This window comes from Vipera berus, assembly GCF_964194415.1.
Source record: "Vipera berus genome assembly, chromosome: 2".
NCBI lineage: Eukaryota > Metazoa > Chordata > Lepidosauria > Squamata > Viperidae > Vipera > Vipera berus.
This window is the reverse complement of record NC_138203.1, coordinates 31,522,663-31,778,253: the sequence shown is the minus strand read 5'-3', so window position 1 is coordinate 31,778,253 and position 255,591 is coordinate 31,522,663. Positions and strand designations below refer to the sequence as shown.

General features: G+C 39.3%; 4 protein-coding genes across 8 annotated transcripts; 2 read left to right on the top strand and 2 right to left on the bottom strand.

Moving 5' to 3' along the window:
* The first annotated feature begins 406 nt into the window (after positions 1-406).
* On the top strand, positions 407-70,029 carry CMYA5 (cardiomyopathy associated 5). The gene is made up of 14 exons (XM_081316506.1): positions 407-534; positions 10,071-11,859; positions 12,226-19,326; positions 24,330-24,425; positions 28,698-28,931; positions 31,402-31,424; positions 40,546-40,664; positions 44,959-45,108; positions 46,264-46,410; positions 49,399-49,546; positions 59,831-59,964; positions 62,497-62,596; positions 64,364-64,537; positions 69,222-70,029. Exons 1-14 carry the CDS (start codon positions 434-436, stop codon positions 69,472-69,474), a joined length of 10,569 nt encoding a protein of 3,522 aa, XP_081172632.1. The 5' UTR covers positions 407-433; the 3' UTR covers positions 69,475-70,029.
* A 36,830-nt stretch (positions 70,030-106,859) lies between these two features.
* Positions 106,860-142,253, bottom strand: MTX3 (metaxin 3). Of its 2 annotated transcripts, XR_014025681.1 has the most exons (10): positions 142,156-142,253; positions 140,041-140,110; positions 139,006-139,082; positions 134,573-134,665; positions 120,401-120,583; positions 118,003-118,079; positions 115,415-115,572; positions 115,063-115,151; positions 111,308-111,466; positions 106,860-109,683 (listed from the first exon to the last, which is right to left on the bottom strand). XR_014025681.1 is itself a non-coding variant. In XM_081321733.1 (9 exons), exons 1-9 carry the CDS (start codon positions 142,234-142,236, stop codon positions 109,570-109,572), a joined length of 942 nt encoding a protein of 313 aa, XP_081177859.1. In that variant the 5' UTR covers positions 142,237-142,253; the 3' UTR covers positions 106,860-109,569. The 2 variants fall into 2 exon arrangements, 1 of the variants encoding a protein (XP_081177859.1); XM_081321733.1 differs by lacking the exon at positions 111,308-111,466.
* Positions 142,254-154,038: 11,785 nt separating this feature from the next.
* THBS4 (thrombospondin 4) lies at positions 154,039-204,978 on the top strand. Of its 2 annotated transcripts, XR_014025674.1 has the most exons (23): positions 154,039-154,630; positions 156,748-156,951; positions 172,783-173,030; positions 173,323-173,428; positions 175,299-175,381; positions 176,300-176,351; positions 176,786-176,958; positions 178,395-178,532; positions 179,960-180,037; positions 181,437-181,589; positions 182,238-182,342; positions 182,585-182,692; positions 185,747-185,906; positions 187,505-187,623; positions 188,516-188,568; positions 191,796-191,989; positions 192,260-192,438; positions 195,438-195,486; positions 196,161-196,357; positions 196,556-196,728; positions 202,923-203,041; positions 203,559-203,698; positions 204,821-204,883. XR_014025674.1 is itself a non-coding variant. In XM_081321671.1 (22 exons), the coding sequence occupies exons 1-22, from the start codon at positions 154,540-154,542 to the stop codon at positions 204,880-204,882; spliced, it is 2,865 nt and encodes a 954-aa protein (XP_081177797.1). In that variant the 5' UTR covers positions 154,039-154,539; the 3' UTR covers positions 204,883-204,978. The 2 variants fall into 2 exon arrangements, 1 of the variants encoding a protein (XP_081177797.1); XM_081321671.1 differs by lacking the exon at positions 202,923-203,041 and having other exon boundaries at positions 204,821-204,978.
* Positions 204,979-214,948: 9,970 nt separating this feature from the next.
* On the bottom strand, positions 214,949-253,986 carry SERINC5 (serine incorporator 5). Of its 3 annotated transcripts, none has more exons than XM_081319810.1 (12): positions 253,578-253,986; positions 238,468-238,635; positions 231,920-232,098; positions 231,619-231,701; positions 227,751-227,844; positions 226,235-226,446; positions 225,042-225,137; positions 224,377-224,503; positions 223,280-223,346; positions 219,937-219,976; positions 217,732-217,879; positions 214,949-216,630 (listed from the first exon to the last, which is right to left on the bottom strand). In XM_081319810.1, exons 1-12 carry the CDS (start codon positions 253,602-253,604, stop codon positions 216,483-216,485), a joined length of 1,389 nt encoding a protein of 462 aa, XP_081175936.1. In that variant the 5' UTR covers positions 253,605-253,986; the 3' UTR covers positions 214,949-216,482. The 3 variants fall into 3 exon arrangements, with proteins under 3 accessions (XP_081175936.1, XP_081175938.1, XP_081175937.1); XM_081319812.1 differs by having other exon boundaries at positions 226,322-226,446; XM_081319811.1 differs by lacking the exon at positions 214,949-216,630 and adding an exon at positions 216,645-216,900.
* Between the last annotated feature and the right edge of the window lie 1,605 nt (positions 253,987-255,591).

Below are 255,591 nucleotides of genomic sequence, written 5' to 3'. Positions count from 1 at the left end.
TTCATTGCTGAACAAGGGAAAATTAATGAGAAAGTTTGGGAAAATGTATGAAGTTTTAGGAAAGGCAGGATATAAATGGCAATAGCCTCAATCCAACGACAGAATTTGCAATGTTCATTTGAGGTCAACTGAACCAGTTGTCCCTTGATTTTGATATATATGAAAATCCTATGATATCCTGTGACTAAAGCAGGATCAAGATCACTGACTTGAGCTGCCTTCACTTTAGACCGTTTTTGACCCTAGAAACAAGGTGGTGTTAGGACCCAGCATTCAGTCCAAGGTGGCAGTAGCAGTTTGTTTCAACTTTCTGTTCTATTAAAAGACTACTCCTGAGTCAGGAGAGCCACTAAGCCACTACGTTTGTTTCTGGCACTCTGGAGAATATTGAGTAGAAGGGGGAAAACACAGCAGACGAACTACCTGGGGAGAAATGGAGGCGGACTGCGTCTCAGAATGTGATGAATCACTTGATATTTCTGTGGAAGATGAGGAGGAAGAGGATGGATCACAGGGTGAAGAATTTAACAACAGGTATTGTTCTTCAAAGAAAATAAAAATCATCGGTGCCAGATTGAGAAGTTTTGGGAAACGGGACAAAGAGAAAGAATTTTATGTAAATGCACTAAGCCTTGGTGGAAATAAACTGAAGAATGAGGGGGATTTTCATGGTAAATGTAAATGCAGCTGGTTGTGTTTCTATCTGCACCAAAGGCATTTTTCTATTTAAAGATCTGACTTGAGCCCCTTGGATTTGGCATTTCCTCCTCCTCCTCCCTAGCTGGGTTGTCAATGTATCTCAAAACACATTTACTCTAAGATATACGTGTGTACAGGAGAAAAATGTACAAGTGTAAAATGGCAGAGTAAAAGAAAAATTTGAATTTGTTCAGTGAAAATTATGAGGAAGTTCTGGGTAATGAAATATAGGAGAGAAGTTTGAAATCAAGGGATCAGTATCTTTTAGGGAATGTTTCCATTTGTGTTTGGAGTCCGTAAACTAATCTGGAGTAGTATACTGATCTTGTAGAACTTTCAAAACTTTGAAAGGTTACAATGTCACATAAAAAAGATATTTCTGGGAGCTTTATAGCTTTAATCTCAAGGTACGATAAATGTTCTAAGCAATCTGAAATATTACTTCCATCCATGGAATTTAGTTGGAAGAAAGAGTTGCATCTGTAAATGAGTTAGTTTAAACATAATTAGAGGAAACATTGTTCTCCTGGTTTGTGAATGAATGGCTTCAAGTAGGATTAGGCAATGAATAATTGTATTTAATGATTGAATTAATTTTATGAGAAACAATGAAATTAAAACTCCTTTTTAAAAAATAATTATCAAATGTGTAGCATCTTGAATAACTGAAAGAAAACTACAGATTTTTTTGCTGAGGAGGTAAACAATGTAAGAGAAATGTAGGCTCCTCAATTATCATGGCTTACCATATTTACTATTATTCTTATAGAAATAATTTACATTAACAATAAAATTCTCTGATTCTATTAAAGAAATAAATCCCAGTAAGTTCAATGACATTTATTTTCAGGCATGAATACATAAATTGAAACCTATAAAGTGCACAAAACTTTATATAGCTATTCAGAATGTTAGCAGTTCACTACAATTTCTATCTGTATAGACGTTATAATAGAGTAAAATATAATTATGATTGAATTTAAATTTTACCATTACTGTGAATTTTTTAAACAAAAACTGCTACAATAATTTTAATTGCAGCCAGTAAATTCATAATATCTAATTGGTATTAGTCTACTAAGAATATTGGGCTCTGCACTAGATACATAATTTAATTAGCAAAATGGATTCTCTGTGCATGTTTGTGTAGCTTCTGCAAAGCAGTGCTTAATGAAAATGACGTGAGTTGGTTGCTAAAAATGTTGGATGTTTCTGGGAACTCACCCAAGTTTGCTGTGTGCTTCTTATAGTAATAAATGCTTTTTACAAAATCTATCTAGACATTTATCAGCAGACTGAGAAAAAATTGAGTTAGAGGCATAAGAGCAGAAGACGCATTATAGTATGCTATTAATCTGGGACTGCTAAAAGATTCTTAAAATCCAGTACAGCCGGTCCCAGCGCTGAAAGTAGGATTTTATTTTGGGGAAAACAGAATGGAAGCTTTCAAAACCAACACTTCCTCTGAGCCTCTGAAATTAAGTTTAATACCTACTTGTTTTGTGATCATTCCTAAATGCCTTTTCTATCATTAGCTGTTCCTGGGGGAATAGAAGAACCTGACTGCAGTAAGACACAATTCAGTTTTTGTACAGATGTGGTAGGGGACAGAACAGTAATTCAACAGAGCTATGCAACATACCACTGATACCTCCCTGGACACTCATTAAACTACTTGCACAGATTCTTCTTATTTTCAAGCTGATCAGCTGGAAAGCAAAGGCAGATCTCTAGTGAACTGTATATGAATTCCATAGACATTTTTAAAGAATAAAAATGGTGGCAGCTGTATTGTTTTCCCAGTTAACCAGAGGAGGAGGAGGAGGAGGAGGAGGAGGAGGAGGAGGAGGAGGAGGAGGAGGAGGAAGACAGGCTAGAATTAGTGATGAAGGAGTGATGAAGGTGATGAAGGAATAACTTTATCAATGGTCTTATATGCTGATGCTTATGACATATTGTGGCCATCAAGGCAGAGCTTGCACGGGAATTCTCTCTGTCAGAGGGAGAATGTCTGTCATTCTCTCTCTGCAAATATTATGCAAGAGAAGATAGTTATTACACTGCACATCCTCTGGTTTCTATGTATTCTGAATAGAAGTTTTGATTACATGGAACTCTATATCTGAAGATGTCCAGAGTCAGAATTTACAAATATGAACCTGTTGATGTTTTCTCTGTGTAAGAAAGCTTCAATTTGAGAAAGAAGGTTGCCACTTAGAGCATGATGTTGGAAATTGATAGGGCATTTGGCAAGCTGGCACCCTGGTCTCCTCACATTCTCTGGCACTGTGGTTTCACTATCCTAACACATATCTCAGTCATTGATCCGGATCCAATCCCAATTTTGAAGAAACTGCTTTCTTTATTCTTTTGTAAGTGCTTGCCTCCTTCCTGAGTGTCAAGGACAGCCAGTTCCATATAATTGTGTGCTGGGAAATTTGGCTCGTTCGAAATAAAAAAGAGGACGTCTGCCAGGATAGCCAGTTTGATATAGTAGTTAAGGCTCAGGCTAAAAAACAGGAAACTGTGAATTTAGGTTCACCTTAGGCATAAAAGTCAGCTAGGTGACCTTGGGTCAGTCAGTCTCTCTCAGCCCAAAATACCTCACAGAGTTGTGGGGAAAAGAGAAGGAAGGTATATTTGGTGCCTTGAGTTATGTACAAAGGTATAAAAGCTGCATAATAATTAATTAGTTAAATGAATCAATAAAACAGCCTGAAATTGATAGATTGCAATGGGGGTGGATATCTGTATGACAGAGAGAACCATCTTAGAAAGTATGAAGATTTGCTGCTATTATTGTACCTAGTCAACATTTCTTCTAATTAAGCCAGAATTCTTTCATTATTGTGGAAATAAAAGGCAGGAGTCCAGATGCAGTATCTTTCTGCATATATCATATTAGTAAAAATTACTAAAAATATTAGTATATTTGACCTCTGTTCCTCATTAAAAAATAAATCTGAAACTCCAAACCAGACCCCCAGTATAATTGTACAAATCTCCAAACCGAGCTGGGAAACTTGCCTGGCCTTTTTGTGAAAATAAAGCTAACATATCAAAAAGCTGCCAGAATGGAGAGAATCACACCTGTTGTGTGTATTTGTAATAATCTATAAACACACTTTATATAAATTACCAAGAACAATCTATTGGAGAAGGTGCTTCTGAGCAGGATAGCAGAGCCAAGCACCTCAGTGATAATTGTCCTAGTGTTTTCTTTAAAGTGGACTCAAGGAGGACTGAGTCACAGGATATATTCAATCTCTGTATTTCCTAAGATGTCTTGATGTAATGCTATTTTTCAGATACGGCATATATTGGTGCTATCTGTTTCTGCCTCAGGGATGTACACAGGAAGATGCTAATCATACTGATGTAAGAGAAGACTTTTTGGATAATTCCCTGCAAACCAGGATTAACTCCTATATTTACGTATCTCCTGATAGATACCATGAATTACTGGTATCAATTCATCTCTTTTTTGTTTTAAACCAAACTGGCAAATTGGAGGATTTCCAAGCAATTTCTTCAATTGTTTTGTCTATGATGATTTCCATCATAGGAGGTGCAGGTCCAACTGGGCATCAAGCAGAACCTCTCGACTGATCATACTTAGCTGTTCTATGATTTCAGATCATGAACAATGGTGCTGAAGCATCAGCATTTTTCTACATCATATGTCATGAGGTGGTTAGGTTTGTTACTGAGGAGAATGCCTGCTTGGTCCCACTTCTCAGATCCTGTTTTCTTGATGTGGTAGCTGGATGGTATGATTATATCAAGGAAATATAGAAGGCATGACAGCAAAAGTCATGCTTGGAAGGCAGGTCTTGCCTCCATGATGAATACAGGATTGTAATATAATCTTTTTTTCTTTTTTCAGAAGAGAGAGAGGGATTTGTTTGGCAGCCTGATTTATAGGGGAAAAAGGAGGCTTAGCCAAATGTAGACAGTGATTGACTAAAGGGTTTCAGAGCTTTGCTATTGGTCAGCAAGTGCAAGTACCCATTGACTGTTAGTTCTCAATGAATGTTATGGGCTCACAAACAAGTAAATATGTGTGCTTGAATTGGATCATATTTTTTTTTCAGATCTAGAAATAGTCACAACAACTGGTCAATCTCTGCTGTATTTTCATTATGAAATTATATAAGACAAATGAAAGAAATACTAGAATTTCCCTAAAATATAAAGTCCAGGCATTTTTCTCATTTTCACTTTATATATGGTTTACTCTTTAGTTTTTAATTCAGATCACATCATTTGTAAATATCACTATAACATTGGAAAAAATATTTGTATCTTTTCCTTTTCACTATTATATTGGTTACAATGCACCCATGAACATACATAATCGCACACATACATGTACCCACATTAAACACACAGAGGATGTTTTCTTGTTTAACTCTAACGAACTCTCACTCAGTCCCCAAATAAATTAATGTAGTAGGATAAAAAGATTTGAGGTGAAAATCTGATGGCATCAGTTTCTTGAGTTGTGAAGTCTCAAGTTCAATTTTTGCTAAAATAATGAATGGACAAATAGAATAGCATTTTTTAAAAACTATGGCTTTACATAAACTACAAGGATTCAAACAAAGATTAGAACTGGAACACTAAATAGTGTCCATTTGTGAAATGTGGGGCAGTCTGCTCTATCATTTGAATGAATTGCTATCAGAATAAGAATACTAACCTGGATTTGACCTTGATAAACATTAAGGGGAGTAATCTGCATATTAAAAGGGATTTTTAGATAAATTGAAATAAGCTATTTGTCAGGGGAGAAACAACTGTCTTATGGATTGACTGATTGATATAATCATAATCATATTCTAAGTTGTCAGTTATGGTTCAATATGGTTATAAATGTTTCCTGCAAAAAACTAGAACATGACTCATAGGGTAAGAAAGTATATTGATGTTCAGTTACCCATTTGTAGTTAGGAATATAAGCTTCAGAAAAAAAAAACCTTTGTAGATGCTGATTCCCAACAGAATAAACCTTACAATGCAATGTGACTGAGCTGGGGAACTGTAATGCCTTTTATACTCCTTTATGGAAACACCAGAAATGAGTTTTGATCTAGAATTACTTAAGCTAATGACCTTATTTTTCACAGACAAAGTGCCCATTTTACATAGTCTTGGTAAAAAAAATATTTTGAAAATAGTTTTATGGTTTTTTATAAATGTTATTCCTTCGAATAGGAATATTCAGGATCACTGAGATTCAAGTAACATTGATTGGTTCTATGTTACATCAGACTCCTTAATAATACTAGATATTACTAATAATAATTAGTGATATTTTTTAACTCACCAAGGCTCATGAAAATATGAGAAAGATATCTGGAACCAGGAATACGTTTTGGTATTTCATATAGCTTTAAGTACTTTTCTTTGAACTAAGCAAGCAGGATCAAAAGTTACAGCATATTAAACCCTTCAAAAGATTTTGGATTCAGACTTCTGAGTTCAAAATAATCCATTCAGGTGACTTCCGCTGGCGGCGCGGCGCTGAAGACAGCCTCCCCTGGCTGCCCGCGGCTCAGCTGTTTGTTTTTTTTGCCCGAAACAGCGCCGATCAGCTGTTCGGGCGAAATTGAAGCCCCCTCCTCGGGAGAAGAGGAGGGGGTGAGGCCCCAGGTAGGGGTAGAGTTCTCCGAGGCCGCCTGAGCTTTGAGCTTGGGCGGCTGAAGGATCGAACTCCCCCGAAGCCTGGGTTGCTCCCAGCTGGCCGTCGTCTCTGCTCCGAACTTCCTGGAGCAGAGCCAGGCGTCTGCGAACCAGCCCTGCCTGAAGAAAGGACTATGATTTAAAGGAGCAGGCAGAGCGGTACAAGAGGAAAAGGTGAAGAGGACTATTTTACTGTACTCTCTAACTTGTTGGACTTTTTAAACTTTAATTGAAAGTGCGTCATAATTGAGGATTAAAAGATGGCGGCTAAACCTCCCTCTAAAACTCTTCGGAGTGGAGGATCCTCGCCGGTGCAACAATCATCACTACAGGCATTGCACCCTCCTGAAGTGCTGACATCGAAGGATTTGCGAGATGCCTTGGATAAACATGCCCAGGTACTTTTGGAATCAATTAATCAATCAATTGCTGATAAATTTGCACAGATGGAGGAGAAATTGGAGAAATTTGAGGAAAGAATGGAAGAGAGGATGGAACAGAAGTACAGCGTGATGAAGGTAGACATTTTGACTTCAGTGCATAAAGTGGCGGAATGTGTGGAAGATTTAGATGAAAAAGTGGATGATTTGGCTCAAAGGAATGCTATACTAGAAGTAAAAGCACGGGAGAATGAAATTGAAAGAGGCAAGTTGGAAAGGGAGTTAAGCCATGCCCAATATTACCAGATGCAGTTTGCTGTCAGAATTAGAGGCTTAAAAGAGAATGTTAAAGAAGATTTAAAGCAGCTGATCTCTGAGGCTCTCGAAGGGGTATTGAACCAGCCAGCATCTGAAATAAGAGCAGCTATGGATAAAGTGTTTCGGGTGAATTCATGGATTGCCAGACAGAGAAAGTTGCCTAGAGATGTGGTGGTTTATTTTGCAAAAAGAGAAATTAGAGATCAAGTTATACAAGCTGCCTATGATGCTAAGGTTGTGATTGCTGAACAAGAAGTCTTGGTTTTAAAAGAAATTCCTCCAAGGATTTTAAGGGGAAGAAAGGACTATACATTTCTTGTGCAAGAGCTCAAGCAAAGAGATATAAGGTTCAGATGGGAGATTCCAGAGGGGCTGATGGTGATGTATGAAGGTAAAAGGTATAGGCTGACTACTGTGAAACAAGCACGTGATTTCTACAATAATGTCTTAAAAGCAACCTCATTAACGCTCCTGGAAGCTGGAAAGGGATCTGGAGAAGAAGAACAACAAGAGGAGGAAACAGAGGAAAATGGTGCTGGAGGAGATCAAGCTACAATCTCTTTGGATGATCCTAGAGAGCAAAGAGTGACGCGTGCTGCTTTAAAACGAGCAAAGAAAATAAAAGAACAAGATCAGCAAAAGTCTTCAGATTCTTCACATCGCATTCATAGCCAAGCTGTGGGAGGAGCACGGCCTAAAGTAACCAGTCCTATCAAAGCTGTGGTCCAAGAGCTTCTCGAGGATATACATGGCAACTAAATTTTTAACCTGGAATGTTAATGGACTAAACTCACCGCAGAAGAGGAAGAAAGTTTTTCAATATTTAAAACAATTTAAGATAGATGTTATATGCCTGCAAGAAACGCATATTAGAGTTTTGGATCAAAAGTATTTATTGAACTCGAGGCTGGGTACGCAATTTGTTGCTTCTGCAGAGAATAAGAAAAATGGAGTGGTTGTTTAATAGAAAATATACATGCTGGTTTCAAACATGATGAGACTACTTACAAGGAAATTTTAAGTTTGGAAAGGAATATTTGGTGCTTGAAATCATATAGTTTCTTGCGAGAAGAGAAGGTTGTTCAGACTTGGTTTCAATATATTCAGTTACAGGCCAGGTGGAAAGAAGATCAAAAAAATGGATTTGCAACGACTGATGAAAATTTGATAAAGCAAATTAGAAATCAAGGACCAGCACATATTAAACGGATATATCTTGCATTGATAGAGATCGATTCAGAAACAGAGCTTGTTAAGGATTGTATGATAAAATGGGCCCAAAACATTCAGGAAGTTATTACAATGGACACGTGGGAAAAGATCTGGGTGAGGAATGTAAAATTCACTCAAGCTCAAAGTTTAAGAGAGAACTTTTACAAAATGTTTTATAGATGGCATCTAGATCCTAAAAAGCTTGCAAGTATGTATCCGAATTATCAGCCTAAATGTTGGAGGTGTGGTGATGAAGAGGCAACATATTTTCACATATGGTGGACATGTAAAAAGTTCAAGGCTTTTTGGATAAAAGTCTGGTGGAATATGCAGAAGATTTTTAAACGGAGGATAAAGTTTTGTCCGCAATTTTTTTTGTTGGGAATAATTGTTGACGCTACAGTTGTGGACTCTAAGTTGATGTTGAATTTAGTTACGGCAGCAAGACTTTTGATAGGTCAATATTGGAAGAAAGAGGAACTGCCGACTATACAAGAGTGGATTTTAAAGGTTTCCGACTTGGCAGAGATGGCGAAGATTTCGGCCTATTTGAAAGATTACTCGCAAGAACATTATATTATGGAATGGAGAAAATGGATTGAGTTTATCCAGAATAAGTATAGGGTCAAGAAGTTTTATCTAGCATTTGAATAAGTCTTCTTTCGTTTTCTTTTTTCTTTTTTTATTTTGTCTTCTATATATATTTAATAATGCTAAGTTTTGTTTGATCCTATATAAGTTAGAGAGTGATGGATTTTAGAATTTATAGTTGTTAGTATATGGTTGTTTATGATTGCTTTTTTATATATATATACCTTGTATTTAGCTCTGGGAAGTCCGGGGGGGGGAGGGGGGTTAGGGGGAGGTGGGGGGGGAGGAGGGAGGGGGGGAGGGGGGGGAAGGGGGGAGGTAGGGAGGGGAGGAGGGAGGGGGAAGGGGGTTTTTTAAAGGAAAACTGTATTTTTAAAACTTTTCAATTAAAAAAAAAATAATCCATTCAGAGCCCAAATTAGCTTCTTAGAGCTTGAAACATCTATTCTTAGTTCATTGGAAATGTTCAACAGGTTTCTGACCTTAATGAAAGTATTAGCTCAAAATATTTCAAATTTGAAACATTTTCACACATTTCTATAACAGATATTATTTAAAGCATGGCCTTCATGAGTGGTGAGAAAAGAATCAGCTGTTCTCAGGACAAAGTTATTAATTTTGTCAATAACCTACAACCTCTTAGCTTCAACCACTCAGCTATGAAACACAGGGAAAGGTTGGAAGAAGGAGCAATAAATTCATACTGTTTTGGGTGTAAGAAAGAAATTGCATCCTTTCACTGACAGAGGCCAATCATCTGCTCAATGCAGTTTCTTCAATTCTGGCAAATAAATTCTTATCTAACCACACACTACACTATGAGTTTAAGACATTTCTTTGCTTAGCAGTCAAGGTAAGCTGTGTAAAGTCAAGAGGCTGAAACTTATTGCTGAAACCTGGCACACAGAGCATAACATATCCCCCCCTCTCTCTTACACATATACAAATTCATAATCCATTTTAGATTATAAGGAAAACTTTTTCTCTTGTCTTAAATTATTTTCGATTATCATGTAACAGTAATCCAACAATGCATTCTTATGGCAAGGAAGATTATCAGTCCCAGTACTGTCTTATGAAACAGATTTAAGACTTTGAAAAGTAATATTTATATATTTTATTATTTAGTTATTCTTGTTTTTATTAAAGAATGTTATAGTTTATTACTATTTGTTTCTTTAGCAGTTTTAAAAAACATAGCCAGAATGAAGAGATGAAAACCAAGTTGTCTGATGCTATGGAGGCTGTTCAAAGTGAAGAAAGTAGCTTAACATGGGAGACCAATTCAAGTAGATGTTCCACATCCCATGCCTCAGAAGCCAGCATTACATCTGGGGTATACAGTATGGAAAACTCATACACAGATTATTCTCCAGGAAGGAAGGAAGGGAGAAAGACTATGCATGAAAAACCGAGCAATACAAGCCATCAAATGTTAAATGAGAAGAAAGAACCAGACAGCCAAGAATGTGATTTTCCTCAGATGTCACTGCTGAAAAAAGCTGAAGAAAGAGAATTTGACCCATCTGATCCACAAGCATGGCCTGCTCAAGTACAACCTTCTAAGATTAAAGACTATTTGGTTCAAATCACACAGGAAGTAGTGACCTCTGGGTCAGAGGAGAAAGAAAATACTCTGATGAAAAAAGGGGAGCTGCCCCTCAAAGGAACAGTAAGAGCCAGGATTCTTCAAATCACTGCTGTATTGGAAGAGAGACATAAAAAGGTTTTCCGAAGGATAAACAATAAAGATATGCCTCCACCCTCAGAGGTGATCAGGAAGCCAAGAGAACCACCCAAAATCTTCTCCAGACAAGGCATATCTGTATCTTTAAGACACATTGAACAAAACACGGCAGAGAAGAATAACAAGAAGGAAGTTCTGAGTTATAATCTCAGACATGTAGAGACAAAAAGTTCAAAGTCTGCACTTTACAGTAAAGAGGAAAGGAAACCACAACATTTTTTTCTCCCTAAAACACAAAAGCCTTCAGAAAAGCTACCAAAAAATTCAGCACACCTTAGTGATAAAGCAAAGAAGTCAGCCACCAAACAATATTCACCTGAAATTCATACCTCACTTCCAGTACTGATTCAACCAGCTGAGTCTGACAAAATGGGAAAAGAAGAAAAACAGTCTCTTTCTTCAAATACTGCACTGGAAGAATCATTTAACTTTGTTGGTGAAAAAAAGGAAATTCAGGATCATATACCAATGACCTTGGAATTTTCTGATTTATTAAAAGAAGTGAGGTCTCCGTCAGAGAATCAAGTAACTCAGCCTTGTTCCCCAGTTCCTGTTGAACTACTTCCTTATGTTGAAACAGAAACAGAAAATCAGTCTGACTCAGTGGGAAGAATGTTATCAGAAACTTCGATTCAACATGTACAGCACCCTCATAATATTGTAGTTACTCACTGTGAACCTGTAAGTTGTAACTTAACTGAAGTTAGAACTCAATTTATGGAATCTACAATTTCTTCAAGACTGGAGGTCAAAGGCACATCCTTAGGGCAGTCTGTTGAAGAAGACAATCAAGAGGTTTCTCTTCATTCAACTGAAACTCCAGATACTAACCTCGAGAAGGAAGAATTACCCTCATTGGTCAGAAAAACAGAAAAGCAAGAAAAAGAACAGTTATCAGAGAAATCTTCAGACAAAGAAAGAATGCAGGAACAATTTACTGTGCTTTTACAAACAAAACCAGACCAGCCATCCTTGTCTTTGGTTCAGGAGTCAGAAGCTCAAGAAACTGAATCTGCATCAGATTTAGCAGTTATGAATGCTGAACCTGAAGTGACCGATTTAGCTGAAATTAGAAATCAAACTATGGACTCCACAATTCCTTCAGGAATGGAAGTCAGTGGTACAGCCTTGGAGTTTTCAGTTGAAGAAACAGAGAAACAAGAGGTTCCTCTTTATTCAACTGAAACCAAAGACACCATCCCTGAAAAGGCAAGATTACTATCTTCTGTTAAAGAAGGAGAAAAGCAAGAAGAAGAACAACTGGCAGGGCAATATTCAGAAAAAGAGCAGTTAGAGGACAAAATAACTACACCTTTTGAAACAAAATCAGACCTGCTACCTTTGTTTGGTTGTCAAGACCACAAGTCTGAAGCTCATGAAACTGAGCCTGCATCTCATTTAGCAGCAAGGCATGGTGAATCTGAAACATCTGATTTAGCTGAAGTTAGAAATCAAGCTATGGATTCTGCAATTCCTTCAGAAATGGAAGTCAGTGGTCCACCCTTAGAGCATTCAGTTGAAGAAGCAGAGAAGGAAGCAATTACTCATTATTCAATTGAAACCAAAGATGAAAAGGCAAGATTACCATTTTCTGTTAAAGAAGGAGAAAAGCAAGAAGAAGAACAGCTGGCAGGGCAATATTCAGAAAAAGAGCAGTTAGAGGACAAAATAACTACACCTTTTGAAACAAAATCAGACCTGCTACCTTTGTTTGGTTGTCAAGACCACAAGTTTGAAGCTCATGAAACTGAGCCTGCATCTCATTTAGCAGCAAGGCATGGTGAATCTGAAACATCTGATTTAGCTGAAGTTAGAAATCAAGCTATGGATTCTGCAATTCCTTCAGAAATGGAAGTCAGTGGTCCACCCTTAGAGCGTTCAGTTGAAGAAGCAGAGAAGGAAGCAATTACTCATTATTCAATTGAAACCAAAGATGAAAAGGCAAGATTACCATTTTCTGTTAAAGAAAGAGAAAAGCAAGAAGAAGGACAGCTGGCAGGGCAATATTCAGAAAAAGAAAGGTTACAGGGCAAATTAACTACACCTTTTGAAACAAAGTCAGACCAGCTACCTTTGTTTAGTTATCAAGACCATAAATCCGAAGATCACGAAACTGAACCTATATCTGATTTAGCAGCTATATGCGGTGAGCCTGACATATTTGAAATTAGAAATCAAGCTACAGAATTCAAAATTTCTTCACAAATGGAAGTTGAAGTTGTGCCCTTGGAACATTCTGCTGAAGAAGCCAAGAAGCAAGAAGTTTCTCCTTATTCAACTGAAACCAAACATGCCATCTCTGAAAAGGCAAGATTACCATCTTCTGTTAAAGAAGGAGAAAAGCAAGAAGAAGAACAGCTGGCAGGACAATATTCAGAAAAAGAAAGGTTACAGGGCAAATTAACCACACCTTTTGAAACAAAATCAGACCAGCTACCTTTGTTTGGCTGTCAAGACCACAAGTCTGAAGCTCATGAAATTGAACTTGCATCTCATTTAGCAGCAAGGCATGGTGAATCTAAAGTATCTGACTTAACTGACATTAGAAACCAAACTATGGAATCCACAATTCCCCCTCAAATGGAAGTCAAAGGTGCGCCCTTAGAATATTCTTTTGGAGCAGAGGTTTCTTTAAGTGTCATCCCTGAAAAGTCAAAATTACCATCTTCTGTCAAAGAAGCAGAAAATGAAGAAAAAGAACAGCTGGCAGAGGAATATAAAGAAAAGGAACAGTTACAGAATAAATTAACTACACCTTTTGAAAGAAAATCAGAACACAAATCCAAAGTTCATGAATCTGAACTCACATTTGATTTAGCAGCTATACATGATGAACCTGAAGTGTGTGATTTAGCTGAAATTAGAAATCAAGCTATGGAATCTACAGTTCCTTCAGAAATGGAAGTCAGGGGTAAACCCTTAGAGCATTCTGTTGGAGAAATGGAAAAGCAAACAGACTCTCTTTATTTAACTGAAACCAAAGAAGCCATCCCTGAAAAGGCAAGATTTCTATATTCTATCAGAGAAGGAGAAAAGCAAGAAATAGAACAGTTGTCAGAGGACTCTTCAAACAAAAGAAAGGTGGAGGATCAATTCCAAAGAAAGTCAGGCTATCTTCCCTTGGCCCACAAATCAGAATGTGAAGAAGCTGAGCTTGCACCTGATGTAGCTTCCACAACACAGGAAATCTGTAATACTATTGAAGAACCCACTGGACTTTCAGAGTATTCTTATACTATGGTTAAAGAAGAAGCCACAAAAGAAGAAAAATTAAAATCTGACTTGCCAAGGCAAGCTGCTCAGACTCGGCCATCTCTGACCATTATCTCAGAAGGAAAATATGTAAGAGATAAAACAGAGACTCAACTTGCAGAATTTTTGTGTCCAGATTCCACACTCTTAGTTCCAAACATACAGGAGGAAATGGCTCAACAACATTCTATAATACCAGCACACTCAGAACCAGAACATCTTGTTATCGCCAAATCCATAAAGGCACCACATGGATCTGAAGAGATATCAATTCTGAGTGACAAAGTTATTGAACCACTCAGCTCATCAGAACAGTTGCTATCTACTTCATCTTTTCTCATTGCCAATGTGGAAATGCATGGAACACAGCCACCCTCATTAAAGACTACTGCATCATTGTTTGAACAGCCAAACTCTAATATATTCTGCCTGCCTCAGCAAATGAAAAAACAAAGCAATCGGTCTGATTCCACTGAATTAACTCCCATGATAGGAGAATCACATTTTTCTATTGGGTCTTTCCAAAATGCTGAAACAACAAAAGAAGAAAATCTGTCCTTGTCATCCACAGAGGTTCTAGCAAAAGAATTAGTATCTAAATCAAGGGAGCCAGAAATTGGCATAGGTACAAAAACAGGGCAACTTTTCCCAACTGTATCTGCACAGTACCCAGGTGAAGCACCTGTTCTAATGCAAGAATTGAATTTAGAAAATCAGCTGCAATCCACTATAAAAGCACAATCAGATTTTGAGAAACAAGATAAATACTCTTGTGAAATAAGTGAAGATCAATTGAAACAATCATTGGAATCTGAATCAAGACAGCATTTTATACAGCAGAATTCTACTGTTTCATCCCAGCTGGAAGGAAAAACTGCTTTGCATTCTGTCAATGAAATGCATAAGGAAATTATGCAACCTGATAAACCTATCATTAAGCCATTGCAACTTGATTCATTATATCCTGGTTTTGAGCCATCACAGACAGATGCTGCTCAGCAGCAAACTCTTCAGCGTTTATCACAAACACTTCTACCCATAGAAGTGGATACAGTGCAGATAGGAAAGGAAAAGGAAATAAATAGGATCCAGCCTCCTTTGCCCACAACTAGGCAGGCTTTATCTCAGTCAGTTTATTCAACGGATTTGCAAGAAAATCAAGGTATTTCAGGAACTGCAGCCAAAGATTCTGAATTTTTAAGCATGCAACTCAATAAGTTTGATGCAGAGCACTATGGCACTGCTGGTCCAGAATCAAAGCACCTGGCAAAATATGCTGTTGAACCTATAACTGCACAGCTGGAGACTTCTTCCACAAATGAGATACACTTCATGTCTGAATTGGGAAAACATTTAGATGCATCCTTTCCCATTTCAAGCACAGAAGGAGAAGACCTTCAAATGCCTATATTTGTGACATCAGAATCAGAAGATGAGCGGCCAATATCAACTAAAAAAGAGAGGGAAGAAACTGAATGTAGTGCACCCATAATTCCAACATCCAAATTAAAAGGTTCTGCTTCAGAAACACAGGGAAATCAAAATGATTTGTCTAACACATTAAATGAGGCATCTGAATCACCACCATTAATTTTATCATTTGTCCCTGATAAAATAAAGCCCCAGGCAATACTTATGAGGGCCGGAGTAAGTTCACTACCAGCCTCACAGCAATCAAATTCTATTTCTTCAGAATGTATTAACAAAATTGAGATTGGGAAAAATAATTTTCCTTTTCCTGAGTCTCAAGATATATTGTCAGATTTACCATTCCTTACAAATTCCTCTATAGAGGAGGTCAGCCAAGAACCGCTGCATTCATCAAAAACTGTGTCCGAGGAATCCAGATCTGAAGCTACATATGAGGAAATAAACGAACAGTCTCCTGTTTCTGCAGCATTGTCTGCAGAACATGTTTTTGTTGAACATATTTCATCTTGCGCTGCTTCTGAAAAAGAGAAACAAGTGCAATCTCATTCAATTTTCAGTGAAGAACCAATGGATGTGGTTGCTAGGAAAGCAAATATGGAGGATACCCAGTCTCATTTGCTTGTTACTCCACATTCTGAAACCAAGAGCCAGGATAGCAAACTATATAGTCCAGTGGCATTGCAAGCAGAGCAGGAAAGTCTCACTTTATTGAATTCCACTGAAGAAAAACTCAAGCAAGAAACTCTTTTATATTCATCTTCCACCATACCTCAAGAAATATTATATTACCAGGAAGAAAAAGAAGACCAAAAACCAAGAATTTCTCAGACTAAATGTTCAAAAGACCAGGATGCTCCATTAAAAGATGACAATTTGTTGCAATCAGTAAAAGAATCTAAGGTGGAAGAAATTCAGCTTTACTGTTCTGCAACTGTTCAAGGTTCATCTCATTTGGCTGATATGAATCCCCAAGAACAAGAGGATCATCTGCCTAAAACTGGAAAAGTAGATTCTGATGTTCCTGTATTATCACAGTTGATGGATGATGCAGAAAAACAAGAAATGCAGATAACATGGTCTGAAGCTGCTCAAATAGAACTTAAACTATCTGTTTTGTCAGAAAATGAAATGAAACCTGACATGTATCCATCATTCACTGCATCCCTGGATACAAAACAGTTAGATTTATCTTATTCAAAACAATCAGAACTCTATTCACTTGAGGGACAAAATCAGACTTCTGAACAAGAACAAATCATTTCATCTCTTTCCAGTAAGAAAGTGAAAGAGCTAGAAGAGAATGCATATCCATCTTTAGTCTTAACGTCGTTGTTGAGCCCATCCAACTCTGCTACATTGGATCCAGAAAGGAAACAAGAAAAGCAGCCTTGTACAACTGTAATAACAAAGGAGATGCCAGAAGAACCCATGTACATTGCTGCATTCCTTCTTTCTGAGGCTAAGACAATAGAAACGTTTTCCCCCCATATCTCAGAAAAAGAGAATTTAGATACTCAAGCTCTTTTTGGGGATGCTGATTCAATAAATGGTTCAACTGTCCTTCCTGAGAAAAATGCAGTGGCAGAGAAGAAAACGGAGCTTTCTCCAACACATTTTGAATCAGAACCCCAGGTAGATGGAATCATTAGTACAGAACATCTTTCAAAAGCAGAAGAAACAAAACATTTGCCTACCATGGAGGATACTTTGAAAGTGTCTGAACACTATTTGAGTAAAGAGAAGGAATTCAAAGATCAAGAGAAATTGAGAGAAGAAGCCATACCAGCTCCTAATCTTGATCTAAGAAAAGACATGGTTAATATTTCTGAAAGTTGTGAAGTTGTGAAAACTAATGTTCCTCTCATTTCCTCTGTTGATAGAAAAAAGCTTATACTAGAGGCAGTAGAAACCATTTCATTGTTGGAAACAAAAGCAGGTAATGATACTAGAGATGTGGTTGTTGATAAGGAACCTTCAGTTGACAAACCAAATAAACAATATACAGAGGACTTAAAGGTAGATAACCCTGAAATGGCAGCAAATGAATCAAAGGAACTTGAAAAAGAAAAGGGTATTAAGGAAAGCACAGAAATCAAAGAGGTTTCTGTTATTCCAGAAAACAAGAATGATAATATTTTTAATCATGCCAATATTGATTATGTTGAAAAGGATACTTTGATTGAAAATACATCCTTCACCCAAACAGAAAAAGAAAAGTCTATTCAGGACATGGAGAAACCATTTGATGATATGGATAAACAATATGTGGAAGCGACATATCCAGCAGCAAAATCAAAGAATATTTTGGAGTTGTCTTTATTAGAAAGAGAATTGAATGAAGCCTCTAATGGAATGATAGAAAAACAAAATGCAACAGCTACCCATCAAGACATTTCAAAAACAGCAAATGAAATTAAAATGATTGAAGCTGCTGGGGATGATAAAAGCATAGAGCATGAGTTTAACTTAGCAAACACTAAGGCAGTCTTACTTAATACTGAGAAAGATGAGTTGTCTCAGTCTCCAACTGCTACCTTGCCAATGACTGTAGTGGACTCTGAGTTTCTAGAGATGCCACCTGCCTTGGCATTTTTATGTAAAGATTTCTATGAAGAAGCAGTGGGTGATTCTAAAAAAAGTAGCCACAAATGTAAAGAAGTGAAGGATATTGATCTGCCTTTTCATATCAGAGATCATATTCCAGATGATGGGATTGAAATGCATCTGGAGGAGGAAATTCTTAAAGATTACACTACAAATAATGTGGAAGAATCCAAGAATGAAGACATTTTAAATGGTCAGTCTTTTAAAGAGGAAACTTTAACCCAACCAAAAGTCACAGAAGATGCTTATGAACCAAATGCAAAAAAGAATGAGTCTGCAGATATTCATCCTGATCTATGTGCCCAAGTGGAGGAATGTCTGAGTGATACAGTTACACATGGGGTAACTGAGATTGTGAGTGACATACAAATTAGGATTTGTCAGCCAACACATGCAATTCCTTTTGGAAGGGACTTCTATAGCTCAGGAGCCAACAATGATGACAGTAGTCAGAGAAGTGAAGAAGAATCCTTATCTGATGACCCAGGTCAGCTGGTACCAGAAGAAACAAGTGATGAGGAGCCCAGTCCAATACTTGATTATGCAGCAACTGTATATCAGACTGAATCATCTGGGCAAGATGGATCAAAGAATGATGCTGGATATGCAATCATCCAAAGCCAACAGTCTGAAATAAAAGAAGTTCATGGAATGGATGAAGATGAAGATGTAGTTGTAAAGACTGCCCAAATAATTGCACAATCTCGTGAAGGATTAGGTCAAGCTGAGAAGCAAGGTGAAAGTCAACTAGAAGATACATATGTTTTAGTTGAGTCTCCAATACAAGATACGTATGTTTTAGATCACAAAGATATTCCATGCTGGGACATTGAAGTGCAAAAATCTGAGAGCAGAACTGGAGAAAATAGTGCCCAGCATCTAATGCAGAATGACACAGCAGATCAGTTAGCAGCAGAAGTAAAATCTGATAACCAATTTGAGGAAGTTGACTATTCTCTTTTTTCTCATGATTTTGATACCTACCCATTATACTCAATAAAAGAGGAAGAGGACAGTGACATCGAAGAAGATCTAGCTGAGCTCTTGAAATATGAAGTGGTTACCCACGATGATATCTTTCAGGAAGAAATCTCTTCAGAAATAGCTCACGAAGAACTACTTTTTGACGATAAAGAATCCCTAGATGGCATTAGTGATACTTATGAATTTGTGAATGAAGGAGAGGCAAGAATGTTTGCTGAAGAAAAGGCAGCTGAATTGCTTGATCTTGAAATGCTACAAAGAAATGTACCAGAATATGAATTTCTACAGAAAGAAGTTGACCAAGAACGTTTGGATACATACTGCTACCAGTGCAAATGTCCCATCTCCTCTGAAGATAAGCTTTTTGAGGAGCATAAAGACCATAATGTAGCCGACTTGGGTACAGCTGTGACTGTGTTAAAGGTAAGACATTAAAAATATGCAGTTAATACTGCTCTTTGTTCTCACTGACATACGTTAGTGTTTAAGTAAAATAGACAAAAGCAGCAATAAATATCTAGTGCCCTCTAGATGTTTTGACCTTTAATGCCTGTTGGCTCTACACAATATGGCCACTGGCAATGTATTGAGGTAAAGAACATCTGAGGGCACCAACATTCCTGCAAGATGAAGAAAGTAAACACTTATCAGTAATATAAGACAAGCTTTTATGTTTAATATGATACATAGTTAGCTTGCAGGAATAACAATTCTTCTTAAAATGGCTCAGATAGCAAGGGATGTATTTCCATAGTTGTTATTTTTCCCATAGAAACTGAGGTTCTGTCTCTTTTTTTCTTGAGAAATGAAGACAGGTAAAGAATATGTAGTAATGGGAAACATTACATTTCCCAAAATTAGAGCCGCACTGTGATTTTTTTAAAATAAAATCAGAAAATCTCAGAATCTGATCCTAAGTGTTCTAGGTAATTTCTGCTGTGATTCTTCGTTTAGAATGTTGCTTTCCCAGTTGTTTAACTGTTGATGAAAATTTTTCAACCCTTCTCTGAACCTGTTAAACCTGGTTTATTTTGGATGGACTACCATTGCACATGTTTTACTTAGGTATTCCTTGGGAGACACTAGAATTTGTATCCTTTTGACGCTCAAAGGCAGTTTTTCAGAACAAGAAATGGATGGAGAAGATCTTGAAAACCAAGTGCCCTGCCTTGTGTAATTGCCATGTTTTCTCTTAATGTAAACATGGCAATTGTATCCTTTGATACAATCCCAAATGGTAAGATGCTGACCATATTTATTTTTTAGAAGGGTGACAGCATAATTACAGAAAGTTTCAGCCAAAGGTTTGCTATACTTCTATTATTCAGTCAAAAACAAGATGAAAGAGCAAACAAAAATCATAGCAATTTTTTCATAATAAAGGATTTTAAAGATCTTTGAGCAATACAGCAAGGATTTTCAACAATGAAGTATGATTACACAGAAAGTCTGTTCCTGACTGACTGTTGAGATAAATATTGTGAGCTCTTCTCTTGATGCGTCTTATAATAACAGGAGAAGGAAAGGTCTTTCTTTAAAGGGTCACCATCTGTAGAATGCGGTCCACAAGGAAACCTTCGTGGCATCTTCACTTCATCAGTTCAGATGCTAAAGTATGACACACTCCCTGCCTTTTTCTGGACAAAGCATTATGAGTTTGTTCATAAATTTCTGTGCATATTTGGTACGTATTATCCATCCATCCATCCATCCATCCATCCATCCATCCATCCATCCATCCATCCATCATTTTGATATCTGTAAAGTTCCCCAGGAGTATTTTCAACTTGGACATTAAATACCATAATATAATGTAATACAGTACAATGTAGTATAATATAGCATAATGTAATAAAATATGAAAAGTAGTATGAAGAGAGGATTCTAGAAGTCTCAATCAGATGACAGGTAGTTACTATGTGCAGCATATAATCTTAGATTTCAGATATATTCAGATTTTATTGCAGAGATATAGTCTGGCCCTTCTCTTGAATGTTGTTAAGCCTTCCTTCCTTCCTTCCTTCCTTCCTTCCTTCCTTCCTTCCTTCCTTCCTTCCTTCCTTCCTTCCTTCCCTCCCTCCCTCCCTCCCTCCCTCCCTCCCTTCTTTCTACACTCAGGTGTTTATGTTTTTTGCTTAATGTAATAAATTCTGATTGGTTTACAATATACTTTAAAACTGTCAGAAGCATAATGCAGCACACCACCAGCAGAAGAACAAAATCCACATAAACAGCAAAAGCTTGGACATTTTCAATTATTTATCTTAGTGCCCATTCCTGACTTAAAGACTATTTTAAGAGCTTAGTGAACTCCTTTAAGAGCTGAAATATGAATGGAGTTTTTTTAGCTGACACTATGCTCTACACCCAACTGTTTCACCTTCCTTTCCATGCCCTTTTACTTTGGCAAAGAACATGTTAATCTGATGGGATACATTTATATTCATTGCAAAGTTTTCCTTGTTTTTGTTTTTTATTAGAAATTTGCTGCTGTCTTGGTTTATACTGTATAGTAGTCTTCCAAATTTGATGCCCGCAGCAGATATCATTCCAAATTATAGGATGTTGGCTAGAATTTTGGGCGTTGTACTCCAGCTCATATAAAAGGACCTAGCTTGGGGCAAGGTAGATTTACCATATTACTGTGGTGGACAATAAGTAGTTGCTAAGAATATCAGCAGAGTCATAGGCCTTGTAATTGTCCCTAAACTGGTTTCTTGAAAGTCGAAGGACCCAAGGACATTCTGTGACATTTGTCTTTGGCCCTGCAATTTAGAAGGAGAGCCAGAAATGAATTCTAGCTCTGTAATAAATTCTCCTCCACAGATATAGCTCCACCAGGCAGAAAGATCATTTAGATGGCATTTCTGCTTCATTTCTACTACTGTATTCACATGTGATCTTATCCTTCTGTAAAAATTGTGCAGGTTTTCAGCTTTTGTCAATTACAGAATGTGCTCCGTATAATAAGCTGTTAAGCATGGATGCTCTTTAAAATCAAATGTTTCCACCTGAAACATGTATTCATTAGAATATAATATTGCATTCTGCTGTATGCATGTTTATAATTCATGGTTGTCACATATGCTAATTTCAAAGCCTAATCTTCCTTTTAAGCAAATAGTGATATTTGATTTCTGTTAAGGTCAGCTATCTGCAAATTATTTGGAGACAGAGGGCTAAATATTCTGAAGGAAGGTCAAGGAGGGAACCTAACCCCCCCCCCCAGCATATTTCATGAGTATTGTCTCCATTATTTGAAGTGGAGTTTTGTCATAGCAGCATTAGAAGTGGAGGAAAAACAAGTCAAACAATAAAGCGATAGGGGACCCAGCAGGGTAGTTAAAAATAAGCTGCTGAGAGTGGATAAGAGTTTTTTTAAGTCAAGATGGTGGCTAGGACCATATAATCCCATCTCCCAATGTGCCACTTTGACAGCCTGCAATCTAAAGGAACCACATGCAGTACAATGTTCTGCCCCTTTTTCCTTCTATAGCAGGGGTTCCCAACCACGGGTGCTTGCACCCCCTGGGGGTGTGAGACAATATTCCAGGGGGCACGAAAACTTGGGTTTTCAAAATTATAGTGTATATGCATAATTCATTGCCATTATTTTGAACTTTTATAAGGGGTGCTAGAATATATCAGAAGCGTACTAAAGGTGCAGGATATAGAAAAGGATGGGAGCCACTGTTCTATAGCCTCCCCTTAACCTGTGTCTTTAATATAATGTACCAACTTCAAGACATGTGGACTTCAAAACCCATGGCTGCTGGGGACTTCTGGAGTTGAAGTCCATGCATCTTAAAATTGTTAAGGTTGGAAAATCCTGACATATGGAATCTCCCAGAAAACCATCTGATGAAGCTAGAATGAAAAACTGCTTGCTATCCAAACTAGTAACACACAAAGACTTTCCAAATAAAGGCACAATCCAGGAAGTGTAACAAGATGAGCAACCTGTTGATCACATGATGTTATAATTGGGACCTTGCAATTGAGTGCAATTTGATCAATTCCTGTAGCAATAGTGTTGTACTATGAATGCAGAAGGGCTATTTCAAGGAAGTGAATACCTCCCAGAGTCACCTTGAACTCTGTGAGATGGGTGACAAATAAATTTAATAATAAAGTGTAGACCAGTGCTTAAGAGGGCATCCTGTATTCTCACTTGGAGTGGGGTAGGGATCTTTGGTTCACCTGCCTTCAGCTGTAGGGGTACTGTCACATGCTGGCTGAGGAATTCTGAAAGTCCACTACTTTAAGATGTTGAGGAACACCAGCTTATTAGCATTAGGAATTTATGTCTATAGAAATTTGTCAAAACAATGCACACAGAAACAAGAGATATATTAGTTGTTTACTTCTATTTAATTTTGTGAAGAGGGTGGAGGATTTTCATTTAAACACAGAACTCAGAGGGAAGATCTGATCAATTACTGGCTGACAAGCACTGGTGATTTGACAATGCTTTGTACTCAGCTAATGGCTGCTGGTTCATTGTGAGGTCTAAAGCCTTGTAAACATGTAAACATGTTGTGCTCAGAGCATCCTAACGTCCAAATAGATTCCAAAACTGTCAAAACAGCCTAGATCAATCTCTGGTGCATTTAAAAACTGGCTGCCTGGAAGACCCTGGGCAATTGCTGGCAGTCGGATACTGTATGGGTTTGAAGGATTTGGCCCTGGGGTTTCAAAACATACGTTTCCTACTTAATTGGTTCTATATAATTAAATGTACCCATTACAAAACCAGGCTTTTTCTGAGGCATTAATTTAAAATTAATAATATTTTTGAAAAAAGAAGCAGCAGTACTATTTGAAGACACAAAAGGTGGGAAAAACAGGCTTAAATAGTTGAAAGCTTTCAAGAAGGAAGGAAGGAAGGAAGAAAGGAAGGAAGGAAGGAAGGAAGGAAGGAAGGAAGGAAGGAAGGAAGGAAGGAAGGAAGGAAGGAAAGGAAAGGAAGGAAGGAAGGAAGGAAGGGCACATCTTTTATTTCTATTTTAATGGAGCTTATTGCCAAACAGATTCTTCATAATTTGCTTAAATCCCCTGATTTTGCATTTTGACTTATGTGCTAGTAAAATACTACCCAGTAAGACTGAAAGAAATATCCCATCCAATAGTAAGTCCTATTGAAAACAATTAGTCTTACTTCTTAGGAAATAAGTATGTAGATCAATAGCATATTTCATTCAGACCTCAATTCCATGGTGAGGATATCAGGACTGCCAGTGAGCCTGTCTCTTGCTGTGTATCAGTGATACAATGATGGCTTTTGAGAAACCTTTTCATGAAAGCTTAAACAATTTTTAGCATCTAATCCTATGCATGAGAACGTTATAAACTGATCTTTTTTAGGCAATTGTGATTTTTAATATATATATACACACACACACACATATATATATTATCTCTTTCAGGGCCAGTTGAATGGATTCCTAGATGTTTTGCAACAAAGATCTTTGAAAATTGAAGGATGTGTCAGTGAAATAGAGGCTTTGTTTAATACTCTAGAGGTAGGTTGAGCAAGGAACCCACTGAATGGATACCTGAAGGAGGCGGTGGTGAGACCTCTCCTCAAGAAGCCTGCCCTGGACCCAGCTGTGTTAAATAACTTTCGTCCGGTCTCCAACCTTCGCTTTCTTGCGAAGGTTGTTGAGAGTGTGTGGCGCATCAGCTCCCTCTGGTTCTGGATGAAGCGGATTATCTAGACCCGTACCAATCGGGTTTCAGGCCCGGGTACAGCACGGAGACGGCATTGGTCGCTCTGGTGAATGATCTCTGGAGGGCTCGGGACAGGGGATATTCCTCTGTCCTAGTCCTATTAGACCTCTCGGCGGCTTTCGATACCATCGACCATGGTATCCTGCTGCGGCGTCTCAGGGGATTGGGAATGGGAGGCACAGTTCTTCAGTGGTTCTCCTCCTATCTCCTGGGATGCTCGCAGTCGGTGTTGGCAGGGGGGCAGAGGTCGACCCCCAAGGTCTCTCGTTTGTGGAGTTCCTCAGGGGTCGGTCCTCTCGCCTCTCCTGTTCAACATCTACATGAAACCGCTGGGTGAGATCATTCGTGGTTTTGGAGTTGGGTATCATCAGTACGCCGATGATACCCAGCTTTTCATTTCGACCCCAAACCACCCCAGTGATGCCCTCGACGTGATGTGATGTGCATTCCGGCATCCCGGGACATTCAGAATATTCCACCTCTTTCTATGGGGGGTGAGTTTTTACCCCCCGTAGATAGGGCTCGCAACTTGGGAGTCCTCCTAGATTCACGGCTTACTCTGGAAGACCATATAGTGGCCGTGACTAGGGGGGCTTTCGCCCAGGTTCGCCTGGTGCGCCAGTTGCGGCCCTATCTAGACCGGGATGCCCTGTGTACGGTCACTCATGCGCTCGTGACCTCTCGCCTGGACTACTGCAATGCTCTCTACATGGGGCTTCCCTTGAAGACCACTCGGAGGCTCCAACTGGTACAGAATGCAGCCGCGAGAGTTGTCTTGGGAGTTTGCCGGTACTCCCATGTTACACCTTTGCTCCGCGAGCTGCATTGGTTGCCAGTTGTCTTCCGAGTGAGATTCAAGGTTCTGGTAATAGTTTTTAAGTCCCTACATGGCATGGGTCCGGAGTACCTCAGGGACCACCTGCTGCCGGCGTCAACTTCCCTCCGCCCTGTCCGTTCCCACAGAGAGGGCCTCCTCAGGGTGCCTCCAGTCAGAGAATGTCGGCTGGTGGCCCCCAGGGGGAGGGCCTTCTCTGTGGGCGCTCCGGCTTTATGGAACCAGCTGCCGGTCTAGCTCCGGATGGCACCGGACCTTCGCTCCTTCCAACGCGGTCTGAAGACCCATTTATTTGAACAAGCTGGCCTGGCCTGATGGGGGATGTTAGGTTTTTTAATGGGGTTTTTATATTGTTATTGTCTTTATCTGGGCTATTATTTAATCCTTTTTAATTTTTGTATTCTCTATTTATATGTGCCCTGTTCACCGCCCTGAGTCCTTCGGGAGAAGGGCGGTATATAAATATAATAAAATAAATAAATAATCTTACTTAAGCACAGAGCTCACTAGATTGCTTAGTCATTCTGCTGGTCAGGGCTTGCTTTTACCATGCCTCACAATGCAGGGCTCAGATAGCCCTTCAGGTCATCTTATGGTTTGCTTATTTGTGGCTGTTATGTGCTCCTGGCTACTTTCCTTCATGACCAGAGGCAAGCTCACCTGATCAATAACCAGCCAAGACACAGTGAAGGCCTTTTGTTTCGTTTATTGCAATAAGTGGGGAGAGAAGCTTTCAAAGCTTGATTCTCTCCAAAGTTTCAACCCAAAATATTCCCTTCTTTATACAATCCTCTCCCGGCTGCCACATCCCTCTTCTTTCCCCATTGGCTGAGGTACTATGAGGTTACACTCTTTCCCATCGCCTCCTACATATTTCCTGCTACATACTAAATCATATATCACATGTACATTAAAATTAGGAGATAATTTATGCAAAGTGTGTCACTTAATATTAATCAACTAATTGCACGTGCTTGGTTGAGTTCTGGGCCCCCTTTTTATGACTTCTTAGAAAAATAGGTTCTTACCTGTTTTCTCATTCAGTGAATTTTCTCTGGCTAACCCTTTCCTCTTGCAATGGCTTTTATAGCTTGTATTCTTCCTTTCCCACTCTAAGACCCAGCTAATTTTTGCCTATGTGTTTATCTTACATTCTCCCTTTATTTTATCCTTTCCTATTTCCCATCCATTATACTTGCTTTTGTAAGCTTGTTTCTCCACTCAATTAGTTTCCACTGCAGCAAATTCAATTTTAAATTTCTCTTTCAATATTAAATTTTGAAGACCATTCATTTATCCCTATCAGTGGCTTACCAGACTGTATGAACTACCCAAAATTTTGTTACTTACCTCACATATTGGGCTTGTTGGTTAAACATAGTCCATGTTTTATATATCACAATGTAAAAAGGATTCAGATTACTTGGGTTGAGTTCAAAACAATGAGTTCAGAACACTGTAAATGAATAAATGTCTTATAAAGAGAGAGGGAATTGCATTACTGTATTTTAGCCTTGAGAAAAAGATTGATAGTAGTCTGTGGGAAGAAATTACAATTATATTTCCTGGATTCGTACAACATACTAAGTCATAGTATAGTATGTTTGCCTTGGGATTTTAGACTATTGTGTGAACCAAGGTATTCTGATTTCCATACTTATTTATTAGATTTTAATACTATTGTAATCATATGCTTGAAGGTGATTTGTTTTAGTTATATGTGTGAAGCTGTTCTTCACTGGACATATATTTCTATTAAGAATTTTGATTATAACAATAAAATCTAATAAAAATAAACTAATAAACTTAAAAAAGAAAAGAGAATAAAAATTAAAAATAAAAGTGACTTCCATCCTATATCATAATAAGTGTAAACAAATTTAGTGACATCACATCTCCGCTAAGGTTACAAATAATTATCTCTTCATCCCAAGATGTAATAGCACATTTTGTTTTAACCTGACCAATTAAACTGATTTCATATACCTTCCTTTTACATCTAATAGTTGTTAGGTCACTTAAATATTATCATAGGATTTGATTTCTCTTCTTTGTCCCATTGTTCTTCAATGCTTTAACAAGCTCCTTTTATAAATCCAATAGGAAAAAAATTGTCTTGATTAATCATATATATTTCCTGTCAAGTTTCCAACAGAATGAGCTCTTCAAAGGACTCTGAGGCATTGTTTACCTTAAAAGTCTTTTTTTAGAGCCCTATAACATCGGCAAAGCTTGCTAGGGAAGCTGGAATCTGAATTCCCCTCCCCTTAGGAGTATATATTAAACACAATTCTCCTCCTTTTCATTGCTGTCATTAATCACATTCTCCAATTAGTTTGAAGGGTCAGTTTTCCCTTCTGTTAAACAACCCGCCAAATTCTTATCTTCTCTTATTTCAAGACAGCCTTGAGAGATATTCTTCCTTCTCCCCCCAGCAACAACTGATTCGAGCTTTAAAAGTAACACACAAGTTTTAAATATGAAATAGCTGCTTCTTCATCTTTTGTCAAAGCAAGAACATTCGATGTTAGCAGCGTTGACATTTCCCTTTTGAATTTTAAAACATCAGCCAATTTATTTTGTAGCTCCAGTGAAACTTCTTTTCCGAGTAATTCTTTTGGCCTGCCAATTGTAAATTTACTTTGATATCAACTCTATCTTGTTAGAAAAGAATTGTTCTACATCTGTCCTTTCTTCAATAAATCTTTTAGACATAATATGAAGCTCTTCTTCAGATGCCTAAAAAGCTGTCATGTAGAAGAAAACCATAATTTCTATCATGTGGAAGTACAACATACAAGTGTGTCCCTAGGTTATGGTCATAAAAGACAATATGGTCATAAAAGACAAAATGGTGGCTGTGATAGTTTGAGCAGAGCACAGCCTGGTTTTTAGTATAACATACATAAAAACCAGAGATAGCTTTGATTACACCATTATGGATGGCATCTTACTTTTTTTACCACATCTAGTAAGTCTCCCCTCATAACATACAATATAATGGTCTTCTTGACTGTAAGAACCCATTGACAATAGAGCCAAATGCTCAGGTTACATTGTGAAGGCTTGCTTTTGTTGAATATGTTCAATAGTGGCTGATTATTTTGAAAAAGTTTACCTAGAAAAGTAGCTTAGAAGTCTCATCTCCTAAAGAGGAAACATTTACAAAGAAATTTCATTTAATGTTTCATGATGGAATATTACGTTTTCTTCTGACCTCTATTCCTAGGACAACTGTAAGGAAAAGGAGAAGTTATTAGAAGAGCAAAATGAAAATGTGGTAAAGATGGTAATTGGTCACCATGAGAGAAAGTCACAGAATTTTGAAGAAGCAAAGAACACAAAAATGGAATATCTTTATGAACAGATGGTTAATTTTCAAGACTATATTGATACAGCAAAGGAGACACTAGAAATGATAATAAAGGAAACTGAAGATATTGATGGTTTTGCTTTCCTAAAGGTAAGTAGTGCAAAGCTATATTATATTCCCAAAGTTTGGGATCATGGAAAAAAATAAGTCCATGATTGATATTTTTTGCTACATAGCTCTTCATGAAAGCAGATTGGCCATAATTTATTTATTAATCAGCAGGCTCATGATTGGGATAGATCTTTGAGGCTTCAATTCTATACATTAAATGAGGAATTAGTTCCACTGAAGTCATTGGTGCTTAATTTTGAAACAATATTCATAGGATTTTTGCCATGAGATAGCTTGTGGGAGCAACAACACCTAAAATTCCCTACCAAATATATCAAATTAAGAAAAGCTTGTTACACAGTATCCATCTCTATAGTATTCTCCTGGGTTTCTTTTATGTTGTACTTGCATATTTCCTGAAAGCACTGGTGGGCTTGATTCCCAAATCCATAAAGGGCAGACACTGTCAAAGTGCTGAGGGAGGCTGAAAGCCCCTGTTTTTATTCTACTGTAACTTGATATACATCAAGTTGTGGGTGGTTGAACAACTGGCTCTTTAGTGCAGCTGTAACAATCTGGAGTGGAACACACTTAAAACTGCAGAGATGAGAGTGGATTTTAGGAGGAGTCCTTCTATTCTGCCAATTCTTACTATATTAAACAACACAGTATCAACAGTAGAGTCCTTCAGGTTTGTAAGTTCTATAATCTCCCAGGATTTGTAAGGGTATCTAACATCAGAACCATCATTAAAAAGGCATAACAAAGAATGTTCTTCCTGCATCAACTCAGAAAGTTCATGCAGGAAGAAGAAGCTGTTAATACAGAGTAATTATTGAGTCTGTCATTTGTACTTCTATAACTGTCTGGTTTGGTACAGACTTCAACAGATAGTTAGGACTTCAGAAAAAAACAGTTTCTACCAGCCTACCTTCCCTTGAGGACCTGTACATTGCCCTGGTCAGAAAGAGGGCTGAGAAAATATCTACAGACCCCTCACATCCTCGACATAAACTGTTTCATATCCTTACCTCAGGATACCGCTACAGGGCATTACATGCCAAAACAACCAGACAGAGGCAGTTTTTTCCCTTTTGCCATCACTCTGATGAACACCTAATTCCCACAGCACTGTGTTATGTCTACGTATATTTACCCATATAGTATGGCTATATTGCTATTATCCTTCTCATCTTTCCTACTACCTTCTCTTATTGGTATCATTATTATGATTATTATTACTTATTGTTTTGTATATACACTGAGAGCTTCTACATCAGAGACAAATTCTTTGTGTGTCTAATCATATTTGGCTAAATAAGGTTACCTATTCTATTCTGTTCTGCTCTATTCTGTTCTGTTCTCTGCAAAAATTCAGACAACCACCAATAACATCAAATTATTTTGTTATTGTTGCCATTCAAGCAGTAAGCTTGTTTTGCAGGCAAAGAAGGATATGTTTTTCCCAATTTGGCATTTAGCTACAACTAAAAAACAAAAAAAAAACAAAAAACCCCTAAACTAAATTAAAACTATAGTGCAATATGGGCTAGTGGTTAAGGTGCCAATCTAGAAACCAGGAGACTGAGTTTTAAAGCCATCAGGTGACTTTAGGCCAATCACTCTCTTTCAGCCCAACTTACTTCACAGGGTTGTGAAGTGAATATTTGCTGTTTTCAGTTATTTATAAAAATAATAAAGGTGGGATAAAAAGGAATCTAAAAAGAAAACACATCCAGTTTTCCCAGTCACCAATGTAGTCCAACATAATTGGAAATCATCAGTTTGAAACATGATCTACATCAGACATGTCAAACACAAGGCCCGGGGGCCGGATTCGGCCCGCGAAGTGGTTTCATGTGGCCCACGAAGCCATCCTGGAAACAGTGAGGGAATGGCCCCCACTGCCTTGGCCCTGGCCCAGAGACCCTCCTTCTGCCAGAGACCCTCAGATCTGTCCCACTCCTGCCCAGGCCCCCATAGGCACCCTTGATGCGAACAACGTAGAGCTGGCCACGCCCACCCAGTAGGCCATACGCACTCTAGCCATGCCCACTCAGTAGGCCACGCCCACCCTGGCCATACCCACACGGCCCCCTGAGGGCAACTGCAATGCTGATGCGGCCCTCAATGAAATTGAGTTTTGACACCCCTGAACTACATCTATGCTCTTGTATATAATAAAAAGTAAAATAAAATAAAGGTCTGAAGGATGTGTGAATGGAATCTTCTTAATATAGAATACTCTAACTTAAGCTTGCTAAGGCTCAACTGCTGCTAGTATTGAAGATTTAATTCAGGTTCCTATATGAATTACCAAGGTACTGTTTCTCCTTCAACTTTGCAAATTTGGAGGTCAGGGTTTGGTACAAATATACAGAATTTCTAAAAAAAATGGGAAATCCTGCTCTGATACATGTGGAGCATGTCAGTAAACAAAATCTTGTATGCTTTATATTCAGTATGTTGAATAACATGAATCAATTAATCCCTTTCTTCCCTCTTTTAGTCATCTGAAGAAATAAATAAAAGGTATTTGAAATGTAGCTTTGATGCATTGTGGAGAGAATTAGGATGAGCATGTTTTAATACTTTAATCCTGTCAAGGTCTGTTGGAGGCATGTTGCCAGTATAAATATCTCATTTTAGAAATGTCTAGATGAAACAAAGAAAATGGTGTGCTTGGCAATGATACTCCAGAGTTGGAAATATTCTGCATAAATTTTATAACTTGTCTTTTAAATACTAATAAGTAAGACATGATACAATTCCATTTCTTTTTCAATAGTATATGCAGAGCATTCAAAGTGGGCATTTATTGAGGTTATATAAAACCTATTTTAAAATTCCAGTTGTGTTCTGCAAAATGTCAATATTTATGAGTGCTCAGGTTTTGTTGATTTAATTATATTATATGAAATGTTACTGAAAATGATCCTGAATGCTAGTTTGGTAAAATAACTAAATTTTGACCAGTGAAAACTCCAGCTCCAATTAAGTATGAATTTGTCCTGTTATTTCTAACTCCTGTATCAAAATAATTAGGTATAAGTAATACATTGCTTAAGGGTATTTTCACAAGATTGAATGCAGAATTCCAGAGAATAGCTAGAAGAGATAAGAATGCCTTCTTAAATGAACAGTGCAAAGAAATAGAAGAAAAGAATAGAATAGGGAGGACCAGAGATCTCTTCAAGAAAATTGGAGAGATGAAGGGAACGTTTAATGCAAAAATGGGCATGATAAAGGACCAAAATGGCAGGGACCTAACACAGGAAGAAGAGATTAAGAAGAGGTGGCAAAATTACACAGAAGAACTATACAAGAACGAGCTTAATGTCCCTGATAACCACGATGAGGTGGTCACTGACCTCGAGCCAGACATCCTAGAATGTGAAGTGAAGTGGGCCTTAGAAAAGCTGAGCAACAACAAAGGTAGTGGAGGTGACAGTATTCCAGCTGAGCTATTCAAAATCTTAAAAGACGATGCAGTAAAAGTGCTACACTCAATTTGCCAGCAAATTTGGAAAACTCAACAGTGGCCGCAGGATTGGAAAAGATCAGTTTACATTCCAATTCCAAAGAAAGGCAGTGCCAAAGAATGTTCAAACTATCGTACCATTGCACTCATTTCTCATGCTAGTAAAGTTATGCTTAAAATCCTACAAGCTAGACTCCAGCAGTATGTGGATCGAGAACTACCAGAAGTACAGGCAGGATTTCAAAGAGGCAGAGGAACTAGAGATCAAATTGCCAACATATGCTAGATCATGGAGAAAGCTAGGGAGTTCCAAAAAAAATCTACTTCTGCTTCATTGACTATGCTAAAGCCTTTGATTGTGTGGATCACAACAAACTGTGGCAAGTTTTTAAAAAGATGGGAGTACCAGACCATCTTATTTGTCTCTTGAGAAACCTATATGCGGGTCAAGAAGGAACAGTGAGAACGGGACACGGAACCACTGATTGATTCAAAATTGGGAAAGGAGTCTGGCAAGGCTGTATACTGTCACCCTGCCTATTTAACTTATATGCAGAGCACATCGTGAGAAAGACAGGGCTAGATGAATCAAAAGTTGGAATTAAGATTGCCGGGAGAAATATCAACAACCTAAGATATGCAGATGATACCACTCTAATGGCAGAAAGTGAAGAACTAAAGAGCCTCTTGTTGCGGGTGAAGAAGGAGAGTGCAAAACTTGGGTTGAAACTTAACATTAAGAAAACCAAGATCATGGCATCTGGCCCTCTCAATTCCTGGCAAATAGATGGGGAAGAAATGGAGGTAGTGACAGATTTTATTTTCCTGGGCTCCAAGATCATTGCAGATGAGGACTGTAGCCAAGAAATTAAAAGACGCTTGCTCCTGGGGAGGAAATCTAGACAGCACACTAAAAAGCAGAGACATCACCCTGTCAACAAAAGTGTGTATAGTCAAGGCTATGGTCTTGAATTGAGGCCTTTGAACTATGGTGCTGGAGAAGTCTCCTGCAAGTCCCTTGGACTTCAAGGTGATCAAACCAGTCAGTTCTTTAGAAGGCCAGATCCTGAAGCTGAAACTCAAATACTTTGGCCACCTAATGAGAAGGAAGGACTCACTGGAGAAGAACCTAATACTGGGAAAGATTGAGGGCAATAGAAGAACGGGATGACAGAGAATGAGGTGGCTTGATGGAGTCACTGAAGCAGTAGGTGTGAGCTTAAATGGATTCCAGAAGATGGTAGAGGACAGGAAGGCCTGGAGGAACATTGTTCATGGGGTTGGGATGGGTCGAACACAACTTCGCAGCTAACAACAACAAAATTTTCACAAGGAGTCTCCCAACAATTAATGTTAATCGAAGGACTATTTTATATGCGTTTCCAAAAGATAATGATGATAATAATCTGGGATCTGGGAAACCATACGTTTTCTAGAAAACTGAAAGGTAATCTGAAAATGGCAAAATTGTTCCGCTATAGTTTTGAATTCCTTAGACCTATTGCTGCTTTTCAGCCAAGAAAACTTGCAGACTTTTGAAACTTAAAGTTTTCTAAAAAAAACAACACCTCAATAACTCAGATAGGATAGTGGGGGGGAGGAGGGAGAAGAGAGAGAGAAAAAAATATATCCCTACCCCATAGTGATTTAAAAGAATTGTTCCATGGATTCTATTGGAAATGAATTTGGATGTTCTGCTCACAGTAGATTTCATAGTTCAACAAACTCTATTAGTATTCATCTTTCTCCTATAAAAGGTTTCTGGGGAAAAAGAGGTATTGTACTGAATATTGCATGCAACCATCAGGCAGTGTGTTTTTAAAAAGAAGTTTTAAAATAGTGAAATTTGCATTTGAAAAGAGAGCATCAAAAAGATTTAAATGGCAAAGAACACACTGAGTGTGTAAGGTCTTGGCCAACTTACATTAAGAATGACATAAATTAGGGAAATACATTCTCCTTATGTTAGAAGACATTACTGTTATTATGAAATTGCCTGTAATTTTAAAAAAATATATGGATAAATACAGAAATATTTTTCTATTAATATATATACTAAAGGGGCAGATTTTGTAGTAATCTGCCCATATTTAATAGACAGCAAGTATCCTTTTGCACTTCAAAGATTTTATTATACATTCCTCAGCACTGTTTCCCATTTTGTTCTAAGCCATAGTATGGTGTGTGTGTGTGTGTGTAATGTAGAAACATAAGAATTGTGATATGTAAATTTTCCTTTGCACCTTGGCATTAATTGTGATCCATACTGCTATTGCTGGTTTGACAAGCTGTGATTGAAACAAATTGTATCTTGGAGGAGCATGTGTGAATTCAGCTACAAAGGAGAGGCTTTGTATGAGGATCTGAGTATGAAAAAGTACACCCAGCCAATGGAGTGCAGGTCACGTGGAATCATAAAGAATTTTATCTGCTCAGAAATAGCACTGCTATGTGTTCAGAGTTACTTTCTCTTGATATAAGGAAGACTCCTTATTGTATTGTGCCTGATTTTATTTTGCAATATGACCACTTGCCCAGAAAAAAAAAGAGGTACCAGAGAGCATTTTGGGAGACCAGGATTCATAAAGGGAACAACCTTTCCAATTGGCCTTTTAGGAAATTGATGTTTGTAATTGACCTCATTCATCATGGCAGCCACTATGTGAGAATAGTTCAGAACATCTTCAAGACCCAATGGAACTGAAGTCAGTGTTTCTCAATGTTGGCAACTTTAAGATGTGTGGACTTCAACTCCCAGACTTCCCCAGCATGCTGGCTTAAGAGTATCATATGTGCAGCACTGGCTTTATCTCACAATTTATTGTCTGAAACAAAGGTCAAGCTGGAACTTACATTCCAATCCATTTACATTAATGCCACCTGACCTTGCAAATAGGATAGCAACCATCTCAGCCTTACTGTATCCAGAATAAAGGCATGATGGCAGAGAAATATCTTTGCCCCCTCTGTGTATGTGTATCTTTGTATAAAAACTTCACTGCAACTTTCCCCTTCAGCCTTTATTTGTCTACATAAAATGCAAATTCTTTACTGTTTATGGTTGACCTATTTCAAAAATAATTCTTTGCTTTTAAATGATGACACACCACTATTTTGCATAAATAGGCCCTCTTATACTTAGAGTTAAAAATGTTTCCCTTTTTTCTCTTTGTAAATAAGAGCTAATAGCTTCCAATTCTGTTTGCTTTTGTCTCTACCTCTTTTTCTGAGATGAGCTCCATGCTGCTAGCTCCTTTATATGGCAACTATGGCATCAGTTAAATTTTCTCCTTGCTCAATCTATTTTCTGTTATATTTACAACTATTTCAAAGGACAGTTTTTATTCCTTCAATCTCTGTACTTTTCATTATGTGTGTTTTAACCTTAACATCTTTGTGCTTCAGAACTGGGCATTAAGTCAGATCATTAGTCCCTCCCTTTCAAAGAAGGTTTTGGGAATATATAACTGTTCTACATGTCTGCATTCACCTGTGCTTTTACTGCCTATAGTTTGGGTGAGAGCATGGCCATAAATGCTGTAGAAAGAGGTGAAGATTGTAGGTAAAAAGTACAACAATGATAAGGTAAATGTTACATGTCCTCTTTTTATTCCTGAAAATGTCTAAGGCATTTTCCAGATATTCTTGGATTTCAGCTCCCAGAATTCCCCAGATAATATAATATAGCTATATATTATATATATTTATAGCTATACAATTAATTGTATAACTGTGTACAGTTACTTAAACTTAATTACTGAAATAGTCAGATTGGATGGATTAAAACCAACCACCCACAATTTAGACTAGTGCATTGTAATAATAATAATAAAGTTGGAAGGGACCTTGGAGGTCATCTAGTCCAACCCACTGCTCAGGCAGGAAACCCTATACCATTTTGGACAAATGGCTGTCCAGTCTCTTCTTAAAAACTTCCAGTGTTGGAGCATTCACAGCTTCTGGAGGCAGGTTGTTCCACTGGTTAATTGTTCTAACTGTCAGGAAGTTTCTCCTTAGTTCTAGGTTGCTTCTCTCCTTGATTAGTTTCCATCTGTTGCTTCTTGTCCTGCCTTCAGGCGCTTTGGAAAATAGCTTGACTCCCTCCTTTTTGTGACAGCCCCTGAGATATTGGAATACTGCTATCATGTCCCCCCTGGTCCTTCTCTTTGTTAAACTAGACATACCCAATTCCAGCAACTGTTCCTTATATGTTTTAGCCTCCAGTCCCCTAATCATCTTTGTTGCTCTTCTCTGTACTCTTTCTAGACTCTCAACATCTTCTTTACATCGTGGTGACCAAAACTGGATGCAGTATTCTACGTGTGGCCTTACCAAGGCATTGTAAAGTGGTATTAATACTTCATGTGATCTTGATTCTATCACTCTGTTAATGCAGCCCAGCACTGTGTTGGCTTTTTTGGCAGCTGCAGCACACTGCTGGCTCATATTTAAGTGATTGTCCACTAGGACTCCGAGATCCCTCTCACAGTTACTACTATTGAGCAAGGTACCCCGCTATATTATACCTGTGCATTTGGTTTTTCTTACCTAAATGTAGAACCTTACTTTTTCACCATTGAATTTCATTTTGTTAGATAGTGCCCAATGTTCAAGTCTGTCCAGATCCTCCTATATCTTAAGCCTGTCTTCTGGAGTGTTGGCTATTCCTGCCAGCTTGGTGTCCTCTGCAAATTAGATGAGTTCCCCATCTATCCCCTTGTCCAAATCATTCATGAAGATGTTGAAGAGCACTGGGCCCAGAACAGAACCCTGGGGCACCCCACTACACACTTCCCTCCATGTAGATGCGGTTCCATTGAGGTCCACACGCTGAGTACGGCCTGTCAGCCAGCTACGAATCCATCTGGTGGTGATGCTGTCTAACCCACATTTTTCTATCTTATCAAGTAGTAGGTTGTGATCTACGTTATCAAATGCCTTACTGAAGTCCAAGTAAATTATATCCACAGCATTCCTCTGATCCACTAATTTTGTCACTTGGTCAAAGAATGCAATAAGATTTGTCTGGCACGATCTGTTTTTGACAAACCGATGTTGGCTTTTATTAATGACTTTGTTTGCCTCTAAGTGTTTGCTGATTTGTTGTTTGATTATCTTTTCCAGAATCTTCTCAGGTATTGAGGTCAGGCTGATAGGTCTGTAATTTCCTGGATCCATTTTTCCCCCCTTTTTTGAAGATGGGAACTACATCAGCTCTTTTCCAGTTCTCTGGTAGTTCCCCAGTGCTCCAGGATCTTTGAAAAATATAGTTCAGTGGTTCTGAGATCACGTCTGCCAGTTCCTTGAGAACCTTGGGGTGTAATCCATCTGGTCCTGGTGATTTGAACTCATCTAGGCTGGACAGGTGCTCATTTACCATTTTCTTGCCTATCTTAACTTGTGTTTCTATTCTGTTTTTTATGGCACTATTTTTGATAGGTTGGTCTGTTTTTTCCTTTTGTGTAAAGACAGATGCAAAAAACGAGTTACCGGTAAATAGTTCTGCTTTCTCCCTAAAGGGAGAAAGTAACATTTACCTTATCATTGTTGTACTTTTTACCTACAACCTTCACCTCTTTCTACAGCATTTATGGCCACGCTCCCACCCAAACTATAGGCAGTAAAAGTACAGGTGAATGCAGACATGTCACCTTCTTGCCACTTTCACCCACTAATGGACCAATCATTTCCTTAACTTTTTTCTTGTTTTTTACATGTTGAAAGCTTTTTTGTTATTTTTGGCTTTGGTCGCAAGCCTTAGTTCATTATGAGCCTTAGCTTTCCTCACTTCATCTTTACAGGTTCGGGCTATTTGCTGATATTCTGACTTAGTTATGTGCCTCACTTTCCACTTTCTATACTTGCCCTTTTTATCTTTCAATTTATTAGAGAGTTCTTTATGCAGCCATGCTGGTTTCTTTTGAGAGCTGTTATTTTTCCTCTTTGTTGGTATTGTTTGGAACGTGGCTCAAGATCCAAAACAAAACAAACTCACTTGGAATTCCAGCAACAAAGTTTTATTTCAAAAGAAGCGTTTGCAAAGGCTTGGTGGACTGAAACACACACAGGAGTTCAGCCACACCTTACAGAGCTGTTTGACACATTTTTATATCCTATCCCCGACGCAGATTCCACCTCCCCTATCTCACTCAATGCCCCTTCCCTAATCATCCGATAAAGTATTCGGACCGCCTAAAACCACTGTCCTTCCCATGTTCCAGGAAGCCCCTTTGTCCATATCTTATCTTTCACCATCTAATTTTCTGTTACCACAGTCCGTCTCCTATAGTTGTTTCAATATTTCTTCTTACAATTTGTAACTTCTGCTTTTCACATTTGTACTTGTCAATACTTAGATAAAATATTATTTCTGATCTTCAGTTGGCTTCTGCTTCAACCTTCAGACTCATTAGAAATTTCTGAATAATACTTTTATTCCTTTCATTATTGTGCTAGACTGGGCTTTTATTGTCTCACTTTTCAAAATTTCCCAAGCTTCTTGAGTTGTTTTCCACTTAAGGATTCTCATCCATGGAATCCCTCCCAAGCCCTCTTTAAGTTTATTGAAATTAGCTCTCTTAAAGTCCAAGACTCTAGTTTGACTGTGTTCTATTGATTGTGCTTCCATAATGTTGAATTCCAATATTGCATGATCACTACCTCCCAAGGTTCCTGTGGCTTCAACACCTTCCATCATTTCATCTCTGTTAGTGAGAATTACTGTAGATCCAAAATGGCTAATCCCCTAGTTCCCTTCTCTACTTTTTGGGAGACAAAGTTGTCTGCTAGGTTTGTCAGGAATCTGTTTGATCTTCTACTTGGTGCAGAGTTTGTCTCCCAGTTGATGTCAGGGTAGTTAAAGTACCCCATTACTATTGTGATGTGCTTCCTACATACCTTAGTTTGCTGACTAGCAAAAAGTTCATCTATTTCCTGAGTTTGGTTGGGTGGCCTATAGTATACACCTATGGCAATGTCATTTTTTCTCCCTTTTATATTGACTCAAATGCATTCAAGTTTACAGTTTTCATCTCTATTGTAGAAACTCAGGAACATTGATAGGAATGAAGGAGAGAGATGATTCCTTGAGGCATTCTAAATTTAATCTGACTCATTCTTTTCAAAAGCATACTCAGACTTGTTTTAGCTATTAGTTGAAATATACTGTGTAAAGCCAAATTATCATTTGTTAGACAAACCAGCAACTTCTGATAAATTATGGTTAGTTAATGATCTTTGTTGTGCGATGGCTCAGTGGCTAAAGATGCTGAACTTATCAGCTGGAAAGCTGACAGCCTGGGTTTGAGAGCCGAGCACCACATGAAGGGGAGAGCTCCCGTTAGTTACCCCAGCTCCTGCCAACCTAGCAATTCAAAAGCAAGGCCTCTGCCACATCACAAATGCAAGTAGATAAATAGGTACCACTATGGTGGGAAGGTAACAGTGTTCCATGAGCCTCAGCATATAATCATGCTGGCCACATGACCACAGAAGTGTTAGTGCAAGCTCCCTCAGCTAAGAAACAGATATGAGCACCATACCCTAGGCCCGAGTGGACAGGGGGAACTTTTATCTTTACCTTAGTGACCTCTAAACCAAGATCTCATTTGAATATTTGAGCAAGTAAGGAATTTGGTACATACATTATTCTAGGTCATAATATGGTTTGTTTTTTGGCTTGGTATGTTATGTGAACTAAGCCATTATTTGTTGTTTAAAAATATGGTTTAAAAATCCTATCTTATCCTGCATGCTGGCTTGGAAATTCTGGAAATTGAAGTCCATACATCTTAAACTTGCTAAGATTGAGAAACACTGTTTTAAAGGGGGAAAATATATCTTAAAAAAACCCTAAACCATGATTAGGATAAATCTACTTTGATATTGCATGTGGCATGCATTAAATCTCAAGGCATTTTTGAGATCTCATCTCTCCTTTGTTGCTGGACTGGAGATTTCTTTTCTGCTCTGCCACGTGTTATTCTTAAGAGTGCCAGCATTATGCAATAAATGGAGTGCTATTTACTAGCGAGCGGTATAAATGGCTAATTAAGCAGTGTTTGGATTGATGACTCACAGCTTGTACAGGCCTGATCTAGGAAATTGTAGGTCTTATTAGCTGGATATTCTTAGAATGCTTCTAAAAAGGTGTATATATTTTCATTTATATAGGTTACTTTCTGCTGTGGAAAATATTGTGGCTTTGGAAAAGATGCCTGCTGCTTTCTCACAGTTTGAACCATGTGCAGGTGGCTTTACAAATAGCGACAGGACTTTACAACTCATGCATGGTAAGAAGCCCTTCAAACCATTCCATGAGAGTGTTGAGAATGTATCAATGCCTTAAAAAGGAATGTGTTGCAAAAGGAAATTTGGAATTGGAAGCTTGTGCATGTAATTAGTAATCAGCTGAGTTTGAAGCAAAGGCTGATTGTGCCTAAGTATTTAGATTATGCTGGGGAAGAAAGCTGGAGAAAGAACAGCATGCTCTTTATTCATATTAAGAAGGGGAGCTGGATCACTCTTTGTATAATGGACTCCATGTGAATAAAGATACATTAGAAGAAAAGACCAAATTCACTTGTATTCCTTCCAATTTGCTTCCAAATTGATATGCAAAAGAACATGAGGAGGAAGGCATTTTCAAGGTGGGAGAAGGTGGCTGCCAGGAAGGAACAGACTAAACCTTCTCCCTCTGATGCTACTGCCCTTCTTTCAATGGAAACATGTCTACTCCATTTGATATTTCATTTAACAAAACTTAATTTTTACTACCAGTTAAGTTTTGTTATTTCATTTAACAAAACAATTTTTACAAAAAGAAAAGAAATTAAATTGACATGCAAGAGATATTTTCAAAACATTGAAAACTGTATTTGTAAATAAGTGTACAGTCCAGGAATAGGCAATCAGTGGCTCTTCAGATGTTATTAAACTAGAACTCCCATACAACTCTCCAGAAGTTGTGAATGCTCCAACACTGGAAGTTTTTAAGAAGAGACTGGACAACCATTTGTCTGAAATGGTATAGGGTTTCCTGCCTGAGCAGGGGGTTGGACTAGAAAACCTCCAAGTCCCTTCCAACTATACTACTACTACTACTACTACTACTACTACTACTACTACTACTGTTGTTATATCTTATCATTGGCCATCCACAGAAGAGTAAAAATATTGAGATGGCAACTATAGCTGAACAATCATATCCCCTCCTCTTTTGCCATGCATCATGACAGACATAAAAAAGTAGGGCTTCAACTCTAGGGCATGGCTTCTATCTTAATTTTTTAAAATTTTCCTCTCTGAGGAGATGCCTCTCTAAGAGTTCTAGTTTGATATATCTTGAGGACCATCTCTCATTTCCTCCACTCCCTGGGAAAGTATATCTAGTAAAAGTGGTTACTGTAATTTAGAGATGTAGCTTCAAAAAAAAGCATTTGTGTGTGTGTGTGCAATGACACCCAGTTTGGATGATGATCCATTCAATTGCTGGTGAGATTCCCAGATGTACATGGTCCTTCAGACAATGTTCCTCATCTCTGGGCTCATAACCCAGTGAGATTCACTGCTGAGAGGAAATTAAATAAATAGGAAGTTATCCTGTCTCCAGCATTTCTGCTATTACATTATTCTAGCTCCTTTCTGATTCTGTTTTTAACTGTTAGCTAACATTATAAGAGAGACGCGGTGGCTCAGTGGGTTAGGACACTGAGCTTGTTGATCAGATGGTCGGCAGTTTGACGGGTCGAATCCTGAGTGCTGCATAACATAGTGAGCACCTGTTACTCATCCCAGCTTCTGCCAACCTAGCAGTTCGAAAGCACGTAAAAATGCAAGTAGAAAAATAGGGACCACTACGGTGGGAAGGTAACAGCATTCTGTGCGCCTTTGGCGTCTAGTCGTGCCGGCCACATGACCACGGAGACGTCCTCAGACAAGCACTGGCTCTTCGGCTTTGAAACAGAGATGACCACTGGCCCCTAGAGTTGGAAACGACTAGCACGCATGTGCGGGGGAACCTTTACCTTTACCTTTACCTAACATTATAAAGAAAGATAAAATACAAAATGATAAAGCTAAAAAGGATTTAAAAAGGAAGGGAGGGGATCAAAACGGGAAAAAGTTGTTTTTTAAAAAAAGCTCTTCAGTTCAAATGACAATGGAATTGGCAACTAAATGCAACAGATCTGTGACTTACAGTTTAAGGTTTTTAAAAGTGTAACTGCAGAAGGGCTGAAGGAGAAGGGAATCTTACTGGGTTTAATAATGCTGGGAGGGAAATACTGGCTTGTAATTTTATTTGTTCATCAAATGTATACACTGCCCATCTCATTGTATAAGTGACTCTGAATGGTTTACAAGAAAAAGGCCATAAAAATCCTTACAGACGATGTACAAAGTTAAAAAGGACTGCTCACCACTATTGGGTTTCCATGATAGTCTTTTGGAAGGCCAGAAAAGTGAGGGCCAGCTTCACCTCTGGGCAAGATGTTTACAGGGAGAGAGCAATAGTACTTTTACATCTCCTGTCCCCAAATTATTTGCCTAATAAACTTGGAGGGGTTTTCATTGGAGAAATAGCATTAGAACTAATCCTGTTTTCCAGTACTGGGACCTTGATTGGTTAACTTCCTACCTGAAACTGCTATTGAACAGGAAAACAGTAGGCAATTTAATCAGGAATGCTTTCTATGTGCTGTCTAATTGTGTTCCCGTTCTCTTCCATTTGAAGTATCTGCTGCATTTCCAGGAAATAAATCACTTAGTTTGTATTCAGTAATGAGAAGGAAGCATATTATGAAAGTCAAGGAGCTCTTTGCTTTAAACACAAAGAATCTGTTAGTGTCAGCAGGTTTTTTTCTGCCAAAGACAACTCATGATTCTGTCAGAAAGTAACTTAAAAAGTGGGTGAGTGGGGAAAATCTTCTTCCATCCAGTACAAATCTACCAAGAGAGGGAAAAGATGTGGTATGAAGAAGCTTAACATTGAGGTGTGACATTTTTAGACTATTCTGAAAATTTTCATTTCTTACACATTTAGCTTCCTCCAGAATGCTAGCAGGTTATACTGAATATGATATGAATACATATCTCTCTATTTGTTTCCAAGACAAATTATGCATCAATATTTGAATATAGCAGCATTTTTCTATCCAAGTGTTCCTACTGCAATCACTAAGCTAAATTCCCATGTCTTTAGGGAGTGCCTTGGCAGCCAGGCAGTTTTTTCAGCTACAAACCTTATTGTGTATTTGTAGCATAAATATTTCCTGAACGCCAAGCAAGAAATCACCACATACATCCTTTTGTTCTTTTCCCCAAAGTCATTTTTACTATATGACTGTACTGTGTGGCTTGAGCTCTAGTGAACTGGGTCATTTAACTTTATTTATTCTGACCCAAACTGACTATTAGGCAGAAGCTAGCAAACAGAAGCTTTTACCCTCTTTGAATCCTCAACTTTTCTCTAGACCAGGGGTGTCAAACTCAATTACATTGAGGGCCGCATCAGCATTGCGGTTGCCCTCAGGGGGCCGGGTGGGTATGGCCAGGGTGGGCATGGCCTACTGGGTGGGCGTGGCTAGAGTGCATATGGCCTACTGGGTGGGCGTGGCCAGCTCTACATCGTTCGCATCAAGGGTGCCTATGGGGGCCTGGGCAGGAGTGGGACAGATCTGAGGGTCTCTGGCGGAAGGAGGGTCTCTGGGCCAGGGCCAAGGCAGTGGGGGTCGTTCCCTCACTGTTTCCAGGATGGCTTTGCGGGCCACATGAAACCACTTCGCGGGCCGGATCCGGCCCCCGGGCCTTGTGTTTGACATGTCTGCTCTAGACCAAGTCTCCTAAACTAAGATGTTGTTTCAGGTATAGTGGTGCCTTGGTACTCAACTGCTTTGAAACTCATCAAATTTGGTACTCAATGCATTTTGATGTGAAAATTTTGTCCCAGTACTCATCATTTGTTTGGTACTTAATGTACTAGCTAGAACTTGCTAGTGTCAGCTGCCTTGTGACTCACTATATTATTGCTTATGGAAAAAATGTGTTTGGTACTTAGCACTTTGGTACTCATTACACATCCTGGAATCAGTTATTGATGAGTACCAAGGTACCACTGTGTCATAAAGAGCAGTAGTCCAATGAAGAAATACCATTTATTCATCTGATTTCAAAAAATGGGATGAAAAAGTGATGCTATCTGTGCCTCAATCAGTCAAAGGTCTTAGAAGACCAATCTTATATTCCTATAAACAAGTAAAAAGGAATAATAATGGATTTTTAAGGGACAGATCCAAAAATCTTGTTGGGACATTCTCTGCTCAATACTAGAAAAATGAAAAAAGTTGGAAAGTGAAAGAAATTTGTTCAGTTTGTGAATTTACTTAATTTGTACTGCTCAAAATTATATTTGAGTTGGGAAGCAGAATTTGAGGTTCAAGTCTCCCCTTGACTACAGAGAATGTACCAAATGTATGTGAAATGCCATGCAAACATTTTTTAAAAAAAGATGAAAATAGATCAGAATGAATTTAAGATTATAAAAACAGAATATACTTGACCTTATAACTGATTATATTTTTCCCCCAGTCCCACATAGTCCAAAATTACAGCCTCAGGATCCAAACTCAGCTACCAGCACATCGATTGCTGTCTATTGGACTGTGAATGAAGACGACCTCATTGATTTCTTCCAGGTTTATTGTATGGAGGAATCCCCAGGAAGCAAAGAGCAAAGTGGTATGTGAGTCTTTTTGAATGGGAATGGTGGCATTGGGGGAGTGGGGTGGGGAAGGGAGAATTTACAGAAGCAAAATAACAACAATAATATAAACAAGTGTAGTAAAACCACCTTGAATATTCTTATTCATTGTGAGAAGAAATTGTGTTGTTTTGCCTCAGAAACTCAGCTTGTTAGTAATTTTAGGCTCGGAAGAGTTAAGATTGTTGTTAAGCAGGATTTCTACTGCTTCTAGATTTAAAGTGGGATTGTTTTGTCATGTAGCCTGCTGTTGATAAATTCAGTTAGTCTATGTTATTATCAATAAATACAGGTAGTTCTTGACTTACAACTGTTTGTTTAGCGACTGTCTGAAGTTACAACAGCACTGGAAAAACTGACTTATGACCATTTTTCACAGTTGTAGCACCCCCATGGCCACATGATCAAAATTCAGATGCTTGATAACTGGTTCATATTTATGACGGTTGCAATGTCTTGGTGTCATGTGATCATCTTTTGTGACCTTCTGACAAGTAAAGTCAAGTCAATGGGGAAGTCAGATTCACTTGACAGCCATGCTACTAACTTAACTTCAGTGATTCACTTAGCAACTGTAGCAAGAATAGTCTTAAATTGGGGCAAAGTTCACTTAACAAATGTCTCACTTAACAACAGAAGTTTTGGACCCAGTTGAGGACTACCTGTATTTTTTTGTAGAAATTGCATTTTCTTGCTGTTATGTGTACAGACTACAAAGAAAATACAATAAAAACAAATACATTTAGCAACTATATAATGGTTCAGACAGAGATCATGTCAGAACCATGGGATTGTTGGGTTCCCCTCCCTACTAGTCTTTATGGCTGGGGGGATCCTGACCTTGAAAAGCCCCCCAAAGGGCTCAATCTAGTGGAGAGTTTAAATCAATCCAAACATAGGTGAGTTTAAATGATATTCTTTGTGTTGTTTCTAATAGAAGATGAGTATTAAAAAAACCCCAGCAAGTGGATGGAGAGACACTTCGTAATATTTCTTCCCTTTCCAACTGCTATGTAGAATTTTTCTGCCAATCCACTCTTGTTTGGTCAATGGTTTAACCTGCTGTTGTATAAACCAAAAGGGCATTTTTCATGGCTTCTTGCATGTGTACATGTTGCTTTTATTTGTTGTAGGCTTTGTTGAAGAATATCGTGTCATTGTGAAAGAGAGTAACTGCATTTTGGAGGATCTGGAACCTGGTCACTGCTACAGAGTATGGATCATGGCCATAAATTATGCAGGATGTAGTTTTCCCAGTGGCAAATCCATATTTAGAACTGGTAAGCTGTTTGGTCTTCTAAATATTTTTCCCCTCAATATTTACAGCTATGACCTAAGGAAGTACAGAGGACATATCATAAAATTGGTAAAACAAGAGATTTTGAGGGGGATGTGTTCTGTATTTACACCTGCATGGGTGTTATATAGTTAATTCTGCCTTAGTCTGTTTTACTCACAAGGGACTGTCTCATCCATTAGAGTTTATAACATGAAAGTCTCCTCTGATTGCTTTATAGTATTCAAATATCTATACTAAACTGGTATAGAACTGGGAACATACCCAGCCTTAAATGTGGTAATTAGGATTAGAGGAAGTGTTAAGATGTTACAGGTTACAGCTTATGCATTTTAATTGTTAATTGGTATTATTTTAGTTAACTATTGTGTAAAATAATTGCAATATTTATATTAAGAACATCAAATAAAAATAGAGTAGCAGAAAGAATAAAAATATTTAAAATTACTTTCATGTGAGGCAGTGGGGTGTTGGAAAATATTTTGTATGCTTTAGACTATATATTCATTTGCATGGACTTTTCAAAAACATTAAACTATGGAATACAGATATTTAACCTGGAACATAAATGGAGCCAACTCCACCCCCAAAAAGGAACAAAGTATTCAAACATCTAAAAAAACAAAAACAGGATATAATTTGTCTTCAGGAACACATATTAGGAATAAAGATGTTAAATAATTGATTTGCAAAATTTAGGAGAAAAATTTATGTCAGCAGGATAAAACAAAACTAATGGTGTTACTTTACATATCAACCCTTGATTGAAAGCACAATAACAGCTGATCCAGATGGTAGATATGTGGAGGTAGAAATAGAAGTAGATGGCCAAAAAACCTGCATGCTGGGAATTTTTGCACCAAACGATAACAAAGATACTTTCTACAAACAGGTGATGGACCTAAGGTGGTTTTTCATGAGGCAACTGGACTTTCTTGTTTTTCTTCGAAGACCTTTCGCTTCTCATCCAAGAAGCTTCTTCAGCTCTGACTGGATGGGGGGGGGGGGATGGAAGATTTATACTCCTTGCAGACAGCTGGTCATTTGCATTCTTTTAGAGAGTTGTTGGGGCAACCTGAAGGTTTATCTGTGTTGGACAGCCCTCTCTCAACAAAGGGGGAGGGATATGACATCATCTATATCCAGTCTACAACACAGTCCTTTCAGCAGTTCCAAGAAGGCTTCACACCCATTTGCACTACTCAGGTGACCCTGATGATAAACAAGAAAGTCCAGTTGCCTCATGAAAAAGCACCTTTGGGATAACTATGATGTGGATGAATGAGAATCTCCAGAGACCTAGTGTTAAAACCTACCATATCAAAATTGGTGACTAAATGCTGTGGTATTCCCACAATTGGATAGAATATCCAAAAAGATATCCAAAAAGATATCCAAGAAAAATTGCCAAAATCCTTCTTTGGACTTGCACAAAATATAATGTTAGTGGTTATCTGGAGACAAAAAAATGGTAATTCTAGAGAATACATTATTTTTCACTAAGATACCAATCATTGTTGAGAATAGATATAATATGGATTTAAAAAAAAAATTTCTTTTTCTATATTAGTTAAATTTTGATTTTACAAAGTTACAAGCAGATCAGGGGTCCCGATAAATTTGAAATAAGATTTTGGAATCAATAATTAAAAAAACTTCCTGTGGAAAAATGATTAGAGGGAACTAAGATTAAAGGAGAATAAAACATAAACTTGATTCACAATTACAAAATGAAGCAAAATATTCTAACTGAACATATTGAAGGATATGTTTGAAAAATGGACTCAGAAATTAATTTTAATAGAGTCAACAGGGACATCTGCCTCTATCACTATTGTAGCTAAAAGATGTTATGGAAGAGGAACAGGTTTTACCTGACAAGATCAAGACTGAGTTGAAAGTGAATTTACAAATTACAAGCTAAAAGAATGACATGGAAAAAGATGATATTATTTCACATATGGAATATTCACATCACAAAAAAGATTTTACACTGGAGATACAAAATAAACTATGGTAGCTAATGTTTAAATAATTAAAATGGATATGTAAACAATATAGCAAGTGAATGACCTGGATAATTTCCCTATATTGGAGGTATAAAAGATACTTGTTAAAATTTGAAAGAATCTTGTTAAAGGGACCAATGAAAATGAAAAGAAATAAAATTTTAAGACATTATTTGAATGGATTAGATTCAGGCTGTTATAAGTAAAAGAAAGGAATATACAGTTTGTTTATGTAATCAAGGTTAAAATAGATATGTTATTATTTCTGGTGAGTCTTAATGGATTTTAGCTGAAACCAGGACAGAAATGATGATGCTTTATGGATTTGTTTGTAAATTAGAGATCAAATAAGAGGAAGTGATGAAGGTAGAACATAACTTCTTTACATACTTATTTTGAATTAATATATTATTTTCTTTTTTCTATTTCTATGTCTTTTTGTCTTTTTTCTTTCTTTCCTGTACCTCCTGTTCTTTCCTTTGTTCTTCTATCTTTTTTAGTTTGTATTACTTTTTACTGTTGTAATTATACTTTTTAATAAAATTTTCATAAAAAACTTATCCTTAATTGTTCACTGAGAATAGAAAAAGATTGAAAGCTGGTAATTTCACTTTAATATATCTACTACTATTTGATCACCATTCTTTAGAACAGACATTAACCTAGCAAACTTAGCAAGCAGAGGAGAGAAATATCATACAGGTACTCATCACTTAACAATGGCAATTGAATCAGAATTTCCATCACTAACCAATCCAATTGTACAGTATGACATCATGTGACTTCATCGCTTACTAAGAGCAGTATTTCTATCTACCTCTGAAGAAAATAAAAAGCAAACAAGAGATGGCAAAGTTTTAATAGGTTAGAAGAAAAATGTCTGGATTCTTGACTTCCAGTGTATACAAACTAGCAATTGTAGTCTTTCTTATGGTTCAGCAAATATGCCCCTATATTCACAGCTCCTCCAACTCCTGAAATAAAATCAGAAGACTGCACCATCTGCTGGGACACGGCCACTATTCGATGGAGCACCAGCAACCTGGAAGCAACAGACTCCTTCACACTTGAATACTGCAGACAGTATTCCCCTGAAGGAGAAGGCCTCAGGTCAGTCTCTTGGGCTTTGAGACACAGATTAAATGCAGTGGGGCTAAAGAGTTTTTCCTATGTCAAAGCAAGAGCGTTCTCTTTTCTTGATTTTCCTACAGAAAATAAGAAATCCATTTTTGCAGAGTTGTGAAAATTCTGCCAGATATTAATCTTTGTGACTGTATTTGGTAAATCATGAATACCTTTATTTTGTGTTAGCCAGGGCTTTTTTTCTCATAGAACGCTCAGAATGGAGTTCCAGCACCTTTTTTGGATGGAACCTTGTAGGGTAGGCAAGGTGGGTTGTATGACGTGTGAGTTCCGGCACCTTTTTCTTTTACAAAAAAAGCACTGGTGTTAGCAATGTACAAAAATAGTTAGAAAGCGAAGCTCTTTGCTCCTCCTCCTTATTTAGATCACATCCAGGCTATTTGGAGAAGAATGAAAAGACAGGGGCACAAATTAATGGGAATGGACTCCCTTGTTGTTTTCTCATGTATCTTTCCCTTGTAAACCATGATCCTTCAAAGCTGGACGTCTCCAATGGTATCTTGTTTCCTGATGACTGTACTTCTGTTATATGAAATACAAAGAGTGGATGCTTTTCCTAGCTCCCCAAATTACTTCATAGCTTTGCAAGTACTTAGCTCTGTTTTTGTCCCCCCAAGAATTAATTTGCCATGCCATTAAAATTGCAAAATACAAATCATCTTATGTTTCACCACCACCATTCATTTCTGGAAAAAAAACACCAAAGTAAGATATTCAGGATGTTAATGATCACAAAGATAGATTATCACCATTAAAAAAAAACCTCTTACTTCAGAAAGATTCTGGTTGTGATTGGAGACATGTATGTAGAAAAGAGAGAAGAAGAGGGGGATTATTTGTAGGTGCCCAAAAACTACAGAAGTATATTGTTTCTGTCTTTTTCCTTCTTACACCTGCTGCCCTCTTTCAAAAATTATTATAGCCAATCACTTCATAAAAGCTAAAGGAAGTATCCTGAAAAACTGCCAGAATTTGTCATGCTTTGATAGTACAATGGAGCTATTCTCTGCCAGCAGCACTGAAAGTGTGTAGCTCTTATTTTATAAAAAATTTTATGCAGGTAATCTGTAACACTTCAAATGTTTTTAAAGATTGATTTTCTCATTTCTCCTCCAGGATAGAAATATCAGGATTTAACCATTTGTGATAGTTTAAAATACATTAAATTCTTGTGATCAGAAGAACTAAGTGAACCATTTATTCCTTTTGCCAGAAGCAATTTCTTATGTTATATTATCTAATCTAGCCTTCCCCAGATTGGTGTCTTCACAATGGGTTGGAAAATAGCTCATAGATTGGTCAGTCAATATGGTCAAGGAAAGTTGATCTGATCTCACAGTTATTATAAGGTTCTTATATGCAGATTTTGGAACACAATTCTCATCATTCCTGACCACTGACCAATCTGTACCCAATTTTGCCCTCCTTCCTACCATAGTATAATGTCTACTCCAGAATGTAAGGGCTGATCTATTTATATTCAAAATTTTGTTGCATCCTCCCTGGATTAGAATAAATAATTAACAATTTATTGCTTTCTCATTACATTCCAAATCTGCTGCCCAAGGCAGAGTCCCCAACCTTTTGGGCACCAGGGACCGGTTCCGTGGAGAGGGGTTTCTTTGCGGACCGAAGGGCGCGTGGTTTTGTGTGCTGCTTGCATCCCATGGATGGGGCTTTACTTGTTTGTGCAGATCACTTGCTGGCATACCACGGACTGGTACTGCTCCACGAACCGGGGGTTGGGGACCTCTGGCCTAAGGCAATGGCTTCATGCTATCTGATGGACATGTCTACCCTATGTAAAGAGTGGAATTGGGTTGAAAACATAACCTGCTTCCTGCTGCTTCTGTTTATATCAATCATTAAGAATTAAATCCATCTCCTTGTTGATAATCTTAGCCCAGATTACTTTTCTTGACCAATAGAAACATATCACGTTGTATCTTGCCAGTGGCTGAGGCTAGCAATCTGTTTTTTGAGTCAAATTCAGTGATGGATTTAATCATTTAAGCCCCACACAATTTCATATTAATTATCTGAAGATGAACCTCCTTTGGTATCCTTCTCCTGTGCCCCAACAATAAGATGCTGTCGGTTGCTGCAAAAAAGGGTCTTTTCATTATGTATCAGCAGCTGAAGACCTTTTTATTCTCCTTATCAATTTAAATAAAATCCCACTCTTTCTATGTTCATATCCCTTTAAAGCATGCCTGACAGGGGCAGGGCATTGATCATGCCCTGTGATTGCCACCTTGACTTTTGTTTTATCTTCCTTTCGATGACCTGCTGTCTCTTTCCTCATGAGTGCTATATGTATGCCAGTGACATCTTTGCCCCCTCCCCCATCTCATTTGCACCTTGGATTTTAAACAGAACACTTTTTTGGTCCTTTATCTGCTAGAGTCAGCAGGTACTATATATAAAGCTAGACTAGTGTCACGTTATCCAGGTTCCACCCCTTCCTGCTTCTGTGAAGAATGGGTCTTTTAGAATGATGTCAAACAAGCACCACATCTGATGTGCTTCTGTGAAGAATGGGTGTGATGTTACTTAGCCCCCTTAGGGTGTGTATCTGTGTGTGCTCCTTCAAATCATTTTGATCCTTGAATCCAGATTAGAATCCACATTAATAGTCTGTTAAGTTATTTGCTATATTGAAACATGCCATTCTATTATCCCTATGTGGGAGAGAGAACTGCATTAAATTGCTTGCTTCCATTCACCGGAAGTCTAGGGTTTTTTTTCTGTGCTTGCTCCATATGTTGGCACTTCCTCAGTGATCTGGAAGAGCAGATTTGTTATGTGAAAATATTGTGGATGTAGAATGGTGTGTAGGAGGCTACTGATACCAAAGTGCCAAGCCCTGCACATGTTACTGCTCTATTCTTAACCAAGGCTGTGGTTCAAGTGATTTCTCTCAGAAAAGAATTCAGAAATTGGACCCTTGATTTTTAAAAAATATCTACCGATAAACTCTAGAAATTTCCTTTGGCTCTGATAAAAGCCTAGTCAGAAGAGAATGAAGTTTTAACCCTTGGAAAGTACCAAGTTGACAGAGAGTAATGTAAGGTTTGGACAGCTTCTACCGAAGATGTAGAATACAGATACAGCACCTCTTCTTACTCAACATGTATTCTGTATCTTCTGTTCATTCACATGGTAAATGATGCTGGTATGGCTCTTTCAACATTAAAAAAAGGCTAAAATCTCACTAGATTGTGAAATCTTATCCCTAGTGTAATGTAGTGGGTCCAACGCAAGGAAGAGACGCCAGCCGGAGTACGTGTTCAGCTCTTTATTGTGAGGGGTTTCATACTGGCGAACAAGGGCTACCTGGTCTCCTTATTTACCTGGCCAGGTAGGTGGCTAGCCAATGGGGTTGGCCCTAGGTTTCCCGCCGAAACTAGGTTTCCTGCCAAAACCGTCCAAGCCAACGCCCCCTAGTGGCCGCTGCTATGCAGATGCCTGCACCTGGATACATAACACCCCTTCCCCCCTTAGAGAAGAACCTCCCTTATAACTATAACACACATAACTATATACAATGCATACATATTACATAACAACAAATTGAGATCATTTGCACACATAGTCTGCTAGGTATGCAGGTGTCCTGTGGGGTCTGGTGGACCGTCTGGGTGTGGCTTCCCCCTGGGCCGGCACATCTGGCTCGCACTCCTCCTGCGCTTGGTTAAGTCCGTCTGTCGGGTTCGTGCCACCGATGATGCCCTGCTGCTGCTGCAGGGCTGGCTGCAGAAGGCCATCTTCCGCTAGTTTAGGGTCCGTGTGGTTTCCGGTTGGTCTGGCCTCTTCTGGTGTGTGATTGTCAGGTTGGGCGTGTGTGGTGCACTCAGGGACCCTTCCTCTGAGCTGGTCAATATGTCGCCTGATGTGTCGTTCCCCCTCCACCCCTATGATGTAGGATAGAGGCCCCGTTTTGTCAACCACTGTCCCTGGAATCCATGTGTGACCTGCCCCGTAGTTCCTTACCCAAACCGGGTCCCCCACGTTGAACACCCTGTGTGTAGGTGGCTTCTCAGTGTTTGCCACCACCCAGTCAGGGTGCAGCTGGTCAAGCTTGGTGATGAGGCGCCGTCCCCATCGTAGTTCTGCTGAGCTCTTTCCGGTGGCAACACATGGTGTGGTGTGTTGTGCGAGCAAAAATTTTGCCAACCTGTGATGCCAGTCCCCACTGATGATGCGCCGGAGTGCGTCCTTGGTCGTCCTTACCATCCGTTCAGCTTGCCCGTTAGTCGATGGGTGGAAGGGCGCAGAGGTGACGTGTCTAATCCAGTTCGCCTTCAAGAACGCCTGGAAATCATTAGCGGTAAACTGAGGCCCGTTATCAGACACAATTACATCGGGGAGGCCGTGTGTGGCAAAGAGGGCTCTGAGCACCTGGATTGTCCTTGCAGAGGTAATGTTGGGGAAAGGAGCTACCTCCAACCACTTAGAGTGGCTATCCACTACCACTAGGAACAGTTGACCCTGGAAGGGCCCCACATAGTCAATGTGAATGCAGGACCAGGGTGTGTGTGTGGCCTCCCACCTGTGCACGGGTGTGTGTGGCATCTGTGGCCTGGATCTCTGGCATGTGTAACAGCCCTTGACCTGTTCCTCAATGTCCTTGTCCAACCCTGGCCACCAGAGGTAACTCCTGGCCAGTGCCTTCATCCTGACCACCCCCGGATGCCCCTCGTGCAGGGATTCCAACACTCTGCCCCGGAATGCTGTGGGGATGATGACCCTGCTACTGCAAAGGAGGCAACCACTGTGTGTGGATAGCTCATGTCGCCTGGTGAAGTATGCCTGGAATTCAGGTCCCGTGGACTTGTCCTGCCAGCCTGTGCAAACCCACGAGTGTACCCTGCTCATGATGTTGTCTGAGGCTGTCTTGGCTGCGATGTCCTTGGCATGTACTGGGCATTCTGGTAGTTCCTGCATGGCTAGGATCTGTGTTGCTGGGGCCGGGTCTGGTTCCATGGTGTCTATGGGTAGCCTACTTAGGCCGTCTGCGTGGCCCATCTCCTTCCCTGGCTTGTGCACCAGCTTGCAATTGTACGCTGCAAGGAAGATAGACCACAGGAGCATTCTGGGAGACAGAATTTGGGGGGTCTGCTTGTCCGTTGTGAACAGGCCAAGCAGTAGTTTGTGATCTGTGTAAATTGTGAACTCCCTGCCGTATAGATAATCATGGAACTTTTTTACCCCTGCCACTATTGCCAGGGCCTCCTTATCTATTTGGGCGTAGTTCCTCTCTGCTCCAGACAGCATTCTGGAATAGTAGGTGATTGGAATTTGGGCCCCTGAAGGTTCCAGGTGGCTTAGGCAGTGCCCACACCGTAAGGGGATGCATCACATGCGATGCAAATGGGCTTGGACTCTATGAAATGTGTTACTGTGGATTTGTCAGACAGGAGTGCCTTTAAGGCTCTGAAACTCTGGTCGTGGATGGGGGTCCAGGTCCATGCTGCCTTCTTGTCCAATAACCTGTGTAATGGTTCTGCTATTGCTGCCTTGTGTGGAAGGAAGGTGTGGTAGAAATTGAGCAGACCCAGGAATGCATGTAGCTCTGCTTTGTGCCTAGGTGTGGGTGCCAGCTTGATTGCCCTTACCTTGGACTCTGTGGGGTGAATTTCCTTGGCATCTATCCTGAACCCCAAATATTCCATGGAAGGAACCCCAATCCTGCATTTTTCCTTCTTCAGTTTGAGGCCAGCAGCGCGCAGCCTGGTTAGAACCTCCCTAAGCCTACCTGCCAGTTCTTCAGCTGATGCTCCTGCAATCAGGATGTCATCAAAATAGGGGCAGACTCCTGGGATGCCCTTGAGGGTTTTTTCCATGATCTCCTGGAAAATGCCAGGAGCTACGCTAATCCCAAACTGCAGTCTGTTTACCCTGAAGGCTCCCCTGTGAGTTACTATCGTCTGAGTGTCAGCCGTTGCCCTGGTAACCGTGAGCTGTTGGTACGCCTGCGCAAGATCGAGCTTCGCAAAGATGGCACTGCCTTGGAGGGAAGCGAGAACGTGGCTGACCATGGGGACCGGGTAAGTGTGCAGGTTTAGGGCACGGTTCACCAAGCATTTGTAGTCGGCGCAGATCCTCACCTCCTCGTTGGGTTTAAGTGGGGTGACTATCGGGGTCTCCCACTCTCCCCCATCTACGGGCTCTAAGATTCCCTGGGCCACCAGCTTGTCCAGTTCGTGTTCAATTTTATGCCTGAGCGCGAAGGGTACTCACCGTGGCCTGACCCTAATGGGGGCGATGCTCGGGTTCAATTTGAACGAGATGGGGGGCCCTATGTACTTCCCCAGCTTCCCATCGAAGACGTCTGCAAACTCCTTTCAGACAGCCTCGATAGATTCTCCCTGGATCCGGTGGATCCCCGTGACCACAATTCCCAGGGCCTCAAACCAGTCTAGGCCGACTAGACTGGCTCTCCGGCCCTCTACCACCACTACCTCCAGATGCTCCTTGCGACTCTTAAACCCCACTGAAAGGGTGGCCTCCCCCTTTACCTTGACCGGCGAGTTTTGGAAGTCGGTCAGCGCTAAATTTGAGGGCCATAATTGAATCTGCTGCTTGCTCCGGCTGTTAATGTAATTAAAGGTCTCGTCAGAAATGATGGAGACCGCTGAGCCGGAGTCAAGCTCCATGTTGCAGGGAACGCCGTGCAAGTGGATTGTTAGTTTAATTTTTTATTTGAGCAGCCGGTGGCTACCAGTGTGGTGGATGGCCAGCTGGCTCTCAACATAGCCAATTCGTAATCGGATTGGGGCCCCAGTACCTCTCAAAGGCTATTCATCCGGGCATAGCTCATGGATCTCTTCTCGGGGGCGGCGGCTACGACAGACCATGGCTATGTGGCCTGTCTTCTTGCAGGCCCGACACGTGGCCGACCGAAACTTGCAGAGGCTGCACACATGGTTTCCGCCGCAGCCTGCACACTTCTGCGAGTTGTTGGCCGACTTGGGCTTGTCCAGGCATCTTTCTCGTTGGTCGGGGGTCAATTTCCGCTAAAGGAGGTCGATGCTCTGTTCGTCCTCCTCGTCCTCGGCCGTGGTGACCTGCTGGTGGATGCTGCCCGTCTGGCCGCCGGTCCTGGACTCCTGGACAGCCTGGACAGCCCCGCAGGCCACTTTGTGTGCCAGGATGGCGTCCTGGGCTTCCTGGAGTGAGACCTCGTTTTTCGCGAACAGGCGCTCCTGCAGCTTCATGTCTCATAGGCCTCAAACCAGCCTGTCGCGTAGCCGCTCCTCCAAGTTCGAAAATTTGCAGGTGACGGCTGCTTCTCACAGGGCGGCGATGTAGTCGGCCCCGGACTCGTCGGGACACTGGTCCCTCTTCTCGAACTGCGACCTCGAGGCCAGTGTGGACATGCAGAGCCAGAAGTTTACGTTCAGCTTGGCGACGAGGTCCCGGTAAGAGATGGATTCTATGGGATCCGGGGAGAACAGGTTTGCGGAGACCTCGAGGAGTGTGGGTCCACCGATGCAGAGCAGGGCTGTTGCCTTCGAGCCGTCCTCCGAGATCTGATTAAATCTCATGTACAGCTTGGCGTGCGACAGATATCGGGCCCATTTCTCCGGGTGGCGGGTGTTCATGCCATCGATCTACCATCGGCTCCTGCGGTGTCTGGTTCAAGTTGCGGTTACGGTGGCCGGAGCCGGTTTCAGGTCGCTCGCGGTGGCCAGGTCGCGGTGGCTGGCGGTCACATTGGGGGGGGGAGAAAAGATGCCTCTTTTCCTTCAGCATGCGGTGCGTTCCCCCAGTGACTTCAGCTCTTCTGTCGGCAGAATCCCACCTTCGTCGCCACTGTAATGTAGTGGGTCCGATGCAAGGAAGAGACGCCAGCCAGAGTACGTGTTCAGCTCTTTATTGTGGGGGGTTTCGTACTGGCAAACAAGGGCTACCTGGTCTTCTTATATACCTGGCCAGGTAGGCGGCTAGCCAATGGGGTTGGCCCTAGGTTTCCTGCCAAAACCGTCCAGGCCAACACCCCCTAGTGGCCGCTGCTATGCAGATGCCTGCACCTGGATACATAACACCTAGTGCAGATTTCTCAAGAGATGATCTTGCAAGATTTCACCCATTTTTTTAAAAGTTGAAGGTCTACAGATCCAGGGGTGTTGCCAATAGAGTGATGGCTCCCCCAGGTGGTTATGTTCTCCTTCCGAACATTCCTTCTATTCCACCAAGCCAAGTTTAAAAAATCACGTATTTACTTTACAGTATTGATGTTATGAGAAGAGTGCTCAAGCCAATTATAAAGAGCTTTAGCTCAGATCAAATCATGAAAAGAATCTGGGAGTCTTTGAAATTCACTCTGGCTAAAAACTATTCTTTTTGAAGTTAGTGTATAATTCAACATTTTTTAAAAAAAAATAGAGGGAGGAGATAATGAACAATATAAGTAGATAAAATATATTCTAGTTGCATAGCGACCAATCCTTAGTAAGGCATGTAGAAGTAAGGGGATTTTTGGACAACTTACAATCAATGTGTAGTGCTGAAAAACAACAGCTAGGAAGGAAATAGTAGGTGAATCCCTCTGGATGTTTCAGTTTTTATTGCTTTTGGGAAGAAAAAAACCTAGACTAGAGCTTTCAAAATGGGCTCAGATAATGGTTTTTAATATAGCTAAAGAAGGTGAGCATAGCATTGCATGAGCCATGATGTGGGCTCTCATTAATTTCTCTTACTGCTGGTTCATCGAATAGGATGCAACAATACAGAAATTTATGTAATCTGTTAATCTTAAGTAAATGTCTATGCATGCTTTGGAAAACAAGCCCTGTTTGTTACAGTATATATTTTTAATTATTAAGCTTGGGGGGTGAAATAAAAAGGAGCAAATACCAGTTTCAGTACTTGCCTGATATTACTAAAACATTGTTATAAACTGAAAAGTAGTACCACCAGCAAAAGATATGGTCTACGACGTGTTTTTAAAAAACTAAAAATAGATTTCTTTTAAATATATGTGTGTGTGTGGGGGGGGAGAATACAGACTAGCTTGCATGAGAAGATTTTTCTTTGTTTATGTATTGATAAAGAACTATCAGTGAATATCATATCCACAGGCCTATGCTACAAACCAATGTAGATTTTATCACAGTAATGCTGCATTGTAGTTTCTTTGACTATCCCATGCGCACGATCAAGCTCTGATCTTGATAAGTTCCATACGCTTCAGATTTAGCCTAGCCAATTCAAGAATATGAATTGTATGCAAGAATATACAATATGTACAGTATAATGGAGCCCCATTTCCATCTGTCCTGTTTGCCATCGTTCACTCCCTAGAGACTAAAATGGAGAGTGTGAAATTTGAGCGGGCCCCGAACAAGGAGTATATATCGGAGGTGGTGACCCTTTGAGAGCTGTATGCAACGAAATTTCATTTTGATGTATGCCGATTGGTGTACATTCAAAGTGACAATAAAGTTATCATCATCATAATAGGCAAGGTTGTTTATATTCTATGAGTATCAGAATCCTCTGGTATGAGAAAGAAACATTAAAGATTCTATTTTGAAATTTGGTTTGAAGGTTTGTAATCTAAAATGAGATTTGGAAACAATTTTGGTTGTGAGTCTCATGCTTGTGCTGCTTTCTCATGTTAACATTTGCTCCTTTATCTCATGTTGGTAAAAGTATAAGGCAATTGCTTCAAAAGTGTAGCCTTGGCATCTTTCCAAATCCCACTAATTCCTGCTACTACTACCCAGTTGATCATTGAGACACTAGTGAAATATTATAATAATAATCTTGCCTGATAATAAACACTTTCTGAAATTGTTTTGGATACTGCATTATGATCTCCCTCAAATTCCATAATATAAACTTCCTAGTCATTCCATATATAACTTCAGTCTCAATTATTACAATTATCTCGCTCTGTGTGTGTGTGTGAGAGAGAGAGAGAGAGAGACAGAGACAGAGACAGAGATGGAGATGCTGTGGAATTGTTTAATAATTGGAAATCTATTGTGAATCATTTGGAGGATTTGGTCTCAATTTTATTCTTCTTGTTTGCCATAATGAAAATACTTACCATTGGTATGTTCAGCCAATATTGCAATATCAATATGATACCAAAACACACTTCTACCTTCCTTATCTTTTCCATAGGAAAAAGGATCCATCTTCTGTCATTTGTTGCTCTTTTTTGAAGGTTGGGGAGAATTTTGAAGGGGAAAAATAAACTTTTTAATATGTTGGCCATACATATTTCTGCTTTTTCAGATCTCTAGCTGGTATTCGACAGCCTGAAATAAAGGTTCACCTACAATCAAACGTAAACTATTTCTTCTATGTGAGAGCAGTTAATACCTTTGGAACAAGTGAACAGAGTGAAGCTGCTCTAATTTCAACAAAAGGTAGGTAAACTAAGGAAAACTCCACAAGAAATAGAGAAAATGCAGAAAGATTTGTATGCGTTCTTGCATATAGCATACTTCTTTGGTTTCCAGAAAAAAGCTGTATATTCAGATCCATTGAAGACCCAATAGCCATATGACTGAAGCTGATTAAAAATAAGTATAATTCAGGTATTTTTGGGAAGACATTTGATGGATTGATGAAAACATTTGCTTTAAAATCAGGCTTGCTGAAGTTTGAAATTATCATGCCAGATCTGTCTATTCTCTCTTTCCTCCCTCCCTCCCTCCCTCCCTCCCTCCCTCCCTCCCTCCCTCCCTCCCTCCATAGAGACACAAACATGTAGAATTGACTTATGGCAGCCAGTATCTCACCAGAGCCCTGGTGGTACAGTGGTTAGAATGCAGTATTGCAGGCTGACTCTGCCCACATCCAGGAGTTAGATCCTGGCCAGCTCAAGGTTGACTCAGCCTTCCATCCTTCTGAGGTCGGTAAAATGAGGACCCACATTGTTGGGGGCAATATGCTGACTGTAAACTGCTTTGAGAGAGGGCTGTAAAGAAATAACTTTTGTGAATTTTATGCAGAATTGACTTGGGAGGCCAGTGTGTGGTGTAGTTGGTTCCCATGGTGTAGTAAGATGGAGGGTTTGTTGTCACTGTGTGTTGGGGGGTGGGAGCACAAAGGGAGGCTCAGCTAATCTCAATGTACACATAGTTGTACTTTGACAATAAAGGTTCATTTCATTTCATATATAAGTCTAAGTGTTATCTTCCACTTAATGGAATATTTAATGCATAGACTCATAGGAAGTCTGCATTTAGTAAGGATGTGTAGAAATACAAAGAAGATACAAAAAGGCTGTTCCATATCTAATATTTGATAGCAAATCAATTCCTCAAAATGTATAAAAGTATAGTATCATCCCCCTTGCTATATTTAGAATACAACAAAGAATTATGGCAAGAAATCTCTGGAGAACAATTGAAGGCTAAAGCATACAAGGCAGCATTGGTTTTAATGTTTAACCTTGACTGTTTGGCTTAATTGCATTGTACACAATAGCTGTATGAACAGAAGGAAGTTTATGATGGGTCATTTCATTGTATTGGGAGCATAAATAGTATTTGAAGGTTGTGACTCTGCAAAAGATTGGATTAATTGTCTTCCTGAATGCTGTTATTTCCAGACATTTATCAAAAGAAAACCAAACATATACATATATATTCTATATGGGTTGGGAGTCAATACTTTGTTTCAGATGTAAATAGGTTAACGGTCACTGATTCAGTGGCTGTGCTGTCAGAGATTGTAAGAATATTTCATGGTGAAATGAGAAAAAATATATTAATAGATCTGAATTCATCAGCTTTTTTTTTAACCTGACGTTGGTTTTCTTTCCTTTGTTATCCACAGACTGGTTTTCCTCTAGTTATTCCTGTAGCATTAGGATTCTTGTAGACCATTTGTCTTAAGAAAAGATCTTGCTTCTAAAGATATGCATATAAATGAACTCCTCATAAATTTCTATAGCAGATGTTTTGTGGGATTCTCCAAAGAGGTTTCTGAGTTAAAATGCAGGTCATTCCTTAATAGAAACTCCAGGTTGTCCATCTTTTTCTGGACCAAAGTCAATATGTAATGCATAAGTGCATCTGAAGGGGAGTGGCTATTTCTGATTTATATGAACAAAACAAAGGATGTTCGTGTTTTGAAAGGAAGCATATACGAGGGAAAAGTAAAGTCTCCTTTGAGTTGAACTGAACTCCTGGTAACTTCATGGAGGTGGAGAAGGACCTTGTCATTATCCTTCCTTTGGGGTGCTTTTTCAACTTCCCAGGCTTAATATTTACATTTTAAAGAGTTTTCTTTGTGTAAGTTATAATAAAAATAATAGTTGGAAGGGACCTGGAGGTCTTCTACTCCAACCCATAAAAAGCCTTATTGGGAAAGTTATATACTGTAAAAATAACATTACATTGAGATGGTATTGTGCAAATTTATATTTTTAAAAATCTGTGGAAAATTGTGCACATAAGCTTGGCAAATTAAGGTAAGATGCAGATGGAAAAAGATGCACGTGATTCTGGTGAATCATTTTTTTATGCTGCCTTTCTCATGCACATAGGAAAATAGACTAAATTTATCATGATCCTTTTCCTTTGCTTTTTAGTGCTGAAGGAGTGAACTCTCCCTTTGAGCATAACTTCTAATGGCTTGATGGTTAGTAGAATGAATCCAAGTTTCTAAGTTCAGATCAAACCTTAGTCTGGGAAAATGTGATGATTTTTTCCATTGACTTGTATAAAAACAGCAGAAACTTCATGCTTGTGTGTTAGAGTTGGCTTTTAAGACTCTTATTTCTGAATGCTTAATTGAAAAAGAAATGGGGAGGCCTACCAATCTCACACAATATTGTTTTTCTTATAGTGATTTCCATAGTTTTTAAGTTTTTTTTTATAATACAACATGAACATCAATTTCCCTCATTCATGAAATGGTGTTTATTTTTTGCCTATGAATTACAATAGGAACAAGATTTCATATAATGAGAGAACTTGTTCACTCTGTACTGCAAGTATCGCCCAATGGAACCATGATATGCCTTCCGGATGATACTAATCTCACTGGGTAAGTTTTACTGATTCGTGTTCTTTCTTTCTATTGGATAATATTTTCAACAGGATGTGTGCATTAGAAACCATGAAAAAGACTTACTTAATAGAAGAAAAAGCCTTCCTTCCTTCCTTCCTTCCTTCCTTCCTTCCTTCCTTCCTTCCTTCCTTCCTTCCTTTCTTTCTTTCTTTCTTTCTTTCTTTCTTTCTTTCTTTCTTTCTTTCTTTCTTTCTTTCTTTCTTTCTTTCTTTCTTTCTTTCTTTCTTTCTTTCTTTCTTTCTTTCTTTCCACTTCAGGTTAGTTAAAAAAACAGTGTATGTTAAGGAAGGCATAATAAAGGACAATAGAAAAATGATCATTTGGATGCATGTCAATTCATCAAAATATCCAAATGATTTCTGGTTTGGTTTTGCGTTTTTTGAGGGAAGTGTCTTTGCTGCTTTGGTGCATTAGTGTGTGTCCCTCTCCAGCCAGCCAGCAGCACCAGCTGGCCCATAGAAGCTCAGCTTTACACAAGTTATTTTTGTCCTTTAAATAGTAGGTTGCTTGTGGTCTTGATCAAGATCATGTTTATTGCATGTTGTAGAGCCCTCTAACACTTTCTCTACATATCACAACTAGTAAACAAGATAGAGAAAAAATGCAGGGCATGCCTACTGTGATCCTTTCCAATCCCTTTACCAAGCAGAGGATGTTTCTATTTTGTCTGTGCCCTAAAATAACATGCTGCATCTGTGTGTGCATTTTTGCTGTTTCCCCATGACACAGTCATGTACAGTATGTGAATGTCTCCTCGGAAGCTTTGGAGAACTACTGTACATACAGTATACTCTACTTGGGGTCATGCGTTAAGGAAGGAAGGGGCTTTCATTCTAATAGTTGTATTCTAAATCTTTTTCCAATTGGCTCTCCCAGAGAGATGAATTGGAGGAATCTGAAGGGGATTTTCAAACCCAGCCTTCTTCCACCAACATCTCCTCACCACGCCAAATGCAGTCTCATTCTCTTTGTTCTTGGAGAGTTGTCCTGTTGACAGAGTTCTGAGCCCCTTTTTATTTCTATCTTTCCCCACTTTCTGCTGGCTCGGAAAAAGTAACATGTTAGGGAAAGCCTCTGGATTTCTTTTCCATCCCAATGCCAATAGTAGCCATAGGAAGTGCCTGCATTTTTCTTCTGTGTAATGAAGTTACATATTGCACCTGTATAGACTTTCTATGGATATGTATTGCCTCTGTGCATTAGTGGTATCTGGATGCATGTAGATGTGTTGCACATGTCTCAGAATGGAGATATATGTGTTGCCTGTGTGTGCCTAAGTTGGGTGCCCATTTACATATGTCTATTTGTGCACATGAGTGTGAACAGGGTAGGCTGCTCCACTCTAAACCACATGACCAGGAGGAAGAGAGGTTTATGAGTCAACAAACCAAATTCTAAGCTATTACCCACCTACATCTGGGGAAATTAAACTGGATTTTTTTCCCTTCTGGATTGGGCCCATTATTGAACTCAATGTTTCTTTTGATGACTTCTCCGCTCCATTTTTGCTCTTGTTCCATTCTGTTTTCATAAAGGCATCCTTCGGACAGACATCAGAGTCCTTTTTACATAATTTATTTATATCGTTCCATTGGCTTCAAAAGGAGAAAAGGGTTGTCTCTTACTCCAAACACTGTTAAGGTTATGGTGAAAAGCTAGGAGACTTGAGACTTTTATAAGATTTGAGCTTGCATGATTTTTTGGGGAATGCAAGGCCACTTTTCTTTGTTTCTCTTTGTGCAGAAGCCCACCAGTGTTGGGTGAGTGCTTGCCTGCCCAAGGATGGCATTACTGGGAAATCACCGTCAGTGATTGTGGAGCTTACAAGGTTGGGATCTGCTCTTCAACACTCCTAGAAAGTAGTGACCTGGGACAGAAAAACAATTCATGGTGCTTACACTGCTCCAACAAAACAAGGTAATACAAAATAGCTCTTCATAGAAACTTCACTTAATGTCCTTTAATGTTTTTCTTTGGTAGTGGGCACAGGCGATCTTTTGAAATGCCCAAATTTGGAGCAGAAAGTTGGATTTTTCCAAATTTTCCCCAGTCAGATGCATCTCTCTGTCTCTCTCTGTGTCTGTCTGTCTGTCTGTCTGTCTGTCTGTCTGTCTGTCTCTCTCTCTCTCTCTCTCTCTGTGTGTGTGTGTGAGGAAGGCAGAAACCACAGAGTGTAAAAAGTGTCAAAGCTTCAGTGTTGCTGACACAGCTCCCATTTCCTCTGATGGACATCCTAATCCAAAGGAATGAGAGAATGCTCCACAAAAACAATGAAAGTTTCTTAAAAGAGAGAATTGATCGTAAAATAACAAGTTGGAATTAATAGTCACAGAATATTAGTGCAAATGAGATAAAAATAATCACCATCAGAAGCAGTGAAGATGATTTATTTCAAAATTGATTGTATGACTGATTACTATCCTTTCAAGTTAGTGTTCTTAACAACAACATAGACATTTTTTTCTTGACAACCTGTTCCTAATCTGGTTTTTTACATCTTACAATGGTGCATCTGTATCTTAATCCATCCACTATGCTGCTGGTCATCCTATTCTTATCTTTTCTTCTACGTTTCCCAGAACCGGGGCCATTTCCCAAAAGCTAGTTTTCATATAATGTCTTCAATTTATTAAAAGTAGGATTCTGTAAACATCTAGTAAGAACTCTGGGTTGATTTGTTTGATTATTCATTTGTTGATTTTCTTGAATATCCATGGCATTCTCAGGAGTTTTCTCCAACACCATATTTCAGAAATACCATTGTTCTTCCTATTTTTCAAAATCCAGACTCTACATTTGACAATGTAAATAGTCAGAAAAAAAATTGAAGGAAAGCAAAAAACAAATTAGAGTGCCAACCTTATTTTCCAATCTAGTGCTCTGCAGAAATTTTGGGGCTGTAATACCCAGAATTCCCAAGCAGCCCATGGTTTGAATTCTGGGAATTGTGGTTCGAACACATCTGGAAAGGCTGAGAATGATTGATGGAGTAATTCTCTAAGCTTATTTAAATGAGCTCTCCTAAAATCCAATGTATGGACAGCAATACTATAAGCTGATTTGGTCATCTCCTTCTAAGGTTTCCACTGCTTTTACCACTTCAGCCAGTTCTTCTTGGCTTTGATCAGCTATAAGAGAACTAAACTTCACCCTTCTGAAAGATAAAATAGTAAGACCTCCCTAAGGGTTCTGCTGTTTTGGCTGAGTTGTTTTTCCAAGAGTTGTCTAGATGTCCTATCATTATTATTTCTTTTTATCCTGGAAATTCTGTATTCCAGTCCAGAAAGGCAGTATCCTGGTTTTCTACCTGATTTGGTGATCTATAGTACTACAGCATATCTTTCTTCTTTCCCCTTCCTTGTATCCTTATCCAAAAAATCTTGGCTACAGTCTCATTCCCAAATTCCTGAATCCCAGTGCATGTATGCATTTCTTTCACATGCACTTCAATCTTTGCATTCCACTGATGAGATTCAGAGAATCATAGAACCAAAAGGTTTGAAGGGAGTATGGAAGTCTTCTACTTCAAGACTCAGCCTAGGAATCTCAGATCATCTTGGGCCAATGGCAGTCCAACCTTTTTCTTTTTTGATGTCCAGTGACAGACCACTCACATTCTATGAGTCATGCTGTTTCATTGTGTAATGGCCAGAAAATAACTCCTTATTTTGAATTTAAGTTGAATAAATTTAAGTTGAATAAATCTATACCTGCTTCCCTATGATAGCCTTTCAAGTATTGGAAGACTGGTATCATGCTTCGCCTTTGTCTTCTCTCCTTTAGGCTAAACATATTCAGTTCTTATAGCCAGGTTTCATAGGATTTAGCCTCCAGGTGCTTTGCCATCTTTGTTGTTTTTCTCTGCATAGTTTCCAGTTCATCAGCATCCTTTTTGTATAGTGTGATGACTAAAATTATCATGTCCCATAATCTTAACATTACACCACTGTTGATATAATCCAAATTTCATCCTTTGGTTGTTTCGACTAGATCATATTTTCTTTCCTGCATTAAGATTTCTTATTTTTTTTCCTTTTTCCATACTTCCACTGGCAATTTTTCATCATCCCTGCAAAGCAGCCATTGCTGTTTCATTTATAATTGAAATTGAATAATATGTAAACAAATCTGAATGCAAGCTTCCATCTCTTTCTACAAGAATGGGATGAACAAAATTTCACCATAAGGTTCTCTTCCTGATTTTCTGGTTGTATAATTTTCATTAACTGAAATAGGAGCAGAGCTTTGAACTCTTGCAATTTGTTGTTGTAATGAATCCTCCAACCATGAGATCCATCTGTCTTATCCTGGGGCAATTTGCTGCATAGTTAATATACTGCTCCCATGGCTGCTTCGCTCGAGGTCATCCTGATGATATAACTGGTATTGGGAGTGAAAGATAGACTAGTTTTCTTGGAGTGAATCCAGAACTTTGCAATGCTGGATGATCCTTAGCTAGGAATAGTACTCTAGCGATATACTCTATCTCATTTTTCTGACAGATAAGGTCACATTGAGGTGGTTTTCAGACTTCTCTTTTTCAAATCTAATCAGTATTTTTAATTTAACAATCATTCATTGAAAAGGGTGGTTAGTATCTGTAATACTGTATTTCAAAATGAGTGCTTCATGAAAGATAGGCAGCATATATACTTCCTTAAAAGGGACGTGGTGGCTCAGTGGGTTAGGACGCTGAGCTTGTCAGTCAGAAGGTCGGCAGTTTGGCGGGTTGAATCCCAAGTGCCGCGTAGCAGAGTGAGCGCCTGTTACTTGTCCCAGCTTCTGCCGACCTAGCAGTTCGAAAGCATGTAAAAATGCAAGTAGAAAAATAGGGACCACTCCAGTGGGAAGGTAACAGCGCTCCGTGCGCCTTTGGCGTCTAGTCATGCCGGCCACATGACCACGGAGATGTCCTCGGACAAGCGCTGGCTCTTCGGCTTTGAAACAGAGATGAGCACCAGCCCCTAGAGTTGGAAACGACTAGCACGCATGTGCCGGGGAACCTTTACCTTTACCTTATACTTCCATAGTAATCATTTCAGCAGCCCTGAAGGAATGACCACCTTGATCAATACTATGGAGATACTTATTTCCGTGTGAAAATGCATAAGTAAAAGAATATTTATGGGGATGGGTAGGTCAGAACTATTCTCCCTCACGTCCCATTATCAGATTGCATACAGAAAAATTACTGGAATCCATACAGCCCATTTGTCATCATATACTGTATTTAGGTTAACCTGTAGATTAATAAACCCCCCTCGATCTCTGATCCCCACCCACCCATCTTTTGTTATCATATTGATGTATTCTAATTTTCTTGATCATTGTTTTATTGGATTACTTCTGTTTTGTTTATACTTCTTTCCATTTCTTCCTTTTTATTATAAGCCACCTAGAGTTAAACCCATGGTGAGATAGATGCCAAATAAATTTAACAAATACAGATGAATAAATTCCCCAGACTTGTTCTAACTTTAAAATAAGCTAGTGGGTTTATGGAGCAAAAGTTACAACGATCAGCAAATGTGCCTTGCCTGTTTTCCTGAGCTTTGTATTTCTCTGTGGAGGATAGAGGCCAGACAGACATAGCTTCTTCTTCTTTTTTTTTAATCCCATTTATATCCCGCCCTTCTCCGAAGACTCAGGGCATCTTACAATCTAAGAAGCACAAATCAATGTGCTTAGCAATAGCCTTCATTCTATGTATATGCCTGCTTATTAGGGCTTTCACCCGCCCCGCCCCCCACGGCATTATTACAAAGTCAGCTTATTGCCCCCAACAATCTGGGTCCTCATTTTACCTACCTCGGAAGGATGGAAGGCTGAGTCAACCTTGAGCCTGGTGGGACTCGAACCTGCACTAATTGCAGGCAGCTGGTGTTACTTAAGGAGGCATTAGCCCAGTGCTCCACCAAGGCTCTTACCTACCTATTGCTTTTGTACAAGTGAATAGTCAATTCTGTATCTAGAAGGAAGAGATTTATATTATCTGGCCTATGGGCAGTACATTATGTAGAGCTGTCCCTTTCTTGATCTGGTGTCCTTTTAATTTGTTGAGTTGTAACTCAACTAATTCCCAGGTAGAATAGAAATTCCCAGTCTGGAACCTGCCTGAGAATGCAGGTAAATGCAGAGCAATGCATTTGGAAGGATATGAAGCAGATAAATTATATACACTATCCCAAAGAGTATATAACAGCTCCAGATAATAGATATTGCTTTTCTTGTCCAAAATAAATCCAGTCAAATGCTTGTTTTTTTAATGATCCTGTGCATATATTCTAATTAATTTATATTCTTATTCAGGGATTTTCTCATTACAAAAGGGAAATGTTGGAACACATTGTTAAGCAATGGGATTCCAGATCCTTATTCCTAAGATCTAAAAATAAAGTAACCTGTTGAGATCAGGTGGGGAGTTCTGCACAGTACTTTTCAGATCTTAGAAAAAGTTTTCTCAATCCCAGGAGCTGGTTACAAATTGGCCTTTGCAATCAGGTTGGCATTAGATGAGATCTTGATAGTGTTGGACTAAATAAATTCTGTGTTGGACCTTTGCAATGGATTTGTGTTGATTTTATATTTTTGCTCTTTGCAGTTCTGTATATAAAGTTCTCCACAATGGTGAGATGAGTGAAATTATGGTGACTGAACAGCCTGCCCGGATTGGCATCCTGCTAGACTATAATACTGGAAGGCTCCTATTTCTCAATGCAGAGAGAGGGCAATTGCTGTCTGCTATCAAGTATAAATTCACTAAAGCAGCTTATCCTGCTTTTGTACTGGAACAATCGGGGTTTCTCAACCTGCATACAGGCATGGAACTACCAGAATTTGTAAAGCAAAGCTGAACATTCTCTTCGGAATCACATACAAAAAAAAAGAGAAAGAAAAAGAAGAATTTGGTAAAAAAATCTTGAGATGGTTTTTTTCTTTATATTCAATGGTCATGATTCAGAGAAATGGTCAGAGAGTTTGGTGATTCTATAAGTTTTCCCTTCTGTTCAGAAACACTACACAGAGAGAAACCCAGAAACTGTAGGGAACTTTCAAGAGCAAAAAAACCCTGAGAGGTTCACAGAGTACATGTAATCCATCCACAGGCCTGCAAGGTATTTGGATGGTGCCCAGATTCTTTCCTCTAGTTATTTCTATTCACTGGAATCATGTGCTCAATGCTTGCATAGAAATCCTAAATAAAATCTCACCACTTAACTATTTTTCATGCACTTTGTTGCAGGTATCAAATTACTTTCTGGAGGAAAAGTGTTTATGTTACTATATTAAAATTAATGATATATTAAAATAATGAATTAAATATTAATATTAATTAATATCCAAAGACTTGATATGCTCGTGCAACACATATTGGCTGAAGGGCACTAGAAGCTTCTTTTGCATTAATCTCTTGGTTTCAGGTCCAACACAACTGGCAAGACCAACCAAGCAAGAATATAAAGATTTCAGGAAGGTATCTTTAATGCCAATCAGAAGTAAACATGGGATCTTGGAAATGCAAATAAGAATTTTCCACCTTCATTAACAGTGTATTAAAGCCAGTCAAGCTTCTCTGAGAAATTTGAAATGCACCTTCTTCGGATTTCTCTCTACTTGTGCTTAGTGGATTTATGTGAATTTTATTTATTTAAGACATTTATATAACTTCCCATGAGTGGTGTGGTGGCCTAGAGGTGGAGCTTTTGCCTCACAATCAGGAGGCTGTGAGTTGGATCCTAGGTAGTTGCAAATATTTCTGTCTCTGAGCTCAATGAGTAATAGTGTGCTGCGAACTCCGTCTAGGCGTCAGGAAGGGCATCCTTCCAGCAAACACTCTAGCTCCATTCATTTCCCCTGACTCCACCCCAATGCAAGGAATTACAGGGTTGTTAAAAGAAAAAAATACATAGCTGCCCATCTTTCAACTAACTTTGGCAGCTGCCAATCAAAACTTAGGTGTCAGCTGACATCCACCATCTCTTGATTATTTATGTCATGAATAGACCATCAGGTAGAACAGGGGTCTTCAAACTGGCTGAGGAATTCTAGGAGTTGAAGTCCACAAGTCATAAAAGGGCCAAGTTTGAAGACTCCTGATGTAGAAAATCTATGTGGTTGCGAAGAGTCAACAGTGAGTTAACCACACATTATTATCATCATCATCTCCATCTTCATCTCATGCGTTCCTTCTTCAGGCTCCCCCCCCCCAGATTATCACACTTGAAAATGGGTAGCATGCTTAAAAAGTACCCAAGCATAGGGTTGGCTCTACTTTGGAGCAGAGTGTAGTAATTGAAGTGACAGTGACAATTTCTCATCCACTCCTTCCGAGCATCCTTTTCTCTGGGAAAGTACAGTTGTATGTGCCATGCATGTTGCAACCTATTCTGGCCTCCTATACTACCTTCCTGGCATATTTTCTTGAGTTTGGCAGCTAATCTATTCTACATCTGTGCTTTTAAAAACATTATTAACACATACAATTAACAAAACAAACTTTAAAGTTAAAAAAAGTAGAAACCAAAAGAAAAGGAAAAAAAACTTCCAACTCTACATTTCTGCTTTTTAAAAGTCAAATATTTACTAGGTAAATATTTATAGCTTATCCTCTTTAATTCTTGGAGCCTGAGCTGGAAAAAATAATGACAGTCTATCAGAGATAAACACTAATTTCCACTGTCAAGTAAGAGCAGAACCAGAATTCCAGTACTTTAAATGGTACTGATATCCAAATCACATGTACTGTTTTTTTTTATCCAAGGAAAAAAGAGATTGGCTCGATGCCAGCTTCACAGCCTGGGGTATGAATGATATTCTTGCAAATGTAGAGGCAAGAGTTTTCATTTTCTTTACAGCAACCTTCCTTGACTCCTGCAACTCTTGACAGGCCCCTGCAGCTGCTATTTAAAACAGAAACAAAATGGGCGCATTAAATATATCCATGCTTTTTTATATAACACCATTTGCCCTGCTCAGAGCTTTGGGATTTGGAGCAGAAGATTTTGAAACTTCAAATCCTAAATGGGTCCCTAACACACAAACACACACACACATCACACATCACATGTCAACGATTGACTAGGCTGCTTTTCAGTGCTGATTGAGGGCTGTCTTCTGTTTCTATGTTAAAAATTCCCATTTTCAAAAGCTGCCCAAACAACAGCAGATAGGATGAGGTACACTTTAAAAACAGGCAGGATTTCAACTGGACCACCATGGCTGTTTTGAATGTTTGAACTACACCCTGGGGCTGGCCCTCTTTGAGTATTTTTACTTCTTCTTCTTCTCAATCTGTCCTTTGCAAAATGTTCAGGAACCAAATAAGACAAATGCAGATAGTAGTGGCTTCAAGAAAATTGTTTACAATTAATTGGGGAAATCCTACAAAGCAGTACTGCATTTCTTTAATGAAGTGCATTGATTTTATGTTAAACAGGCTGAGAAAATCTTTGTCAGTTTAAAAGTAAGCCTATCCCTCAGTGACTAAGCTAAGAATTTATTGCAATTTTTTTAAAAAAGAAAGGGGGGAAAAAAGCAGAATGATGTGATTCAGCTGTTATATAAACTTCAAAGGCTCCTGCTAGCACTGCCAGTATGATGCCCATAGTACCAATGCTTCCTTTGCAATCTATTTTACACTTGCCAGTTAGCTACTACAATTGGGTCCAGCAACCCAGTCATTAATTGAAGTGGTCACTAAGTAAAACCATGACTGTCCTTATGATCTTACTTCAGCTTTTCTTTGCTTTACAGACCTGTGAAAGTTGTAAAAATGATGATTGGTCATAAAATTGCGCTTTCATCACTATTGTAACTGTGAATTCTCATTAAACAAGGACTACCTGTGGTTAACCCTGACTGCTCTTTAGAAGGCCAGATACTGAAGCTAAAACTCAAATACTTTGGCCACCTAATGAGAAGGAAGGACTCACAGGAGAAGAGCCTAATGCTGGGAAAGATTGAGGGCAAGAGAAGAACGGGACGACAGAGAATGAGGTGGTTGGATGGAGTCACTGAAGCAGTAGGCGTGAGCTTAAATGGACTCCAGAAGATGGTAGAGGACAGGAAGGCCTGGAGGAACGTTGTCCATAGGGTCGCGATGGGTCGGACACGACTTCGCAACTAACAACAACAACCTGTGGTTAAGGCGCCAGGCTAGAAACTAAGAGATGGTGAGTTCTAATCCTATCTTAGATACAAAGCCAGCTGGGCAATCCAGTTGCTATCTTTCAGCCTGAAGAAGAAGGCAATGGCAAACCCTTTCTGAAAATCTTGCCACTAGGACTAGTCCAGGTGTAGTACCAGGAGTCAAGAATTGAAGATACAAACACACAGACAAAAAGTTCAGAAATCTTGATCCAACACCACTCCCTACAATTTCATTTTTAAAACCATGGAAGTTTGTTTTTCAGCAAATAAGACATGCTTTCCTATCCTCTCCCTTTTTAAAGTCCTCTTTGAAATTAAACTTTCAACCCCTTTGCTCCAACATTAGATATTTATTTACCACTTAAATTGTTTTATGTAATCTATACCATGTAATAACAATATCTCTTAGCACAAACGTATTGGTCAAAGAAGGTAGAAAGGTGGGACAAATGGTTCTCAGGCTCGACAGACCCATAATATGACCACTGAGCAGATGTTTTGTAATCTTAAGGCTGAGAAGAGAGTAGCATAATATCTATTACCTTGAAAATTCCAGCCCTATAATTCAAATCCAGACTGAGGAAGAAATAGATAGATAGCTGATAGGGATCGTCTACCTATGCCACAGGGTTTCTACCTTGTCTGCAATAAACAACATGTAGCTCTGTTGTGTTTATATGTTTCATCTGAAAGCAAATCTCCGAATATGAGACTAGGTATTTGAAGACAATAGATTTAATGGCACGATATCTGATTGCCAGATCTGCCTTTTTCTACCTAAAATTCAAAGTTAAACAATAGCTACAGCTTCTCTTCCCAACTTGCTAATATTCGGGTCACCAGTTCCTGACTCAAACATCAAAAGTAAGTTGAAACCCATGATAATCAGCTAATTTGACAAGTGGGGCAGAATCAGCCACACGTGTGGCATCCATACTGATTTCAGCCCAAGAACTGGCAGCCACTGCTTGAATACTTGGAGCAAGTACAGCCATCCAAGGACATGCCAAAAGCAATGATAATTCAGCAAAGTTATTACCTTCCTCCAGTGCTTTTTTTGTAAAAGAAAAAGGTGCCGGAACTCACACATGTTATACAACCCGCCTTGCCTACCCTACAAGGTTCCATCCAAAAAAAAGGTGCCAGAACTCCGTTCTGAGTATTGTATGACAAAAAAAGCCCTGCCTTCCTCAAACAATATTAATCATACAGATGCCTCAGATGTAAATGTTTTCTTAGGAACTGAACTTGAATGGGATTTATAAATGTCCTAACACAAGGCTTTTCAACCAGTGGTACGGGTACCACCTGTGGTACATTGGCACCTGGCAGGTGGTACGTGACCATCCTAGGAAAGTGGTAGTGGGGGAGGGGAATGAGCATAAGCCTGAGCGAGAGATGGCTGGAGCTGCAGAGCTGACAGGGTTCAGTGGAAGCGCCAGAATCAGCACTTCTTTGGGGATGTCAGGGCTCAGCGGAAGCACCAGGATCAGCGCCAGGCTCCAGCTGGAGCTTGGCACTGATCCTGGTGCTTCTGCTGAGCCCAGAAGAAGCACCGATCAGCTGAAATGTTGCAGCATCTCCAGGGTCTTGTGATTTTCATTCAGATGCTTAGCAACTGATTCATATTTATGATGGTCACAGTGTCCCAGGGTCATGTGAAGTGACCAAAATCTGCTGCAACCACCCAGCAGATGGGGGGGGGAGAATAAAAACCAAACACCACCCCACCCGACCCCCGCTGCCAATCCTCAACAGAAATGCTCACAAGAATGAAAATCTCGGACAGGAGGAAGAGTGCCGCCAGGTGGGCAGGCAAGTGTCTTGCTCAGCTGTGGCTTGGGGGGGGTCACTTTTTTCAGTGCCATTGTAACTTTGAACAGTCACTAAGCGAACTGTTGTAAGTCAAGGACTACCTGTACTTCATCACTTTTTTCCTTTTTGGGGGGGGTCATCAAGTTTTTGACACCTTGCTAGGCGACTGGTGGTACTCGGATGTTGCCATATCCTAAAAGTGGTACAATGGGTGAAAAGGTTGAAAAGCCCTGTCCTAACAAGTAAGAGAGGTACAAATGGGAACCCATCTTTTGAAGCTGAATAGTTCAGACAATTTTCTGAAAGTCCTGGGACTATCTTCTAATAATCCAATCAAATAATAATAATCCAATTAAAGATCACCAGTAACAAAAATCTATCACCACTGACACAATAAGCGCTTAGTACAAGAGTAATACCATTGATATGGAATCATTTGCGCTGAATGTGGGCTGGAATGAAAAGGATTTGATTGGGAAGTTTAAAGTGGAAGTGTCTAACATGAAATGAACTCATTTGTCGGGGCATCCCAACAATTTTGTCTATATTATTTCAAGACTGCTTGATGGAAAATTAGGAAATTGTGGCAGGGGACAGATAGGAAGAGAAGATGCCATTATTTTTGTTGCACTTCCTCTCTCCTACACTTCTGCCCACACATCTGAAATTTCAACTTCAGAGATAGCAGAGTGGAATATGTCAGCGTCCTCTAAATACTGTCTTCTGAAACCTCAGCTAAGCATTGTGCTTGTGAGGAAGTGGATATTTTGCAATCAGATGCCTTAAATACTCCAGTTCTGGTCTGTTGGGGACAAGGGTCAGTTTGACCCTCCAAGGGCAAGAGTCTCTGATACCCAGATATTAAGTAAAGCACAGCCATGTGAAGCTTGGCATCGTAATTTATGTCTGTTCTGTGCAAATCCAGACTAGGTCCCATTGTTGGAAATGCAACAGTGGCCCTTATCAGACTCTGGTACAGAGCAACTTCATTGAAATCACTCTTTCAAGTAACAGATACCTGGGTGATGCTGATAAGAAATGATTGCATGAGGAAAGAGAAAATATAGAGGAAGATAGTATTAGAGCTGAAGCTGACAAGGTGGAAACTAGCAGTTTGCAGCCTAAAGAATTACTATGTAAGTTCTGCAGGTATTTACCTATTCTCAGGGAGAGTAAAAAAATTATCATACTGTATTTCCATTGACTTGAAAAAGCAGAAGGAAAAAGTCTAGAATTAAACCCTGAAGAAGACTTACATGTAGGACTTGATTTCTTTGTTCCACAATTCTTTTTTAGGAGGGCAATTTGGAAATAAATCTCCATTTGGTTATCAATGACAGACACTCGCAGATACAGAACCTTTATTACACACATTAGAAAACTATGACATTACATTACTTTTTGACATAATTGCCATTCAAATTGAGGCACTTGTCATAACGTCTTACAAGGTTTGAAATTCCTTAGTAGTAGTCGCTCGGCACCAAATCTAGGCTATGGTGGTGGTGGTGGTGGGGTGATCAAAAACATTCCAACTGAACTGCTTCAAAAGTTCTTGGGTGCGTCTAGTGGTGTGTGGGCGAGCATTAGCATGAACCAGCACCACACCGGAAGTCAGCATGCCCCGATGCTTGTTATGGATGGCTCGTCTGAGTTTTTGTAACATTTCACAGTAGATTTCTGAACTGATGGTCGAACCACATTCCACTTCACTATCAGTACTCATTTGGCATCTTCACATTTGGTGGATTTTCTATGGCACCACTAGATGAACCTAAGAACTTTTGAAGCAGTTCTGTTGGTATGTTTTAATCACTGCCCCCCCCATTGCCCAGATTTGGTGCCAAACGACTACTACTAAGGAATTTCAAACCTTGTAAGACGTTATGTCAAGTGCCTCAATTTGAATGGTGATTATGTTGAAAAGTAATGTAATGTTGTAGTTTTCTAATGTGTATAATAAAATCTCTGTATCTGCGAGTGTCTATCATTGATAACCAAACAGATTTATTTCCGAGTTGCCCTCATATCACTCTCTCTTCCTCTTCTATCTCATCTAAAATAAAGCAGTTTTTCTATGAGTTCTGGCATACAGAGTTGAGTGTACAGAGAATCAGGATTTATTGCTATGCCTTACACAAGATAAAGTTCCACTTCATGCAGTACATGCAGAGTCATAATCAATAAATAACCACAGATTGTTATTTTACATGCTTCAATGGTCCAGTTTTGCAAACCTATAATAAGCTAACAGGCAATGAGGATGGGGAGGCAAAATGGTTAGAAGCCAACAAGGTGTCACCTAGCCTATGGATTGGTGTTGAATGTATGGCGGCATTTTGGTTTAAGGGAAAAAAAGGAAGGATGGTTGTGTGGATGATTGTCCCTACCTATAAAAACAAACAAAGAAAGGAATACTGCAAGTAACAAAAATAGATGGATAAAAGTTAAAAACTTTTGCTGCAATGTAATGGTTAAGGTGACAAACTGGGATGCTGCAATGTAATGGTTAAGATGACAGACAGCTTATCTATGAAAGACTGGATTATAGGAATAAAATTAGAAGAGATCCTCATATACATCACCTTGAGTTCTAAGAAGGAAAGTAGGATATGAAAATGTAATATTAATTGCAGTTCATATTGTCTTCGTTATACTAAACATTTCCTGCCATCATACAAAGCTACTTTCTATGCTTATCTTGATCACAAGGAAGCACATTAATCTACCCAAACAGGATTCACTCAGACATATAAAATCTTATAGAAGAGAATATATGTAGCTCAGAGTTGAACTGTGGGGTGCTTGGTGCTCTCTGAGCTTGGTTGTTTGTGGACATAACATATTCAGCACTGAAAATGTTACCTAGCTGGATAACAAAAAGTGTGTATGAAAACAAGGACTCCACAAAGTCGTTGTCTTCATCGCCGAGGACTCTGAGCGCTGATAAAGTTCAGTGCCAAGGACTCTGCACAGAAAGCCTTGTCTCAGAGCATTATGACAGTCCATCAGTTTCTTAGCTTTAGGGCTAATAATTCAAGTGTTCCTTTGAGCAAAAGCGAGAAGAAAGCAAATTACAAGCTAGGTATGAACCATCTAGCATCTGCTAGATTTCTGGTTCTTCTTACAGCTTAAAAAAAAAGGAAACCAAGAATCAATTTAACACATTATTAAACTCTGTCCTTATACTCCAGATAGGCTGATGCTGCAGCAACTCTTTGGTCACACAATTGGTGGAAGCAACATTTTAATAGTAAAGAATAAAACGTGTAAACCCCAGCCAGCCAATCAGATTTTTATAGATTTTGTTAAAGTATTAGCCCCATCTGCTGACAATTAATGAAATAACCATGCAATAAACTGGTAATTATTTAGAAACCAGTAGAAAGCACTTCACACAGCTAACCTTGGCATTTTTTTAAAAAAAGGAAAGACACCCAAATAGACAATTAACAATTCTGTAGCTTTAAATAAAAGATCCTGCATCCTGTTAATATGAAAACAGACATTTTATCTTTCTGGACTCAAGATTAGCTGAAAATGATGGTCTGCTGGAGAAGTAAAAAGGAGATAAATTCTACAGTGAATTTATCAGGAAATCCATGCTAGTCTACAGTAGCCAAAAATCACAAGGAGTCTGATAGCACCTTTTGAGACATTATTTTTTATTAAGGCATATGTTATATCAGATGCATGCAGTGGCTGAACTGAACTAGGATTTAAACTGAAATGGAGAAGGGAGGGGAAAGGGAGGTTGGTTAAGCAGGAGCAGGTTGGGTGAGACACAGCATAAGTACCTTACCAATAAATAGTTGGACAGCATTAAAAGCCTATTGTGTTTGTTGGAATTGTTTGATGTAAGTGACTTCAGCAATCTCTTGATCAGTTGTGTTATTGAAGTTTGGTTTTCTAAAACAGTTAATGAGATCTGTGATGGAGTCTTCTGGGAGACTTAAATGCTTTGATATTACTCTGTCCTTATTTTGAGTCCTGATGTTATTCTTGGATCCATTAATTCTTTTGTGCAGAGGTTGGTGTGTTTGTCCCACATATTGCTCTAGTTCAGGAAACCTTATCCTTTTAGTAAAAATTGCTAGTCTGAAAGGAGTTATGAGATTCTTTCTGATGTAAGAGGGAAGGCAGTGACAAACATGAGTAAGATGATAGTGAATAAAAATATTTCACTAACAGCAAAGATCCAGACAATTACAGGATTGGGCTGACTGCAATTAACCATAATAATATTTATTATACTTGTATGTTGCCTGACGATCAGTGACCCTGGGTAGCTCAAACCAATTTAAAGTGTTACAATAAAATCAATAAAACATAACAAATAAAGACATGCTCTGGAAGACTCTGGGAACATAAAATGAATAGGTTATGCCATCTATACTAGGAGACAACTTGGATGGATGGATGGATGGATGGATGGATGGATGGATGGAACTTGTCTCCCTGTAGTTTCTCTCTTTGACCAGTGCTGAAAGTGATAGTGCATGTAAATAAATCTGATCTTGATATTCATTGATTTAAACCGTAATGCAAATACCAGTGAATGTTTAATAATTAACATCTAATATGTCATAAATCCTTTGAAAAGAATAAAAGGATCACACCTTAGTATAAGATCTCTTCAACAACATACTACTATAAACCTTTTCTAAGTTGTTGCCATTCAGATACACTAAAATTACAGAATATAAAACCCAGCACTTCTAGACAGCACTAGACTGGGAAGCGTCCACTATCAAACTTATAAAAGTGTATTCAGGATTGCTGTATCAAGGAAAGATAAGATTCTAATTGCCTTATTATGACAGTCTTTCATTTTTTTTGCTTGCACCATCATTTCAAAAGAAGAGTTTTCATTGTTTAGCTCTGCTTTACGAAATCAACTTTAATCAGTCAGATGGTTACTTTAATTAGTTCCACCCCCAAAGCATTCACTCTGTGGTCTATTTTGGTTGGGATATTAGTAACAGAACTACAGTGTCTTATGACTCACACTGAAGGTCCTACTCATCTCCATACAGTTGCAAGCTTCGAAATCTGTGGATTACAGCAAGTCTCCAATGTTCTTCCATATCCTTCACTTCGTGGGAGAAACAGGAATTGTCTTATTTCTCAGAGTCAATCTACTCAATTTCAAACGTATATGAATTCTTCTGTTTATAAACACCATTCTCAATCCATGGTGTACAAAGAAAAATCCAGTTGAATAACAGCAAAAAATGTGCTGCAATATTTTGGCTAAACCAAGTAAGGAATTGTGCAGGTCTCTTGCTTGCATAGTTACTTAGCAACATAAGCAACTTCCGGAAACATGAAAAACTTCCATTTCCCATTGTTTGCCATCCTCCTCCCCCCCAAGTATTTAATACAATTCCTTTTAATAGCAAACCAGGTATGGGGGAGGAGGGTCTGCAAAACAGTCTAATACCGTCAAAGATGCATGTTTTTTATCTGAATACTTCTAATTTTGTGATGAAAAGAAAAGGTATTGACTGGGAACAGAGCTTCTGCAGAGCCTATGGCTCTCTAAGGCCCATAATGAAGACTGTTACAATCGTAAATACCATCTCTATCTAGATGGAGTGCCTAGGATCCTGTGAGTTTTGATACAGCCAGTCAGAAGCAGCTCAGCAATTCCAGAAATAGAGGGCAAATCTGCATGTTTGAAGGACAGAGGTATGTCCACAAAAAATTAATTTCAGCATGGCAATGTTTCAGTAATCATTATCTTCAAAACACAGCCTTTCTCTCATCCACAACCCTGGAATTTTCTGATCTTATCAGGACTGAAAATGGTATTTTCCACTTTCGGCCCACACATACCTTGCTATATATTCAAAGCGTGGTTCTTCAGCAGCTACCAAAGTGACAGTGGAGAAGGGACTGGAATTTGTGCAGTTCAGATAAAGCCTTTTTTCTGTACAGTTTGACAAATATAGGGAAAAATGCCCCATTTGGCAAGCAAGTCATTCACAAAGTACTTTTGCTCACAACAATTCCTGTTCTGCCATGTGATTTGTTGGCAGCAAAACTGCATGACTGAGCAGCTTGCCTGTCAGCTCTCCAGTGCCTGATGCATGGGCATAAGGTGGCTCAGATGATGTAGGTGATCCACAAGTTGGGAATCCAGAGGTGTAGGATGGTGGAGATCACAGTTATTCAAGAGAGTTCCTACCAAAGCAGGAGAAGGAGAAGCAGGAGTCCTCCCCCCTCCACATAGATCAGCTTCTGGCAGATGGCCAAATTTATCACTCTGATTTCTGTTAGCATCTGCTTCCTTTCCTAGCCCCACCCTACACCACTTTAGAAACATCAATTGGTGATGGCTTTTCCCATTGGCATGAATAAATCACTGAATCTAACAATGTACTGTTAGCCCAACACCTTTCACTATTCTTGTTAATGAGTCAGAATGGAGATCTGATATGTGGATTGAGAAAATGTACTTTATATCTCATCTGTGTGGATGTATACAACACCCCCCCCCGATTCCTTATTAGATTATTTCTATGTATTCTAGAATCTGCAAATCCCATTGTTCATGTTAATATTCCTGGTAGCCATAGTTTAGCAATACCTAATGTACCCCAAGTTGTCTCCTTCTGTTAGAAGATATTGCTAATCTTAGGTTATTTTATGAGGAGACACTTTCCTTACCTTGTTATGATATGACTTGCTTGTTTTGATGCATACAAAGGTATCTGCAAGGGTAAAGCACTTTTACAAAGCCTAGATCACCTGGAGCTCTGAATGCATGGAGAATTTCATTCAGTGAATGCTATAAAATTTATTTTTATGTGTTTGCTATCTCCCCGAAGGCAGTGGAATGTTCATGTGTGTGCCATCAGAGACAGAGCTAGTGTGTCAATGTAGAGCATCTCCACCCCCTGGAGAGACATTCCCCTAGACCCAGGTAATCACTTCTGAAGAAGCCTTGAGCTGGCAAGACAAACAGAATCTGGGAGTTCAGTCTGGTTATTATATTATAGTTTGTCAAAGAATTGAATGAGTACTTTATCTTTTCTGTTGAAAATCTCCAATATTAAAATATCCAATATTCTGAAATGAAGCAACACATTATTTATTTTATTCTAGAATTCTATTATTCTTAGCACCAATTGAATTATAGTGTTGGGAAAATGTTTCCTTGGGATTTGCAAATGCCTCAGGAGGGACTTTCCCAGTGACAGGGGAGAAATATACTTTCAGACTTCTGATAGGGTTAATTCTGTTAATGTAAGCTTACAATAAAGTAGAATTGGTTCATCTGGGCATGCTTCCAATCTGGGCAAGATTGGCAAGATCAAGGGTCCCTTGTGAGATGTTTGCCATGCTCACAATTCTTTTGTGGGCTAAACTGCCTCTTAATTTGCCCCTAATCCTAAACTATCTATTCCCTTGACTGTGGCTCCTCCTCTATCTCCCAGGGTCATTCTCACATGCCATTGTATCACCAGATTTCTAAACCCTTCCTTCCTTCCACATTGCCAAGCATTTTGGAATTAATTCTAACTTGTATATATACACACTTAGTAGTTTTAGTTATTTTGATAGTATAAAACTATGCAGACACTTAAATATACAGCAAAGTATATTTGTATTTTTGCTCCCAATTTTGTATCTATACTTTGAAAAAGAACATTGAGATTTTCTATTACAAAGATTCTTAATCATAATTGTCTGAAATGGTATAGATTCTCCTGCTTGAGTAGGGGGCTGGACTAGGAGACCTCCAAGATCCCTTTCAGCTCTATTCTATTCTATTCTGTTCTATTCTGTTCTATTCTGTTCTGTTCTGTTCTACTCTACTCTACTCTACTCTACTCTACTCTACTCTACTCTACTCTACTCTACTCTATTAATTTATTCTCAAATCAAGGAAAAAGTTAAATCTGTAAGGTATGTTAAAATGGATTTGTAGAGTTCTCTAAATCTATTTGTTGAAAGGTAAAGCTAAGCAGTGTAGTGGTCCCTGCACAGGATTACAGTTAGATAATGTATTTCTATACTTATTAACTCTGAACTCCACAAAAATCAGTGGGATCAGTTACTATTTTTTTAGTTCCTCTAACTAAGTTAATTGGCAATATTAACTGACCTTGGCTGATTTTTAAAAATGTGGTAAGATCTGGTTAGTACTTAAATAAAAGACCACCAGGGATTTGGTCTTGACTAGTAAGTAAAAAAGAAATCGAAAAACATTTTGAGAAAAAAATAACAGCCATCGTGAAAGAAACTATTTGGACGTCCATGAATGTGATCAACAGTCAAGCTGGAAAGAAATTTTATTTTCTAATCAATGGAAGAAACATCAGAGAAACATATTCTGGTATACTGTATGTCCAGTACAGGGAAAAGAAGCTGAATTATTATTCTCACATAAGTATGTGGCACTGATTCACTCATAATGTCGTCCCACACATCTCTATCTGAGTCAACCTCTAAGGACCAAAGGGAAGCATCTTAATAAAGACAGAAGAGGATTTGAAGAGGATAATGATTCTGCAACAACTCTTCCTGCCCAGTGATTCAGGAAAAATGATGCTCATGGTAAGGATATAAAAATAGACACAACTGAAGCACAAACCGTTTTGAAAGAATAGAAATCTGGTATTCAAACATAAAGGAAAATATTTATCACTGCAGTGGAAAGCTCAACAATCTTAAAAGTCATTTTGGTTCAAATAAAAGTGCCAAGAGTGCAAGAAAGAACTATGAAAGGAAGTAAAGGGTTCCTTCACAAGGATGAGTCTTTCCCTCAGTTAAGGAAAGTCAAAGAAGAGAAAGGCCTGTGTTTCCATCTTGGGGGAGAGAGGTTTGAACCAGGAAATAACACAAAAATAAGTCTATTTTTTAAATATATACTTAGAAAGCAAAATATTAGTCTATTATCAGCTAATATATATTGATTGTCATTGATGAAATTTCCAAAGCTAACCAAAATTATGAATGCTATTTAGGAGTCAAAGCTATTTTCAATTTACAATGTTACTGAAACTGGATCAAAATGCATAGGCTTTTGTTCTACTACAATAATATTTGCTTCTCTTTATCAAATTGATATAATATATCACATGAATATAAGAAATCATAACTTAATAGCAAATATATAAAATTTAATATATTAAGGCAACATCATTCTTCTTAGTGGTATCTACCATACAACTTTTGTGAATTTTGATAAGAACTGTATTCTTCCATGGTCAGGTGGGGGTGCTATAGACAAAGGTTTAATTGGTTGTTTTAATTGCATAGAACTGCAATTAAAATAAATAAATAAATAAAATAACTAAAATAAATAGAGGTTGGCACATAAGCAACTTCGTGGAATGGTAGACAATAAGCCAACAGTATGCCACTTTAAAGTCTGAAAGAACATATACATATACATATACATATACATATACATATACATATACATATACATATACATATACATATACATATACATATACATATACATATACATATACATATACATATACATATACATATACATATACATATACATATACATATACATATACATATACATATGTATCTTTGATAAATTTAATACTGGAATCCCAGGTGTAGACATTTGAAATCAGTAAAAAATAAAAATATGAACTCCGGGATATAAGAAAAAAGCCTTCTTTATTGCTGAGCTTTTGTCAACTAGCTGTTGACATCATCAGAACAAGGGCTGAAAGATAAGGGAGCCAGTACATACACTTATATGACAGTTAAAACAGTCAAGGTGTGGAATGTGAGTATGGTATGCTCATGACACGCTCACATATAATCACAAGTGGTTCTGGCTTCTCTGCAAAAGCCGGTCTCTGGTTGAGATTCAAAAGTCGCGCCTATCAGCTGTTTGGCACGTAAGCCTTGTCGTGCCACGTGCAGTCATGCACTGACTGGTAGATTCTTCCTCTCGGTCACTCACATGTGGTCGCCGTGGATCTGGCTCTGTTGTGGAAGAAAGCAGATGTCCTCGTGGGACATGTAAGTGACCCACCCGCCCTCGCACCCTCTTCCCCGATTTGGTCTTTCGTATCTCAAAGTTCTTTTGGTGTGAGGTTGCTGCGCGTGCCTGTCTTGTTGTGCATGGTCGCTTGGTGTGTTGGTGTGAAGGCAGGTGTTATATTTGTCAGCTGTAAGTGATTTTGTGGGATGTGTAATCTGGACTGCCATTTCTCGTTCATCGCATATGGTGAATTAGGTTTCGTTGTGAGGGTCAGTTTTAGTTGTGGTCTCAATACTCTGTTGTTGTTTGGGTGTTGTGTGTGCTTGTTTTGTTGCATGTGGTTGTTTAGTGATGTTGTTGGATTTGTGTCTTGGATGTTGTAGTCAGAAGTGGCGAGTGAGCGTGTCATGAGCATACTATACTCACATTCCACACCTTGACTGTTATAACTGTCATATAAGTGTATGTACTGGCTCCCTTATCATTCAGCCCTTGCTCTGATGATGTCAACAGCTAGTTGACGAAAGCTCAGCTATAAAGAAGGCTTTTTTCTTATATCCCAGAATTCATCGTTTTCTTTTTTACTGATTTCAAATATATACATATACATATACAGTGTTTTTTCTGAAGCATCCAGTCTACCCAAATATGGGAACGAAGTCTCCCTTTAACTCTTTTTTGGCAATCCAAATTTAACATAAACATAAAGGTAAAGGTAAAGGTTCCCCTGCATATGCGTGCTGGTTGTTTCCAACTCTAGGGGCCGGTGCTCATCTCTGTTTCAAAGCCGAAGAGCCAGCGCTTGTCCGAGGACATCTCTGTGGTCATGTGGCTGGCATGACTAGATGCCAAAGGCGCACGGAACGCTGTTACCTTCCCACCGTAGTGGTCCCTATTTTTCTACTTGCATTTTTACGTGCTTTCGAACTGCTAGGTTGGCAGAAGCTGGGACAAGTAACAGGCGCTCACTCTGTTACGTGGAACTCGGGATTCGACCCGCCAAACTGCCGACCATCTGATCGACAAGCTCAGCGTCCTAACCCACTGAACCACCGCATCTCTTATACATATACATATACATATACATGATATACATATACATATACATATACATATACTCTTAAAACATATGTTTGGTTCAACTGTCATATCATACAGACCTCAATACATTACAGAAAATGACTGGATTAAAAAGGTGGTGGGTATTCTTTCTTCACAGAATCAAGGCCAGTAACTCTTAGTTGCAGGGAGACAAAATAAGGTTGCTGTGTTAGATCAGAATCCTAATTGCATACACTTAAGACTAAATCTTTTCCAAGTAACTTAGTTGAAGAATTATTAATAATTTAGAATTTTCAATTAACCACTGAGAATATAATGAAAAAGAGCTCCCATTTTTGAGATGTCTGCCCCATATTCAATTTTCTTCTGCTTTTCTTCTAAATTATCTATTGCATCCAGAGTGTGCCAGTATATAAATATACCTCCTCACTGGTGGCATGCAAATAATGTCGGTTTGGAAGGTAAGGTCTATATTAGTTATCAAAGTTTTCATAGAAGAGAATGAGGGTGCCTAGGCACTTTGGTTACACTTGTGGCATACAAGTAAAAAGGTACTAAAACTAGCTAATATTGATCTTACAATAATTAAGTAATCCTGCATGTAAGGTGGTATAATTAAAGCTAATGGCCTAGCATAGACTTTCTTACTAAAGATATTGTTAAGAAACATTTTGTGAAAGTCTTAGCTAACAACAACCATGGTGGCTTGTGGAGATCAGTTTCTTTGAGTCCAATCGATGATAATCATAACATACGGAGCATTGTAATTTGGAATGCAAGAAGACTAAAGAACATGAATTACTAATGAAAATTAAAGTCAGTAAAGCAGTATCTATGGAACTAAAAGGAAGCAGGGGGTTGTGATAAATCATAATAAAGGTGATCTGATTTTTTGGAGTGGAATGAGAAGTGAAATTATAGGTTTATTTATAAATGAAAAAGCTAAAATATATGTTAGAATGGATTTGTATTATCAAGGTTGTTGTGAATGAGCAGGAACCCTGAGGCTGGTGACAACTGCATTTTATGCTCCAGTGAATGGTGATAATGGAAGAACCAGAGGCGACTTTTGGGAAAAATTGTACAACATTCTGAATGAATGTGAGCCAGCAGTAAAATTATTTCAGTAGGCAACATGAATGGAAAGATGAGACTGAGATGAGAGAATACAGAAAAAGTAACTGAGCCATTCAGAGACACAAGAATAAAAGAATGGCTGATGAGTTTAGAAAAAGATGTGTTTATTCCAAAAACAGGGTTTCAGAGTATATTTATTCATACATACGCACTACAAAAAATTAGGTTTATATGAATGTTGAAGAATGATTGATTTGATTGCTTTTGATGAAAGATTAAAAGGATTAATGAAGGATATAAAGAGGTTCTGAACATAGGTGCATCTTGGAGAAAATGGACATTTATTTATTTATTTATTTATTGATGGGATTTATATCCCGCCCTATCTCCCGAAGGACTCAGGGCAGCTAACAACAAAACATATAATAAGTACAGAAATCAAGATAAAAATGAAATTGAGAACATCAGTGCAGTAAATTAAAATTAGAGAATTTAAAAAATGAATTAAAAATACTAAATATAAATTAATTAAAATGCCTGTCAGTCTAGGTCAGCCTGGTGGAACAGGTGTGTTTTGAGGCCGCGGTGAAAGGATTGGAGGTTTTGGGCCATCCGAAGCTCAGGGGGGAGCTGATTCCATAGGGTTGGCGCTCCCACAGAGAAGGCCCTCCCCCTGGGGGTCGCCAGCCGACATTGCCTAGCTGACGGTACCCTGAGGAGGCCTTCTCTGTGTGAGCGTACTGGACGATGGGAATTTGTTCCCGGCAGCAGATGGTACTGCAAGTATCCCGGACCTAAGCCATGTAGGGCTTTAAAGGTAAGTACCAGCACCTTAAATCTCACCCGGAGGGCAACTGGTAGCCAATGCAGCTCACGCAGGAGGGGTGTAATATGGGAGTATCGGGGAGCTCCCATCACAACCCGTGCAGCTGCATTCTGCACCAGCTGAAGCCTCCGGGTGGTCTTCAAGGGCAGCCCCATGTAGAGAGCATTACAGTAATCAATACGGGAGGTAACAAGTGCGTGGTTGACTGTACGTAGGGCATCTCGGTCCAAAAAGGGGCGCAATTGGTATATAAGACGAATCTGTGCAAATGCCCCCCTAGCCACGGCTCCAATGTGATCTTCAAAACTGAGTCGTGAATCTAGGAGGACACCCAGATTGCGTAACATCTCTCCTCCTATAGTCAGAGATGGAACCTCTTGGACTAAACGAGATGACGGTATGTACAGCCACTCAGTCTTGGTCGGGTTGAGTCAAAGCCTGTTTTCTCCCATCCAAATCTGTACCGCTTCCAGACAACGGGACATCATATCGAGGGCATCACTGGGTTGGTTCGGGGTGGAGATGAATAGCTGGGTATCATCAGCATATTGATGATATTTCACCCCGAAGCTACGGATGATCTCTCCCAGCGGCTTCATATAGATGTTGAACAGGAGGGGCGAGAGCACCGAACCCTGAGGGACTCCACAATTAAGAGGCCTAGGGCTCGACCTCTGCCCTCCTGCCAACACCGTCTGCGAACGGTCCGAGAGGTAGGAGGAGAACCACCGCAGAACGGTGCCTCCCACTCCCAGCCCCTCAAGACGACGCAGTAAGATACCATGGTCGATGGTATCAAAAGCCGCTGATAGATCTAATAGGACCAGGACAGAGGAATAACCTCTATCTCGGGCCCGCCAGAGATCATTTACCAGCGCGACCAATGCCGTCTCCGTGCTGTGCCCTGGTCTGAAACCCGATTGGTACGGATCTAGATATTCAGCTTCCTCCAGGTTCAAAGGGAGCTGTCGTGCCACCACGCTCTCAACGACCTTCGCAAGGAAGCGAAGGTTGGAGACAGGACGGAAGTTGTTTAAAACAGCTGGGTCCAGTGCCGGTTTCTTGAGGAGGGGCCTTACCACCGCCTCTTTCAAGGCAGCAGGGAAGTACCCTTCACTCAGTGAGGCATTGATAACTGCTAGGAGCCAGCCTCGTGTAACCTCCCGAGATGCATAGACTAGACAGGAGGGACACGGGTCCAACAAACATGTGGCGGCACTTAGTTTCCCCATGATCTTGTCCACTTCATCCGGAGTCACAGGATCGAACTCTTCCCAAATGTACTCGGCCAACTTCATCGTTTTCCTCTCGTTAGATACTGCCCAGTCAGAGTCCAGACCAGCCCAAATCTGAGCAATTTTGTCCACCAGATATTTACTAAATTCCTCAGCCCGTCTATGTAGGGGGTCCTCTCCCGTTTCTTGACTTAAAAGGGAGCGGACCACTCTAAATAGGGCGGCCGGGCGATTATCTGCGGACGCAATGAGGGTGGTGAAGTAGGCGCGCTTTGCCACCCTCATTGCCACAAGATAGGATCTAGAAAAGGATCTTAACTGTGTTCGGTCAGACTCAGACCGACTGGTTCTCCAAATGCTCTCTAGGCCCCTTCTCTGGCGCTTCATCTCCCGCAGGTCCTTGGAGAACCAAGGAGCGAGTCGGGACATGGGAAAAAGGAAAGAATTAAAGAAGCAAAAATTAAAGTAGAACAACTGCAGAAAAAATAGCACACTGCAAAAAAAAATGCCCACAATTAATGGAATAAGGTTCTAACAAAACAGGACATGGAAACTACTTAGAAAAAAGTGAAAGTAATGTTATTTATTTTATTCAATAAATGTATATAACCATTCACTTACACTCTGCACAGCTTACAGAAATAAAATCCTAAATAACAAACCAAATAACCCCCACCCCCTCTGCTGATAACAATCAAACAAAGCACTTGATGGGCTCCGTATCACTCCGAGGTCCCCAGGCCTGCTGCCAAATCTTGTCTTCGGGATCTTTCAGAAGAATATGCAGAGATGATGTTCCATCTGGAGAGAGGCACCATGGAGAAGGCCTTTCTTCTTGGTCCCACTAGATCAGGGGTGTCAAACTCAATTTTATTGAGGGCCGCATCAGCATTGCGGTGGCCCTCAAGGGGCCGGGTGGGTATGGCCTGGGTGGGCGTGGCCTACTGGGTGGGCGTGGCTAGAGTGCGTATGGCCTACTGGGTGGGCGTGGCCAGCTCTACATCATTCGCATCAAGGGTGCCTATGGGGGCCTGGGTAGGAGTGGGGCAGATCTGAGGGTCTCTGGCAGAAGGAGGGTCTCTGGGTCGGGGCCAAGGCAGTGGGGGCCGTTCCCCCACTGTTTCCAGGATGGCTTCGCGGGCCACATGAAACCACTTCGCGGGCCGGATCCGGGCCCCGGGCCTTGTGTTTGACATGTCTGCACTAGATAGACCCCCTTAAGAGAAGGGACCCATAACATACTCTGTCTCCTCATTGTAAGTTACATGGCGTTACTCTAGCAAAAATATAATAAAGGACTCTTAGTGGAATGATGAAATGAAAGAGGCTGTAGTAGAAAAATGCATTTTAAGAGAACAATTGTTGCAACATTTGAGGATGAAAGATATTGTACATAATGTACATATGCTAAAAAAGTTTAATTTTCTTTTAACTAATGCAAATATTAAAGTAGTCAAAGAGAGCAAAGAAGAGTTTAAGAGAAAAAGAGAAAAAGAAAATGCAGGGTGATTTTGATGTAAATAAAAAATGTTTGAAAATGGGTGGAAATCAGCTAAACAAAAGAGCCCAGCAGAGTCAATGAAATTAAACATAAAAATCATGTAATGAAGTCATGAAGTCATGAAATGAAATGCTACAGATTTGTATGGAGATAATAGTGATATATCAAAGAATAGATCAGAAATACCTGCCATAAATATTCACATTGCAGAAAAAAAATGGATGATAGTCATAAATGTTTTGATATCATTGATAAATGGAAAGGCTGCATGTGTTGATAATACAACTGGAACAATATGAATATGGCTTGCTCATGGAGTAGCTGAACAGCTTTTTAAATGCAGGTGTGAAAGCTGCAGCTGTACATGACAACAGGAAGTAGGTTGTTATTGTTTTCCTTTATAACTGGAAAGATAGCAGCAGTAACTGACAGCAAAAACTAGGGCAGTTAAATGTGCCTGGGATGTTGTTTGTCAAAATTCAGATGGAAAGCATGGATGTATACTTTTTAGGCTCTGAGGAGTGCAGGGACAGTCTGCAACCCAATTCAGAGTTTTTTATATAGCAAGTGAAAATTCAAAACAATAAAAGTTGCCTCTGGAAACCTGGGAGGGGGGCTGTCCCCCACTCTCTCTCTTTCACACTCATTACCACATACACACACACAGAGAGAGAGAGAGAGAGAGAGAGAGAGAGAGAGAGAGAGAGAGAGAGAGAGAGAGAGAGAGAGAGAGAGAGAGAGAGAGAGAGAGAGAGAGAGAGAGAGAGAGAGAGAGAGAGAGAGAGAGAGAGAGAGAGAGAGAGCAACATATGAAAGGATTCATTAGGGGATTTAACAAATTATTCAGAAATGAATGAATGTGAAAGAGCTTTGTATGTTTGCTGATTTGGAAAAAATGATAAAATTGATTATGACAGATTTAGAGGTGGTTAGATATTGTAGGTGAGAAGAAATACAACATACAGAACACAATATACACAATGTGTTATGTATGATGCATTTGTGATGGTGCTAGAGGTATGTTGATTGGGAATGTGAAGGCATGCATGATTTTGTATGTCAGTGGTATTGGGTTTATTGACCAAGCCACATTATTTGCAGTGAACGTTGAATAGATTACATACTGCAATGAGATATTTCAACTAAAAATTAATGTATCAATGTAGTTGTCTTTGCCAGAGATAATAAATTGCAAGTTGTATATAAGAAGTGAAAAATCAAGAGCAGGTCGAAGAATATGTTTCCATTGGTATTACATTAACATTGGAAAAAGGGTGGAGAAACTTGAAGATGTACGACTGCTGTAGAAATATAATGGATAAATCTGGTCTGTTGCAAAAAACGAATGTTAAAATGGCTGCATAAAAAGCATAATTGTGTCCCTATATTATATAGAACTGAGAGTTAGATTTATCAGGAAAACCAAGTTAAATGGTGCCTGGCTTACCTAAGAGGTATATATGATAAAATAAGGGAAAAACAAATGTGAATGGATATTGAATGATTGTGGCTTGTATACAGTAGATGTACTTTGAGATTTGCTTGTAGGAGTCAGTGGGAATTGAATTGTATAACCAATATATGACTGAAGAGAGAGTTGATGACATTTTCAAAAAGAGAGAAAAGGTTAAAGTACAAGACAATGAAGAAAGCCATGTATGGATATTGTGGAAGTAAGAATGGCTTTGGGAAGTTGCTTTTGTCAGAATGATCTATTGATCAAATAAGTCCAGCTCTTTCAAATATCCAACCTTGTTCAGAGCCAGGGTTGTGCCATTATTAAATACAGAAGCTTCTAGACAAAGAGCAACTCATTTGTTAGAATTCAATTTCAACTTGTTTCATCTGTCTAGTTCCTCATTGCCGATATAGTAGATATTGGGTAAGAAATTCTTGTTTGTCTTAGTGAAAAACAATAAACATGTTAAGTCCTCAGTTGAATAATTCCAATGGGTACTTTTGTCTTGCCTGCACCAAACACATATAGTTGGTCACTGTTGAGTCTCTGTTCAACATGGTTCCGTATTTGATACGACCTCATCTGTTACCTGTGTTTTCCATCATCTGCAAAGTAGCTTTGGGGAATGGGGCAAAAGTGAAAGTGGGTATATGGATAAGGAAGAAAAGATAAAACCTTCTCCTCATCATAGCCAGTTTCAGGGGATTGCAGCATGAGGCTCAGAGAAATGTGGAACCTTATGAGTAGAGTGGTAGTAGTAAAACAGGCTCCAGGCAAGCAATGATATGAAAGAGGCTATGGTGGTTATCTCCATTTTCCCACTCCTGAGAAAGCACTTTCAACCACTTTGAGCAGTTAGGATTTTCAGGTCAGCAACTGCCCCATTTGCTAATTTGTTGACCAACAGGTCATTTTTTGGTTAGGATTTTACTGTATTGCAATTTTTTAATCCAATATCTTCTTTCTAAATACATCTTTTATCTTTTAGTTCAGAATTCCTATGAGCATTCTTCATTTTGCAGTGCTACTCTAGCCCATGTAGGGGTGGATTTGAAATCGGTGTTGGTTATTAAATGTCATAAATGAGTCCTGACTTTCACAGATGCAATCTGGATGAAACCTGTTTATGGCAATATCATATAGTTTGCTCTTTAGCCTATGCCAATAGTAAGAAGAATTCAAGTAGCTTTCTCAGTTGCTGGCCTACAGATGTATAGTTTTCAATTCCTAAGATTCCTAACAATATTAGTCAAAGGAAATGAAGCCAATATCTCTAACTGGGGATTATGGAACTCAGATTCAAATGTTTCAAAAGTGCAAGGATAGGGATAAATTATAAATGATTTTTAAGCTGTATGAAGACTTGTCATTTTCACAGATGCCATAAGGATATTAACAGACAAGTCAAAGTTGTGTAAGTTGCCCACGGGTCTACAAAGTCAACACAGAGATATTGTTTCTGCATTTCATACATTCCTGAAACCAATCTGGCAATAAGGACAGGAACAAATCTAAGGACTAGCTCAAAAGGAACATGCTGTAATTCTCTCTTGTTTTCAAATCTGCTTTTCCCATTTGTAATAGATGAACCAGGGGTAGAGAAAATGAATTTTATTATATGCCTTCTTCCAATTTCATCATGGCATAATGACAGAAATAAAATGTGTCCCAAAGAAACCTGAGGGCCATGCTGTGCCAATTAGAATTTCAGATATGTTGCCTGAGGTTAGCATGTCATCCACCTCATTGCATCTTTGAAGGCTGTTTTTGAGGAAGGAAACTTAACTAAGCCAAAGCTGTAACCCATAAAAGCTTGTTCAATAATATGCTTGTTACTTCTTAAGATACTAGAGGATTCTTGGTTGTTAAAGATAGTTACTCATTGACAATCCTACTCTCTCCATTTATTGTTTTTCCCCCTTCCTCTCTCGCTGTCCTCTGCAACAGTTCTGGCTGAATCTGTATCTTGGTGTTTGTGTGTAATAAATGTGTGAAGCTGAAGAAATGAAATTTGAATCAATTGATCTTATAAATTAAAAATAATTTAGTTTTTTAAAGAAAAACCAGTGAGAATATTTCAGCCTAATACAGCTATACTCATAGTAATTATGGCTATTTGAACAGCAGTTTCAGAGCTGCCCTAAGACATTTTGGCTAACCTAACTGTATCTACACTGCAGGAATCCTCCCGAATAAGCCAATGTAGCACTCTAAAACTGCAAACACAATAAATTATGGCATGTTAAATACAATTTATTATCATGTACATTTTAAGGACTATGGTCTATTTAATTAAATGCTAATTCAACATCAATATATTGTGGCTTTGGACAAGAAGAGTATCCATGAGGAATCTGTGAACACTAATAAATCTATAAACAAAAGCAAAATAATATCCGATTGCTTGTTTTAAATAATTATTTTTCTAGTTTTCTGTTATTTGAATCAATTATCATCTATTCCGCTTTGAAGATAATATAAATAAGTTACATTATAAAAATATGCAAGCTTATAAGAACTTTTTTTTCATTCTACCTAATGAACTGGTTTATAAAAGGAAGATGGAAAAAGCATTAAGCAAAAAGCTTTAAGCAAAAATACTTGAATTATTTCCATGTATTAATTAGCAAATTCAAACTGTGATTAAGCTATTGTAGATTGGAGTGTGTTTTTCGCCTTTTACTATCACAAAATTTTATTATTATTATTATTTTACCAAGCAATAGATGTTATTTAGGATTAAATGACTGCTTTAACTTCTCTTTCCCCTTTTTACAATTTTATTAGCAAATCTCCTTGACCACTATCCACCCCAGAGATAAATGAATTGTTTAGCAGTTGGACTAAGTAGCAAGAAAGGATGGCAGGATTTTTTTTCTCTGCCTGAATCTAACTCTCAAGTGCCCTTTTGGAAAAGCAGTTTGCATAGAAAGAATTATTGATATGAAACATGACTGTAGCACAATATATTATTTATCTATTTATATTTATATTTATATTTATTAAATTTTTATACCGCCCTTCTCCCGAAGGACTCAGGGCGGTGTACAGGGCAATAAATATCAAAATACAAAGTACAAAAGTTAAAAAAACATTAAATAATTATGCCCGATATAATACAATAGTTAAAAGCCATGTTAAAACCCGAACCCCGAACCCATCAGACCAGGCTGGCTTGTTCAAATAAATAGGTTTTTAGATCCCGTCGGAAGGAGCGAAGGTCGGGGGCCATCCGGAGCTCAACCGGTAAGCGGTTCCACAGGTCTGGCGCGCCCACAGAGAACGCCCTCCCCCTGGGGGCCACCAGTCGACATTCTCTGATCAGAGGCACCCTGAGGAGGCCCTCTCTGTGGGAGCGCACTGGACGGAGGGAGGTTGACGCCGGCAGCAGGTGTTGCCGTAGGTAATCCAGGCCCATGCCATGTAGGGCTTTATAGGTCATCACCAGCACCTTGAATCTCACCCGGAGGGCAACTGGAAGCCAATGCAGCTCGCGGAGCAGAGGTGTAACATGGGAGTATCAGGAGACCCCCAACACAACTTGCACGGCTGCATTCTGCACCAGTTGAAGCCTCCGAGTGGTCCTCAAGGGCAGCCCCATGTAGAGAGCATTGCAGTAGTCCAAACGAGAGGTCACGAGCACATGAGTGACTGTATGCAAGGCATCCCGGTCCAGATAGGGCCGCAACTGGCGCACCAGGCGAACCTGGGCGAAGGCCCCCCTAGTCACAGCTCTTATATGATCTTCTAAGGAGAGCTGTGAATCTAGGAGGACCCCCAAGTTGCGAGCCCTATCTACGGGGGGTAATAACTCACCCCCCCATAGTAAGAGATGGAACAATCTGAATTTCCCGAGATGCCGGCACGCACAGCCACTCAGTCTTGTCAGGGTTGAGCCGAAGCCTGTTCCTCCCCATCCAGACCCGGACCACCTCCAGGCAATGGGACATTACGTCGAGGGCATCACTGGGGTGGTTTGGGGTTGAAATGAAAAGCTGGGTATCATCAGCATACTGATGATACCCAACTCCAAAACCACGAATGATCTCACCCAGAGGCTTCATATAGATGTTGAACAGGAGAGGCGAGAGGACCAATCCCTGAGGAACTCCACAAATGAGAGACCTCAAGGTCGACCTCTGCCCCCCTGCCAACACCGACTGCGAACGTCCCAGAAGGTAGGAGAACCACTGAAAAACTGTGCCTCCCACTCCCAATATTAACCAGATCCAATCATTTTGAATTAATTGGGATATTAATTAATTGGACCCTCTTTGCTTTTAAACTGCCAGAGGCTGCTGGGAAAAGCTACAATACTGTGAGTTAAGGAGAAGGTGGGTGGAGGAGTATGTAACTAAATCTTATAACTAAAAATCAAAAATAGTGGTGGTACATTCAGGGCAAGTGCATCTGAGATTCCTTTCATCTCAACATGTCTGGCTTAGTTCAGTGCAACACTTGTTTTGCAGCTGTCTTTTGCAGCATGCTTTTCAAACTGGGAAACTGTCCTATCTGTACACAAATCATTAGTCTACAAGGGCAGATTATTTATCTAGGGTCTGTAATCTGTGCTCTTCAGGCAGAAATTAGGTGTTCAGTTCAGCCCTCCTACTCTACTGAGCCTCTGCGCTATCAGCCCCCTCTACCACAAAGATCCTGCAGGAGAAGGGCAGTGTGGACAACTGTGGGATCTGGCAGGGTGAGAGCTGTGAACCATAAATCCAAAGCTTTCGCTGTGTCCCTGCATAACAGATACAGTGCCCTTGCTGACCTTAATAGGGACATTAAGGAAACAGGTCAAGGAAATTGTGATGATAACTCAAATAAGCAGGGGACCATGGTCCGAGATGAACTTGCTTTTGACAGGGAGAAGTGCGAATCAGGTATTACACACCAGTCATGCAAGAAAAGAAAGGTACCCAAAAAGAGAAGCCACCTTCTGGTAGGTGATTCAGTTATAAGGGATGTAAATTTAGGAAATGATACAGAGGTTTCAAAAGAGGTCAGGTGTCTTCCAGGTGCTACTGCCAGTAGGGACAAGAAGCGTATTTTCAAAATAGTCAACAATGCCAGCAATGACTGTGATGTGGATGCTATTGTACATCTTGGCACTAACGATCTGTCCCAAAAGGATGTACTCTGTGTGCAGAATGATTTCCAGAGCTTGGGGCAGGAACTCAGCAGAATAGGCTGTAGGCTTACTTTTTTCAGAGGTCTTACCAGTGTATAAGGAGCAAAATGGAAAAGGCCAGCGTATAGCAGAATTTAATATGTGGCTAAAGGAGTGGTGTAAAGGAGAAGGCTTTGGTTATATTAGTCACAATGTCTGTAGCTAGTCCAATGAAAAAATGTACAAAAGAGATGGTCTGCATCCATCCAAGAAAGGGACTGAGTTACTTGGCAATAAATTCACAGCTTTTCTGGAGGAATATTTAAACTAAACAACGGGGACAGTGAGTTAATTGATACAGAACATCACTGTCCCCAGCAATCTAAGAAAATTGGGGAACTCAGGTGTGGGAACGGCCAGTTTTTTGGCCTCCCAACCTTCAGCTTTCCCAAACGTTTCTTATCGGCCTCTATGTGAATTACAGTGATGAGCACACTCTCCTGGTTCGCACAGGATGGCATGTGGGAGGTTTGGGAAACGCTATGATAGAGCTTTCACATATATCTTTTAGTATCTTGTTTTTGTAATGATCTCATAGGCACCTGAGTAGTTCTCACTATGTATCCAATTATCACTATGTATCCTATTTTTTGAGATTGATGGGGTTTATGTAATGTTGTATTTGGTATTCAGAAAAAGGAGGTGAATAAAAGTTCAGAGGGCAGTTGCTCAGGGTTTTTTGGGAGAGACGAGGCTGCCTGGCTGGTTCAGAGCATCTCTATCAACCCGGGTCTGAATTCTTTTCCCTACACTCAGGCACCACACAGGTTATGTAGAAAGTAAACACAGGGTCAGTCATAAAGGACTCAAATGTCTATACACCAATGCACAGAGTATGAACAGTAAGCAGGGTGAACTAGAAATTCAGGTAAATGAGGGCGCATATGATATTGTTGCCATTACGGAAACATGGTGGGATGAAACCCAAAAATGGAACACACAGCTAGAGGGATTTAAATTATTTAAAAGAAACAGAAACAAAAGAGGAGGTGGAGTTGCTCTCTATATAAGAAATAACTTTATCTCCACAGAAATAGAGCACAACAATGATGAAAACTGTAAACTTGAATGCATTTGGGTCAATATAAAAGGGGGAAAATGACATTGCTATAGGTGTATACTATAGGCCGCCCAACCAAGCAGAGGAAATAGATGAACTTTTTGCTAGTCAGTTAACTAAGGTATGTAGGAAGCACATCACAATAGTAATGGGGGACTTTAATTACCCTGATATCAACTGGGAGACAAACTCTGCACCAAGTGGAAGATTAAACAGATTCCTGATAAACCTAACAGACAACTTTCTCTCCCAAAAATTAGAGAGGGGAACTAGAGGATTAGCCATATTGGAGCTGAGGCTCAAAACGAACTAAGGCTTGCGACCAAAGTCAAAAATAACAAAAAAAGCTTTTTTCAACATATAAAAAACAAGAAAAAAGTTAAGGAAATGATTGGTCCATTAGTGGGGGAAAGTGGCAAGAAGGTGACAAGCAACAGGGAGAAAGCAGAACTATTTAACTCGTTTTTTGCATCTGTCTTTACACAAAGGGAAAAAACAGTCCAACCTACCAAAAACAGTACCATAAAAAACAGAATAGAAACAAAAGTTAAGATAGGCAAGAAAATGGTAAGTGAGCACCTGTCCAGCCTAGACGAGTTCAAATCACCAGGACCAGATGGATTACACCCCAAAGTTCTCAAGAAACTGGCAGACGTGATCTCAGAACCACTGAACTATATTTTTCAAAAATCCTGGAGCACTGGGGAACTACCAGAGGACTGGAAGAGAGCTGATGTAGTTCCCATCTTCAAAAAAGGGAAAAAATAGATCCAGGAAACTACAGACCTATCAGCCTGACCTCAATACCTGGGAAGATTCTGGAAAAGATAATCAAACAACAAATAAGCGAACACCTTGATGCAAACAAAGCCATCACTAAAAGCCAACATGGGTTTGTCAAAAACAGATCATGCCAGACAAATCTTATTGCACTTTTTGACCATGTGACAAAATTAGTGGACCAGAGAGGGATCTCGGAGTCCTAGTGGACAATCACTTCAATATGAGCCAGCAGTGTGCTGCAGCTGCCAAAAAAGCCAACACAGTGCTAGGCTGCATTAACAGAGGGATAGAATCAACATCACATGAAGTACTACCACGACTTTACAATGCCTTGGTAAGGCCATACCTGGAATACTGCATCCAGTTTTGGTGACCACGATGTAAAAAAGATATTGAAACTCTAGAAAGAGTACAGAGAAGAGCAACAAAGATGATTGGGGGACTGGAGGCTAAAACATATAGGGAACGGTTGCTGGAATTGGGTATGTGTAGTTTAACGGACAGAAGGGTGAGGGGTGACATGATAGCAGTGTTCCAATATCTCAGGGGCTGCCACAAAGAAGAGGGAGTCAAGCTATTCTCCAAAGCACCTGAAAACAGGACAAGAAGCAACGGATGGAAACTAGTCAAGGAGAGAAGCAACCTAGAATTAAGGAGAAACTTCCTGACAGTTAGAACAATTATCCAGTGGAACAACCTGCCTCCAGAAGTGGTGAATGCTCCAACACTGGATGTTTTTAAGAAGAGACTGGACAGCCATTTGTCTGAAATGGTATAGGGTTTCCTGCCTGAGCAGGGGGTTGGACTAGATGATGATGATGATGATGATGATGATGATGATGATGATTATTATTATCTTGGCAAGGTCACTCTAACAAAATGGTTCCCATGACAAGCTGAGCCATCCATTTGACAGAAAGCAAATTGGGACGCTGTTCCCTGTCCCCTCCCCCCACATCCTTTGGGATGTTCTCTTCAAAGTTTAGTTTGATCTACAGCTAAAGGTATGGGTTTCCATCTGTTTTCTTCAATAATGCATAGTGGACCCCAAACCTTTCTTGGAAATGTTGTTAGAAATTGCTACTGCTTAGCAGCATGCCAATTTCTAATCTCTGCCATTAGATTATCACTATTGCTGCAGTGTAGGGTGATTAGAAAAGCATAAAATTTAAATTACATCAATTTATCTTAAAATGTACTTTATTTTTTAAAGATATAACATTGGAACTACAATGGGTTTATTAAAATGGGAAGTAGCCTTCTCATTTAAGCAGATAAATACCACATAGAAATGCCCTCTTACATAACATTAGGGGAAAAAATCTATTTTATACACTATTCCTTCCTTCATCTTCATTCAGTGTTTTTCACATTTAAATGCCAACCACAATTTGTACTTTACAGACAGCTGGTCATGATCAGAAGACTTTATATCAGCTAATCCAGATCACAGCTGGACCATCTTACAAAAACATGTTTCCCTCCCCCCACCCCTTAGCTACTGCTCTGCTGAATACTCAAGGAATCTTAGCAAAAAATAGCAATACTCTTGTTAAATTACTTGGCCTGATGAAGAGGATAAATGATGTGGTATTCTTATGAGTTAGTGGATCAGCTAATGGATATTCAGTTGCAACCAGGGAATGTAGCTCCAAACCCCCCCCACATATTAAAGCACACATTAAGAGCTAAATATTATATGCATGAACATGGCACTCTTAAGCAAGTGCTGGAGACCAGCAGTCCCATTAGAGCCCTTTTGAGGAGCTTTTGCCATTGTTGTAGTGGCTGTCATTGCAACTCACTACTATTGTGCACAGAATTACAACCCAGTTAGTTAAGGCATAGTTCTGCTTAACAGATCTTAACCCTCTACCTCAGGGGTGTCAAACTCGCAACATCACGTGACGTGTCATGACGTATTGTGATTTTTTTGCCATTGCCGGCAATGGGGTGGGCAGTTTTCTATGATGCATCCAGCCCGCAGGCCGGCAATTTGACACCCCTGCTCTACCTAGACCAGGTTGATCAATTCTGCAATCCAGGATCATTAGAACAGAGACAATACACTGACAAGTATGGTTTTCTCAAGGCTATGATTGTTCCAATTGTAACATATGGCTGTAAAAAGTATTAGTAACGTTGAATGAAAAAAAATGATGACTTTGAATTGTGTTGCTAAAGAAAATTGTTGAGAATACAGTGGCTTGCAAGAAGTATCCTTCATTATGCTAAGTGATTAGAACCCTAATAAAAAAAATGAAAACTTTGTTATTTGGGACATAATGTGAAAGCAAGAGTTAATGGAGATGACTCCAATGCTTGGAAAAATTAAAGTCAATTGAAAAAGAAACTGAACAGAGAAAAACATTGTTGATGATATCAGTGTAAATTCACAAAAAACTTCAAGCAGTTACTGACAGTACCGGCAAAATGATGTCCATCTGGGCCCAAAGAGTCAAAAAAGACTATGGACTTATTTAAAAAAAAATTGAATAACATTGAGCAAGTCAAGCACAGAACCAGTACCAACATCAATTTTGCTAAAGAGAACAGCAGTGTGGATTTCTGCTTCTTAGAATCAACTGTCAAACCAAAGGAACTAGCAGTCAAGAAATATGCTACAAAGTGGCACTTAGTAGGGTAGCAATGAAAGCTTTGGAAAAGATGTATGATGTGTTTATACTTACAAAGATCAGTATTGTGCATATTTTGATTTTCCTGCATAATAAAGATTAAAATTAGACTAAATGATACTTGTGATTCCTTCCAACTCCACAATTCTATAATTGTGTGAATTTGCTATTATATTTTATTTTATTTTTTATTTTATTTTAATTCCATTTATATCTCGCCCTTCTCCGAAGACTCAGGGCGGCTTACAAGCTTAGCAGTAGCCTTCATTCTATGTATATGCCTGCTTATTAGGGCTTTCACACAAACCCCAAGCGGCATTATTACAAAGTCAGCTTATTGCCCCCAACAATCTGGGTCCTCATTTTACCTACCTCGGAAGGATGGAAGGCTGAGTCAACCTTGAGCCTGGTGGGATGCGAACCTGCACTAATTGCAGGCAGCTGGTGTTACTTAAGGAGGCATTAGCCCACTGCTCCACCAAGGCGCTATATGAATGGTATATAAGAGGAAACTACAGTTAATCTAAAAGCTCCAGTATGAAACATGCAATTCCAAGCTTCCATTCATTTAACTCCTCTAGTAAAGCATAGAATGCCTTTACAGCTAAACTGGCAAAAAATCTAGTTGCACAATTACCATACTATGCATGTGTAATACACAAATACTAACACAGAGACAACAATACCTGACCAACAAATTTCTTTTGGGGAATCACCTGATCTACTGACCTCATAGCTTAACCCTCTGCTAAGTTTTGGACTTCTCTGCTTTTTCTCTATCTCATTTCTTTTTAGCATTTCACCAGATAAAGTGTTTTTCAAGGACTCAAAATCTTGTACATCCTTGTATGTTCCTTCTCCTGGTTCCAATGAAACAGTTATGCATTATTATTGCAGTTATTTATAGTCTTGCAGTTATTTTTCTTTCTCTCATGAATCAATACACCTTCTAACTCACAGGTGTCAAACTCGCCGTGTCACATAAAGTGTCCCAACGTATCACAACTTTTTTTGCATTGCTGGAGCTGGGGTGGGTGTGGCCTCTGTATGATGCAACCGGGCTGACAGTTTGACACCCATGTTCTAACTGCTCAAAGTTATCTGCCTGTCTAATCTTCATTTTAAAGTCTAGAAATCTAGGAGGACCTAGCCCTTTGAGATAAGTGTTCCGGCTTTTGATGAATCAACTCTTGGAAACTGGGGAAACGCATGTATCACTGCCATGTTTTCTTCTTAGCTTATATCTTACTTTACCAAAACATTGACCATCAATGTTATTTAATCTATTAAACATGTTAGCAAACTTAACAGATAGATTTATGTAACATATACTGTACATGTTAGATCAGCGATTTTAGATGTTATAGTAGTTGAAAACGCGCTCTGGCTTAATTTATGCATATATATCTACAACTGTCTGGTTAAGATAAGACTAACAATCCTTGTGAAATTGACTATTTTATAGTATACTCCCAATTTTAAGCAACATTAAAGCTTCCTATCCAAAAACTAACCCAAAGTACAGCTAGTTTTTCTACTTGACAGAACATTAAGGCAAATGGGGTCTCTGTATATGAGTGTTTATGTTGGAAATAAATATGAAAACATGAAAAAATAACATATTTTTATATTGTGGCACAGTTATCTGAAAGTTATTTTGTAAATGGGTGGCCTTTATAGCTGGCTGAGATTTTACTTACACTGCTCTAGATATAACTACATTTAAAAAAAATATGTATCTCATATAAATTCTACACATGGTTCAATGGTGTTGTCCAGTGCTTCATAAAATCCACTGGTCAGAATGGAATAGGATGCTGCTCCCAAGCAGATCAACACCTGCAAGCTGGTACCTTTAAGATGTATTGGACTACAACTGTCATCCCCACCAGTTACTATGGTCCTTATTACAATTAGATAATGGGGATTGTCATCCAAATCATCTGAAATGATCCAGATGGATGGGAGCTAGCAAGCCCTGCTAAATCATCTCCTCTTTACTCCCACATCCAACACTCCACTTCTGTCAAAAATTATCCTATTCCATGTGCTGAATAGTACTAATTATGTACAGAATTTCTGGGATTTCCAGCAAACTATTTCACTCTCTTTTCCATGAGGCAGTTAATTTCTGTATTACAAAACACATAAATTAGCCAAGTGAGTCTGGACAAAGCATCATTATGTTGACAACTTTTTTTCTTGCAATAGCCAGGGCAATGACCCCAAAAGGAATAAAAAACTAAAACACCCAGATGAGCAGATTAACACCCAGATTAACATCAGATAACAATTAAGTAAACAATACCCTGTCAATTCTACAATGAACCTGGCTGCCACAAGAAAGGGAGGAGAGACGAGGTATTTCTGCTAGTCTAAACATGATTAATTCTGTGGGAACCAAGGTCATTCCCATAGCGTAATGGAAAAGAAGGGACGTTCTGTTAGAGACCCCATCAAATAGTTCTATTGGAGAATGTGATTTATAGCTAAATAGGGAGGTGGGAATTATTACATTGAATTACTCTGAATCCTTGGGGGGGATTTTAGATTTGGTTTCACATTTGACCATGCTGACATTATGTATCCAATAAATCTCGTGCCTCGGAGTTCTGATTTATTCAGTTTCATCAGTCAGAACCTTGACAACCCCAATCAAGGAAACACAAAACAAGCTAACAATCAAGCTAATCAAAGAACCATCAAGATCACTCCTAACAACACTGACAGGGCAAGACATTAGAATATAAAATCAGAGCAAACCCCACTCTCTACAGCACTGATGATATAATTGAGTTTGGGTAATGAAATGTCTGCAAAAAAATAACCAAGTTCAGAGAACATTGAGGACCCTTTGTTTCTCATTTTAATCATTTATTACTGTCTGTATCTAGAGTTGCTTTAACACTGAAGCAACTGATTCAATAAATAAATGATAATTCCAAACATATAGACCTTACAGTGTGAAAAATTTCTCCACTGATAGTTTGTTATCTCCATTGGTTTTTTTCTGTGACCCAATGCCTCCAAATGTAGTTGCCAAAATTTGCTAAATTCATTTTCTGTGTTTTTGAGGTAAGGAACAGAAAAACATAAAAGCTAATAGAAAGAACAAAAGGTCTAGGTATACCTGCTGTAAACCCTAAGGCAGACATGTCAAACACAAGGCCCGGGGGCCGGATCCAGCCCGCGAAGTGGTTTCATGTGGCTCGCGAAGCCATCCTGGAAACAGTGAGGGAACGGCCCCCACTGCCTTGGCCCTGGCCCAGAGACCCTCCTTCTGCCAGAGCCCCTCAGATCTGTCCCACTCCTGCCCAGGCCCCCATAGGCACCCTTGATGCAAACGATGTAGAGCTGGCCATGCCCACCCAGTAGACCATACACACTCTAGCCACGCCCACCCAGTAGGCCACGCCCACCCTGGCCATACCCACCCGGCCCCGAGGGCAACCGCAATGCTGATGTGGCCCTTAATGAAATTGAGTTTGACACCCTTGCCCTAAGGAATATTCTATATTGTTTAAAGCAAATAATCACAAAATTTCCCACTCAGAAAAGGAATCTAATCTCTCCTTCATGTATATGACATGACACATACACTTTGATCCCTGCCTCACCCATTAAGCTCTTGCTATTCCAGAAAGAGCTGACAACTCATACACACCCCCAAACTATAGTGTGTATCCTTGCTGTAAGGAACAAGGGAAAAAGTGTAGCTCTTTCCAAATAATTGTTACAATATTCTCTACTTCACTTCCACATTCACTTGGAAATTTATATTAAATTTATGTATCAACACAGTCACATCCAAATTACTTAAGGAACTTGTCTGATTTTTTTAAAAAGTTATGATTTCTTGATTTGAAAAAACTGTAGAGAATCTTGCTTCCTGGAGCAAGAACAGTATTCAACTTCATCAATTATGGAAAATAAATTAATATTTGTAAGCATATTTGCATAAATATTTAACAGGCACTCAAATCCTTGCTGTCTTTATAACATGGCAACATACCTCTGTGCTCCTCCAAACAAGGTGCTCTGGAATTGTCACTAGAAGCAGGAATTATTGCTTTCCTTCTGCACTATAGACTGGGCATAACTTTCTTCCTTGAAATTATTCTATGGCCCAAAGATATCATTTTGGATTCCACACAACAGACCTAACCATTTCTGATCTTTATTTATTGAATATCATAGGATGTTGCTTAATTGTTTTGCCCCTCACAGAACTAAAAGCAAGAGCCAGCAAATAAGAGCTTATCAAAATTTTGAATCCAGAAAGCTTCTTTGTGCAATAATTTGATATTAGTCATTTTGAGAATTAATGCTGAAAAGTTGGCTTGTTAAATGCTCCTATTCTCTAAGCTCAGCATACACACATAACAAGAGACCCAGATAGTTTTCAGTACTGTATGTACAGTATCAGCTGACTAGCTAATGTTCCCTGCCATCCATCTATGTTTCCAGTTGAATGAAGCCAGGACATAAATACTTTATTTTCTCCAGCTGTTGTAGCATAAGAGAACTTGGTCTAGAAAAATGGAAGAGGAATAGCGTTAACATTAATAGGTATGTAACCATAGCAAAATAAAACATGTTTAGCATCAAAAATATGATTTACAGGAAAACTGTAAATTAGATACTGATAACCGTTTGTGTTGCTTTTTACGAATAGTGTCATTTAGAATACGTAATAATAAAAAGCTCTGATTTCTAAAGTTTGCCAAAGGGTACGACAATATATTTTTTTAAACATGGAAATTCAATTTGTATAAAATAGCAAACATTGCCCTAAAAAAACCTTTTTTGTATGCCTCAGGGATTTTTTTTCTCAAGAGCAGTTTTTCCTCTGACAAGAGAGCAGTTGTAAAAACTACAATTTATTTTCACAATGGCTCAACATTTAAACCCCAAAACCTGACCATAAAGATGATTGTAACTTCTGTTAGGATGGAATTCTATTCTATAAGAATTAAGTACCACCAAAATGCATGGAATTTATTTTTAAGCAGATGTACAGGCTTATCCAGTTAATGATATCATTAATCTTTGTTTTCCCCCAAACTGCTTTTTAGACTCATCACTCAATAGCAAATAGTAAGATATGGAAGAATTATAACACAAAGTGAAAATTGCTTACAGAACCATAATTACATTACTGAATTTTGGGGTTATCAGTCATGATGTTACAATCTGATTCCAAAATGCACCCTATAGAACTATCTCTAAGAATGAGAGATAAAAGGCAAGGTACAGTAAATACATTGGTTCACATATCCTATTAAATTATAGAGGCTACAACATGCATATCATCTAAGCCATACGTTTGTCTGAGCTTGATTGAGTATACTATCTGAATTGAACAATTCTATTTAAAAAACCAGAGAAAAAGCTCACTAAACTACATTGTGAAAATGTAGTTATAGTTGCTGTCATCACCACCACTACCATCACAGTGCTAGACATATTAGTCTCTGAAGAAAATGTACCAATATATTTGATTCCATGGTTTGCTTTCTTTATTATGACAATAGAGTGACAACAAAAAAGTTATAATACAATACATCCAACTCAAAAAATTCATGACAGAAATGAAAAATAACTGAACTTTTCTCAGATCCAGCTTCTAAAATGAATTGCTGTAGCACATTTGGCTACTTTTCTGGAAACCTAGAATATTGATAATTTAATAAAAAATGCACAGTGGCCTATTTAGATCAGCTAGTAGCATTCACCTGCTCTTTTTTTCCTAGATGAAGTTTCCACAGCCTTGAAAGGAGCCTCTATTTTGTAAATCTTAACCTGTGTGAATATAGCAGAGGTGTATAACCTGAGGCCCCAGGGGCACATGCAATCTTAAAAACCTCAGGGACCTCCAAATGTTATATAAGGAAAACATTAAATTCTTTTTGATGAGTAATCATAGCAAATCTATTATTTTTAGTAGAAGCAAAATCAAATTTAGTACAGCAACAGGCATGTCAAAGTGCTTAAAATCAGAAGCTGTACATTTCCATTTGTTTCTATGTGGATTTTGGAATTTTTCATGGGCAACTTGATTGCTTTTGTCAAGTTGTATTATGAACACTTGGGGGGAGGGGGGTAGAAGCCCTACCTTGTTTGAAAACCCTTATCAAGAAAAAAAATTTAACACTTCCTTTCACAAGCATTTTTTGCATATGTATCTGCAGATTCAGATAACAAATGAAACGCCTACAGAAGTAACATGAAAGTTTAATTTTATTCTTGTTAGACATCCCAAAATATTGTTATAAATACAAGATACATGAAGAGATTACTACATTCTTTATTTTATAAAGTAATATTCTGTAAGTACATTTATATACAAAATTTACAAACGTATTCAGATAACTATGTCTCTACATTCACAGAATAGCCTAAGTAATTTAGAGAAAAGTAAATTTGTTTGATTTGGCAAAATAAAGTTAAATGAAAAGAAAGTTGTTTGTTTATATATGAAAAATGTAGAATTAAGATACCCACCAAAAAAACATCAGTTGATTAAAGGAAGATGCCATTTTGGTTAAGTCCTTTTCTGAAAAATATTCTGTTGATTTAATTCAGAATTAAATTTTGAGTCAATGAAAGTCCTTGCCTAGACCATACCCCAAATTTATGCAACCTTCCATATTTTATTTCATCAGTGTTTTACAGATTTCCACGGTAGCGTGCTGTTGTTTTGTGGCACTAACTAGGTTAAAAATAGGGGCCCAGGAAGCTACCTCAAACAAGTACAAAAAGGTTCATAGCACATCTTTGTAAAATGTGCCTTCAAAAGTCCATACTATTCAAAGATCTCAAGGCTTAAATATTTCAATATCCCCTTTCTTTTTATACAACTTACTGTATTCCTTCCTTTTGCAAGCCAATCTCTAACCATCTGACTTTTAAACAATCCAGTTTCTCCTATTAACAACTATCCATTTTTGATTTGGACTATTAATATTGTTATAATAATTGTGGCAAAGCTGCTAAGCTGAAATGTTTTTCAGTACCACTTTAGACAGATATGAGCTTGATTTAGAGGGTTTCAGGAAATGCCAAGCTCTTTCCCTATACTGAATTTTATGTGCAATGCTTTGGCATCATATTTCTCTCTGCTGCTGTTTTTATTACATTGCCATGTGTGCTTTAGACCTTTAGATCCTGTAAAATAAATAAACTATAACAAGAAAGTATTAAAGACAGAGCTCTATGTACAGCACTTCTGAGTGGTGCATTACCTACCATTCTTGGTTCAAGTACTTGGGAAAGCAAGCCCATGCTCATCAGGAACTTAATAGATCAATATACTGCACACAGAGAAAAGGCTAGGTCATTCAGGTTGGTGTTGATGAATTGCCTTAAAGCAAACACCAATTGCATGAATACTAGACTTGCTATGGTTGAAATTGGAATGGAGTTTGAAGGACATTCTCTCCACTTTATCTTGTTTTTCCCTATTCCAGAGAAACATGAAAAAGGTTTCAATGAGCAAGAGAGAACAAAGTAGGGGAAAAGGGACTAAGTAAAATGGCTACAATTTGTATGCAATATGTTTTCAGGAAGCTTGCCAAGGCCTGTTCTTTGTAAAACTAGATTTGAATAAACATTTAAATATGAAATATGAAACAAGATGCCAATGGCAGTAAGACTAGTTTTTAAAATAATCTATATTCTTTTTAAAATAGCATACATTGCATTCACCACTGCTTGCACAAAATGTTCCAAAATGGTAAAAACCATTCACTACTCATTATTCTGTGTTAACAGGCTGATACTTTAATTTCAGTATTTGAGCTATTGTAGAAAACTACAAAAATGCTAAAAGTGGGGAACACGTACCTATTCTGATATAGAACAAGTTGAGGTTTAACATGATTGCAGCCAAAACTGAAATCTTAATCTAGTGAATTCCAAAAAAATAAAATCTAGCTTTTGGTCAATAGACATATTGACCTGAAAAGGCAAGCATTATGCAGCATTAAAGGTGACATTAAACAGCATATTTTACAATTACCTAGTGATCTCTCCTAAGTTAACTTAGGTGTAGTATTTTTAACATGACCATAGAAGAAATTGGTTAAATGAATGGGCCTGCACCCATGTCAAGTTATCTTTTGCCACAGATTCATAAAGACACAGTTTAGTGCAAAAATTGATTACAGATAAACAGTTTCTCAGAACACATATATAAAAATGAAATTAAAAACTATAAGGGTGACAATCGATTCAGTGAATTATTTCCTTCCTCAGCTGTAGAAAGTTTGACAGTTGTCAGCTTACGAGGAGGATGCTGAGGGCTCTTGCGAAGATTATCATCCATCTGCAAAAGCAACATAAAGGCCAATTTGGATAGTTGAATAAAATTACTTTTAATATTGTTCACATTGCAATGTTCAATCATTTATTTTAAAAGGTAATTATATACGCAACAGTGCAATTTTCTTGAGTTCAAGAACAACAGATTAACTAATGAGTTTAATGAATTACCTTATTAATGCCATGCGTATTTTTTATACTTCAACAGCTTAACTCCAATAGTAAGTATGTTGTTTCTTATTTATCCATTAAAAGAAACAGATATGGTCCTTTAAAGATTATCTTATCTATGTATGAGATACACTTTAAAGTATTTCCTATCCATTTCTCTGTAATTCATCCCTCTTGTTCACCATGTGTGCCTGATTCATTCAGCTGACCTGACCAAACATTGTTGCATGCTTCATTTTATAATATCATCTCCTGAATGACAACATGTTTTCCAATTTATCTGTACAAATTTCTTTTCACCTCTCACAGGGAGTTAAGTGTAAAACCATGCAGCTTCCCATCAGATAAGAAAGCACTTTAGAAGTGGGAAAATGAGACATAATATTCTTGGCCAGAGTTAATTACCACTATTTTCTTAAGATCAAACAATGGAGAGCGAAAAGTACTAATAAAGTTAAAATACCTGCCAATAACAAAACAGGAAATGAGCTTGTTAAATATTTATTTAACAAGAAAATTAGAGTCAGACAGCGATTTTGAGTACTGCCCAATCGTTTAAAAAGTTTGTTCCTCTACTGATTCTGACAAACCACCGAATATCTACTGTTACATAAAGCAAACAGAACTCTGGCTTCTGCCAAACAGGAAGCTACAAATCTTATGTCTAAAGTTATCCTTAAAAGGAATTTGTGTCTGCAAAGAGAAATAAATACTCAAAAGTTGACTGCTCTATGTTAGTTGCCAACTTCCTCCCGGCAAAACCAAACTACAGATGATTAACAGGTGGAGGGGTACTGACATCAAATGGCTAGATAATTTAATTTATCTTAATTTACCAAAGTAATAGTACTTTTTGCTCTCTGTTGCTCTTTTTGATTATCTATCTCAGCTTGTTCTAACAGACTCTTTAGGGAAAATATATCACTTGATTGGAATAAATAACCAAAATGAAATCAAGACTGAGCAAGCATCTCTAGTGTGTCTCCCTCTATTAACAAAGTGTTAATTTCCATTACAATCTGACAACTTGTTAGGAAATAACTGTTTTTAATAATTTTGACTGATAGTCATTGTATTTATGGAATGACTCCTTTATCACATGGAATATTACTGAGTGATTTACTTATCATTCTTTTATTATTTACTTAAATACTTGAGAAAACATACTGGTAGTTAGCTGCCATATTTGAATTACCAGTATACTCCCCTAATGAATCCCTGGGGTAGTTTAGGGCTGTTAATTTCAAGTTCATATTCTTAAGATACCCTTTCATGCTGACAATGGTACTGAAGCTTAAACACTTCAATAAATGCTCATTAATTTATATATGCAGAGATCAAACATTTGTGGAGATATAGAATACATTGCTAATTTCCTAGTATTAAATTATAGCCGCCTGTGTATAGAATTATATGGGGTGATCTAAATTCCCAAAAGGAAATTTAATCCTAATCACCTGAGTTCATTTTTCCTACTGCACCTAGAACACTGTGTTGAGTTGTTTTCAGGTACTGCATTTTCTCCTTTATCTTTTCCTTTATTGGTACTGCATTTTAGGAATGGCACTGATAAACTTGAGGATGTACAGAGGAATGCAACCAAGCTGATAAGGGGTCTGGAAGGAAAAGTGTAGGAGGAATAATTATAGGATTTCTACATGTTTTGCCTGGAGAAAGCTGTAGGAAAATGTGGTAATTATCTTCAAGTATCTGAAGGGCTTTCACGTTGAAAATGGGGCAAAAATGTTCAGTTGTTTAGAAAACAGGATAAAAACCAACAAATTTAAATTATAAGAAAATAGATTTCAGGTGGACACCATCATGGTGAAAAGAAAAGCATCTTAGTTGAACTGACTGAGGCTTATCTATCTAATTTGTGCTTCCTCTAGCTTAAGAGACAGCTAAAGCTAAAATCTGTCAGTCTTATGACAGGCAGATGGATGCTATACTTAACATTCAGCTGTGTTTCAAATTGAAACCTTTTGTATCTACAAACTACTTATTCAACCTTGTTTGATTAGCACACTTTAGAGCCTTATCTTTGGCTCATTTCAGGACTTTACCCCAGGAATATTAGATGGAAAGTACAGTAGGATCTGTTCAACGAAAGATGTTGTCCTTGTAGTTGGAATGAACTTGAAACCCTATTATTACTGTAATATTATTATTATATTTTGATCACACCTTTTTAATTATGCATGTACAAGTAATCCTCATGTTAATACCAGATGTTCAATTTATCAGGTGTGTCAAACTGCTGGCCCGCAGGCCAGATGCATCATAGTGAAACCGCGCCCACCCTATCACTGGCAATGGAAAAAAACTCACCATATGTTGCAACACATCACATGACGTTGTGAGTTTGACACCCCTGAATTTATGATGGCAGTGAATGAGGACTTACAATGAGTACTTGGAATTTTGGCCATCACAGCATCCCAACAGTCACATATTAATTTGGTGCTCAGCTTGCAATTACAAATGGCGGACATATGATCAAGATTTCCAATGTTCCATGCCAACTTCCCTCAAGCAAAGTCAATGGGAAAGCCAACAGGAAATTGGAAGGACCTTGCTTAATGGCCCACATGGTTCTTGCTTAAGAAAAGCAACCTGGACCACTAGAACTGCTGTCGCCAAGCAATGCAGTCACATGATGCCACACTTCACAACTGTATTGTTTAGCAATATCAATTCCAGTACCAATTGCAATCATAAATTGAGGACCAGCTATATAACTGAAGACAGCAAATACATCTAATAATCAATCTTGCCTCCTATTTTCTGTACAACAACATCTCTATGACCTGGGTTGGGTTGACAGAAAATGACTGGCCCAGTTACTAAGCTGGCTTTTATCCCTAAGGGAGTACTAGAACTAATTGTTTTCTGGTTTCCAGGCCAGCACCTTAACCAAACTGGTTCTCTATTGTGTATTTTTTCACTACCCTATACTAAATTATGTGCAGACATATCTTCACCATGCCATAACAAAACTGCAATCTTGTGAGGGAGAGGTAATCCATTTTCTATCAGCAGATTGGAACCATACCATCACCAATATTGTGGCTAAGTTACTATTCTCAATTATTTCCATAAGTCATATAACATTGGAGCGATGACATCATGAAGTCTTTTATATTATTTATTAAGTTTATATGCTGCCTTCTTACTATCAGGCGACTTTGCAATAATTGTTGAATTTCTCTTGTGTTTTATATTGTTTTATTATAATTTATTCAATTTCTTCCACTGATTTTAAGTCTTAATTTTATATTTTTTATACTGTTTTATATGACAGTAATATTGACTTTGATATATCTGGTCATTGCTTCTGAAAGCTTTTTTTAACTTTGCTGGTCAGTGACTTCAGTTAAAAAAACTGGCTTCTCTGGAGTGAAGGTAATTACTGCAGTTTGGCCTATGTTTAGTCACTATGTCATGAGCATGGCAGTTAGTCTTGTTGATTCATGGCTTGATTAACTAGCAGTGTCCATCTTTGGTATAAAAAAATCATTAAGCAGTTCATACGGGACAAAGCTTGTATATTAGCACCAAAACCTTGTATTTTTATATTAATACATTAATTTTGCCTGAAAAGACATAGACCCTCATATCCTTAAATTATCTTGGATATTTTTATTCTGAACCATTCACAGTTGCTAAGTAATGACTGTATACAGTAAATGTGTGTATATTCATAAAAGCTATATTTAAAATGATATTGCTGAGGACAGTTAGACAGTTTGTGCGTCCAAGTTTAATTACTGATTAAAATTTCTCATAGTTCAGCTAGTTCTTTTAGTATTTACTGTTCATTTTTAATTGAGTTGGATGATGGTCTCTTTAGGGAATCTGTTTTCATGCCTTTTGCCAGAATTCCTGCTATCTATTGTCTATGAAAGAGCTAATGAGTCCTTTGTAGAACATCAAAATAATTTAAACATATCCATCTGCTTTGTTAGATTTCAATCACATCTGTCCTTTTGACTCTGGAACTGCTTAAATTATTGGCTACATTTTCCCATATTGCATTTGTGTATAGAAATATACATAAGGCCTATCTGATATCTTCCTTAATGTTCAGATGACTTTTTTCTTTCCTTTATCAAATAAACATCAGTTATTATTTGTTAGGTAGAAATTCTAAGTGCTAATTAAATAAAACCCATCCAAAGATTACAACAAATCCTGCTCCTTTAAGTGGCTTACATATTTTTATATATTCAAGAATTTTATGGTGGTATTATGTGAATTGTCCATACTGTACCCAACTTATATATTTACTTACTATGGAAGAAAATACAGTCAACTCAAGTACTGCCTACTCCCTCTTTTTTAAATCAAGTGCCAATGCTGATTTTTTAAACATAAGCAACCAATAAAGGAGAATATTTGTACATAATGTAATACTGAATATTATCAAACAGTCATTTCAAAACCTAAATTATTGATACACAATATTTGTGTATCAATACTGTATTTTCTTCCATACTGTATTTTCTTCCATAGTTAAGTAAATATATAAGTTGGGTACAGCTTTTTCTTTTAATAGTGTCTCATTCTTTAGCTTTAGCTCATTTTTCTGCCTTACTTTGGCAGTTCTATGGCACAAATATATGAAACTACAATTGTTCTGGACAACTGAACCCTAAATTATTGATACACAATAATTTAGGGTTCAGTTGTCCAGAACAATTGTAGTTTCATATATTTGTGCCATAGAACTGCCAAAGTAAGGCAGAAAAATGAGCTAAAGCTAGAGAATGAGACACTATTAAAAGAAAAAGCAACTTAAAGAAGAAGGGTGTCAAACTGGTGGCCCGCGGGCCAGATGCATCACATGCAGCCTGCACCCACCCCAGCTCTGCAAAGGCAAAAAAAAGTCACAATACACTACAATATGTCACATGACTTGATCAAGTTTGATAAAGATGATAAATGCAGAACCATTCTTGGTTTTTTCCTCCCGCAGCCTATCATCTCATATGGTTTTCTGCAATGAAAACTACACTACAGGCATCAGAGTTTGAATAACACAAAAGCAGCTGGAACCAACTGCAGTAGGAAGCATCCCAAAACCTGAGATGGATTCTGCTCTCCTTGAGTGCTCTTTTCTAGTACAGGTTATCATTCTCTTTCTAGCTGATTTAAAGCCAAATGTACTATCCGATCCCTATCTATCAGTTAGAAAATCAGAATGAACAAGAACCTTTTCAATCAAATTAGATTCCTTGTTCACAAGCTGTGTAAGTTTCTGGAGATTTGTATCAACTGTATCTTGTCCCTCTGGAGAGGTCCCTAAATAGGCAAGACAGAAAGAAGACAAAGTTAGAAGCAACCAAGCTCTTTGCAAAACATTTCAAGAATTTCCACAGAGAAAAAAAATCATATAATGTATGCTAATAGAGTCCTAAACCTTTACCATTTTTAAAGCTTTTGCAAATTTATACGGCAGATTCCAAGGTTTCTGATGAAGAATTTATTTCCAGTATAGACTTAGTGCAAACAAGCATTTGTAGATTTCAAGATGTATATATGTAGGGGACAAGTGTATCATTTACCTGAGAGGTTTCGTCTAAAGTAGCAACTCAGAATATCATCACAGAAGCGACATAAGTTGGGAAGCTGCTTAAGATGCTCTTGTAACTGGACTTTAAGGAATGGTGCTTTATAAAGAGGTGCAAGAAAACCAAATACGAAGGCATCAAGAGTTGTAGGTCTAGACATAATGAATACATGACATTATTATCTCAAATCCCTTTTAAAACTTTCAGAAATATATAAATAAAATGTTATGTTTGAAAATTTTGAATTCATAAAAATGTAACATGCTCGACTATAGAAACAGTCGAGAAATTTGTGTCATTATTTCACGGTAGTTTAATAATCTAATAAGACTGTATTTTCTGAAAATGACTAATTTCATTATTTATTTAGCATATGGCATCCAGAGGTCATGCAATCACTGATATACAACACTAATAAACCACATTATACATAGAAACACAAATATTTGAATAAAACATCAGCAAATACATGTATGTAAAGTGTGTGAACAATACGTAGATGAAATAAAATATTGAATTAGGATAAAACCATGATAAAATTGCTATCATATGGCACCACAGAATCACAATAGGATAGATCCTATAGTTCAATATCTAAGGCAGTAACCCATCTAACTGCTTCTACTGTTGCTGTGATGAGATCATCCCAGGTGCCTTGAAACCTCCTGAAGAGACTTTCTGGAACTATGTGTATTATCATTTGTTCCAATGCACCACACTCACATTGCAGGATTTTGGCCATTCCCCACTTAAAGAACTTTGTCTTAATTCTGACATGGCCTGTCCTGATTTTATTCGGATGGCTCCATCTTCTCCAGGGCAGCTGCATTCCTAGAAGTGGTTTTATTGGATCTACGTGATCAGTTTGGTTATAGTTATCAAGGGTCATCCATTTTGATCACCATTCTTCATCTAAATTGTAAGACTGCAGTATGTTATTCCAAATTGGTTTCCTAGACTTAAGCCTGGTGCAAGATAGAGAATCTAATATTTTATGTATTGGTAGATCTCTAACAGTATATGGACTGTTTATCTTATTCCACTCTTGAACTGTCTGTTGTTGACTGAGATAAGGGGGGGGCAATGTTAGAAAGAACATGGAACCAGGATAGCGATGTAGATTTGAAGGTTCCAGATGTTATTCTCATTGTATCACTAAGATAAACTTCAATCTTGTTGGTATGACAATTTCTTCCCCATACAAATGTGCAGTATTCAGCGACAGAGTAAACTAATGATTGTACCATAGTTCGCAGTGTTTATTATGCTTGTGTTCCCCACCCTGTTCCTGCAATTTTCCTAATCAAGTTGTTCCTTGTTTTCAATTTTTGTCCAGTTACTTCAAGATGTTTTCTAAATATGAAGGATCAGTCAAGATTTATCTTCACCAAATGGGCTTAAACCAAATAGTTACAACAGTCAACTAAGCAGTTGCAATTAGCTGCAGGCTATACGTGTAAAGCAGCAGTTTTTCTGAAGTGTAAAGCCTGTTATCAGTAATATCAGCTGTCAATATCAGATGGTCCTCATACAGAGGAATTGATAAATGAACAGCTTTAAGCCAGATTTTGATATTTGGAACATAATCTACATTTCATCAGCAGGCATCAAAGTCAAGTCTAACTCTTATATAAACAGATGAAAGTGTCTTCAGGATAAATCGTTAGCATTTTGCCCAAAAAAACCTGAATTGGAACCCACATGACTTAGACAAGTTAAATAAATCTCTTCCATGGTCATATCATTGATTCAGATATGTGAATGTGTTTTTTTTTCTCCACATCAATGTAATTATAAAAAAGATGATTTTCCATGATAAAAGAAAACAGCATCCTGAATGCTATATAAAAATCAACATTGCTTCAGCATGCAGTGCACTGAAAATGGAAATACACAGAAGGTGAGGGCCTTTTGTAGAGCAGGATCTGAGCAGCTATACCCATGGGAATAACTGGACAGTCATTGTCTAGTTTTAGCAATTTAAAGCTTTCATCAAAAGCACTATAAAATAGTGTCCTAGCAGGGAAGCAGCTTTATTATGCAGAATAGACTTCTGATATCTACAATTTAAATTTTTAAAAAATCCACAAACTGGAGAGAATTCTAGAAATTTAATTTAGTTTTAAATTGGTAATCAATGAGGCCTGCTTGAAAGAGGGAAGAAATGGCCACGTTAGCCATAGGTAACCTGTTGGTGATAAAAAAAACATGCAGTAAACATGGTGTAGTAACTGCGGTTAGGTATATGGATCTTGGTGATTAACTTGGCTTTTAAAAATAATTAAGCCTCTTTTAAAATTTATGCTGTAGGTTTCTTGCTTTTTTGACTCAAAATTGTGGAAAATTATGCCACTGATATTCAAGGTACATCTGTCATTTTATATAGAATCTGAAAGAAGCTGTTCTTGAATTCTTTTTAAAATTCTTTTTAATTAGTTATCATTTAGTTTATGGTGATCAACAATTGAACAAGTGTAGATATTAAAAGCTGGCAAGTCAAACAAAGCCTAAACATATTTTTAAATACAAAATGTAGTAGCATTAAAAATGCCTTGCAAACACCATAAATATTCTGTACTCACTTATTTCCAAAGAAAAATGGAGCTGAGCCTAGTCTATTTGACAGAAGATTCAGACACTCTTTTGCATCTCTGTAAATCTAAGATGGAGAAAAGTTCATTTGCACAAAACTTTTCTAGTACTTATTTCAAATCAATGTAGTATTCATAATAGATAGTAAAGTATTAACTTTGACATTACCTATCCTATATCACAATGTTGAAAAATGTGCCATTACAGACACAGCCATTTGCAGCCAAACATAATGTTGCCAAAATAACATGTACATGATGATGTCATCAATTAAATGCTATTACAATACTCGTGTCTTAGTATTTAACACAACTGCATAAGTTGGAATATTTGCATAACACCATCTCATATATGCTGCAATGTGATTCCTCATGCAACAGTTACAGAATATCTTTTTTAATCTTGAAAGAGTTCTGAGAACTTGACTCTTGTTTGTGGAAGCATACAAAACACCACATTTCTACTTACTCCATTATATATTAGCCCTTTTTCTCTGTTTTTACAGGATTTTACAGAAGCCCTGATGGCACAATGGTTAGAATGCAATATTGCAGGCAAACTCTGCCCATAGCCCGGAGTTCAGTCCTGATGGAGCTCAAGTTGACTCAGCCTTCCATCCTTCCGAGGTTGGTAAAATGAAGAACCAGATAGTTGGGGACAATATGCTGACATCGTAAACTGCCCAGAGAGTGCTATATAGCACTATGGGGTGGTATACAAATGTGTTATGGCTATTTTTCTCTGTGGCTCATTCATTTTGTTATCATATTATTCCTACAAATCAAAAGTAGGGAACCTGTATTTCAAGACAGGAAATATATTAAAATTGGAGTGACTATGCTATCACAGCCTTATTATAAGAATCATTTAGAATCCTTCAAACATTAATGAAAAAAGTTAGCTTGGTGTTGTATTCCTGTTCCACCTACAATGTTCCTTGAGCTCCCCAAAAATGTTGTGCAACAATATTGCTTGTAGTTATTTTATAAGAGTTAAAGTGCGATAGTTTTAATATTTTATTGTTGTTTGCATAAGGTAGACTATGATTGCTTGTATTTTTGTACCCTGTATTGAGCTCTGGGAAGTCGGGGAGGGGGGAGGGGGAAGGGAGGGAGGTGTTGGGGAGAGGGGAGGGGGTTGGGAGGGGTTTTGTCTTTTTAAAAAATGTATTGTAAAACTTTTCAATAAAAAAAATGTTGTGCAACCCTCTGCCACCAATTTTTTTTCATCCTTGATAACCTAATTTATCAAGCTACTCCTGAATTTTGTGGTGCTTCAGTTATCTTAAATGTATTTTTCCACTCAAGTTATTAAATGTATTAGCATATTTCAAAGCACTGGTGCTAAAATTAGAGTCCCATTTTATAAATGTGCCAATTTTGACTTAACTACCTAGTTCTTCTGAAGCTAAAACTCAAATACTTTGGCCACCTAATGAGAAGGAAGGACTCACTGGAGAAGAGCCTAATACTGGGAAAGATTGAGGGCAATAGAAGAAGGGGACGACAGAGAATGAGGTGGCTGGATGGAGTCACTGAAGCAGTAGGCGTGAGCTTAAATGGACTCCAGAAGATGGTAGAGGACAGGAAGGCCTGGAGGAACATTGTCCATAGGGTTGCGATGGGTCGGACACGACTTCGCAATTAACAACAACACCTAGTTCTTCAGGATGTCCATACTGCCTCTTAAACTTTCCATATTGCTCATAGGTTTCAAGAAAGTAGCAGGAATTATAGCAATTATAGCAACACAGATAAAACAGTGGAGTGCTTTTACAACGGTGGACACATTTTGAGCACTACTTTTGTGCTGAGAAATCTCTCATACTGGCTGCAAAGGTTACAAAGTTATGAAAGCTCTGGAAAATATTCCTATATGGTAAACAATTGTTCATTTTGTTTTAATTTCTGTTTTGGAAAAAAAAGCTTGTGCAGGGTTTTAGATTTGATTCCAAAATAATGCTTTGGAATTTACATAAGTATAAACAAAGTACTTGTCTTGAATGTTTTCAAAGTAACATTTTTTCTTCGTTTGTATAGCACCATATTAGATTAATCTTTTTTAATGTTAATAATAAAGTGCACAGAGGAGGAATTTGGTTTAAAAGGCAAATGGATCTTTCTATAATAGTCTGGCAAAAATAAAGGTGTTCTCCCACAAAATTAGGCTCCTTCTCACAAAAATATATACTATATATAAATATAAGAAAAGACTATATATTCTGTTCTGATAGAAAGATAAATATTCTGTAAATAATGTCAAACAAAACAAGACACCACTTCATTCTGAAGATTAAACATCTGCCCTCATATAGTAAAGTAGAATAGTAAACAATATCATGCTGTTTTAGTATATCTGCATCAATTTTAACTGATTAAGAAAATTTACCTGAACTTCTACTTCAGTGATGCTATAGAGTGGAGGTCCTCCCTTTGTCAGCAAGATCCTATTAAGAGCTTCCCTGGACATCTTTCTAGGTAGGTACCAACTCAATGGAAATGGAATCCTTGAAGCAAACCATGGTTTTGTCAAATTATAGTAATTATCAGCTTCAATCCAAAAAGTATACAGCTGTATCATGAAGATAAAGAACGTTAATATTCAAGAATGAGGACACATTCTATAAAGACCACAATATTCTTTTAATTCTTAAAAACTAAATTCAGATTTTTTACTGAAGCTTTTCAGTTCAAAATCTACATAGCCCAGATTTATGACTAGGGAAATTCAGCACATTTATTATAACGAAATGACTAGAAATAACATTTTTCTTCCTCTAAGGGCATATTCTTCCTGAAATATCATTTGTGTAGCTAAGTAATAAAAGTAATTAATTTCAAAAACATATGTGGTAACAATAGTTGAGCACATATTGCACCAACATATGACTTGTTTTGATCACAGTTGCTGAACAAGCCACAGAAATTTGGTTCAAACAGAGCAAACCATAATGCCTTGGTTCATGAGTCATGCTAACCAAAATCAAAATTAATAACATTATGGTTTAGTATGATGTGTGAATATAACCTTGAAATTCCAAAAAAATCTCATAATTAGCTTAATGGTTGTGATATCACATGCCTATTTTTACAAATTGCAGGCAGAAGCCTATATAACAAAAATATAAAGAACATTTGTAAGTTTATTTGCTTTGTGCCACTTCACAATATAAATATAAAATCCACTTATTTTGAAAACTAATAATGAACTATTGCATATTACTGCTGCTTGATTAATTTCCATTTGCTTTTCTGCATTTGCAGTTCTATGTTTTATATGACCCATCTACAGAAAACATATAAATATTTTAATAAAATAAATCATAGCACCCTTTTCACCTTCTAGTTTTTACCTTCTGTTGAAAGATTTTAATCAAATCTCCATTCACAGTGTGAAGTAACACACTCCAGACTTAGGTTGAACCTTGTTTTTAAGAGGTAGGCCACACAAGTATAACTTATAAAGCTGATTAAGCTTCCTGTTTAGTTAAATTAATCTCATTTTCAATTATAAATTTAAATGTTGATTTTAAACAGACACCTCCTTAAGTGTTTTATAGTAAATTCATACAAACACTAATCCCAAATTAAGTTCCATTAATTTCAGTGATAGAAATATGAGGAGGTTATTAAGTTATACAATCAAATTCAATTTAAAACTAACAGAACATGAAAGCAAAACCTTCTGCTTGTAATTGGATACTTCATTGCCAAATATTAAGGAAAATGTTATACTGCATGGTTTAAGGAGAACATCAGCATATCAATTTCTGCCAATCTATGATTTCTTTATAGCTAACACTATCTTCAAACAACTAAAATGATACATATGTCCATGGAAGTGCCAAATGGAGTAGACAGAAATCAAACTGATTCTACTATTGCTAAAGCCGGTTAGAAGAGTTCACTTATAGCATCAAACTGAAAGCCAGGTGCTGACTTGGAAGAGATTAGAAATTATAATACTCATGTGCAAGTTCTAAGTTAGATTAAAGAAGAACAAGAAAGACAGTTTCCACAATATTAATATATACCTACCATTTTCACGGAGAACATCAGGAATCACTTTGAAGTTCTGAGGTCATTGAGACCAGAGGAACTGGTTAAGGAGGAAAGTGAAAAGAGACTGCCAAAGATGAGGAAACAGAAGAAAGCAAACTGGATGTCAGGAAAAAAAAACATCAAAATTGCCAAGAAGAGAAGCCAAAGCCAAGAAAAGTAAAAACCTCAGGAAGGAACCGAGGGAAGAGTTTCAGAGAGCTTTTAGAAGAGACATGAAGCACTATTATAACATCTATAAAGACACAAAAGATGGAAGCAGAAATTTAAAAAGGATAATCTCCTGACAAATCTCTGAAGAAAGTTTCAGTCTAAAATTGGTATGCTAAAGGATGCCAATGGACATATGGTAACTGATTAGAAAATCAAAGATTAAAGGGGCATACTAAAATATTACACAGTAGAAATGTCAACATCCAAGGTGCCTTAAAACACATTCCCTATTTACACAATTCTTAGTACTAGAAGATGAAATTACAGTAGATCAGCATCCTGGTCGTTATCAAGTCAGAAGGCTATAGGAACTGATAGAATACTCACAGAAATATAGCAAACAAAAAAGAAGAATCAATAAAGGTTCTAACCAAGCTATGCCAGCAAATCTGGAAAATGACATAATGGCCAACAGATTTAAAGAGGTCAATCTACACTCCTTTTTTAAAATTTTCTTTTTTCATTTTTAAATTATTTATTTTATTTTTTTAAAAAACTAGTTTATAGTATAAAATACAAAAATACAAAATCAAGTAGTGGGAAACAAAGAGGAGGGGAAGGTAAAGAGAGAAGTGTGGGAGAGAGGGAGAAAAAAAGGGGGGGTTGACTTCTGACTCCCTCTCTTGTGACCTGGCCTGGTGGTGGAACGCGGACGCTGTTGCCTCGGACATTTGTGAGGCAAAACTTAATCTCTGCGCCGCCAGAAAATCATTGGACCATGTTGTGGTTTCCCTTCTTGACTGACTATCATCCAGTCTTTTTTGCAACATGGAAGTGACTTATGTAACCAGAATCTCTCCTACCATTTTGTGACCATGCCGGCTTATTAATCTTGATGTATTTCATAGATTCTTTGCTCTAACTCCCTCCCCTTCTCCCCCCTCCCCTATAATAGAAGGCCCGGGTTGTAACCACTGTGGGAGAGTGGTTAAGTTTTTTACATCTGCTGCCTCCCAGAGGTGAGAGCTCTGGGGGGTATTGCTCCCCCGGTTTGTATGTACCAGGTTGCCCCCCGGCTTTGACCGCCGTGAGAGGGAGGGATTCGATCTGTCCCGGGATTTCACAGCTCCAGTGGCAGTGGAGCTGGGCTGGCTCTCTGGTCATTTGCCTTCGATTTATTTATTTTGAGATCCTCCCATGTTGATCTGGTCTGCCTTGCTGTTTTTTGTCGGACTTGTTAAGATCATGTGTCTGACTTATTCGAGCACGACCTTATACGCTCTCAGGGGGGCCCCCCCATCCTGGGAGCGACCCGCCTTACTTTTTACACCTCCTCTTGATGAAGGGCCCGAGTGTTGGGACCCTGAGAGATGGCTGGGCATGGGTAGGGGCCTCCGATATAAGCCAAATAGGAGGCCCCTGGTTAGTTTTTTGGTTAAATTTTTTAGGAGGTTAGGGAGGGGGGTGGGAACTTCTTTTGGTTGTTCGGATATGGGGGGCAGTCCAGCAACCACTGTTCAGGCCAGGGCCGGGATTGATCGCGGAGGGGAGGAGCGGGGGTCGGTCGCCCCCGGGGCTCCAGGGCAAGTCGTGGGAATGCCTATTCCCACGACGTTAGGGAATGGCAGCAGGTGCAGGAACAGAGGGCCGTATCGACCTCAGGGAAGGCCTCTCCGCTACTTGCAAGCGGTGAGGCGTTCCGACCCTCTTGTTCTACCCCGAGGTCCCAGGAGTGAGGATGTGCAGCCTCCTGAGCTCCGGCTGGTGTACCTGAATGCCAGGTCTGTCGTTAATAAAGCTCCTCTCGTCCGTGACTTGGTCGAGGGTGAGCAGGCGGACCTGGCTTGCATCACGGAGACTTGGTTGGGCCCAGAGGGCGGTATTCCTCTGGCTGATCTCTGCCCACCAGGTTTCCGGGTGCTACACCGGCCTCGGGCTCAGGGTAGGGGTGGGGGAGTGGCTGTTGTTATGAGGGAGACCTTAGCTCCGCGGGAGGCCACCGTTCCGCAGATAGTCGGGTGTGAGTCTCTCTTCTTGAGATGCGGCCCTGGTGCGCAGTTGGGCTTGCTGCTGGTGTACCTTTCGCCTAGTCACGCAGCAGCAGCCCTGCCTGAGCTTCTCGATGTCCTCTCTGGGTTGGTGGTTGAGTTCCCGAAACTTATAGTTTTGGGGGACTTCAATCTACCATCTCTGGGAGGATCATCTGAGTTGGCTCGGGAGTTCATGGCTTCCATGACGGCCATGGACCTGACGCAAGTAATTTCAGGACCGACTCATGAGGGAGGCCACACCCTTGACCTAGTTTTCTTATCTGGTCGGTGGTTAGATGATCTTGGTGGGGGCTCCCCAATTATTATGCCCCTGTCATGGACCGATCATCATCTCCTGCGGCTGGTCTTCCGTTTTGCCACCCCCCGCCGTGGGTGTGTGGAACCAGTTAGATGGTACCGCCCCAGACGCTTAATGGATTCCGCGAGATTCCAGGCAGCGCTGGGGTCCCCACCTGCCTCCCCCACTCACAGCTCGGCAGATGCCTTAGTGGAAGCTTGGGAAAGGGCAGCCACTGAGGCTCTTGACCGAGTTGTACCCTTGCGGCCCCTGACCCGATGCAGATCCCGTCGAGCTCCATGGTTCTCCGCGGAGCTCCGGGAGATGAAGCGCCGGAGACGGGGCCTAGAGAGCGGTTGGAGGTCCAGCCGATCCGAATCCGACCGATTGCGACTAAGAACCCATATTAGGTCTTATCTCGCTGCGATAAGGGTGGCGAGGTCTAATCACTTCGCTACCCTTATCGCGTCCGCAGATAATCGCCCGGCCGCTCTGTTTAGGGTGACTCGCTCCCTCCTTAATCAGGAGGTGAGGGAGGAACCCTTGCAGGGTCGTGCCGAGGAGTTTAACAATTATCTGTCGGACAAAATCACTCGGATTCGGACCGGTCTGGACTCCGACTGGGCAGAGTCTGGCGATCAGGACGCGGGTGGTCTTGTCGATATCACTTGGGAGGAGTTTGATTCTGTGACTCCGGAGGAAGTGGACAGGATTATGGGGAGACTGAGCTCCACCACATGTTTATTGGACCCGTGCCCTTCCTGGCTGGTTTATGCAGCCCGGGAGAGGACACGCAGCTGGTTCCAGGCAGTTATATCAGCTTCTTTGAGTGAGGGTAGCTTCCCTGCCGTCTTGAAAGAGGCGGTGGTGAGGCCCCTCCTCAAGAAGCCTGCCTTGGACCCAGCTGTATTGAACAACTTTCGTCCGGTCTCCAACCTTCGCTTTCTTGCGAAGGTTGTTGAGAGTGTGGTGGCGCATCAGCTCCCTTTGGTCCTGGATGAAGCGGATTATCTAGACCCGTACCAATCGGGTTTCAGGCCCGGGCACAGCACGGAGACGGCATTGGTCGCGCTGGTGAATGATCTCTGGAGGGCTCGGGACAGGGGTCATTCCTCTGTTCTAGTCCTATTAGACCTCTCAGCGGCTTTCGATACCATCGACCATGGTATCCTGCTGCGGCGTCTCAGGGGATTGGGAGTGGGAGGCACGGTTTTACAGTGGTTCTCCTCCTATCTCCAGGGACGCTCGCAGTCGGTGTTGACAGGAGGGCAGAGGTCGACCGCGAGGTCTCTCGTTTGTGGAGTTCCTCAGGGGTCGGTCCTCTCGCCTCTCCTGTTCAACATCTATATGAAACCGCTGGGTGAGATCATTCGTGGCTTTGGAGTTGGGTATCATCAGTACGCTGATGATACCCAGCTTTTTCTTTCTACCCCAAACCACCCCAGTGATGCCCTCAACGTGATGTCCCGTTGCCTGGAGGCGGTTCGGGTCTGGATGGGGAGGAACAGACTTCAACTCAACCCCGACAAGACCGAGTGGCTTTGCATACCTTCATCCCGGGTCTATTCGGATATTCCATCTCTTTCTATGGGGGGTGAATTATTACCCCCCGTAGATAGGGCTCGCAACTTGGGAGTCCTCCTAGATTCGCGGCTTACCTTGGAAGATCACATGGTGGCCGTGACTAGGGGGGCTTTCGCCCAGGTTCGCCTGGTGCGCCAGTTGCGGCCCTATCTAAGCCGGGATGATTTATGCACGGTCACTCACGCGCTCGTGACCTCTCGTCTAGACTACTGCAACGCTCTCTACATGGGGCTTCCCTTGAGGACCACCCGGAGGCTCCAACTGGTACAGAATGCAGCCGCGAGAGTTGTGTTGGGAGTCTCCCGATACTCCCACGTGACACCTCTGCTCCGTGAGCTGCATTGGTTGCCAGTTGTCTTCCGGGTGAGATTCAAGGTGCTAGTAATGGTGTTCAAAGCCCTCCATGGCATGGGGCCGGAGTACCTCAGGGAACATCTGCTGCCGGCATCAAGCTCCCTGCACCCTGTGCGTTCCCACAGAGAGGGCCTCCTCAGGGTGCCACCGGTCAGAGAATGCCGTCTGGTGGCCCCCAGGGGGAGATCCTTCTCTGTGGGCGCCCCGGAGCTATGGAACCAGTTACCGGTTGAGTTCCGGACGGCGCCCGATCTGCGCTCCTTTCGCCGCGATCTGAAAACATACTTGTTCGAGCAAGCCGGCCTGGCCTGAGGGGGGATTGGTGGGGTTTTTTATCATTCTTATTGGGGTTTTTACTATGTATCAATTGTATTTTAATCGGGCATGCATTTAATTATCTTTTAATTTTTGTAAATTTCTGTGTTTTATTCTTGCCCTGTACACCGCCCTGAGTCCTTCGGGAGAAGGGCGGTATAGAAATGATAATAAATTAAATTAAATTAAATTAAATTGTGGTAGAATAAGGCATTAACATTGAACCTCAACTTTTTACTTTTCCATTACAGTATAAACTAGCCATTTCTATAACAGCAAATCAATCTAATCAATAAAACCCAAAATCAAAGTTTCATTTTTTTCCACCTCAAGCACAAAGTCCAGAAGTTTCCAAGTAGAAACAAAAGTATTTATATTCTTTTCTTTTATCAGAATCAGAATCAAGATTGAGCTGGAAGGAACCTTGGAGGTCTTCTAGTCCAGCCCCCTGCTCAAGTAGGACACCCTATATAATTTCAGACAAGTGGCTGTCCAGTCTCTTCTTAAAAAACCTCTAGTGATGAACCACCCACAACGTCTGAAAGCAAACTCTTCCACTGGTTAATTGTCCCCACTGTCAAGAAGTTTCTCCTTAATTCCAGGTTGCTTCTCTCTTTGATCAGTTTCCAACTATTGTTTCTTGTCTTGCCTTCTAGTCCTTTGAAAAATAAATTGACCCCTCCTCCTTGTGGCAGCCTCTCAAATACTGTTGTTAGCTGCAAAGTCGTGTCCGACCCATCGCGACCCTATGGACAATGTTCCTCCAGGCCTTCCTGTCCTCTACCATCTTCTGGAGTCCATTTAGGTTCACGCCTACTGCTTCAGTGACTCCATCCAGTCACCTCATTCTCTGTCATCCCCTTCTTCTATTGCCCTCTATCTTTCCCAGCATTAGGCTCTTCTCCAGTGAGTCCTTCCTTCTCATTAGGTGGCCAAAGTATTTGAGTTTTAGCTTCAGGATCTGGCCTTCTAAAGAGCAGTCAGGGTTGATCTCCTCTAGGACTGACCGGTTTGATTGCCTTGCAGTCCAAGGGACTTCTCCAGCACCATAGTTCAAAGGCCTAAATTCTTTGGCGCTCAGCCTTTTTAATGGTCTAACTTTCACTGCCATACATTGCAACTGGGAAGACCATAGCCTTGACTATACGCACTTTTGTTGACAGGGTGATCTCTCTGCTTTTTAGTGTGCTGTCTAGATTTGCCATGGCTTTCCTCCCGAGGAGCAAGCGTCTTTTAATTTCTTGGCTACAGTCCCCATCAGCAGTGATCTTGGAGCCCAGGAAAATAAAATCTGTCACTACCTCCATTTCTTCCCCATCTATTTGCCAGGAATTCAGAGGGCCGGATGCCATGATCTTGGTTTTCTTAATGTTAAGTTTCAACCCAAATTTTGCACTCTCCTTCTTCACCTGCAACAAGAGGCTCTTTAGTTCTTCTTCACTTTCTGCCATTAGAGTGGTATCATCTGCATATCTTAGGTTGTTGATGTTTCTTCCAGCAATCTTAATTCCAACTTTTGATTCATCTAGCCCTGCCTTTCTCATGATGTGCTCTGCATATAAGTTAAATAGGCAGGGTGACAGTATACAGCCTTGCCGGACTCCTTTCCCAATTTTGAACCAATCAGTGGTTCTGTGTCCAGGTCTCACTGTTGCTTCTTGACCCGCATATAGGTTTCTCAAAAGACAAATAAGGTGGTCTGGTACACCCATCTCTTTAAGAACTTGCCACAGTTTGTTGTGATCCACACAATCAAAGGCTTTAGCATAGTCAATGAAGCAGAAATAGATGTTTTTCTGGAACTCCCTAGCTTCCTCTATGATCCAGCGTATGTTGGCAATTTGATCTCTAGTTCCTCTGTCTCTTCGAAATCCTGCCTGTACTTCTGGTAATTCTCGATCCACACACTGCTGGAGTCTAGCTTGTAGGATTTTAAGCATAACTTTACTAGCATGTGCAATGAGTGCAATGGTGCGATAGTTTGAACATTCTTTGGCACTGCCTTTCTTTGGAATTGGAATGTAAACTGATCTCAAATACTAGAATACTGCTATCGTGTTCCCCCGTCCTCCTTTTCTCTAGACTGGCCATTCCCATATCCTGCAACCATTCTTCATATGTTTTAGTCTCCAGGCCTTTAATCATCTTAGTTGCTCTTCTTTGCACTTTTTTTTAAAAAAAATTCAAAACGGTTAATTTAGCCATCTCTGCTAACTCCATCAACTTTTGTAGCCATTCATCCCTGGTGGGAATCAAAATGTCCTTCCATTTTTGTGTGTAGTCTTGCTGCCATCAACATATATAAACCAAAGTTCCAAATTCTTTTTCCAAGTCTTTTTCCATTAAGCCCAAAATAAAGGTTTTTGGTTTTATCTTTATATTCACTTTAAGAATATTCTGTAAAGCGGTCAATCCAATACCAAAAATAGGAAATTTAATTATGTGCACACACCTATCATACAATATCCTTAATTTCACATGCTAGTAAAATAATACTTCAGATCATCGAACATAGATTAGAGTCCAAATGGAAAAAGAAACACTTGATGTTAAAGCTGGCTTTAGAAAAGGCCAAGAAACATGAGACATTATTGCTGATGCATGATGGATAATTAAAAGCCACAGAATAAAAAAAAGAAGTTGTAGTATGTGATCCATTGGTTATAAAAAGGCATTTGATTGTTTTATCATGTCAACCAGGGCTTTTTTTCTCATAGAACGCTCAGAACGGCGTTCCGGCACCTTTTTTTTTTTTTGCAAAAAACCCCCCAGCTCCCTTATTGGCTTTCCTAAGCCTATTGCAGGGCTAGGCAATCTTGGCCCTTTTTATGACTCATGGACCTCAACTCCCAGAAATCCTGAGCCAGCCATGCTGAGGGGAAAGGGAGAGGTTTCGAAGCTGAGCCATGCTGGCTCAGGAATTCTGGGAGTTGAAGTCCTTGAGTCATAAAAGAGCCTGCACTAGAGGAGGACATTAAAATTATTTACAGGATTACTTCTTTAGGAACTAAACTTTTAGAATCTAAAACAGCTAATTCAAAAAAGCCAACAGGAAAGAACCTCACATTTTTCATCTGCTTCTGTCTTTTGGAAGGTAAAATTAGATAACAAAATAATCTATTTCTTATGTTAACATCTCTGCTATGAAATCAAAGGTAACAGGAAAGAAATGAGAAACATTTTTCTCAATGTAATATGATTCTAGAAAAAAAATAGTATCTTTTGTACACTCTTGAAAACTATTTTGAATCTAAACAATTCTTAAGAATGAAATATTCTTAATTTGGACTTTACTTTTACTGTTTGGACTGTTGTGTGTTTTGAAAAATAGATTATTTAGAATCTAGTTATGTTGCACTTCAGTCTTTAAATAATTAACCTAGTATATACAATAACAATATATGATGTTTTCCCTGGTGAGCTTAACATCAATAACAACATTTATTAAAAAGGCTAAAATAATTTCTGGTGGTATTATCTGTATATTAAAATTTTGGACAAGCAGGGATCATGTATCCTAGCAAAAGGAGCCTTGGTGGAGCAGTGGGCTAATGCCTCCTTAAGTAACACCAGCTGCCTGCAATTAGTGCAGGTTCGCATCCCACCAGGCTCAAGGTTGACTCAGCCTTCCATCCTTCCGAGGTAGGTAAAATGAGGACCCAGATTGTTGGGGGCAGTAAGCTGACTTTGTAATAATGCCGCTTGGGGGGTGTATGAAAGCCCTAATAAGCAGGCATATACATAGAATGAAGGCTACTGCTAAGCTTGTAAGCCGCCCTGAGTCTTCGGAGAAGGGCGGGATATAAATGGAATTAAAATAAAATAAATAAATAAATAAAAAGATGCTACATATGTGCATAAGCGTAGTCAGTAGCATATGCCTTTTTAAAAATAACAAACATGCAAAGAAAAATAAGTCCAAAATATCTGTATTACATCCAGAAATGCCAACTTTGCAATCAATATTTCTCATCCATAACTATGGCACCCTAAGGATACCTGCATACATGCAAATGCTTCTCTGGGATCAGTAACACAGCAGGGATTGCTTTTTCCTTCCAGTAACATATATATAAAACCAGTTTATTGCATTTGGCCATTGTACTAAAAAAAATCTCATTGTCAACCAATATAATTCATTTAATTTGAAATCAAGTGAAAATTGATTTAAATTATTTTATTAAAACAAATTAATGGCAATTCTTTTATAAGAAGTTGCCTCAAACAAAATCAGTTTGACATGCCTGCTCTAGATAGTTGAATGCTCCAAAATAAATTCTAGACCAGGCCTGGACATGCAGCCTACCAAGCACCCTTGGACAGAGCACAGACTTTTAAAAAAAAAGTAATAAAATCACCACCACTGCCCTGAAAGTCATGTTGCCTAGTGCCTCCATGGCTTACCATGACCACGAGCTCCAACACTGTAGATGCTCCTCTAGTCACCAAATCATTGATTAGCCCACCAGTATTCCTTTGCAGACCACAAAGATTTTTAATTTATCAGTGTGGGCCTTTCCCTTCTACAAGTTGCACAGATCTCTTCTAGATTTTCCTCTTGCCTTTCCGAGTTAACTCCATGGTCTGTCACTGAGCAAGAATTGACTTTGTAGGGAAGCATATTATCATTTGATGTATATTTAACATATATTCTACCTTTATTTACCAATTATATAATATTTGTATGCAATCCATGTGGTGAGGTTTGGGGCAACTTACAATAGAAAAAATATATTTTTAAAATCATAAGATTAAAACATAAAAGCAGGGCTTTTTTTCTCATACAACACTCAGAATGGTGTTCCGGCACCTTTTTTGCACCAAAAAAAAAAAAAAGCTTTTGCACAAGCTATGCTACTCTTTCTATTGGCTTTCAAAAGCTAATAGGAATTGCTACTGAGCACTCCAAAAGACCTGGCTGGCAAACGTTGCACCGGCTAGTTGTCTGCAGCGAAAGCGAGTAGGCAGGAACTTTGCATCCTTCCCTGCTGCCCAACTACACCATCTCAACTAGGTAAGTAAGAGAGGACAAGGAGTGGGAGGTAGGTTCTGCGGAGTCCATGTGCACTCCTTCCTTGTGCTCACCCGTGTCAGCCAGGCTGGTGGCCTACCTGGTGCTGGACCTGCGCCACCGTCGCCTCGCCCTGCGCGCCTAAGTGGCCGCCCTGCATCGCCTGGCCCGCACCGCCTCCACTGCCCACCCTGCACAGCCCTGCCATATAGAGCGGGCTCTGCTGCTCCCACAGCACCAGCCGTGCCGGCTCCAGCCTGGGGGGGAGCCCGCCACCAACACCCCTCACACCTGTGACCGCAGCAGCGCCGCCCCCCCCCCACCCTGCCTCCTGCACCTGCCAAGATGAGAGTTTCGGCACCTTTTTTTTAGAAAAAAAAGCACTGATGTCAACTATAGAAAAATAGAGATTTCAGAGTATCTCATTGTTCTAATGTAAAACCTATATACAGGGTCAAGAAGTGACAGTATGGTCAGAACATAGCAAAACAGATTGGCTCCAGATTGGCAAAGAAGTGAGACAAGGATGTATCCTTTCATTTATTTAACTTATTTGCTGGATATATATTATGGGAAGCTGGGTTGAAAGAGATTAATATGATTTTAAAACTGGAGAAAGAAACATCAATAACCTGCATTAGAATGGTATTATTCTTGATAGCTGAAAATGAATCTGCAGAGTGTAGTGAAAATTAAAATCAAATAAAAAGAAAACCAAATTAATGGCATCAGGTATAAAAAACAAGGCTTAGAATTGACAATGAAGATAATGAAGTAATAGATAGCTTCTGCTTTTTAGGATCAACTATCCATAGTAAAAGAACAAGTAGTCAAGAAGTACACTACATATTAGCATTTGGGAGAACTGCTAAGAAGGCCTTTAAAAAAGATGCCATGATGTGTTTATACTACAAAGATTGAAATAGTGCTAGCAGTGTTATTCCGTGCCACTTTATGGAAGCAGGATAGGAACAGTATTGACAATTTTGAATTCTGGGATTGCAGAAGTGTCCCAAGAATACCATGCATTGCCAAGAAAACAAACAAATGGATCACTGAACAAATCATCCCAGAGTTCTCTCTCAAAACATAAATAACCAGGCTCAAATTATGCTACTTTAAAACAGTATATGAAGTCCTAACTCCGGAGAAGGAGCTAATGCTGAGACAAAAAAATGGAGGAAAAGAAAAGAAAGGGATTACTAGCTATAAGACTGATGCATTACTAGAAGACTTGAAGGACCAATTTAGGGGCAGATTGTCATAGAGAAAATAAATCTATGTAATGGCAAAGAGTTGACTCTAACTTGATGGCACATAATTTCAATGAGAAATATTAACTTTGGCACACATGCCTACTGATCATCTTAGTGCAAACCTATATAAGTTTACTACCCATTGCCTAACATTATCCTGGTTTTTCTAAATCATTAGTGAATTCAGTGTTATGTATCTGCAGTGCATGCTGGATAAAAGATTGGCTAAGTACTATTGCTTTGCTGCCCTTATTTTTCAACATGTTAGAAAATCAGAAGAAATATCCGCCAATCAAGTTTCTGCAGCAGAAATGGAACAAGTACAACACTGGGCTCTGTTGGATGGCTTTAGGCCAGTTTGCGTGCTGTTGTTTCAACAAACCATTCTGGCATAACACATTTGTAAAGTGTCAATTCATTCCCATGCTGTTTTTCCTGAGAATGATTCCTGGTCTTTCATTTCACTGTCATGTTACTACAGCCTTGAGGAAATTAGTAGGTACAGTAGAAAAAGTATTAATAAAAATATGAACTAAACCTTTTAGTGCCTTAATGCAAATCCACCAACTTCCAACTCACCTGCAAGTTCCTTGAGTAGCATCAGGTGTATTTCCAATGAAACCTTTAGGCTGAGTTTGATCATAAGCACCCATCCTTATAAATATATTTACATCAATATGAAAGTGATGAATTGATTAAAATAAGTCTCTCAAGCTCAATAGGAAATGAATAACAGAATGATGACAAAAGAGGCTTATGAGGAACCAGGTGGAACATCCAATCACCCACTGCTAATCACCTGACTTCACCTCCAATATACAGGATAGTAAAAATAACAAGCTTGCTAAGTCACAATAAATGGAAAAACATCATTTTAACATTGATACAGCTATGTACAATTTAAGTCTGTCAGTCACAACTGTCAGGAATTGTGCAGAGATCTCGAGCTAACAAGAAGTTGCACAGACAAAAAAGGGTACTGAGAGCAGCAAAGTTCACACAGTAACCACACAGATACACTGAGGTGTGAAAAACAGAATACTTTACTTTGTGGTGTAATACAAAGCACAGTCAAAAATAAACAGTCCAGGTCATACATGTGTAAAGAACAGATAAACGATAGTAACAGTCCAAGGAGTATTCCAAATACAAAGTCTTACCAGTCCAAAGGTCAAAACAGTTGTTCAGGTTTAACACAGTAGCAAACCAACAATAACAGTAACAGAGTAACTAACAGTGAAAAAACAGCGAGAGCAGAGAGAGAAACTACGTCCCTAGCTCCCTCTTATGGCTATTGGAAGGCAAACACACCCTTGGCCAATCATCACATTTAAAGTGATATCATACAGCATGGCTTATATATTTCCAACCCAACCAGGTAGGCTTAATCATATGCCTAACAACTGTGGACTAGGGAGAAGATGAAGGCCATAATTTGAGGATAGAGTGGAAATAACTATGCTGTGGTTAAATGCACTTTGAGAGACCATAAGGCTCTTACCATAGCAGGCTGTAGTTTTTCTTCAAGCAGTGCAATATATGCCAGTGTGTCAGCTCCTTCTTTTGAAGACAATTCATAATCAGCATTATACTTCTGCCAAAAAAAGGCAGCAGAGAGCTATATGAAACTTTCTAAAAAGAAACTAGATGTAACAACTGGTTACACATTTTATATTTCACTAAACACATGGAATAATAAAAATAACATTTCTATCTTTTTCTTTGAAATGGATTTACATATTTTAAAATATAGATAGCACGACTACGTACTTGAAATGCCTGTTTGAAATGTTCTGAACATGGAAAATTCTGTTTTCAGTTTTTGCTTTGAAACATGAATCAATGGAGCTTTTTGAGTGTTATGTTGTCTACAACTGGTTTGTGTTTGTTATTTAAAAAAATCTTTAAGCTAAAAAGATCTAGAAAATGCATTGGAAAATAGAAGGTTTTGTCCCTATTACCACTGGATAGAGCTAAATGAAGAGGTGAGATATGATGGGATATAATCTGGGAGGGAGGGAGTGTATTACAGAGAAGTAAGAGACAACTGAGTTCAGATAATTTGTGTGAGAGGATAAAAATGGCTCCTCCCTAATAGTATATCTTTATGTAGGTAGTAGCCTGCTTCAGTTTGGCAAGATTTTGTCTATAGGTGTGGAACAATACAGAAATCTACTTAGAAGAATCACTCTGGGTCTTTCTTAGTCTTGGGAAACTGACATGGGCTGAGAGAGAATCAGTTAAACATGAATGCTCTCTGCTGATAACTGTTGTGTTTAGGGTTTTGTTTTTGTTTTTTGCTTTGAGGAAGTTAAAACTGCATGGGTTGCAACATAATGCTATTGTTCCTATGGAGTCTTTATGTGTTTTATCTTTCAGGCAGGTTATAAAACATCTAAGTGTATACTGTGCATATGCATCCTAAATTATGTTGCTATGCTGCTCTCTTTTCAAACTATTAAATGCATGAAACAATGTTACACTGTCTGCTGAATTTTAAAGATAGGTTGTCAGATCCAAGCAACTAACAGAATCATCTACTCTCATTCAGTTCTTCCTACTTCTTAAAACATGAGTGAGGCCTCTTCAGCAAGTCTCATTATGGAGACATTTGTTATCAATAAACAAATCAATTCTTTCTGGTAGTGGGCTCCATTGTAGTGAAAGGAATCCAATAAATTACTGGAGCTGAAACAAGCTTGCTTTCAACTACAGTTAAGGAAGAAGGTTAAATTATATTTTGTCAGATAGTCCTCAACATATTTAACAACCATTTAAAATTACAATAGCCTTGGGAAATGTGCCTTATGGTCTATGAAGCACTTCCAGCCATCATAAATGCCATACTGCCCTGCACAGTTACGTCTGCATAGAGGGGAGGAGAAACCCTTTAGCGGGCTGCAGGATGAAAGCTGAAATCCTAAAGATTTCGGCTCTACTCCTGCAGCCTCATGAAGGATTTCCCTTCTTTGCATGAAAGGGAGGGGAAACCCTTTAGCAGACTACAGGAACAGAGCTGAAATCTTCAGGATTCAGCTCTGTTTCTGCAGCCTCACAAGAATTTCCCCTCCATACACAAAGGGGAGCTGAAATCTTTTGGTGGACTGCAGAAACACTCCAGAGCAAAAGGGCTTCTTGCCAGGAGAATTTCAGCCCAGTGTAGACTTAAAACCCTCCAACAGGCAGGCCTTTTGCTCTCAAAGAACTACCTCCCAAGAGGATTTAGCTCCATGGCAATTCTTTCACTCCATCCACTTAATGAACAGATTGATTGCTTAATGACCACTTTGTTCCACAACAGAGATTCCAGTCCCAATTGTGGTCACACGTTGAGATCTACCTGTTATCAAATTATTTAACTTTCATATATTTTTATTAATTGGTTCTTTTCAAAATGGATCCTAATTATGTTTTTTATTGTTTTACTTATAGATTGCCCAGAATTCTTAATGGCACTGGTTTGATATACATTTTCTCAACAAAAATAAATGTAAAATCTTCCCTCTGAGTCTTGGAATCCTCAATGTCACAAGCAGAAAAGTATATTTTTGCTGTTGCATTATTTATGAACTATGCTGAAGAGATTCTATCCTTTTTAGTTCTTCAGTGGTCCAGTTCTAGGGCTGTCTAGATAGCCTGTAAAAGGTATGTTTAAGTGTTGCTTAATGAGAACCTTTGAAGTATATCTTTTATAAGGTTATGCTCTTGGCATAATATATGGCATATACTACAGTATATAACAGGATAACCTATTATTTGCATGAGTCTGTAACTAAAAAAGGAAGAAAGCAGTTGATTTCTAGTTTCTATTGTTCTATGATAGAACGTTCAAAATATTTCAAATTGTATTACATCAGAACATTCTGATGAAATTATGGATTTAGGAAATACAATTCAGCTCTACAGTGAATGTGCATACCAACATACAGTTTCAGAGTTGTTCCCCAGGAGAACAAAATATAATTCTCTCTGCTGACCAGATGCTATACTATAAATCAAGTTGCAGCCATTCTTAACTGCTTCACCATTCATGAATTTTACTTTAAGCAGAAACCTGTGATTTGAGCAAGATAACTCACTCTCCTCCGGCTCTTTTGTAAGCAGTTTCTGTTAGAAGAAGAGTTAAACAAAAAAAGAGGAGGAATTCTAAGTGCCAATAAAACATGGTTTTTATTTGCCCTGATGCATTTCAGAAAACGTGTTCTTTTTCAAATACACTTCTAGAATATCCAAGAACTGACTCTGTCAATTTGTTCATGTACGTTCCAGGAGTGCCCTTGAAAAAGAACACATTTTCTGAAACATCTCGAGCCAAGTTAAAAAAAAAACTGGCCCACATTAAAAATAAAATCCTGTTGCCTGCTCTCAAAAGAAAGTATATATCTAACCATACACAGACATAACATATACACATCGTATATACATACATACATATATACATATATTAATCACTGTCCATTTTGAATACATAATGGAAAGAGGAAAGTTGAGTGTTCACAAGGTTGGTGCTATATGGAACAAAAAATACCTTGAATTGGACCTAGAAGCAACCCAATGCAATTCCTGGAGCAGAGGTGTGCTGTTGTAGAAGGAGATAACTGCCAATGCCACTGCATTCTGCACTAGCTGAAGCTTCTGAATACTCTTCAAGAACAGCCCCATTACAGAAATCCAATCCGGAGGCGATTAGGACATGAGCAGAGACTCCCAATCTAAGAATGGGTGCAACTGGTACACAACATGCAGCTGTGTAAAGGCCCTTCTAGCCGCAACTGCCATTTGCTACTTGAGCAAGAGTTATGTATTCAGAAGACCTCCAAATTACACAATGGGTCTAACTGAGAAGTGCGACCCCATCCAGCACCCAGGGTTCAGCAGAAGCTGTTGTTCCCCATCTAGTCCCTCACTGGGCACTGGGATGAGGTTTATAGTGGCACTTAATTTCTTAGAGACAGAGATATATGATTGGGTATCATCAGTGTACCAATGATATATCAGGGTGAGGAATAAGTTCATTCACACAGCTTCATGTAGATGTTGAACAGGAGAGAAGAAAGCACCGAACTCTGCAGCACCTCACATGGTAAAGGCTGAAGGCAGGATCTCTCCTCCCAAATCACCACCAACTGGAATTGACTCTGAAGGAGGAGGAGAACCAGCACAACACTGTGTATCCCTCTAAGCCAAGATAGAAGAATACCTTGGCCAATGGTGCTGAAGGCTGCAGAGAGCTCAAGTACAACCCCATCCACCCTCACCACAGAACATAGGAAAACATGACCAATGCCATTTCAGGCCTGAAAGGTGCTTGAAAGAGATCCAGATAATTTATTTCGTCCAATGTCCTCTGAATCTGTTATGCAACTACCTTCTCAATCACCTTCTGCAAAAAAGGAAAGTTAGATACTGGATGAAAGTATCCCACCATCCCAGTAGGAAGGGATCCAGCAATGGCTTCTTGAGAAGGAAGTGAAGCAGGGCCCCCTTAAGAGGTAAAGGAATAACCCCCTCACTCAAAAAAAATTAAGATTACTTCTTAATTTAAGCAGATAGCAATACAAAGAACAAAGACAGTGACACTGCAATCCTATATCCTACAATCACCAAAGCAAAAGGATCTGTACTATGTAGCTGGTATCAACACTAACTAATGGATGTGCTATATCTTCAGTTTCAAAAATTCCACTTCTCTATTATACCAATACAGCTAGTTTGTAGTAGTCCAAACCTGATATAACCATGTCAGAGAAAGTACAAATAGTTTACTACTGATACTGTCCATTTAATATAGAAATTAAATTAAATGGCACCAGTTCCTCCAGTATTCCTGTGACAAAACTATATACAGTACTAACAAATATAAAACAAGCCTAGAGTATATCGTCCTTAGTCTTTAAACATACTGAAATGGGTAATATTAAATATAAAACTTACCTGTTTTCTTAAAAAGTTTAATATTTTTGCTGGCTCAGAAATAACAATATCATCTGATAATAATAATGGTATACTCCCTAAAAAAGATTAAATCAGATAAGATCATACAAATAGAACTGCATTGATAACTCAACAGACCCTAAAGTTTTATTATATCAGATACCAATTAGTTCAGTATCTAGAGTTTGAGTTGTATCAGATAGTAATCTATCTTGTCATTTAATCTTTAGACAAGTAATGTCTTTGTAATAATGCTTACATTTTGTAGTTGTGATACTATATCAGCATATCAGATGAGATGGGTCTTGATTCTGTTACTAGATATATATCATAGCTCTAAATGTTGACAACCTATTATCCTACCTAATTCCTTTTATATGATTCACACATAGCTTGTATAGTACAATTGTTTTAAACCAAGGGTCCCCATGGCTGTTAGGAATTGGGCCGTGCCAGCAGCAGGCAAGTGAGCAAAGCTCCATCTGTGCATGTGTGGGATCTATGTTGCGCACAAAATCATCCTCCCCCTGGGTCTGTGGAAGTCAATTTTTCTTCTAAAATCCATTCCTGGTGCCAGAAAGGTTGGGGACCACTATTTTAAAAAACAGAACCACATCAAAGCAATTTGTTCAATATTTTGTGGCACTTATCTTGCAACATAGCGCAGGTATAAAACAAACTTTATTTTGAGTCTATCCACTGTTTGTTTTGTATTTCAAGACTGGACTATAAGCCAAGTCAAACCAATTTCTTATTTAGACAGTTCTAAGTATATACAGTATATACAATCACTACTTGAAACAGAAGTGGGCAATTAATTTTCCCAGGGGGCTGCATGGTACAGTTGTGGAGGGCTGGCGCCATCGGCACCTCCCTGCCAGTCCCTACCACTACCTACCCCTTGTTGCCTCCCCCACCCACCACTGCCATGGGCCAGACACAGATAGTCAAAGGGCCAGGTGTAGTGCATAGGCCATAAAATGCCCAAGTCTGACATAAATGTGCCATTACACTTTTAAAATATTCAGGTAATACCTCTTTGTGCTTTCCATTCATTATCTATTACACTGATTTTCAATGGTGCGCCTGAAAACCTGGCATATGTCTGTAATAAAAGTTTAAAAAAACACAATTCAATAATGTACCATTCAGAAATTTTTTGAAAGTGAAAATGACAGCTTGGAAAACCGCAGCTACTTCTATAAGGTTCATGCTTACTATGCTGTTGCCATAGTAAGCATCAAGGCTAAAATAACCAATAGGAAATTATCAATTAATTCTGTGAATTTTAGTGGGAAATTAATTGTCCACTAGAAGAGAGCTAAATTTAAAGAGTTGCTTTTTAAATACATTTACCAATATTTAGAAAAACAAATCCACTTCACACCCAAAATTGAATCCAGTTTGGTCTAGTGATTAAGGTACTGCTCTAGAAACCAGGAGACTATGACTTCTAGTTTCACCTTAGGCATGAAAGCTGGCTAGGTGACTGGTCCAGTCACTCATTCTCTGTCAGCCAACTCATCTCACAGGGTTGTTGTTGTGGGGAAAGGAGGAGAAAGCACTATTAGGTATATTCATTGCCTAGAAGTATTTATAAAAATAATAATGGATGGATGGACGGACAGACGAACAGATAGATAGAATTTCACTTCCTGATTGCAAATACAGATTTGGAAATGGAAAATGTCCATGTTTAATTTTTCCACATATGAAGCTAGTTTATCTTAAGACAAACAATATAGGAATCACAAATGTTGACATACTTTTCCAAATTATTATTTTGCTATCCTAAAGCCTCTGAATCAGTCCTGAAAGAAGTCCAGACTTCCAAATAAAACACAACTTTCCTCAATCCAATGTCTTTGAATACATTACTTTTTCAAATCTTATTAATCTCATTCAGAAAGCTCAGAGTTTTACAGCATAGTAAGAGTTGTAGTGCAAGTATTTGAAGGGCACAATTTTGGGAGAGGCGGTTTTAGTCAACAGTAATCCCTGTGGAGCTTCTGTGATGTGTCCAGAGGTATATTTGAGTAGATATATTTGAGATATATTTGAGACATATTTGAGGGGCTGCCACAGAGAAGATGGGGTCATCCTATTTTCCAAAGCATCAGAAGGCAAGACAAGGAGAGAACCAACCTAGAACTAAAGAGAAATTTTCTGACAGAACAATTAACCAGTGGAACAGCTTGCCTTCAGAAGCTGTAGGTACTCCATCACTGGTAGCTTTTAAGAAGAGATTGGGCAGCCATTTTTCTGAAATGGTATAGGGCAGGGTTTCCCAACCCCCGGTCTGTGGACTGGTACTGGGCCGTGGCATGCCAGCAATCAGTCTGCACAAGTAAGCGAAGCACCATGCATGGGATGCAGACAGCACACAAAACCATGCACTCTCTGGTGCGTGGAAAAACCTTTTGGTTTTTTGGTACCCAAAAGGTTGGGAACCTCTGGTATAGGGTCTCCTGCTTGAGCAGGGAATTGGATTAGAAGATCTCCAAGTCCCTTCAACTCTGTTATTCTGTTATATTTTCAGAGACCAGAAAAACAATGCAATGATTACATATAAAAATGGAAACAATAAATTAAAATATTGTGGAAATGAGGTCAGAGGAAGTTTGCCTTCTGAAGATGGAAAGCACAGACATAATAACTCAGTCAATATATGCTGCAAGTATGAGATTACGCCATTTTTTTCAAGGCCATGCTTTCCAAATGTGTTGAACTGTAGCATCCATCATCATTGTCAAGCATAATGGTCGGATTAAATTAAGACCGGCATTAAAGGCAATTCCTAATTACTTAATCTGGGAGATATTATAGCACGTCCCTGTAATGCACTAAGCTACAGACCGCGAAAGCTAACGGCCGCAATACTTAATCCAGTTTTATTTCCCTCCAGAACTGATGCCCCATTTATACAGACTCGTTGCAACCTTTCTGGGGAAGCCAGCCCAACAACGGCCCTGGAAATGCTGAAGTTCGTTTCTCCAGTTCTACTCCAGGGACGGCCACCGTGCCCGCTGGGCCGGCTCTTGCAGTAGCCAGAACCGGACAACCCTCCCGTTTCGCCTTCCAGCGTCAGTTTTCGTTTCTCCTCGCCACAAGAGGCTTTCGCTCGCGTGACCTTGCCAGTCCCCCCGTTACCATGACAACGAGGCACTCGGCGTGCACGGACGGCAACCCCCAGTCACCGCCCCAGCAACTCAGCTCCATTGAAGACGCCATGTTGACACCGTTCACCTTTGGCCTCGCAAAGCCCCGCCCCGTGAGTTGTCTTCGCCTCCCCGTAGGCTGGGCGCTGAGGCTGCCTCTCGCGCGTATGACCGTTGGTCTCGGGGACGAATGAGGCGCGTGCCCGATTCAACAGCTTGAGCGCGCGCGCGCGATCTCCCCATCAGCCGTTCTAAAGAGACAGGCGCCTTTCCCAACCTGCTGTTCCTCGTTAAATTCTGGGGTGCAAAATATGGGCGACCACAAATAGGAGCAGTGAGGTCGCGTTTTGAAGCTTTCGCTGCCATATCACCTGATTTCTTGGCTCTCCAAAATTAGATAGCAATGAAATACGCTGGCTTTCACTTTACCTTCTCCCCAGCCAGCAACTCCTTTCGGGGAATGATGAGATATTCAACAAACGTGACAAGTACTTGGTGGGGAAAGCTAGTCTTGCAGTTCTTAAGTCTGGGTCCAAGAGCGAACTATTGGCGCTGTTGAGATTGCTGTGCGAAAGGCTTTCACTTACCTTTCAGGAGCTTCATTTTCGACAAATTCATATTTCACGTGCAAAACAATAGGGCTCACCTTTGTAGCGTGCAGATTGGCAACACACTTCCAGCTGTGGGAAGTCAGCCCCCAAGAGAAGGAAATATTAAAAGAGTAGAAAAATATATTTCCTCAAAGGATCTTAAAAGAGGCACAAAAACATGCCCAGTTTTTCTTAATAGTCCCAAGTCTCCTTCCCCCAAGCAGAAATCAGCTCTGTATAAATGCAGATGTAAATCCAGGAAGGTTGAAGCTAGATTAAGAAGACAAAGACATCTAAAATCTACATACCTCACCCAAACTCTTAAGAGTCATCAGCCTGAGGGAAGCAGGATATGACCTTTGGGACATAATAGGATTAACCCATCACCATCAGAATACCAGAAAGGCACACTCAGACCCAGGTTAACAATTCTAAACAAAAGGCTCTAGAGGGTATAAAAACCCACTCCCTACAAGTGTTCACTCTCTTTTCTGCCAGAGCCATCTTCCTGTCTGGCTCTCCTCTTCAATAAACTACAACCTTCTTCCTAAAGCAGTTGCCATGTTTATTCCCAGCTTGGACTGAACCATGATGAAGACTTCTACCAACATAGCTAAGGCCATCTCGGTTATGTGTAAACATTCCCAGCTTCAATTTTCTACAGTTAAGGAGGAAGCTTTCTTGAAGATACAATTCAACAACGCTCAGCAAAATATTGAGAGGGTTTTCTAAAAAAACACACAAACCCCCACTGAATTAATTTATTCACTGACCACTTACAGCTTCCTCACAAGAAACAGGACTACAGATGTTTCTTTATCCTCTAAAAAAATGTTGACTTTACAGCAGAGGTCTTCAAACTCGGCCCTTTTATGACTCATGGACTTCAACTCCCAGAATTCCTCAGCCAGCATGCCTGGCTGAGAAATTCTGGGAGTTGAAGTCCATGAGTCATAAAAGGGTCCATGAGTCATAAAAGAGTTTGAAGACCTCTGCTTTACAGCATGTCGCTGAAACAGAATCTTTTATTGCAAATCTTATTTGGCTTTAAAGAATGTGATTGTTTTTATTAATTTATGCCCCCCAAGAAGGCTAAGATAAATAGGTGACTATTAGGTTTATATCCTGCCTTTCTTCCAGACATTGAAGTTAATATATTGTTTCCTCTTTCAATTTTATCCTCAGATAGGTTAAATGTTTAGGCTTTAAGATGAATGGACTTCCACTCCCATAATTCCCCAACCAGCCTTGAGAAATATTGGATTAGACTATGAGATAATAAGGGACGTGGTGGCTCAGTGGGTTAGGACGCTGAGCTTGTCGATCAGAAGGTTGGCAGTTTGGCAGGTTGAATCCCAAGTGCCGCGTAACAGAGTGAGCGCCTGTTACTTGTCCCAGCTTCTGCCAACCTAGCAGTTCGAAAGCACGTAAAAATGCAAGTAGAAAAATAGGGACCACTACGGTGGGAAGGTAACAGCGTTCCGTGCGCCTTTGGCATCTAGTCATGCTGGCCACATGACCACGGAGACATCCTCGGACAAGCGCTGGCTCTTCGGCTTTGAAATGGAGATGAGCATCGGCCCCTAGAGTTGGAAACGACTAGCATGCATGTGTGGGGGAACCTTTACCTTTATGAGATAATGGTTGGTTCACTGAGCTTCTCATATTGGGATGAATAAGACCCTAGTTCTTCCCAGTGTCAGTGCAGTTCTTAAACATATCTCCACCTGTCTCTTCCTATCTCCCAATTTTATCTGTGGAATTTTTTACATAGAGTGATCATCACAAGGCTTATGGCTTTGTAACTGAAGGAAAATGAACTTGGGTTTTCAAAATTTCCAGATTATATCTTGATCTTTAAGCCATTATTGTTTTAAATGTTCAGTGTTTAAACATGGGTTGTTGAAAAAACACTTGGTTTCACATATTATAAACTATAATATCCTGGATTGTACAACTAAGCCAAAAGCACATTAGAATGAGGATGATGTATTCACCCCAAATTTTAGAATACCATAGTCAAAAGTTCTGTAGTATACTATATGAACATGTAAAGTTTTCAAGATCTATTGTTTTTAAAAAGCAGTCCTTCAAAGAAAACGTTCTGCAACTTTAAAAGAAGACCTTGGGGAAAATATCTGGTACACCTGGGGATGCAAGAAAAATAACTATTCTAAGGCACACATACAGTATTCTTTGCAAGTTATCCTGTTGAGCAGTGTTACTAATTGTTAAAGTTTTATGGAAAGTTTACAGTCTATGCAGAATGACTTAAAATATTTTGTGGTTTCAGTAAACCCTCTGTTCCTGGAGCTATTTTTTAGTTTATACTTTTTCCACCATGGATACAGAAATTCACAATCTCTAGTAAAGCAAGTAAAGAATATGCAAAACCATTTGGCTGTTTTCCACATTTCTGGTGAATTAAATGTGCACATGTTTAAAAATTACAAGTTAACTTTTGCATATATTTTGTGGATCATTTTGCAGGGTGCATCTGAAGATATAAGTGAGAAACTTCTAGTGAAGGGAATTAAAACAAAGTGAAAGAATATGTCCATTGGATTGGATTGGATTGTGAAGTATGTGATTATTTGCTAAGGCAGAAACTAGATCTTATAAGAACAGTTAACAAGGCATCAATGGTAACATCTCTGTATTGTGTATCTGGTTAAATTAATTGGTAAATAAGGTTATATATACAGTATTTACAATGCTTTTTTTGTAAAAGAAAAAGGTGCCAGAACTCACATGTCATACAACCCGCCTTGCCTACCCTACAAGGTTCCATCCAAAAAAGGTGCCGGAACTCCATTCTGAGCGTTCTATGACAAAAAAGCCCTGAGTATTTACATAGTAACCATTCTTTCAAATAAACATATGAATTATACAAAGATGTAAACAAGGCAACAAAATACTTTTGTGAAGACAGTAAAATGTCCCTCTGATAGTCCAACCTTACACTATTACCACAAAGTAGGGCACCTAAAACAGAGGATTTGTGAATCTTTATTCCTAATATCACCTTTCTATATAATTCTTTTTGACTTACCTCCTTGGTATTTCAGATACAAATTCTACCTTTTAGTAGGTAAACCTATGCTCCTTTATTTAGGAATAAATTATTTTAAAGTCAGCTGGATATGTTAGCTTGCTCTTTTAATTACATTATTGTTTTATGCCTGCATAAGACTCTGCTTTCATTTACCCTTTGTTCTCCCATTTGCTATTTTCCTTTTTGTCAAACATCCATTAATAATTTGTCATCACTAATGCCCAAGAAGCTATCAATCTCTATTTTCTCTTTTTCAATGTCTTTTTAATGTGTTACTTTAACAACAAGTTTGATGTAAGAATTGATCGGTTTACTAGATGTGTAACTTGCCTTTCCTTCAGGAAGTCAAAGCAATACACAGAGCATTCTTTGCCCACTACAATGAATGAGTCAAGGGAAATGAGAAAAAGCATTTGGTTCAAAGTCCTCCAATTAGCTTCCATGTTTGAAGGTGAAGTTAAATTTGGGTTCTTCTTGATTCTAGCACATTAACGAGCGATAGATAGATAGATAGATAGATAGATAGATAGATAGATAGATAGATAGATAGATAGATAGATAGAGAGACCCAACCATCCATTTTATCTCAGGACCAAAGGCTTCACAGTTCAGCTGTGAGCTAAGTATATTCTCTTCTATTGGCATATACATTTATTAGTATTACTAGAAGAAATAGGGAGATAAGCTATAGATCTGGCACTCCAGATAGGGGTGACATAGCACTCTCAATCTCTGTCATTGTTGCCCTGGGTGGCTGGGATTACTGGATTACTTTAGCTTATCTGGAGATTGCAAGCTCCTCATGTTTGCTAGAGATTAACAGTGAGAAATGTTTTTATGGCCGGAGGCTTCATTCAAGATTTTTGAGAAGTAAGAAATGCAATGAGTAGGCAGATGATAAATAAGTAGGGATGCAAATGGATTTTCCATCTTTGGAGAAAAGTTATTTAAATTTATTTAATTTAGTATTAAATTATCCTTATTATGGCTTGCACAACTTTTTTCCTATTTTCTTCCCTCAAAAGTAAATTCTGGCAACTCCAGTGAAATTTTGTGAGTGGTACTCTTCTGGACACAAGGATTTTCAGGTTACCATAATGGTAACTCTATAACTATAATGGCATAGAAACTCAATTACCGTATATACTTGAGTATAAGCCGACTCGAGTATAAGCCGAGACCCCCAATTTCACCCCCAAAAACTGGGAAAAGTTGTTGACTCGAGTATAAGCCGATCCGCCGTTCTGCATGCCTCGGAGGCTGGATCCGCGCTCTGCAAGCCTCTGGGATCCTGGGAGGCCTAATGCAAGCACCAGCCCGCCTGCCTCAGGTCTCCCCCACCCCCAGATACTGGGCTTCAGCACAGCTGGCTGTCTTGCCAAAGAGAAACATCTGGGAAGGAAAACTCTGTCTTACCTCTTTCCCAATTCTGCCTCTGCCCTTCCTCCTACCAAGGTGTTCTGGGACTAGTTCCCTAGCCTTTTGGAGCTTTTGGTGTTCGCCCATCAGCTGTCTACGGGGAGGCAACAAAGCTGCCTCTCTAGGCTTTGAGAAAAGGCCCCTTGCACAAAAGGCAGCTTCAGGACGAGCTTCCAAAAACCCTTTCCTTCCTTAACGCCCTCCCCACCTTCCCCCAGAAAGCCATATTTCTTTTTTTTTTATTGAAAATTTTTATTGAAGTTACAATATTATCCCCTCCCCAACCCACCCCAGAACCCCTCCCCCTCCCCCATATTTCTTCAATAACAAAAACATAAAAAGCTGGTTGGGATGTACTCGCTGATTTCCCCCCCCCCCTTTTTTTAGATGCTAAAACTAAACTCTCCCTCTGCCTTCCAACCAATATCCCTTTTTAAAATCTTACCTTGGCTCCAGATGGAAGAGTAGAGGAACTAAGCTAGTAAGGAGAGAATTTTTTTCTGCAACTTTTTACTCCTGAAGTAGTAGTAGTAGTAATAGTAGTAGTAGGAATAATAATAATAAATCCCTAAAAGTTGTGCCAGAAAATGGAGGACGCTGGGTCTTTGCAAGTTTTAGCTGTCTGTCAGACTGCCTGAAAAGGGCGGCCTTCAGGCAGCCAGGCGGACAGCTAAAGCTTGCAAAGACCCAGCGTCCTCCATTTTCTGGCATAACCTTCGGAGATTACTTTAAAAAAAAAAACAAAAAAAACCTTCAGAGGAAAAACAGCTGCAGAAACATTTTGTCTCCTTGCTGGCTTGGTTCATCTACTCTTCAGCCAGGAGGGAGTCCAAGGCCTAGAGAAGGAGAGCTTTGCAGCATCCCTATGGACAGCTGATGGGCAGACAGCTGAAAGAAGCAGGCAGGCAGGGCGCGGAGGAACGGAGACCTGCAGGTCTCGGACTGTGGTGGCTTGGGAGAGGTGCGCGCGATCCCGGAAGCACCAAAGCCTCGGCCGCGCACAAGTCCTCGGTAAGTTTTTTTGTTGACTGGAGTATAAGCCGAAGTGGAATTTTTCAGCCCAAAAAGTGGGCTGAAAAATTCGGCTTATACTCAAGTATATACGGTACTTCTGTATTTGGTGTAATTCCTAGATCCTAGGTTTGTTGTTGTTAGTTGCGAAGTCGTGTCCGACCCATCGCGACCCTATGGACAATGTTCCTCCAGGCCTTCCTGTCCTCTACCATCTTCTGGAGTCCATCTAGGCTCACACATACTGCTTCAGTGACTCCATCCAGCCACCTCATTCTCTGTCGTCCCCTTCTTCTATTGCCCTCAATCTTTCCCAGCATTAGGCTCTTCTCCAGTGAGTCCTTCCTTCTCATTAAGTGGCCAAAGTATTTGAGTTTTAGCTTCAGGATCTGGCCTTCTAAAGAGCAGTCAGGGTTGATCTCCTCTAGGACTGACCGGTTTGATTGCCTTGCAGTCCAAGGGACTCGCAGGAGTCTTCTCCAGCACCATAGTTCAAAGGCCTCAATTCTTTGGCGCTCAGCCTTTCTGATGGTCCAACTTTCACTGCCATACATTGCAACTGGGAAGACCATAGCCTTGACTATACGCACTTTTGTTGGCAGGGTGATGTCTCTGCTTTTTAGTGTGCTGTCTAGATTTGCCATGGCTTTCCTCCCCAGGAGCAAGCGTCTTTTAATTTCTTGGCTACAGTCCCCATCTGCAGTGATCTTGGAGCCCAGGAAAATAAAATCTGTCACTACCTCCATTTCTTCCCCATCTATTTGCCAGGAGTTGAGAGGGCCGGATGCCATGATCTTGGTTTTCTTAATGTTTAGTTTCAATCCAAGTTTTGCACTCTCCTTCTTCACCTGCAACAAGAGGCTCTTTAGTTCTTCTTCACTTTCTGCCATTAGAGTGGTATCATCTGCATATCTTAGGTTGTTGATGTTTCTTCCGGCAATCTTAATTCCAACTTTTGATTCATCTAGCCCTGCCTTTCTCATGATGTGCTCTGCATATAAGTTAAATAGGCAAGGCGACAGTATACAGCCTTGCCGGACTCCTTTCCCAATTTTGAACCAATCAGTGGTTCCGTGTCCAGTTCTCACTGTTGCTTCTTGACCCGCATATAGATTTCTCAAGAGACAAATAAGATGGTCTGGTATGCCCATCTCTTTAAGGACTTGCCAGAGTTTGTTATGATCCACACAATCAAAGGCTTTAGCATAGTCAATGAAGCAGAAGTAGATGTTTTTCTGGAACTCTCTAGCTTTCTCCATGATCCAGCGTATGTTAGCAATTTGATCTCTAGTTCCTCTGCCTCTTCGAAATCCTGCCTGTACTTCTGGTAGTTCTCGATCCACATAGTGCTGGAGTCTAGCTTGTAGAATTTTAAGCATAACTTTACTAGCATGAGAAATGAGTGCAATGGTGCGATAGTTTGAACATTCTTTGGCACTGCCTTTCTTTGGAATTGGAATGTAAACTGATCTTTTCCAATCCTGTGGCCACTGTTGAGTTTTCCAAATTTGCTGGCAAATTGAGTGTAGCACTTTTACTGCATCGTCTTTTAAGATTTTGAATAGCTCAGCTGGAATACTGTCACCTCCACTAGCTTTGTTGTTGCTCAGCTTTTCTAAGGCCCACTTCACTTCACATTCTAGGATGTCTGGCTCGAGGTCAGTGACCACCTCATTGTGATTATCAGGGACGTTAAGCTCATTCTTGTATAGTTCTTCTGTGTAATTTTGCCACCTCTTCTTAATCTCTTCTGCCTCTGTTAGGTCCCTGCCATTTTGGTCCTTTATCATGCCCATTTTTGCATGAAACGTTCCTTTCATCTCTCCAATTTTCTTGAAAAGATCTCTGGTCCTCCCTATCCTAGGTTACTAATTGTCTAAACAGTTCTAAGTGATATCATTTAAAAACAAAAGCCAAAGTAATAATACCATTCTTCCGAATCAAAAATTTGGAGCTTATTCACATGACTATTGAACACATAATAGTTACAGAAAAATCGTAGAGTTTTGTATGTTGGGTCCCAGACCATGTATTTTGGCACACATTGAATAAAGTTAAACAAAATTTAACTGTAATGCAGAAATCGAATCCTGAAAATGTTGGGGGTTTACAATTAGCTCACTTACAAACTTTTCCCTACAATTCTCATCTATCTAGGCAGGACCTGAAAAGGGTGAGTCTACAACAAGAAGTGAATAGAGGCAAAACCCAAAGTATCTTACTTCCACTGCTTACTTTTTTGCTCTTTCTGACATCCCTCCTCCAGTAAAGAGCCAAGTAGCTCTTACCAAAAGCCTAAACTTGGTGGGGGTGGGAGGTGGGAGTGGGTGGTGGGATGGAAATTAGGCCAAGGAATGCATTAAATTAACTGGAGAGCCCTGAATTGCCCACACCTGCCCTGGGCTGAAGCAATGGTCTGATTCAGCAGGAAGCAGTTTCAGATGCCATGACTTCAACAATAGTCCATAAGCAGGAAGTCACAATGATCTGTATCTTCTTACATTCATACAGATTAAATTAAGCTCCTCAGGATATGATCCAGAATAAGCAATTTGAGAATAACATGCCTATTTTTCTCAGAACCATTTTTAAGAAAAGATAAAGGTTCTTTTGTTGTATTCTAGGAATCAATTTTAGAACTTGTCTTAATCAATTATTCATGTCTCATAGCACTGACATTTTCTTAAATAAAACCAGCACAACCAGATCAATTTTCTATGTGCCTAAGATGTACATAGAAATGTGTGTTTATATAAACAGAAGGGAAAGAAACATTGTAAAGATTGAGTTGAAACTCATACTTTAGCTCATATGCAGAAACTAAAGATTTAAAATACAATAAACATTTTCTTGTCCCAGTATCTAGTCAAGACTATTTGTCTAGTGCAGATTTTTAAATGTTTATTTATTTATGTTTATTTAAATAAATAAATGTTTTCAGGCTGTGGAATCTATTACTTTTTTAGTCAAGAGGTAAAGCTCTACTTCAGTGATTCTCAACCTTAGCAACTTTAAGATGGGTGAACTTCAGTTCCTAGAATTTCCCAGCCAGCATATAGTGATAGAAAATCAGCTGCTTGAGTGATACATTTAGTGGGATTTTTTTTTGTCCATAGTCCCTTGAGGAATCTCCATCAAGTTCTGAGGAGTTGAAAAACTCTGCTCTAGGCTTCTGGTTAGGGGTCACGGCATGACAGACGCAGGAAGACAGGGCTCTGTCTTCCACGCTCGATTTTGCCCCGCTGGGGACCCTAAAAAGGGTCAAAAATCACCCCAGAGAGGCGACAAAGAAGGAGGGGACCCTTGTTGATCGTAGTGGGGTGGTGGCCCTTTATTTTGATCCAAGGAAGCCCTCCAAACTGGCAGGAGAAAGAAGCTGCTGACAACCAAAGAAAATAAGTACTAACGAGTAACTTTTGAGCAATGTGGATGGAACTGGGTGAGACTTTATTTTCTCTTTATGACTTTAAAACTTTTTCCTGGAAAAAACCACCCAAAACAAAGAATCCTCACCAATGAGAGAGGGAAGGGGAGTGTCTGCCCCATTCCCTCAGGAAAAGAAAAGCGGCAAACTAATTGCTTGGGGGAAAACAGAGAAAATTACAAGATTAATTTGGAATCAATATAGATATATAACTTTGAAATTAGGGGACTAAAAGTGCTTTTGAAACTTTGTTAGAAAAGAGATTTGATTATATGACCATGGGGATGCTGCAACTGTCCTAAGTGTGAAAAGAGGTCATAAGTCATTTTTTTCAGTGCCATTGTAACTTCAAACAGTCGTAACCAAAGTATTTTTGGAATTTTCATTGAAGTAATGGAATGTGTACAAATGTGCATGAATTTAAATAAGTTCCTCATGCTAATAAGTAATAGCAATCTGTCTTCAGTTTTGGCAGTTTCATAATTTAACAGATTAAAGTGTCAAGAATTTAGCTTTGTTAAATTAAATAGTAGACATTAGGGTTGTGCACACTTCTAAAACCAGATGAAATAAGTGCTTTAGACTTCACATAAGGACAGCAGCTCTGCCATAAATTAAAGTAGCCCAGCATTAAAGTAGCCCAGCACAGCATCACTGCCATAAATTCCTTTTTTAAACAGATTTCTCTGCTTTAAGAAACTCACTCTTTATAGTTCATGTGACTCTTAAAGTAGGGGCACTGTGTTTTTTTTGTGGGATCAAGCAAAACCCTAAAAAGTAGTCAAGTTAGGTAAATTAATTGGAAATAATGCTATGCTTGTAGTTATCCAACATCTAAAACACTCTTTGAAATCATTTTGAAACAGATAACCCTCTTATTAGTAACAGGAATATCTAAAAGTTATTAAAATGACATAAAATGCAAATTTACACAAATGTGGAATTTCATATTTCAAGATGTTAACACAAGTTTAACTCGATGTATAAACTGACATTTGTTTTGTTTCCTTTATATCATAATTATGACAGCATAAATATACATTTATAAATAGATATAAAATACTAATAACTTTGTACAATATTACATTATGGATTCCTTTTAAATCATTGTCTTCTTCTTTTCCTTAAATCTAAGTGTACCCTGGATTTTCTGATGGTCTCCTATCCAAATTCTAAATTGGCTAATTTTAGTGGATTTGAGATCAGCCAAAGGGGCAAACCACCACCCCTCCAACCCTCAAAAAACCAAAGCACTGTGCTCAGCTCCAAAATTTAGAATGATAGCTTGGAGAAAAATACAAGAAAAAAGTAGGTGATGAGAATGGAATTATACTCATTGTAGGAAATGATTGGCTGGAATTCTGAACAGGCAAAGAATGAATATAGCATGTAGCATTTTCTAGCACAGAGGCCCCCAACCTTTAGGGCACAGGGACCAGTTCCATGGAGAGAGGTTTTTTCGTGGACCAGAAGGGGCATGGTTTTGCGTGCTGCCTGCATCCTGCGGATGGGGCTTCACTTGTTTGCAAAGACCAATTTCTGGCATGCCGCGGACTGGTGCCGGTCCATGGACCTGGAGTTGGGGACCCCTGTTCTAGCAGATAACACTTGCTTACCTATACATTAACTCAATTAGAAACCTTTCCTAAAATATTGATACTGTTGCTCTGATAATGTGGCTAATGATCCCACTAAATGAGGAAATAGCTTCTCAGAGCTATGGGCCACACATATTCATTAATTTTGAACTTCAAAAAGCTCTTACAAAGCCATAATTATTGGATAACTTTTGAAACCTGCTGCTTATCGTATGGCATCCTGCTCTCAGTCTCACTATTAAACATTAAAAAGGAAATGATTTGTGGACAAAAATTAGCTGTTAGTATTTTATGAAAACTACATGGATGCTTTCTATGAATGCTGAATGTTATTGTCAGGTGACAAAAGACAGTGATGGATTTCTAATTGCATTTTCAGACAGAAATAATAGACCTCAACGCACACAGACACATCACTCAGAGTGCTGAGCTGATTATTTAATAACAAAGCTCACACATAAACACAAAATAATTTCCAACAAGAATTAAAAATAAATCTAATGCCAAATCCTCTGCTTATTTAAGAAACAGTCCTGTTGAATTCAATGAGACGTACTCCAGAATATGTGCAATCCTATATTTGCATAGGATTGCACCATAAAGAATTAAAGTTCCATTTCACAAAGTGGATTGTTCAAAATCTGCACTAAACATCCTCATAAATTACAAATCATAAAAAACTGCTTTTTGTGTACTCTATGTTGTTTACGAAATCTATCCCTTCATCCTAGTCCCATCTTCCAGATGCATATGCCTTTCAGAAATAGGAATCAAAGCCCATCATATGAGGAGAATGTCCAGTTGGGACAACAGCTGATTGGCTTCATGTTTTAATTGAGATTTAAAACCAGCAACAATATCAAGGTAAAGTTATCACCACCGCTCTGGCAGCTTTACAATAACACATGGTAAAATTAGGGGCAGTTTTCATTCCTCATTTGACTCGCACGCATTGATGATCCGGAGCTCGAGCTTCCAGATCCCGCCTGGAAATTCCTCCAGTAGTTGGCGGCGGAAGCGCACGATTTGGCCACTGGAGCCCAGCCTCGGTCCCTTTCGATCGCCCCTTTTGCTAAATCGATTCTCCAGTTCTTGCCCGGAGAGGCTGCCGCCGTTCGCGGAAGGAGGGGCCTGGCCTCAGGTAGCTTCCTCCCTCCGTCTCTTTCTTAAGGGGGAAAAGGTCGTTTCGCCTCCCCATTCCGCGCACGTGTGCAGGCAGAGACTAGCGGAGCCTCGAGAAGAGCGAAGCAACTGAGCCGGCAAGCGGGCTGTGGGCGGGATGAGGAGTCAGTGGACGGGCCCTTGCCTTCTCCTGCTGCATACTCTGCTGCACTTTTCTCCCGCTTTTCGCGCTGAGCTCGTCCCTCAAGGTACGGTGTGGTCTCTCTGGAAGACTTGAGGAAGCGGGGTAGTCGGGGAAAAAAAAGTTTTCGTTTTTTGCCCCTCTTTGCTGCAGCTGCACTTTAGAAGAGAGAAGTATGAGCCAGAGTAGGTCCCAGACTTTTTGTCAAAGTGGGCTCCTGAGGTCCTGCTGAGCAGGCAGTTTGATGGACAATACATGACAGCTACAGGATCCTCAAAAAAAAACACCCTTCTAAATAATTTCCCTTGCTTCTCTCTGTTCTGCCGAAATGTGGAAAAATTCTAATTTAAACATCACCAGTGCCAAAGATGCTGTTTTAAAGTAGTACACCTTGGGAAAGGGGGATTCAAACTGTGTTGTTACAGAAATCTCTTTTTCGAATCCAGATTTTGATACTCCCTTAGCTTTTCTCTTACATTAGTTTTTAAAAAGAATTATCTTTAAATAAAAACCGTAAATAATCATTTCCATTGTTTTGTTGAACTCTGTTCCTTGGGCATGGGTTGCCACAGTTTGTCACAGTTTGACACTTTGAGCTAGACATACACACTTGTTTGTCTTTGGTCAATCTCTGCATCTTCCTCTCTTTTGTTAATAGCCACCAACATTAACAAAATTATATTTTAAAGATCACAGATCTCTCATTTGAATGCCATTAGTATAAATGTGTTTTTTTATTCCAAGTAGTATGTTTAGATTATTGCTAAGAAAAAAATTAAAAGATTTGTGTTATTACACAGGATGTGAAAGGGCACATCCTATGTAAAAGCTGACTTAATGGGACTTAATCCCATGTGAATATGCTGTGTAAAGAGCAGTGTTAGAAAAATAATTATTTATTAACTAAGGAAAACTCTTGTTAATCACGATGTGATCTTCTTCTGGATAAATGTAAAGAATACTGCTTATCCCAAATTGATTTGTTTATTCAAAATCATACTCTGCCTATGTTATTAAAAAAACAAAACAAAGAAAGTAATAAGACCTCACTTAGCTAGAACTACAAAACAATGAAAGTCAAAGAGATAAAATAATAAAGAAGTATAAAGCAGAAATAAAAAGAGGGACAAAACCCAATAGGGTTCAAAAAAATCAGTTCCATATTTTCTAAAAGGCCACTTAAGAAAACAGATATTTTCAGTGCCAAAAATTATATAGAATCTTAAGTCTGCTGGAAAACTTCTCACTGCTTCTCCCAGACATTACCTAAAAAGAGGAAACGTATGGGAAAAAAGAGAAAAGAATGAATGGCAAAAACAGGTAGAGATTTGTTTGTGCTCTAAAGTACTATAACATAACTTGAAATCTAATATGTTTCCTCTTAGTGGGCAAGATCAAATAATTTATGAGTCTACTCAGTCTGCTGCTGATGAAGTTGAAGGGCAATTACAAGTCCTCATTTCTTCCCCTAGCCTAGCTCTTCATTTTTAACCTGGTATTCCTTCAAACAAAAGGTGCTTTTTGGAGGACTGTATTCTGTAGAGGTAGACATACCTTCCAAGTGGAGGAAGACTTCTAAAGTCAAGTGAAAAAGCTTAACTTTGGCTGAAATCTGATGATTCACATTGAAGGACAATGACCAGAATCCTCTGTTATTGATGAGGATTTTTGAAAGATATATTAAATAGTTAGAATGTTCTCACATTGCTTAACAAAAGCCAGTGGAATTTATTATTGAAGGAAGAACAGTTTGAAATAAACTTAGGCATGATCCATTGAGATTTCCTAGGTGCATTAAAAACAAAAGTTTAAATCTTTCTCCAAATGTTGTGACCCAGTTATATTTATGGGAGAGGATAAAATAATTAAATATATAACTAGAAGGTAGTCATCTTTAACTATTTTATTTACTTTTAAATGTAATCTGATCAAATTTAATTTTTTTCTAGGTTTCCAAAAATGTTTGTTTTTGAAGATGAGTTGCCAGGATGCCATTTAAATGTTAAATGTAACTTTGAGGTCTTAAAAGTTTAATTGTGTCATGAGTGGCCGTGTGCAACTGTGTGTGAAATAAGTTGAGATGACACTACAATTGCATGTAAGCCATTTTTCATGAGTCGCATGGAGGTTCCTTTTGGAAATCGTAATGACCAATGATTTAAGTTTCTTTTTCTTTCTTTATAGTATTGGATCTCCTCTCAATACCCAACCAGAAACTAGTAAAGACCTACTTACAGCAATCAATTTCTGATCCTGCTGTCAATGAAATATATGTGCTCTCAACATTCAGACTACACCCAAAAAGTACAGCCCTTATATTTGGCTTATATTCCTCCAATGAAAACATAAAATATTTTGAGTTCATAGTAATGGGACGAGTAAATAAAGGTAAGGTGTATGCAATGAAAACATTTTATGTACTTTATATCTGCTAACTGATTTGAGACCCATTCTACAAATGTAGGATATAGCTTAGCAAGTTTTCTGGTAAGAAAATTAATGCAATTCATTTAGACTCAGATGTTCTGTGGAGGGGGCTACATTCAAAGTTTTCTGTTCTTCTCAATCTTATCCTTACTTTGACATTGGGAGCCTGCTCATCTGAACAGAGATTGAAATAGTGATTAGCCCAACATCACTTCTGAGATATTTTTTTTCATATCCGTATGTCATCATCTCAGACCTGGAAAAAAAGAGAGGGAAAAAAAGTGTTTCATTCCCAAAGTAGTCTGAGAAAAAAAATAAATTTATTATTTGATGTCTGGTTCATTTTGTTAGCTCCTTAGAGCTTTTCTTAATATTTTCAGATATAATGACATTCTTTTTGAACAGCGACATCAGTAGAGGTTATTACAATAGTGCTAAAGAAATTTTAAGAGGGCTAAGATTAGGAAACAAGGCATTTAAACACAATTCTTTTTAATTTTATTAAATTGTTCCCTATGATATTTGTTGCTTTTTTACTTTCAAGGAAATGTGAGTATTAGCTTATGGCAAAATCTTGTTTCTATAGTTACACAATCTTCATCGGTGTTCATTCCTTTTCTTTGCCAGGAAGGTATCCCAAACAATGAAGTAGCTAAGTGATTTTTTAAAAAAATATTTATTTATTAAATATATATGCTGCCCATCTCAGTATCCAGAGTGACTCTAACCATAAAATCAATTTTAAATATAGAAAAAGTTAAAATTAGAGGGATTAAGTAGAGAAAAAGAGTAAAAAACTTTTCTTTTTTTCCCCTTGAAAAATCTTGTTTCAAATTACTGAAGAATTTGATACATACATACACATGCTAAATTCTTCATATGAAAGAAAAGAAATTGATTTAGTTGATCATAGAGTTTAGCTCTGACTGAAAAAGCTAAATATTCCAAGTGCAGATGCTTTGTACAATCAGATGTTGAGCAAGGGAGTGCTTTGTTAAGCTGAATGTTTAGAGCAGACGTGTCAAACTAGCGGCCCGTGGGCCAGATGCGTCATGTGCAGGCCAACCTACCCTGGTCTCCAAAGGCAAAAAAGTGACAATATGTCACAATATGTCATGTGACACGATCGAGTTTGACACCCGTGGCTTAGAGCTATGGCCAGATCTGAAACATAAGTACACCCCAATTGGATCAGACAAGACCTATCTCAGCCTAGCAGTTTTTTGTCAATCTGATGCTCCCAGGTTGCTTACAAACAGAAAATGGAGGCATACCCCTCTATCACCACTGTTTCTTATAACTGGCGCTTAAAGGCACACTACCACAGGGATGTAACCTCAAGTCAAGATTAATAATCCTGGATAGTATCCTCCCCTTTTAAAGCCACCCAAGTCACCACCTCCTATAATAAGTAATTCCACAGGTTAATTGCTTTGTGAATAAGTAACTTCTTGTATATATAAGTCTATATCACAATATGGAAATTGAATGGACAACATGAAAAAGTGCAAAGTTATTATCCAGAGAAAAGTGAATAAGGAATGTGCATCAACTTTCTGATTCATATTGCAATCAAGCTGACTACTTCATTTAACTGCACTTAAATCCATCCCACATTTAATAGATTAGTTAACTTTTAAAGAATAATTGTTGAGATGTATTTTCAGTGCTGTTTTATGTGTCCACATACTCAGAAGTAAGCCTCATTCAAGAAAACATGCCTTGATTAGATTTATGAGTATGTAAATTATAATCTTCACTGAGGATTACATGCAATTAACTCAGTATGTTAATCCTATACTATTCCTTTGAATACAAATTAGTAAAGAAGGCAAGTATGAAGCACCATTTTTAAAAAGGCCCTTTTTCTCAATAGGAGAGAATGCTTTCACTAGGATAATGCTTGCTTTGATGAGTTGGACATATATCATATAAGACTAAAGAATAGGGGTTTTTTTTTGCTTGAGGTTTGTAACCAGCCCCTGCAACAACCAGCCCCTGCAACAACATTTGTTGTTGTTGTTAGTTGCGAAGTTGTGTCCAACCCATCGCGACCCCATGGACAATGTTCCTCCAAGGCCTTCCTATCCTCTACCATCTTCTGGAGTCCATTTAAGCTCACGCCTACTGCTTCAGTGACTCCATCCAGCCACCTCATTCTCTGTCGTCCCCTTCTCTTGCCCTCAATCTTTCCCAGCATTAGGCTCTTCTCCAGTGAGTCCTTCCTTCTCATTAGGTGGCCAAAATATTTGAGTTTCAACTTCAGGATCTCGCTTTCTAAAGAGCAGTCAGGGTTGATCTCCTCTAGAACTAACCGGTTTGAACGCCTTACAGTCCAGGGGACTCGCAGGAGTCTTCTCCAGCACCATAGTTTAAAGGCCTCAATTCTTAGGCGCTCAGCCTTTCTTATGGTCCAACTTTCATAGCCATACATTGCTACTGGGAAAACCATGGCCTTGACTATACGCACTTTTGTTGACAGGGTGATGTCTCTGCTTTTTAGTGTGCTGTCTAGATTTGCCATGGCTTTCCTCCCCAGGAGCAAGCGTCTTTTAATTTCTTGGCTGCAGTCCCCATCTGCAGTGATCTTGGAGCCCAGGAAAATAAAATCTGTCACTACCTCCATTTCTTCCCCATCTATTTGCCAGGAATTGATAGGGCCGGATGCCATGATCTTGGTTTTCTTAATGTTGAGTTTCAAGCCCACTTTTACACTCTCCTTCTTCACCCGCATCAAGAGGCTCTTTAGTTCCTTTTCACTTTCTGCCATTAGAGTGGTATCATCTGCATATCTTAGGTTGTTGATATTTCTCCTGGTAATCTTAATTCTAACTTTTGATTTATCTAGCCCTGCCTTTCTCATGATGTGCTCTGCATATAAATTAAATAGGCAGGGTGACAATATACAGCCTTGCCGGACTCCTTTCCCAGTTTTGAACCAATCAGTGGTTCCATGTCCAGTTCTGACTGTTGCTTCTTAACCCGCATATAGCTTTCTCAAGAGACAAATAAGATGGTCTGGTACTCCCATCTCTTTAAGAACTTGCCACAATTTGTTCTGATCCACACAATCAAAGGCTTTAGCATAATCAATGAAACAGAAGGAGATGTTTTTCTGGAACTCCCTACTTTCTCCATGATCCAGCGTATGTTGGCAATTTGATCTCTAGTTCCTCTGCCTCTTCGAAATCCTGCCTGTACTTCTGGTAGTTCTCGATCCACATACTGCTGAAGTCTAGCTTGTAGGATTTTAAGCATAACTTTACTGGCATGTGGAATGAGTGCAATGGTGTGATAGTTTGAACATTCTTTGGCATTGCCTTTCTTTGGAATGTAAATTGACCTTTTCCAATCCTGTGGTCATTGTTGAGTTTCATTGTAGCACTTTTATTGCATCATCTTTTAAGATTTTGAATAGCTCAGCTGGAATACTGTCACCTCTACTAGTTTTGTTGTTGCTCAGATTTCCCAAGGCCCATTTCACTTCTAGGATGTCTGGCTCGGGGTCAGTGACCACCCAATTGTGGTTATCTGGGACGTTAACCTCATTCTTGTATAGTTCTTCTGTGTAATTTTGCCACCTCTTCTTAATCTCTTCTGCCTCTGTTAGGTACCTGCCATTTTGGTTCTTTATCATGCCCATCTTTGCATGAAACGTTCCCTTCATATCTCCAATTTTCTTGAAGAGATCTCTGGTCCTCCCTATTCTATTCTTTTCTTCTATTTCTTTGCACTGTTCATTTAAGAAGGCATTCTTATCTCTTCTAGCTATTCTCTGGAATTCTGCATTCAATTGGGTGTATCTTTCTCTTTCTCCCTTGCCTTTCACTTCCCTTCTTTCCTCAGTTATTTGCAAAGCTTCCTCAGACAGCCATTTTGCTTTCTTGCATTTCTTTTTCTTTGTGATGGCTTTAGTTGCTACCTCTTGTACAATGTTGCGAACCTCCGTCCTTAATTCTTCAGACACTCTGTCTATCAGATCTAATTCCTTAAATCTATTTGTCACCTCTACTGTATATTCATCATATGATTTAGTTCATATCTGAGTGGCCTAGTGCTTTTCCCTACTTTCTTAAACTTAAGCCTAAATTTTGCAACAAGAAGCTCATGATCTGAACCACAGTCAGCTCCTGGTCTTGTTTTTACTAACTGTATAGAGCTTCTCCATTTTTGGCTGCAGAGCACATAGTCAATCTGATTTCTGTGTTGGCCGTCTGGTGATGTCCATGTGTAGAGCAGTCTCTTGGGTTGTTGGAAAAGAGTGTCTGCTATGACCATCATATTCTCTGGACAAAATTCTATCAGCCTGTCCCCTGCTTCATTTTGTACTCCAAGGCCAAACTTGCCTGTTATTCTGGTTATCTTTTGGCTTCCTACTTTAGCATTCCAATCCCCCATGATGATAAGGACATAATTTTTGGTGTTAATTCTATAAGGTGCTGTAGGGCTTCATAGGTAAAGGTAAAGGTTCCCTCACACATGCGTGCTAGTCGTTTCCAACTCTAGGGGCCAGTGCTCATCTCCGTTTCAAAGCCGAAGAGCCAGCGCTTGTCCGAGGATGTCTCCATGGTCATGTGGCTGGCATGACTAGACACCAAAGAGGCACGGAACACTGTTACCTTCCCACCGTAGTGGTCCCTATTTTTCTACTTGCATTTTTACGTGCTTTCGAACTGCTAGGTTGGCAGAAGCTGGGATAAGTAACAGGCGCTCACTCTGTTACGCGGCACTCGGGATTTGACCCGCCAAACTGCCGACCTTCTGATCGACAAGCTCAGCGTCCTAACCCACTGAGCCAGAACCAGTCAATTTCATCCTCTTTAGCACCAGTGGTTGGGGCATAGACTTGGTTTGCTGTGATATTGAATGGTTTGCCTTGGATTTGCACTGAGATCATTCTGTCATTTGGGGGATTGTATCCCAGTATTGCTTTTCCTACTCTTTTATTGACTATGAAGGCTACTCCATTTCTTCTGAGGGATTCTTGCCTGCAGTAGTATACCTGATGGTCATCTGAATTAAATTCACCCATTCCTGTCCATTTTAATTTGCTGATTCCTAAGATGTCGATGTTCAGTCTTGTCATCTCTTGTATGACCACGTCCAGCTTGCCTTGATTTATGGATCTTACATTCCAGGTTCCTATAGAGAATAAATCTTTACAGCATCAGACTTTCCTTTCACCACCAAATGCATCCACAGCTGAGCGTCCTTTCAGCTTTGGCCCAGTTGCTTCATTCTTTCTGTTGCTACTAGTGCTAACCCTCTGCTTTTCCCCAGTAGCATATTGGACACCTTCTGATCTGAGGGCTCATCTTCCAGTGTCATATCTTTTTGACTTTTGGTACTGTCCATGGGGTTTTCATGGCAAAGATACTGGAGTGGGTTGCCATTTCCTTCTCCAGTGGATGACATAACTTTCTGCTATGACCTGTCCGTCTTGGGTGGCCCTGCACGGTGTAGCTCATAGCCCCTTTGCCGCGACAAGGCAGTAATCCATAAAGGGGTTTAACATATTACAAAGTAGTAAATTTAAAGGAGGAAAAAAACCATCTTGGGATTAAGAGCTTTGTGTGTTGAATGGGTATATGCAGGTGTTTTGGTATGAAACAAAATTGTAGGCATGTCTGTGATAGAATAAAGAATTGGTGTGTGAATTGTGTGGATTATTAGTGTGCTGTTTCTTCAAAATAAGAACATATGACTCAAAAACTGGAATTTTAGAGTGGTATGAAAGGTACAGTTTAAATGTTTCAATTTAGTGCTGTTCTGACTTTTGCTTTAAAATGGGATAAGAAAATGTTTAATCTATTTTAGCCAAATTAAATTAAGCAAACCCAAATATATATAATAAACTTCATGACAGCCATTTGGATCTATTTTATTCAATGGTGATAATGAAAAAAATAAAATCAGAGAAAATGAGAAGGTATTGCCACCCAGGTGACCTGCTCACTTTTTGAAAGATATGAGAACAGATCTAAAGCATGATATTAATTTCCATTGGGAGTCTAGCTAGGGACTAAAGCAGGGGTCTCCAACCCCTGGTCCTGTTCAGAACTGTGCTGCACTGATGGAGGTGACCAGTGAGCAAGCAAAACGAAACCATCCCCACTCCTAGTCTGTGGAAAAATTGTCTTTCACAAACCCGGCCCTTGATGCCAAAAAGGTTGGGGACCACTGGACTAAAGGCATTAAAGTAAAAAGGCCAGATTAGACATCATTTGGTTGTATCATTTATAGACTTCATAACTTGTCTTTTTACAATTGCATGTAGACTTATTTCATTCAGGCACCAGGCTACTTTTGGAACTTAAATGTCCTTTTCCACCTTAGTTGCTGGGATTTAGTTATATAATAACAGTTTTAAATTTGGAACTTTCTTGGTAAATATGCTGGCAGCAGCAAAAATGCTTTGTGCACAAAGGTGGAAAGATACTTTAATTCCCACAGTGGATGACTGACTGGAAAAACTGATGAAATAAGCAAAGCAGGTCTAAATTGATTGCCTTAATCAAAGAAAAGAATACAACTAACTTTGTTACCAGTTGGAAACCGCTTTTGGACGTTGTGCTTGAGGTGGAAAAAAAATGAAAACTTTGGGTTTTGCTGATTAGATATGTTTGTTATAGAAATAACTAATATAAATTACTATGTAAAAGTACATTATTGAGGCTGTATAATAATATCTTATTCTACTGTGCTAAAGTCAATACTTTTCTTCCTTTTTTCCTTTCCCCTATCCTTTTTCTCTTCCCTTTTTCCTCCCCCTACTTTGCCACTCTCTTCATTTTTCTTTGTATTTTATAGTTTGATAAACTAACTAATAAATTAATAATTAGAATAACGTTTGTAGTTCTGGCTGGATTTTTCAATGGTATTCTTTCAGTTTTCATCATAAGGATGTGATTGGAGGAACACATTTCCAATCCTCTTCTGTCCTTTTTGGTTGTGTCTGAGGTTTTCCAGTGAAATCTTTTCTCTACTCCAGTTTTTTCTTCCAGGAATTGGTTTGGCAGTATAATTCGCCTTCTAAGCTTATTTTCCTCCAGCCTTGAAACTGACTGCTGCTTTTCTTTTATATATCCTGAAAGCATTTCTTGGAGTCCTTTGATCTACAGCTTTCCTGGCCAATTTCCTTGTCCCTTTCCCTATGGATTTCCCTTTCTTCTTTCTGATTCTTTTTCTAGCTTGAAATACACCCGATTCATTTTTCTATTGTATCTTCCTGCCCACTTCATTCTATTTCCTCACATTTTTTTTCTCTTTTGGTCCCTTTCATTTAGTCTTTTTTCCTCCTCTTCCATTCCCTCTTCTATGTTATATCTTTTAATTTGTTTGTGGCCATCTCCATCCTCAGTATATTTTTCCCATTGTTTATGTCTTCATATTTTCCAGTTTCCTGGCTTTGATCAGACACAGACATGAAGTGGTCTGGTTTCAGGGTGTGATGAAAATACAGCACCTGCTTCTAAAATCTGTGAAAACATTTATAGGATCCCTTGGGAAATCATGATCTCTTATAACCACAGAACAAAGAAGAACCAAAACCCTGGGAATATTACTGTTTTACTGTAAATCCTCAGATCCTGAGATTTAACAAGGATTCAGTGAAGACACCTTTTTATCTACCTTTGCTTTTGATCTACCTTAATATTGGAGGAAAGCTTCTTTGATGGCCTCCTTTGATCAGAATGGAAGTCCTTCTCAAAGTGGAATCAATGAACTCTAACACAAAGTCTTGGCCATTTGTGCACACAGAGAGATACATTTTACCAGGGCTTTTTTTGTCCTAGAATGCCCAGAACGGAGTTCCGGCACATTTTTTGATGGAACCTTGTAGGGTAGGCGAGACGGGTTGTATCAAGGCTGGTTGTATGACGTGTTTGAGTTCTGGCACCTTTTTCTTTTACAAAAAAGCACTGCATTTTACCAATTAAGGATAATATTTGTAGTTCAGGGTTGACCTTGGTTGTTTTGTTTGTTTCAATACCCACACTAGGTAACACCATTCCTCAACTGAATTATGGGAAGTGTTTATTCATTATTTTTAGAGTATGTTGTAATCATGATTGTGATCAAAGCCCTGGGCACTACACATGTAAAAGAAACAGGGCTTTGATTATGCAACCGTAGCCATTATTTTGACTTTTTTTGACATCCCTCTTACCTCAATATCCCTGGTTATCAACCATATAAATCTTTCTAGATTGGATTATTGTAATTTTCTCTACATGGGACTATCTTATAAAAGTCTTTTGAATCTTCAGTTGATCTAAAAGTAGTAGTGAACATGGTAGTGTGCGTTCGCTTATTAAATGATTTTATACCTGCTTTGAAATAGATGCACTTGTAACCAATCTTTTTTTAAATATGTTTCAGCCATCTTAAATGCAAGATAAATCATATTGCCTATTATCATACCAGTCATACAACTATAACTTAAGTTAAAATTCAGGTATCTGATTATGAGAGAGGATGTTTGATCAGAAAAAGAAACAACCTCTTAGTAATCATGGTCAAAGAACTAATGAGGGGATCTTTCAGACTGTTGATTTAGGGAAAAGATCTAGTTAATCATAAAAGGAAAAAGAAATAACAGAACATGTTTTTATAAATGATGTTGTTGTTAGTTGCGAAGTCGTGTCCGACCCATCGCGACCCTATGGACAATGTTCCTCCAGGCCTTCCTGTCCTCTACCATCTTCTGGAGTCCATTTAAGCTCACGCCTACTGCTTCAGTGACTCCATCCAGCCACCTCATTCTCTGTCGTCCCCTTCTTCTCTTGCCCTCAACCTTTCCCAGCATGAGGCTCTTCTCCAGTGAGTCCTTCCTTCTCATTAGGTGGCCAAAATATTTGAGTTTCAACTTCAGGATCTCGCTTTATAAAGAGCAGTCAGGGTTGATCTCCTCTAGAACTAACCGGTTTGAACGCCTTACAGTCCAGGGGACTCGCAGGAGTCTTCTCCAGCACCATAGTTTAAAGGCCTCAATTCTTAGGCGCTCAGCCTTTCTTATGGTCCAACTTTCATAGCCATACATTGCTACTGGGAAAACCATGGCCTTGACTATACGCACTTTTGTTGACAGGGTGATGTCTCTGCTTTTTAGTGTGCTGTCTAGATTTGCCATGGCTTTCCTCCCCAGGAGCAAGCGTCTTTTAATTTCTTGGCTGCAGTCCCCATCTGCAGTGATCTTGGAGCCCAGGAAAATAAAATCTGTCACTACCTCCATTTCTTCCCCATCTATTTGCCAGGAATTGATAGGGCCGGATGCCATGATCTTGGTTTTCTTAATGTTGAGTTTCAAGCCCACTTTTACACTCTCCTTCTTCACCCGCATCAAGAGGCTCTTTAGTTCCTTTTCACTTTCTGCCATTAGAGTGGTATCATCTGCATATCTTAGGTTGTTGATGTTTCTTCCAGCAATCTTAATTCCAACTTTTGATTCATCTAGCCCTGCCTTTCTCATGATGTGCTCTGCATATAAATTAAATAGGCAGGGTGACAATATACAGCCTTGCCGGACTCCTTTCCCAGTTTTGAACCAATCAGTGGTTCCATGTCCAGTTCTGACTGTTGCTTCTTAACCCGCATATAGCTTTCTCAAGAGACAAATAAGATGGTCTGGTACTCCCATCTCTTTAAGAACTTGCCACAATTTGTTCTGATCCACACAATCAAAGGCTTTAGCATAGTCAATGAAGCAGAAATAGATGTTTTTCTGGAACTCTCTAGCTTTCTCCATGATCCAGCGTATGTTAGCAATTTGATCTCTAGTTCCTCTGCCTCTTCGAAATCCTGCCTGTACTTCTGGTAGTTCTCGATCCACATACTGCTGGAGTCTAGCTTGTAGAATTTTAAGCATAACTTTACTAGCATGAGAAATGAGTGCAATGGTGCGATAGTTTGAACATTCTTTGGCACTGCCTTTCTTTGGAATTGGAATGTAAACTGACCTTTTCCAATCCTGTGGCCACTGTTGAGTTTTCCAAATTTGCTGGCAAATTGAGTGTAGCACTTTTACTGCATCGTCTTTTAAGATTTTGAATAGCTCAGCTGGAATACTGTCACCTCCACTAGCTATGTTGTTGCTCAGCTTTTCTAAGGCCCACTTCACTTCACATTCTAGGATGTCTGGCTCGAGCTCAGTGACCACCTCATTGTGATTATCAGGGACATTAAGCTCATTCTTGTATAGTTCTTCTGTGTAATTTTGCCACCTCTCCTTAATCTCTTCTGCCTCTGTTAGGTCCCTGCCATTTTGGTCCTTAATCATGCCCATTTTTGCATGAAACGTTCCCTTCATCTCTCCAATTTTCTTGAAAAGATCTCTGGTCCTCCCTATTCTATTGTTTTTTTCTATTTCTTTGCATTGTTCATTTAAGAAGGCATTCTTATCTCTTCTAGCTATTCTTTGGAATTCTGCATTTAATTGGGCATATCTTTCTTTTTCTCCCTTGCCTTTCGCTTCCCTCCTTTCCTCAGCTATTTGCAAAGCTTCCTCAGACAGCCATTTTGCTTTCTTGCATTTCTTTTTCTTTGTGATGGTTTTGGTTGCTACCTGTTGTACAATGTTGCGAACCTCTGTCCATAGTTCTTCAGGCACTCTGTCTATCAGATCTAATTCCTTAAATCTATTTGTCACCTCTACTGTATATTCAACAGGGATATGATTTAATTCATACCTGACTGGCCTAGCGCTTTTCCCTACTTTCTTTAATTTAAGCCTAAACTTTGCAACAAGAAGCTCATGGTCTGAGCCACAGTCAGCTCCTGGTCTTGTTTTTACTGACTGTATAGAGCTTCTCCATCTTTGGCTGCAGAGCATATAGTCAATCTGATTTCTGTGTTGACCGTCTGGTGATGTCCATGTGTAAAGCCGTCTCTTGGGTTGTTGGAAAAGAGTGTTTGCTATGACCATCGTATTCTCTTGACAAAATTCTATCAGCCTGTGCCCTGCTTCATTTTGTACTCCAAGGCCAAACTTGCCTGTTATTGCAGTTATCTTTTGGCTTCCTACTTTAGCATTCCAATCTCCCATGATGATAAGGACATCATTTTTGGGTGTTAGTTCTATAAGGTGCTGTAGGGCTTCATAGAACCGGTCAATTTCATCCTCTTCAGCACTGGTGGTTGGGGCATAGCCTTGGACTACTGTGATATTGAATGGTTTGCCTTGGATTCGAACTGAGATCATTCTGTCATTTTGAGGGTTGTATCCCAGTATTGCTTTTCCTACTTTTTTATTGACTATGAAGGCTACTCCATTTCTTCTGAGGGATTCTTGCCCGCAGTAGTATACCTGATGGTCATCTGAATTAAATTCACCCATTCCTGTCCATTTTAGTTCGCTGATACCTAAGATGTCGATGTTTAGTCTTGTCATCTCTTGTTTGACCACATCCAGCTTGCCTTGATTCATGGATCTTACATTCCAGGTTCCTATGGAGAAAGAATCTTTACAGCATCGGACTTTCCTTTCACCACCAGACATATCCACAGCTGAGCGTCCTTTCGGCTTTGGCCCAGTCGCTTCATTCTTTCTGGCGCTACTAGTACTAGCCCTCTGCTCTTCCCCAGTAGCATATTGGACGCCTTCCGACCTGAGGGGCTCATCTTCCAGCATCATATCGTTTTGCCTTTTGGTACTGTCCATAGGGTTTTCATGGCAAAGATACTGGAGTGGTTTGCCATTTCCTTCTCCAGTGGATCACGTTTTGTCAGAACTCTCTGCTATGACCTTTCCGTCTTGGGTGGCCCTGCACGGCATAGCTCATAGCTTCATTGAATTACGCAAGCCCCTTCGCCACGACAAGGCAGTAATCCATGAAGGGGTTTATAAATGTATATTTGCTCTTTTCATATTGGCAAGCAATTTTTATTCCTTTCTGAATTAGTTTTCTTAGATTAATAATTTTAGGTGATGTCTTTACAATGTTCCAAATGTATCTCAGTTATATCATTGATATTTTTATGGAATTTACAAAGTGTTGTAAACTATATCAAATTATGTAAGCACCAGAAAGGTGATGTAAATAAATAGATAGATGCATAGATGGATAGATAAATAGTTTCAAAATATTGGAAAAAATATTTTTCCATAAGTTATCTTGGAATTGTGCTGCTTTAAGCAAATAATTATAGGTTATTAACAGTTTAAAACATATTCTAGAAACTTCATATTTTGAGATGCTACCTTAATGCTATCAATCAAAGTCTTATAACTCATTAGTCTTTTCTACCTTGATACATTTTATTTGCAAATAACAAAGAAGTGGGAATACGCAAAAAGCTATAGCTACCAGAATTGCCTCAAATTGATATGCAGCATATAAATTTAATAAATAAATGAAATAATAAATAAATATAGGTGGCAGATGCCAATCCTTATCTTTCATAATGTTTATGAGACAAGTTAATTATGTAATAAAGATTTGTCTAGAATTTTGGAATTTGTCAGCCCTTGTATTTTTCTAAATTTTATTGAAAGTAAAATTTAATTTCTGACATATATTCTAAACAAATAGTCTATACCTGGCTAAGACAGTCTACATGAACATAGTTACTGTACAATAATAGTTGCAGGAGGAGATTTTTGTTTCTTTTATTTTGGCCAGTCTAGAATATTTCCTTTCCTGTTTGTATGTTCTGTATGTTTTAAATGAATTTAAATGAAGCAGAACTTGCTTATAATCTGATCTGCTTGACTTTGACACAACATTCTTTTTTAAGAAGATGTCGATTTCTTTCTTCTTTTTTAAAAAAAAGCTTTTTTTCTTAAAAGAATGCTTCAAGAGGCAGAAAGCTGCCACTGATTTATTTCATTGCTCATTTGACTAATAAAAGGAGCAACAATAGTTAGGGAATTGATTACTGTTATACCTGAACTTGTCAACACAGTCCATGATTTATCCCTGACAGCCAGGGTTTGAGACCAGAGCGCTGCATGACGGGTTGAGCTCCTGTTACTTGCCCCAGCTCCTGTCCACATAGCATTTTGAAAGCATGCAAATGCAAGTAGATAAATAGGTACCACTTCAGTGAGAAGGTAACAGCATTCTGTGTGCCTCGGCACATAGTCATGCTGGCCCCATGACCACAGAAGTGTCATTAAATAACACTGGCTCCCTTGGCTAAAAAAAAGAGATGGACATGACCGGACAGAGGAATCATTCACCTTTTCCTTTACCTATACCTGCATTATTAATTAATGAAGCTGAATGTTGATAACGCCCTCATATTGATACAGAATTCACCCATATAACCCTAAGATTGGGTTAGGGTGCATTATCTACTATAGTCATTAGGGATAAATCATGGACTGTGTCTTTACTGTCATAATGAAATCCTTGTTCTCTAGAGGTGTTATGTTCAGAATACAACATATTTTGAACATTATTAAAAATTACATTGATTTAAGTGGGATAGGTTAAGTGGGATAGATTAAACATAGGTTAAAAGCTGCTCTAAAACAATAAAAACGTATTTTCTAGAAATGAACCAAATAATCACAGAACCATCTGTGAATTGAAAGGCTCCCTTTTGGGTAGGCTGCAATATCTTCAGATGCTTCCCATCCATTCAATATCTCCACCATCTGTAGCTTCTTGGTGAGACAAAATGGCTCACTTTTAAAAACTGTCTATTATAAATGATGAAACTTCAGTTAAACACAATGCTTTGAAACCCAATCTATTGTTTAATGAGATCTCTGGTATCTTACATTTTGTACAAATGACACTGTTTTTCAGAAACAGAACAGGGACTTTGGGGTTTCCCACAATGAAAACAACTTCATTGTATATTGGCACCAGTAATTCAATTTTTTTTTGGTAAAAAGGACAGGAACACAGATGTTTTAAATATAATTATGCCTTTGGTCCTAGACAGAATTTCCCTCTAGCTCTCTCCAAAAACAAGCTGAGCCTTGATCTTCCATCCAATCTTGCTGCCTTCAGGCTTTCCAGTCTCTTGGTCCTTTGCCAACTCTGGGCTCTTCTACCTTTTTCTGTTTTTTTCTTGTTCACTGACTTTCTGTGTAGTTCTGATCCAGATCTTATGTATGCAGGAGACCTGCCAGATTCAAAGGCCAGCATTTGTTCATCTATGTAAAGTTGCAATGCAATTAGAGAGAAAACAGTTTCTTCTTTTCATTTCTTCCCACCCAGCCTTGTAACCCCATCATACCCCAAAAGGCCATAAAGAATCTAAAATCCAAGAAAGCTGAGGAGTTTTACTCATAACTTCATCTCTGTTTAAGATAATTCTGAGGTCATTTTCCTTCCTTCCTTCCTTCCTTCCTTCCTTCCTTCCTTCCTTCCTTCCTTCCTTCCTTCCTTCCTTCCTTCCTTCCTTCCTTTCATATGCTGCCCATCTTGCCATTAAGTGGCTTTTTTGTTTTCTTCATTTAAAAAATAAAAAGAGAAGTTCAATATATTGTAATTTATCTTCTTTGACTGAAAATTATATGATATTTTGAATATTCAGAATTAACCTTAGTTTTGAAGAATAAAGTGCAGTTTAGATGTATTGTCTCTCATATCATGTCTAGTTTGATCCTAAGGTGCTACATTTGGACTGACATGAAAAGGGAAAAATGGATTAATATAGTATTATGTATTTAGCATGGACAAATGACAAGGTTATCTGAATGTTCTTTGTCAGGCAGTAAAATATCTTAAACAAATCATGCTCTACGTCTATTTCTGTAGAACTAGCTAGGAAATAGAAATTAGATTTGTGGCCAAGTCCAAGGCTACCCAGTGACTCTTTGACTTCAGATTCAAGTCCAAAAATCTGGATACAAGTTTACACTATTGTTTCTTTAGCAATGTCTAAGAAAATACTGATTTCTAAATAAACTTGTGTTAAGAAAAAAAGTGGTTTCTTTGGTGCGGCACAAACTCATTCCAGTTTAGTAAATAAAATTTACAAGTCATAGTTTTCTATAGTGTATGAATCAGGCCTAGGTCAGCTTTTCCTAACTAAGATCCTCTAGATATGTTGCATTATATCATAGAAGGGCATTAGTTTGGAGGAAAGCTGCATTCCATGTGATATTTAGGTTATTTATCATGTCCATTCATCCATATGGATAATGTACAAAAGAATATACAAGTAGGTATTTATTTATCATATTTACGTGGCTATCTATCTCACATGACAACAGACCATACAAATAATTTTAAAAGCATAAAAAGTATAAAATATATTATTATCAAAATGCTAAGAGTGTCAGATATTCTCAACAATGATGCCTCATCAGATCTCTGACATCCCCCCCACTTAGTGCCCATATAGGGATTCTAGACTAAGTCCCCATTTGACTCCTTCCCCCAGCCTGGCCAGCCTCTCTCCTACACCCAGCCCCATGCCATGAAAGGATTTAAAGATCAGAACGGGCAAACTGGCACCTTGAATTGGATATGGAAGCAAACTGGCAACCTGTGCAAATCATGTACCCCACACTAGAGGCATACATAACTGCCTGTGTTACCACATTCTGTACCAGCTGAAGCTTTTGGATATCTTTAAGGATGGCCCCATGTAGAGCACATTACTTTAGTCCACCTGGTAAGTGACCATAACATGTAGATATAGGTATAAATACAGTTGTAAACTCAGGTAGAGGACTATATTGCTACAAAAGAGGATTTTCACCTAAGAACAGCTGTGTAGGCAAAGAGTTGCTATAATTTTCTATTCACTTTCTCAAACAGACTGAGATTTCTACTGTAAGTTGTGAATTGTATTGTATTCACATATTCCAATGGTGTTATTTTCTGTTAGTTTCTCTCCGATATTTGAGGAATGATGGGAAATTAAATGCTGTGATCTTCAACAATGTGCCTTTGGCTGATGGAAAGCGCCATACAGTCCTCCTTCGGTTAAGTGGATTGCAGCATGGCAACAGTAAAGCTGAATTGTATGTGGACTGTGAGCAAGTGGATTCTGTTCAAATTTTACCTAATTTTTTTTCGGGGCTGCAGCAAAGCTCAGGATCTATAGAATTACGAACACTCCAGAAGAAATCACAGGTGAGTACTGAAGGAAGGGAAAAATGTTTGTGTAGGAAGGGCTTATGGTCCATGAGCTAATATACTCCTGACCCATATTTCCATGCCTGGAATCTCCCCAAATTCATCACTGAAATCTGGTAGCAAAATGGCCATTTTTAGTAGTATGATTTTCAGAGTTTTTATTTTAATAAATCAAAGATGTGTGAAGCCTTCTCTACCCTAGCATGTTTAGAAAATCAAGGTATAAATCAAAACAATAAAATCAAAGCAATAGAACCATCCTTCCTTTGCCCCTTATTTTTATTGTCAGATGACTTTAGATGATTTGAAGCTGATTGTGAGGGGGTCTTTGTCCCAAGTGGAAACTCTACAAGACTGTTTTCTCCCACAGACAGAGCCACCAGTTCAGTATTCAGGTAAGGTTGATATCTTGACTGTAAGTAAATTAAACAACCCTTCACAAAACTGTTGTTTAAAGCCTAAACCTTCGTACAGCTGTATTTTTTATCTGGGACTCCAAGCCATCTGCTCACCATATGCTGAATGTACTTTCACAGCAGCAGGATCACTCAAGGAGTTCTTTAACACTAGATGTTCATATTCTTAGACATTTATTTGCTTGGTGGACATGTTTCTAATATTTGTTTTCTTAGCAAGTCTTAACAACCAAAAATAATTTTAACAATTTCATTAGCAAATGAAACCTAAAAGAATATGGACACATAAGAATAGTATATTTTGTGTATTAATTGGAATTAATGATAAATAAGCATAGTACAATTATATTTTTATTTATTTATTTATATCCTGCCTAGCAATGAACTTGAGAGGTGAGTTAGGCTGAAAGTCGATGACTAGCCCAAAGCCACCCAGCCAGCTTTCATGTCAGAAAATGGGATTAGAATTCACAGTTTCTCAGTTTCTAACCTGGTGCCTTAATTACTAGACCAAACAGGTTCTCAATACTGTACAGAATCTATACACTACCTAAATTAGAACTGGTTTGTTTTTTACATGACTGATAGCTTCTGCATATATCTACTTACATAGAAGTTAGATGCCATTGTTGTTGTTGTTGTTAGTTGCGAAGTCGTGTCCGACCCATCACAACCCCATGGACAACGTTCCTCCAGGCCTTCCTGTCCTCTACCATCTTCTGGAGTCCATTTAAGCTCACATCAGATGCCATAATTCTCTATAAACAAAGGTTTCCGGCATACATTGAAAAATAGAAATAACTCTGTGTAAAGTATTCTTCATAGCTGTATTATGTAAAATATAAAAAACAGGTCTTTCATAAATACTGTTTTTGAAAAATATCAGTTTATATGCTTAAGTGCAAATTTGAAAATAATCATTAAAAATTAGGTAGCAAACAATACATCTCCCACTGTGACTTGTTTGCTTACTACTCTTGTTCTCCAGATCTTGAAAACGTCACAGCTTTCTGGCAACATTAGGATGGTCCTCAATAGTTGAGTACTACCAAATGGGTGGGGCCATAATTTAACATATAGATGGGGCTTGGTTGGGGAAATTTCGTGGGCCGTCTTTTTTAATTTGAGGGATACCTATTTCCAATTGTTTCTGTCTACCTGGTACATTTGGGCGGAGTGGATGTGCTCTGGGTCCCCTCTATTAAATGTCATCTTGTGGGACCAAGGAAATATGCCTGCCTTTTTTCAGCCTCAGCCCAGCCAGATACAGTCAGCCCCCTCTCTCCAGGGGTTCTGGGAAGCACATAATATCTGGCTTTGCTTCCAGGTCTAGAATTAATGTGTTTGTGGTGCTCTTGTGCTTGTATTATTATGGTTTGTTTTTAATTTAGGCTGTTTTAAGGTTTTTTTAAAATGTTTTACACTCTTTTAACTATGTATTTGAATTTTATAATCTGTCCAGTCTCCTAGAGTGGGTGGCCATAATAAATTGCAATGAATTAACAATTATTTAATTAAGGGAAACTGCTGCCAGCATTCAGCAATCATAACCTGAGCCCTGCAAAAGTGGACTTGGAGTCTTTTGGCACCCAAGCCAAAGCATAATGCTCCCCTTGCTTTATTTTTAAACCATGCTTGGGGTGGAATGTCTTTTCAATAAAGAACAGTTCCCTGTAAAGTGGGATGCCTAAGTATCTTATAGTTAAATGAGAATTTCACTCAAGTTCAGCTGGATAACTATATGAAACACTTAGTGTTTGAAAGGACTGTATCACTGCTGGTATTGCTAAGATTTCTGATCCTACTGTATTTTCTGTTATTTGCTTGATTCTCATGCATGTCTCTACAGGTGACTTTAACAGGCAATTATTAAGTCACATGTTGCAAATGAATCAGATACTAAATGAAGTGAAAGATCTCCTCAGACAGCAGGTATCTCTGAGCTTTTTGTTACAGCTTCTTTGTTTTGTGCAAAGAAATATATACAATAATGTTATTTTAGTAAAAGAACTGATTGTGTTCAAATGCAAAAAAGATAGTTTAATCTTCTCCAACTTAGTCCTCTTCTTTCATTGGCTGGATTTCTGTTCCAAAATTGAAAATGGTATCTCAGAACAGGAAGATGTGCCTAATTTTATTACATTATTTGTCAGCAAAGAGCCCATTCCTGCAAACACTTTTAGACCTGCCAAAATTATGACCACTAGGACTATTGAGGGTGAGAGCAAGAAAATAAGGCAAGAAATGTCATAGTTAAGGCCACACTCCAAAGCACAGGTGTGAAACTCAATAGCGTCACGTGACATATCATGATTTTCGCAATGTTTTTTGCTTTTGTGGAGCTGGAGTGGGCGTGGCCTGTGCATAATGCATCTGCCCGTGAGCTTGACACCCCTGCTCCAAAAATATTGAACTGCCTGATCACCTGACTAAGAATCTAGATCCCCACTAGATTTAGATGCTGGAGCATAATTTTAATTCAGCAATCAAGCTGAACATGCAATAAAGGTGACATTAATGAAAATGATAAGGTGTAAATTTTAAATTAATACTTTGGCTTGAGGAGATGTAGGTTTCAAACCTTAGACCTAAGTATTAGCTGCTCTATGTACTTCTACTAAATTCATCAGAGAGCTAAAATACGAAAGGGCGGCTGTTTATTTGGAACAGACTTGTCATACGTTCAGTATGAATAAATATGCTGGTATCAATCTCATACTGAGGATTTGCAAACCTAAGCTATTCTATAGCATTAATTGTATAATGTGCCTTTTATGGACAAAAAGTAATGAAGTCAGAATAATTTGAGGTAGATGGCTTTGTTTAATACATTTTATTTGTCCAACTAAGGTTAAGGAAACAGCATTTTTGAGGAATACTATAGCTGAATGCCAGGCATGTGGTAGGTCCTTTTGATCTTCTGGGTTTAAGTAGGATTTTTATAAACTTTACAATTAAATCACAAGAAACCTGTTATTATGTTTAGTTGCTAACTATATACTTAGGTGGCATGAGACATGATTGATTTTTATGGAGCTTCCTTAAATAATGGTGGAATTATGCATATTTATTTATTTTATTTATTTTATTTTATTGCATTTATATACCGCCCTTTCCCTGAGGACTTAAGTGATTACTATAACAATTAATTTAATAGCCTGGCTCTATGCATGCTAACTCAGTAATTGTGTTGTGCATGCTGCTGTTCACATAATAAGTGCAGAAATGAACTACTCTGATTCAGCAGGAGAAATGACCTGCTGGCTTACTGAGGGATATTCTCATTGGCTGTCTCAAGATTTACTTGATTTAAAATGCTATATTTTATCATCATAGGATTGGGAATTGGAAGTTTCCCCACTCCTTCCCCACATCCCCTGAAACCCAAATGTGAAGCCAATACTTGTTTCCCAGGGGTGCACTGCATAGACACGACAGATGGCTACCAGTGTGGTCCTTGTCCCGAAGGCTTCACTGGAGATGGAATTATTTGCACAGATATTGATGAGGTGGGTTATTCTTTGAGTGCTTTTCAGAAGGAAACCCAGGGCTAGTCTGAGGTACAGTATTTTGCTACCCAAGACATACCGTATTTTTCGGACCATAAGATGCACTTTTCCCCTCCCAAAAGTGGGTGGAAAAACGAGGTGCGTCTTATGGTCCGAAGGTAAGCGAAAACACTTGTCTCCCGTTTAGTCAACGCAGTCCATCAGCTCCATTGGAGAGACATGATTGAATGAAGACATGGAATTCTCCACCCGCCCCTGTGATTGGTCGGCAGGGGAGGAAATACGGACGTGCCTGCCATGCCTTCTGACTACCTCCCCCTCCCTGCGCGCGCACATTTTCTTTCTTTTACCTCGCTGCTAAAGAAAGTTTTTGCTAAACTAAACCTCATAGGCAAAGCCGTGAGGAGTTGTCCCTGTAGGTTTCTCTGCGAAGTTTATTGGAAGTGATTTCCCATTTGCAAGATAATACTGCTAATTGTTTGAAATTGCTTCGGCATCTTAGAAAACCTATTCAGGGAAAAGAAACTACCGGTACCTACCTTTCTTTCTTTCCTTTCTTTCTCTCTCTCTCTCTTTCTTCCTCCCTCCCTCCCTCCCTCCCTCCTTTCTTCCTTCCTTCCTTCCTTCCTTCCTTCCTTCCTTCCTTCCTTCCTTCCTTCCTTCCTTCCTTCCTTCCTTCTTTCTTTCTTTCTTTCTTTCTTTCTTTCTTTCTTTCTTTCTTTCTTTCTTTCTTTCTATCTTTCTCTTTCTTCCTCCCTCCCTCCCTCCCTCCCTCCCTCCTTCCTTCCTTCTCTCTCTCTCTCCCCTCCTTCCTTCCTAGTATACCGGTACTATTTGGTTCAGAATATTTTTTTCTTGTTTCCCTGCTCTAAAAACTGGGTGCATCTTATGGTCAGGTGCGTCTTATGGTCCGAAAAATACGGTAGGTGGAGATAGCAGAGACTGAAACTAACTTAGAAGAGAATCAGCTTTTCTAGCATACCCAAAGGCAGCAGGTGAGTTTAAAAGTTGCAGACAACAGGGCATAAACAGCTTTGTTCTCTGAGGGAGAAAAACAGAGGAGAAATACTACATTTGCATCTATGCATTTGTTCCTTATGATACAGATAGTCCGCAACTTATCACTGTAATTGAAGCCACAATTTGGTCATAATTTGTGATGATGGTTAAGTGAGTTGCCATGTAACCATGCCTGAAATTTTTATCTTTTACATGGTGATTGTTAAGCAAATGTGGTGGTTGTAAAGTGAATGCTAGAGCAGCCACATTTCAAAAACAAAAATTGTGGGGTTCCTTTTTAATTCTAACATTAGAATTAGGGATTCAGAATGTGAGCCAAATAGAGCATCTAACAAATATCTGCATGTTTAACTTGGTTGGCTGGATGGTTGGCCTTATAATTAGCACGTAGTAAAAATTGGACCTTTCTCTTTCAGTGCCAATATAAGCCATGCTTCCCAGGAGTGCAATGTGTGAACATGGCTCCAGGTTTCAGATGTGAAGCCTGCCCACCAGGATATATTGGGCAGATCATCCAAGGAATGGGAATAAACTTTGCCAAAAGTCACAAACAGGTTTGCCATCTCATTACTGTTCTTTGCAATCAAAAGCAGCCTGGTTCCTATAAATATTTTACTTCATATAGCTGAAGTAATATTTCTTCAAAATCTAATTAGTAATTTCTATACAAATGCCTGCATCATTTCTGTATATACAGCAAAGTGTGATTTATATACTGCTCAAAAAATAAAGGGAACACTTAAACAACACAATGTACTGTATTTAATAGTAGGATGTCTTATTTTGTGTTCCCTTTATTTTTTTGAGCAGTATATTATTAATAGGCTTTCAGCTGATAGCCCACTCATTTTAAGGTCTTCAAGGGCTTTGTAACATTTTAAATTTATTTTGTCATTGTTTTGTGTCTGGTCCAACACACATATCCTTAGGTTCTTCTTAGTTGGATTTGTTGAAATGTGATACTATCGTGACACATTACACCTTTGCCCTTTCTTGAGTGGAGCTTCCCAGGGTCTCCCCCACTTCCTCTAAGGACCCTCAGGTCTTTACCTGAGATTCTGTCCATTTAACGTCTTGTAAAATCGCTTAATGCTACAACTGGAAATGCTGGGATTGCAATCATTGCAAAGCAGTCACATGGGCATCTTGCTTAATGACCGTTTCACTCTACAACCAAGATTCCAGTTCCAGTTGTGGTTGTAAGTCAAGAATTACCTGTAATTTAATTTCCATCTGCTTCTCACTTCAAAGGCTTGCATTCATGACCATTCAGCATTTATCACCAGAAAAGGCTGTGAGTGCTGCAAAAAGGAGATTTGATGTTTGCTGGTGTCCCTGATCTTTCAACTTGCTCCTTCTTTTTTCTAGACTTAGTGCAAAAAAACAAGCAACTTTCTCTAATGTTCTGTTATCAGATTATAACCAAATGGAAACATTGTGATTTAAACTTTACTTTCTTTTTTGTTGTCTGTGTTTTGCTTTGTTTATTGTCTTGCCTCATGAAGCGTTCTAAAAATCACTCATTATCTTGGGAGCTTACACTGATTTCAGAAGATTGTTGCTGTTGTTTTAAAAAATGGATCTTATAATTTTTAAGTTAAGAAAATAAATGCCTATAATCTTTTTCTACAAGAACCAGCAGCTCAAAATAAAGACTTTCCACAAAGAGCAAATATAGACTTAATGCGAGTTATGTGTGAAATGTTTTGCTTATTTACAATAACTGATTTCATTTGTTCCCCAGTCTCCCCATCCAACTTCAGCCAGTTTTTGAAATATATATTCATTATATCGTACAGACTGAATACACCTGCTGCAGTGGAATGATTTGACTTTTTCTTCTACATAAAAACTCAGTTATGATTTAATAATATAATTCTTTAAAAATATTCCATTTTCTATATTTAAAGTATATTCCTTGCTATAACCGTTTTATTCTTAAATAGTGTAGCTGTTAAGAGTCGGTTTTTTATTATATTAGGCTTGTTTGGACATAGATGAATGTCAGCGTATAGCAAATGGAGGTTGTGTCCCAAATTCCCAGTGTATAAACACCATGGTAAGCATTACTTACAATTCTCTGGATTTACTCATTCTTTATCTTTCAGAAATAACACTAAAGTTGTCTTGTTGATGACTTTTTTGCTGTGAATAGAAGAAACACATTAATTAAAGCAATAGCAATAGCACTTATATACCACTTCACATTGCTTTACAGCCCTTTCTAAGCAGTTTACAGAGTCAGCATATTGCCTACAATAATCTGGATCCTCATTTTACCGACCTCAGAAGGATGGAAGGCTGAGTCCACCTTGACCCAGTGAGAATTGAACTGCTGGCATTTGGCAGAATTAGCCTGCGGTGCTGCATTCTAAGCCATCATGGCTCTTATATAATAGACTTATTATTAAGTTTGATATTGTTGGAAGCATGACGTCCTTACTTTGAATAAGTTTTGATCTCCAAGGCTAGAGAAATGCATCCAAGACATGGATGAGTAGGGAGGAGTGTTAAATGATGATGTGCATCATCATGATAAAAATCTCAGGAGTTCTATAATTACATCAGATGTTGGAATGCCTGTACAGTATGTATAAGGCTGGGATTTGCATTATGAAACAAGCATGTGTGCATTTATTTATAGATTATTTATATTTTGCATTTCTAGGACACCCATCTCCATCATGGAGGGACTCTGGGTGGTATACAGTATTGTTTTACTTCATAATGGCTTGCTACAGATGCTGAGAATTACAAGATATCGGAAGAAGTTGCTGACAGTTTAACTCAATGTTTCTCAACTTTGGCAAGTTTAGGATGGCTGGCTGAGGAATTCTGAGTGTTGAAGTTCACCCATCTTAAAATTGCCAAGGTTGAGAAACACTGGTTTAACTGAATGTATAAGTATTACCTTTAAGACTTCTTAGATAAATGGATAAAATGCTAAATGATTGAAGAACAAAAGTTGAACCTAAACTTCAAAAAGGAATAAAAGGAAAATCCAAAGAACTATAGAGCACTTAGTCTGACAAAAATGTCCATAAAATTCTAAAACAGACCATAAAAAGCTTGATCTGTTAAATATTGTGAACTCAATGTAATAATTAGAAGTCAGCATGGATCTGGCAAAGAGCAAGTCTTCCCAAGTGTAATCTCTCTTTTTTTTTGTTAGATATCTTCTGTGATAAATTGTGGAAATGCTATAGCTCTAATATATATGGATTTCAACAAAGCAACTGAAAAAAGATCCTGTGAATTTCTGATTAACAAGTTAATAAGGGTGGGCTGGATAACAACAAATTAATGATTCTAAGTTAGAGGAAGACAGATTCCAACTGAGCATTAAAAAAAATATAGCAAGTCAGCAATGGAACCACTTACCTAGACAGTGGTTGTTTTTTGTCACTAGATATTTTAGTTGCAATGTTTAGTTTATGGATTTACCTGCTTTTCCCAAGGGTTCTTACCACTGTGGTGCTTGCAAGCCAGGATTTACTGGAGACCAGGTCAGAGGGTGCAGAGCTGAACGAAGCTGTAGAAATCGTGTTCTGAACCCTTGCAGTATCCATGCCGATTGTTCAGAAATAAAACAAGGGGACATCTTGTGTGTTGTAAGTCAATGCTCTTCCCATCATTATTAAATATATATAAAACAATCTAGGGCAGGGATTAAGAAGGAAAGAAAAGCAAACAAGACTAATATACAAGACAAAATATGCTATAGTAGCTTTTGGAAGCAAATTTGTATCCATGTTTTGTTTGGAATTTTGATTTTTACCAAAAGATTTCTACATTAATACATTTTTAAAAATTGTCTTAGTATGCCTACCTTTCCCAATGTGATACCTTTTTGCTGTGTTGGGACTGCAGAATGTCAGCCTTATAATCACCATCTCATCCTGCCTAGGAATTTTGGAAGTTGCAGATATATTTCATTGTAAGCAACTTAGAACTGAGAAAGTTGTATAGAAGGCCTAGAATATGTTCTAAATGTGATACTATTATGACATACTACAGCTTTGCCCAATTTAGTATCCTTAGATATTATGGGAATATAGCTCCTGAAATTCATTGGCTATGCACATAGAAATTCAAGGGCCTACAAACTCATTCAGAAGACATCAGATAGCAAAGGCTGACATACAAGGATATGGATCAAATTCTTGTTGAATTTCAGTTGAAAAAGAAAGAATAGGAAGGACTGTGCCCACAAAGTTAACTCCAATATTTCTTTCATTTTGTTATACTTTTGCTCACAGTGTGGCATTGGCTGGGCTGGTGATGGCTTTCTGTGTGGAAAAGATGTTGATATAGATGGCTATCCAGATGAAAAACTTCCATGCTCAGCTGACAGTTGCAAAAAGGTTAGCAGTTTGACAGAGGCCTGAATGACAAGATGAGTATGTTTTATGTTTGTTTCATGTTTCAAAATTTTATCAAAGAACTGCTAGAAAAAGATAACTGAAAACCTTTTGCATCCTAGAGAAATAGTGAAATATCATATGTATTCCTCCTATTGATGATAGTTTGTGATTACCAACACTGCAATCCATTTCATCTGATGGCACTGGTTGGAAAAGAATGCTCTATTGTGCTCACTTTGTAGGACAACTGCATGTTTGTTCCAAACTCTGGACAAGAAGATGCTGATGGAGATGGTGTGGGAGATGCGTGTGATGATGATGCAGATGGGGATGGTATTCCTAATGATCAGGTACTGGTTAGGAATTGGTGTTTTCTATAATTAAGCAATGCTGCTACCAGTCTGGACAACAGGGGCCATTGTATAAAAAAAGTAATCCATCTCTATATTGATTTTTACCATCGTGTACCAGCACTTTTGGCACTTGTAGAGGTTAAAAAATGCATTTTATGCAATAGTATAAATAGGCCATGTCAGCTAGTAAACATGGTATGAGTAATTGTGGATGGGTGAGCATTTTGTTCTCCCCAAGTTACAATTTTAAAAAAAGAAGTTTGAAAAGGACATTTCTTTTTTTAATATATTGTATTAATTTTTTAACATCATCACTTTTATGTTTGGTAAATAGCGTGTTGTCTGGGTTTATATTTAAAAACAATAAATAACAATTAATTTCTATAATTCCATAGTCCACATAGCAGCTTCCCTTGATTTACTCTTCCAATAATATTCTCTTTTATCAACCTTGAATTAGTACATTTCTTAGTATTTTGATAGATAACAATTGAATATAAACATTTTTCTAGTATTTCTACAAGTAACAACCACATCAATATAAAGCTTCTTTTCTAATTGATCATTCTTAATTACCTTGTCATAGATCCTGTTTTCAAAGTTCTTATTTAGATTTGTTTTCCTTGCACTAGATGTCAGCACCAGTTCATTTTTCAGTTTTCAAAATAGGCAATTGCCTTTTGTTTTCATCAATAATATTTTGCCAAGAAAATCTTAAACCAATTCCACCAATTTCAAACTTATCCAGATTTAAGTCTTATATTCATTTCATTTCAATATATTTCTGTCCCCCATAAAAGTTTAATTCGCCGCTTCCATCTGTGGGAGAGTGAAGCAAAAGTCCCCCTCCTTTTCACTTTCAGAGGATTTTTGCTTCTTGGAGTTTTTTTTTCCAGGAAATCAATTATCAAGTAGAAGAGAGAGAATTGATATTCTTACCCAGTTCCAAACACGTTGTTTATGATCAAGCTTAAATTAGTGCTTTTTGGCTTCAGCTGCTCATAGCTTGGGCTAGATTCTGGCATGAAGCTACCCTTACTTCTGCTAGTTTCTGGATGGCTTTCCCCAGACGAAAGGATCGACCGCCATCTCTCCATGGTCAGTGGGGCATCCCTCCTTTGTCGCCTCTTTGGGCCCATTTAGGGTCCCCAAACAGAAAACAAATCGGCCATAGTGTGTGGAACCCTGTGATCCCTAAGGTGCTGCCTACTGTACAAAACCGGAAGCCCTGAAAAGGACATTTCTGCTCTGAAATCAAAATGTTTTTTTAAATTAAATGTTACTTTTTATTTTGTGGGGTACCCCAACTACGAAAATTTGGCCACAAGAATCTGACTAAAGTAAGTGAGTGATTCTCAGTAGGCCTATCCTTTTACTGTTAATCTTGCTAAGCAAAATCTTCAGTGGCTATAAACTGGGAAGGATTTACATGTCTTAGATTTGACTTTCCAGTAATTGTGCAGGCTTCTGCAGCTGTCTGTGTTCTGGGTAACAGTTAATGCTCTTGATATTTAGCCTTGTTTTGTCAAATAAAGGAGAAACTCTGACATGGGAAGGCTAAGGGGAACAAGTGATGTCACATACCTTAAATTATGCAATATGCATTGATCACAAAAAATTATAATTCACAGCATTTGCATGATGTTATGATGGCATCATAGCTCTACTGGATGCCTACAAATATGGCATCTTTTTAGTGTATTTCTCTTATCCATTTATCTCTCTGTATAATTTTTATATTTAGATGACCAATATCCTGTCTCCCAACTATACCCAAAATTGATGCAGATTATTTGGTTATTTTCTTATCCATTCAGATAGGAGTATGTAGTGAGCATAAATATGCTTAAAGGTAAAGGTAAAGGTTCCCCCGCACATGCGTGCTAGTCGTTTCCAACTCTAGGGGCCGGTGCTCATCTCCGTTTCAAAGCCGAAGAGCCAGCGCTTGTCCGAGGACGTCTCCGTGGTCATGTGGCCAGCATGACTAGACGCCAAAGGCGCATGGAACGCTGTTACCTTCCCACCATAGTGGTCCCTATTTTTCTACTTGCATTTTTACGTGCTTTCGAACTGCTAGGTTGGCAGAAGCTGGGATGAGTAACAGGCGCTCACTCTGTTACGCGGCACTCGGGATTCGACCCGCCAAACTGTCGACCTTCAGATCGACAAGCTCAGCATCCTAACCCACTGAGCCACCGCGTCCCTCTATAAATATGCTTAGATATTTGCAAATCTTTACAGGTTGCAAATAACCACCATGTTTTAATGCCATCTGTCAGGGCCATCTGATGGGCAGTGACAAAGAATCCGTCCTAGGTCACATTAGATGACCTTATTTAATCAAGGGAACCCAGAGTATATCCTTCCTATTGGACTCCCTGTGAGGGGCAGAAATAATTGGGGTTAGACAGTCCTCCAAATAATCTGGCCTTTTCTCATGAAGGCTTTATAGGTGACAATCAGCACCTTGAATTGCATCTGGAATTACAACTTTCACAGATAAGATTGATAAGATAACCTTTATTGTCATTTTTTTTTACTGTGGGCACACTGGCACACATTAAAAATGAAATTCTGTTGCCTGGTCTCAAAGTATACACATACATAACAAACATACAAACATGCTATATACAACTAATGTATATACCTGCACCCTTACATATAAATACATATAAATATTAGTCACTGTCCATCTTCAATACATAGTGGAAAGAGGAAGCTTGAGAATTTACAAGGTTAATACTGCATGGAATAAAACTGTGACTGAATCTGGATGTTCTGCTATGGATAAAAGGAAAGCTGAAGTAAGATCACAAGCAAGTCACAATTTTACTTAGCAACTGATTCATTTAACAACACTTGGTTGGCCTGGAGTAAAGACTGATGATATCTAATCCTGGGCCATTAGATGACCTCAACCAGTGGCTTCAAACAGAGATTAAGTGGGAGAGGGGAGAGGATAAAACTCTCACAAAGCAGTATCTAAGGCTAGACTTCTAAATTTATCTAAATTTATTTATCTAGTTAGATTTATCTAACTCTCTATTTCAGGACAACTGTGTCTTGGCTCCTAATGTTAACCAGAAGAATAGTGACCAAGATATCTTTGGTGATGTTTGTGATAACTGTCGCGTGGTATTAAACAATGACCAGCGGGACACTGATGGAGATGGCAAAGGAGATGCCTGTGATGATGATATGGATGGAGATGGTGGGTCAATCTTCATTACCGACATATTGAAAAGTCATGTAGGCAACTATGTGTAGCATTTAGGGGGTTTGTGGTTTGCATATCAACAGTCACATTTAGGCAACTGTACATGCTTTGAAGTATTTCAGACCTGCTTTCTCATATCAGTTTATCAGAAAGCTGCTTTGGCATCAGATAGGCAGTGACCTCATTGCCACATCATGGGCAGGAGATGGGAACATAGCTTAGATTGAAAATTAGGCAGACCCATACAGAGCGTTCATTCTTTGCTCTGATATTGGAGGCACTGAAATTTCTAAAATCATGCCTGTGACAGAGCAGCAACACAAAACTGAAGGTGCACAGATGACAGTTCCTTCCCCCCCCAGGATACTCATTTAACTAACAAAAAAATTCTTCCTGATGCTTGCAAGCATTTCTTTTCAATTGCCTTCACTTCATCCCTGCCCCTTGGGCTGGAGCCATGATTGAGGGTTGGCAAGGCTTTGGATTCAAACTCTCTTCCAGCACACCTTCACCTAAACCCCAACATGTTTCTATTTTCCTATATCTTGATATTGAACAGATGTCTGGAAACAGTGTCAATGTGCGGCAGGGGATTTTTGGCATCAGATTTCTGGTTGATGTACCTTATTTCTGTTTCAGAAAGTGCATTCTAACTTATCCTGTGATCCCTGAAATATCTTTCCAGAATTATACTTCGGCTGAATTGGTAGCTAATTTTTTGTTGCCCAGGCCCAGAATGGACTTCCGGAAGCGGCATCCACACAGAGAACTGGTTGTTCCCATATTTGAATCCCACCACTAGTCAGGCATACACTTTGACATATGAAGCATAGATAGATTGATACTCCCACACACAACACAAGCACAACTTGGGAGTCCCAGATTCTTAATTCCTGCTCAAAGAGTAGGTGATGATAATGGCTATAAGGATCCATTTGGGGAATTGCCATTGCATCCAGAATCAACAATGGAAGCTCTCATTCTAGGAGGTCCTAAAACCCATGACTATTTTGTCTTGTTAAGAATGGTAACAAAAACTGAGTAGGGCCAGGATGGATATACCACCTTCATCCCGATCCTACCAAGGCTAGTAATCCACAAGTGATATCTTCCCATCTCTGTTTAAAGTAATATTGCATATAAACATATAAAAATGAACCAAGTAATAATTTGAAAGACATCTGCCCAGTCAACCCATTCTACATTCTATCTAACAGGCTACCCTAAGAATTAAGATGAGGTAGAGCAGTGGTGAACAATCTTTTTATGGCTATGTCCAATATTTATTTTTCCTTTTTTTTCAACCATGGGAAGATTTATCCATGTCAGAAACTGAAAAAATGTCAGCCTTTTTTTTTACATGGATGGATTTAAATAGTACTTTTAGCAGTGGTTTAAGAAACCCTTTCCTCATTTTTGCCCTTCCCCCAATGGGAGAAAGAAAACCTGAGCAAAAGTTGTGATACCAAAAATTGGTCATTATGCTTGAATTTCTGAGATCTGGTCTGGGAATTTACTTGGACACATTTTTCCCCATCCTGGTGTTTTGGTGAATATGAGGTTACATTAATTATGTGTGCAATTTTATTCAGGGATTAAGAATCTTTTGGACAACTGCCAGAGAATAGCCAACTGGGAGCAGAAAGATAAAGACAATGATGGCGTTGGTGATGCATGTGACAGCTGCCCTGATATCAGCAATCCCAATCAGGTGAGCAGATAGCTGCTGTATCTGCAAAGGCATTGGTCTTCAGTGGAATTAAAAATGAGAATGCAAATTGCTATAAAGTTGCAGGTTTATTACTCTTTCTTCATTCAGGCTTATAAAAAGTATTTTACAAGATGTATTCAAAGCCATTGCTGTTTCATCTTACATTCATAAATTTGAGCAAAGTCAAGAATAATTGAATTAATATAGGTAGTCCTTGAATTATGACAAGCCTCAAATTTTTGTTACTAAGTGAGACCATCTTTAAGTGAGCTTTGCCTCATTTTATGACCTTTCCTGACACAGTTTTTAGTAAATTAATAAAACAATTAAGTGAATCTGGCTTCCCCATCGATCACATGACCCTGGGACACTGCATCCATCATAAATATGAACCAGTTACCAAGCATCCAGATTTTGATCATGTGACCATGGGGATGCTGCAGTGGTTCTAAGTGTGAAAAAATAGTCATACGTTACTTTTTCAGTGCCATTTTAACTTTGAGCGGTCGCTAAAGGAATGGTTGTAAGTCGAGGATTACCTGTACCAAATCAGAACAGTTTTTAATAGCTAATAGCTAATCAAATGACTGCCTGAATGTTTTCTAAAAAGGAAGACTTTTATAAGCTCCCAGAATGTTATTACTAAGATAATGGTGATGGTTTCATTTGACCACAAATATTCAGAAAGGAAGAAAACCCCATTGTGAAAAGTTTCAACCAGACAATTTCCCCCAAGTATCTTTAAATGGTATTGTCTCCAGAATTTTCTGCAAAATGCCAGTTTGAAAAAGCCAGTATAGATAATTGTTTTTCAGTGCAATGTACATAGCAGTATTCATAACCTTTCATCTTATATAATGTAATTTATTTTTATTATTTTTGGGTTTTACAGTCAGATACTGACAATGATCTGGTTGGAGATTCCTGTGACACCAACCAAGACAGGTAAGGTAAAGTTTACTGTAATGTGCTTTAATATTGTGTTTCTCAACCTTAACAGCTTTATATGTGTAAACTCCAAATCCCAGAATCACAGTGTTGAATCACAAAATTAGAGAATTGGGAGGAGCCATGCAAATCACTGAATTTACTTCACTCAGAGCAGGAAACCAAATTAAAATTTTCAGAAGATAGCTGCCTAGTTTCCATTTGAACAAATCCAGTGAAGAGACATTCGCTGTATGTTTGTCTAATTGGTTCTCTTGTATGAACTGTTCTTGCCATGTACATTAACATTTTTTCCGACAAAATGTTTGTCTTTGAGCCAAATGAAATGAAATAGTTCAAATCCACGATTGGAATTGTTATCTCTTTGATTTTTGGGGGGGAAAGGTTTTCCAATGGGACAAATATTCCAAGTATAATTACAATCACAAGAAATAACATTTCTGCTCTATTTAGCATTGGTCAGAACCCACCCTAAGTCATGTCTCTTATTTACCTGAGTACATTTTAAAAAGGGTTCATAAATTGAACAGGGCCCGGTCTAGGACATTTGGGGTGATCAGGGACTGGAAATTAAATTCTACAGGGAAATAGAAGGATGTGTTTAGCTTTGCAGAAAACCTACTGAAGAAGGATAAGGTAGTACTTTAGGGATTTCCCCCCCTATCACAGAATATACAATGCAGATTTTTGATTCAGGAAAGCAGATTCTGGATTCATAATAGGGGGAGCTTCTTAGGGCTCAGAACAGAACAACAGACATTTTCAGTATTTTTCCAGTGGAAGAAGCATACCATTTGTTCTGCTTCATGTAGAAAATAGAATCACCAATTAAGAAGTTGCCAAAAAAAGGAAACATAATGAAAACCTCTCTGGTTTAGTTTTGTGCAAAAAATTGAAAAAGGATACTAAAGTGTGAAAGCCCTAATAAGCAGGCATATACATAGAATAAAGGCTACTGCTAAGCTTGTAAGCCGCCCTGAGTCTTCGGAGAAGGGCGGGATATACCGGTAAATGGAATTTTAAAAAAAAAATCATGAGCATCTGAGAGAGCAGAGGAGCAGATAATGAAATGTGCATCACCATGTTGTTGTGTAAACACTGCCTCTTTTTTACTTGTGTTATGTTGCACACAAGTATGTAATAGGTGGAGCTGGACAGAATCTTGGCTTGCTGTGTGTGTCAGTCCAAGGTAAGCTTGTGTCAAGATCAAAACACAAGATTTGGAAGCATTCACCAAACATATGAACTGGTGGACAGATCAAATTCCCACGTGAAGATGTTAAGGAAAATAGTCTCGCCTTCCTGGACTGTGCTGTATACATTAAGGAAGACAGAAGCCTTAACACTGAAGTTTACAGAAAACCCACTTACACAGATCACTATTTACATTTTGATTCACACCACCCACTGGAGCACAAAATGGGAGTTATCAGAACCCTACACTACAGAGCTGAAAGCCTGCCTACCAGCAAAGAAGGAAAAAAAAACATCAAGGAAGCCCTCAGAACATGTGGCTATTCCAAGTGGGCCTTCATCAAATCTCAAAAAAGACCTAGCAGGAGCTCCTCCGTAACAGACAAAGAAAACAATAAATGAAGCAACGTAGTCATTCCATACATTGCAGGAATATCGGAAAAGCTCAGCCAACACACATACTTGCACACTTCAAACCGAAGAATACACTAAGGCAGAAGCTTGTCTATCCCAAGGATAAAACACCCAGACAAACTGAGCAACGTGTTATATGCAGTACAATGCAGTGAGCCATGTGCAGATCTGTACTTTGGGGAAATGAAGCAACAACTTCATAAACGTATGGCACAACACAGGAGAACAAACCTATCAGGACAAGAGTCAGCAATCTGTCTGCATTTAAAAAACAAAGGCCACTCTTTCAAAGACAGCAAAGTCCACATTTTGGACAGAGAGGATCGCTGGTTTGAAAGAGGGGTCAAAGAGGCCATCTATGTCAAAATTGGATAGCCTTCTCTCAACAGAGGGGGAGGGATATGACATCATCTATCTCCAGTCTACAACACAGTCCTTTCAACAGTTCCAAGAAGGCTTCACACCCATTTGCACTACTCAGGTGACCCTGAAGACACAAATAAGTCTCCAGGTAGCTTTAATGACTCGCTAAAAGAATGCAAATGAACAGCTGTCTGCAGGAGTACAAATCTTTCCATTCCCCACTATCCAGTCAGAGCTGAAGAAGCTTCTTGAATGAGAAGCAAAATGTCTTCAAAGAAAAGCAAAGTCCAGTTGTCTTGTGAAAAAGCATCTTTGGGTCATTTACAATGATGTAATTAGCAAGAGCATTTATGGAGGATGTTAAAAAAATAAAGACCATCGCAACAATAATTTAATCCCACCCTTTTTAAACTTTACTGGCAATTATCATCATCTTTGGCTTCAATTAGTATTGACATCTGTCAGCCCTTTAAGGTAGACCACACCAGGAAATCAATTCCATGTGGCTCTGTTCTATTTTTATTGTAGAGCTATGTAACAGAATTTTGCAAGTCTGAATGTGCTTCTCTCCTTTATCTTTGTGTGAACTAAAGAGCTTATCTACAATATTTACTCTCATTACTTTCTTTTTCTGGATTCAGGTCCTGTTTATTTATCTGTTGCCTTGGTAGTGGCTCTTGCTTTTGTCCTTCAAGGCCATTCCCCTGTTGTCTATATCATCAAGCATACTATGAATGGAGATGTTTCTAGCACTCTGTGGAATGACACAATGCCATGCTCTTTACTCATACAAGATTATAGCCCAGATTCTTACACTTGGGGATAGACTTCCCCCATCTGGTGACAGAATGTAACTTGCATCTGACTTATCTTTACTATTAGCTTCACTCAGCTTCAATATTATTTGTGCTGGCTGGAATGATGGAAATTGTAGTCCAGTTACGTTTAAGAGCTAATGCGGTATACTAATTAAGGTGTTGAACTAGGACTGGAACATCAGGCTCAGACCTTCTTCAGTCAGGGACGAGTATGGGGTGACTTTAAGCCAGTCACTCTCTCTTAGTTCATCTGCCTCACAAAGTAGTGGGATGGAGTATTATCTGAACTGCCTTGAATTTGGTAAGGATGGTGGAATATAAGCAAATAGATAAATAAATCAGGAGAAAAGAGTTGGAAGAGATTGCTTAGGAACATAGATATAGAAATTAGCACATTGTGTATATGGATTTTTTTTCTACCCTGCTATACCCTAGTGATGGGGATGGACACCAAGACAGCACTGATAACTGCCCCACAGTCATTAACAGCTCCCAGCTTGACACTGATAAAGATGGCTTGGGGGATGAATGTGATGATGATGATGACGACGATGGAATTCCTGACCACGTCTCTCCAGGGCCTGATAATTGCCGGCTGGTTCCTAATCCAGGACAGGAAGATGAGAACAGTAAGGCCATCCTCTTTCTTTTCAGTCTTCACTACTGATTTTATTTTTGAATTTATTATTACTGAACTAGTGCTTCATTTCCCTGGAGAAGGTTCAGCAGGACCAGGAATAAAGGAATCATTCTGGATTTTCTGAAACATTCCATTCCCAAATCGGTCATTTTTGCATATCACTTTGCACCTATGCTTTGGCAAATGAACTATTTCAAGCATCGGTTTAAACTTCAGCTATCAAATGACACCCCTTAAAAACGTGAGTTTTGGTTTGCAGGTGATGGAATTGGTGACCTTTGTGAATCAGATTATGATCAAGATACAGTTATTGACCAGATTGATGTTTGCCCTGAGAATGCAGAGGTTACCCTGACTGATTTCAGAGCTTATCAGACTATTGTCCTGGATCCAGAAGGTGATGCTCAGATTGATCCAAACTGGGTGGTTTTGAATCAGGTAAATAATTTTTGAAATCTAAAAGCAGTCAGGAATGAACAGTTGCAATGAAAACTAAACACTTCTCCAAACGTGATTAATCTGATTATGTCTTTAGCAGTGAAATGAGTTGGTGTATTCTCAGAGGAAAATAATCACTTTGTTGGTTTAGCAAAGAACCCCAGAGTTGTCTACAAACAAGCTAGAAATAAATCACCTGAGCAGAAATTTGCTTTGAGAATTAGGAGGGAGCCCCTAATAAATTTGCCTTCTAGGTCAACAGATAGTACTTGGTTAACATAAGAAATTTAAAGGGAAAGTAGTAAGAGCCATTCTATTCAGGGTACTCTTAAGACTGAAAAGTCCAAATCAATGTACAAGAGTCTGCAGCTGTAACATAAAATGCTTATGCCATGTTTCTTTTCCTGCCAAGAAACAACAGGCATATGTCTGTAGCAAAATCAAGCTCATGGATGTCTTTGAAAAAGTTAAAAGGTTTAAGTAGCCAATGGCCATAGTTCAGCTGATGACAAAGTTAAAAAAAAAAGGCACAGTAGCAGAAACTGACTTTAGAAGCAACTCTATGGAATGATAGAAGAACAGGCCCAGTGGCTGAGAATCTTAATGAGAAAGAAGAGATTTAGAAAACATTGTGCCCTGCAGGAACCCCAAAACAATTTTCAAGCTTTATAGATAAAACAGGAGTGGCCAGGAGAGGAAAAATAAACTGCAGGATGTGTCAGGCTTTACCTAAGCCAACACTGAAAGTCAATGATTCAGAACAGATGATAGATTCTGTTTATTGCAAGAACTAGAAAAGCCATTGAAGAACAAATCTAACAACTGCCAAGAATAAAATGCAGGCCATATTTATTGCAAAAGCAAGTTTACATATGTGTACCTCTTTCTACTGCCAGCATTATATTACAGGCTAAGAGTTTCTCGGGACAAGAGTAACAGTTGGCATCTAGACTTTGTTACGATAACAATCCACTTTGATGTCAGGTTGTTTTTTTTCTAACTTTGCCAGGTGGTGGATTCCTAAAGGGCAGAGGGGAGGGAAGAACAATGTTGGAGCCCAAAATACTGCAGTGAGTTTCTTAAGCCATTAAAAAAATAAAATCAAAACACTGGCTTACAAAGTGTCTGATCTTTCTTATCACTAATGCTTAGAGCATGAGAAATAAAGATGACCTTCAACTCATAGTACAAAATAAAAAATATGATTTCACTGATGTAATGGAGATCTGCTGGAATGCTTCCTATATAGCAACTAAAGGGTACCGTTTATATAAATGAGATAGAAGCCATTGAAAAGGAGGGAGAAATCACATTGTTGGTTAAAAATATGCATTCTTTCTCATAAATTTAAATGAATGAACTTGCTAATGCTATAGAAGCATCTGGCTTAAGAAAAAAAAGAGATCAACAAATAAAAGCAGTATTGTTGTAAGTATCTGCTATTGCCTAACTGACCAAACAGAAAAAGCAAATGATGCCTTCTAAAAATGCAGATCTTTCAAAGAGGCATGGAATCATAGTGATACAGTAAGAGACTTTAATTACCAAACATCTGTTGGGAGATAAATTCTATCCTGGATTTTCCATTTCTAACTTGCCTTGGTAATAACTTTTTCTTTAGAGAATGTAAGGAAGTACAAGAGGATCAACTGTTCTTGACTTGATAATATTCAGTAGAAAAGACTTAGTTGAGGAATTAGTAGTAGAGGAAAAAAAATGAGAAAAATGACCAAATAACATTGGAATTCCTGATTTTACATTCATACATATACAGTATACACACAGATTTATCACATTATTCCCTTTTGGGTTGTAATATTATGCAAAGCACAGGAAAAATAGAAGAAGTGGACAAAATCAAGGCAGAATATAAGACAAAAATTGAATTCTAATCCAATTTAGTTTACACAAACACTATGCTATCTTATACCATTGCTATTCAGTGCCAAGACTAGTTTATATCAACCTCTCCAGACTTTTCTGTCTTTGCACACCATTCTTATTTTCACCTTGAAAGTGTTTATGAAATATGAAAGATAAAAGAATAAAATACAAATAAACAAGGATTGAAATATAATAGAGAATATAGTTTTCCAGAGTTTCCAAGTAAGGAATGGTGAGGTAGAACATCTCTGAATGGAAACAATGACTGTGAACAAGACCGAAGGACCAGTGAATATGCCAGTCCCATGGAATCTCTCTGGATAAGGACATGATGGGAGATTGTCAATGTGCTTTGAATATCTGTTCCTCATAAGGAGACCATAGGACATCAATTACTAGCAGATTTGAGTGCAAGGAAGTGAAAGGAACCATCATGGTCTCAACTTTGATCCTTTAAAACAGGCATGTCAAACTGCTGGCCCATGGGTCAGATGCATCATACTAAAATTGCACCCACCCCATTGCCGGCAATGAGAAAAAAGTCGCAATACGTTGCGCGATGTCACGTGACGTCGTGGGTTTGACATGCCTGATTTAAAAGGAAACTGAGCTTGGTAAATTCATTTTCAGAAATTACCTGTTCAACTACTTAAGGGTAATAGAGATCTTCAAAACAATAAGTTTGAAAAGCCACTTAACTATAAGCTTAAGAAGTTAAATAATTAGAAATAAATGGCAAAACGCTGAATAAAAATTTGGAATAGTATGATAGACATGTCTGTGTGTAAAGAGCCAATTTGGTGTAGTAGTTAAGCACCAGGCTAGAAATCAGGAGACTACGTCTTAGGCATGTGACTTTGGGTTGCTCATTCTCTGTCAGCCCAAGGAAGAAGGCAATGGCAAACCAATTCTGAAAATCTTGTCAAGAAAACTCCAGGGACTTGTCAGGAATCAAAAATGGTGTAGAAGGCACACACAGAAAAGTATGTGTGTACATTTACAAAAGAGACCTTTCTGAACTCATTGGTTTGATATTTTTGTATTTTACTGTAGGAAACAAAAATCTAATTTCTTCTACTCTTTGGTTCACTAATTGTGTTACCTACATTTTGCAGGGTATGGAGATTGTGCAAACTATGAACAGTGATCCTGGACTTGCTGTAGGTATGTACCCATTTCTACGAAGACATTTACAGCAAATCCATACACACAAAAATGTTTGCGGATAATCAATTTAAACAATGCAATTCACTCCCATTCTTCAGCCAGCTGAATTTACCATAGGAGTGTTCATTGCATCTCTCCTTCCAATCCTTCATCATTCTGCTTAATAGAAAGTGCTCATCACAGAAAGTCTAGTGAAGAATGAATAAGCTGTAGGAGCACCAGTCTCTTGTAAAGCATATATAAAGGGCAAGCTTTAATTCCTTCATGACTGGTTAAAAATTAAGTGAACAGAAATTGGAAAAATCCTTATTTGTACCTTGAAATGCTATTGTCAATAAAAGTAGACAGTGGTGGATTTGATTGCCAACCATGAGACTCAGCATAAAACAGTTGGTATTTATTGATACGTCTTCCTGGTGCTGGTGGATTGGGGCTCTTGGATCCAAAAGATTCAACAGTCCCTTGCAATGATATTTCTGGTGGGGATGTTCTTCATATGTTTAGAATCATAATTCCCATTTTCCAGCTTTCACCCAAACCAGCAAACAATTCTGGGAATTGTCCCAAGGCATGTGGAAAACTCCAGGTTGGGGAAAATCTTATCAGTGAATCAGATTCTATAATTGCAGATGGTTTGGATTTCATGCATCTTGTTTACATCTATTGGATAGGTTATACAGCTTTCAATGGAGTTGATTTTGAAGGCACTTTCCATGTGAATACAGTAACAGATGATGACTATGCAGGCTTCATTTTTGGTTATCAAGACAGCTCCAGCTTTTATGTGGTAATGTGGAAACAGACTGAGCAGACCTATTGGCAAGCCACTCCATTTCGAGCTGTCGCAGAGCCTGGGATTCAGCTGAAGGTACTGGTTTAAGCAAAATGATAAAGGCTTTCATCTAACAATATGCTTGGAGAGAATTGCCGACATCTGTGTTGTATAACATTACTTTGTTGGGATGTTTTACAGACTGGAAAGGTCTTTACAGATTTTGGCATTCCTTAGAATGTTGAAGAAAAAATGTTGATGGATATTTCTTCTTTTTAACATGTCTGTGTGTAGGCTGTTAAGTCAAAGACTGGGCCTGGAGAACACCTCAGAAATTCACTTTGGCACACTGGAGACACTAATGATCAAGTCCGATTGCTCTGGAAAGATCCACGAAACGTTGGCTGGAAAGATAAAGTTTCCTATCGCTGGTTCCTACAACACAGACCTCAGGTTGGATATATTAGGTAAAGCTTTGAGGCAAGAAGAGCTTTATTGTTTTATATCCATTTTCATGTTATTGACTAACATGTATATATGTTTATACACATATACACATACCAACAACTGGGTTAGACTTGCTGAATTGAATATATACTGTAGTTTCCGGCGTATAAGATGACTTTTTAACCCATAAAAATCTTCTCAAAAGTCAGGGGTTGTCTTATACGCCGGGTGCTGAAACTTTAGGGACAGGGCTGGCTGGAAAACCTGGAGTGAATCTCCCATTTGGTCTGCACAGGGAAAGTGGGACCAATTGGAGAAGAAGCTGCAGTCTGTGATTTTTTACAGGCTGGGGTCTGGGCGTCTTTCCTTCTAAAGTTGAAGAGCAGCTGTAGTCTATCCCAACTTGAAAGGCAGGTGGGGAATGCCGCAGCCAGAGCAGCTGCTTAGCTCTAAGGACACATTTGACTCAGGAACTGGGTGGGCTGGCTGGAAAACCTAGAGCGGATCTCCCATTTGGTCTTTTTTTTTATTTAAAAAGTTTTACAATACATTTTAACTTTAATCCCCCCCTCCCCCACCCCCACCCAACCCTCCCTATCCCTTCCCCCCATTCCCTCCTCCCCCCCCCCGACTTCCCAGAGCTAAATACAGGGTATAAAATCAAAAAACAAACATAAGCACCCCTATGTTATCAGCAATAAACTATTAGTTCTATCTCCCTCTAGCTCATGTAAAATGAATACAAACAATATTAATATTACAAATAAAGTAAAAAAGAAAAAGAGAAAAACAAAAAAAAGCTTTACTCAGAATAGATTTTCTTAATCCCAGTCCTTATTCATATTAATTTCAAAGAAAAAAAATAAACAAATTCTCAGTTACACGCCAAAAGCGCCTATCTATTAACCTTAATAATCTCCAACCAAACTAAACCATAATCAAAAATAATTCTTGCATGTATCACACCAAATGTCTCGCAGTTCCAGGTCATCCTTGAGTTCAAATAAAAAGAGTAAAAAAAAAAGGGTTAAGCAGTCTGTAAGACAACTTATTGTTAATTAGGAGCTTGCATACCCATTCTTAGTTCAACACACACTTTTAGTCCATAACCCTAATATACTTTTCTAACAAGCAAATAACATCCATCTTAAATTGTGTTACATATTAAAAAAAACTTTCTTTCTCCTCTATGATAAATTTAATCCATTAAGATACTAATTTAAAAATTTAATCAGCAATCTTAACGCCCCAAAACTTTTGGAGCACGTCTGTCATGACCCCCAAAACTTCTTTGGACCGCGCCCCTCCCACATCTTCACTGTAAATACACTTTGGAGATTCCATAACTATCTGCTGGTCTTGCTCTTGCTCTCGTCTCGCTCTTCTTAAGGCGGCACGCGTCTTCCTCTGGCCTCCTGCAACATCCAATGAAACTGTATCTTGATCCCCTCCAACACCATTGTCCTCTATCTGTCTGTCTGCAACATCTTGAAGCTTTCCCTCGCCGTATCCCTTAACAGCTTCCAAAAATGATAGGGGGGTTGCTTTTAACACATTGCTATAAAAATCACGTGCCTGGGCCACAGTAACCAGACGATGTCTTTTACCTTCATGCGTCACCACCAGTCCAACTGGAATCTCCCATCTAAACTTAATATCACATTTCTTAAGTTCCTGTACTAAAAATGCAAAATCTTTCCTTCTCCTTAAAATCTTCGGAGGAATCTCTTTTAAAACCAAGACTTCTTGCTCAGCCACTACCAGTTTAGTATCATAGGCAGCTTGAATAACTTCATCTCTAATTACTCTCTTTGTAAAATAGACCACCACATCTCTGGGTAACTTCCTTTGTCTTGCAATCCATGAATTTACACGAAAAATTTTGTCCATATTTCCCTCAATTTCAGATGCTGGCTGGCCCAATACCCCTTCCAGAGCCTCAGAAATCAGCTGCTTTAAATCTTCTTTACAGTTCTCCTTTAAACCCCTGATTCTAATAGCATACTGCATCTGATGATACTGAGCAAGGCTCAATTCTCCGTCCATTTTATCCCTTATATTTTCATTTTCTGATACTTTTGCTTCTAATATAGAGTTCTTTTGACTGAGATCCTTCACTTTTTCATCCAGCTGTTGCACACATTCAGCTACAGATTCAATCATAGACAACATGTCCACCCTCATTGCTCTAAACCTCTCTTCCATCTTCTTCTCCAGTTTCTCCTCCAACTTTTTCAGCTTTTCATCCATCATGTCAGACATCAATTGTGAATGCTTTCCAAGAGCATCTTGTAAATCCTTAAGCGTCAATGCCGGAGGAGGTGCAGGAGGAAGCAAAGCTTGCAATGAGGTCTGTTGCACCAGGGAAGACCCCGCACTCCGAAGAGCTTTAGAAGTTTTAGCCGCCATCTTCCCCCACTTTCACTTATTGCGCACTTTCACTTTGAAGCTATAAAATCCATTGAGCTAGAGAGTAAAGATAAGAGTCCACATCACCTTGACCTCCTGTACTGCTCTGCCTGCATCTTGATAATCAAAGGTATTTCCTTTTGGCAGGGGTGGTTGCTAACGCCTGGCTCTGCTCCATAAATCCCGGAGCAGGGGCGCTGCGCAGCTCGGAGCAACCCAGGTATCAGACCCCGTCCGACGAGTCACCCAAAGATGGAAACCGGAACGGGAGCTGGTTCTTCTAGCCGTGTTTATTTTCCGCATAAACAGTTGCTCAAAGACAAATGAAGTCAGCGTTGACTTTACAGCACAGTCAACGCTGTTAAATAACCGGCAGAGCCGACTCCCATCACCACACCCTTAATCACACCACCACGCCCCCACCCTACTTAAACACCGCCTCCCAAGATTCCCTCCTTTTGGCTCCCATCCCACCACCAATGCAGCCGGTAAGTTACCCCCCAGCCTACACCTCTCTCCGTCCCCCCAGAACTCTGCCTAGGCTCTTTTGTCCCCTCACCACCCCAGACCGCTGCAATCTGCGCTCTAAACCCCTCCCCGGCCCACCGGTCGTCTCCATCACCCCCTGGCCCACCCGGGCATCCATTCTTGTCCTGCAGCATGGGCGCAGGGCAGCCATCGCCCAGCCCATCGCACAGCTCCATCCCGGCCTGTAAGCAGCGTCTGGGAGCCGGCTGGCTGGTTCGCGGCCTCCCCAGCTGACAGGCGGCCCGCCGCTGCGCCGTTCTCTCAATTGTCCCATTCCCCGGCCCGTCGGAGCGGTGTGGGCGTGGCCGGCCGTTTCCGGAGCCCGGCAGCATGGAAAGGAGACGAGGATGCCGGCGAACGTCCCTGCGGCCCGGTACGTTGCCTCGGGCGGTCACGGGGATGCTGGGAGGGGCCGTATGCCGAGCTGGTCCTCCGGGAGACGACGAGCGCCGGCAGGAGGTCTCGGGCGGTTGGGGAGGGCCGTACGCTGTCCTGGCCCTCTGGAAGGCGATGGGCGCTGGCGGGAGGCTTCGGGGCCTGACGGGGCACTCAGCAGGAGCCTGACGGTCGGGTGAGTCTCCCCGCGGCCCGTCTGAATGTCGGGCGTGCCCGGCCCGACATGCCGCCCCCCCTACCAAGGGTCCTCCTGCAGACGTAGAAAACAAGGGTTTAGCATCCTTCACCATGCGCACACCCCCATGTCCCCCACCCCCTGGCCTGCCAGGGTGGGCTCGGTGGAACGCCCGGATCAAACGTGGAGCATGGACATCTCCCCGTGACACCCACGTCGCCTCCTCCACCGGGTACCCCTTCCACCGAAGGAGATACTGTAGAGCACCCCTCCGCACCCTGGAGTCTAAGACCTCCTGCACCTCATACTGGTCAGCGTGAACCGGTCCGGGACCCCCCTCCCCTGCTGCCGCGGTAGCCGCTGGGGCAGGTTTCAGCAAGCTACTATGGAACACCGGGTGGACCTTACCCAAAAACTTAGGCAACCGCAGCCGCACCGTCACCGGGTTTATCACCTGCACCACCCGGAACGGCCCGAGGTATTTGGGCCCTAGCTTACGGCACGGAACCTGTAACCGTAAATACTTGGAACCTGTAACCGTAAATACTTGGTGGACAAGTAAACCAGGTCCCCCACCCGCGGTGTAGCAAACTGACTTACTATCAGACCCCGTCCGACGAGTCACCCAAAGATGGAAACCGGAACGGGAGCTGGTTCTTCTACACCAGGCTTCGGGGGGGCTCAATCCTTCAGCCACCCAAACTCTCAGCTCAGGCGGCCCCAGAGAGCTCAACCCCTACCTGGGGCCTCACCCCCTCCTCTTCTCCCGAGGAGGGGGCTTCAAATCCATCTAAACAGCTGATCGGCGCTGTTTACGATGGAAAAACACAGCTGCGGAGTGGGCAGCCCGAAAACGGCTGTCTTCGGCGTCGCGTCGCCACCGGAAGTGCCGGTCTTTTTTTTTTTTTAATCCCATTTATATCCCGCCCTTCTACGAAGACTCAGGGCGGCTTACAATTTAAAGCACAAATCAATGTGCTTAGCAATAGCCTTCAATCTATGTGTATGCCTGCTTATTAGAGCTTTCACACACACCCCCACAAGCAGCATTATTACAAAGTCAGCTTATTGCTCCCAACAATCTGAGTCCTCATTTTACCTACCTCGGAAGGATGGAAGGCTGAGTCAACTTTGAGCCTGGTGGGATGCAAACCTGCACTAATTGCAGGCAGCTGGTGTTACTTAAGGCTCTGCACAGGGAAAGCTTTAGAGTGAATTAGGAAAAGTGAAAAAGTGAATTAGGAAAATAGGAAACGGTTGCTGGAATTGGGTATGTGTAGTTTAACGAAGAGAAAGGTGAGGGGTGACATGATAGCAGTGATCCAATATCTCAGGGGCTGCCACAAAGAGGAGGGAGCCAAGCTATTCTCCAAAGCACCTGAAAGCAGGACAAGAAGCAATGGATGGAAACTAGTCAAGGAGAGAAGCAACCTAGAACTAAGGAGAAACTTCCTAACAGTTAGAACAGTTAACCAGTGGAACAACCTGCCTCCAGAAGTGGTGAATGCTCCAACACTGGAAGTTTTTAAGAAGAGACTGGACAACCATTTGTCTGAAATGGTATAGGGTTTCCTGCCTTAGCAGGGGGTTGGACTAGATGACCTCCAAGGTCCCTTCCAACTTCTTCTTCTTCTTCTTCTTCTTCTTCTTCTTCTTCTTCTTCTTCTTCTTCTTCTTATTATTATTATTATTATTATTATTATTATTATTATTATTATTATTATTATTATTATTATTATTAAGTTTAATCCACTTGCACTGTTTTATGTTTACATGTTTGATGACAAACAGCCTTATGTTTATAAGTGACAGTTTTCCTACTAAGTACCTGCATGTCATAAGCATTTGAATTAAAATTACCATATTAAAATCAAATCTGATGTTTTTTAATTTTTATTTGGTGTGCATTGGAAGAGGGGTAGTCTTATATGGCGAGTATAGCCCAAACCCTATAATTTAACAGGAAATGTAGGGGGTCGTCTTATACGCCCAGTCGTCTTATACGCCGGAAAATACGGTATCTTCATACTATTAAACTGGTAGGCGAGGGGATCTTTTGCACATGCCTGCATACACTTTATTTATTTTATTTATTTATTTATTTTTATTTTAATCCCATTTATATCCCGCCCTTCTTCGAAGACTCAGGGCGGCTTACAATTTAAGCACAAACCAATGTGCTTAGCAATAGCCTTCATTCTATGTATATGCCTGCTTATTAGGGCCACCCCCAAGCGGCATTTAATCAAATCTAATCACTTTAATCAAATCTAATCTTTAAAGTTTGAAAGATTTGAATCAGTTCAATATTTTAGGGTTTTCTTTTGTAATTTTATTAAAAGTTTTTAAAACAGAGGTAAAAACCAAAAATAAACTAATATAAAATATGGAAGAAAAAAAATAAAAGAGAAAGCTTTAAAGTTCAACAAAGAAGGAAAAAAGAAAAATATAAAAGAAAGAAGATACAAAGAGGTGACTTCCATTCCTCTTTGCAGCAGTTATATGTACAATTATAAGTTTACCTGTTACCATATACTATATCTTCATTTTTTCTGTTTTATGTAAAAGTCCATCTAGTCTAGAAAGAATATTGATTTATAAAGTGAATTTCTCTTATTCTAATGATCAGAAAATCTCTCTTTAGCTTAAATTGATTACACTGGAAAGTATTTAAAAAATGACAGTTGCAACCTTGTGTTCATATAGGTTGCATTGCAGCTGTGAGCTTGATTGAACTCTTATTGACTCCCAGCTGAACCCATGAGTCAACCCAAAAACCTCAGTTCCTGCTGTCTCCTCACAAGGAATAGTAGTCCAAAGTGCAAGTGAGTGATCTCATGATCTCTCCTTATCCAGAAAGACTATGCCAGCCAGAATTTGACATCTGGCCATCTGTCTCTGCCACAGTGCTATCCCTGCTCCTTCAGGGACATTTGGTCCACCATAGATTCCTCCTCAGAAGTAAATCAATTCAATATTTTGAAGCAAATTACAAAGTTGAAGGGATTCAACTAAACTTTTTGGATCAAGCTGATGTTCAGCTTCAATTGTGCTTGATTTACAACCTCTCTGATAGATATAATAACAAAAACAATAACAATAAATTAAATTTTAGATATAATGTCTGTGCATTAAGCTTCATTGAACATAATGAATGAAGTTAGTAAAATAAGGATTTAGATTATTGGGGGCAGTACACTGACATTTGTAAACCGCTCAGAGAGTGCTTTAAAGCATTATTGGAATGGTATATAAGTTAAGTGCTATTGCTATAATGACACTTGCTGCACAGAGAATGAAGTCACTGACATTTTTAACTTAATTTTGTCTCCATTTCAAAAGGGCAAGATTTTACGAAGGATCTGAACTGGTAGCAGATTCTGGAGTAACCATAGACACAACCATGCGTGGAGGAAGACTTGGTGTTTTCTGCTTCTCTCAGGAAAATATTATTTGGTCCAATCTGAAATATCGTTGTAACGGTAGCATTTTTCTTCCATCTGTTTTCTTGCATAATCAAAAACCAACTGAATAAAGGCTAACTCCTTTAGTATGGTTACAGGAATAACTACATCTTTAGTCACCCTTTTACATAAACACTGGACTACACCAACCCACTATTTTTCCATTGTAAGAATGCATATTGCCATTGTGAGTCCCAGGAAGTTTCCTTATTTTAAAAAATGATGCTTTATTTTAATTAAAATAAAAACACTTATTTTAAAAACACTTTAAAAAACACTTTCCAGTGCTGAAGCAGCGGATCAAGCTTACAGTTGCATAGTGATATTGCATATCTCCTCAGCTCCAAAGTTGTGATTTTTTTGGCAGCAAACAGGCCAAGCAACAGTGTCTTTCTTTGCTTGGAAAGAGAAAGTCAGATGGGTCATTATTGGTTCAAAGTTTTCCACATAGCTTCAGAGCACAACCTTTGCAAGCTGTGTTTCTCATTGGCCTTTCCTTGAAATGGGTATATAGTGTGGAAGCTGAAATAGCCACTAAATGGTGTGCTGTATGCTGTCATTCGCCAGATTTGTCACTGGTGGACCAGAGTGGTTCAGGTGCTGAAGATGGATCAGGAAAACCAAAGTTCAAATCTTAGTTGACCATTGTGGATGATCAAGTGACTTTGGGTCAATCGTTTTCTCAGCCCAAGCAAACTGGAAGACAAAATTAAGGGAAAGCTTAACTGCTCAGAGAAAAGAAAAAGGCAGGACATAAATGCAATAAAGTATTATTCTGTTGATTTAATTCTTTTTCAAATTAGTATTTAATTGGAGGTGCATCTCTGCCCTTAATTTTCATTGGGATTATAGAATAAGTACAGGGAGGTTTTCACTATTTCTTTTTCTAATCTGAGAAATCATCAGTGTAGCCTTGGGGACAGTTTCCAGGGCTTCCAACTGAAGCTTGCTCTCTCTTTTTAGCAGAATTATAATTTGGAGGACAAGAAGTGACATGCTTACATTCATATTTAATTAGTGAATTTTTTTAAAGTTTTATAGCTATATCTACCATTTCCTTACCTGCAATTTAAAAACAAAAAAACTCAACAGTTCCATAACTACAGTGGACAGTGATTCTATCTCCTTTCTTGATTTCAGATACAATCCCAGAAAATTTCCAAGAATTTCAAGCTCAGAAGTATGGAGCTGGAGGTATTTAAGGAGAATCAAGAATGCAAGATATTATGGTGACTAATAATGCAGCACCTTTTTAATTCTTATACAGTTGTTTGTGTATAAATGCCCAGTTCATTTGCTATGATTGATAAATAAAAAGATAAAGTAGATTAGGGTTTCTTTTTGTTTTCATTTATTTTAAGATAATGTAAAATTTAACTGGGACGCGGTGGCTCAGTGGGTTAGGACGCTGAGCTTGTTGATCGGAAGGTCGGCAGTTTGGCGGGTCGAATCCCGAGTGCTGCGTAACAGAGTGAGCGCCTGTTACTCGTCCCAGCTTCTGCCAACCTAGCAGTTCGAAAGCACGTAAAAATGCAAGTAGAAAAATAGGGACCACTCCGGTGGGAAGGTAACAGCGTTCCGTGCGCCTTTGGCGTCTAGTCATGCCGGCCACATGACCACGGAGACGTCCTCGGACAAGCGCTGGCTCTTCGGCTTTGAAACGGAGATGAGCACCGGCCCCTAGAGTCGGAAACGACTAGCACGCATGTGCGGGGGAACCTTTACCTTTACCTTAAAATTTAACTCCCAGTATGATTTTGTAGGCAATAACAGACAAAGACTAATAATGTTACACAAAAACACAATGAGAGGCTGAATATGTAAATGACTTGATATTTATAAGACAGAGATATGGAAATAATTTTGCTCGCTAATTTATATATTGATTCAAATCCAGTACTAAATGCAATAACTGATCTGAATTTCACACAAGGAAGGACTAGCAGATTAATTTCCCATAGAAATTGCCATGTAAGACCAATTTTTCAGTAAACTGACACCCCCCCAGTAATAAATCACACCAAATCTCATGTTCCTCTTCAATTTTAGTATTTACAATGGTTCAGATTAGTCCTAAAAGCATACACAAGAAGGGTGGATAGTAGGATTTATTTTTTATGACTTCTTTAAAGTCCCACCCAAATGGTAAATAATCAGAAGAGAGATGGAAGAGCAAAGCATCATCCAACTGCCCTGCAGCAGATGAAGCGGATTTTAGACCACTACATTAGCTAACACAGCTTTCTCTGATCAAACATATTTTCATGTTTATGTTACCATTCTGGCCTCCTAATATAATCAACCCTGGATGGTCCCACCTGGCTGCTCAACCCACTTACTTCAGCCCTCTGAGGAAAATCAGTGGCTGCTTCACCACCTGGGATCCTTTGCCTGGACAAGAATAGGCATGAAGGCAAAGTCAAGAAATGTTTAGAGAGAGGAGGGAAGCGATCCTAACATTTGTGTTCCAAAATGACTAAGCCTTGCTAAATACCTCATTGGTTTCTTTTCCTTCTCAAGTTGTGTTCTGTAAACTTACTGGAAGCATCCGAGTCTGCATCCTATATAGCAGAAGTCTTGAAATTGAGCTTAGATGCATAGCAGGACTCCTCAAGATCTTTGGAGGTTATTATCCTATGAGCAGAGCTGAGCTGAACAGAAGAAACAGCCAAGCTGGGCAACATCTCTGCAATTGGCCTCCTTGGAGCCACAAAGCCAGGTTCAAGATGGCTTTTTGTTCTTAGTCAGCATCACGGTGCCTTTGCATTTGTGCACTGCCCCAGAATGGGGATAGCATCTCTGAACACATCTCCAATAGGAGCCACAAGGAACAATAGCCAATATCAAAGTTGCAGAGCAAGTCAAGGAACACAAACTCTGTGTTCTGCTGGCAATGAGCCAAAACCTATCAGTAGGTGACAACAGTGAAGAGTGGAAGTGAGAATCAGCATCAGGGAGAAGCCCAGACATTTCCCCAACTTAGAATTTTGAGGTTGTAACAACCCTTGAGTGCTAAATGCCACCTCTCACTTAAACTCAACACTTATGCTTCTTTCCCACCCTTGGACCTTATAACTCACAGTGGCTATTAAGAAAAATGATCTTGATGGAGATATGCAGGTTAAGGAACTGAAGCATTTTAAAGTCCAGAATAGTGAGATAACATTTGGATGTGTTTCAGACTGACTCCTCCCTAAATCTGAACTACAAGGTAGAGGAGGTATAGCAAAATCAGATTTGCAAGATCCCATTATTATGGCCTTTCTGCGGAGTTTATGTCTCGGTCTGGTCTGCCTAATGGGGTTGGTACACCTAAAATGCCTCTGAAATAATGCTCCAAAATTGCATTTATTAAAAAAGAAACTTCTTTGAGAGGCAATATTAGATGAAGTTCTTAATGTATTTTCTTGGTATAATAACCTCTGGGCGACTCTGCCTTCACAGTGTCTTTTTCAATCTTTGCCAATGCAAAGCTGGAGAATTCTGGGGATTGAAGTCTACATATTTTAAAATGGCTAAAGTTGAGAAACATTGCTCTACGGCAAATCAGTCCCACACTGACCTTGCAAATGTATCACTAACTTCATTCCTACTATCATGTCTCATTTCTAAACCCCTTCCTGCCAGAGTAACCACTTGTATATAACATGTCAGTTTAATTCACACTTGGTAGTAAGCCGCAGATTCTTTAAATGTAGTTTGCTGAAATAAGTACAACAGGCCATGTTCACTGGAGGTGCCTTAATTGTGTTGTGCTGTCACATTTGTTGGAGAAAACAGAAATCAGAAACTAGCACTCTTGCAACAGATTATACAGACCTATTCTCATGTATTAAACTCTGTGGTATAGATTGAATTAATTAATTAGCTCCCAATATGAGAGAAAAATAATACCAAGGCAAAAACGTAACAGCTTTTAATGCACACTTTTAGAGATGCACATAGGAAACTTCCCCATGCAAGCATGTAGCAAATAATGAGGAGCATGTTACCAACTGTTCAGCAGCTGTGCATACAAAACAGACATTGTGCCCACAATTGCCCACATAGATCCAAGAGTAGGGGGGGTGTAACCCTGTTAAAGGATGCTGGAATCATAGCAACCAGCTATCTGAAAGGATAGGAAAGATTTTATCGCCTGTCCTTTAAACGAGAGGGCTGAAGGCAAGAACTATGTGCCCCTGCAGTTTTCACATACTGTTCTTCAGTTAAACATTTAGCTTGCAAGTGATCTACTGTTCACTGGACTGTCTTGGGGCTGAAACATCAGTGCTTCTGCTTCTCCCACATCCCTTTATCTTTTCTCCAGTCCCTGCTTTCCTGCTGAGCTTCTTCTACTCCCCGCTGGTTTCAAAGATGCGAACAGTAGCCAAGGCTTCCTTTCACATGAAGTCAGCCAAGTTGCTGACTGCTGAAATAGCTGCTAAGCAGAGGCATTCATTTAATGGCCTAAGAGTCCTCCCCCATCCTCGTTCAGCACAGCACACGGTGACACACACAAGGGTGTCTGTTGGAGTATTTATATACGTGTGTGTGTGTTGGAGGATGTTTATATATATTTCAACAAACACCTGTGTGTAGGTGTGTATGAATACACACATGCCACACACACGTCTCTCTGGGTTATTACAAGCTTTGCATAACAGCTGAAAAAGATATTAAATGATACATCTTGCATATTAATCTCAATGAAACAGGAAAACGTGGGTTGTTCTTTGTGTATCATTTCATCCTATTGATTTCACAGCTCCAATTGTCTGGTTTTGAATCTCACATCTACTTATGCAAGGACAGGATTACAAAGAAAAATCACTGTTGCATTCATAGTGAATAAAGTTTATTGTTTTAAATAGTACGAGCTAGTGGCTAAGATTTCCTACAATGTAGGAAAAAATAGTTTTCAACATAAAAAGCTCAAATCAGGTAAAAAGAGGCAGAAAATATTACAGGTAGTTCTTGACTTACAATGGATCATTTAGTTGTAACGGTTGCAATTGCACTGAAAAAAGTGACTTATGTCCAGTTTTCATATTTACAACCTTTGCAGCATCCCCACGATCATGTGATCAAAATTCAGATGCTTGGCAACTGGTTCATATTTATGACCTTTGTTGTGTCCCAAGGTCATGTGATTACCTTTTGCGACCTCCTGACAAGCAAAGTCAATGGGGAAGCCAGATTCACTTTACAACCAGGTTACTAATTTATCAACTGCAGTAATTCACTTAACTAATATGGCAAGAAAGGTTGTAAAATGGGGCAAAACTCACTTAACAACAGAAATTTTGAGTACAACTGTGGTCTTATGTCGAGGACTACCTGTACCTTAATGCAAAGTCATCACTAAAAGCCAACATGGGTTTGTCAAAAACAGATCATGCCATACAAATATTATTGCACTCTTTGACCAAGTGACAAAATTAGTGGACCAGAGGAATGCTGTAGATATAATTTACTTGGACTTCAGTAAAGCATTTGATAAAGTAGATCACAACCTACTACTTGATAAGATAGAAAAATGTGGGTTAGACAGCATCACTACCAGATGGATTCGTAGCTGGCTGACAGGTCGTACTCAGCGAGTGGTTCTCAATGGAACTGCATCTACATGGAAGGAAGTGTGTAGTGGGGTGCCCCAGGGCTCTGTTCTGGGCCCAGTGCTCTTCAACATCTTCATCAACGATTTGGATGAGGGGATAGATGGGGAACTCATCAAATTTGCAGATGACACCGAGCTGGCAGGAATAGCCAACACTCCAGAAGATAGGCTTAAGATACAGAAGGATCTGGACAGACTTGAACACTGGGCACTATCTAACAAAATGAAATTCAATGGTGAAAAAAGTAAGGTTCTACATTTAGGCAGGAAAAATCAAATGCACAGGTATAGTATAGGTGGTACCTTGCACAATAGTAGTAACTGTGAGAGGGATCTCGGAGTCCTAGTGGACAATCACTTCAATATGAGCCAGCAGTGTGCTGCAGCTGCCAAAAAAGCCAACACACTGCTAGGCTGCATTAACAGAGGGATAGAATCAAGATCACGTGAAGTACTAATACCACTTTACAACGCCTTGGTAAGGCCACACCTGGAATACTGCATCCAGTTTTGGTCACCACGATGTAAAAAGATGTTGAGACTTTAGAAAGAGTACAGAGAAGAGCAACAAATATGATTGGGGGACTGGAGGCTAAAACATATAAGGAACGGTTGCTGGAATTGGGTACGTCTAGTTTAACGAAGAGAAGGATGAGGGGTGACATGATAGCAGTGTTCCAATATCTCAGGAGCTGCCACAAAGAAGAGGGAGTCAAGCTATTCTCCAAAGCACCTGAAAGCAGTACAAGAAGCAATGGATGGAAACTAGTCAAGGAGAGAAGCAACCTAGAACTAAGGAGAAACTTCCTGACAGTTAGAACAGTTAACCAGTGGAACAACCTGCCTCCAGAAGTGGTGAATGCTCCAACACTGGAAGTTTTTAAGAAGAGACTGGACAGCCATTTGTCTGAAATGGTATAGGGTTTCTTCTTCTTCTTCTTCTTCTTCTTCTTCTTCTTCTTCTTCTTCTTCTTCTTCTTCTTCTTCTTCTTCTTCTTCTTCTTCTTCTTCTTATTATTATTATTATTATTATTATATTATTATTATTATTATTATTATTATTATTATTATTATTATTATTATTATTATTATCTAACCCTAGCCCTAGCCCTAACCATAATTTCATTTTCATTGTCCATGCGATTTTCCCATGTATTTTATTGCAGCCAAAAAAGGACTCAGAACAAAAAGCTGTTACGTTCTCTTTCCTTGGAGAACCTCCTATAATCTATCCCTAACATCCATTTTCAGCCCTAACTCCAAAGTAATCTAACCCTAACCCTAATCCCAGCCCTAACTCTAGTTTTCTTTTCATTGTCAATGGGATATTCCCATGTATTTCATTGTGGACCACAAAAAAGTCCACATGAAAATCTGTTATGTTTTCTTTCCAATTAGAACTTCCTATAATATATTCCTAACATCCATTTTCAACCCTGACTCGAAGGTAATCTAACCCTAACCCTACCCTAACCGCAGTTTCATTTATATTGTCCATGCAATTCTTCCATGTATGTCATTGAGGCCCAAAAAGCACTCATAACGAGAAGGTGTTATGTTCCCTTTCTTCACACCATTTTTCATCCATGACTCCAAAGTGATCTAACCCTAACCCTAATCCTAGCCCTAACCCCAACCCAGTTTCATTTTCATCATCAATGGGATGTTCTCATGTATTTCACTGTGGACAACAAAAGAGTCCAAAGAAAAAGCTGTTGTGTTCTTTCCTTTGAGAACCTCCTATAATCTAGCCCTCACACCATTTTTCAACCCTGACTCCAAAGTAATCTAACCCTAACCCTATCCCTAACCCTAGCTTCACTTTCATTGTGAATAATGTTTTCCAATGTATTTCACAGTGGCCTAAAAAGATCTCAGAACAAAAAGCTGTTATATTGTCTTTCCTGTGAGAACCTCCTTTAATATACTCCTAATACCCATTTTCTGCCTTGACTCCAAAGTCATCCAATGCTAACGCTAACCCTAGTCCTAACCCGTTTCATTTTCATTGTGAATGGGATTTTCCCAATGTATTTATTTATTTATTATTTATTTATTATTTAAACTTATATACCACCCTATTTCCATAGGACTCAGGGCGGTTTACAGGGAGAATTAAAATACATAGCATACAAAAATTAAAAGCAGTTAAAAACTATAATTAAATTACAGTCCCTGAAATTAAACTAAAACCCAATTAAATTAAATTAGTTAAAACCCCTCAGTCTGGGCCAAACAGCTCGAAGAACCAGGTTTACAAGTCCCGGCGAAATGAGCGAAGGTCGGGGGCAGTCCTGAGTTCCGTGGGAAGTTGGTTCCATAGGGCCGGCGCGCACACAGAGAACGCCCTTCCCCTGGGAATAACCCGCCGGCATTCCTTAACTGGTGGTACCCTGAGAAGGCCCTCCCTGTGGGAGCACACAGGATGATGGGAAGTTGATGCCGGCAGCAGGTGTTCCCTTAGATAATCCGGACCCAAGCCATTTAGAGCTTTATAGGTCATTACCAATTTCATTTTCATTGTGAATTGGATTTTCCCATGTATTTCACAGAGGCCCACAAAAGAGTCCAAACGAAAAGCTTTTATGTTCTCTTTCCTTTGAGAACCTGCTATAATCTAGCCCTCACACCATTTTTCATCCATGATTCCAAAGTGATCTCACCCTAAACCTAACCCTAGCCCTAACCCTACCCCTAGTTTCATTTTGATTGTCAATGTGATTTTCCCATGTATTTCACTGTGGACCACAAGAGTCCAAACAAAAAGCTGTTATGTTCCCTTTCCTTTGAGAGCCTCCTAGAATCTAGCCCACACATCATTTTTTCATACATGACTGCAAAGTGATCTAAGCCTAGCCGTAACCCTAGCCCAAAACCCTAACCGTAGTTTCATTTATATCGTCTATGCGATTTTTCTATGTATTTCACTGTGGCCCAAAAAGCACTCAGAACTAAAAGTTGTTGTCTTTCCTGTGAGAATCTCTTTTAATCTACCCATAACACCCTTTTTTCTGCCCTGACTCCAAAGTGATCTAACACTAATGATTTAACCCTAACCCTAGCCCTAGCTTCATTTTCATTGTCAATAGGATTTTCCCATATATTTCATCGAGGACCACAAAAGAGTCCAAACGAAAAGTTATGTTGCCTTTCCTTTGAGAACCTCCTAACCTGTAGACCTCACACCATTTTTCATCCATGACTCCAAAGTGATCTAACCCTAGCCCTAGCCCTAACCATACCCGTAGTTTCATTTTCATTGTCCATTTGATTTTTCCATGTGTTTCACTGCGGCCCAAAAAGGACTCAGAACCAAAAGCTGTTATGTTCTCTTTTCATTGAGAACCTCCTTAATCTACCCCTAACATCCACATTCATTCCTGACTCCAAATTGATCTAACCCTATCCTTACCTCTAGATTCATTTTCATTGTCAATTGGATTTTCCATGTATTTCACAGCGGCCCACAAGAGTCCAAATGAAAAGCTTTTATGTTCTCTTTCCTTTGAGATCCTCCTAGAATCTAGCCCTCACACCATTTTTAATCCATGACTCCAAAGTGATCTAACCCTAACCCTAGTCCTAACCATAACCCTAGTTTCATTTTAATTGTCAATGGGATTTTCCCATGTATTTCACGTCTGCCCCTAAGAGTCCAAACGAACAGCTCTTATGTTCTCCTTTCATTAAGAATCTCCTATAATCTAGCCCTCATACCAGTTTTCATCCCTGACTCCAAAGTGATCTAACTCTAAGCCTAGCCCTAACCCTAGTTTCATTACGATTGTCAATGGTATCTTCCCATCTATTTCACTGCAGTCTACAAGAGTCCAAACGAAAAGCTGTTTCATTCTCTTTCTATTGAGAACCTCCTTAATCTACCCCTAACATCCATATACATTCTTGACTCAAGTGAGCTAACCCTAACCCTAGTGTCATTTTCATTGTCAATGGGATTTTCCGATGTATTTTGGTGCGGCTCAAAAAGGACTGAGAATGAAAAGCTGTCATTTTCTTTCCTTTGAGAACCTCCTAGAATCTAGCCCTAATACCCTTTTTCACCTGACTCATAAGTGATCTAACCCTAACACATTTCCATTGTCAATGGGATTTTCCCATGTATTTCACTGCAGTCCACAAACCAGTCCGAACATTCTTTCCTTTGAGAACCTCCAAGAACCTAGCCCGAACACCTTTTTCACCCTTGACTCCAAAGTGATCTAACCCTAACCCTATTTTAATTTTCATTGTCAATGGGATTTTCCCATGTATTTCACTGCGGCCCAAAAGAATCCGAACGAAATGCTGTTGTTTTTTCCTTTCAGAATCTCCTAGAATCTAGCCCTCACACCATTTTTCAGCACTGACTCCAGTGACTAACCCTAACCCTAGTTTCATTTTCATGGCCCATGGGATTTTCCCATGTATTTCATTGCAGCTCAGAAAAGGGTCCAAACGAAAAGCTGTTATCTTCTTTCCTTTGAGACCTTCCTATAATCTAGCCCTCACACCATTTTCCAGCCCTGACTCCAAAGTGAGCTAACCCTAACTCTAACCCTATCCCTGACCCTAACCCTAGTTCAGGGGTAGGCAACCGTGGCTGTTTTATGACTCGTGGACTTCAACTCCCAGAATTCCTGAGCCTACCCCTGCCCTAGTTTTATATGCATTTCAAATGGGATCTTACCATGTAGCCACAAGAGTATGAACGAAAATTTGTTTTCTTTCCTTTTAGTTTCATTTTCATTGTCAATGGGATTTTTTCATGTATTTCACTGCAGCCCACAAGAAACTGAACAAAAACCTGTTATTTCTCTTTCCTTTCAGAACCTCCTAGAATCTAGAAAGATTGTGTTGTAAAGCACAAACTAAATAGCCTTCATATTGTTGTTTATATTTTGGGGTTTTAGCTTTTTTTCCTACTTTTCTATTGTTTGATGGTTTGCTTTACTGTGTTCTGTCATTTATAACCTGGTCATATACTGCAATAGAATCTACATGGGGCTACCCTTGAAGAGTATTCAGAGCTATCCAGGCTCCTTGGATGGTCCATATAACATGGCTGTGCCATGACCTACATTGCTGATTCCTTGATCTTTGTCATAGTTACTGGCACTGATTTGCCAGTACCTCTTCTGGAAGCCTCTCAACTGTCACCAGACCTTATGATCCTACTTCAGCTATTCTTTGCTTTACAGATCTGTGAAAGACGTAAATACAAGGACTGGTTGCAGAGTTATTTTTTTTAATTACTGTCACAACTGTGAACGGTCACTAAATGAGGCAGTTGCTAAACGAGGACTACCTGTATTCATTAGAAATCAATTAGTGCAGATCAATGAAGATACAGTATCCACTGTTATATCAATCACCATATGAATAAAAATCTTGCTGATACTTTATTTAGATATGCATATAATTAATTATTATTAAATATATTAAAGGTTGAAAAAGATTCAGAAGTCTAAATATACAGTGGAAAAGCTATGCTGCAAAATGAGGAGAAAATACACATCCCCTTTCCAGTGAAATATTTGCTCCCCTACTTGAAACGGTTTGATTAACATTTTCCAATTTTTTTCTAAAAAAGCTACCAAGAGATAATTGAACTAAAAGATACAAATAAATGGATGTGACAGTGAATATATGACATACCAGTAATTGAAATTTTTAACAAACTCAAGTTTATTGATCAAGGAATTACAGCTATAATACTTTTTGAATATGAAATTATTCTTGAAAACTCCAACAAAATACTTCAAAAACACAAACTGCTTGACTTGTACAATGGATTCATCTCAAAGTCTCAACCATTAACTTCCCCCTTTACTTTATGCAAGTAAAAACTGTAATGTTTTAGGTATAATTCTGAATAAAATCCCTGGATATTTACAAAAGGTCAACACTGTATCAAAAGTTTAAAAAATTAAAAAAGAGTTGCATATGAAGAACTATCCCAAGATGAAACTGCAGTAAATAAAAATAGTAAAGCAAATTGTTAATTTCTGAAATTAAAATATTGCAGCTTTATCGACCTGCTTAGCTTTGAAAACAGGCACTTTTTATCATCAGTTGGTTTCCATTTATCAGAAATATTAAATGGAAGCAGCTGTTGTAATATATAGTTCACAAAAACCAAAGCATGACAGCATCATCCTATTAATTTTAGTGTAATTTTTCCAGCACATGGCAATTGAGCTTCCACAGATAAATCAAAAGAAAGCAGTAATGCCCATTTCCTAGCAAGCTAATTCTTAAATTTATGATTGCAGTGTAATCCTAAACACGTTTAATCTGAATCTAGTTCTGGTGTATTTCATGGTTCTTACTTCCTAATAAAGAAGCATGTTTGGACTGGAAATTGACAGGCATGAGAAAGAGATCTTATGCCAAATAAGGAATAGGAAATGAAAGCAGTTCAAACTGTGATATTAAAATTATGTTGAATGAAATTGTTTTTTTCCTAATTTATCTACTATTGAATTTAAATATGAGTGCATCAAAATATATTTAAGGATGAAACCGAAGAGACGCAAGAAGGATAAAGACAATTTAATAAAAGATTATATTAAAAATACTTTGATAACACAGAATTCTTACTTTATTGTCCACTATTCCTAACTGAATAGTTTGATAGATGCATCTAGTCCCACAGTGGCTCATAATAGTTAATTAATTGCACCAACATTTACAGTGTTACACATCCCAGTCAAATTTTCAGGTTCCATGTTATGTCACCCAATGATTCATAAAAGGTGCTTTTCGTTAATATAAATATGTTTATACCCACAATTCTTTCTCATTCACAATCCAGATTTGTAATAATTTACTATGAGATCTATTGCAGAATAAAAACCTTCTTGGCCTGATACTCTTCCACTGAATATGACATCTCATCCAGTGAAGTGTTAAAACTCTTTTTCATACATCTAAATAAAAGGGTTCAGGTGTATTACTTATTATGGAACACCAAACACATATGAACATATATTCAAGATCCAGCTGACTTGCCACATTGAACTAGATGTGTTTCTTCAGTGTCCTTTAAATTCAGATACTGAATTTTTTTTTTAAAAAAAAATCTGTCTCAAAATGTAAAGTGTTCCATGAGAGAAGCACTATCCTAACCATCAATGTCAGGAAAATGATTATACAGATAACTTTATGATTTATCAAACCAATGGAGCTGTAGCAGAAGCAGTTTCAAACATAAAATCCTCTGGTTGGGCAGCAGAAAGGTGCTAGAAGAGTCCACAGGTAGAGGAGGACACACACCCAACAAGAAGCCATTTTAATCCAGAAAATGGACCAGGTTCCAGCGAAGAATTTTTCAATTGCAGCATTTTCATAACTACAATGAAAGGGAGTGGAGGTTACCTAATTTGCTGACACACAAATCAATTCTAGAAGGATGGTGCAATTCTATGAGGACTTATTTCAAAGAAACTGTAGTGAACTTCCCTGGATCCTGTTTCCTCACTCGTAAGAAATATTTGTATATTCAAACCCGTTCAGAGCTACTTTCTCCCAGATAAGATAACCCGTGCATAGAAGTCTGCTTTCAACTAATTTGTGCAGGCCAGACATCAGGAAATTGATTTTTATTACATTTCTTGTAAACCTATGATAAGAAATGCAGTTTTAACAAACCATTTCAGATTACAGTTCTGTAAATGCCAGCCATCATCCATTATTGTTAATTTGCAAAGCAACAGTTAAATCTAAAACATTTTCTTCTGAAACATAACTTCTATTTGATGTACCCTGTTTCCAGAAACACAAAGATGGATTTGGACTTAAGCTATGCTATAGTTATAATGTTGTGTGCTTAAAATATCTAATTGCATCATCTCAGCAAACTTTATATAACTGGCCACAATTATTTATCTCATTTTACAGGGAATGAGGCTTACACTGAAGGAATAATGAGTTGCCTAAAGCCATCAAATAGCTGGTGTGAAAGGTGAAGTTTAATTCAGAAGCTCCTGTTACCATAAGCATCACCTGGCAGAGGACTAGGTTTCTTGAGGGACCACCTGTTTCCAAGAACATCTGCCTGCTCATATGCTGCCAGAACATGCGTCTTTCACTTTTTTATCATCTTATGGTACCTAGAGAGATCTCCCTCCACCTCCCCCAAGCCCCAACTTTTCTCACCTTTAGGAAACTATCAAGGTCTGACTCTTCTCTTAGGCATTAGGGGGCTGGTGGAAGTCCCCTTGTGGTTTTGTTATGTGCACAATTGCCATTTTATATTTGGCGTTTTATATATTAATCCAGCCAGGAGTGTAATTTCATTTCTACCCCATTAAGTTCCATGCAGTCCTCCCAAATTCTTCTCCAGGAGGCTAGACAGTCTTGGAGTGGTTATGAAGGTGCTTATTGGAGAAAGAGGACCAGAGAGGTTCCCACTACATAAAATCAAACTGTACATTTGTTTTGAGAGACTTACTGGAACCAATGGGTAACAGTCATCATCACATAAAGAGACGCCAGGAAGAATACAAAGTGGAAATAAGCATAGCTGTATACAGTTCCTTTCTTTTCATCATAAATTACTCTCTGACCGCTTTCTGTCCCAATATGCTCTTCAACCTCAGCTGGGTAAAACAAATAGAAAGAGAAATATGATATACTTTAGATCTAAATCAGTAACATATACTTAGAATAAAGTTAACAATGCAAAATAACCCAGTGTTGAGTTTGAAACAGCTGTTTTAAGCATAGAATGGCCCTGCAACAGCTGTTTTAACCTCAAAACATTTCTGAAAAAAGTGATACAGCCATTTTGCATTTGAACAGGGTCATTTCAATTCTGAAACATTTTGCACGCGCGCACACACACTCTACCTGGAAAAAATCCCTAATGAATGAGATGGGATTATTTTTGAGTTAACCCAGCTAGGATTGCCTTGACTGAAACTCAACTAAAAAGATTAGGAAGGGGGAGAATCCATTCTTAAAGTGGTATGCCAAACTAACCATATTAAATTAGTCCCCTTTCACACTTATCTTCCTTTAAGACTATTTTTGCTTAAATTGATGGTTGCTGGTCTTTGGTCAAGCCATTGTGAGCTGAAGTTTAGGACTTCTGATCTTGAGCAATTATTAGTAGTGTCAAGAATGCGGACTGGAAGAGAGCCAAAGGATGTTTTCTGCAGTGGCTATTCTGTTTGATGTGAAATTTCACATTCATTTCTCCCTGGCCTTGATATCCTTCCCACTTGTGGGAGGACACACAAATGCAAACTTTATTACTGAACTACAACTCTTCGCATTGTTGAGAATTTTCTTCTCAATTTAATGGCAATCTATTATAATTAATTCCAAAAGAAAATATATTCCACTAACAGATGGGATAAAAATACTGTTTTCCATCCACAGATATGTTCTTTTTAAAGCTATGTCTGTAATCAACATGCTTGTGGTTATAACATATATTTTAAGTTTTAAGCTTCTTGTGTGGTTATATGGTTTTTCTCCACACACAGAAGCAAATCTAAAAAAGAAAAACTGCAGTGCTTTAAGATGACAAAAATAACCTTTCAACAGAATCTTTTTAATACACACGTATTCAAGTTTTAAGAGACTCTATATGCATTTGAAGTTTCTGAAAATGCTGCCATATGTCAAACAGGCTCTCTCCCACCCCAAATATGTGATAAACTAGTATCCCATGTAGCCTTTAAATCTCAATTCCTAGGGGTGAAGGCAAATAACTAGTAGCTGAAAATTACAAACTAATCCCCAAAAATGTATCATAGTACTTCTGTTAGTAATCACAATTTATTAACTGCAGCTTTAAAAAGAATCTATTTCTGTGTCTGTGGGAACAGTTTAAAAAATGATGAAATATTTTTGTGAAGTTGATAGCACTTATGAAATCTACAAACCAATCAAATTCAAAGGTAATTAGAATTAGAAATGTAGCATGACAGTTCTCAGGTTTATTTATATATATCCTGACGGGATGCGATGGCGCAGCAGCTTAATAATGCTGGAACTGCCAGCCAGAAATGGTCTGCACTCCAGCACTTCAAGCCCAGCTCCGCGAGATGGGGTGAGTTCCCACTGCTTGCTCTCCAGCTCCTGCCCACCCAGCAGTTCGAAAGCATGAAATATTACAAGTAGATAAATGGACGCCACTTTGGTGGGAAACACATACTGTAGCTGCGTTCATATGTGCGGAAAGCGGAAGCCAGTGCTGGACCTGGCCGGATGTGAGGTAATGCAACATGAGGCAAGGGGATACCAGAGGGGGAGCCCGGAAGAACCAGCAACCCAAGTGCCGCTAGTCAACCGGTGTAAGCTAATTTGCTCCCCGTGGTGCACCAAGGATAAGCACACAAGTGTTGAACAGAATGAACTAGCAAAGTAGGCTGTCAGGACTGTATTGTGTCTAGTGTTTGTAGATTGCTATATGCCGTAAGCTAAATAAATATTTATATCCCGCCTTTATTATTTTTACAAATAATTCAAGACAGCCAACATATCCAACACACCTTCCCAGTGAAGTAGGTTGAGCTGAGACAGAGTGACTGGCCCAAAGTCACCCAACTGGCTTTCATGCCTAAGGTGGGACTTGAACTCACAGTCTCCCGCTTTCTCTGTTTTAAAAAATACAAATCTGCACAGAAGAAGAAAATGGAATTCTTACCATCTCCATCAGGAGTACAGCAGAAACAACAGCGAGCTACCTACAACAAAAACACAAAACCAAAAGGTTTTTTCCACTAATTCAGAAACAAGTAAGTTAGCAGTGATACTCCTCAAAATATTTCAATGACACATTATTAGTAAAAGGACAACACATTTACATTTTCGTTCAAAGGACCATGGTACCATGATTTTTATACTGGCAATGTTTTCTTTTGTCAACAGCTTACATTAAATAAACAAAAGAAAAAGCTTTAAATATATGCCTGAAAAGAATGGATTTTGCTCTTAGATTTTTTTTCTTTTAAAGCAGAGGTTTTTTTTTAATAATAGCAATATATGGGTGGTACTCCTTGCTAAATGATGCTAATTGAGACTGGAATTTCCATTGCTAAGCAATGTGTGGTCATAAAGCGAGACACCACATGCTTGCATCAGTCTCTGTTGCCATCTTACAGAACTGAAACTTGTGACTTCCTTCTGGCTTTCAACAAGGAAAGTCAATGGTGAAGCCAGCAGGAAGTTGTAAGTCCTTGTCACAAGCTTGTCCTTTGGTGGCTAGCAAGGAGGCTGGCAGGCAGGTGAGTGCTATGGAGTGTGGCTGAGTGGTGGAGGGAATGGTGTGATGCGGGACTGCAGTGCAGTGAGTGCAGCACTCCCTCCCTGATTCAGGCTATAGAGCATGCGTGTGGCAAGGCTGAGGGGTGCACAGCTCTGTGGTGTGCGACTGCAGTGGAGTTGTGTGCATAAGGTGCAAGGGTGGTGGGGCTAGGGGTGCACAGCTTGAATGTAGCTAGGCTGGGTGTGTGTGTATGTCATGTGTGAGTGAAGCTAGTCACCTGCTCACCCTGTTGCCCAGGGACTCCTTGGGATGGAAAGTGGCAGGAGCAGGAGCAACTTACAATCTTTCCTGCCAGTGTCCCCACTGACTTTGTGGGAAGCCAGCAGGGAAGGCCACAAATAATGATATAACCACGGGATACTGCAACCGTTGTTAGGTGCAAGCCAGTTGCCAAGTGCCTGAATCATGATCACTTGCCTGCATGGACACTGCGATGGGCACAATTTCAAGGACTGTTATTCCTTGAAATTTTAAGTCCCACTCAAATTTTAAGTCAGTGCTTTTGTAACTTTGAATGGTTGTTGAAGAAGTGGTCGGTCAGCAAGGACTACCTCTAGTTAGTTAGCTATATAATTTTGTGTTCATATTTATATGCATATTAATAAATAGGATTTTAAAGATAAGTTAATTTTATTTTTTTTAAAAAAGTCTGTATATTTAAAAGCAAAGGAATATGCCTCAGTTTTGATAAATGATTATTACAGCAAGAAAGGACATTCTGTAAAGGCACGTTTCATCTTGACAATCTCTAATTATGTTCTTCCAAATAACTATGAACACCAAAATAGCAATGTAAAATGTTATGTTTAGCAGATATTCTGGTCTCGTAAATCCTTGCAAGATGCAGTTAGCAATGTTGCCATGCATATAGAGAGTCCTTCACAATGTGACTAACAGTCAAGTTCAGATGCAAGAAAGCCTCTCTATTTAAAAGCAGCAGCTGGAGAATTATGTTTACATTTCTAATCAGGAGACAAAAGAGCTTCTGTCACAGGGAAGAATGAGACCTACAATTAGTTGCCTGCTGCTAGTCTTCTCTTTATGTTTCCCCTACAATAGTTCTTGTAGTGCTCTTTAAGAGCAAATGATCTAAAAATAACGCTATTATGGTATACTCCAGTACTACATTTCTGAGCTCTCCCATGCAGCCTGGACTATTGTCCTAGACAGCATCCATCTGTGCTGGCTCTTGCTTAGCACAAGAACACTGCTTTCTGATAGCACTGTCTGAAGTGGCAAACATGTGATACCACATGTTGCAACTTTGACATTGCTGCTAGTCCAAACAAGGTGGAAAGGATAACAATGACAGCAACATTATGGAAGTCATTAAAATAGATCAATACCCAATGTCCCAGACAAGACATTGAGGCCTTTTTGAAATATCTCTTTGAATGCTAACATTTCAGTAGCACCTGCAAAAAGAACCAACTGGTAGGATATTAACATAAAAACTGGTTTTAGATCTTCTGTTAATTAAAACAAGTTGGCAGCCACAGACACTAAAAACTGAATTGTGTTTATACTTGATTGTGTTTATACAAGCCAAACCAAAGTGAAGATAGTTGGTATGTTGACTTGCCCTGGAAATATGAGGCAGCACAGGTATAATATTAGGACACTGAATATTATGGCTTGACCTCCTTGAAATTATAATGCTGCATTTTATTTTTTCCTTCTCCACATAACATAGAAGGGACTGTGGACCACTAATAGAACCAGTATCTACACATCCACCCTAGTATAAAATACATTTACCACCTCTCTAAATTCTATTGTTTTTTCTTCTAAGCAAACAGCCTGCATCCACAATATTTAGAATCCCGCTCAGCAAAAACTGTCTAGTTTTCATAATATATGAAACTATGTTAAATTGCTAGATGAGCTCCAGTAGGTAGTAATAGAGCAAATAAAATATTTAAGAACAATAATAATAAAACATGAAAATATGCAAGTCTCTGTATGATAATTTCTTACATTGTTATAATCTCTGAATCCAAATCTTTCTCCTGAAAGAATACAACACTATAATCTTATCTTATAGTTATTTGCTACTATACATCAAAGTAGGGATCACTTTTAGAATAACTAACCATGAAATCTGGCCAAACGACATGTTTGTGTTTGCAGACTTGCTCTAATGTGAAAGCTTCACTATGCAGACTTCTGTTTCACCAGGGGGAGAGAGAATTATTATTATTATTATTAATTTTATTTGTACACCGCCCTTCTCCCGAAGGACTCAGGGCGGAGAAGAGGGCATCATGCCAATAAGACAACAAGACTTAAGAAAAGGACCATCTAATCAGAAGAGACACTTTTTTTACAGTTAACCTCAGCCTACCTTGTTTGTTGAAGCGGCTATATTAAGGTGGCAATTCAATAGCCTTCAACTTTGGAATGAGAGAAGAATCTGTTCTGATTTGACTTGGGCATCTTTTAAAAGCTAATCAGAAAATGGAGAAAAGGTTAAAGGGAAAGAGAGGAATGACTACTGTAGGTGTGGATGTCTCACCATGAAGCCATCCGTTTTTAGCTAAAGCAGAGATGTCCAACCTTGGCAACTTTAAGACTTGTGGACTTCAACTTTCAGAATTCCCCAATCAATCATACTTTCTTCTGGCTGGGGAATTCTGGGAGTTGGAAGTCCACAAGTCATAAAGTTGCCAAGGCTGGACACCCCTGGGCTAAAGCAATGGGTTGTATGACAATGCTGACTCACTTCTGTTTCAGGTGTTGCATATATCCCTTTGAGTGCTTCAGAGCTTGCTCGTGTTGTTGAGGTCAAACTAGAGAAAAAACAGAAAGGAGAGGCGGTTCTGTAGTAATATTGTATATTGATGTGAGAGGGATATTTTATTTGCCTAACAACATATAAAACAGTTTCAACAAGATGCCAGTTCCTATGGCATTAAATTTAATATAGAAGCTTTGAAGTTCAAAGAGCCTTGATTCATGTAAGCTGCCTCTTCCATGGAAAGCAAGTAAAAACTTGGAAAAATTGTCTATTCTAGCATTTTCTTCTTCTGCTCAATTATATCTGATTCTTGGAGACTGCATAAGGCAGGCATTTATATTGCGATGTCCTGGGTCATGTGATGACCATTTGTGACCATCCTAGCTGATTTCCGACAGGCAAAGTAAATGGGGGAAGCTGGTTTTGCTTAAGAACCACACGATTCACTTTAACAACTAGTGATTTGCTGAACAACCATGGCAAAAAAGGCGCTGTTCACGATTCACTTAACAACTGCCATGGTTAGCAATGAAAATTTGGGGTCCAACTTTGGTTTTAAGTTGAAGACTACCTGTGCCTTGTATAGTAAAGGTAGCCCTTGATCTACCACTGTTTTAATGAAGGTTTGAACTTAGAAGAGCCTCAGAAAAAGTTACAACCTGTCTTTGGAGTTATCACAGTCGCATTACCCTGGCTCTTGGCCATCAGCTCATACTTGCTGAAGTTGGTGTGAACTTCCCAGCCAGCTTCCAACAAGAAAAATCAATTGGGGAAACTGGATTTGCTTAACAACTGTGTGATTCACTTAACAGCCTCAATAAAAATGGTCATAGGAAGACTTTTAAAGGCTGCATTGCTTAGAAACCGAACTTTTGGTCCTAACTGTGGTCACAAGTCAAGGACTACCTGTAGTTTTCAATTAAATCATTTTCCAATTCCTTAAATAAAAGTGTTACATATTTTTAAGTTTGATAGATAATAAGCTATGGCAGAAAGATGTCAAACACTTACTCCCCTCTGAGAAGTAAACAAGTATCTGTCTATCTGCATAAAATTGTATTACAGCTGAAATGAAGACTTACCAGGAATATAAAATGCAACAGAACAAAATAGTAGTTCCCAGCCCGGTCACCAAGTTTTCATCTGTTTGCAGCCCTTGGCCAAAGTTAGGCACACAGATTGTTATATTATTTTGATTCTCATCTAGGACTTGAAAAAGAGCCCACAATTAGCACAATTAATTCTATATTTAATGTGTCCAATTATCTACATATGCTTTAGCCTGGATAATGATGTGTTCCCTTTTTTCCAATTCCCTTCAATTTCCTACATCTCTTAATTAGTGGAAGATCTTCTAAGTCTGTGCAGCTGATTTCTGAACCATATGAGGCCTGCTGGGGGAAGAAGGTTTGACTCCTTTGATTTTAAAGATGGAGATTATTCATCTTTACAAATTACTTTTAAATAGGGAAAATATTATTGCAACTGATTGGGATTTAAACATCTGAAGAGATAACTTACAAAATAAAGTTGCTGCTTCTATTCCCTTCTCTTTAACTAGATGTATTAATTGATTATAGTATCTCCTACACAATACATTTTTGGGAGTTTCCAATATGGTGATTTCAAAATGCGCTGGACATTCAGAATTGCCAATTAGCACATGCAACCTTAATTGGAGAAGGATTATTTTACATAGATAATCAGTGCACATGTATACGTTAATTTCTAATTCAAGGTAACTTACTGATTTCTGGAGGTTTGCTTGAAAGAGATGAGAAGGTGAGGTACATGACATAGCAGCTGATAATGCCTGACTGCAACAAGCCAGAATGAGGCTGACCTGTAATTTTAAAACAGGGATACATCTGTGGACTTTTCTTTGGCAAAAAGGTTCAGTGTAAATAATATTGAGTTCATGGGCCATGAATCTTAAATTCAGGGGTCCCCTTCATGGACAGAAGGAATGCTTTAGCTGAACAGAAACAGGAACCATAGATCCAACCCTAGTCACAGAACAAAATGTATGAGGATTAGATCTCTCTGAAAGTTATGACAAACCCTTCACATTACCTCTCTCTGCTATACTGCTAGTCCATCAAAAGAGGGACAAATAGTTCAATTCCTGAATTATGTTTTCTGTCATCAAAGTATATTAAATGTTCAACAGGATAAAGTGAATCTTGAGAAAATACAAACAGCTGAGAAAAGTCAAATTAAACCTGAAGTCTAAATCTCACTTTAACACACAAAAATGTACTTTCATTTCCCTGGAATAACCACACTGAGGGGAAAGGGTGTTGGGGAAACCAAACACATACCAAGCACTAATGGTTTAGATACAGATTTAGTCATATTTAGAGCAACCTCCCTGAAATCAATGAACACAAAGCAGTTCTGACTAACAGAAGGCCCTTTCATTTCAAAGGAGTTGTTTAGGGATGGGTATTCCTTCCAGGACTTAGAAGATCCCTCAGAATCCCTTCAGATATTGACATAAGATTGAAGTTTTTAATGTGACCCACAGAAAATGATTAAATAATGGGGAGTAATCGTAAACAAACAGAAAGGTAAAAAAAAAGAAAAGATAAAGTTGTTTCTTCACCGTTTCTCAATCCCTGAAACAATCTTTAGTTATTGCTGGTATTCATTTTAATAAAAAAATCTACCTATGCTTTATAACTACTGCATTTTATAAACAAAACAATATTTAGTTTGCAGTCTCAGTGTTAAGAGGACCTGAATAGGCTCACTTTGGTCCAGACTGAATATGAGGCCTTTTTTTCTACTATTGGTCTCATGACCTGACCTTCTTTGAGCAGTCTTTATTTTTTCCCAGTCTATGATTTGTGATAAACTAAGGGATTGAATATGGATAGGAAATGATCTCCAATTCCAAGCAATCAAGTCCAGAGTGACAGTAAAAGAAAGATTGCTTACGGTGTTGGACACAAGGTGAAATGGCTACCATTGAAATAAGCAAGCACAAGCCGCCATTGATGCCAAGCAGGATCTTGTTAAACGTACAGCCATCAGCGCGGGTATAAAAGACAGCCATCACAACTAGAGCTCCAACAGCAACGGAATACAATATGAGAGTCACAAGAGCTAAGGAGCCATACCAAAGTTGATTGTGCTTTGTGCCAGATGTCCTGTTTGGGGGAAAAAAGCAATTACGCATTAAACTCAAAGAAAAACAAATGATATTGAGCATTTAGAAGCCTCCAAAGGAGATTAGTTCATTAGGCCTATATGAAGTGGATAAAGAATTAACTCTTTATACAGAAAGATATTAGTCTTTAGACACGGGTGTTCAATTATTATTTTAAATTTATAGAATATTCAGATTAATGCATTTTATTAGTTTGTACTGTGTCTAGTTATACCAGCAATATATTGAGTAATATTTAAATTATTTCACTCTCCAAGAGCATGGTCTCATGTATCTTAAGGTAAAGGTAAAGGTTCCCCCGCACATGTGTGCTAGTCGTTTCCAACTCTAGGGGCCGGTGCTCATCTCCGTTTCAAAGCCGAAGAGCCAGCGCTTGTCCGAAGACGTCTCCGTGGTCATGTGGCCGGCATGACTAGATGCCAAAGGCGCACGGAACGCTGTTCCCTTCCCACCGTAGTGGTCCCTATTTTTCTACTTGCATTTTTACGTGCTTTCGAACTGCTAGGTTGGCAGAAGCTGGGACGAGTAACAGGCGCTCACTCTGTTACGCGGCACTCGGGATTAAAGTTAGGTTTCTCTTGAAATTTGCTGGGGAGATGGGAAATAAAACCTGGGGACAGATCGGTGATTTCCCAGTTCAGCTTAAAGATGCATATTTCTAAAAAGATGTTATATGTCTTTAATATTTAAAGGAATGTATGTGGGATATGTACACAAATTAACTTGTAATCAATATGGTGAAACTTTCAAGGCTAAAAATGACACTGCTTTGTTTTATAAAAAATTAAAATGATTGATTTAAGACAATCAAAAGTTTACTTCAGGATATATTTGGAAAGACTAAAGCTATTTCTTCTAAATTTAGAGAATACATTAACAAGATCCAAGAACCTTGAAAAATGTCTATGTAAGGAAGTTAGGACAGTTCAGTAATTGTTAAACCCCATAAAGATTTAGATTTTATCTGTCGATTGAGATTTTAGCTCTCTTATGAATGTCACACATTTTTAAAAACCGAAACTAAGAGAACCAGCTGAGGAAATATTGTAGCAAGCTTGTTTGGCCAAGTGAAAAGTACAACAGGCAATAAATAGGAAGTAAGATATATAAAAAGTTACAAACAAAGGAAGAGAGAAACAACGAAACAATTGAAGAGAGAAACTGAACAAGAATGCCTGCTGTAAACAGGCAGATCAACTGTGATTTTGATTTTTAAAAATTTTTAAAAATAGAATTCAGCTAAAAGGACACTTCCTCTTATATGCAGGCATGAAAGAAACCTACCAGTTTTTATTCCATTTGTGTGCAAATTCTACAAGGAGGATAAGCTGAATGATGATGAAGAGGAAGCCTCCTGTAGCACCAACATAACGCCATGCTGCAGAAAACATAAAAATTGCTTCATTAATTATGACTCATAAAGAAAAATACCAATTTTATTCATTACATTTATGAAGCAATTAAATTATGGTAAGGAGGATACTCTTTAAATACATTCACCAGATAAATACATATATATTTGCTCAAAAAATATTTCACCAAATCATGCTCCTTTCTAGCAACTACTTCTATGTATTATGGACTGCAATTATTACTCAGTATTGAGAAACACAGGACAGCAATAATTATTATTAAATTTTAAAAACAGGTTCCCATTATATAATGCATGAATATTAAAAACTAAAGACTGCACACATAACATTAAAGGACTATGTCTATGGAGATTCTCAGTCATCCAGGTCATAGTTATCCCAAAGGTGCTTTTTCACGAGGTAACTGGACTGATCCAAGAAGCTGAAGAATCAAAACGTCTTCAAAGAAAAACAAGAAAGCCCAGTTGCCTCACGAAAAAGCATCTTTGGGATAACATTAAAGGAATACACAGACACAGAAACACACACAAAGAGACACCTATAGCAAATTAAATTACTTCACAAAACTGCAGATTTTTTAAAATAAAAAATACTTTAGGCATTTTATACTTAAAACAAAAGGTGAAAAAAATGCACGAGTCCTAAAAAGTCTTTATATAAATACATTCCAAATTATGGAATGTAATTATAAATTATAAATACATTACAAATTTTCCAACATATAGGGACTGTCACCCAAACAACAGAAATAAAGCATTTATTGTTTTATGAAACCCTCAAATCATCCCGAATATTTCCATCTTCATAATGAAGTTCATTGTCTACTCTCATAGGTTATTCACAGGGGAAAACAGAGAAAAGGACAATCTGTAATAGCCTTCTTTTTTGCCTCTAAGATATTTTGGGTTTGGGCCATACTGGCAGAGAATTATTGGAGGTTGCCTTCAATACATTTGGACAGACCCAAGTAATGGAAAGCTACTCTACAATTAAAGCAGCTCCTGTTCACAGATAAAATTTGCATCAGCTATTGGCAATGCACAATATGTCACACTCGAAAAGAATTCAAGGAGTGCCAGTGCAATTACAGAAGCAACTAAATGCAGGGAGTGGTTGTCCTGCTGTTTGCATTTAGGCTAGAGGACATTATGGCCTATAATTTTAGATAAGCGAGAAAAAGCTTTCTGCAGTGAATATTCATAATGAAGGCTGATATTTTATGCTATGCTAGTATCAGGCTTGCTCTCCAGATGCTGGGCAATGAATTGAATGAGTAAAGGAATGAACTAGTTAATTCAGTGTTCAAAGAGCTACAAGTCTCAGATTTGAAAAAAAGCTGCTCTTTTTGAAGAAATGCCTTAACAGGGGTGTCAAACTCAATTTCATTGAGGGCCGCATCAGCATTGCAGTTGCCCTCAGGGGGCCGGGTGGGTGTGGCCTGGGTGGGCGTGGCTAGACTGCGTATGGCCTACTGGGTGGGCATGGCCAGCTCTACATCGTTCGCATCAAGGGTGCCTATGGGGGCAGGAGTGGGACAGATCTGAGGGTCTCTGGCAGAAGGAGGGTCTCTGGGCCAGGGCCAAGGCAGTGGGGGCCGGTCCCTCACTGTTTCCAGGATGGCTTTGCGGGCCGCATGAAACGACTTCGCGGGCCCGATCTGGCCCCCGGGCCTTGTGTTTGACATGTCTGCCTTAGTACAAAGATAATACCTTGCAACTTCTGTCAGTTATTCAGCTTAAAAGTGGAAATGGTTTGAAAAAGGTTTCTGATCATAAATATCATGTTAAATGTATTTAAAAAAACACTGTTAAATGTAGTATGTCACCCAGGGTCACTAACTTGATAAATAGATAAAATTCAAAAATCAAGATTGTGCTACACGAGTCCTTGAGCACTCTATTTTCTTTTCCCCCCAGAGTTTGGACTCTGCAATCTACAAGCATTTGTGACTAGCAAATTGTCTTTATTAATTGGAACTGCTACCAGATATTACTACAGAGAAGGATTATTTTAGTAATAAAATGGGAGCTCTGCAACAAATCTCATTTTGCATAGTAAAGGCAATCAAACTGAAGACTAATTAAATGGCAGGAACATTTAAGTGCAGTGGCTGCTGGCCTACCCCAACAGAAGAGCAAATGCAGCTTGCTTCAACTGTTATACATCAGGAACTAATTGAAAGTTTAATTTCTGCAAGCTATATAGTTCAGCTGCACAATGAGCATTGTGGTGACATTTGAGGAACATCTGAACTTTAAAATACTCTTTCCCAGACAAGAGAAGCCATTGTGACTGCAGCTTCCTTGCTAAGGTAGGGCACACTTTTGGAAAGGGGGAAGAATTTAAGATGAGAAAGATCAACTTTCCCTTCAACACATTCTTTGCCTTATCTTCCTTCTGCAACATCTTCTTTTCTACTTCTCCTCCACTCCCCATGTCCTTCTCAATGCAAACTAGAAGCTGGATTTTAATTTCTTGCACAGCTGGCCTTTTATTGTACAGCCTCATTTGAATTGTGCAAGATTTGTTATCGAAAAACAACTTAGAAAGAAAAAGTGATGTGCTATTGTAGAAGAGTTATTTTAAACTAAGAACTGCTTAATTAGGTAAGACAAAATTATGAAATAAGAGAGCGCTTTACATTGGTTTTGGGTTTTTTTGAGTTTGTGGACAATGCTACGCTGTATTGTTAACTACAGCATCCAGCATTTTCTGGGGTGTTTGGCCCAAGATAAAGTATGAGGCTATACTTCTGCAGCTGGAATTATTTATGTTCATCAGATTTATATTTTCACATTTAACATGCTAAAGAAGAAGCACTATCATCTGAACCATTATCTGGAGGAGGAGGAGGATTAATTTACTGTGAGCTCTGAGACTTTAATAATGTTTCTACATAGCTATTTTTCACGGTCTAAACAACAAAGTGCAATCCAAACAGTATACACAATCAACATAGATCTGTAAAATTCTTGTATCTGAGTCTTTCACAATTATTTCTAACTAAAATGAGCTGAACATGGGGAAACAGCTGCACAACATCTGCAAAAAAACAACACACCACTAAAAAATAACAATTTCCAAGGCAGTTTTTGTACAACTTTTAACTGTACATAATAGTGTGCAAGTTTGATTTAATCTACATCCTTCTACAATCCTATCACCCCTATGCCACAGTATGTCTTTGTCTAGAGTACAGATGCCCACTTCTGTTCCTTTTCCCAGAAAAAACTCGGACTGGTATAAAAAGGCCCCATTCTATGGCTGTTTCTCTCAACAGCTACACTGGTTGTGAAAGACTGAATTTGTAACAAATGTAGCATACCTGTATCTCCTGTTAAACACGTGTCCTTTGGTAAGCTGTAGCTCACTTTTATCTGCTGCATATAGTAGCTAGACTGAAGTACAATGTTAGTTAGGGTGTAAGTAGAGAGGGAAGGGAAAAAGGGGAAAGCAGGTTGGTTATGTACAAGCAAACTATATGTAAGATAGATTATGAGTACCTTATCAATTAACAATTGTAATATGTTAATTGTATGTTGGTTGAAGTTTTCTGAGATTGCCTAAATCTTTTGATGTATGTGAATGAGGCAATCTCTTGCTTAGTGGTGCTGTTAAAAATTTGGATTTTCCAAAACTGTCACTTTTACAAGTGTCACTTTTACAAGTGCCAAAGAACACTTCGCTCTTTTCCTACAATATCTCACCTGTAAAATGATACCTGTATATATTCAACTGTAGAGAAAATTACACAACAGTTCTTTTTAAAAAATGTGTACCTTTAAGAAAGGTATCCTGATCTGGAATGAAAAAGGCTCCTGAGCACATTGCTGCCAAGATGAGAAGTTTAATAAACCAAAATCTGGAAAAGAAAAAAAAAATAGGAAAAAGAAACATAAATACGAAAAAGAAACATAGAATTACTGTACTGTACTTTAATATCTGACCAAAGAAAAAATGTGGACAATAGATTTAAGTAAAACAAATAAAGAAGAGGTAAACTATGTCATTACGTTGGTAAAGAAATGCAACTGTTTATAGTACAGACAAAACTTCAATGAAAAAATCCATCTCGCTTACCCATTGTGGATGTAGGCACGACAGCTTTTGCTATTGTTGATTTTAATTGTGAGTAAAAAAAATATGAAAAAGAAACACGCCATTCCAAAACATACTCGATAAACTGCAGAGTAGCCCACCAGCTTCTCACAGGAGTCACCTGCTTGAATATGTTGACATATTGTTTCATAAAAATAAATCTGAAATGAACAATGAAGTACTGTAGATAAGATGAAATGTTAACTGTGTATGATTACAACTATATTAAGCAGTTTGGAGATAACTGTTACTTTCAAATTAATCAAGGCATCTTTATTTATATATAAAATTTAGAAACCATGCTGCTTCTTCATTTGCATTTCCTAGCAATTCATTTCTGATTCATACAACATGCGTAGTTTGCACAGCAGCATTAGAAAATAGGAAAGCAAAACATGTCGTTTGGGGTTCAAGTTGCCAACTTTTGCTGTGCAGGTGGTCCTTGTTTAACAGCCACTCCTTCAGTGACCATTTGGATTTACAATGTGCTGAATGGGTGCAACCTATGACTGGTCCTCAAAGTTCTGGCTGTTGCACTGCAATCACATGAGGTTATCACTTAGCAACCCACACTTAATGACAGGGACCAGGGACTGGGAGAAATGGTTTTGCTAAGTGGCATAGTTACAGTATATGATGATATGCTTTGCAACTGCATTGCTTAGCAATAGAAATTCCAGTCCCAATTACCTTTGTTAAATAAGGACTAGTTGCAAAGCATTATTTCTTGATGTTCTTTGAATGCTTAGAAGTTTTTTAAAACATTGCAGAAGTAAAAGCAGAAAAATGGGAAAATTCCAGCCCTCTCCTCACTTGCTTAAATATTTGCTTTTGAGGCCACACTTTATTGCACAGAAAAAGATCAACAAGTAACCCGTTTTGGCCTCAAGCTCACCACACAATTTCACCTACACTCAGAAAACATTTTAAAAGCACATTTCTATGTCCTTGGTCACATCCTAGGGCTGTGCCTCGTATGAAAATTTGTACCCACCCTTTCACAAATGGAACAGTCTATAAATAGATGCACTGATCTATAAATATGCAGACATACATTCACCCACACCCATTTACAGTTAAATAAAATCTTCTCTATATCCTCATAGGTATGGAGTTCCGAAAGTAGCAACCAAGTTGAACATTAATGTAGCTGGGCTTTTTCCTTTGCTTTCTTTTTTGGCTATAAACAGAGACAACCATTCCAAGCTTAAAACATTTTTCCATGTTTAAACTCAGTTTGCAGAAAAACCTGAGAGGGTCTAGAGAAAAATAACATGGAACATAAATTTAACTTAAACTAAGAAAATGTAGAAGCTGTTATACAGAGTTCACGATAGAATGAAATGTAATGTTCTAAAATAGAAGTACTTTAGTACTTAGATTTTTTTTATATAGGGCAGCAGATGCAAATTTTGACTCCACCTCCTCCCTCCCCCAATAAAAAAGGAGTTCTGTGAGCAGACAGCCAGCACAATAAATTGTAATGGTTAATCATAATGTGTTAAACGAGGGTGAGAGAACACATTCAATCATGAGGCTCAGTGGGTGAGTTTAGACCAGTGTTTCTCAAACTTAACAATCTGAAGATACGTTGACTTCAACTTCCAGAATTCCTCAGTCGGCATGCTTTACTATAGAGAAACAAAACCATGGGTACTTTCATTCACAATGATCAAAATTATGTATGCCTGCTAATAGCCCAAATGATTTCATGGTAAGTCATAAGGTAATTACAACATTAAAGAGCACAATGAAGAAAATTTTAAGGGATGATCATTTTAAAAAGACTGGCTGAAAAGGCAAAGTCTAGATGCATTTCCACTTATCTTAGCTAATGTTAGCAACTTATGAATTTGAGAAAGTACACTGCTCCAAACTGTTTTAATAATGTCTGGAAACATTTCTTTCAGCATAATAAACCAGGAACATAGCTAATGTTTTATTTTTTTCAGATACAGATTCAAGGTACTGGTAATGGTGTTCAAAGCCCTTCATGGCATGGGGCCGGAGTACCTTAGGGAACATCTGCTGCCGGCATCAAGCTCCCTGCGACCTGTGCGTTCCCACAGAGAGGGCCTCCTCAGGGTGCCACCGATCAGAGAATGTCGATTGGTGGCGCCCAGGGGGAGGGCCTTCTCTGTGGGCGCTCCGGAGCTGTGGAATCAGTTGCCGGTAGAGCTCCGGATGGCGCCCGATCTTCGCTCCTTTCGTCGCGATCTCAAGACGTTTTTGTTTGTACAAGCCGGCCTAGCCTGATGGGGATTGGTGGGGTTTTTATTTTTTTGTATTCTTAATTTTATTTTTGGGGTTTTATTATTGTATTAATTGTTTTAACTTGGGCAATTATTTAATCTCTTTTTAATGTTTGTACTTTGTATTTGACTTTTGCCCTGTGAACCGCCCTGAGTCCTCAGGGAGAAGGGCGGTATATAAATATTATTAAATTAAATTAAATTAAAATTAAATTCCACGGTAATACTGCATTTAATTGATCAGGAGTAAAATTCTCTGCCCAATAAGCCACCAGGAAGGCTTGCCAGAGGTGTTTTGAAAATCCTGGCTACATACAGCCACTAATGCTGCAAAGGGTACTTCTCAGCACTAAACTGAGAAAATATACTAACTATAAAAATATATTATCAAATGTTCTCCCCCCCCCCAAAAAAAAAAACACTGGGTATGCAGCATATGAGGACAGCAGTAAACCAAACATTCGAAATCAACACAGTAAAATTATAAAAAAGGACAAGCACTAGCAAGCTATGCTACTCATCATGAGAAATCAGTAGCACACTGCTTCACCAGCAACATTTACAGACAAGGCCGTTTGCACAGTCCGGTCAGCTTGGCTCACATTGTTTTACAGAAAAATGTGGCAATTTTAGTAGATACTGACTGTAGGAAAATCTATCCATTGCTTCTAGAATAGAAGCATCATATTTAGTGATAAAAGTCCATACAAACCTTTGAACATTCAGTTCCAGTAGCTAAGGCAGAACCCTCCTACAGGGACCTGGTGGAGGATTGAGGCAGATGGTGCAGCATTTGTGGTCAGCTGTAAAGGTGAACAACTGCAGGGGGGTGGGAGGAATTACAGTGGCTATAACTTTGGAAATGGGACATAAGTAGCTTGGGGGCGGGGTGACTGCCATAATGTTGACCAGTTGCTAAGGAACTGTTTGTAAGATGAGGACTATCTGTACTGATGTTATTTTAATTGATGATTGGGAGCTGATTGGGAATTCGCTATAAGATGGGCAACTGTATAAATGTTTTAAATAAATAAAGCAATAGAGCTTGACTCAAAGGAGACGACTTCAAAAAATAATCAGTGGAGTAGACACTAAATTACAACAATCTTAGAGGAATGAGGCAAGAGTTCCAAAAAAGGATTACCGTATATACTTGAGTATAAGCCGACTCGAGTATAAGCCGAGACCCCCAATTTCACCCCCCAAAACTGGAAAAAGTTATTGACTCGAGTATAAGCCGATCCGCCGTTCTGCAAGCCTGAATACACAGGAATACCCTGTGTGGCCGCGGCTCGTCGGCAGGTCTCCGTTCCTCCTGCCGACCTTTGGGGAGGTTTGGGCGCCTCCCCAAACCTCCCCAAACGTCGGCAGGTCTCCGTTCCTCCTGCCGACCTTTGGGGAGGTTTGGGCGCCTCCCCAAACCTCCCCAAACCTCGGCAGGTCTCCGTTCCTCCTGCCGACCTTTGGGGAGGTTTGGGCGCCTCCCCAAACCTCCCCAAACCTCGGCAAGTCTCCGTTCCTCCTGCCGACCTTTGGGGAGGTTTGGGCGCCTCCCCAAACCTCGGCAGGTCTCCGTTCCTCCGCGCAGACCTGCCGACCTTTGGGGAGGTTTGGGCGCCTCCCCAAACGTCCCCAAACCTCGGCAGGTCTCCGTTCCTGTTTGGGGAGGTTTGGGCGCCTCCCCAAACCTCCCCAAACCTCGGCAGGTCTCCGTTCCTCCGCGCAGACCTGCCGACCTTTGGGGAGGTTTGGGCGCCTCCCCAAACGTCCCCAAACCTCGGCAGGTCTCCGTTCCTGTTTGGGGAGGTTTGGGCGCCTCCCCAAACCTCCCCAAACCTCGGCAGGTCTCCGTTCCTCCGCGCAGACCTGCCGACCTTTGGGGAGGTTTGGGCGCCTCCCCAAACGTCCCCAAACCTCGGCAGGTCTCCGTTCCTGTTTGGGGAGGTTTGGGCGCCTCCCCAAACCTCCCCAAACCTCGGCAGGTCTCCGTTCCTCCGCGCAGACCTGCCGACCTTTGGGGAGGTTTGGGCGCCTCCCCAAACGTCCCCAAACCTCGGCAGGTCTCCGTTCCTGTTTGGGGAGGTTTGGGCGCCTCCCCAAACCTCCCCAAACCTCGGCAGGTCTCCGTTCCTCCGCGCAGACCTGCCGACCTTTGGGGAGGTTTGGGCGCCTCCCCAAACGTCCCCAAACCTCGGCAGGTCTCCGTTCCTGTTTGGGGAGGTTTGGGCGCCTCCCCAAACCTCCCCAAACCTCGGCAGGTCTCCGTTCCTCCGCGCAGACCTGCCGACCTTTGGGGAGGTTTGGGCGCCTCCCCAAACCTCCCCAAACCTCGGCAGGTCTCCGTTCCTGTTTGGGGAGGTTTGGGCGCCTCCCCAAACCTCCCCAAACCTCGGCAGGTCTCCGTTCCTCCGCGCAGACCTGCCGACGTTTGGGGAGGTTTGGGGAGGCGCCCAAACCTCCCCAAAGGTCGGCAGGAAGAACGGAGACCTGCCGAGGTTTGGGGAGGTTTGGGGAGGCGCCCAAACCTCCCCAAAGGTCGGCAGGTCTGCGCGGAGGAACGGAGACCTGCCGAGGTTTGGGGACGTTTGGGGAGGCGCCCAAACCTCCCCAAACAGGAACGGAGACCTGCCGAGGTTTGGGGACGTTTGGGGAGGCGCCCAAACCTCCCCAAAGGTCGGCAGGTCTGCGCGGAGGAACGGAGACCTGCCGAGGTTTGGGGAGGTTTGGGGAGGCGCCCAAACCTCCCCAAACAGGAACGGAGACCTGCCGAGGTTTGGGGACGTTTGGGGAGGCGCCCAAACCTCCCCAAAGGTCGGCAGGTCTGCGCGGAGGAACGGAGACCTGCCGAGGTTTGGGGAGGTTTGGGGAGGCGCCCAAACCTCCCCAAACAGGAACGGAGACCTGCCGAGGTTTGGGGACGTTTGGGGAGGCGCCCAAACCTCCCCAAAGGTCGGCAGGTCTGCGCGGAGGAACGGAGACCTGCCGAGGTTTGGGGAGGCGCCCAAACCTCCCCAAAGGTCGGCAGGAGGAACGGAGACCTGCCGAGGTTTGGGGAGGCGCCCAAACCTCCCCAAAGGTCGGCAGGAGGAACGGAGACCTGGGGAGGTTTGGGGAGGCGCCCAAACCTCCCCAAAGGTCGGCAGGAGGAACGGAGACCTGCCGAGGTTTGGGGAGGCGCCCAAACCTCCCCAAAGGTCGGCAGGAGGAACGGAGACCTGCCGAGGTTTGGGGAGGCGCCCAAACCTCCCCAAAGGTCGGCAGGAGGAACGGAGACCTGCCGAGGTTTGGGGAGGCGCCCAAACCTCCCCAAAGGTCGGCAGGAGGAACGGAGACCTGCCGAGGTTTGGGGAGGTTTGGGGAGGCGCCCAAACCTCCCCAAAGGTCGGCAGGAGGAACGGAGACCTGCCGACGTTTGGGGAGGTTTGGGGAGGCGCCCAAACCTCCCCAAACGTCGGCAGGTCTGCGCGGAGGAACGGAGACCTGCCGAGGTTTGGGGAGGCGCCCAAACCTCCCCAAACGTCGGCAAGTCTCCGTTCCTCCGCGCCCTGCCTGCCTGCTTCTTTCCGCTGCGGAAAGAAGCAGGCAGGCAAGGCGCGGAGTTTGGGGAGGTGCGCGCGCACCTCCCCAAACCTCCCCAAACTTCGGCAGGTCTCGGACGGCGGTGGCTTGGGAGAGGTGCGGGCGATCCCGGAAGCACCAAAGCCTCGGCCGCGCACAAGTCCTCGGTAAGTTTTTTTTGTTGACTGGAGTATAAGCCGAAGTGGAATTTTTCAGCCCAAAAAGTGGGCTGAAAAATTCGGCTTATACTCAAGTATATACGGTAGTTTGCATACTCCCATTCAAAGCAGTCAAGCACTCAAATTTCAGAGAGCAATAATTTTTTGTCTTTGAGGAAACAGTTATCCAGTGTATGGCTCTTCCTACTCCTCAACTTTCAAAGTGGAACAGGATGAAACATTTGGCATTGCTGAACCACACACAGTTTGGGGTCTTTCAAAATGTCTGAGAGAGTATTATAATTGCATATGAATATATGTTCACACACACACACATACACACCTATGTTGTAATGCTAAAGTATGACATAAATTATGAGAACAGTCCAGTATTCATCATTATGCCTTCCAAAATTTTACAAAACTCAAGTCTAATATAATGTGCTTTATTCTGTAAGTTCCCTTCAAATTTCAAAAATATCTTCTTTTCATTCAAGAAATTATTCTAGCATCTCTCCCTTTTTCCTCCTCGGATCCCCAAGAATTAAATGCTTTTACTTACATGTTCTTTCATTTGTTTTGCTACGGTTTCTGACATCATGATGCAACAGATGAGAGCCACCAAGATGAAATACAAGGCATACATAAAGCGGGTGCTGGTTGATTGTTTTATCTTTGGGCAACAGCGGCAGCAAAGGGAACAAGCAGCAGTACCACAGCAACAGGCCAACTACAGGAGTTTAAAAAAAAAGGAAAAACATAATTTTATTCTTTGACATGGCAAAACAACAACAAAATCTGTTTGACCTCCCAATACATCCATTTGTAACTTCTGTTTATTCATTGTTTTATTTTTCTTCTCTTATTTTCTTTTCCCTTTTCTCAAAAACCTTTAATAAAAGTATCCTGAGAACTAAAAATTGTAATGTTTTGATATCTTTTTTTTGGTAAAAGAAAACCCTAAATGAACATTTTTTTTTAAAAAGCAACAGAATGACTTAGAAAGGCAAACAGTAGTATTTATATATGGGCTCATAACACCATCCAAATTGTTACATTTATTAAAATAGTATGGTTCTACATCAGGCTGAGATAGAATTACAAACTTGTATTCTTGTTTTGACCCATCTTGGGCTATATAAAGTTTGTTTTTGGAATTACAGACTATATTGTTGAGACAATGGAAAGAGAGCAGAGAAAAGCAACAAAGATGATTAGGTGGCTAAAACATATGAAGATCGGTTGCAGGAATTGGGTATGTCTAGTTTAGTGAAAAGAAGAACTAGGGGTGACATAATAGTGGTGTTTCAATATCTGAAGGGCTGCCACAAAGAAGTTTAATGAAGAGAAGGACTAGGGGTGACATGATAGCAGTGTTCCAATATCTCAGGGGCTGCCACAAAGAAGAGGGAGGCAACCTCTTCTCCAAAGCCCCTGAAGGCAGGACAAGAAACAATGAATGGAAACTAATCAAGTAGAGGAGCAACCTAGAACTAAGGAGAAATTTTCTAATGGTGAGAACAATTAATCAGTGGAATGGTTTGCCTTCGGAACTTATGGGTGCTCCATCACTGGAGGCTTATAAGAAGAAATTGGACAGCCATTTGTCTAGATAGGGTCTCCTGCTTGAGCAGAGGGTTTGACTAGACAACCTCCAAAGTCCCTCCCAACTCTGTTATTCTATGTTCTATTTTGGGTGGTAAGTCAGATCTGACCCATAGGCTATAAGTTGCCAATCCCTGCTTTAATAAGTTCTTACTTCCAGCACACTGCTAGACAACAGAGTTTCCCCAAGTAATGTAAACTTAGTAAGGGTCCCTTCTGAGTCTCTTGCCCTACCCACTATGCACTGTGCTATCCCTTATCTGCAGTAATCTAAGCAGCATGTCTAACGACCAGATGGATTACATTCCAGGTTCGGAAGGACCTGGCAGACATGATCTCGGAACTATTGAACAAAATCTTTCAAAGCTCCTGGCACATGGGGGAACTACCAAAGGATTGGAAGAGCTGATGTGGTTCCAAACTACAAAAAGGAGGAAAATGTGGATCTGGGAAACTACAGATCAATCAGCCTAAAATCAATATCTGGGAAAATACTGGAAAATATAATCAAGCACACATTTGTGAGTACCTAGAAATGAACAAGACAATTACTAGAAGCCAAATCATGCCAGACAAACCTTATTGCCTTTTTTTGACAGTGACTAAATAACTGGGTAAGGGAAATGCTGTGGACATAATTTACTTAGACTTCAGTAAGGCATCTGACAAAGTAGATTACAGTTTACTTCTTGGTATGACAGAAAAATGTGGGAAAGACAGTACCACCACCAGATGGATTTGCAACTGCCTGACCAATCACACTTAGCAGGTAGTTCTCAATGGAACTACATCGTTATCATGATGTAAAAAAGATGTTGAGACTCTAGAAAGCGTACAGAGAAGAGCAACAAAGATGATTAGGGGACTGGAGGCTAAAAAAAACATACAAGGAATGGTTGCTGGAATTGTCTAGTTTAATGAAGAGAAGGATGAGGGGTGACATGATAGCAGTCTTCCAATATCTCAGGGGTTGCCACAAAGAAGAGGGAGTCAAGGTATTCTCCAAAGCACCTGAAGACAGGACAAGAAGCAATGGATGGAAACTAATCAAAGAGAGAAGCAACCTAGAACTAAGGAAATATTTCCTGACAGTCAGAACAATTAATCAGTGGAACAACCTGCCTCCCAAAGTTGTGAGGAAGTTTTTAAGAAGAGACTGGACAGCCATTTGTCTGAAATGGTATAGGGTTTCCTGCCTAAGCAGAGGGTTGGACTAGATGACCTCCAAGGCCCTTCCAACTTTTTATTATTATTGTTGCTGTTGTTGTTGTTATCATCTATATAGATGGAAACATGAAGTGGGGTACCTTGAGGTTCTGTCTTAGGCCCAGTACTCTTCAACATCTTCATATATCATCTAGGTGAGGGTATAGAAGTGGAACTCATCAAATTTGCAAGTGACACCAAGTTGGGAGGAATAGCTAAAATTTTATAAGACAGACACAAGATTCAGAAGAATCTTGACAGACTTGAACACTGACTTATCCAAAAAAAATGCAACTCAGTAATGAGAAAAGTAAGGTCCAATACATAAGCAGGAAAAACCAAGCACACAGGTATAGAATGGCTCACAATAGCAACTGTGAGTGGGATCTAGAAGAGCATAACTTACATACGAGCCAGCAGTGTGCTGCAGTTGCCAAAAAAGCTAATGCAGTCCTGGGTTGGATCAACAGTGGAATAACATCCAGATCACAAGAAGTTATAACACCACTTTATACTGCACTAGTGAGGCCACATTTCGAATACTACATGTAGTTCTGGTTGCCGTAATATAAAAAAAGATGCTGAGACCCTGGAAAGCATTTAGAGAAGAGTAACAAAGATGATAAGAGGTCTGGAGCTAAATCATATGATCAATGATTGAGGAAATAGGTATGCCTAATCTAACAAAGGACTTGAGGGGCTGCCACAAAGAAGAGGGGTTGACCTATTTGTTGTGATTCAGGGTCAGCCTGTGGGTTCGGCAGTTGGGTCGGATGACTCAGAGGAGGAGGAGGAGGAGGGGGGTGTTGAAGAACTTGCTGATGATGGCTTTGAGGCTCCGCAGAGCCCCCAGCCAGGCCCCTCCCACCTGGTGGAGACCCAGCTGTGTGAGCCTGACAGCGTGGATGAAGATGACCCACAGCTGGCCCTGTTCAAGGACGCCCGACGCAGGAGGCAGTCAATCCGGAGTAAACAGAGGAAGGCAATGGGGCTCCTCGGAAGGAGGCACAGAGAAGCCACGCCCTGAACTCTATATAAGGGGAATGTGTGGGAGGGCTGGTTTGCTGAAGGCAACCGCTTGGATAGTTCATGTTTCTTAAAGCTTCTGTTTCTTGGTTTGTCTTGTTCCGTTTGTTTTTGTGGTAATAAATTTGGCAGGCGTAATTCCAGCCTCTTGCCTTCTTGTAAAAGGGGTTGTCCCTGCTTTTGATGCAGGGCTGGTAGCAGGCTGGTACAGAACACTATTCTCCAAAGCACTTGAAGGCAGGACAAGAAGTAACAGAAGTAACATTTAGCTTATGAGTAGAATTTAGTGGGATATTGTTATTGTTAGTAGTTATGCTAAGAGAGAGTTAAAGCGCAGTACGAATTTGGTTGATTGTATATTGTGTAAATTTTTATTTAGAATATGATTGTTGTAACTATAATCCTGTATTTAGCTCTGGGAAGTGGGGGGGGGAGTGGGGGGGGAAGTAACAGATGGCAGATCATTAAAGAGAGATCCAACTCAGAACTGATGAGATATTTCCCAACAGTGAGAACAATTAATCAGTGGAATGGTTTGCCTCCAAAAGTTGTGAGTGCTCTATCACTGGAGGTTTTCAAGAACAGACTTGACAGCCATTTGCCCAGAATGGTATAGAGTCTCCTGCTTGACAGGGAGTTGGACTAAAAGACCTCCAAGGTCCCTTCTAGCCCTATTCTATGTTCTATCTTTTTCATCCTGTCTCCCAAGGACTTTCCCACATACCATTACACAAATAGCAAATTAGTTACCTCCTGGGCTAAGTTATGCTTTCTCGTCCTCTTACCAGAGCTTTTGCAACTTCTCCTCCTTTCTGTACAAGAAAAGAGGACAGAAATCCACCTAGTCTGCTATTTGTAGGGAGAACTGGCAATAGTCAAGAAAGAAAAAGAAAATACATTCCTGAGCTGGGATGGTAGTAATTTTCACCTGCCTATGAACAAATTGAAAGTGAAGAATAATTGTTTTAATAACTTCGAGAAAAATCAAAATCTGTTATGGGGCAAAAGTTCTTCTAATGTGTTTATAAATAAAATTATTTTCTCGGTGCTCCTTGCATGAAGTCCTTTGTAGACTTCTGCTACCTGCTACCACATCATACAAAAGGAAAACACTTAAATAATTCAAGCCTATTAATTCCATCCTCCATCTGATAATGCTATAGGCCAGGGTAAGGCTTTGTTTGTGCAAATGCTGCTTTGTATTTATGACTCAGAACATTCCATCAAGGTTTTGACTATTGTATCAGACAAAACTCAGTTTGCCCTTTCTGCTAAGCATCTAAAACCAAGCAGCAATTACCTTTTTGAATGTTTTTGTATTCACTGAAGTATACAGTATTATGTTTTTTAACAGGTAAACATGAAAAATATTACTCTTAAATTGTTCATGTAAATCAGACATGTCAAACACAAGGCCTGGGGGCCAAATCCGGCCCGCAAAGTGGTTTCATGTGGCCCACGAAGCCATCCTGGAAACAGTGAGGGAACGACCCCCACTGCCTTGGCCCTGGCTCAGAGACCCTCCTTCTGCCAGAGACCCTCAGATCTGTCCCACTCCTGCCCGTGCCCCCATAGGCACCCTTGATGCAAACAATGTAGAGCTGGCCACGCCCACCCAGTAGGCTATACGCACTCTAGCCACGCCCACCCAGTAGGCCACGTCCACCCTGGCCATACCCACCCGGCCCCTTGAGGGCAATCGCAATGCTGATGCGGCCCTCATCTCACTTGGCACCCAGTAGACTAGTGATAAAATCCTAGGCAAGATGAACCACAGCGATAGTGTTGTGTGTTTTTGGCTCAACATTACAAATGAATCCATACTGAGTGAAACACAATCTACATAACCAATGGCACAGGAGAGGCAAACTGGATATTAAAATACAGATTAAGAAGAAAGTCACACCCTACAATCTTTTTTTTTTCTTAAATGCCTACAGAAACTGGGATTCTGCTCTAGGGTTTCTCAACTGTTCTTTCAAGAGCAGGTTATTGCAAGTTTTGCTGAAACTGAATAAATTCCTGTCTGCTGAAAAATCTGAACCTTGATTTGCTAATCCACAGTTTGCTACTTGTAATCTGTAGTGATTCAACCTCTTTTTTTTCTTATTAAAGCTGAATCTTTCAGGCTGCTGCAATATCTAAATAGAAACACTGATCACCTGGAAAGTGGCACTGATCCCGGCGTGTCTGCTGAGCCCAGAAGAAGCGTCGATCACCTGGAAAGCAGCACTGATCCTGGCGCTTCTGCTGAGCCCTGACAGCCTCTCCTCTGTGCAGGCACAGGCAGGTTCGGCATGTCGCCGGTTCGCCTCACCCGGCCACTTCGCACGGTGAGGAAAGTGTACCAAAACCAGGCTGGGGTCTGGGCGGTGTAGCGCAGGTAATGTGGACTCTCATGCCGCTCGCAGCGTCCCCTCCCCCGGAATCCACAGGTGTGTGAAGAGGATGGGGGCCATTTGCTGGTCTCCTTCAGGGGATGCCTGTTTTTCTCCTTCCCTCATCACAAATATCTTCCCGCCACTCTACTCTTAACGCTGTGTGGCTCTTGTCCAGCAATTTACAGTGGCCTTTCAAGCCATGGCCACCAGCAGCACAGCCACCAGCCACGCTGGCAGCCTGTCCTCCTCCCCTTGTCCCTTCCTGGGCACGGAGGGGGTGGAGGGAAGGAAGGGACAAAGAGGGAGGGAAGGAAGGAAGGAGGGGACAATGGAAGGGAGGAAGGGAAGGAGGGGACAAAAGGAGAAGGAAGGAAGGGAGGGAGGGAAGGACAATGAGAGGGAGGGAGGGACAATGGAAGGGAGGGACGGAAGAAAGGAAGGGACAAAGAGGGAGGGAAGGAAGAAAGGAAGGGACAATGGGAGGGAGAGAGGGAGGGAAGGAAGGCGCCCACACCTGTCCCACGCCCCTCCACCAAAGTTGCACAGATTCCTCCCCACATCCCTGCCCCCCCCCCCGGGCACCCTGCAACCTGATGAGCTGGCCACGCCCCCCCGGCCATTGACTTCACTTGTCAAAAAAGTTGCAAAAGGTGATCACATGACCCTGGGATACTGTGACCGTCATAAGTATGAATCAGTTGCCAAGCATCCGAATGTAAATCACATGACCCTGGGGATGCTGCAACAGTCATAAGTGTGAAAAATGGTCACGTCACTTTTTTCAGTGCCGTTGTAACTTCAAACAGTCACTAAGCAAATTGTTGTAAGTCGAGGACTACCTGTACTTTATCATTTTTCCCCTTTTTTTGGTCAAGTTTTTGACACCTTGCTGGGCAACTGGCGGTACTCAGATATTGCCTTATCCTAAAAGTGGTACAATGTGGGTGAAAAGGTTGGAAAGCCCTGCTATATAGTATTGTACTATATGTCTGCTCATGAAGAAAGGATACACTACTCAAGGTTGGCCAGAGGCTTTCAAAAAGAAAAGGCTGCAAAATAAAGCAATATTTCTCACCTCTAGAATATGGTTTACTGCTTTCAAATATTGGTATTTATTCATCAGTTGAGCCAAGACATTTATCCACATTTTAATTAAGGTAAATTTAAGCAAGACCCTTATGCAGCAAACTACACACTTCTTCCTCGGCTCTGTTTCTAACTGCATACATTATTTTCTAATGAATACTAACTTGTCCAGTTGATTTTCAAAGGAGCACTAAGGCCAGGGCCAAGTATGAGATGCTCTAGAAGCATCTGCTTATCCTGTGGTTTTAACAGAACTCATCCTTTTGGAATGTGACTTTCAATATATGAAAATTACAAAAATAAATGAGACATCAAAAATGGAAATAATATAGTAGATAGGCAAAAATTAACAGAGTAATAAAATAACCATCTGAAGATGTCTGGCGTTCCTTAAGGAAGCATTATGGTTGTATTCTTGTATAAAAATAGAGTTAGAAAACACAACTTTTATTAACATCAGAAGTAAAAAAAAAAACTGAACTCCACAGAGAGGAAAGTATATATAACAGTCTAAAAGTATCAGGTTTCAGATTAAAATAAAACAAAATCAAAAGCTAGTTTAGGTTTACATATGAAGCATAACTATTTAAAACATGTTTGAATGATGAATTCAGAAACATTTAAAATTCTTTCCTTGCTGGGTTTCTCTTTTTAAACATTAGCATGTATGTCAATTCAAAATTAAATTCCACTAATTCAGTGTGTCTTTATTCAATATAAGATTGGCATATTACTATGAAAATACACTAAATAATTGAGCCCACACACAGTGCTAAGCTATGATATGCCCAACAGCCTAAAAATTAAGCAAATCAATAAAACATGCTTCAGCTACTAAACAAATTAAGTACCGGTATATGCTGAATGCTTATTGTGTAGATCACAACTGAATGGCTGTGACAACAGAGTAATCAGCAAACCATGTTTTATAAAGTCTTGTAATCTGTATTCACATAATATGCTAAACAAAAAATAATGCATCATGTTAACATTTGGTGCAATATATTGTACATAGCTAGATTGAATAGTCAGTGTTGGAACACTACCTTCTGAAAAGTACACTTAACTGAACTGAAATGTGTTATATTTGTTACTTCACATTTAATGTAATTTTGTCAGAATTTCATGTTGTAAATGAGACATTGATGTATTTTTCCATGGGGTATGTGCTGGAGTGAAACATGGCTTGCTGGGATGAGTCATATCCAATATAGTCCAAATCACTGTGGAACGTGAACATAGTGGTTTTCTATATTTCTGAACAATTTTGTATTAAGAATAAAACTTCAATATATTTGGGGTATTGATATTAGGAGCAACTGATGGGATGTGTAGTTATTATTATCAATGCCAAATTTCTGCCCCTATCCAATATGGTTGTTCTATGTTATTTTTGTTGGCAGTCTATTTGAGTACCTTGCATCTCATCTCCACAAACACTTTGCTTAGAATGTTATATATTTCAGAGATGTAAACTAGTTTCTGAATGGGCCAATATACAATACAAGCAGCAGAAATTAATTAGTTGTCCAGCAGCATTAAATTATACCACACAACCTCCACAAACAAATTTTTGAACTAGACTAATAAATTGCTTTTATTGGATTTCCTGTCACAGCCACTATCAGAAAGATATAGATATCTTGCTAAAATCAATTACTTTTTCCTATCTTAGAAAGGAAACCAACAATTTGCTTTGCCTATTTCCAGACTGCATGTGAAACAAAGCCTTTTTTTTGGTAGATGAAATTCTCTAAAAATATTTGCAGGATTGTTGTAGGGGGAAACAACCAACACCTTCGACTCCCAGGGGAAAGGTGGAATTACAGTCAATACTTTTATCAGTCAAATAAATGAGTTGTGATCCAGAAAGTTCAAGGATTCTTTTTGCCATCCATTAAAATACAATTGTCTCCTGGCCAAATTCCTGAGAATGTCTATGTTAACTGCTTGTGGCAGAGGTAGGAAACTCAGTTTTAGGCTGCATGTTGACTCCAAATTCCTTTTCTAGGAACTTCCTGATTGCAATTCCTAATAAACAGCGTCACCATTTTGAGACTATACAACAAATGTAGAGTAAATCCTAATGCAAATGCATGAAAAGAAAATCTGCACGTTGTAATGGTTAAGGCACCAGGGTAGAAACTGGGAGACCATGATCACATTCTAGTCCCACCATAGGCACAAAGCCAGCTGGGTGACCTTGAACATGGTTGCTCTCTCTCAACCCTAGAAAGGAGGCAATGATAAACCACTTCCAAAAACCTTACCAAGTAAACTGCAGGGATTAGGTTGGGCTCTTGCCAAGAGTCAACCTTGAATTGAAGGTGTGAGTTAGTAGTAAAAACACACACACAGATTCGTACACAAACACGGATGTACACATACACCAAATCAGTAGGGTGTGAAAATTAAAAATGTGACTTATGTATCTTTGCATGTTTGCATATCAATCTATGTGTATGTTTCTATCTACTAACTCACATCCATAAAAAAGTGGAGAATTCTGCCCTTAGTCTTTAGCTTGAAACCTGTTTAGTATAGTCCTAAAAATGCAATAAGTACAGATGCCTTAGTGTTCTTAGATTCAAGATATTGACAGGCATTAATTTTTTGGATACTGTTGAGTACTTTTAAGTGTAATAGAACTAGAACAAGCAAACACCAATCTATCAGTTTCTCATAGTGACTTCTTGGAGTCCTAGGCAGGCCTGGGGAGCTCTAGAGTTTATAAAACCACAATTTCCTTGGCTAAGTAATTGAGGCTGCTAAAAGGCCAGATTCCCTACTCCTATGCTAGTACAGTTTAAGGAACCCACATAGTTGCACATTATAGATTAATTTGTCAAAATCTGCCAAACCAAAATTAATTTATGATTGTTACCTTAAATTTACAAGGAGGAGGAGATTCTTTTTACAACAGGTGATCTGGCAATAGGTATATTTCTGCCTAAGTACAAGACCCTGCTTTTCTCATCACTGAACTGTATCTTGTTGGATTGGTCCCAATGTCTGTCAAGATCCTTCTGAATCTTGAATCTATCTTCCAAAGCGTTGGCAATTCCCCCAAGTTTGATGTTGTCTGCAAATTTGATGAGTTCCCATTCTATCTAGGTATACAATAGGCACTACCTGGTTCAACAGAAGAAACTGAGAGGGATCTAGATGTCCTAGTGTAAAACCACTTAAGTATGAATCAGAAGTGTGTTGCAGCTACCTAAAAAGTCAATGCAGTCCTGCATTAACAGAGGGATAGCCTCAGGATCGTAAGAAGTGATAATGCATGGTAGCTGTCTACCAATACTTGTGGGGCTGTCACTGGGAGGAGGGGTCAACTTATTCTCCAAAGCATCTGGTGGCAGGGAAAGAAGTAATGGATGGAAGCTTGTTAGAGAGAGATTCAATCTAGAATTAAAGAGGAAATTCCTGACTGTAAGAACAATTAATCAATGGAACAGCTTGCTTCCTGGAGTTCTGGGTGTCCATTGCTGGAGGTCTTCAAGAAAAGATTGGACAGCCATTTGTCTGGGTTGCAATAAGGTCTCCTGCTTTGGGTAGGGGGGTTGGACTAGAAGACCTCCAAGGCTCCTTCCAGGCTTATAATTCTATAATTCTAATATAGGGATTGTATTACAATTATAATTACGAGGACCAGTCGTAAGTCACTTTTTTCCTTCTAGATCACCCAAAATTGGCTAGGTGTTGCTATCAAGCTAGTCAATTTATTTATTTGTAGGATCAATTTTTTTAAAAAGCAAGCAAAACAATATATACAAACTTTTAAACAACAGCCAGTCTATACTATCCAGAACCCATTTTCTTGTCAAATAGCAGCAAGCCCTAAAATATTTAACTACAATTTATTAAGATAGGAGCACTACATTTCTGAGTACTAACATCTGTCTAAACTTTTAGTTGGCTTACTTCTTAATACTACAGATTGGCACTCTGCCTTTAAGCCATTCTTCTTCAGCCTAGTAGTTCTCCAATTTAGCCAATTCTCATTATGCCATGGAATTCTAAAACTTGTGGTGCAGGAATTTTCCTCTGCAAGTTTCTGCTAAAAAAATGGCCCTTAATTTTATCAGAAAGTGTTAATTCTAATTTCTTACTAATTAAATAGGACCTCAAAGCTAGCAAGCTTATAGTTTAAAAATATGTAAATCAAGATGTAATGTAAATAAAAGTATAGTCACATAGCCAATCTTGTGTCTACATTACATTTATATACAATGAATCCCAAAAAAAATTAACTAAAGTTTTCCACTGCAGCTGCTTTATTTAAGACAGAGGTCAACTTCTAGTCTCAAGAGACGCTCTACAGAAAAGCCACATGTAAAATCCCGTTTCCTGTGAAATATAAGCAAAAACAAATCACCGCTGTGCAAGTAATAGGGCAGTCATTTCTCTTTCAAAGGAGGAAAATATATTTCTTTAATCTAGGAATTCAGTTCACTCCAACTGGAGAGCAGACATGTGATCTCTGTCACTGAAAATAACACCTGAAGCTACATTATGGTTTGTCTGATTTAGCACAATGCTGAATCCAATACTGGCTTATTCATGAATGTTTGGTAAACAAACCATGCTTAGCTCAGTGTGTGTAGCCAAAAAGATGAGCTAGCTTTAAATTGTTCTCTGTCATCATATGGTAAAAAAAATGCATTTGTTATTTTTGTCAGAAACTGGCAGTATGATAGTCACAAAACAGTTGTCAGCTTCATCACTAAATACAGCTCACAATCCAACTAGCATAAAGTAGCTGACTCAAAATGAAAAGAGTTGAACTTGGGTAGTGTTTGAATGGGAGACCACGAGGAAATCGTGGTTCTATAGCAGGGGTTCCCAACCGGGGGTGCTTGCACCCCCTGGGGGTGTGAGACGATATTCCAGGAGGTACAAAAATTAGGCTCAGAAGTTTCAAAATTATAGTGTATATGCATAATTCGTTGCTGTTATTTTGAACTTTTTAAGGGGTGTGAGAATATATCAGAAGCGTTCTAGGGGCGCGGGGTATAGAAAAGGTTGGGAAACGCTGCTCTATAGGCTAGACTGTGAAGTTTTTAAAAAATTGGGAAGAAGCCAATGGCAACCATTTTGATACTACTGCCATGAAAGCTATATGTGTGTATCCTTGAAGTCACTAAGAGGGATGCTTGCCATAGCAGTCTATCTATCCTGAGTACTAACAAAAAATGTCATGACAGAGATGTTTGATCAAAAGTTTTATCTTACAAAACATGCAGTCACCCTAATTTTACATGGTTCCTGCTTTTTGTTAACTTTTCATTCTGATGCAAATGGTTTTAAAGATGTGCAAAAATATTTCTGTGGAATGTAAGAAAATTTGATTGGGGGACTTCCACAGTAAGAAATGACAGACTAAAGTTGGCTCTGAAATGCAGAACTGACAACCATAGCAGAATGAAAAGCCTACATGTGGACCAACTCTTTGCAATTTCTGTTCAGACGAAGACAGACTTGAGATCACCCACAAGTGCACCAGACAGTTGCTCCTCATGAAATTGCAAAACAGGTGACTTAGAACTTTGGGAGACATGGAAACAGCCATCTATACCTTTGAAAGACCACTAAATTTACACAAGTAACTAGTAATTTTCTAATTACTTTTACAAGATCACTATCACTTTTACTAGCCATTTATTGCTTGTTAGCTGCTTTTCAGCTGTTAGGACAAGTTTGACAGCACCAGGTAAGTTCCTTCAATCTTCAGTGAAATGAATTTTAACCGCAAGAACTTTTAAAAAAGAATTTCTATAGAGATTCTCAGTCATCCAGTTCATGGTTGGTCCAAAGGTGCTTTTCTAAAAGGCAATTGTACTTTCTTGTTTGTTTTTTCATTTGAAAACATTTTGCTTCTCATCCAAATAAATAAATAAATAAATAAATAAATAAATAAATAAATAATAAAATAAAATAAAATAAAATAAAATAAAATAAAATAAAAACCACTAAACAAGAAAGTCCAGTTGCCTTTTGGAAAAGCATCTTTAGGAGACATCAAAATGATTAAAACTTTAATTTTTGACAGTTACAAACAGACTAAGAGTATAGATAGATTTGAAAGAAGATTTTGGAATTAATTATGAAGAATCCTTCCCATGGGAAAATTCTTTTGTTTTGAGTTTTTTAAATAAACGTAAGATTTTGAAAACTGGACACGAGAGAGAACTAAAGATTACAATTAAAAGAGAACAGAAACTACAAAAAATTGTAATGACTTACAGAAACAGGATATTTTTGAGTAATGGACTCAAATATTAATTTTAATAGTGTCAACAGAGACATCTGCCTCTAGTCTATGGGGAAACTGTGCCAAAACATGTTCTGGAAGAGGAACAAGTTTATTTGACAAAATTGAGATTGAACTGAAACTGGATTTACAAATTACAGCCTACAAGAATGCCATGGAAAAAGATGTGAACTGATAAAGAAACTGGCGGATTACTTAATAATTAAAAGGGTTATATAAACAGTAAACCAAGAGTGAGATGGATAATTTTGGATTTATAAGAGGCTTGTTAAAGTTTGGAAGAATTTCATTGGAAGGGACAGAAAAAAAAATGAAAAGATTTTAGGTTTTATGACATTATTTAAATGGCTAAAGATTAAGATTAGAAGAATTAAAAGGAAATATAGTTTATTTGACCAAGGTTAAAATGTTATTTTTGATGACTCTTAAAAGACTTTTGCTGACACCAGGACTGTCATGTTTTTTAAATTGGCATATAGATAAAAGATGGGATAGAGGAAGAAGAGATTATTGGTTGCATTTAAGAGGAGGTGATGTGTTAGTAAAATTGTTTATAGTTGTGATGGTGAGAAATAACTTATGTATATATCACTTTTACTTCACTATATTCTTATTTCCTATTTTTTCTTTATATTTCTGCACCTTTTATACTATTTTTAAAGTTCATATTAGTTTTTACTGTTGTAACTATGGTATAATCTTTAATAAAATTACTGTAGTACCAAAAAATAAAAAAGAAAATCTATTCATAGGGTTTAAACTTCAGTAGACACTCGGTGGATATGAAACATACAAGGTAAAAAGTGCACATGGCTAGATTGTCAACTGGATTCCAAATTCTATAGAAGCTGTACACATGGTCACCAGTTGTGAGTTAAGATGCTATCAAATTTCAACCACTCTTTCATATATTAACATATTTCACATGCACAGTTAGAGAACACTTATACACTCCTTTATGTTATGACTTATGAAAATAGGTAGAATTGGATCTAGAATATAGAATCCCAATTCTTCTTTCTTATTCTGCAGGCAGAATGCAAAATTATATTGGGGGAAGGGGTCAATTTCCTCCATTTCCAGAACAACTCCATGTTAATTATTGCATAGAAAGTATGTGCATCTTTTTTTCTAGAGATTTGCTGTTCCTAATTGAAAACTGTCAGTTTTCTTGTTCAATGCTTGTTTGGAAGAGGGTATACATTTTTAACAGTACAAGGGAAAGTTTGGAGGCAGCACATTTATACATGATTTCCTTCATCAAATTATTATAGTAACCTAGTTCATATGCTGCACTAATAATTTTATTCATGCTTTATTTAAAGCAACTATGCTTTATTCATTAAATCATAGCTCAGCAGAAGGTTATAAACTCCACCACACAGTAGAAAAGTTAATTTTCTTAGGATAAGCAAATACAGATATAAACGTTACAAAAAATGCATAGTACTGAATTTAGACAAATTCCAAGCAACTGAAATTGGAATTGGGTTGCATGATGACAACCGTGGACATGATTGTAACTAAATAATATAATAACTATTATTTTATCAAAACACACATATTAGCAGCGTCTTCTTCAGTGAGTCTTTTTTATTGTTTTGCTAAATTCCTTTGACAGCCCCCCCCCCGGTAATAAAGCAGGCCTTTATAACAAACTGACCCAGAGAAAAACAAAGATATATCTTAATCCAAGTCTGCAATCATCAGCTTGGCCCTGATTTCCGGTTTAACAACTAAAGCAAGGCTGTGAAAACGGCAAGCGATCCCCGACGCCCACTCAACCGACAGGGAAAGCAATTTGCAGCTGAGAAATCAGATGAATTGCTCAGCTAGATCCTAGTTCGAGCCCAGAATCGCCTAAATGGGTGGACGATCCGGTCAGGAGCTAGGCTTCTGCCGGAGAAGCGCAACCGCCAGCGCATCTTCCTGCCCCAACGCGAAGGCGCGGGTTGAACGGCATTGTCCAGCGAAAAGAGGCGCTGAGGCAGCCCCCACGGACACTTGCCTGCCACGAAGCCAGGGTGGAGCCGTTTAGCAAGGCTTCCCTACCCGGGACAGAAATCGCGGGGGTTGCGTTCGCGCGCGCCTTACCTGGCCGGCGCAGCAGCGCGCAGACATGGTCGACGCCGCGTAACGCTCTCTCCCCGCACCTGCCCGCACTCCTCAGGCGTCTGGCGGCCTCTCCCGGCAAATCGTCGTCGGCGGACAGATGCGGGGTCCCCTCCGGCGCAGAAAACGCCGAGCGCAGCCTGCTGCGGTGTGGCCCCGGCGCCCAGCTGTCCAGAGACTGACCCACCTCTTGGGTGCAACCCTCAGGGCGGAGAGACAGCTAGCTCCAGCCCAGCCCAAACTCTGGGATTAGGCTTCCGCTGTCGTCAGCTCGCCTCTAAGGAGCTAGATGGCTTTCCGGTGCGGGGGCCGTCTTAGCAGAGCGGGAGAGGGAAGAGGATCGGGTAAACCCAGCAGCAGGCCACCTGTCCGCGTTCACACGCCCAAGAGCTCTGCTGGGCTCGGAGATGAAGCGCAGGCGCGAAGCCAGGCGGCTTGGGCTTCCCGGGAGAGAAGGGGGGAGAGGGAGGAGTTGGAGACGGACGACCGCGCTTGTTTACGAGGAAGGGAAGCGTCCTTCGCGGTTAGCGCTCTGCGGGAGGGCAACTCGCGGGGAGGTCAGGGCATCAGTCGGTTTCAGGAGAAAATGATTAGTGGACTCGCTTCACCCCTTGCATTTTATTTTGCATCTGAAAGCCCCTTTCTGCTGGATGAGGCTGGAGCTTGGTTCTCTCGGTCCATTTTTTTTAAAAACAATGTTGGCAAGGAAAGATGCAGAGCTTCTCAATTGTTCAAGCAGCGTGGGTGCTTCCCCATCTTTTTTACAGAGCCTGTCTCTGCAGTTGCTTTTACATACGTTTTACAATTTTTTTTCATGTATTGTGTGTTCTACTCACACTTGTATTTACGATGTAATAAGCGTGTTATTTTTTTTTCAACCCGTTGACAAAGAGGTAGCTACAACGCAGATTCAGCTACAATGCAGTCTTTTTATACAGTACCAATTTTCCTTCTTTTCCCTGTCCAGCATTTGGTGGTGCAATTCTATTGGTTCTCATCTTAATGACTAAATTAAAAAAAAGACGAAGTGAATGTGAAAATGTCAGTCTAGTTTTAGAAAAATGAAAATTCTGTGAATTATAAAAGAAACAAGGGGAATTCTGAACATTATGAAGTACTGACATTCTTAAATTCTTGGATCTCAACAGCTTTCAGAATCTGCCTAGGGCAGTGTTTCTCAATCTGCAATTTTGGGAGTTGAAGTCCACAAAGTTCTGGGAATTCTGGGAATTGAAATCTACAGATGTTAAAATTGTTAAGGTAGAAAATCACTGTACTAGAACATTGCCTTGGTGAATTAGGCTTTAGGAGCAATAAATATTTGGCGGTGTTTTTGGTTCTTCTTATTGGGACTCACTCAGAATATGAACTCATCCTGTTTGACACCTCAGTTGTTGGCTATGGAAGCCCACATGCTGTTCAAAAAGTACATGAAACTGTGGAACATAATCATTTAGAACTTTTGAGAGGGGGCAGGAGCACACTGAAGACATGGTAACTATAGTTTGTTACTCTAAAGCAGGGGTCCCCAACCCCCGGTCCGTGGACCAGTACCGGGCTGCGGCATGCCAGCAACTGGTCCGCACAAATAAGCTAAGCCCCATCTGCGAGATGCAGGCATCATACAAAACCATGAACCCTCTGGTCCACGGAAAAACCTCTCTCCAAGGAACTGGTCCCTGGTGCCCAAAAGGTTGGGTGCTTCTGCTCTAACACAGTGTTTTTCAAACTTGGCAACTTTTAAGAATTCTCCCAGAATTTCCCAACCAGCCCCGTTGCCAAGTTTGAAAAACAATGCTCTAAAGAGTAACTATAAAAGCATAAGGTAAAAGGTAAAGGTTCCCCCGCACATGCATGCTAGTCGTTTCCGACTCTAGGGGCCGGTGCTCATCTCTATTTCAAAGCTGAAGAGCCAGCGCTTGTCCAAGGACGTCTCCGTGGTCATGTGGCCGGCATGACTAGACGCCAAAGGCGCACGGAATGCTGTTACCTTCCC

Coding starts and splice junctions, on each gene's coding strand:
- MTX3 (XM_081321733.1), bottom strand. CDS start 142,236: ATGGCGTCTTCAATGGAGCTGAGTTGCTGGGGCGGTGACTGGGGGTTG. Junction 134,666..139,005: donor TAAACTTTTTAAGAAAACAG/GTAAGTTTTATA, acceptor TTTTTTTGGCAG/AAGTATAATGCTGATTATGA. Junction 115,573..118,002: donor CCATTTTTCTTTGGAAATAA/GTGAGTACAGAA, acceptor CATTATGTCTAG/ACCTACAACTCTTGATGCCT.
- THBS4 (XM_081321671.1), top strand. CDS start 154,540: ATGAGGAGTCAGTGGACGGGCCCTTGCCTTCTCCTGCTGCATACTCTG. Junction 180,038..181,436: donor CCCAGTGTATAAACACCATG/GTAAGCATTACT, acceptor GCTTTTCCCAAG/GGTTCTTACCACTGTGGTGC. Junction 188,569..191,795: donor TGTGACACCAACCAAGACAG/GTAAGGTAAAGT, acceptor GCTATACCCTAG/TGATGGGGATGGACACCAAG.
- SERINC5 (XM_081319810.1), bottom strand. CDS start 253,604: ATGTCTGCGCGCTGCTGCGCCGGCCAG. Junction 238,636..253,577: donor CGCGCTGCTGCGCCGGCCAG/GTAAGGCGCGCG, acceptor AAACTCCTGTAG/TTGGCCTGTTGCTGTGGTAC. Junction 225,138..226,234: donor TTCACCTTGTGTCCAACACC/GTAAGCAATCTT, acceptor TTAAAATTACAG/GTCAGCCTCATTCTGGCTTG.
- CMYA5 (XM_081316506.1), top strand. CDS start 434: ATGGAGGCGGACTGCGTCTCAGAATGTGATGAATCACTTGATATTTCT. Junction 24,426..28,697: donor CTTTGTTTAATACTCTAGAG/GTAGGTTGAGCA, acceptor CTCTATTCCTAG/GACAACTGTAAGGAAAAGGA. Junction 28,932..31,401: donor ATGGTTTTGCTTTCCTAAAG/GTAAGTAGTGCA, acceptor TCCCTCTTTTAG/TCATCTGAAGAAATAAATAA.